The sequence below is a fragment of the Schistocerca nitens genome, chromosome 8, assembly GCF_023898315.1.
Source record: "Schistocerca nitens isolate TAMUIC-IGC-003100 chromosome 8, iqSchNite1.1, whole genome shotgun sequence".
NCBI classification, from domain to species: Eukaryota; Metazoa; Arthropoda; class Insecta; order Orthoptera; family Acrididae; genus Schistocerca; species Schistocerca nitens.
Genome location: NC_064621.1, coordinates 607,917,598 through 608,205,955, shown reverse-complemented (window position 1 = coordinate 608,205,955; position 288,358 = coordinate 607,917,598).

Below are 288,358 nucleotides of genomic sequence, written 5' to 3'. Positions count from 1 at the left end.
AATATCTACTATTCCAGTACATTGGTAACAAATTGTTACATTATCCGAATAGGTGGAAGTGCATACATTCCATAGGATTACCAGTTCGAACACTATGTTCTGCAATATCAGATTTCTTCGGCTGTTGTAAGCGTGTGTCACGTTTATGCTCACACCACTGGTCCTTCACTGTCCTGATAGTGTGACCAATATATGACGTCCCATACCAGCAGGGAATACAATACACTCCCGCCTTACGCATACCAAGATCATCCTTCACGAAACGTAAAATGACGCCAATCTTAGGTGGTTCAAAATGGTTCAAATGGCTCTGAGCACTAAGGGACTTAACTTCTGAGGTCATCAGTCCCCTAGAACTTAGAACTGCTTAAACCTAACTAACCTAAGGACATCACACAAATCCATGCCCGACGCAGGATTCGAACCTGCGACCGTAGCGGTCGCGCGGTTGCAGACTGTAGCGCCTAGAACCGCTTGGTCACACCGGCCGGCTCTTAGGTGGTGGTCGAAAAACACGCTTCACATCATATTTCGCAAAATATGACCTATTCTGCTAGAGCTGGTCGGTGCCTATGGTAAAAAGGCCGTAGACTTCCGTGCCACTTCGGTATTATCACCACTTACACGGTACACGTTTGGTCTATAAGGAATGGACGTCTGATCCGTCTTTCGTTATAATCATTCTCACGAAAGATGGGCTAACTCAGCTGCCAAACTCTGAGGGTCAGAGATATGGGCTCTGTGAACCGAGGTACGATGTACTCCACACTGACCCAGAGGGCGACAGCTATCGGCCGATAGATACAACTCCCTGTGAGTAGGCGTCCTGTAAATGGTGTGGGCCAACGTACCATCAACCCTCCCAGTGATCAAGACATCAAGGTTGGGAAGGTAGCCATCCTTTTCCACGACCATCGTTAAACAAATATTCGAGTGGATTGAATTCAGGTGTTCTGAAAAAGTCGTTCAAATTCTCACTGCCATGACTCCAGACAATGAAAGTATCACCTACAACTTTAAAAACACTCAGGTTTCAAAGCCGCGAAGCCCAAGCCACGTTCCTCAAAGTCTTCAATAAATAAATTGGCAGTCGGAGGTGACAACGGCCTTTCCATCGCAACTCCATCTGCCTGCTCGTTGTACTGCTGTATTCCTTGCAATTGTGGCGTATCGCATATTGGTTAAACGGAAAGGATTGTGGAGGACCAGTGCACTGACAAGAAGCGTCACACACGCTCACAATGGCCTTACAGTTGAAATCAAACTAGCAAGTAACCTTATTAATAACATTACAATGAAATGAACACCCTTAGCTGCTTACAGGCGTTGACATACGTCAACGGGACAGATGAAAATGTGTGCCCCGACCGGGACTCGAACCCGGGATCTCCTGCTTACATGGCAGACGCTCTGTCCATCTGAGCCACCGAGGACACAGAGGATAGCGCGACTGCAGGGATTTATCTCTGGCACGCCTCCCGCGAAAACCCACATTCTCAACGTATTGTCCCGCACTACATTCGTAGTGGCCCCGCCCATTATACTCATTACTTGCGGCGCGTAAGAGTTCGGGCACTGTTTGTGCATTCGCACAGAAGATGGTCAAATGGCCGGTGAGCCTTAACTATATATATATATGTATATATATATATATATATATATATATATATATATATATATATATATATATATATACATACTAAGATGGTATCTGTTCTTTCGGGCATGTCCGAAAGAACAGATACCATCTTAGTATACTTATTAATAACGTCGAGATTTTTGTTCAAATTCTGCCTGGAATCCTGCTCTCTCTTCTTCTCTCCCTTGCCTGCTCTCTCTCTCTCTCTCCCCCTTGTCGAAACAAAAAGAAAAAAAAGGAGAGGGTCAGAACTGATGCCATCTCACTGGTTGGTTATTAATTTTCACTGTCAATAACTTCTGTCGTCGGTCATCTTTGTCTGTACGACAGCGCTAGTGTTTACAACTTGTGTGTGTGTTATCCCTCCAGAGTTCCTCTGAAAACCGAGTTTATAAATTCCCTTGTAGAGTGCTTATTAGCTGCAAAAAAATGTTCAAATGTGTTTGAATTCCTAAAGGACCAAACTGCTGAGGTCATCGGTCCCTAAGACTTATTATTATTAATTCCTTTAAATTTTTATGTGGAACATAGGGCTGCAACAGGATCGCCATCTTGTTCTGTCTTCTGCTAGTATCTTCATTTCTTCCCACCCTATTCCTTTCTGATGGCCTTCTGCTTCAACTGACCGTCTCCATGTCATTTTGGGCCTGCCTCGTCTTCGTCGTCCTTGTGGGATCCAGTCAAGTGCTTCTCTCGCAATATGTCCATTTGGTCTTCTTCTAAGAGTATGCCCTAACCATTTTATATTACTTTCAAATATCCGCAATTTGGTCCTCAGTCATATTTCCTACGATCTCCAGATAGAGCGTAGAGTTGTAAAAGTTCCTCTTGCTTTGTTGATGCGGCTGTTAATGTCCCCTGTTGCACCGCCACCTGGTGTAATCATGCTTCCAAGGTAGCCAAACTTATCCACCTTTTCAATTATCTGGTTCCACAGCTTAAGCTCTGCAGTGCTGTTATCATTTGTCCACATGTCTTTAGTGTTTTGGGAGTTAATTTTCAGGCCAACTTGCTTCGCTGCAGATTTCAGACCTTCTAGCTCCTCTTTCATGTCGTTGAGGCTGTGGGATAGAAGGCAAAGGTCATCTGCAAAATCTAGGTCTTCTAGATGTGTCCCATTGCTCCATTTTATTCCTCTCACTTTATCTATTGCTTGCGCCATTACAAGATTAAGTACTATGTTAAAAAGTATCGGTGAGAGCATGCAGCCTTGCTTAACTCCTGTTCTCACTGCTATTGGATCTGAAAGCAGACCTTGATGTTGAATCTCGCATGTGTAGTTTACATACATGCACTTGACGAGAGCTATTATTTTCTTGGGGATTCCAAAAGTTCGCAGTGAACTCCAAATTTTTGTTCTAGTTATACTGTCAAATGCCTTTTCAAAGTCTACAAGACTTACACACTAGTTAAACTAACTTAACCTAACTTATGGCAACGCGGGGTAGCCGCGCGGTCTGTGGCGTCCTGTCACGCTTCGCGCCGCTCCTCCAGTCGGAGGTTCGAGTCCTCCCTTGGGCTTGGGTGTTGTGTTGTCCTTAGCGTAAGTTTAAGTTAGATTAAGTAGTGAGTAAGTTTAGGGACCGGTGACCTCAGCAGTGGTCCCATAAGATGTTACTGCAAATTTCCAAACTTTCCTAACTTATGCTAAGAACAACAAACACGCCCATGCCCGAGGGAGGACTCGAATCTCCGGCGGGAGGGGCTGCGTAATCCGTGACACGGCGCCTCAAACCGCGCGGCCACACCGCGCAGCTTTACTAGCTGCAATTTAGTCTTGTAAATGAGAGGGCGTGCACGTGGAAATATCTGCGGTTGTCGACGTCGCTGACCGGCTGCAATGCCGTAAGTCAGCAACTCGTGTCTCATTCACACTGGGGCTTCACGGTTTAACATTTCTCACTTCCGCCGTCGTGTGTTTGGAAACGCACACAATTGTACACTTCCTATCTCGTCGGTTTATTTTCTCAAACGCTCAGAAGTGAGGCTGACACTGCATTATGTTGAAGTGAGTAATTGTACGCGTGCTGTTTTGATTACTGCTTTCGAGAGTGTTAAAGCGAGGATGTCAAATTAGGCTGTGCGGTGTGTGCTGATAAGAGGGCACGTAAATTTGTCACTCCGGCGGGTGGAACGCTAAATATACTCGGGCGAGGGCAGGCTGCCTGCCGTCCCGCCGCCAGACAAAAGGGGAAATTATATTCGCGACGAGTTCATAAACAAGCGCGTTGTTTATAAATCAGAGTGTTTATCTGGCGCCGTAACGGCATGCCCGCAGAAAATAAACTGCTCTGTGAGTCGGCCCGCTTATACGAGCCGTCATAAACGCATAAAACGGAACAGATATACTGCGGCGGCAGCGGGCGCGCTGCCATTCACGTGCGGGCACGACCGCCCGGCGTGTCGTCGCCGCCGCGTTTCCGCCAAAATTTGTTCCGCTCTGCGCTGCGGCCCGCCACGTGATGGTACGGTGGCGAGGCGACTGGGGTGGGGGGGGGGGGGGGGGGGAGCGGCGCGCTGTCTGCAGCGGCACCCAGCCAAAGGAGCCGGCGAGTGTCGCACTACCCGTGCGCGGTAAAGATAGCCGTTACCAAATACAACGACCGAATCCAGTTCCTCACCTTCTGTAGTCTACAATAGCATCGTGATTTCGTGAACGTCGCAGGGCGCCAACATTAGGAAGAGGTATTGTCTTCTGTTTTTCCATCTTGGATGGAAAATAGTTAATAAATTCAGAACCTACCCCTGATCTACAATATTTCCGAGTCGGGGCAAAAACTTCATAGTGCCCCCCCCCCCTTCCCCCTGACCACTCTCGAGCGTTTGAGGTGGGACGTCAAAAATAAAAGAAAAAATCGATTTTTCAAAAATATGCTCATTTTGTATCGAACATCTTTCTGAAGAGTTTGATATGTAAAACATATCTGTTCGAGGAAATGTTGTTGTTGTTGTTGCTGTTGTTGTTGTCTTCAGTCCTGAGACTGGTTTGATGCAGCTCTCCACGCTACTCTATCCTGTGCAAGCTTCTTCATCTCCCAGTACCTACTGCAGCCCACATCCTTCTGAATCTGCTTAGTGTATTCACCTCTTGGTCTCCCTATGCGATTTTTACCCTCCACGCTGCCCTCCAATACTAAATTGGTGATCCCTTGATGCCTCAGGACATGTCCTACCAACCGATCCCTTCTAGTCAAGTTCTGCCACAAACTTCTCTTCTCCCCAGTCCTATTCAATACCTCATCATTAGTTATGTGATCTACCCATCTAAACTTCAGCATTCTTCTGTAGCACCACATTTCGAAAGCTTCTATTCTCTTCTTGTCTAAACTATTTATCGTCCATGTTTCACTTCCATACATGGCTACACTCAATACAAATACTTTCAGAAACGACTTCCTGACACTTAAATCTATACTCGATGTTAACAAATTTCTCTTCTTCAGAAATGCTTTCCTTGCCATTGCCAGTCTACATTTTATATCCTCTCTACTTCGACCATTATCACTTATTTTGCTCCCCATATAGGAATACTCATTGACTACTTTAAGCGTCTCACTTCCTAATCTAATTCCCGCAACATCACCAGATTTAATTGGACTACATTCCATTATTCTCGTTTTGCTTTTGTTGATGTTCATTTTATATCCTCCTTTCAAGACCATATCCATTCCGTGCAGCTGCTCTTCCAGGTCCTTTGCTGTCTCTGACAGAATTACAATGTCATCGGCGAACCACAAAGTTTTTATTTCTTCTCCATGGATTTTAATTCCTAAGCCAAATCTTTTGTTTCCTTTACTGCTTGCTCAATATACAGATTGAATAACATCGGGGAGAGGCTACAACCCTGTCTCACTCCCTTTCCAACCACTGCTTCCCTTTCATGTCCCTCGACTCTTACAACTGCCATCTGGTTCCTGTACAAATTGTAAATAGCCTTTCGCTCCCTGTGTTTTACCCCTGCCACCTTTAAAATTTGAAAGAGAGTATTCCAGTCAACATTGTCAAAAGCTTTCTCTAAGTCTACAAATGCTAGAAACGTAGGTTTGCCTTTTCTTAATCTAGCTTCTAAGATAAATCGTAGGGTCGGTATTGCCTCACGTGTTCCAATGTTTCTATGGAATCCAAACTGATCTTCCCCGAGGTCGGCTTCTACTAGTTTTCCATTCGTCTGTAAAGAATTCGTGTTAGTATTTTGCAGTTGCTTATTAAACTGATAGTTCGGTAATTTTCACATCTGTGAACACCTGCTTTCTTTGGGATTGGAATTATTATATTCTTCTTGACGTCTGAGGGTATTTCGCCTGTCTCATACATCTTGCTCACCAGATGGTAGAGTTTTGTCAGGACTGGCTCTCCCAAGGCCGTCAGTAGTTCTAATGGAGTGTTGTCTACTCCCGGGGCCTTGTTTCGACTTAGGTCTTTCAGTGCTCTGTCAGACTCTTCACGCAGTATCGTATCTCCCATTTCATCTTTATCTACATTCTCTTCCATTTCTATAATATTGTCCTTAAGAACATCGCCCTTGTATAGACCCTCTATACACTCCTTCCCTCTATATACTGCTAAGCGTTGAGGCAGGACGTGAAAAATAAAAGAAAAAAATCGATTTTTAACAAATATGATCAATTTGTAGCGCACATCTTTCTGAAGAGTTTGATATGTAAAACATATCTGTTCGAGGAAATGTGAGACATGTTATTCGGCCTTAATGGGAATTGGAATGCCGTATCCCGACAATGTTAAATTTAGTGATTTGGCTTCCCTGTATTTCAGGAACCACTGTAGCCGTTGACATCAAACTTTTACAGGACATTAAACTGTATGGTCTGAGTCTACTGAACTACAATAATTGCATTTCAGCCACTGATTTCGGAAATACGATTTTTTAATTACACAGTTAAGATCTTGTGTACTTTTTGGTACGTTATCCTAAATAATTTTAATTATACATAACATTATGATCTTCTTTTAGTTCAGTAGACTCAGGATATGTTTGTTATTACTCCCTGAAAATTTGAATACTCTATTCGAAGTGGTTACTGAATTTTTGGGAAAAATGCAACAGAAAACGTAAATTTTCAGGAATGGCTTCTAAAGTTTCAAAAGACTGTAACTCACTTAATATATGTTTATTTTTTTATTTTTAGTCACTAAGAAGCACCCTGCACCACATTGTATATTTTCCTCTTGACTTTTTCCAAGTTTTTTCTTCTTTTCTTATTTCTGGACTCCTTAGTGGCTAACTGGGCTGCATATTCTGCTTTAACAATGCGAACCTTGTCCATCCGTTCAAGTTCTCTGATGCAGTTTGCTCCAGGATTAATTCCCATATGCTGTAGCACTTTTACCCTACCAATGTTGCATCACTGACCCTCCCACCGCCCCCCCCCCCCCCCCACAAACACTTTGTATGTAGGCTGTTTAGGTTTTTATGTTGGTAACGCCACGTAGCGCTCTGTATGAAAATCACTGGCTGTGTGCTGTGTGCAGTCTGTAGCTGGTGGGCATTGTTGAAATAGTCGCTATTGTAGTGATGGGCAGTTGGCTGTTAACAGCGCGTAGCGTTGCGCAGTTGGAGGTGAGCCGCCAGCAGTGGTGGATATGGGGAGTGAGATGGCGGAGTTTTGGACAGAGACAGTAAATTAGTAATACTGTGTATCATGAACCGATGTATAATGACTTTGGAACATTATTAAGGTAAATACATTGTTTCATTGTTTGTTCTCTATCAAAATCTTTCATTTGCTAACTATGCCTATCAGTAGTTAGTGCCTTCAGTAGTTAGAATCTTTTATTTAGCTGGCAGTATTGGAGCTCGCTGTATTGCAGTAGTTCGAGCAACGAAGATTTTTGCGAGGTAAGTGATTCATGAAAGGTATAGGTTATTGTTAGTCAGGGCCATTCTTTTGTAGGGATTATTGAAAGTCAGATTGCGTTGTGCTAAAAAATATTGTGTGTCAGTTTAGTGTTGATCAGAATAAGTAAAGAGAGTAATGTTTGAGTACGTTCAGTTTTGATCAGCTGTTTGAAAGGCAAATAATGTAAGAGGTTTTTCAGCACAGTCATTCATAAATTTTTCTAAGGGGACGTTTCATATGTCGACCCCCTGCCGAGGATACCTCACTGGAATCTTCTGATTTTTTCTTGTAGTTTGTGTAATTAGTGTAGCTATTGTTTATTGCTAGCGCGTAATTGTAGAGAGAATCTCCTTTGTTGTTGCAGTCTGTCATTGTTGTAAGTAAAACAGTTGCGGCATGCATGTAGATTTGCACCAAGTATTTCGCAGCTGCGCTTGCAATTAACTAGATATTATTTTCAGTGCTATGTTAATGTGTTCTCTTATTTTTGCTCTTCAAATTGTGCTTTTCTTGTTATCCTGTGAAATACGTGACAATTATGGTGTGTGAAAAACGTAACACTAGGCTCCAAAGTAAGCTGAGAAATGACAGTGAAGACGAAAGCAGTGTGTTAGCGCCACCGTGTAATGAATGAACTAATGTTCAGAATAGTAATTTGGTAACTGTGCATAGGGAAATGGAGCGGGCTGCAAATAATGGTGTAGGCAGTGAAACAATTAGTGAACAGGGAAGCATTATCGATCGATCGGTCGGCAACAGCTCGCCTCAGTAATCCGAAATGACAGGACACAATCTTGCAAATACTGTAGATTCAGGTTTTGCGTCCTCACCGTTTTCTCAAATAAGTCAAGACACATTTCCTGCTTTTCAAAATGCGAATATTACCGGTTCAAATGCACTGCCGAATAGTACTGAGGAACATGTTTCAGACACCAGAGCATTGTCATTACAGTTAATGCAAGAAATGGGACAAAGGCTACAAAAGTTAGACACAACGCTTGAACAAAATCAGAAACAAATAGGACAAAATCTTCAAAAGTTAGACACAATGGAACAAAATCTTCAAAAGTTAGACACAATGGAACAACACCAGAAACAAACACAACAACAGTTAGACGCAATGGAACAAAATCTTCGAAAGTTAGACACCACACTTGAACAAACACGTGAATATTTAACTACTGAGTTACATCAAATCGAATCGAAATGTCAAAATGAGCATTTCCAACCTATTTTTTCGCGTCATGAAAATGCATTACAGAATCACGATGCAGCCATAAAAGAACTGCAAACTATTGTTCATGAAAATCACGACACCTTGCAAGCTAAAATTGACTCAGTTGCATCTACCAATTCGGTTACGCAACTTGCAAAAACTCAGGAAAACTTAAAGGACACAGTAGATACGATTTCAACACAAATGGACACTCTGAAACTTGGTTCAGAAAAACACACTAAGGAAATAAGTTCACTATCGGAGAAAGTAGCCGAACTTTCGGATCAGTTCACTAACTTATCTACAAAGGTAGATGATGATCTGAATGACACAAGACCTGTAGCCTTCACTGACACAGAAGAGTATGAACAAATTAAGAAATTCAAACAAAATCAGAAGCAAATTAATACGCAACAACAAAGAGAAATTCAGGAAGTACAAGACCAGTTGGCACAAGTATTACAAGAATTACATACTTCAGAGGACACTCGAGCTCCAATACGGGGAGAGGGACATAGAAATACGGAACAGCCACAAAATAATAACACAGGGCACTTCGGAAATCATGAAAGAAATTGGCAAGGTACACCGAATTTTGAGATGGAATCGCCGACACGACGTAACAATGACCGATATGCGACTCGCCGACATGATGATTTTGACTATAAGCTGTTTATTACTACACGTAAATTCAAAACATTTAAGAATTCCGGCAACGACATTCATCCACAAGCGTGGCTTCATCAATTCTCTCGTTGTTTTCCTCCCAACTGGTCATTAGAGCACAGATTAGAATTTATGTGTGGCTACATAGAGAATGAACCAGCTGTAAGAATGCGATCGGTCATTCACGATTGTCACAGTGAAGGAGAATTTTATCATGCCTTCCTCTCAGCATATTGGTCTCAAGCTACACAAGACCGAGTAAAACATAGCATCATAATGATGAAACATTTCGAACAATCTGAATTTTCCAGTCTTGTGAAATATTTTGAAGACATGTTGCACAAGAATCAGTACCTGTCAAACCCATACAGCCCCTCAGAACTCATCCGCATTTGCTTAATCAAATTGCCCGAACATTTACGAGATATTATTTTGGCTGGACGTTGCAAAGACGACATTGAAGCTTTTCAGGGACTCTTACAAGAATTGGAAATTGACACTGACAATCGCGGGACGCGAAAACAGGAACACAACAATTACAGGTCACATCCGTCACAATTCTGCGATGACAGGAATAATAACTGGACACGACAAGGTTATTCTTACAACGCAAATCATGAACAAAACAGACACCACCCATATGACAACCACTGGCAGAGTAATAGTTACAGAGAAAGATCGCATTTCCGTAGTAATGAATATGACAGAGACAATCATAGAAACAGACAATATGGCAACCAGAACTATTATGGAGACAGAATAACTTCAGACGCAATAGTTCAGCGCGCAGTTACGATTCAGGGAGAAATTCTCCACCACGTGACCGACAAGAATGAAATTATGGAATCTACCGACACGACAGAACTGAATTGCATCAGAACTGGCGGGATTCAAACAGGGCAGGGCCGTCTCAGCAAGGTGAATTTGTAGAAGTTAGGTCTCCTAATCCCAATAACGACGCACGCCAATAAAGAGATAGCAGACAATGACTCGCACCGCAGGCAGCCACGTGCGCCACCTGGCTCAGAGCAAAATGACATGGACGCTACCCTTGGGAAAAATTTTAGCATTTCTTACTCACATATACAACATGATAATTACTTTGAAGTTGAAACTCTGCGTACTAGAAAGGGTAAAGGATTGCACCACATTTCACATGTAAAATCGTTTATTAGAAGATAATCTGCTTTTTAACTTAGTCTTTGCTATAAAATGTTTCACTTCACGTCACTAGTAATCTTTGTCACACTTAGAAACTGTTAACATGCAACTATGTTTTAATATTAACTATCCAGTCTAGAACCTAGGGAACTTAGTTAGATAAGTAATTATGAATGCATTGTTATAGTGAACAGATGACACAGTGTTATTGTGTGTGTACATTCTTGCTTGGTAGTTGCACGATTACATAACGACTATAAGGCTTACATACGTAGAACATAATACTGCTAATGAGATTTTAATGCAACATTTTGGTTTACTTGAAAAGACATTCTTTATTTGAAGTACTTTCTGTGGGATTAAAGATGGCTTAGCATTTGGTTTCTTTGACAGCTACACGATTATATCACGACGCTACTAATGTGTGACACAATTTACATTGTTGCTTTTGTGCTGTATCTGCTTTATATCTGCACAGTTTTTCTGAATTCTTCTGGAAAGTAAAACATGTTTTAGTAGTAACTTTTGTGGTACAGCTACAATGAGACAGCCTTTTTCGTAACACAACAATACGTTACAGTGTAGTACTTTCTTGATCACGGTACTATACGTAATAACTACGATATCTATACGCATAGCATTTCGCTTTTGTTTATTACACGGTAAGTACATTGACTTCCACAGAACTTTGCTTACAGACGACGATAATTACGACACTTGGCACATTTTTTACTCTTAAGTAATGACAGAGATTGTCTTACAACAAGACGCACAGTTTAGCGCTACAGTACACGTATTTGAGTGATTGATTCTGTACTTAAAACATTTATGTTTAAAGATTTTTGAATTACAATGATACAAAGATTTTCCGTGATACATTTCATTCCATTGCTGTAATCTGTAACACCTGAGGGTATAATTACATTAATCCTCAGGGGGGTACACGCTTACTTTGTGTACCATGTGTTTGGCAAGCACAAGGAGCCCTATCTAATATGGTATTTGCTTATACAACTTTACACTTCTGTACCATATTTCTCTAACACATAAATTACACAGCTATCTGATTATTTAACAGAGAAACAAACATTTTTTTACTACATCAGTGACACATGTTTACGCAATTACACAGTTGCATTACTTAACACTTATGAAATTGTATTTTGTCTGTACTTTGTGAACAGTTCATATTTTTTTGGAACAATTATGATACTATGAGAGCTTTGAATGATATATTTGGTATGGGATCATGATTTTTAAAGTACATTTGAGGTAGATGACACTATTGAAATGAGCAGAGTATTTTTTTTAGGTTTTGAAATTATTGGAGGAAGTTACGACGATTTTGAGATTTGGCTGAGTTTTTATGATATTATTACGTTGACAATGTGTATTATGCTGTTGAGGTATGTTTTTGATCAATAAGCTGATGCTATATGAGGAATTTGATTATGCTATGTATTTATTATGATGAAATATTGAAGTGTCGACGAATATGTATATGTGTAATAAAGTAAGGAATAATGAGTAGTGGTTAGGGACTCTGGTTTGTGAAAAAGGATGCTGGAAACCGAGAATCGTACTTTAAGAGTTATGAAATGTGTGTAAATGCGTGAATGTATCACAATGCCGGCGAAAATGTTTTGGACACTGTTATATTTATAGGATTTTGTTTCTACAGATTTGTAACGCAAATATTTTGACTTGTGAAATTTTATTTGTATCAAACTGTCACTGTAGCGGAAACTGATGTAAATACACTCCTGGAAATGGAAAAAAGAACACATTGACACCGGTGTGTCAGACCCACCATACTTGCTCCGGACACTGCGAGAGGGCTGTACAAGCAATGATCACACGCACGGCACAGCGGACACACCAGGAACCGCGGTGTTGGCCGTCGAATGGCGCTAGCTGTGCAGCATTTGTGCACCGCCGCCGTCAGTGTCAGCCAGTTTGCCGTGGCATACGGAGCTCCATCGCAGTCTTTAACACTGGTAGCATGCCGCGACAGCGTGGACGTGAACCGTATGTGCAGTTGACGGACTTTGAGCGAGGGCGTATAGTGGGCTTGCGGGAGGCCGGGTGGACGTACCGCCGAATTGCTCAACACGTGGGGCGTGAGGTCTCCACAGTACATCGATGTTGTCGCCAGTGGTCGGCGGAAGGTGCACGTGCCCGTCGACCTGGGACCGGACCGCAGCGACGCACGGATGCACGCCAAGACCGTAGGATCCTACGCAGTGCCGTAGGGGACCGCACCGCCACTTCCCAGCAAATTAGGGACACTGTTGCTCCTGGGGTATCGGCGAGGACCATTCGCAACCGTCTCCATGAAACTGGGCTACGGTCCCGCACACCGTTAGGCCGTCTTCCGCTCACGCCCCAACATCGTGCAGCCCGCCTCCAGTGGTGTCGCGACAGGCGTGAATGGAGGGACGAATAGAGACGTGTCGTCTTCAGCGATGAGAGTCGCTTCTGCCTTGGTGCCAATGATGGTCGTATGCGTGTTTGGTGCCGTGCAGGTGAGCGCCACAATCAGGACTGCATACGACCGAGGCACACAGGGCCAACACCTGGCATCATGGTGTGGGGAGCGATCTCCTACACTGGCCGTACACCACTGGTGATCGTCGAGGGGACACTGAATAGTGCACGGTACATCCAAACCATCATCGAACCCATCGTTCTACCATTCCTAGACCGGCAAGGGAACTTGATGTTCCAACAGGACAATGCACGTGCGTATGTATCCCGTGCCACCCAACGTGCTCTAGGAGGTGTAAGTCAACTACCCTGGCCAGCAAGATCTCCGGATCTGTCCCCCATTGAGCATGTTTGGGACTGGATGAAGCGTCGTCTCACGCAGTCTGCACGTCCAGCACGAACGCTGGTCCAACTGAGGCGCCAGGTGGAAATGGCATGGCAAGCCGTTCCACAGGACTACATCCAGCATCTCTATGATCGTCTCCATGGGAGAATAGCAGCCTGCATTGCTGCGAAAGGTGGATATACACTGTACTAGTGCCGACATTGTGCATGCTCTGTTGCCTGTGTCTATGTGCCTGTGGTTCTGTCAGTGTGATCATGTGATGTATCTGACCCCAGGAATGTGTCAATAAAGTTTCCCCTTCCTGGGACAATGAATTCACGGTGTTCTTATTTCAATTTCCAGGAGTGTATTTCGGTAAGGAATGTAGGTCACCTTGACGTAATGCACTGTAAGCACCCAGCAGCGCAACAGTCGCCTGGAATAAAGCCTTTAGTGTGTGCCTTTCAGAGGCGCAGGTGTAGAAAAAAAAAGAGGCCATTATCCTCACTATTGACATTGCATCGCAAATATGGCACGCCCATACTTGAAAACATATGATTACACTGTGGAGCTCTTAATTTATGATATTTATTAAATTGCCGAATGAAATGATGAGAAACATTTTTAAATCTATTGTCTTTCTAGTCGAGAGATTTTTTACTGCCTTTGGAGACACCATTTGCCTAGTGAATAACGTTTCACACATTGCTTTGTATATATTTGCTCATTTCGTTTAATATCTAGTTTCTAGCTGCACTGCAGCTTTGGTTAAAATAAAATTTAATAGATGTACTAATATAGTTATTTTATGCCTACAGATCCAGTAAATAATAATTTTATGATCTACTTCTAAAAAAAATGAGGTTGCACAAAAAGACATTTCCCTTCACAGGAATTGCATACATAATTTTCTTTTCAACTACTTGGTAATTTTTTTGGTAGAATTACTTGTTGTGGTGCACCACTTTAATTACATAGACATTTAGATGTGAATATACATATCTGTATTATTGTCTTTAGTGTACTATTTTTTCTGCCTGTGGGTTTGTCATGTTTAGATATAAGTTATTGCATTTGCTGCTGCTGTTTGCCAGGCATAGTGTTACTGAATTTGACTTTGTATTACTCTGTTAAGCCAGTTTTACTACTGATTTATTTTTCTTGTTGCTGCAGATTGGCTGGTATTAGTTGTAACGTTGCATTTGCTCTGTTAATTTAGATATACTGCTGCTTGCTTTGCCAATTTGCATTTTTTTCATCATTGCTGTTTGTGTTAATTGTTTTGTAATGCTGCATTGCCTCGTCCCTTAATATATATATCTGAGCTCAGTAGATTTAAGTTAGCTTAAGAGGGGGTAGACTATATAAGAAACTGACTATGAAGAATAGGGAAAGAATGCATTGAGAAGTTATATGAAAAAGATTTTGGCAAAAATAAGTATTGTACAATGAGTAATATTTATTTTAAAAGAGGATGAATAAGCAGGTTTAGATAGGACTTTTTGGGAATAATGATGAATGAAGGGAGATCTCCAAGAAGCAAAGAAAGTTTTGTTTGCAAAATACTGCAGTAAAACAAACCCTGTCCTTTCCTTTTGCATTATTCCGCTTATATGTTGGGGTACCCCTGTGTATTTGTGTTTTTCCTGTCTTTATGTGTTTATCTGATTTATGTTGTAGAATTTTTCTAATACTCAGCTACATTCACTATGATGAGGAATACTGTTAGCCTCAAACATAATTTGCATTTATAATATGTTATTTACTTTGTAAAGATGTTTAGACATTATTTATTCTGTTTTGTTTTAATGCTCACGTGTGAAGTTGATGTTTCAAAAGTTATTCAGACCTTTTATGTATTTACTTATGACATAATTCCTGTAACACTGATGTATATGTTATTTCTATTATTTTGTAAAGCCTGTGTTACTACAAATGTTATCTGTATTGTTATGTTCTTTAATGATGTATTTTGTACCTTTGTTATTGCATTCTCATGTTATAAAATTGTAATTGACACCAGTTCATCAAATTAAGTAACTTGTAAGCATTCATTTCAGTGCATACATTTCCGTTGGTCGTAGTATATGCACAATATGTGAAAAAAGAGGACTGTTAGTGTTTGCACGTGTGTTAATAATTCAGCAAGGGACTGGATAACAGCATTGCTGGTACTAAGGACATTTCAAAAAAAAAATTGTGATTGCACAAGTGGTGGTTCATGGACTTGCTATATTGTCCACAAGACTCTTCAGTGGTGATTGTGCACCTGCACAGTCGCAACAGATGGTTGCTGGCCATCTCTACAAGGACTGCAGTGGGTCTGCACCTATGGTGGCCCACCACTACTGTAATCTCTACCAGGACTACAGTGGGTCTGCTCTGTGACGACCCACCTACCAATATTCTTCAACACTTCGACTGACTCTGCGGTGGGTTTGCTCTGTTGTGGCCCATTACCTGTCATCACATCTACATCTACATCTATACTCCGCGAGCCACCTTACGGTGTGTGGCGGAGGGTACTTATTGTACCACTATCTGATCCCCCCTTCCCTGTTCCATTCACGAATTGTGCGTGGGAAGAACGACTGCTTGTAAGTCTCCGTATTTGCTCTAATTTCTCGGATCTTTTCGTTGTGATCATTACGCGAGATATATGTGGGCGGTAGAAATATGTTGCCCATCTCTTCCCGGAATGTGCTCTCTCGTAATTTCGATAATAAACCTCTCCATATTGCGTAACGCCTTTCTTGAAGTGTCCGCCACTGGAGCTTGTTCAGCATCTCCGTAACGCTCTCGCGCTGACTAAATGTCCCCATGACGAATCGCGCTGCTTTTCGCTGGATCATGTCTATCTCTTCTATTAATCCAACCTGGTAAGGGTCCCATACTGATGAGCAATACTCAAGAATCGGACGAACAAGCGTTTTGTAAGCTACTTCTTTCGTCGATGAGTCACATTTTCTTAGAATTCTTCCTATGAATCTCAACCTGGCGCCTGCTTTTCCCACTATTTGTTTTATGTGATCATTCCACTTCAGATCGCTCCGGATAGTAACTCCTAAGTATTTTACGGTCGTTACCGCTTCCAATGATTTACCACCTATGGCATAATCGTACTGGAATGGATTTCTGCCCCTATGTATGCGCATTATATTACATTTATCTACGTTTAGGGAAAGCTGCCAGCTGTCGCACCATTCATTAATCCTCTGCAGGTCTTCCTGGAGTACGTACGAGTCTTCTGATGTTGCTACTTTCTTGTAGACAACCGTGTCATCTGCAAATAGCCTCACGGAGCTACCGATGTTGTCAACTAAGTCATTTATGTATATTGTAAACAATAAAGGTCCTATCACGCTTCCTTGCGGTACTCCCGAAATTACCTCTACATCTGCAGATTTTGAACCGTTAAGAATGACATGTTGTGTTCTTTCTTCTAGGAAATCCTGAATCCAATCACAAACCTGGTCCGATATTCCGTAAGCTCGTATTTTTTTCACTAAACGTAAGTGCGGAACCGTATCAAATGCCTTCCTGAAGTCCAGGAATACGGCATCAATCTGCTCGCCAGTGTCTACGGCACTGTGAATTTCTTGGACAAATAGGGCGAGCTGAGTTTCACATGATCTCTGTTTGCGGAATCCATGTTGGTTATGATGAAGGAGATTTGTATTATCTAAGAACGTCATAATACGAGAACATAAAACATGTTCCATTATTCTACAACAGATTGACGTAAGCGAAATAGGCCTATAATTATTCGCATCTGATTTATGACCCTTCTTGAAAATGGGAACGACCTGCGCTTTCTTCCAGTCGCTAGGTACTTTACGTTCTTCCAGAGATCTACGATAAATTGCTGATAGAAAGGGGGCAAGTTCTTTAGCATAATCACTGTAGAATCTTACGGGTATCTCGTCTGGTCCGGATGCTTTTCCGCTACTAAGTGATAGCAGTTGTTTTTGAATTCCGATATCGTTTATTTCAATATTTTCCATTTTGGCGTCCGTGCGACGGCTGAAGTCAGGGACCGTGTTACGATTTTCCGCAGTGAAACAGTTTCGGAACACTGAATTCAGTATTTCTGCCTTTCTTCGGTCGTCCTCTGTTTCGGTGCCATCGTGGTCAACGAGTGACTGAATAGGGGATTTAGATCCGCTTACCGATTTTACATATGACCAAAACTTTTTAGGGTTCTTGTTTAGATTGTTTGCCAATGTTTTATGTTCGAATTCGTTGAATGCTTCTCTCATTGCTCTCTTTACGCTCTTTTTCGCTTCGTTCAGCTTTTCCTTATCAGCTATGATTCGACTACTCTTAAACCTATGATGAAGCTTTCTTTGTTTCCGTAGTACCTTTCGTACATGATTGTTATACCACGGTGGATCTTTCCCCTCGCTTTGGACCTTAGTCGGTACGAACTTATCTAAGGCGTACTGGACGATGTTTCTGAATTTTTTCCATTTTAGTTCCACATCCTCTTCCTCAGAAATGAACGTTTGATGGTGGTCACTCAGATATTCTGCGATTTGTGCCCTATCACTCTTGTTAAGCAAATATATTTTCCTTCCTTTCTTGGCATTTCTTATTACACTTGTAGTCATTGATGCAACCACTGACTTATGATCACTGATACCCTCTTCTACATTCACGGAGTCGAAAAGTTCCGGTCTATTTGTTGCTATGAGGTCTAAAACGTTAGCTTCACGAGTTGGTTCTCTAACTATCTGCTCGAAGTAATTCTCGGACAAGGCAGTCAGGATAATGTCACAAGAGTCTCTGTCCCTGGCTCCAGTTCTGATTGTGTGACTATCCCATTCTATACCTGGTAGATTGAAGTCTCCCCCTATTACAATAGTATGATCACGAAACTTCTTCACGACGTTCTGCAGGTTCTCTCTGAGGCGCTCAACTACTACGGTTGCTGATGCAGGTGGTCTATAGAAGCATCCGACTATCATATCTGACCCACCTTTGATACTTAACTTAACCCAGATTATTTCACATTCGCATTCGCTAATAACTTCACTGGATATTATTGAATTCTTTACTGCTATAAATACTCCTCCACCATTGGCGTTTATCCTATCCTTGCGGTATATATTCCATTCTGTGTCTAGGATTTCGTTACTGTTCACTTCCGGTTTTAACCAACTTTCCGTTCCTAATACTATATGCGCACTATTTCCTTCAATAAGCGATACTAATTCAGGAACCTTGCCCTGGATACTCCTGCAGTTTACCAATATTACGTTAACTTTTCCTGTTTTTGGTCTCTGAGGACGGACGTTCTTTATCAACGATGCTGATGTTCTCTCTGGTAAGCCGTCAGGTATTTCATCGTTTCGCCCAAGGGGGGGTCCCTCTAACCTAAAAAACCCCCGTGTGCACGCCACACGTACTCTGCTACCCTAGTAGCTGCTTCCGGTGTGTAGTGCACGCCTGACCTGTCTAGGGGGGCCCTACAGTTCTCCACCCAATAACGGAGGTCGATGAATTTGCAACCATTATAGTCGCAGAGTCGTCTGAGCCTCTGGTTTAGACCCTCCACACGGCTCCAAACCAGAGGACCGCGATCGACTCTGGGCACTATGCTGCAGATATTAAGCTCAGCTTGCACTCCGCGTGCGATGCTGGTTGTCTTCACCAAATCAGCCAGCCGCCGGAAGGAACCAAGGATGGCCTCAGAACCCAAGCGGCAGGCGTCATTCGTTCCGACATGTGCTACTATCTGCAGCCGGTCACACCCAGTGCGTTCAATAGCTGCCGGAAGGGCCTCCTCCACATTACGGACGAGACCCCCCGGCAAGCACACCGAGTGCACACTGGCATTCTTCCCCGACCTGCCCGCTATTTTCCTGAGGGGCTCCATAACCCGCCTAACGTTGGAGCTCCCTATAACTAATAGGCCCGCCCTCTGTGACTGTCGGGACCTTGCCGGAGAATCGGCCACTGGCCCAACAGGCGAGGCATCCTGTGGTGGCTCGGAAACGATGTCATCACCACTAGGAAGCACCCCGTACCTGTTGGAAAGGGGTAAGGCAGCTGCCACGCGGCCAGATCCCACCTTCGCCTTTCGGCCAGGCACACGCGAGCCCACCACTGTCCGCCATTCACCCTGGAGTGATGGCTGACCGGTAAGATGCTCACTGCCGGAAGACGCAGCGACATCAGGGGTTCCATGTGATTCCAAGGCCACCGAAGTAGGCATAGGTCTCACCACAGTTGCCCCAACGCCACTACGAGCCGACGCCTGCGCCTCGAGCTCGATGAGCCTAACAGACAAAGCCTCCATCTGCCCCCGAAGAGTGGCCAATTCTCCTTGCGTCCGCTCACAACAACCACAGTCCCTACACATGACTATGTTTACCCTACTCTATACGGTGACAAATTCCCAAGATAATCTTCTGATGAGCTACTCTGATAATCAAGAAACACTCACTGAAATACGAGACGCGAAAACTACGCTAGGTTCTCCCAGAAAAACTATTTAAAAGCTAAGCGCAGCAAATAAGTACAAAATAAATTTCTCTCCTAACGATCAAGAACTGTTAGTTTCTATGCAGAGCAGATAAACACAAATAGAATCCCTTCCTTAGTGGAAGGTCGTAAACAAAATGCAAAATAAACGCTTTATACAAACAGTACTCGCTGCTGCTGGTGCTCTCGCTCTGGCTGTCACAAGACAACTGCTGATTCAAGTGACTAGTGGCTAACGGCCGCGAAACAAACAAAAGACGGTTTTAGGGCGCTTTCTGTTCTAAACGATCAAGAAAACACTAAGAAATCTAACACGAAAACTACGTAAAGTTTTATCAAGAACTGTTAGTTACTATGCAGAGCAGATAAACACTAATAGAATCCCTTCCTTAGTGGAAGGTCGTAGCCGGCCGGTGTGGCCGTGCGGTTAAAGGCGCTTCAGTCTGGAACCGCGTGACCGCTACGGTCGCAGGTTCGAATCCTGCCTCGGGCATGGATGTGTGTGATGTTCTTAGGTTTAATTAGTTCTAAGTTCTAGGCGACTGATGACCTCGGAAGTTAAGTCGCATAGTGCTCAGAGCCATTTTGGAAGGTCGTAAACAAAATGCAAAATAAACGCTTTATACAAACAGTACTCGCTGCTGCTGGTGCTCTCGCTCTGGCTGTCACAAGACAACTGCTGATTCAAGTGACTAGTGGCTAACGGCCGCGAAGCAAACAAAAGACGGTTTTTGGGCGCTTTCTGTTCTAAACGATCAAGAAAACACTAAGAAATCTAACACGAAAACTACGTAAAGTTTTATCAAGAACTGTTAGTTACTATGCAGAGCAGATAAACACTAATAGAATCCCTTCCTTAGTGGAAGGTCGTAAACAAAATGAAAAATAAACGCTTTATACAAACAGTACTCGCTGCTGCTGGTGCTCTCGCTCTGGCTGTCTTTCCGTTGGAAGGACAACAATACTTCTTCAAGACTACATGGAAATCCACTACTTCTGTGTGCATTTTCTTTTATTGCTCAGACTTTTAGAAAAAAAACCCGCAATTTTACTGTGATGGATGATCAGGACTGTCTTTATGGACTGTGAGAAAATTTTAGCTTTTGACCAACATTGTATCAATAAGTGTGTGCATTTGATATATTTGTTATTGTAATTATGAAAATTTTTTTTTCAGATCTGTATTAGCCACTGCCCAAAACAGTTTGTAAAATTTTTTGTGGGGAGCATGGGGGCTATGTAAGTAGGCTGTTTAGGTTTTTATATGGGTAACGCCACGTAGTGCTCTGTATGAAAATCACTGGCTGTGCTGTGTGCAGTCTGTGGCTGGTGGGCATTGTTGAAATAGTCGCTATTGTAGTGTTGGGCAGTTGGCTGTTAACAGTGCGTAGCGTTGTGCAGTTGGAGGTGAGCCGCCAGCAGTGGTGGATGTGGGGAGTGAGATGGCGGAGTTTTGGACACAGACAGTAAATTTGTAAGACTGGATGCCATGAACTGATATTATATATATATATATATATATATATATATATATATATATATATATATATATATATATATATATATAATGACTTTTGAACACTATTAAGCTAAATACATTGTTTGTTACTTTTGAATGCATTACGGGAACAGCAGTGATCAGTGTCTTATAAATAATTACTATTAAAAACAGTCTTGATCACGATTTATTTAACAAGGTGACCGGTTTCGACCTCTACTGTGGTCATCTTCATACCTACAAGTTGTATACAAAGCTCTAATTAGAGGGCTACATACATTAAAGAAGATACATAAAGTTATAAAGTTATAAAACGTTGAATTACCATTGAGTAGGAACCTCTTTCTGTTGGAGAATCACTACTTTAGAAACCAGTGCACGTCTTACTATATATAATGGAGGCTCCACCCACTTCTGACTGCATGATGTCATTACTAACCAATGAGTTATAAGTCGAATTATAATTTAAAATTTCTTAGTTAAAAGAACATTGTCAAGAATTAGAAATAAATACACACTAAACTTAGCTTATTAAACAGCTATTGTCAATTAAGAAGCGTTCAAAATATTTAAATATGTAGGAAAATGAACTTCAGTTTGGCAGTACATGGGTTGCCCTCTCAAGGCCTGTCAGTGAACCATTTGGAACCACTGGTTGCTATAGTGATGTTGGACGCCGTTGCAAAGATGAAGCAGCAGGCTTTTTTCACCGAAGTTGTTGTAAAGTCGATAGTCGATCTAGTGGTTGCCATGGTGAGGACAAATGCCAGTGCAAAGATGTGGTAGCAGGCTTCTTTCCAACGAAGTTGTTGCGAAGTGGAATGGCAAAGACTGTCGTGTCAGACTATGTATTATTGAGCAGCAACATGTCTTTAATTGAAACGATTTTTAAAGAGTAAGCTACAATAATCTGTAGCTGACATGTATACTACATGCTGCACAATTACGATATGAAGTAGTTGTCTGTATATATGAAATATTATCTATGAAGTTGATATGTAGATTACACGTGCCAATTTTTTTAAGGCATTGCTATTCCTCAAGTTATATGCCTGTCATATAAGGAAATGAAATGAAAGAGTTTAAAGTTATAAAATTATGAGCCAGTGTCAAAAATAAAATGATGTGAATTAGCAATATGCAGTCTAAAAGCATATAAGCAAAAATTCTAAAACAGATAGTCAATCATAAAATAATGTTTGGTAAAATACAATTACAATGTAAAGATCAAATATTTGCTAAAAGTCTTAATAATTAAAAAAAAAAATTTTAAAAAACTTTTTAAAACAAAGGACAGAAGAGTAAACATTCTAAAGCAGATCACCGAAAAGCTCAAAGAAATGTTTGTCTTTGAACTGAAGTTGTTCGTTTAAAACAGATAATGAATTACTTTTGTGAAATGAAAAAATTTCAATTTCTTCTAAGGTATTTAGCAGTGGTCCTTTTGGCAGAGTATGTAATATTTTCAAATTGACTATCTGTTTTAGAATTTTTGCTTATATGCTTTTAGACTGCTTATTGCTAATTCACATCGTTTTATTTTTGACACTGGCTCATAATTTTATAATTTTAAACTCTTTCATTTCATTTCCTTATATGACTGGCATATAACTTGAGGAATAGCAATGCCTTAAAAAAAATTGGCACGTGTAATCTACATATCAACTTCATACATAATATTTCATATATACAGACAACTACTTCGTATCGTAATTGTGCAGCATGTTGTATACATGTCAGCTACAGATTATTGTAGCTTACTCTTTAAAAATCGTTTCAATTAAAGACATGTTGCTGCTCAATAATACATAGTCTGACACGACAGTCTTTGCCATTACACTTCGCAACAACTTCGTTGGAAAGAAGCCTGCTACCACATCTTTGCACTGGCGTTTGTCCTCACCATGGCAACCACTAGATCGACTATCGACTTTACAACAACTTCGGTGAAAAAAGCCTGCTGCTTCATCTTTGCAACGGCGTCCAACATCACTATAGCAACCAGTGGTTCCAAATGGTTCACTGACAGGCCTTGAGAGGGCAACCCATGTACTGCCAAACTGAAGTTCATTTTCCTACATATTTAAATATTTTGAACGCTTCTTAATTGACAATAGCTGTTTAATAAGCTAAGTTTAGTGTGTATTTATTTCTAATTCTTGACAATGTTCTTTTAACTAAGAAATTTTAAATTATAATTCGACTTATAACTCATTGGTTAGTAATGACATCATGCAGTCAGAAGTGGGTGGAGCCTCCATTATATATAGTAAGACGTTCACTGGTTTCTCCAGTAGTGATTCTCCAACAGAAAGAGGTTCCTACTCAATGGTAATTCAACGTTTTATAACTTTATAACTTTATGTATCTTCTTTAATGTATGTAGCCCTCTAATTAGAGCTTTGTATACAACTTGTAGGTCTGAAGATGACCACAGTAGTGGTCGAAACCGGTCATCTTGTTAAATAAATCGTGATCAAGACTGTTTTTAATAGTAATTATTTACATTGTTTGCTCTCTGTCAAAATCTTTCATTTGCTAACTATGCCTGTCAGTAGTTAGTGCCTTCAATAGTTATAATCTTTTATTTAGCTGGCAGTATTGGTGTTCGCTGTATTGCAGTAGTTCGAGCAACGAAGATTTTTGTGAGTTAAGTGATTCATGGAAGGTATAGGTTATTGTTAGTCAGGGCCATTCTTTTGTAGGGATTATTGAAAGTCAGATTGCGTTGTGCTAAAAAATATTGTGTGTCAGTTTAGTGTTGATCAGAATAAGTAAAGAGAGTAATGTCTGAGTACGTTCAGTTTTGATCAGCTGTTGAAAAGCAAATAATGTAAGAGGTTTATCAACACAGTAATTCATACATTTTTCTAAGGGGACGTTTCAACTTTAGTGTCTTGATTCCAACAAAAACATTTTTTGGTATGGTATGCGAGTCCGTATAAGATTACTGAATGACTTATTGGGATTTTGAGTCTGACCATGCAGACACTTCTTCAGTAATTCAGGATTTGCCAGGTCTCTGTAAATAGGTTTTATGATATCCATGATTGCTGCTGGGACGGAATTTTTATGGCTGTATGAACTGTTTGAGTACTGGGCATTGCGGTAATTGCACCATAAATCAGGTCCAAGAGGGCATAGGTAGTGTACTGGTTTCTCATCAGTTGGACAGTCTGTGGAAGAAGGTAGCCCATAGTGCCTGCTTCATTTTCAACAAATCCTCAGTATTATTTCTAATGGCCATCCCATAATACTGCTATAGTCCAATCATTTTGTCTGTCAGCCCGCCTCTTATGGTTTTACCATCAGAAAATTTCTTGTCTCTCAAACTTTGTTTCAACTTCCTCAACCTAGTGCCCATCCTCTTCTCGACATGACCTTCATAACACAACAATCCACAGCCTTATATATAAAAAATTACCGATTTTATTAGATCTTGAAGTAATGCACGTAAAAATTTTAACATTTTCAACCCCCCTGGTCCCCCCCCCCCTCCCCGTATCCCCCAGATCCGGACCAGTTCCGAACATGCAACATCGAGCACCGGACGGCACTTTCAAAGTACGAACAATCTACAACACACATTCAGAAACAACATACACCAGCGGACAGATAAAAATGCGCTCTTAGGCGTAAAAGAAAGAAATATGCTGTCTGTTTTAATGCATGTAGATAGGTCAAACTGGTAAAGACTTTCAAAATGCCTAACACACAAATAGTTGTTCTAAATCAGCAATAGCCATCCACATCCACATTAACGACGCTGGATGCAATTTACATGATGTCAAAAATGAGCTTGACATGTTACATACAATGGACAAGGGGAAACAAACGGTCTTATACGAAGAACTCGAAGTTTTTATCAACGGCGCAATACGCGCCGACATGTTCCTCAGTGACAGAGTCGACAGAAATAGTGGGAATTTGTTTAAAAATTTCTCAAATGTTGAATGCTTGTTCCATTAGTAGCAAACAGAGCTAGGGAATGTTCATCCAGTAATACCGAAGGTAAATATCGTCCGCTAGTCTCATTATAATGTCTGATCAGTCACACTGCGTAACGTGTGCCACGATGCAAGTATGCTTCTAAAAACGACTGCATGTTCACTGCCTAGCTCCATGACTGAGTGCTGCACACATCTCAGTGCCACTTAGAGACCTCAGGTTCGGTTACCGGACGAAACGCTGAGTGGCAGTGTATACAGAAAACCTACGCACACGGAGCTCTGTCTCATCACATCGCACCATTGCCATCTATTAGACAGAAATTCCTTGCTTAGGACTTTCATCCATTCAGTTCAAACACTTTCGTAGAAGGTGAACCTCGCTGAGGAAATACAACACGTACAAATAGTCTTCCAAAGGAATGGGCACTCAAGTCGTCCAACTGAGCAGATGTCCCTGTCAAAGTGAACAACGCCCGAGAAAGAAATCGAGACTGAGACACGCGAACTGAAACCAGAATACCAAGGGCGTGCTGAAAACTAATGTCTCCGAATTTCTTATGCGAATATTCTTAAAGCTTTTAAATAAAACAAACTTTTGTAATATTATACATCTTTATTCTTCATGTCTAGGTATTTATTTGACAATATAGTCACCCTGGCGATGAACCCATTTCTCCCAACGAGAGACCAGTTGGTTGACGGAACTAGAAACTCACCTCTCCTTGCACCGGTTCATGACTACCAAAGTGAAGTTCACAAAGGTGTTATTTAAGTTTTGGAAAAAGATGAAAATCGGATAGGTGCCAAGTCGGGATTGCCTGAAGGATGATCTGTGACGGTACTGGCTGTAGTGTTCTCGACCTGCGCTATAGGTTGGGGATTTGTAGGACTTTGCTTGATTGGCCAGGAGTGCACTGCTCAAAGGAAGCAGCTACTCGGGTAGCAGAGTACTTGTGGAGTGCACATGAGGGATTTTTAGGCTGGCCGATAGTATGAGGTACTCTGATGAACACTCGCCAGTCGATACACAGCAAGGGAAGTCAGACCACGTTCAGAGTAAAGACACTTCGACCGTCAAAATTTTACCAGTAAACTGTCAACGTATTCGTAATAACGTTCGCCAATTTACTGCCCTCCAGCAAAGTTTTCATGCTTACATCATTCTGAGACCGAGAGCTGGCCGAAACCCGAAGTGGAAAGCTCTGAGATACACTCCTGGAAATTGAAATAAGAACACCGTGAATTCATTGTCCCAGGAAGGGGAAACTTTATTGACACATTCCTCGGGTCAGATACATCACATGATCACACTGACAGAACCACAGGCACATAGACACAGGCAACAGAGCATGCACAATGTCGGCACTAGTACAGTGTATATCCACCTTTCGCAGCAATGCAGGCTGCTATTCTTCCATGGAGACGATCGTAGAGATGCTGGATGTAGTCCTGTGGAACGGCTTGCCATGCCATTTCCACCTGGCGCCTCAGTTGGACCAGCGTTCGTGCTGGACGTGCAGACCGCGTGAGATGACGCTTCATCCAGTCCCAAACATGCTCAATGGGGGACAGATCCGGAGATCTTGCTGGCCAGGGTAGTTGACTTACAACTTCTAGAGCACGTTGGGTGGCACGGGATACATGCGGACGTGCATTGTCCTGTTGGAACAGCAAGTTCCCTTGCCGGTCTAGGAATGGTAGAACGATGGGTTCGATGACGGTTTGGATGTACCGTGCACTATTCAGTGTCCCCTCGACGATCACCAGTGGTGTACGGCCAGTGTAGGAGATCGCTCCCCACACCATGATGCCGGGTGTTGGCCCTGTGTGCCTCGGTCGTATGCAGTCCTGATTGTGGCGCTCACCTGCACGGCGCCAAACACGCATACGACCATCATTGGCACCAAGGCAGAAGCGACTCTCATCGCTGAAGACGACACGTCTCTATTCGTCCCTCCATTCACGCCTGTCGCGACACCACTGGAGGCGGGCTGCACGATGTTGGGGCGTGAGCGGAAGACGGCCTAACGGTGTGCGGGACCGTAGCCCAGCTTCATGGAGACGGTTGCGAATGGTCCTCGCCGATACCCCAGGAGCAACAGTGTCCCTAATTTGCTGGGAAGTGGCGGTGCGGTCCCCTACGGCACTGCGTAGGATCCTACGGTCTTGGCGTGCATCCGTGCGTCGCTGCGGTCCGGTCCCAGGTCGACGGGCACGTGCACCTTCCGCCGACCACTGGCGACAACATCGATGTACTGTGGAGACCTCACGCCCCACGTGTTGAGCAATTCGGCGGTACGTCCACCCGGCCTCCCGCATGCCCACTATACGACCTCGCTCAAAGTCCGTCAACTGCACATACGGTTCACGTCCACGCTGTCGCGGCATGCTACCAGTGTTAAAGACTGCGATGGAGCTCCGTATGCCACGGCAAACTGGCTGACACTGACGGCGGCGGTGCACAAATGCTGCGCAGCTAGCGCCATTCGACGGCCAACACCGCGGTTCCTGGTGTGTCCGCTGTGCCGTGCGTGTGATCATTGCTTGTACAGCCCTCTCGCAGTGTCCGGAGCAAGTATGGTGGGTCTGACACACCGGTGTCAATGTGTTCTTTTTTCCATTTCCAGGAGTGTATTTAGAGACTCGTGGAACGTATATTGGTAAGACAGATTAGAGGTTATAGGAGGGGGAGTATTCATTGCAGTCGACAAAAATATTGTCTGTATTGAGGTCGACGTTGAGTGTGACAGTGAAATCATCTGGTCACTTGTTGGATATTTTTACCGGCTACCTAGTTCCGCTGTGACAGTTCTAGAGTCAATTCGAAGAAAGTCTATGGTCACAAGTGCGTAAGTGCCCAGATCACGCAATACTAGTTGGAGGCGACTTTAACCAGCCGAGTATAGACTGGAATGTCTATGGATTCATTGCAGGGGGTACAGACAGACAGACATGCGAAATATTTTTGAACAAGTTTTCTGAAAAGTGTTCGGCCGCCCACATGCAACGGAAATGTGTGACCTTGAGGCTAAAAATAGGCCGCACATTATCGACAACGCCAGTGTAGAAACGGGGATTAGCGATCATGATGTCATTAAGGATACTATGGTCACGAAAGTTAACAAATCCGTTAAGAAGGCTAGGAGAGTGTTGCTAGCATCTTCCTTAGATAGTGAACTGACATCACTTAGTTTCCCTAAGATGGACGCAAAGGAATTATGGACAATGTTTAAGCAGATGGTTTCATAACGAGATTCGGAAACTGCTGAGAAAGCAGAGGCTGTTGCACACTCTGTTCTCAAACTAGAACACGCAAATGACGTCAGGCTAAGGCTAGTAGAGATTCGTATGTCTGTGAAAAGATCTATGCGCGAAGCATACAACAGCTATCTACCACTGTAATACCTTAGCCAAGGATCTGGCAGGGAGCCTGAGAAAATTCCGGTCCTATGCAAAATCGCTAAGCGGGTTTAAGGCTCCCATTCAGTTACTTGTTGACCAATCTGGTGCGGAGGTTGAAGATAGCAAAAGGAAAGCCGAAAAACTAAACTTCACGTTCAAATGGTTCAAATGGCTCTGAGCACTATGGGACTCAACTGCTGAGGTTATTAGTCCCCTAGAACTTAGAACTAGTTAAGCCTAACTAACCTAAGGACATCACAAACATCCATGCCCGAGGCAGGATTCGAACCTGCGACCGTAGCGGTCTTGCGGTTCCAAACTGCAGCGCCTTTAACCGCACGGCCACTTCGGCCGGCAACGTCATCCAAGATGGCGGTTTGTGGTGGGAAGAAGGTCAATTGTGCTACCTCCACTAACCTAACCCCCCCCCCCCCCCCCCCCCAGGAAATGGGAAGTTCAAGTTCCAACATGATAATGCATTACACCTACGAAAATGTCTGGAAAAAAGTACATGTCTTTATTATTTAACCAGTTTGAAGGAGATGTATTCGCTACTGGGTCTGGACTCCAACTGACTTAGTTCATATGGTCGCCACCAGAGAGCACCAGCATGACGTCAGCTGGTGACGCAAGTGCCGCAGTTCAAGATGGCTGCACCCGATGTATCCACCACGAGCTCCAGAGTTCAAGTGGCTTAGTACATATCGTCAATACCAGAGGACGCCACCGCGACGTTGCCTAATGACGCAAGATCGTCTGCTCTCTCTTGCGCAGGCGCGCGCGCATTATAACCGGACGCGCTCTGCAGGCGTCCGACTGCTTACGTCACACACCGTCGGCTGCCACCTCCATACACACGCCAGACATAGTCTTCTATAAATATGCTAACACCCACAATGTGCATCTAACCTATCAATTACATAAGTACTTAATTTAATTTCAATTTTAACCATATTAAATAATACAATTTACAATTTCATATAAGTATAAAAAGGTGTTCACTATACTTTCAACTACCTAGTTTCAACTATTTTTCAAGGACCAGACCGCCACCTCTTCCTAGGAACCGTCGCCGAGTTTTAATTCTGGCAGTAAAGAAAGGTCACTTGCGCTTTTTCTACAAACCTAAGAAAATTGGGGGGAAAGAAAGGACACTTGTACTAACCTCATCCATCCAACCACCACTTCCTCCTAGGATTCGGCGCCAAGTGTGAATTCTGCCAGTAAACAAAGCTTACTTGCGTTTTTGCTACCAACGTAAGAAAATATGCCTGCAAACGAGGCTCACCACCACCACTAACCTAAGTCGGCAGACCGCCACCTCATCCTAGGGGAAGGTGGTAAAAGGACTCAGCCTGCACTAGGTTGATGGAGAGAGGAAGGAGTGTACTTTATTTATTTGGGAGCGCAATTTATTTACAGATGGAGTATATGTATCACAGAACACACGCTCTGACATGCCCCACATCATACAGACCTGCAAACTACTCTTACATAACTCATGTATAAAGCTCTACACACACTCTTGCCAATTGTAAACCATCTAAAATAACACATTGCACAACCTATAGACATGCGAACCACTCATAAACAATACAGAGCATTTACGTCCAGATAGCCAGACAACTAATAAATTGTCAAAATAATAATCCATGTAAAAGACTCTGCTTACTAATCGTCAACTGTCGAAGTCATACATCAGCCTTCATTTAAACAATTAGAGGCAGCACCACCACCAACTATATTCGCCACTGAGTCCATAGCCCAACCGACTTAATTCATATCAATGCCACTAGAGGACGCTGTAGTGACGTCAGGTGATGGCGCAAGTACCATAATCTAAGATGGCGCCACCTAGTGGGTCCACCACGAGCTCCAGACCCCAACTGGCTTAGTACATTTCCTCACCGTCAGAGGACGCCACAGTAACACCAACAGATGACGCAAGTACAGCTATCCGTGATAGCGGCAAACAGTGTGTTCTCCACGAGGTCTAATAGTACCACCAGCGGAGGATGCCATCGTCCTTTTCGTGACGTAAACCAAGATCGTTAGAGAAAATGGTGGCAAAACGACTCAGCCTACTCTGGGCTGCTGGGGAGAGTAAGGACTGACAGCACTCTATTTATTTTGAAACAACTTATTTAACCATGGTGTATATTTATCACACTATCACAAAACGCCCACCCAGATGTGCCTGGGGCCATGTCGCACAGCCCACAGACACGCAACCAACTCGTAATTTCAGTAAACAATAGCAAACTGCTTCTAAATAAAGCAGTACACATATCTGCAAACACACTCAGTACTGGTAAACTGTCCAAACAACGCATAGCACAGACTACGGGACCGCACACAAAATAATGCAATAAATGCGAGCAAGCACCCTCCGCCACGCCCTGTCCACAGGATCGCGAAGTCACACGCCCGTCAACTGTCAAACCGCGCACAGCTCCCTGCTCAGCTTCCGCAAACATGAGGTGCCGACAGCCGCATTCATACTCCACACCCATGAGATTCCTATCCAAATACGTGTTCACCTAGACGCCGACGATGACGCGAGCGAAGCTGGTCTGAGCGCGCCACAACCCCTGTGAAGTGAGGCGGCCGCAGCTCGTGTCCCACCCGTTCACTCGCACCCTCCAGCCGCCGCCACCGAACACCAGTGAAATGTGCATGCCTCTATACAGTCACCGTTGTACTGTCATAGCATTCCAAAGCGCGTTCACGCCAGTCTCATGATCGAGGCATCTCCAGGCGCCACTTGTCTTTACCACTGAAGGCAGAATAGCACAGTGTGTGTTAACACATGTCTTCGACCGCACCTACTCACCCCCCAGCGTGACGACTCTCCATCTAAAACGTTCTCAACGTTGTTCTTACGTCACATGGCTCTGTAAGAAAATCAGAGCCAAGTCAACCTCTCGGGAATTGAAAAGTGTTCCAGAAATAGTTAACGCTTGCTTTCTCGATGCCTCAGCTTGTATGCATGCAAATTCTTGCCCTAACAGAACCTGTTTACCAAAATATCGCCGAATCCAGTCTTCCTCCTGGACATAACGTGATAGCCTTCCTGCTCTAAACATATGCAAATGCTCTCACCGCTCCTATAAACCACCACAATCAATTGAGCATTCTCGTTGGCTCTTATCGAATTTACCAGTCGAATTACTAACGCCGTCGGTATCGAAGCACCATCCACCTTTTCTTTCTGGGGCTTTCTGTCGTTATTTTGCAAAGACTGCTAAACTGCACAGACAGTTCCCTCAATCTATACACCCCCAACCTGTTCTTTCTTTCTACAGACGCTACACTCAGTGGTAATAAACTATTTTACACTGATCACTATTTCGCACCGAAAACTAAACATCGCAAAGTTGTGTACAGGTCATCAAATACATACCATACTTGCAAGAATATTGGAGTGTCAAACCGATCTCCAACCAGGGAATATATCACTGAGTACTGTCTCGATCTAGTAAACATGCAATTCATATCCATCACCATACCAAATCATCCCCTTCACATCAGCGAACCGAAGTCACTCTCTCAGAACTGATGTGCAAAGATAGGCTTTTTTCACCCCGGCATAAGCACGTTACTGCTCACATTTCTACAGACATCTCCATACTCCTGTATTAAAAGAACAACCATATTTTCGCCATAATATTATACCATTTTAGCTGTACTTCTCAATATCAAGCAGTAGGCAGCATCCTACCGACCACTCACGCAACATAATGCAGTAGATATAGACTGGGAATTATTTCTTTACAACCCAGAAACTTTAGCTAGGTGGAGCCTGCTCTAGACAGCTCAATAACTAGAAACAAACAGACGAAAAATGATATTTGCACTCTCGAATACCATTGTTGGTGATGTAACATATTCCAAATCATCCCTGTAATTTACAAGCCAACTAAGGTCTTTCCCAGGTCTAGAGAACAGGCAAACGTGAGTCCAGCACACACCACAATCGATATTCCCTCAACTAAATAAAGGCACCAAATGTGCAGAAGCAGTCGACCGAACAATTTACATGGGAGGGAATAACGCTCCACCGCAAATGCACCATCTCCTCAAAGTTACACCTGATCACGAAAGCCGCCCAGCACATACTAAGTATGATTCGGTTGTCTAGAAGATGGTTAAGTAAACTATGATGCATTCCTACACCCCGACAGGCCTCTGCATTCGGAAGACTGCCACCATTAACATGGGAACGCGAATCAGTACCACCACAGACTTTGCATACAGGGACATATTCCAGAAAACTAGACATCACACAATGTAAATAATATCTTACGGCGGAGAGCATAAGACTGAATGATTTTTAAATAAAACACACTTACAACATAAGGAAACTAGAAGAGTTTGGCAGCGTTGTGGAGAGTTTCCAAACCACAGTCCGAACGTGATTCATGACCTCTACATTTTAGTTCATATGTCACCGTGACGGAATAGATGATGGCTCAGCGTTCCATTTCGAGTTATTCGTAATTTTGCACTCAGGTACGCGATCGCTGTTTAGCTACTAGCAAGCCCCAGAAGTCGTCTCCAACCCACAAAACTTCTACCCCAACTCACATAGGTGAGAAAAGGGGTTCGCTACGCTTTGAACTACTTAGTTTCAACTACTTTTCAAGGTCACCCAACCGCTCACTTCCGCATCTGAAATACATGCACATAGATCGATGTAAGTAGGAAATGGCTTAGGAGTTTTGGTAGGTTAGCGAATAAGACAGGTAAACATCCTCTTACAAAATATTTATTAAGTTTTGCATATACATTACACACAGAAAACAACGATTTCCTTATTTTTGTTAGGTGTGGCTTTAATAATGTCCAGTTTAATTTTTAACTTATAACTTAAATCCACATCTGAATCATGTATTTCTTTCTCCAACCAGTAATTTGACAAATACAGAGAAGGTATATTCTAGAATTCTAATACATACCTAATTTTCTTCCTGTAAAATACATGATATATGGCTTTAGCTATTAGCTCTGTTCCTTCCTCCAGTTCTTTCCTCGTATCTCCTCCATGACGCTACAGTTAAAGCGTTCCGCGTCCTCCTGAGTGTATGTCGGCAACTCTTCTGCTCCACATTCTTGCGGGAATTCTGTATAGAACTTTAAGTTTACAATTTCTGCAAACGAGTGGCCGTTAAATGTAGTTATTCCATCAGTTTTAAACTTGGCAAATGGTTGTTCTGTTGTTAGGTGGACAACATCCAGCTCACCACACTTAGGCTAGATAGAATATAATCATCCTTTTTAAGCCGATCCAAATGGGAACAGAGCTTAATAAACACACTTTTCGTGTATCCCTTGATATAATAAACGTTCTCGACTCCACTGATTTCGGCCAATACTCCAGCACGTGACCAGTTTCCGTGGCTGTTTACTGTAAATGCCAATATTTTGTATTCCCCCTTCGTAGTCAGATTTTTCCATACAGAATGTTTAAATCCGTACGTAAACCTGGCCTGCACATCGGCGATAGCTTCTTCCTTTTCCAATTGCAGCTTATATTCTTGCTTTATAGCAGGTGTCTTCTCCATATACTCCAGTCTCATTTTCTTTACTTCGAGTTTCATAATTTCCAGTTTTCGCTTCCGTACACTTAATACATTAACTGCACTTACAGGAGTAATTTCTTTAATGGGGAATGGTTTAAGTCTGTCTGATACATTGGTCCTTTTTCTTAAGACTTGTGGTATAACATTATTTGTAGGAACCAGTCCCAATTCGGCGATACCTATATCGGACGGTATTGTGGACAACAGGATTATAGACTGAGAAAAATAAGTTTCTCCTGCTTTAACATAACACTTCTGCGTAATACTTATATTGTCTTTGTTTGAGTCAGTGTTATGAATCTCCACATAGTTTACAGGTAGATAATTAAAACTGTATGCAGACAGAGCATAATTTATAAGCTTTTCTCGGTCTTGAGAGTCCTGCAGACTTACTTGTACACCAGTCAATTTTTGGGTGTTCTTAATATCCCAGTAGACAAACTGTAGTACGTTGTTAAACACCATACAGCAACTGTTTTGTAAATTATTAGTTAGCTGGCACCACATGGATGCAATTGGCAAAGAGTAAAGTGGAGCACATTGTAAATACTGCTTGTTGGTGTCTAATACACTTAGACAGCTTTGAACTGCGTCGAACACACGATCCATTCTGTAGTTGTATATTGTGGCCTCCAGCCTGGTAATTCCATGCTCCCTAGCCAAAGAAGGCGTAAATGTTTCCCGTAGTCGCGTGTCTGGACACTTTATAAAATCTATAAGATGTTTACCTATTACTTTGTTTACTCCTGGACTTGTGATTTGGCATATAAATTTGTTATATACGTTTACCCGACAGCCGAGCGCTTAGGCGCTACAGTCTGGAACCGCGCGACCGCTGCGGTCGCAGGTTCGAATCCTGCCTCGGGCATGGATGTGTGTGACGTCCGTAGGTTAGTTAGGTTTAAGTAGTTCTAAGTTCTAGGGGACTGATGACCTTAGCAGTTAAGTCCCACAGTGCTCAGAGCCATTTGAACCATGTTTACCCTACAATTGGAGTTCATCCACGTTAAACAGTCTATTCCAGTTGTTGCATCGTTGTCCACAATCACATTGCTGCTTCCCTGGTGGTCTCCTTCCATGCAGAAGTCGTGGGTTGTTATTAGGTTGTCGCACATATCCATTTTATTAACAATTTCGGCAAAGTCTTGAGTTATGTCTAAATCCAAAAGGTAATAATCGTCTACAAATAGCTGCTGCAATATTCCGGGCAACTCTTCCATTAGAACATCCAATTTAACGTCCGCTAATTCCACTTAATATGGTATAGCCACAGGATTTTTATATTTCTTCGAAATCGTCTCCAGTGCTTCCTTGCCGATTTTATCCAATATTCCTCTTGCTGTCACACTGCCGCTTCCATGTAGGAGAAATGGTAGCTTCACCTTGACACCATGTCTCGCGGTGACGAACTTGGAGAATTTACTACGTAGATAACAGTTAAACGAGCCACACATCTCCTTTTTTGACATTACAGATCGTCCCTTCTCTAACTGATCCTGACAGTCCTCTTGATCACAGATTTTAACTACCATAATGTTATCGCAAAAGGGTTCTGTAATAGGAGTCCGCACATTTAAATTCTTCTTGCTAAGGAGCGTACCATTTTCGGTGTAATCTGTGTTACCAATGTCAGAAAGAAGATTGTCCAGGTTCTCCAGTAGTAACCAGGCTGGATGCCACAATATAGAACTACAGAATGGATCGTGTGTTCGACCCAGGGCAAAGCTGTTTAAGTGTATTAGACACCAACAAGCAGTATTTACATTGTGCTCCACTTTACTCTTAGCCAATTGCATCCATGTGCTGTCAGCTAACTAATAATTTACAGAAGAGTTGCTGTGTGGTGTTTAACAACGTTCTACAATTTGTCTACTGGGGTAATAAGAACACCCGAAAATTGACTGGTGTGCAAATAAGTCTGCAGGACTCTCAACACCGAGAAAAGCTTATAAATTATGCTCTGTCTGCATACAGTTTTAATTATCTACCTGTAAACTATGTGGAGATTCATAACACTGACTCAAACAAAGACAATATAAGTATTACGCAGAAGTGTTATGTTAAAGCAGGAGAAACTTATTTTTCTCAGTCTATACCCCTGTTTGCAACGGTACTTTCGCGTTCTCGTCAATACGGTACCAGAACGTTTAAGTTCTACCACTGTAAAGACGGAAGATCCGCGATTCGGGATGTCAGAACTGTGCAGTAAGTAGCGGCAGGAACACCACCACAAAATCACGCAGCACTACAACTCCAAACCATCGACTCTCGAAGAGAGATTTTAAGCGTGTTCAACCTAATGGAAAGTATCGAACTATTTTTCTCCGAATCATACAGTTTGGGGGAAAAGCAGTGAGAATAATTACTTCTGGAAACCTTTTATCAGCCAAAGCCTGTTATAACAATAGACTGTTTCGCTTAATAAAACGGCCGCCAGCCCAAATCGGGCACAGTGTCTACACAAAAAGATGAAGTCAATTTTCGTCACTGAATAAATAACTACTTTCACTTACTACGGTCACTTGGCAGTAAGTACTATTAATCCCACTTTCTGTTACTTACGGAATTTATCACTATACTTCAGAAATTATTATTTCAGCAAGGATACAAAAAAATGTTAAACTCATAGCTATCATTCATATAACCAAAACTATTATTTAACACGACTAAATTTCATTTTTTTAGGACTGTTATTTATTAATGTTTTACTAACACCAATATTTGTCGGGCTTTCTTTGACATGGAAGAGCAACACGAACAATTACTGTTAAGATTGTTGCAGTTAAAACAATTATATTACTTTACTTTCAGAAATGCTATTGAAAACTTATCTTCATGGTCACGCAAAGCGGTGGCCCTTAAACTGATACGTGCAAACTTAAGTATTTAATAATGATTTTCAGAATTTAGTACCCAAACAGTTCTATTGCCAGTAATTTATTATTATTCAAGCTTCAATAAACATCAGGATACTCGGAATAAATTCGTTTAGGTAAGGACCCTACTGAGGTAAATGACATAGGAAAATCACGATTAAACACAAACGTTGAAAGGTGGCTACACTGAGTCACAGCGCCAGAGATTGCGCCAAAGAGTTTTATTCCGCCGCCTCCACTGGCAGTGCTTGTTCAGAAGTTGCTGTGGGATGTCGATAGCTGTACTAGTTGAGGCCATGTCGTGTGCAGTTGTTTTGATGGGCTAGACAGCATATGTTTTTGAATGGGGATGTTGTAATGATCAGAGTGTATTTTTCGTCAATATAAATGAAGGTAAAAATTTTTTTTTTCAAATGTCTTAAATAATAATGCCTCTTGGCCACAGGTTCAGTCAACAAAGCATCTGGCTCGTATTCTTGTATTAGACTGTAATTCTGGTTTCTATGTGCAATTATAGTATTTATTATTTTTTAATTACTTCAGTGTAAATGGTGTTTAAAATATCTTGTATTATTGAGGAAGAACCGTGCCAGATGTGTACGTTGAATCACACTTCCACACACAGAACAGTTACACTTGTGCTTTGTTGTTTCGTAGCTTTTATAGTTGCTGGGGACTTAATTAATTAATTGTGTTAACGGAAGTTTCCTCTCATTCTTTGATGTTATTCTATGCAGTCAGATTGCGTACTAGTACTACTCAGGGCCAACCGGTTTCGAGACTTCGTAATCGGACAAACAGCGACTAAAATTAAAATTATTTGCATTAAAGATAATGAAGCCCCCATGCACGTGGCGACAGCTGCTTCGGATCGTCCCTTGGAATTCTTTTGATAGTAAAAATAGTAGACAGTAGCATTGTTGTAGTAATTTGTAGTTTAGTAATTGTAGTCTATATTGCATGTGTAGATTTGGTAACTGAACATTTGTAGTTGTCTTGTCATTCTTTTAATGGTATTTTGGCAGAATTTAATTTTTGATGTCTTGTATACGGGTTTGACAATTTTGTGCAACTATGAGGATTTTAATTGTTCGTTAGCCGTGTTTGTCGGGAAGCATTTCGTGTGAGTGGTATTGTTGGTGATAAAGTGTTATATTCTGTGTAATTTTCGTATTGTGACGAGTTTTGTATGTTTTGTAAATGATTACGCGCTCGATGAAAAAGGCAAAAATGATGGATAGTGAGAATGACGGAATTGTTAACATGGCGAACTCGCCAACACATCAGAATAGTATGATGAATAATGAAGTCGAAAACAATTTAATAAGTCGGGAAAATAGTCCGGAACCAGTTCAAAATTTCTCACAATCAAAAAATTTTCAGAATTCGAGATTAACGACAGAAGATTCTGGAATAGTATCGAACACAGATGGCTTTACAGCTATGACGAAGGAAGTTGATTTTGCGGGAAATGTTAGGGGCGTAAAGAATTTCGAACCAGTTAATATGGAGCAGTTGATGAGTGCAATACTAAATTTGGGATCTGAATTAAAAACAATGGAAACACGATTAGACTCACTGGGATCACAGTTAGGATCTGAATTACAAACAGTGGGATCACAAATAGGAACAATTAAAACTGATATGGGAACAATGGAAACACGGTTAGACTCAGGAATAGGGACATGTTTCAAAAACATGAAAGATGAATTAAAGAAAGAAATTAGAGAAGAAGTACAACCAATTCTGAATGCTCACAATAATAGATTAATTTCAATAGAAATTAGACAAAAGGAACAGGATAGAGAACAGGAAGAAAGAGATCGCGTGATAGTACAAAAATTTTCAGAGTTAAATTTACAACGTGCACACGATAAGGAATAAATATTTGAAAGAATCGAGGAATCCGCACCAAATGACAGAATAAATAATCTAACACAACAATATGAACAGGTAACTACTAATGTGTTAATACTGAAACCCAAGTCGCGACACTTACGGAAGATGTAAATAAACAGAAATAACAAATAGGTGACTTATCGGAAAGAGTTGAGGAGGAGGAGGAGGAGGAGATTAGTGTTTAACGTCCCGTCGACAACGAGGTCATTAGAGACGGAGCGCAAGCTCAGGTGAGGGAAGGATGGGGAAGGAAATCGGCCGTGCCCTTTCAAAGGAACCATCCCGGCATTTGCCTGAAGCGATTTAGGGAAATCACGGAAAACCTAAATCAGGATGGCCGGAGACGGGATTGAACCGTCGTCCTCCCGAATGCGAGTCCAGTGTGCTAACCACTGCGCCACCTCGCTCGGTAAAGAGTTGAGGAGATTTCAGATAAATTGACAAGTCTTAGTTTAAATGGGGACAGAGATTCAGATGATACAGCTCCATTGAAATTTGCAGAAACAGAAGAGTACCAGAACATAAATAAACATGTTGAAAATCAGGGAAAGTTTAATGAACGCGTTAAAAGGGAATTTGAGGCGTTACGAAAGCAAGTCAAACAAATTGAAAGCGAAATCGTAGGAAAGGACAGTAGAAGAAATATAGAATCACAGATAGCAGAGGGCTTTGAAGAAAATAATTTATTTCATTTACGAGAAGCAACAAGAGAGCGCCAGGCGCGCGAACTTGACAATAATCGACATTGGGAATGGGACAGACGCGGTAGGTCTTGGTCGCCACGAGGCGAAAACTTCGACTATAAACACTTTTTAACTGTTCGGAAATTTAAGATCTTTCGCAATTCTAAGAATGACATACATCCATGTTCATGGTTAGATCAATTTATGAACGCACTTCCACCAAATTGGCCACTAAGTCACAAACTGGAATTTATGTGCGGCTATTTAAGTCCTCAGGGGATTCACTACACTAACTGAATATGTGCCGTAGCGTGCACAGGGCCCCGAGCTGTAGTGGTGCTATTTCCCTTTTAGTTTTCTGCACTGCTGCCTACTCTTTCACTATTCTTTGTATCTATCAAAACAACTCTTCAACTATCAATCTATCTAGAGAGTCGGTAAAGAATAACCGGATATGACTATTTTATACAAAAGTGATTTCGGAAATTACCGTTTGGATTACTATATCTTCTGCAGTATTCATTCGTAGTTTAAACAACATTTTACCTGTTTATCTTCGTGACAATATTACTTCATATGTTGACGATATTCTTATTGCTAAACGTTCTTGGCATGAGCATAACAAAATTTTGGATTCATTATTACGTATTTTTGCAAGAGTTGGCATTACAGTGAACTTGGAAAAATCTGAATTTGGTCGTTCTCAGGTGAAATTTCTTGGTCATATTATTTCTACAGAAGGTATTCTTCCTGATCCAGAGAAACTAGACGCTATTCGTAATTATGCTGTTCCAACTACAAAACGTGATGTTCGTAGTTTCCTTGGTGTCTGTAATTTTCTTAGACGCTTTGTTAGATTGGACAATTTGGCCACACCTCGTTTATGTGAACTATCTGGAAAGAATTCTAATTGGTGTTGGGATGAGGAAGCTCAATCAGAATTTGAACAACTTCGTGATGCTTTAGTTGCTGCTCCACTTCTTTCACATCCGGATTTATCTAAAGATTTTTGTTTGGCGACGGACTCATCATACAAAGGCTTAGGTGCACACTTATTTCAAGAGAGAGAAGATAACGGCGTTGTAGTGCAGAAAACTATTGCCGATCTGTTCTTGCCAAATGCAAATTATGTCAAAAGGCTAAGCCGCAACTATTTCTCACAGAGCACCGTTGTTTCCTATCGTTCCAGCGAAATTAAAGGAGATGGCTACAGCCAATCTGTTCGGTCCAGTGGTTCGTTCTACTAATGGTTTTGCGTACATTTTAGTAGCAGTGGAATTGACATCAAAATATGTGTGTTTTACACCTTTACGCAAAGCAACAGTTCGTTCAGTATCTAACGCTTTCATCAAACATAATCTTAAAGAAGTTGGTCATGTTGATAAGGTTATATCAGATAATGGATCACAGTTTCGCTCTAAAATTTGGCTTCGTACTCTACGGCGTCGTAAGATTAAACCAATTTTCATTTCACTTTTTCACCCTCAATCTAACGCTTCAGAGAGATGGACGAAGGAAATCAATAAACTGTGTCGACTTTATTGTCATCAGAATCATAGAACGTGGGATCAGTATCTTCATATTTTTCAAAACATTCTGAATGAACTCCCTAATGATTCAACTTCTTTACCGCCTATACTGATATTAAAAAATAAAGCACCGACAAATCGCATTTCTGAAATCGTTCCTTTTCCGCCTACACGGAAACTGCGTCATTCTGATGTTGTGAACCTGGCTCTGCAAAATATTGCATCAGCGGCTGCTAGAAGAGAGAAATCAGCTAAACGTCCTGGTCGTTTAAAAACCCTGTCAGTTGGTCAAAAGGTGTTTATTAAGTCTCATCGTTTGTCTCACAAAGGAAAAGGCTTGTGTCGCAAATTTTTTCTGCTTTATAACGGTCCATATAGAGTTCGCAAAATTATTCATGATAACACTGTCGAAGTAGAAACTCTTAAATCTCGGCGCTCTAAGGGAATACATCATATATCGAACGTTAAAATTTTTGTGGAATGACATACTTTGAGAAACTAATAGTTATACGTAAACATGCAGAGAATACAAGGATACCGCGCCGTGTTGCGGCGGCGGTACATACTCAAAGCAACAGTCAAGTCTGCGCGCCGCACAAGGCAGTCGTTGACCGCAAACAATTACTTCCTACGTCACGCGTACCTACAGCTGATCGAGCGCTCAGTGCGAATGCACTGACAGCTGTAAACAAATACACAGTCTAATTTCTCTGATTCAGTTCAGTATAAAGCTATAGTGACTTGATAAATTATGTTATTAACGTTCAGTATTTTTCAGGATACGGTTGCATAAAATATTTAAGAACTTCAGGTAAATTCTGTGTGTGTCCGACGTTAAGAGGACTTGCTATCGAGAAAATTTCAGGTAGAATGTAATTTCGAAGAAGAAACTAATAAACTAAAAAGGTAACTATTAATTGAGTTTATTTTTCAGGTAACATATTTCCACTTAGGTACGTATTTTAGACGTAATTTGCTGCTCGCGATTACGTGATTTATACTTTGTGCTAAATTTTATGTTCTATGAATTTACTTGTGAAGCGACGTGCTTGCGTACATTTGCTGATTTTTGACAATGTTTTATTAATGAACGGGGTTGTTACTTGTGTATATTATGCATTGCTTGGCTGCTATGCTTTTTCACTGATGTCACATTTTTTTAATTATGTGCCTGCTTTGCTTATTTATTTCAATTATAATTGTGACCTGATTAGTTGTGCTGATATGGTTATGTATGTAAGTTTGTGATTTACCTGCTTGCGCCATCATGTTTACTTATTAAGATTACATATGAACATTTATTTGCTTATGCTGATATGATGCTAATGACCTGTTTATTATGTAAGATATATATTTGCTGCTTTGCGTATGGATTGCATATTTACACATTTCTGTTTGTTGTCATAACTACTCTTTAATTTGGTATATAGAAATGCTGATATACGGTGTACGAACATGGAGTTTAGGTCACACTCTCTTCTTCTTCTTCGGTTATCAACCCACAGGTTGGTTGGCAGCAGCACGCCATTCCGTTCTTTTGTCAACTTTCTTCTTCATATCTGCATAGGTCTGGCACCCGATGTCATTTATTACTTGTTGAATGTAGCTTAATCTAGGTCGTCCTCGGCGAGTTCTTCCTTCAATGATTCCTTCTAATATTCTCTTAATGAAATTGTTATGCCGTAAAATGTGACCTATGAAGGTTATTCTTCTTTTCTGTATATTTCGCCAAAGAGATCTGTTTTCTTTCACTCTTCTGAGGACATCTTCGTTTGTAGCCTTGTCTCGCCAGCTGATTTTTTCCATTCTCCGGTAGCACCACATTTCGAATGCCTCTAATCTTCTCTTTTCTTCTTTTCCACTAGTCCAAGTTTCACATCCGTAAAGGGCTGTACTCCACACATAGGTTTTCATGACTCTCTTTCTTACGTCTAAACTAACATTTCTACTCGTCAGTAAGTTTCTTTTTCCATTGAATGCTATTTTGGCAAGTTGTATTCTGTTTTTAATGTCACTTTTGCTCCTTCCATCTGCTGTTATTTTGCTACCTAAGTAGTTAAATTCTGTAACCTGCCCTAGTTTCTCTCCCTTTATTGTTATTCGTATGGGTTCATTGTAGTTCAGGGCGCCACTCACCATCACTTTAGTCTTTTTCTTATTTATTTTCATTCCATACTGTTCTTTTAAGGTGTTTTCCATTTCATTGAGTACGGCTTCTAAATCTTCTTTCCTTTCTGTAATTATGGCGATATCATCTGCATATCGCAACATATCTATTTTCATTCCGTTAAGTTTTATTCCTACTTCAATATTCTCTCTTATTTTATCTATTGCTTCTTGGATATATGCGTTGAAAATTACTGGAGATAGTGGGCATCCCTGTCTCACTCCTTTCCTTATTCTTGCTGTTTCTTCTTTGTTTTCCTTCTTAACTAAGGCTGTTTCATTTTGGTATATTTTAAAGATTATCCTTCTATCATTATATTTCAGACCAGCCTTCTTCAGAATTCTAAACATTTCTGGCCATACAACATTGTCAAATGCCTTTTCGAGGTCTACGAAGGCTATAAATACTTGTTTGTTTTTGGAAATTTGTTTCTCAATTATTAGTCTTAAAGATAAGATTGCTTCCCTCGTCCCTACACCGCTTCTAAAACCGAATTGGTCTTCACTTAGAGTGCTATTCAATTGGTTTTCAACTCTTTTCAAAATTATTCTTATTAGAATTTTTGATGCGTGTGAAAGAAGACTGAGTGTTCGATGGTTTTCACAGTCCATGGTAGATGCTTTCTTAGGTATGGGGAATATGATGCATTTCTGATAGTCTTCAGGAACTTCACCTGTTTTGTATATTTTCTGTATGAGTTGCAGTAATGTAGCTTTCATTTTGTCTCCTGATTTCTTAATTAGTTCAGAAGGTATATCATCAACACCTGCCGCTTTCTTATCTGGTAGTTCTTTTAGTGCTTTTTCAAATTCATCTTTCAGAATTGTGTCCCCTAGTTCTTCTTTCTCTACTTCTTCGCTTAATTCTATCATATTATCTGTTAGAGGGTCTCCTTGATATAGCTCTTCAATGTATTCTTGCCATCTCTTCAGCGTGTCATATCCAAATAGTACCTTGCCCTCTTTGTTCTTTATAGTTCCTGAAGATTTTACTTTCCGTTTAGCAAAGTTTTGTTTTATTGTTCTGTAGGCCAAGTCAGTTTTTCCTTTAACCATGTTTTCCTCCACCTCTTTACAAATGCTGTTGAGGTAATTTTCTTTTGCTTTCCTAGATTCTCTGTTTATTTGGTTTCTAAGCTTTCTATATTTGTTTTCGCTTTGCTCGTCAGAGGCATTTTTGTATAGTCTTCTTTCTTCCATTAGACAAATTATTTCAGGTGTTATCCACTCTTTCCTGTTTACAGGTTTGGCTTTCCCAATAAATTCTTCTGCTGCTTTATGTATGCCTTCTTTGCTTTGTTTCCACTCCTCGTTAGTACTCCCGGGAATAATGTTTGATGCCATCTCATCAGTTTTCCGTGCATAAGGGATCACTAGTTCTTCAGACTTTAGGTTATCTCTGTTCCATACTTTGTTCGTTTTTCTCTCTAATCGCTTGAGTTTGAGTAAGCATTTCATCATTACAAGGTTGTGATCACTATTAATATCCGCAGACGGGTAGCTTCTGCAATCCTTGATTTGGTTTTTAAAACGCGATTTTACTAATATATAGTCGATTTGGTGTCTTCTAGTATCTCCTGGGGCTTTCCACGTGTACCTTCTTCTTTTATGGTGGTTGAAAAGGGAGTTCGCTATGACCAACTTGTTTTTGGCACAAAATTCAATTAGCCGGCTTCCTCTTTCGTTCCTATCTCCTAGACCATATTTCCCTACAATTCCGTCAACTTTCTCTTCTCCAACACTAGCATTCCAATCTCCCATTATAATTAAGTTCTCTTCACCTTTAACATAATTTATAACTTTGTTGATGTCTTCATACACTGTTTCTATTACATCGTCTTCTTCTGCCGATGTCGGCATATAGACTTGTACTATTACCGTGTTCTTTGGTTTGGTTCCAATTTTGACTAGTATTATCCTAGAGTTAAATTGCACATATCCTGTGACTAGATTCCCGAGTTTTCCTTTTAGAATTATTCCAACTCCACCGATTCCAGTTGTTCCTTGGTTAGTACCTGTATGAATGATACGATAATTTCCTGATCTGAAGTCTCCTGGTTCAGGCCATCGCATCTCAGATATTCCTATTATGTCTGTTCCCATTCTGTCCATCTCTAGTTTGAGGTTCTCTAATTTCCCGCATTGGAGGAGTGTTCTTACACACTATGGTATTAATTATAGATTGTTCGCTTGGCAGAGGCTCGTTTTAGGGATTGTGCTACATCCACTTATTAACATTCTGTTCTCTACTGGTATATTTACTCGCTATTGCATGTTTTGCTTACGCTCAGTGCCTTATACCTTTTAAGATAAGAAAATGAACTGCTATAATTCTATGAACGACGTTGGTACAAGAAACTTCATTGAAGTCACATGAGCTGGAGGTTTTATGGAAGCTGTATAAATTTATGCTAATAGGAAGGAAGCTAACGACATGACATACCAACACTAGGTTTAGACCATTGACAGTTTTTACACTGCATTCTTCGTGAGCAATTGAAATAGCAAGTGACACTTGACACAAGAAATACTCCACATGTTTGCTTCTGTTTTGCCATGATTCTTGAAGAGGTGTACACACCATGAAATATTATGCTCATTCACACTCCGTACTCGTACTTACTTACTGAGAGTTATTCAAACTAAAGGCTGTTAGAGGCCATGCATGCATTTCTTTTATTTAATGATGGACAAGGTAACCAAAATGTATTTTATAATTCATAATGAGTAGAAGATTTGGGTCAGGTGGACTACACAGAGGTTGTATGTGGACATTGTGTCATCGGATTGCATGGGATGATGAATTGAAGTTTGCACTAGGATTTTGTCTGTACTTGTTCGAGGAGACTGACTAGAGGAAAGAGTTGTTATGGAAGTGAAATGATATTGGCGATAAGGTTTATATGTGTCGACGTATTGAAGAGGTATTATTGAGGTATTGAGATTGTGTGAAGTTGATGATTATTGGAGTTTTGGTGGACAAGAGGTAAGGTAAATGATATTGATGATAAGGTTTATATGTGTCGACGTAAGAGGTATTATTGAAGTATTAAGATTATGTGATGCTGATGATTATTGGAGTTTTGGTGTATAAGAGGTAAAGTAAGTGAGGAGCATATTTTTTTTTTTTGGTTGGTTTATATGGAACAAGGAGGATGAAGATGGCAGACTAGAGCACTCAAGTAAAAGGAAGATTGTCTACACACACACTTTGTTAAATCAGTAAGCAGTATATACTTTTTTTGGAGAGAGGAAATATCTGCATATCTTGGCACAGTGACAATTGTTCAGCAACCGTACATTTTGATCTGGCTTGGCAAACATTGGTCTTGACGTGATGACTATGACGTTGACTATTATTGACTGTTATACATTGCTGCCACTACTACTTGATACACATGTTGAACATCAAATCTTTGCCAGAATTGCATTTACACAGTCAACACTATTCAATTACACAGTAGTACTTAATGTGGATGAAAGATGAGTGAGTGTGTTTTGTGTGTTTTCCTTTCCTAATCCCAAATAATTGGTACCGACCTAACTCCTAAATATTATTTTACTTGTTTGTTATGGCTTGCACTGACACCCATAAATATTATAGGTTTACTGATATTTGTGTATTTGTAATAGTTAATATGATAATTACCTGATATCATTTGTGTGTTTATTATACACTCCTGAAAACTGAAATAAAAACACCGTGAATTCATTGTCCCAGGAAGGGGAAACTTTATTGACACATTCCTGGGGTCAGATACATCACATGATCACACTGACAGAACCACAGGCACATAGACACAGGCAACAGAGCATGCACAATGTCGGCACTAGTACAGTGTATATCCACCTTTCGCAGCAATGCAGGCTGCTATTCTCCCATGGAGACGATCGTAGAGATGCTGGATGTAGTCCTGTGGAACGGCTTGCCATGCCATTTCCACCTGGCGCCTCAGTTGGACCAGCGTTCGTGCTGGACGTGCAGACCGCGTGAGACGACGCTTCATCCAGTCCCAAACATGCTCAATGGGGGACAGATCCGGAGATCTTGCTGGCCAGGGTAGTAGACTTACACCTTCTAGAGCACGTTGGGTGGCACGGGATACATGCGGACGTGCATTGTCCTGTTGGAACAGCAAGTTCCCTTGCCGGTCTAGGAATGGTAGAACGATGGGTTCGATGACGGTTTGGATGTACCGTGCACTATTCAGTGTCCCCTCGACGATCACCAGTGGTGTACGGCCAGTGTAGGAGATCGCTCCCCACACCATGATGCCGGGTGTTGGCCCTGTGTGCCTCGGTCGTATGCAGTCCTGATTGTGGCGCTCACCTGCACGGCGCCAAACACGCATACGACCATCTTTGGCACCAAGGCAGAAGCGACTCTCATCGCTGAAGACGACACGTCTCCATTCGTCCCTCCATTCACGCCTGTCGCGACACCACTGGAGGCGGGCTGCACGATGTTGGGGCGTGAGCGGAAGACGGCCTAACGGTGTGCGGGACCGTAGCCCAGCTTCATGGAGACGGTTGCGAATGGTCCTCGCCGATACCCCAGGAGCAACAGTGTCCCTAATTTGCTGGGAAGTGGCGGTGCGGTCCCCTACGGCACTGCGTAGGATCCTACGGTCTTGGCGTGCATCCGTGCGTCGCTGCGGTCCGGTCCCAGGTCGACGGGCACGTGCACCTTCCGCCGACCACTGGCGACAACATCGATGTACTGTGGAGACCTCACGCCCCACGTGTTGAGCAATTCGGCGGTACGTCCACCCGGCCTCCCGCATGCCCACTATACGCCCTCGCTCAAAGTCCGTCAACTGCACATACGGTTCACGTCCACGCTGTCGCGGCATGCTACCAGTGTTAAAGACTGCGATGGAGCTCCGTATGCCACGGCAAACTGGCTGACACTGACGGCGGCGGTGCACAAATGCTGCGCAGCTAGCGCCATTCGACGGCCAACACCGCGGTTCCTGGTGTGTCCGCTGTGCCGTGCGTGTGATCATTGCTTGTACAGCCCTCTCGCAGTGTCCGGAGCAAGTATGGTGGGTCTGACACACCGGTGTCAATGTGTTCTTTTTTCCATTTCCAGGAGTGTAATTTGTATGTTTAGTGTAAGAGCATTGATAATTTTGTAAAAGCAATTGTGTGTGCGTTCAAACTGTTGTTCGTGCTTACATGTATTAACATTGGTGGGTGCCACTTGGAAATGTTTAATTTCTGCTGATAAACTCTGATGAACTGTCTGATTAGTGATAGTGACTATTATGGACTGTTATCTGCACCTGTTCAACATTACTGGGTGCCGTTGATGGAACTGCTTCTACTGAAATAATGTCACTTGTTGGTGTTTAACCACATGATACTTGTGTAAACTATTATTTATGTACCATCACATGTATGCAAGCATTTGTATTCCTTACTGTATTTTATATATTATGTTATTGAAGGGTCAGTGCAAAGCCAAAATTTATCTAGTTATGTGATATTTACTTATTAATATTATCTTTTATTTTTGTCTGTATTTTTTTTTGACGAATTTGGTGGTATTTTCACCACCAATGCTGGTAAAAATACCATCAAATTCTAGCCCGTGGAGGAGGGGCATATGAAAGTTGGCTACACTGAGTCACAGCGCCAGAGATTGCGCCAAAGAGTTTTATTCCGCCGCCTCCACTGGCAGTGCTTGTTCAGAAGTTGCTGTGGGATGTCGATAGCTGTACTAGTTGAGGCCATGTCGTGTGCAGTTGTTTTGATGGGCTAGACAGCATATGTTTTTGAATGGGGATGTTGTAATGATCAGAGTGTATTTTTCGTCAATATAAATGAAGGTAAATTTTTTTTTTCAAATGTCTTAAATAATAATGCCTCTTGGCCACAGGTTCAGTCAACAAAGCATCTGGCTCGTGTTCTTGTATTAGACTGTAATTCTGGTTTCTATGTGCAATTATAGTATTTATTATTTTTTAATTACTTCAGTGTAAATGGTGTTTAAAATATCTTGTATTATTGAGGAAGAACCGTGCCAGATGTGTACGTTGGTTCAAATGGTGCAAATGGCTCTGAGCACTATGGGACTTAACATCTATGGTCATCAGTCCCCTAGAACTTAGAACTACTTAAACCTAACTAACCTAAGGACAGCACACAACACCCAGCCATCACGAGGCAGAGAAAATCCCTGACCCCGCCGGGAATCGAACCCGGGAACCCGGGCGTGGGAAGCGAGAACGCTACCGCACGACCACGAGATGCGGGCTGTGTACGTTGAATCACACTTCCACACACAGAACAGTTACACTTGTGCTTTGTTGTTTCGTAGCTTTTATAGTTGCTGGGGACTTAATTAATTGTGTTAACGGAAGTTTCCTTTCATTCTTTGTTATTCTATGCAGTCGGATTGCGTACTAGTACTACTCAGGTCCAACCGGTTTCGAGACTTCGTAATCGGACAAACAGCGACTAAAATTAAAATTATTTGCATTAAAGATAATTAAGCCCCCATGCAACGTACATTTAACACTTATATTCCACTGATTGAAGATGGATGGTTCATACTGTGATACACTTCTAAATAAAGTACTTTGCCTGTTCTGGTGTCGAAGGTGGCGTGAGGCGGTGCTGCGTAGCAACATTGCGCAGTTACGGCTCTTGATGTACATAACTCTGTCTTCCTCTTGGTGGCGACGATAAAATTACAAATTTCTGAGCTATTAATTTATTGCCGTACTGCGCCAATCATGTAGAACACGTCCGAGGCCAAAAACCCAGGCTTGCAGGTAAATTCGGGGCCTCTAGTACTTGACCAACGTAATGCGTGTTCACTACTTGCAGGGCAGCTACCGACTGTATGCTATTCGCGCGCCAATTCTCACTTGCGCGCCCCATCACCTTTTCCATTCCACCACAGAACGGAGTTCCGTTCCACCTATGATCCCTACACCTTTTCAATTTACACTTCTGCTTACAAAAAACCTAATTATGAACCATCTACAATTGCATGACAGCATATACATGCAAAATTGACATAATTAATTACAGTTGTACTTGAAATATTACATAATTATTTACAAAATATGTTTTATTCCACCTACGTCAAAGAGGTTATTTTAAATAGATAAACTACACTTAGCAAAAGCTTACTCTCGTTATCGTATTTTCTTAATTTTTCAAAATTATTACGGGACAAAAAAAATCTTAAACATACAGATTAATGGCAGTATTATATTTACAATAGCATTACATGTTGTCCACAATACCGTCCGATATAGGTATCGCCGAATTGGGACTGGTTCCTACAAATAATGTTATACCACATGTCTTAAGAAAAAGGACCAATGTATCAGACAGACTTAAACCATTCCCCATTAAAGAAATTACTCCTGTAAGTGCAGTTAATGTATTAAGTGTACGGAAGCGAAAACTGGAAATTATGAAACTCGAAGTAAAGAAAATGAGACTGGAGTATATGGAGAAGACACCTGCTATAAAGCAAGAATATAAGCTGCAATTGGAAAAGGAAGAAGCTATCGCCGATGTGCAGGCCAGGTTTACGTACGGATTTAAACATTCTGTATGGAAAAATCTGACTACGAAGGGGGAATACGAAATATTTTATATTTACAGTAAACAGCCACGGAAACTGGTCACGTGTTGGAGTACTGGCCGAAACCAGTCTAGTCGAGAACGTTTACTATGTCAAGGGATGCACGAAAAATGTGTTTATTAAGCTCTGTTCCCATTTGGATCGGCTTAAAAAGGATGGTTATATTCTATCTAGCCTAAGTGTGGTGAGCTGGATGTTGTCCACCTAACAGAACAGCCATTTGCCGAGTTTAAAACTGATGGAATAACTACATTTAACGGCCACTCGTTTGCAGAAATTGTAAACCTAAAGTTCTATACAGAAATCCCGCAAGAATGTGGAGCAGAAGAGTTGCCGACATACACACAGGAGGACGCGGAACGCTTCAACTGTAGCGTCATGGAGGAGATACGAGGAAAAATTAAAAAAGTCCGAATGCTCTCGCCAAGAAGAACTGCAGGAAGGAACAGAGATATAAATCAAGTATTTGGTAGGAAGAAAATTAGGTATGTATTAGAATTCGAGAATATACCTTATCTGTATTTCTCAAATTACTGGTTGGACAAAGAAATACATGATTCAGACGTGGATTTAAGTTATAAGTTAAAAATTAAACTGGACATTATTAAAGCTACACCTAACAAAAATAAGGAAAGAGTTGTTTTCTGTGTGTAAATGTACATGCAAAACTTAATGAATATTTTGTAAGAGGATATTTATGTGTCTTAATGGCTAACCTACCAAAAATCCTAAGACATTTCATACATACATCGATATATGTGCATGTATTTCGGATGCGGAAGTGAGCGGTTGGGTGACCTTGAAAAGTAGTTGAAACTAAGTAGTTGAAGGGTAGCGAACCCCTTTTCTTACCTATATGAACTAAGCCAGTTGGAGTCCAGACTCAGTGGCGAACACACCTGCTTGAAATTGGTTAAATAATAAAGGCAAGTCGTTTCTTTCCCGCCATTTTCCTTGCTTAGTAGAGATAACAGGGGTGTGACGCATTATCCTGCTGGAATGTGGACTTGGCGCCATTTTTTTGGGGGAGGTAGCCCAATTGACGTTCTTCCCACCAAAATCCACCACTTGATTGACTTCATGCGCTGTTGCCAAGTCTACAAGCCGCCATCTTGGTTGAAGTCATCGCCGACATCTTGGATACATCTGCCAACAATGGAATGTGGGGTAGTATCCTTGTAGCCCCCCCCCCCTACGGGATCAAGTATGCGGCAACAAGAGCAATTCGGGAAAACGTTGACATGGAAAGGAAGGGAATCAGTGGGGCAGTCAAATTTTTTCCGTTGAGGTAGTATTACACTGTATGTCTATTGAGGTACCCGTGATACACGCGAGTTGACTACTGTATTTATTGCTTTTCAGGAGGACAGATTCCGTAGAAATACTGGAACACGTGAGGCAATACTGACCTTACGACTTATCTTAGAAGAAAGATTAAGGAAAGGCAAACCTACGTTTCAAGCATTTGTAGACTTAGAGAAAGCTTTTGACAATGTTGACTGGAATACTCTCTTTCAAATTCTAAAGGTGGCAGGGGTAAAATACAGGGAGCGGAAGGCTATTTACAATTTGTACAGAAACCAGATGGCAGTTATAAGAGTCGAGGGACGTGAAAGGGAAGCAGTGGTTGGGAAGGGAGTAAGACAGGGTTGTAGCCTCTCCCCGATGTTATTCAATCTGTGTATTGAGCAAGCAGTAAAGGAAACAAAAGAAAAATTCGGAGTAGGTATTAAAATTCATGGAGAGGAAGTAAAAACTTTGAGGTTCGCCGATGACATTGTAATTCTGTCAGAGACAGCAAAGGACTTGGAAGAGCAGTTGAACGGAATGGATGGTGTCTTGAAGGGAGGCTATAAGATGAACATCAACAAAAGCAAAACGAGGATAATGGAATGTAGTCGAATTAAGTCGGGTGATGTTGAGGGTATTAGATTAGGAAATGAGACACTTAAAGTAGTAAAGGAGTTTTGCTATTTGGGGAGCAAAATAACTGATGATGGTCGAAGTAGAGAGGCTATAAAATGTAGACTGGCAATGGCAAGGAAAGCGTTTCTGAAGAAGAGAAATTTGTTAACATCGAGTATTGATTTAAGTGTCAGGAAGTCTTTTTTGAAAGTATTTGTATGGAGTGTAGCCATGTATGGATGTGAAACATGGACGGTAAATAGTTTGGACAAGAAGAGAATAGAAGCTTTCGAAATGTGGTGCTACAGAAGAATGCTGAAGATTAGATGGGTAGATCACATAACTAATGAGGAGGTACTGAATAGGATTGGGGAGAAGAGGAGTTTGTGGCACAACTTGACCAGAAGAAGGGATCGGTTGGTAGGACATGTTCTGAGGCATCAAGGGATCACCAATTTAGTATTGGAGGGCAGCGTGAAGGGTAAAAATCGTAGGGGGAGACCAAGAGATGAGTACACTAAGCAGATTCAGAAGGATGTAGGTTGCAGTAGGTACTGGGAGATGAAGAAGCTTGCACAGGATAGAGTACCATGGAGAGCTGCATCAAACCAGTCTCAGGACTGAAGACCACAACAACAACAACAACAACAACAACAGGAGGAGGACAGAGAACTATTCACCTCTAGACTTACTTGTATCTGTTCTAAAGGATATCCGAGAGTGGATGGGTTGATAGATTGAGATAGAGGTGTAAAGAGGTACGATTTTATGCTTGACTGATGGATTCTAGACAAGGAGATGTTGATGGAGGTCAATTTTTTTCCAGTGTTCTGTCCGGATGCATCAGTCACGTGACAAAGCCTGTGTTCTACGGTATTTAGCCACGTGTTCCACATGTGGTTTAAAGCATTGTCTACTTGCTATCGTTAACTTTAAACCTGTCGGTCATCAGAGGACTTCCATCTCATGTGTGATGAAACTTGACACAGTCCTCTAAATGAACTTTGATTTATGCGATCCCCCCTGTCGCATCTTGTGTGTAAAATCGAGACTTGAGCGTGATAACTAAGTTAGCGATAGGAGCTTGTGAGGCACTGCAATCCTCGTGTACACAATTACTTGATAGATGTGGTGCATACAGAGTTAGTTCAAAATGATTCAAATGGCTCTGAGCACTATTCGACTTAACTTCTGAGGTCATCAGTCCCCTAGAACTTAGAACTACTTAAACCTAACTAACCTAAGGACATCACACACACCCATGCCCGAGGCAGGATTCGAACCTACGACTGTAGCAGTCGTGCGGTTCCAGACTGTAGTGCCTAGAACCGCTCAGCCACCCCAGCTGGCAGAGAGTTAGTGACAGAATGAATTGTTACTGAGCCACGCGTGGCAGTTGTTGCTACCATCATGTATTTTACACCCAGTTTTTAATGTACTTCCACCTCACTACGTTAATTTCAATTACTACTGTCACTGAGTTGCTGCTCGGCTGCTATTACTTCCCATTCGTTGTCTGTCGTGCGGAGTTCGTCACGGGTTCGGGCGACCAGTCAGTTGGAACGCGTCTAGAATGCAGTCCGGACCTGCCCATCGGGTAGTTGCAATGCGGCACTAGTGCTGTTGGGTTGGAGCAGTGAGGTCTTTGTCGACATGGCTCACCCGACCTTTGCCACCAAGCATCACTTGAGCCGGGCCACGGTCTTGCTGGATCGTCAGTCAGTCGTCCTACAAGATGACACGTTTTGGTCATTGGAGACGGAGCGCAAGCTCGGGTTAGGGAAGGATTGGGAAGGAAATCGGCCGTGCCCTTTCAAAGGAACCATCCCGGCATTTGCCTGAAACGATTTAGGGAAATCACGGAAAACCCAAATCAGGATGGCTGGAGACGGGATTGAACGGTCGTCCTCCCGAATGCGAGTCCAGTGTGCTAACCACTGCGCCACCTCGCTCGGTACACGTTTTGGCTCGCCGATCGTTCATGAGTTGGCTGTGTGTGTGTGTGTGTGTGTGTGTGTGTGTGTGTGTGTGTGTGTGTGTATCGACTCCCGATTTGTAGGAAGAAAATTAGGTATGTATTAGAATTCGAGAATATACCTTATCTGTATTTCTCAAATTACTGGTTGGAGAAAGAAATACATGATTCAGATGTGGATTTAAGTTATAAGTTAAAAATTAAATTGGACATTATTAAAGCTACACCTAACAAAAATAAATTGTGTGTGCTTAGTTACTATTGGGTATCGTTCAGGTCTTCGTGTAAGTGTTTGCCAGGTTGTGTGTGTAGTTCGCATTATTTCCTTTGACAAGTTATTTTAAATGTTGCCAGTGTACAGCCTCTGAGAGGTCGGTCGTCTCATTGGGCGACATGGAAATGGCTCTCTGAGCGCTTCTGGGCCCTTTCAATTACCATCTTGTGGAACTTGCGTCGGTTCTTTCCCGCTGCAGGGATGTCGTTTAGCCAGTGGGCGTGTTTCCTCTCCATGGTTGGGTCCGAGCCAGTATTTCCGCCGCCGTGTGTCTGGAAGTGAGTGGGAGACGCACCAGTAGTGCAGTCGCGACGGAGCAGCAGTCGCGGACGGAGCAGCAGGAGGTCGGTCTGTTGTTGCGGACGAGGGAAGTTATCTCCGCGCGGTGCAGTCGACTGGGGCCGCTGGCGGTCCCTGCGCAGTGTCCGAGCGTTTGTGGAGCTGTACAATCGCTACGAGCTTCGTGGTTCGCCGACCCAGGACGGCAAAGTTGAGTAGTGGTTTCAACTACCAAAGCCACGTCCATTCATGTTGTGGTGGTTCGTTTTGGTGGTTTCCTGTTGGGGAGGTTTCCCTGTGAGCAACACAGAGTGTTTCTACTGCTGAAATTTGGCCGCCATGCAGTGCAATTAACTATTTTGATTGACTAAAATTCCAGTGCACCAGCGGAATTTTCTGCATTGTGGCTGTTAGTGTTCCGGTTACCTGCCCTGGCCACTAACGTAATTTCAGGCAGTGTCCTTTCCTCACCTGTTGTCGCTGTCCAACATGGAGTGTAATTCTGACAGCTAATACATACTCCATTGTGGATCATCACGTTTGTAACCTTTTCTGTTTAAGTTCTCATGTACTGATTGATGGCAAGGATGTCGTTGTCTCGGTCAGTCCGTGGCTGTCCCCTGGTTGGGTTCCGACAGATCAAGTGCACTTGGTCTCACCACCTGTCTCGCCTAAGTGAACGAGAGCAGACCGACCTCCCTGGAGGCTTCTGAGTGCCACCGGTGTTTAATTACATGTTTTCAGCTACTTTAAATTTTAGGCTTATGGTTATTTTTTTCTTTTTTCTTACAAATTTTGCAAAATTAATTCTTAAATTTATCTTTCAAGCTTAAACATTGCGTTCTTCTGCCTTTAAAACATTATGGTAATATATTCTAAAATTTTGAAACTTAATTGTGGCCTTCAGCCATTAGTATTCCACCTTCCATATGTTTTTTCTGTCTACTTTGCTGTGATACGTTTATTAATTATTTTATTGCTATCTTAATTGGATTTTTTATCTTGTTGATTTGTTAAGATTTCTTGTTTGGAGGCCTTCAGCCATGAAAGAGTTGCATTCGGTAAAGGTCCGGCTATGTGTCGCTTTGGTTGTAAAAGTGTTGTTAAATTACAATAAATTACAATTAGAAGGTAAAACTGACCCCAACCTTATTTGGCCCTTTCCACAATCCTGATTACCTGTCCTGCCCAGCGGGTTTAGCAGGCGTATGAGTTATTTTCACATGTATGTCCGGCCCGGTAGCTGAGTGGTCAGCGTGACGGAATGTCAGTCCTAAGGTCCCGGGTTCGATTCCCGGCTGGGTCGGAGATTTTCTCCGCTCAGGGACTGGGTGTTGTGTTGTCCTAATCATCATCATCATTTCATCCCCATCGACGCGCAGGTCGCCGAAGTGGCGTCAAATCGAAAGACCAGCACCAGGCGAACGGTATACCCGACGGGAGGCCTTAGCCACACGACATTTCATTTCATTTTCACATGTATGACGTTGCTGCTACGCGTGTATCTGTTTCCATGTAGGATGTATCCCCTGCTGCTAATGATTATTTTATATAGACCTTATGGAAGGATCATATAATTTCTCAACCCGCATCGCATGTGAACAGTGGGCGCTACACGTCTCCTCAAAGCTATATCGAGTTCGTATCACTCAGAGCTAGCGTTTTACGGAAGTAGTTTGTTTTTCGTATTACGGTTCGGTAAGATGGTTCATTGTAGAGAAACCGGGAAGAAGTATGTATGTCATGCGCTTGAAATCTACACTCCTGGAAATGGGAAAAAGAACACATTGACACCGGTATGTCAGACCCACCATACTTGCTCCGGACACTGCGAGAGGGCTGTACAAGCAATGATCACACGCACGGCACAGCGGACACACCAGGAACCGCGGTGTTGGCCGTCGAATGGCGCTAGCTGCGCAGCATTTGTGCACCGCCGCCGTCAGTGTCAGCCAGTTTGCCGTGGCATACGGAGCTCCATCGCAGTCTTTAACACTGGCAGCATGCCGCGACAGCGTGGACGTGAACCGTATGTGCAGTTGACGGACTTTGAGCGAGGGCGTATAGTGGGCATGCGGGAGGCCGGGTGGACGTACCGCCGAATTGCTCAACACGTGGGGGGTGAGGTCTCCACAGTACATCGATGTTGTCGCCAGTGGTCGGCGGAAGGTGCACGTGCCCGTCGACCTGGGACCGGACCGCAGCGACGCACGGATGCACGCCAAGACCGTAGGATCCTACGCAGTGCCGTAGGGGACCGCACCGCCACTTCCCAGCAAATTAGGGACACTGTTGCTCCTGGGGTATCGGCGAGGACCATTCGCAACCGTCTCCATGAAGCTGGGCTACGGTCCCGCACACCGTTAGGCCGTCTTCCGCTCACGCCCCAACATCGTGCAGCCCGCCTCCAGTGGTGTCGCGACAGGCGTGAATGGAGGGACGAATGGAGACGTGTCGTCTTCAGCGATGAGAGTCGCTTCTGCCTTGGTGCCAATGATGGTCGTATGCGTGTTTGGCGCCGTGCAGGTGAGCGCCACAATCAGGACTGCATACGACCGAGGCACACAGGGCCAACACCCGGCATCATGGTGTGGGGAGCGATCTCCTACACTGGCCGTACACCACTGGTGATCGTCGAGGGGACACTGAATAGTGCACGGTACATCCAAACCGTCATCGAACCCATCGTTCTACCATTCCTAGACCGGCAAGGGAACTTGCTGTTCCAACAGGACAATGCACGTCCGCATGTATCCCGTGCCACCCAACGTGCTCTAGAAGGTGTAAGTCAACTACCCTGGCCAGCAAGATCTCCGGATCTGTCCCCCATTGAGCATGTTTGGGACTGGATGAAGCGTCGTCTCACGCGGTCTGCACGTCCAGCACGAACGCTGGTCCAACTGAGGCGCCAGGTGAAAATGGCATGGCAAGCCGTTCCACAGGACTACATCCAGCATCTCTACGATCGTCTCCATGGGAGAATAGCAGCCTGCATTGCTGCGAAAGGTGGATATACACTGTACTAGTGCCGACATTGTGCATGCTCTGTTGCCTGTGTCTATGTGCCTGTGGTTCTGTCAGTGTGATCATGTGATGTATCTGACCCCAGGAATGTGTCAATAAAGTTTCCCCTTCCTGGGACAATGAATTCACGGTGTTCTTATTTCAATTTCCAGGAGTGTATTTCTCACAATGCAAAATTAACAACGTTACATTCCATACGACTGATAGGTCGGAAACGTAGGTGATCTAACATCATAGGCCCGTTTTAAGTGCAGAACGTTGTAGTCTGAGGAACAAATACCTTCCAGGTACAGATCCTAGACTCTAGAAGAATAGTTTGTAGTTGATAGCTTGGATGATTTACGTAAAAATGTGTCCAACTCCATCAGCCTGGAACTACATGGCGTATAAAAATGAATCCTTTCTTGTTCTTCTTCTTAACTGTCTGCTATTACAAAACTGCACTTTGAAATCTGCTACTATACATAGATAAGCAGTGCTAAGCTCCTTGGCATGGTCCCATCTCGAGAAAACTGGTGCACTTGGACGGGTTAGGACTCGGAAAGCTCTATTCATTCACGAGACGTGGAGTGTAGCGCTCTTTTTCTTCTGATCGGTTGCAGATTAATTCGGTAAAGGTGATGCATGGCAGGTCGGTCAATGACAGTGTGAGGATGGTCTTTCACTCTCTAATTTTACCCTAAGACAGCGAGAATTCTATGTGTCTCCCATACACAGAAAGATGGATCGTAAATTAAGTACTATTCTGGAGGTGATAGAAATATGCAGAGCGCTGTCCGGTATACTTTGATGATTTATGTGTTCGAGAATTAAGACTGAATGGGCGTACTGAGCAGTGATCTATGCGTGTTCACAATTATACTCGCAAAGTAGAGAAGCATTAGTTTAGCTATCACATGCTGTCACATCATTGGTCGGTGTTGAACTTAGCGTAAAATTCTTCGCGCTATCAAGTGTGATGTTTATTATTAGAGTACATGGATGGTGTCTTTTCCATCCCATCCGTGCATTGGTGCGCTGTTGGTTACCACATAATGATTGACTGACAAATCTTTTTTGAGCTGGGGAATGAGTTTTGTGAATTGGTGAAAGCTTCTGCGTGTTGCTAGAAGCGTAACAGTGATCGCGTACATGGGTGCAAAATGAGGAATCACTCGAAATGGAGCGCAGAGCCACCATCTATTCCGTAATTGTGGCAGATGGGTTTAAATGTAGTTGTCGTCAGTAGCTTTCGGACATCAGTTTGGAAACTCTCCACAATGCAGCCAGAGTCTTCTACTTATGCTGTGAATGTCTTTTATTTAAAATTATCCACCCTGTGTCGCGTATTATCGTAGTACAGTAACAAAATTATTTACACTGTGCAATGTCTAATTTTCTGTGAGAGGCCGTCGATCATGGCGTCTTAATGTCAGTTTAGAACGTGACACAGACACCGAAGTCGCGGCAGAAAAAAAGGAAAAATTTTGATGTTGTACAAAAGCGTGTTAGAAAAAAGTGTTTGAAACGGCTAAACAGGACCAGAGGGAGCGTCTCATATGATCATTCGTCTAGAGTATAGGTGAACAAAATTTAAAGTGGTCTCTGGGGTGCCTCTATATTTAGTAGGATCGTGTCATACAAACAGCTGTAGCGGTAGCAGTTTGATGTGAGGGTCTGGGTACACCGTTAGAAATGTTTGGATGGCTGCACGCTACGCTATTCTGGGGAAGAATTGTGAAATTTCTTTCTCCACGCTGGAGGCACACCGCAGCTATACGTAATTGCACCCACATTGGTGCCTAGGTGACTTGTAAATAGGATGAGCTTTTATAGTTGGTAATTTTTCTATGTTGGAGGGGTAGGGAATAATGATGATATCATATCTGGCTGATTGATTTGAATGGACGTGGATGTGTACCGAGTTTGGGGACGTAGCACATGCACGCATCTCCGTCGAATGGTCAAAACACGCTCCTGTTGCAGTAACTCTGGTCGTTCTGTTTCTACATGGAGTGCCGAATGTGTGGGGTATGTGTTTCTCCGACTTAAATTGGAACTACCACTTGTGGAAAGCTGTAGAAATGGGTGCGACTGTAAGATGTGTAGGGTGTGATTAAAAGGAGGTTGTAATTTTACTGTAGCAGAAGGGTTCGAGGAAGGTGACTCGTTTAGAGATATGAGAGAGTGTGAAATATGATTATGGGTGTGAGGATATGCAAGTATGTGCTTGAATGGAAGGACCTGATTCCAAATGAGGGACATAATTTCTAACATATAGCGTAACACTACAGATCTGAGAAGCCAGTGTACGTTTTTCTTCTTACGACCTCAATCGGGATATCATCTACTACTACTTTCTGTCATCGCCTATTACTCAGTAGATATATCGCAGATCCTTTGATATGGTCTCGAGACAGAATGCGCTAGAAATACTATAGAATTACCTAGTTGGTTTCGGTGTGATGGAGTCGCAAATACCACGTTCCTTAGCCGATTGACTTTCAAATGCGGTAATTTTATCACTAGGTTGCATCATGGGCTTACACATTCCTATGATCAAGTCACACTATTTGTCTGGACAACATCACTTCATTCAAAGGTAATGTCGTACCTCCATTTGTAAAATGGGTATAGCTTTTAACATGGATACTTGTGTGCACCTGTAGAACGAAGACTGCTTGTGACAGTAACATGCAGTAGCTGTTGGGATAGAGAATGAATTACCTAAGTACTTAATTCCAATCCAATTTTAATGATACTCAATAACTGAATGTATCACTTGGAGATTCAATGATCAAATGAGAAGTTCGAGGTTTTCCCACTAGGAGCGCAGTCATGGTACATTCATAATGTAGCACGCCCCCCGCCCCCACCTCTAGAATGATGCACTCCTATTGGCTACTGCATCAGTGATGTGATCTGACGTCATAGAAGCTATATAAGCCAAGCCACAACTGAACTCACTGTCATTCTGCTTCTGTACTTCTACAAGTTTCTCAGAGGTCAATCATTTTTACTTTCATCATCATCATGAAGTGTACTAACAGCAGCAGCAGCGACAGCAGCAGCAGCGGCAAGCGCCGTGGAGGAGATGAACACCAATTTCCTGGTAAGCTCTTTTTCGGTGTTCAAATTTTAAGATGGCAAGAACTATGCCCCTTACATGAAGTCATTAAAGATCACCTAACTCACGTTGAGCGAACAGTAGGGCTGAACAAAAATGACTGACAAGGCACAATGCATCTTGTAGAGGGTATAGTATGGATGTATTGAAATAATTAATGTTGGGTGATGGTTTTAAAGTAATTCACACGACATGAAAACGTTGTGGAAACACGTTGATTTACTGGAGGCTAGTTTATCCCAGGGAAGTACTCAGAATTGACCGTGGCCGCCGGGGCAGCGGCTAAGGGAAGCGACAATAGGCAGTTTAGGGCGGCTCAAGCTCTGAGAAAGCGGCAACGGGGCGTGGTCTCCAGCTGCCTTAAGATGAGTGACAGTGAGTGGGTGGTTGACCCCGACTCCATGCTGGTGTACCGGGAAACAGACGAAGAACTTGTACACCTGTTGATAAATGTCTGTCATCCCGTTTTCTGTGAAACACGCGAGAAAGCCGCGCAAAGCTACGGTGGAGCGGTCAACAGAGGTCAAAATATGCATGTTCATGACTATAGCAACTTCACGCTGAATTCACGGTCCGCAGAGCCTGAAGTAAATCAGGTGAAGAGTGGCAGAATGAAATACGCCGGCCTCCGATGGGAACGTAGGACCAAGGAATTTGAAGTACTCTCCTGGGAGTCAGAATTCCGGAAAAATTGGTGTTTGTGCAGACGCTAACCTTGATGGGTGGCCTGGGAGGAGCTAAATAGCAGAAATTGAGAGGAAGGGAAATTTTGTGGGAATTTGTTCACTTCCCAGAGCAGGGATTGGTCAGCGCTGGGAAGCGACGCATAATTAATGTGACTTGCGCTACAATTGGCGTAAGTGATTTTGCTGGAGGGGAAACCGAGGCAAAGAGTGGACTGTGAGAAGTCTCAGTAGAGGTCTTCCGTTCCCAGCTTGCCTAGAATGCGGACATGGCATTCTTTACTCAGCTTGCGTGAGAAACAGTGAGCATCTCTGCACTTTAGGACTTAGCAAATGGAATGATTGAACTTGGAGATAGAAAGTTTTGGTTCAGCTATGTACTGAGCAAGATAGCTAGGAGTGAATAGACGAGCCCAGCCTTGCAGCACCATGAGGTCGGCCGACGTCCACACAACGACGCCGCTCCGCCATGCTGTATTCGGTGATATTGCGCACGCTCTGGCCACTGATTAATTTGTTGGATCACGTCGGCAAAGTTTCCATGAGGGTTTCATGGGCCGTTTATTGTAGAATTCTTCTCGCACTTCGCATTACGCCTGGGTCAGTCGATATGAATTACTTTTGATTTATCGCGCTTTACTCCACGCAAACGCAATTTATTACCACTGCCTGTTAGGAGAGTCATGTAATGTGATGACTGAAGGTCGTGAGTTAAAATAAATCTGTGCTAATCGACTGCATCTGTTTTCAATCAAGTAGTTGAAATCCCAAGTCACTTTCTTAATTAATTTTATGTTCAACATTTGCATCTTGTGTTCAGTAGCTGAATATAACATCAATGTGCACCCCTTTTAGTTAAAAGGGATCAATTCTGAATCAATTAATGTCAACACTGCCACCACAGTTCAATCAGGAGTCACAGGGTCTTATTACTTTCTTTGCGTTATCCAACATTGCAGCAGTTTTGCACTCTCTGTTGATCTGTTAGTCAATTAACTGGGGTGACAGATTCTATGTATGTGTTATGTGTTTTCTGTGTTCGTCAAATATCTGTTTCGACCGCAGTCCACAGACTGCTGCGCCCTTTAACAGATTGTGTGTATGTGTTATGTATTTTCTGTGTTTGTCAAATATCTGGTTTGGACTGCAGTCAACACAGACTCCTGCGTCCTTTAACGGATTGTGTGTGTGTTCAGTGTCTTGTGTTCTATGTTCTATCTGTTTTGGACCGCAGTCAACACAGACTGCTGCATCCTTTAATGTATTTCTGTGTGTTCTATATTCTGTGTTATATGTGTTTTGGACTGCGGTCAACACAGACTGCTGCGTTCTTTGACGGATTGTGTGCGAGTTCAATGTTTGTTTGTCAAATAACCGTTTGAGCCACAGTCAACACAGACTGCTGCGCCCTTTAATGGATTCTGTGGTGTCACCGCTAGACACCACACTTACTAGGTGGTAACTTAAATCGGCCGCGGTCCTGTAGTACATGTCGGACCCGCGTGTCGCCACTGTGTGATCGCAAACCTAGCGCCACCACATGGCAGGTCTCGAGAGACTGAGGAGACCTCGCCCCAGTTGTACGGACAACATAGCTAGCGACTGGACGTGCTAAGCCTTGCTCTCAATTGCCGAGAGATAGAGAGTAGAATAGCCCTCTGCTAAGTTAACTGGCGACCACCTAGCAAGGCGCCATTTGTATCAGTGCCTATAGCTTACTAATATTCAAGAGAGATGTATTCCAAGGACTAATTAAAAGTTAAGTAACAAGCATCTACGTACTTTTCTTCTTATTCATTTATAAGTTCTCATGTTCCAGACTTCACGCCCGTCTGCGTTAGCCTTGCGTGCCCTATCGGCTACAGCATTGTGTCTAGGCTGTATGGTCTAGACACAACAGATTCTGTGTCTGTGTTTGTCAAATACCTGTTTCAGCCGCAGTCCACAAATTGCTGCGCTCTTTAACGGAATCTGTGTCTGTGTTGTGTGCTTTCTGTGTTTGTCAAATATCTGTTTGGGCCACAATCCACAGACTGCTGCGCCCTTTAACAGATATTGTGTGTGTGTGTGTGTGTGTGTGTGTGTGTGTGTGTGTGTGTGTGTAGAGGTCGAGAGGGCTGGAGCACAGCTTGAATGTAAGTACATTTGTAAAACATAGTTCGTAAATAAAATAATTTCGTGTAATATATATTGGTTTTCTAAGTGCTTAGATTCAGCTGTCTGAGACATATTCTTTTCTTTTATTTCTAGATGAGTCTGTGCATAGGGAGGGAGTCACCAAGGGTGTCATGCAAGCAGAACAAGGTGGTGGTGAAATCCCTGATTGGGTTCATGAGATGATGGCTGCTGTGGATGAAGAAGAAGAATCCAAAAGGTGAAAGTTTATGACCCTTTTAGATAAGGCAGAGGATATACCTGAGTGGGTGGGAGACCTCACTGAATGTGCTGATAAGTTGCTCAATCCATGGAGCCAGGGTGGAGAAGGGGAATATTTTTGAACTTTATCATTACAGCAAATAATTACCATTATTTAGTCTTGTTATTTATTCTTTTAGATCTAGATCATTAAACTTATTTTTTCTTATTTATGTTACAGGCATATCACACGAAGTACATTGTGTATCTAGAGGGGTGGTTGCAGGAACGGGAATTTGCCACACACCACAGAGACACACAGCGCCGTGTATAGAGTCGATCACAGCTGTGTGAGAGGTGGGAGCAGCACCCGCCCCCGCACCGCCTCAAACCCTCTGGTGCCCATGGGCAACTCAGCCGCCAGAAGAAGAAGAAGAAGGGCATCTGTCTCCCACCTCACCAGTCGGTAATGGGGACATCAGACGCCAGGAACCATTGCCACAGCCCGGTTGTTCCCACCGACCATCACCACCTCTGCCTCCACCCCCGCTGTCAGCAAAAGGTGTGTGCCAAGGTGGATACCCCTCCCTACAGCAGACGTACCTTCACCAGCCCTGTCATCAATGGGTTGGACTCCTAGCTGTAGTACTAGTAATATTGATTATTCTATGGCTAGCAGTGGTGCTCAAGCCCATCCTATTGATAGTGAAGGCCATCAGAATAATGGTATAATGACCCCTCTAGAATACGCAGCAGTTGCTAGGGCTTTTGAGGGGCGTATCTCATTCACAAGGATTGAGAATCTGGGGGAGATGCATCGCAACCCTGTCGGGTTTTTAGAAGCGTGCCTCCCTGTCTTGGAAACTGAGCTCCTCAAAGTCCTAGACGATCCAAGATTTAACGCCATTAAATGCAGTGCAGTTCTATGCTGGGAGCTGAATCACCCACCTAAACATCCAGGTGATGGAGAGGCTACAGCTCTGTACTATATATGTGGTGATAATGGCGTTATTTCTCGGAGCACATCCATTGCTGAGTGGTATCATGAATCCACCTTGAGCGCTATTATGGCACTATTTTCCAAGATGGAAATACACGGGTCCACTAAAGCGCTCAGCAATATACCACACCTTGACATCCATATACATGTATATGATCCGGTAAATGGAGGGTCTAGCTATATCAAGCTCCCTAAAGATATAGCTAACAAGAAGGCATGCATTAATGTCGAAAATGGAAATGATCAAGCTTGTTTTGCATGGTCAATCCTGGCTTGCAAGAGAGTGTACTATTACAGAGATCATCGTGAGCACCCCAGTACGTACCACGTAGGTGATAATATTTATTCATGTTATAACTTTGATGGTATAGAGTTTCCCGTCAAGATACAGGATATACCTAAATTTGAGGCCCAGAAAACTGGCATATCGGTTCACGTTTACGGCCTGGAGAAGAAAAGTAAGTCAGATAAGCAAGACAAGCACACCGATGTGGGCCCCCTCCATTTCCAAAATTTGCAGGTGAGCGAGAGATGCATGCAAACACGCTGCTCTTCTCTGAAGGTGAAAATTAGCACAATGTTTGGATCAAAGACATGTCCCGCCTCCTTTCCTCCCAACTATCAACTGATTATCATGTAAAACATATTTGATTAAGGTGTCTGAATTGTTTTTCATCAAACATGTTATTACCGATATATCTATTAGATTGTGCTTCCAAGGATCTGGTATGTGTTATTACGCCCACCAAGGAAAATAACTTCATTAAATTTAAAAATGCTCACCACCAGCAGTATTGCCTGTTTGTAGTGTATGCCGACTTTGAATGCATGCTGGCTCCTATTACTCGCTGTGAAGGGAACCCAGTAGCCTCACATACAACCTTCACACAAAAAGATGTACCGTACACAGCAACATTTCAAGTTGTATGTGGATATGATTCTAAACTTAACCGCTACGAGTCTTATGTCGGGATGATCCTGCGGTTTGGCTTCTCACCGAGCTTGAAAAACTTTCATGGGAAGTTGATAAGCTCTATAGCACCAACATTCCCATGACCAAATCAAAAGAAGATGACAAATTGTATGAAAAGGCGGTTAATTGTCATATTTGTGGGCTACTGTTAGATAGAAAAGTAGAAACTCCCCATAGAGATCATTGCCATCTTACAGGAAAGTTTCGTGGTGAAGTTCACAACACATGCAATATGAAATATAAGTTACCACGGCACATACCTGTCTTTTTTCATAATTTGAGTGGGTATGATGCTCATTTTCTAGTTGAGCACTTGGATAATTTCGGTATGAAAAATAATCAGGTCAGTGTTCTGCCTGAAAGTGTTGAGAAGTACATCTCTTTCTAAAAAGGAATGACGCCAAAAATTACGCTCCGCTTCCTTGACTCTTCACGCTTTATGCAGACTTCACTCCAGAAACTCGTTGAAACTCTACCTCAGAATGATATGCATACCATTCGATCTGGATTTCCTGATGAGGAAAAGTTCCAACTTGCGACTAGGAAAGGAGTTTTCCCTTACGAGTATGTTGATTGTTTGGCAAAACTCAATGAAACCAGGCTTCCCGACATATCCGCATTTGCCAATAGTCTCACAGGCGATGCCGTAACCGCAGCAGATTATGAGCATGCAGTGAATGTCTGGTGGGAATTCAACATCCACAATTTGGGAGAATATGCAAGACTATACATGGACACATGTTTTCGAAAAGTTCTGGAGTGTATGTATGGCCACGTACCCTCTGGACCCCACCTTTTATTACATCGCACCAGGGTTGTCCTGGGACGCTATGCTCAAAAAGAATGGGGCACAACATCGAAATTTCGACTGTTGCTACAATGCTTCTATTTTTTAAGCACGGGATCCGTGGGGGACTTTGTCAATGCGACCACAGGCATGCCAAGGCAAATAACCGGCGGATGGGTGTCGGGCTAATGCATCCCTTGATTCAAGTTACATTATGTACTTAGATTTGAATAACTTATACAGGCATGCCATGATGCAGCCACTGCCGGTTGGTGGGTTTCGATGGGTGCCCGAAGACGAATTGAAGGGATTAGGTGGAAAAATAATGGGTCTTGCTGCCGATTCTGATGTAGGGTATGTGCTTGAGGCAGACATCACATATCCTAATAATTTGCATGAAGAGACAAGCGACTTGCCGTTATGTCCACAGCAACAAATTCTGCTAATAAGCACTATCTCTAAACTGCTGGCTACTGTTCGAGATAAGCAGATGTATATTATTCATTATTGTAACCTCCAGCAGTGCCTCAGCTTAGGGATGAAGCTTGTTAGAATCACCCGGGCTACCTCACTCAAGCAATCCCCCTGGTTGAAGGAGTATATTGAAATAAATACCGAAAAGGGCGCGGTTGTGATTAATGATTTTGAAAAAGATTTTTATAAATTAATGAACAATTCCATTTTCGGGAAAACTATGCAGAATGTAAGAAATGAACGTGATATTTTGATTAGAACCGCATGGGAAGGGCGTTATGACATGAGAAAGTGTATCACCAGGCCAAATTTTAAGTGAGCCACAATCTTCAATGAAAACTTTGTTTCTGTGGAGATGTCGAAGACTTCAGTAGAGTTTATGAAGCCTATTTATTTGGGGATGTGCATACTGGATATCTCCAAATTCTACATGTACCACTTCCACAAGTATGGGAGACCTCATTTCGTAGAACCAAAGTTGCTTTATATGGATACAGACAGCTTTATCTACTGGATCAAGGACTGTGATCCATATGAAGTCATTAGGCGCCACAGTAAAGAATTCGACATGTCTTCTTATGAGGTCAATAATCCTTATGGTATTGCTCCTAAGAACAAGATGGCTATAGGTCTCATGAAAGACGATGCGAATGGTTTTATCGACTGTAGAGTTTGTGGGATTGAGGTCCAAAATGTATGCACATCGTACAATAGACGGTGACATCCAGAGGCGGGCAAAGGGTGTTAGACGTGTGGCATCTTGAGCTCTCACAGTTGAAGACTGTTTGCAGTGCCTGTATGGTCACAGCATTCAAGGCACTCCTCCACACATCGTTCGGCAAACTAGTATTCCATCACGAGGTCACGAAGTGTACACTGTACTGCAATCTAAAGTCGGATTGTCTCCTCATGACGATAAAAGAGTCACCTGTGAGGATGGGGTTGAAATCCCCCCATACTCACACTATTTACTTGAATCAAAAGTAGGGGTGGGGGACTCTGAGATATAGAGAGAGAATGAGTGTGTGAAATGGGGTGGGGGGGTTTATGTATCAAATAGTATGGCTCTTTTATCATTGTGCAATTATTGGTTATGTGTGTGATGCGTGGTGTGAGTGTGTGTGCATATGTGGGAGTGTAAAAATATGTATGAAGGTGTGTGTGTGTGTATGTGTAGGACTGTAAAATATCTATGAATGTGTAAGTAATCTAGTTTTGTACACCATGTGCTGGAAAATGAAAAACAATATTGGCACTTTATTTATATATAAGCAGAATGTGCTAAAAATATATTATTGTCTCTTTCGTTATTCATATGTGCGTGTGTTTGTGTGTGTAAATAGAGTAGGGTTTAAGCTTCACCTACCACTAGCCATCCAGTGAAAGTAGTTTTATTTCCATCCAAATAATTCGTTTCCTTAGTACAGCTGTTTGGGTTGGATGCTTTAGAGCCACCCAATTAATTGTTATTATTAAAGTACTTCAGCTGTCTGTGGTGGAAAATGTCTAGAGCCACCTAGTTCAAAAAATATTTAGAGCTGCTCAGTTAAGTTGGGGCCATCCAATTAAATGTTGTCATTAAAGTATTTCAATCATATATATATATATATATATATATATATATATATATATATATATATATATATATATATATACACTCCTGGAAATTGAAATAAGAACACCGTGAATTCATTGTCCCAGGAAGGGGAAACTTTATTGACACATTCCTGGGGTCAGACACATCACATGAACACACTGACAGAACCACAGGCACATAGACACAGGCAACAGAGCATGCACAATGTCGGCACTAGTACAGTGTATATCCACCTTTCGCAGCAATGCAGGCTGCTATTCTCCCATGGAGACGATCGTAGAGATGCTGGATGTAGTCCTGTGGAACGGCTTGCCATGCCATTTCCACCTGGCGCCTCAGTTGGACCAGCGTTCGTGCTGGACGTGCAGACCGCGTGAGACGACGCTTCATCCAGTCCCAAACATGCTCAATGGGGGACAGATCCGGAGATCTTGCTGGCCAGGGTAGTTGACTTACACCTTCTAGAGCACGTTGGGTGGCACGGGATACATGCGGACGTGCATTGTCCTGTTGGAACAGCAAGTTCCCTTGCCGGTCTAGGAATGGTAGAACGATGGGTTCGATGACGGTTTGGATGTACCGTGCACTATTCAGTGTCCCCTCGACGATCACCAGTGGTGTACGGCCAGTGTAGGAGATCGCTCCCCACACCATGATGCCGGGTGTTGGCCCTGTGTGCCTCGGTCGTATGCAGTCCTGATTGTGGCGCTCACCTGCACGGCGCCAAACACGCATACGACCATCATTGGCACCAAGGCAGAAGCGACTCTCATCGCTGAAGACGACACGTCTCCATTCGTCCCTCCATTCACGCCTGTCGCGACACCACTGGAGGCGGGCTGCACGATGTTGGGGCGTGAGCGGAAGACGGCCTAACGGTGTGCGGGACCGTAGCCCAGCTTCATGGAGACGGTTGCGAATGGTCCTCGCCGATACCCCAGGAGCAACAGTGTCCCTAATTTGCTGGGAAGTGGCGGTGCGGTCCCCTACGGCACTGCGTAGGATCCTACGGTCTTGGCGTGCATCCGTGCGTCGCTGCGGTCCGGTCCCAGGTCGACGGGCACGTGCACCTTCCGCCGACCACTGGCGACAACATCGATGTACTGTGGAGACCTCACGCCCCACGTGTTGAGCAATTCGGCGGTACGTCCACCCGGCCTCCCGCATGCCCACTATACGCCCTCGCTCAAAGTCCGTCAACTGCACATACGGTTCACGTCCACGCTGTCGCGGCATGCTACCAGTGTTAAAGACTGCGATGGAGCTCCGTATGCCACGGCAAACTGGCTGACACTGACGGCGGCGGTGCACAAATGCTGCGCAGCTAGCGCCATTCGACGGCCAACACCGCGGTTCCTGGTGTGTCCGCTGTGCCGTGCGTGTGATCATTGCTTGTACAGCCCTCTCGCAGTGTCCGGAGCAAGTATGGTGGGCCTGACACACCGGTGTCAATGTGTTCTTTTTTCCATTTCCAGGAGTATATATATATATATATATATATATATATATATATATACACTTGCTAAAAATATATATAGCCATACTTGCAGATGATGAAGAAACCGCCACCAAACAAATAGAGATCCTTCAGGAATGCGCGGATAAAGTAGGTTTACAAATTTCGTTTCAAAAGACAGAATTTTTCTGTACAAAATTCCATATACACAGTTTGAACACAAAATATGGAAAAATAAATAGAGTAAAACATTTTAAATACCTAGGTGAAATTTTGGAGCCAACCGGAAGAGAGAAAGTTGCACAGAAGATCAGACAACAGAAAATGAAGAGAGCATATGGTATGACACATGAAATATACAATAAAAAATGCATCTCCTCGAACACAAAAATCAGACACTACTGCGCAGTAATTAAGCCAGCAGCACTATATGCTAGTGAAACGCTCACACTCCACACAAAATGTGATTTAGAAAAAATACTAAAAGAAGAACGAAAAATTATGAGAAAGATTTTAGGTCCAAAATTAACAGAAGAAGGATACCGGATACAATCAAGAAGAACCACAGAAACTATATCAAACCTGGCAGCAGACATAAGAAGGCGAAGATTAAAATTTTATGGACATGTCACTAGACTTCCCCCCACACGACTCACCAACAGAATTCTCACTTACATAGAAAAAGTCAAATCAACAACACCATGGATTAGCCAAGTAAAATTAGATTTACAAAAAGCAAATATTGAACTTAAAGATGTCAAAGATAGAAAAACTTTTAGAAATAAGGCGGAAAAGTGGAATGTATTGTCGGAGAAGGAAGCACTAAAGAGACCAGGAACAAAATGGACAGAAGAAAGAAAAAGAAAACATGGAGAACGAATGAAAGAAGTATGGAAGAAACGACGTCAGAAAGCTTTGCGTGATCCTTCTGGGTCCATTCGCGATAAGTAAGTATATATATATGTCTCGTTAAGTTGAAGCCATTCAATTAATTATTTCACGGAATGTCTACTTCAGAAAAAATTTAGAGCCATCTAGTTAAGTAAGAGAACGTTCATGTACAGAGCAGCTCGGTTCATAATAGTCTGTTTGGATGGAATTTCATTAGTAGTAGTATATAGCGTGTAAGTCAGTAATACCTCTGCTTTAGTTTTGAGTATGGCTTTATACCCCTGCTTTAGTTTTAAGTATGGCTCTATAACCGACATTCCCTTCGAGGAATCTCCAACATGTGTTGGATTCTAGTAATAATAATAAATTATGAGTATCACTGCATTGAACTGAAATGTACATCAAGATCTATATATATATACTCCACAACACTAACTAAATTGTAAACAAGAACTGAATTGAATTGAATAAAGGAAAAACAAATTCGTTACCCTACGTCACTGTTGTTATCATTATGTGTTTGCTAAAATATATGTTTGAACATTCTGCAGTTACATATGCATTGCAGACGCAAGTCTACGAGACGTAGCGCCTTTAACACACAACAACACACTAGCCTGTACAGAGTCTTGATCTGAATCCTATAGAACACCTCTGGGATATTTTGGAACGCCGACCTCGTGCCAGGCCTCACCGACCGACATCGGTACCTGTCCTCAGTGTAGCACTCCGTGAAGAATGGGCTGCATTTCCCAAGAAACCTTCCAGCGCTTGATTAAACGTATGCCTGCGAGAATGGAGGCTGTCATCAAGGCTAAGAGCAGGCCAATACCAAACTGAATTCCAGCATTACCGATAGAGGGCACCACGAAATTGTACGTCATTTTCAGCCAGGTGTCCGGATACTTTTGATCATATAGTGTATATTAGACTCACGAGAATTTCCAAAATTGCAGTACCTGGAGGAATTATAGCCAAAAAATTTCGGCAAAATCTGAAGAAACACTAGGTCCTGTATGTCTGAGACAAAAAATGACAACAGTTTCAGAAAAATTGGGTAATTTACTCAAGAGAAAGAACTCGACAAATTGAACAAGTCAATAACACGTTGGTCCAGCTCTGCCCCATTCGCAAGATTGACAGAGTTGCTGAATGCCGTCCTGAGGAATATCGTGCCAGATTCTGTCCAACTAGCAAATTAGATCGTCAAAATCCCAAGCAGGTTGGAGGGCGCTGACCGTAATGCATCAAAAGCTCTCAACTGAGGAGAGATCCGGCGACCTTGCTGGATATCGGTAGGGTTTGGCAGGCCCACGGACAAGCAGTAGAAACTTTATCCGTGTGCGGGCGAGCATTATCTTGCTGAAATGTAATCCCCCGTCGGCTTACCGTGAAGGGCAGGGAAACGGCGCGTATAGCAACGTCGACGTGCTGTAAGGGTGCCGCCGATGACAACCAAAGGGATTCTTCTGTGGCACTCCAGACCATCGCTCCAGGTTGTCGGCCATACGCGGACGACAGTCGTGTTGGAGTCCCACCCCTGCCCGGGGCGTCTGCAGACACGTATTCGGCCTGGAATCCGACTGTCTTGAGTAGAACTGTCTTCAGTGATGAATCCTGCTTCGATCTCAACCCCAATGACCAGGAATGACGTGTCTGGAGACGCCTCAGACAGCGGTGGGACACCAGCCTGACGGTAGCCCGCCATACGGCCGGAGAAACAGAAGTGGTGGTCTGAGCTGCCGTTTCTTTTCACGGCACGATCCCTTTGTTGTCATCCGCGGCATATTTACATCACAGCGTTTCGTCAACGATATTCTTCGAACAGTTTTGATACCCTTCATGGTAATCCGTTGTGACCTTCTCTCTTTGATCCGTTTCTCTCGCTGATCTTTCCTCTTCTTTCTGCCTTCTTCTTACCGCGGCTACATCTCAGGGTTTCCAATGCAGAAGTTTAGTGAGAAGGTGTAACGCCGGAAATGCATATCCTCCTATTTCCATCTATTGCACTGCAAATTTTTTTCCTTATTTTGTCACCTGAAGATATGACATTTCTGTCTCTTTATGTATTGTATTTGTCTTACTATATATATATATATATATATATATATATATATATATATATATGTCGATGTATAATTGAGGGGGAGGTTACAAAGGGAGCACATGTGTGTGGTGGTTCACGACATCGTAGTGCTGTGAGGGAGCATCACTCGTGCCACTGGTTTGAGAAGACTGACGACTGAAGTACGGACATTTCTCAAAAGAAAAACAGGTATGTGCTCTCTTTTCTTTTAAAACTGTAAATAGTAGCGTGGCTGGCACTATCTATCGTTCTACTAAACTGAATGAGGGCGGCACCATTGATGACGTTTCAACCTCGAAAGAAGTTTATTAATACCAATTAGCTGTAATAAAAAAAAAATAACCTATCCAGAAGTCACTCACAGTTAGAGTAATTCGTTTCTGATGTGTGTATAGTGGTCATCAATACTTAAAAGATCGTTTCAGTAACTCAATCACTGTCCGTTTATGAGTTGCTAAGCAACGTATCAATAAGCTGATTATGCAATGATTAATATTTGTTGTATCCCGACGGTAAATCGCTTCTCGCTTGCTTTAAGCATCAAGACGATTACTGTTGTTGTTGTGGTCTTCAGTCCTGAGACTGGTTTGATGCAGCTCTCCTTGCTACTCTATCCTGTGCAAGCTTCTTCATCTCCCAGTACTTACTGCAACCTACATCTTGATTCTGCTTAGTGTATTCGTCTTTTGGTCTCCCTCTACGATTTTTACCCTCCACGCTGCCCTCTATTGCTAAATTTGTGATCCCTTGATGCCTCAGAACATGTCCTACCAACCGGTCCCTTCTTCTTGTCAAGTTGCGCCACAAACTTCTCTTCTCCCCAATTCTATTCAACACTTCCTCATTAGTTATGTGATCTTCCCATCTAATCTTCAACATTCTTCTGTACCACCATATATCGAAACCTTCTATTCTCTTCTTGTCCAAACTATTTATCATCCATGTTTCACTTCCATACATTGCTACACTCCATACAAATACATTCAGAAACGACTTCCTGACACTTAAATCTATACTCGATGTTAACAAATTCCTCTTCTTCAGAAACGCTTTCCTTGCCATTGCTAGTCTACATTTTATATCCTCTCTACTTCGACCATCATCAGTTATTTTACTCCCTAAATAGCAAAACTCCTTTACTACTTTAAGTGTCTCATTTCCTAATCTAATTCCCTCGGCATCACCCGACTTAATTCGACTACATTCCATTATCCTTGTTTAGCTTTTGTTGATGTTCATCTTTTATCCTCGTTTAAAGACACTGTCCATTCCGTTCAACTGCTCTTCCAAGTCCTTTGCTGTCTCTGACAGAATTACAATGTCATCGGCGAACCTCAGAGTTTTTATTTCTTCTCCATGGATTTTAATACCTACTCCGAATTTTTCTTTTGTTTCCTTTACTGCTTGATCAATATACATATTGAATAACGTCGGGGATAGGCTACACCCCTGTCTCACTCCCTTCCCAACCGCTGCTTCCCTTTCATGCCACTCGACTCTTATAACTGCCATCTGGTTTCTGCACAAATTGTAAATAGCCTTTCGCTGCCTGTATTTTACCCCTACCACCTTTAGAATTTGAAAGAGAGTATTCCAGTCAACATTGTCAAAAGCTTTCTCTAAGTCTACAAATGCTAGAAATGTAGGTTTGCCTTTCCTTAATCTAGCTTCTAAGATAAGTCATAGGGTCAGTATTGCCTAACATGTTCCGATATTTCTACGGAAACCAAACTGATCTACCCAGAGGACGGCTTCTACTAGTTTTTCCATTCGTCTGTAAAGAACTCGCGTTAGTATTTTGCAGCTGTGACTTATTAAACTGGTAGTTCGGTAATTTTCACATATGTCAACACCTGCTTTCTCTGGGATTGGAATTATTATATTCTTCTTGAAGTCTGAGGGTATTTTACCTGTCTCATACACCTTGCTCACCAGATGGTAGAGTTTTGTCAGGACTGGCTCTCCCAAGGAGGTCAGTAGTTCTAATGGACTGTTGTCTTTCAGTGCTGTGTCGAACTCTTCACGCAGTATCATATCTCCCATTTCATCATCATCTACATCCTCTTCCATTTCCAAAATATTGTCCTCAAGTACATCGGCCTTGTATAGACCCTCTATATACTCCTTCCACCTTTCTGCTTTCCCTTCTTTGCTTAGAACTGGGTTTGCCGGCCGCGGTGGTCTCGCGGTTCTAGGCGCGCAGTCCGGAACCGTGAGACTGCTACGGTCGCAGGTTCGAATCCTGCCTCGGGCATGGATGTGTGTGATGTCCTTAGGTTAGTTAGGTTTAAGTAGTTCTAAGTTCTAGGGGACTGATGACCACAGCAGTTGAGTCCCATAGTGCTCAGAGCCATTTTTTAGAACTGGGTTTCCATCTGAGTTCTTGATATTCATACAAGTGGTTCTCTTTTCTCCAAAGGTCTCTTTAATTTTCCTGTAGGCAGTACCTCTCTGACCCCTAGTGACATAAGCCTCTACATCCTTACATTTGTCCTCTAGCCATCCCAGTTTAGCCATTTTGCACTTCCTGTCGATCTCATTTTTTAGACGTTTGTATTCCTTTTTGCCTGCTTCATTTACTGCATTTTTATATTTTCTCTTTTCATCAATTAAATTCAGTATTTCTTCTGTTACCCATGGATTTCAACTATCCTCGTCTTTTTTCCTACTTGATCCTCGTCTGCCTTCACTACTTCATCCCTCAAAGCTACCCATTCTTCTTCTACTATATTTCTTTCCCCCATTCTTGTCAATTGTTCCCTTATGCTCTCCCTGAAACTCTGTACAACCTCTGGTTTAGTCAGTTTGTCCAGGTCTCATCTCTTTAAATTCCCACCTTTTTGCAGTTTCTTCAGTTTTAATCTACAGTTCATAACCAATAGATTGTGGTCAGAGTCCACATCTGCCCGTGGAAATGTCTTACAATCTAAAAGCTGGTTCCTAAATCTCTGTCTTACCATTATATAATCTATCTGAAACCTGTCTGTATCTCCAGGCTTTTTCCATGTTTACAGTCTTCTTTTATGATTCATGAAACAAGTGTTAGCTATGATTAAGCTGTGCTCTGTGCAAAATTCAACCAGGCGGCTTCCTCTTTCGTTTCTTACCCCCAATCCATATTCACCTACTACGTTTCCTTCTCTCCCTTTTCCTACTGACGAATTCCAGTCACCCATGACTATTAAATTTTCGTCTCCCTTCACTATCTGAATAATTTGTTTTACTTCATCATACATTTCTTGAATTTCTTCGTCATCTACAGAGCTAGTTGGCATATAAACTTGTACTACTGTGGTAGGCGTGGGCTTCGTATATATCTTGGACACAATAATGCGCTCACTATGCTGTTTGTAGTAGCTTACCCGCACTCCTATTTTTTTATTCATTATTAAACCTACTCCTGCATTACCCCTATTTGATTTTGTATTTATAACCCTGTATTCACCTGACCAAAAGTCTTGTTCCTCCTGCCACCGAACTTCACTAATTCCCACTATATCTAACTTTAACCTATCCATTTCCCTTCTTAGATTTTCTAACCTACCTGCCCGATTAAGGGATCTGACATTCCACGCTCCTATCCGTAGAACGCCAGTTTTCTTTCTCCTGATAACGACATCCTCTTGAGTAGTTCCCGCCTGGAGATCCGAATGGGGGACTATTTTACCTCCGGAATATTTTACCCAAAAGGACGCCATCATCATTTAACCGTACACTAAAGCTGCATGCCCTCGGGAAAAATTACGGCTGTAGTTTCCTCTTGCTTTCAGCCGTTCGCAGTACCAGCACAGCAAGGCCGTTTTGGTTAATGTTACAAGGCCAGATCATTCAATCATCGAGACTGTTGCCCCTGCAACTATTGAAAAGCCTGCTGCCCCTCTTCAGGAACCACACGTTTGTCTGGCCTCTCAACAGATACCCCTCCGTTGTGGCTGCACATACGGTACGGCTATCTCTATCTCTGAGGTACGCGAGCCGCCCCACCAACGGCGAGGTCCATGGTTCATGGGGGAGGTGGGCGGGCGGGGGGGGGGGGGGGGACGATTACTATACCGCTCATGTAAGTCTTTGATAGTTATTATCAAGCTAGTTTTCGTAAATTGCGGTTAATGTTACTGAATCATACAGGCAGCGATAACGTCCGATTCCAGCCGCGGGGTCTAGTGAAGCAGGGGATACAACTGTAGTGACCTATTTCTGACAATCGATACCTACAAGTGTACAGTGCTTCATAAACATTCCGTGAAGTGTTAATTTACGTGCAGTGATAGTTATTCTTTGACTTAGCTTTTGTTAGTTATTCCGTGCTGTTCATGTCTACACAATTCATTCATGTGTGTAGTGTTAAGTTATTGCTAAATATATGTGGGAATAAAGGAATTGTTTTCTCCAACACAACCCGTCGGCTTTGACCAATGACGTCATACATTAGTCAGAGAGTAATGTCTTCACTTCGAGGCAAAGATAATAAAACAGTTCTGTGTTCCGGATAAGCGCTATCATTTTGCATTAAAATTATTCGGAATGATATTGAGGTAATTTGGAGTATTAGTTTGTTATTGTAGAACAATTTTAGTGTCTTATTTTCGTTTACAGGAATGGATTTATCTGTTTGTGGGTATGTAATTCTCGTTACTGTCTATCTAGGTGAGCTTTGGTTATTCCTCGACATTTCCGTGTGGTAAGTTCACTTTTCCATTTGCTTCTTTCACTGTATTTCACTATTTTGACATATTTCACTGTTTTATTCCACCACCAATATGTGTATTTTCGTGTTGTGAAGTACGTAATAGACTTGTCAGCTGTCTATCTTCTTTCGTTTCCCAGCACTGGTATCAGTACGACATTTTCGAATGTGTATTTGCTATATCACAGGCGAAACCCCTGACACAAGTAAAATTTGTATCCCGTCCTTCACTTCGCCTTTACATTGACGATACAACTAAAATTTGTATCCCGTCCTTCACTTCGCCTTTACACTGACACTATATATGTCAATTGGCGAGCAAGATACAAATGTTGCGTATAGCTATATAGCTCAAGTAACGAATGGGATACTATTAGCGTCCAAGGCAACAAGAAAACTGTAACCCATAGTGAAGTACGGGATACAAATTCTACATGTGTCGTCTTCTTGTCTCCGTGCAGTTCAACTGAGGTACAGGTTGTAAATGTAACTTACGCCTATTTCCACCTTTTCGTTACCAGTGTACATACATAGAGGTCAACGGAAGTCTGGTATACATATATTACATACGTAGGTCCTTCTGTCATCAGTAGTACTGATATGTACGTAAGAAAAGACTGTTAGTAATAGCGGAGACGAAATAAACAACACATCTACAATTTGTATCCCGAGTTCCACTTACGGTTTACTGAAGCGGAGGATACATCGTTCAAGTGAAGAACAGGACAGTAATGCTAGTGAAAACGAAGAAGTCGACTTACGATAAACTCGTATTCCGTACTGCACTTAAGCAAGAAAGTTCGAAAGAGTTTCGAGATACAAGTGACATACATGTAACGTGATGTATTCTTTGCTAGTAATATATTTCATTCATTTCTTTCCATTGTATTTTGCGGAGAAATACTAAGATACAAACACGCGATTTCGTTAAAGTGAAAATACTACTGGCCCTTATATATGTGAAGTACAGTTTTTCTCTCTTGCATTCCTTTGTTTCTGAACATTCTTCTCAGCTCTTTCATCTTTGGAATACATGCTCTCTGGCCAATTCTGGCGTCATTGGTCAAAGCCGACGGGTTGTATCCCCTGCTAAACTAGACCCCAGCCGCGTATCTCGAACTCCGCACCGATATTTGAGAATTTGCGCGTGATTTGTTTGCACGAAAGTCGGGAAGTGGTTCCCTAGAATAATTTTTAACTCAACTGCGGGTTGTAAATTAACAATTCTATGCGCACTCGACGACTACTTGATCGCGCACTCGAGCCCCACGGAAGTTTTTTTTTTTTCCTTACAAAGAGAAAACATATCATGCATAATGCAACAAGTTTATTTGTTGTGTCAAAACATATTTATATTTATCTCATTAAAACTCATTACCTATTAAATGTTCTACACAATTAAATTCTTTACTCTGTAAATAATCAATAAAATTTAGAAATGAATGACATGTATAAAAAAATTCTGAAGTTGATATGACGTCATGGGTCACTACTGATTTCGACTAACCTACACTCACGTGACGTAAAATAGGTCAGACTATATAGGACATACACATGTAATATTACACCATCCTGAACTTACATTTCAGGAAGGTAACGCCCGCCCGCACACTGCGAGAGTTTCTCCTGCTTGTCTTTGCTCTTGTCAAACACTACCTTCGCCAGCCAGGTAGCCGGACCTATCCGCACCTGAGAAGGTTTGGAGCGTTATGGGTAGGCCGCTATAACCAGCTCGGGTTTTTGAAGGACAGAATTTAACAGGATACCCAGCAATTCTATCAATCAACGCCAAGCCGAATAACTGCTCGCATGAGGGGCACAGGTGGACCAACGCTTAATTTGTGAACCTCTTTCTCCTGAATAAATCATCCACTTGTTCTGAAATGTAATGATTTGTTGTCTGCACATGTACATCATCTCTACCCATTTCCGTCCCATTCGGGTAATTACTTCGCGGTGTGTTGTTTTCTTTTCTTTTCTCTTGTCTTCGCGTATGTACATTGGCTCACAGGAAAAGTGAAGCTTCTACAAGAGGAGGAAAGGAAATGAGGTTTCATAGATGCGATGGTATGTGACGTCGTTTCGTTGATTACAGTAGCGCATCAAATTTGCAAAGAACTTGGGTGTGTGAGCCCACTTATCAGTTTGCCATCGCAGCATACCTGGCCTGAATGTCCGCACTCACTCAGCTGACAAGGGTGTCAGAAACAGTTGTATCATCTGAGGCACGCTCGCCCACAACTCTTGTAGCTGGTGCTCGATATCATACACCGTAGAGATGCGGATCGCTTCCTGAAGAACTCAAATACTCGATAAAAATGTGTCTCAACTGATTTTAACTAACCCTGTTAGTAAGAAAGGGTGGTCGTAGCACTGAGTCTTGGGTACTGAGATTTCCACAATTCCATTAAAAGACAGAGAAATGAAATTAAACACGCAACACTGCGTGTCCGCCTTGCCACGGGTGAGTCTGCGTATGTTTACTACACTACTGGCCATTAAAATTGCTACACCACGAAGATGACGTGCTACAGACGCGAAATTTAACCGACAGGAAGAAGATGCTGTGATATTGCAAATGATTAGCTTTTCAGAGCATTCACACAAGGTTGGCGCCGGTGGCGACACCTACAACGTGCTGACATGACGAAAGTTTCCAACCGATTTCTAATACACAAACAGCAGTTGACCGGCGTTGCCTGGTGGAACGTTGTTGTGATGCCTCGCGTAAGGAGGAGAAATGCGTACCATCACGTTTCCAACTTTGATAAAGGTCGGATTGCGGTTTATCGTATCGCGACATTGTTGCTCGCGTTGGTTGAGATCCAATGACGTTAACAGAATATGGAATCGGTGGGTTCAGGAGGGTAATACGAAACGCCGTGCTAGATCCCAACAGCCTCGTATCACTAGCAGTCGAGATGACAGGCAACATATCCGCATGGCTGTAACGGATCGTGCAGCCACGTCTCGATCCCTGAGTCAACAGATGGGGACGTTTGCAAGACAACAACCATCTGCACGAACAGTTCGACATCGTTTGCAGTAGCATGGACTATCAGGTCGGCGACCATGGCTGCGGTTACCCTTGACGCTGCATCACAGACAGGAGCGCCTGCGATGGTGTACTCAACGACGAACCTGGGTGCTCGAATGGCAAAAGGTCATTTTTTCGGATGAATCCAGGTTCTAGCATCATGATGGTCGCATCCGTGTTTGGCGACATCGCGATGAACACACATTGGAAGTGTGTATTCGTAATCGCCATACTGGCGTATCTCCCGCCGTGATTGTATGGGGTGCCATTGGTTACACGTCTCGGTCAGCTCTTGTTCGCACTGACGGCACTTTGAACAGTGAACGTTACATTTCAGATGTGTTACGACCCGTGGTTCTACCCTTCATTCGATCCCTGAGAAACCCTACATTTCAGCAGGATAATGCACGACCGCATGTTGCAGGTCCTTTTCCGGCCTTTCCGGATACAGAAAATGTTCGACTGCTGCCCTGGCCAGCACATTCTCAAGATCTCTCACCAACTGAAAACGTGTGGTCAATGGTGGCCGAGCAACTGGCTCGTCACAATACGCCAGTCACTACTCTTGATGAACTTTGGTATCGTGTTGAAGCTGCATGGGCAGCTGTACCTGTACACGCCATCCAAACTGTGTTTGACTCAATGTCAAGGCGTATGAAGGCCGTCATTACGGCCAGAGGTGGTTGTTCTGTCCACTGATTTCTCAGGATCTAAGCACCCAAATTGCGTGAAAATGTAATCACATGTCAGTTCTAGCATAATGTATTTGTGCAATGGATACCCGTTTATCATCTGCATTTCTTCTTGGTGTAGCAATTTTAATGGCAACTAGTGTAAATTATTAGAAAACCGCTGACTTGATTCCGTCCTAACCTCCGGATGCCGCCACATATTCTCGTCGTAACTGTTGAGTGTTGGCGAACAGACTGCGGACGATTCACGTGGATGCGACAGCAACTCGCCTGGCAGTTCAGTCTGCCTCAGAAGCAGCCAGAAACCCAAGTGCAAGTGTCATCAAGACCGTCTGTGCCCTCCACCTACCTGCTGCCACAAAGTCTCTGTGTCGCAAAGTACATCTGCTGGCGAGTGTGTGTGTGTGTGTGTGTGTGTGTGTGTGTGTGTGTGTGTCGCGATCGCGCTGGAGTGAGTTCGTGGCTAAAAAATCGCATACCGATGTGAAAAAAGTTGGTCCACTTTTAGACAATGGCATAATTAGTGTCGCTCTTTTCCCTCCCATCAAAAACTGTGTAAAAGTTGTTCTCCAGTCGGTCGGCTTTCCGCCATCGCTTTCCAAAAATTCTAGACTCTTGAGACTGCGTCATCGTCTCATTTCTTTGTTCGACCGACCCATGGAGGTTTCAAGTATAAAATTTCAGAAAACGATTCCTGTCCTTTCACTGTAACTGCTTCTTGAGCAGATCCAGCACGTATCTTTCCCACGTGTTGGGGGGGGGGGAGGGGGGAAAGTTTCCCATTCCACTGGGTCTTGGCTTCCGTTTGTTCCAATGCTTTCTAAGAGCAGTGAAAATGAAAGTACAGAGTGTGAACTGTTTAGCTGCTTTTGATAGTAGCTGGTATACAGCGATCTGTCCGAATGCGTCCGGTTTCCACTTGCCTTCTGAGTGTTGACAAGGGAGGATACGCAGCCCTCTGCAGGAAGCACTTGCTGTAAAAACACCGACCGCTATTCGACTACGGGGACGAGCCTCGGCGGGTGGCCGTCCTTGGCCCCGCACTGGACTCTGGCGCCGTCTCCTGTTTCCTGGAATGGCGGCCGTGGGCTCCAGAAGGAGGACTCGTGAGCTGGAACAGTGGAACAGTGGTACTGGCCGGTCGCTCTCTCTGCCGAGTCTGGCTGTGTGAACGCCAGCTGCCTCCCAGTGGACAGTGCTTCCCAAGTCAGCCCTGCGGGACATCTAGGCTCACGTTCCCCGCTCTGTCTAACTGCTGGCTTCCCACGACCTCTGCCGACACAGGCGAAAAATCTACAATTACGTGCGCAGGAACTCTACTAGAATCTAGAGAGGAGGACTCAAAGATAGCTTGACACTTACAAGCACTTTTATTAAACTCGTTAATCGATTTGAAAATAAGTTGACTGATCTAAACATGACTAATCGATGATTAATTGAACCTGATTATTAAAAGAATGAGAAGTCTCAGCTCAGGAATGGCTCGACGCTTCCCAACATTCTCCTTTTGCTGTACCGCAGTTCAGAACTTACACTACTGGCCATTAAAATTGCTACACCAAGAAGAGATGCAAATGATAAACGGGTATTCATTGGACAAATATATTATATTAGAACTGACATGTGATTACATTTTCACACAATTTGGGTGCATAGATCCTGAGAAATCAGTACCCAGACTAACCACCTCTGGCCGTAATAACAGCCTTGATATACCTGGGCATTGAGTCAAACAGAGCTTGGATGGCGTGAACAGGTACAGCTGCTCATGCAGCTTCAACACGATACCACAGTTCATCAAGAGTAGTGACTGGCGTATTGTGACGAGCCAGTTGCTCGGCCACCATTGACCAGACGTTTTCAGTTGGTGAGAGATCTGGAGAATGTGCTGGCCAGGACAGCAGTCTAACATTTTCTGTATCCAGGAAGGCCCGTACAGGACGTACAAAATGCGGTCGTGCATTATCCTGCTGAAGTGTAGGGTTTCGCAGGGATCGAATGAAGGGTAGAGCACGGGTCGTAACACATCTGGAATGTAACGTCCACAGTGCAAAGTGCCGTCAATGCGAACAAGAAGTGGCCGAGACGTGTAACCAATGGCACCCCATACCATCACACCGGGTGATACGCCAGTATGGCGATGACGAATACACGCTTCCAATGTACGTTCACCGCGGTGTCGCCAAACACGGATGCGACCATCATGATGCTGTAAACAGAAACTGGATTCATCCGAAAAAATGACGTTTTGCCATTCGTGCACCCAGGTTCGTCGTCGAGTACACCATCGCAGGCGCTCCTGTCTGTCATGCAGCGTCTAGGGTAACCGCAGCCACGGTCTCCGAGCTCATAGTCCGTGCTGCTGCAAACGTCGTCGAACTGTTCGTGCAGATGGTTGTTGTCTTGCAAACGTCCCCATCTGTTGACTCAGGGATCGAGACGTGGCTGCACGATCCGTTACAGCCATGCGGATAAGATGCCTGTCATCGCGACTGCTAGTGATACGAGGTCGTTGGAATCCAGCACGGCGTTCCGTATTACCCTCCTGAACCCACCGATTCCGTATTCCGCTAACAGTCATTGGTTCTCGACCAACGCGAGCAGCAATGTCGCGATACGATAAACCGCAATGGCGATAGGCTACAATCCGACCTTTATCAAAGTCGGAAACGTGATGGTACGCATTTCTCCTCCTTACACCAGTACACCAGGCATCACAACAACGTTTCACCAGGCAACGCCGGTCAACTGCTGTTTGTGTATGAGAAATCGGTTGGAAATGTTCCTCATGTCAGCACGTTGTAGGTGTCGCCATCGGCGCCAACCTTGTGTGAATGCTCTGAAAAGCTAATCATTTGCATATCACAACATCGTCTGTAGCAAGTCATCTTCGTGGTGTAGCAATTTTAATGGCCAAAAGTTTATATTCTATTCTTGGCTCTCTGGGTATCACCCACATTTCGCTTCGATACAAGGCTATACTCAAGACAAATACTTTCAGAAAAGATTTCCCAACAATTGCCTTTATATTCCTAATTCTGTGTCATGGCCAGTAGCACGTGGTGTACGAATAACGTTTCGTCTCCTGATGCTAGAGACATTAGCAGAGTCCATAAAGGCTCAGATGGTAGTTTCAAATTTAAGCAATCTCAACAAACCGAAATCTTCATACGTAACCATCGGGTCGTGGCGTCTTCAGACCGCTACCAAAGGCCGCACCGGCGGGCGTAATGGAACTTGCAGCTGGCGCTGTTTGCTTTATTCGGCACTGAGTCCCACAACTTGTCTCGTTTCAGTCCTTTCTTTCTGTTGAAGTCGTTCTTGTTGTCTCGAATTTCTGAGTCCTTTGCAGCCAGATAAAGTCCTTTGCTGCTTCTTCCTGGATATTAAATCCCTTTCCTAATTTCTCCTTGCTTTCGTCCAGAGCTCGCCCAATGTAAAGAATGAACCCTGTCTCATTCCGTTCGCAACAACTACAGCTTCACTTCCGTGCCCTTCGTCTCTTGTAGCTGGATTCACCGGGGCTAATGTAGTTTCACGTTTAGGATGTGCCGGCCGGCGGCTCGTAAACAGACCAAAAGGAGTGAGCACTCCAGGCAGGTTTTACGGCCGCCGCATACCTGCGTCTGGCCCCGCCGTAAAGCCATCAGCGCTGCGTTTAAAACAATCACCATCTGGACAGCAGAGACGGCTGCCGCTTCGTGTCGGCTCGGCTGTCCTCGGCACGGATCGGCTCGTCTCGGCCGCGCCCGCCTGCTCCGCCATCTTTCCGTGGCGCCATCTTGGCCGGTATGTTTCCGCGGCTGTACATGTTTAACTCAGCTCAGCTCGCGCACCAGCAGTCGGTGTATGCCCGTGTCGGACCTACGGAAGACATCTGCTCCGTTATCAGGCCTGCATCTACATAAAATGCACTCCGCAAGACATTCCCGCCATAAATACCGATTCTCCTTCCTATTCAATTCACGTATTCAACGAGACAAAAAGACTATCTATACACCTCTGTATTCGCCCTTGCTTACTCTGATGATTGCTGCGCGAGATATTCATACAATGGTGGCAGCTTCTCTAAATTTACCCAATAAGTTATCCCGAGATCTACGTCTCCTTTCTTCCAAGATTCCTATTTAAATTCCCTGAGAATTTCTGTTGCACTTTTAAATCGGCTATACCGTCCAGTTACGAAGTCAGCAGCGCTCCTGCGAATTAATTTAGTTAGATGTCTGTTGCTGTGGGTGTTCAAAAGGCTGCCAAACCTGGAATACTACTTCGGAAGTAGCGTCTTCTATATGACTCCCTATAGAGACCAGTACATGTTCCCAGAAGTGCTCTAACAAATCAAAATCTTACGACATCTTTCCCAAAAACTGAATTTACATGACTGACCGGTTTGGTATATCTTCTTAGTATTCGTCCTTAATATTAGTAGGATTTGACAGGCATGAAAGGGAAGTAGTGGTTGACGAGGGAGTGAGACATGGTTGTAGCCTATCCGCAATCTGTACACTGAGCAAGCAGTAAAAGAGAACAAAGAAAAATTTGCAGTAGGAGTTGAAGATCAGGGAGAAGATATAAAAACATTGAGGTTTGCTGATCATATTGTAATTCTGTCAGAGACAGCAAAGAACTTGGGGGAGAAGGGGAACGGAATGGTACGTCTTGAAGAAACGATACAAGATGAATATCAATGAAAGCAGAACAAGGATAATGGAACGTAATCAAATTAAATCATGTGGTACTGAGGGCATTAAAAAAAAGGAAACGAGGCACTTAGAGTAATACACTCCTGGAAATGGAAAAAAGAACACATTGACACCGGTGTGTCAGACCCACCATACTTGCTCCGGACACTGCGAGAGGGCTGTACAAGCAATGATCACACGCACGGCACAGCGGACACACCAGGAACCGCGGTGTTGGCCGTCGAATGGCGCTAGCTGCGCAGCATTTGTGCACCGCCGCCGTCAGTGTCAGCCAGTTTGCCGTGGCATACGGAGCTCCATCGCAGTCTTTAACACTGGTAGCATGCCGCGACAGCGTGGACGTGAACCGTATGTGCAGTTGACGGACTTTGAGCGAGGGCGTATAGTGGGCATGCGGGAGGCCGGGTGGACGTACCGCCGAATTGCTCAACACGTGGGGCGTGAGGTCTCCACAGTACATCGATGTTGTCGCCAGTGGTCGGCGGAAGGTGCACGTGCCCGTCGACCTGGGACCGGACCGCAGCGACGCACGGATGCACACCAAGACCGTAGGATCCTACGCAGTGCCGTAGGGGACCGCACCGCCACTTCCCAGCAAATTAGGGACACTGTTGCTCCTGGGGTATCGGCGAGGACCATTCGCAACCGTCTCCATGAAGCTGGGCTACGGTCCCGCACACCGTTAGGCCGTCTTCCGCTCACGCCCCAACATCGTGCAGCCCGCCTCCAGTGGTGTCGCGACAGGCGTGAATGGAGGGACGAATGGAGACGTGTCGTCTTCAGCGATGAGAGTCGCTTCTGCCTTGGTGCCAATGATGGTCGTATGCGTGTTTGGCGCCGTGCAGGTGAGCGCCACAATCAGGACTGCATACGACCGAGGCACACAGGGCCAACACCCGGCATCATGGTGTGGGGAGCGATCTCTTACACTGGCCGTACACCACTGGTGATCGTCGAGGGGACACTGAATAGTGCACGGTACATCCAAACCGTCATCGAACCCATCGTTCTACCATTCCTAGACCGGCAAGGGAACTTGCTGTTCCAACAGGACAATGCACGTCCGCATGTATCCCGTGCCACCCAACGTGCTCTAGAAGGTGTAAGTCAACTACCCTGGCCAGCAAGATCTCCGGATCTGTCCCCCATTGAGCATGTTTGGGACTGGATGAAGCGTCGTCTCACGCGGTCTGCACGTCCAGCACGAACGCTGGTCCAACTGAGGCGCCAGGTGGAAATGGCATGGCAAGCCGTTCCACAGGACTACATCCAGCATCTCTACGATCGTCTCCATGGGAGAATAGCAGCCTGCAGTGCTGCGAAAGGTGGATATACACTGTACTAGTGCCGACATTGTGCATGCTCTGTTGCCTGTGTCTATGTGCCTGTGGTTCTGTCAGTGTGATCATGTGATGTATCTGACCCCAGGAATGTGTCAATAAAGTTTCCCCTTCCTGGGACAATGAATTCACGGTGTTCTTATTTCAATTTCCAGGAGTGTAGATGAGTTTTGCTCTTTGGGCAGCAAAATAACTGATGACTGACTAAGTAGAGAGCATTGGAATAAAAGCGTTTGTAAAGAAGAGAAACTTGGTGGCATCGAATAAAGATTTAAGTTTAAGATAGTTTTTCGGAAAGTATTTGCGTGGAGTGTAGCCATGTGTGAAAGTGAAAAATGGACGATAAACAGTTTAGACAAGAAGGGAATATAAGCTTTTCGAATGTGGTGTTACGGAAGAATGCTGAAGACTAGAGAGGTAGATCGCGAATCTAATAACCAGGTATTGAGTAGAACTGGAGAGACAAATTTGTGGTACAACTTGACTAAAAGAAGGGATCGGTTGATATGACACATTCTGAGACATCAAGGGATCACCAATTTAGTATTAGAGGGACGTTTGGGGGTTTAAAATCGTAGAGGCAGACGAAGATATGAATACAGTAGGCCTAAGCAGATTCAGAAGGATGTAGGTTGCACTAGTTTTTCGGACATGAGGAGGCCCGCACAGGATGGTGGAGTAGCAGGTGCAGCCGCAACAGACCAGTCTTTGGACTGAAGACCGCAACAGCAACAATGACGTACTCAAAATGTTCAACAATAATAACCTCTATCATTCACATTTTCTTAAACATTTAAAGACAGCTGCCATTCATTACACCAAGCGAAAACTTTGATAAAGTATTTCTCCATTTCGTTTAAGTAATCCAGCGACGGCCGGCCGCGGTGGCCAAGCGGTTCTAGGCGCCTCAGTCCGGAACCGCGCGATTGCTACGGTCGCAGGTTCGAATCCTGCCTCGGGCATGGATGTGTGTGATGTCCTTAGGTTCGTTATGTTTAAGTAGTTCTAAGTTCTAGGGGACTGATGACCTCCGCTGTTAAGTCCCATAGTGCTCAGAGCCATTTGAACCACTCCAGTGACGATACCTTCCTGTAGAAAACTGGATCTTCAGCTAACTGTCGTGTGTATTGACATTACTGATCGTGTTACGCTTTCCTGGGGCACATCTGATATTGTATTTGTGTTGAACACTCGCCGTACAAGATAACGTACAGGGTTCTATTGGTCCAAAATTCTTCATCGAGCTTTTCAAAAATCCACATCTAAGTAATAAGCCGAAATGAGCGGGTTTACGCGTCACACTACCAAAGAAACTATCGATAGAATTCTCTCAGGCTTCCAGCCACAACAAGTGCTTTACTATCAGTGGTGAGCTTTTTGGCCGAGTGCTCCTGGGCCTCTGCTGCTGCTGCCGCTGCCGCCCTTGTGCAGGCGTGCCGCCTTCGGTGACGCCACTGGCGCCCGCGTATACTGTCCGACACCCGCATCCCAATCTGCCCCTAGCTGCGGGTCACCGTCTTTATTGAGGCCGTTGCCACAAATTTTTTATCTCGATTGCTTCTTTTACGCTGTTCCAGAAACTATTAGTCCGTGTAGTAACAGATGACTCTGTTTACTAGAGAAAGTTGTGCTACCGTTGATTTCTCAGCATGCTGCACGCGGAAACATCTGTCGTGTTGTAATGGATCTGGGAGATGTGTTATTTTCTACGGATTTGTCGATACCAAATCTAATGAGGGAGGTTGTAAATGTTTTCTTATATTTTTTTCAAAAAATTTTTTTGTGATTTGTAATTTGCCTTATTTTATGCTAATTTGCCTATATGTTCGAGAGTGACAGCATATTGATTAATATTGGTACAGGGTGTTTCAAAAATGACCGGTATATCTGAAACGGCAATAAAAACTAAACTAGCAGCGATAGAAATACACCGTTTGTTGCAATATGCTTGGGACAACAGTACATTTTCAGGCAGACAAACTTTCGAAATTACAGTAGTCACAATTTTCAACAACAGATGGCGCTGCAAGTGATGTGAAAGATATAGAAGACAACGCAGTCTGTGGGTGCGCCATTCTGTACGTCGTCTTTCTGCTGTAAGCGTGTGCTGTTCACAACGTGCAAGTGTGCTGTAGACAACATGGTTTATTCCTTAGAACAGAGGATTTTTCTGGTGTTGGAATTCCACCGCCTAGAACACAGTGTTGTTGCAACAAGACGAAGTTTTCAACGGACGTGTAATGTAACCAAAGGACCGAAAAGCGATACAATAAAGGATCTGTTTGAAAAATTTCAACGGACTGGGAACGTGACGGATGAACGTGCTGGAAAGGTAGGGCGACCGCGTATGGCAACCACAGAGGGCAACGCGCAGCTAGTGCAGCAGGTGATCCAACAGCGGCCTCGGGTTTCCGTTCGCCGTGTTGCAGCTGCGGTCCAAATGACGCCAACGTCCACGTATCGTCTCATGCGCCAGAGTTTACACCTCTATCCATACAAAATTCAAACGCGGCAACCCCTCAGCGCCGCTACCATTGCTGCACGAGAGACATTCGCTAACGACATAGTGCACAGGATTGATGACGGCGATATGCATGTGGGCAGCATTTGGTTTACTGACGAAGCTTATTTTTACCTGGACGGCTTCGTCAATAAACAGAACTGGCGCATATGGGGAACCGAAAAGCCCCATGTTGCAGTCCCATCGTCCCTGCATCCTCAAAAAGTACTGGTCTGGGCCGCCATTTCTTCCAAAGGAATCATTGGCCCATTTTTCAGATCCGAAACGATTACTGCATCACGCTATCTGGACATTCTTCGTGAATTTGTGGCGGTACAAACTGCCTTAGACGACACTGCGAACACCTCGTGGTTTATGCAAGATGGTGCCCGGCCACATCGCACGGCCGACGTCTTTAATTTCCTGAATGAATATTTCGATGATCGTGTGATTGCTTTGGGCTATCCGAAACATACAGGAGGCGGCGTGGATTGGCCTCCCTATTCGCCAGACATGAACCCCTGTGACTTCTTTCTGTGGGGACACTTGAAAGACCAGGTGTACCGCCAGAATCCAGAAACAATTGAACAGCTGAAGCAGTACATCTCATCTACATGTGAAGCCATTCCGCCAGACACGTTGTCAAAGGTTTCGGGTAATTTCATTCAGAGACTACGCCATATTATTGCTACGCATGGTGGATATGTGGAAAATATCGTACTATAGAGTTTCCCAGACCGCAGCGCCATCTGTTGTTGAAAATTGTAACTACTGTAATTTCGAAAGTTTGTCTGCCTGAAAATGTACTGTTGTCCCAAGCATATTGCAACAAACGGTGTATTTCTATCGCTGCTCGTTTAGTTTTTATTGCCGTTTCAAATATACCGGTCATTTTTGAAACACCCTGTAGATGCAATTTTGTCATATGATGACATGTTGGAGACCGTGGCTGTTTTTGAAGACAAATGTTGATGTTTTTAGGGCAGCAACCAGCCACAAATTTACTTTGAGTTCCTTTATTCAAAGGAAACCGTTACCGGTTTCGAATCGTTGCGATTCATCATCAGACGGATTTACACGCTTTCTTTCTACATTTGGTGTGTTTTTATAGATAAATTGTCCTAAAATATAAATAAAACATAATTACAAACACGCCACACACAGATGGTTACGTTGCAGATTTTCGTTGCATGTGACTTACGTGAAACGTCGGCTTCGAGTGATTGTTTCTATAACGTTCATCCAATCGATGTAAATGCATTTCACCTGCATCTTCGTTGTTGCACACGTAATAGTTCTCACTGTACACTTTAGATTTGTCGCTGAGATCATTTCAACCACGCACCACATGTTTTGGTACATACAAAGAGCTTACAAACATATGGGTGTCACAGATGCTATGATATATCGTAACATTTGACGATGATGTCCTATGTTTGGAAAGGATCATATATTCTTTTACAAAACTGTAATGTCTTTTACATTAGTGCACAGAGATTGATTTTTTTAGTCTGTTATTGGTAATTTAATTATAAAGTTTTATATATATATTTATTTATTTAGAGCTGTATAGGTAAAATACTACATTATTTTATTACATTTGGCAGCATGAGAATTATAGTAACATATAAATTTTCTACTTGATCTGCAGATAGGTGTATTAATATTATTTGCTTTGGAGGCTGGAAAGTAATTTTTGGAAATTTTTCAGGAAAGGGGTGTTAGCCAACTCTGTTTGTTCGTTAAGGATATAGTCTGGGGTGCTGTTTTTGTGTGTGTGTATTTCTAATTCTTCTAATATATTCATAGTGGCCCCTTTTTCTGTTAAATGTAAAATCTTTAAGTTGTCCTCAATGTTACCTACTGAATGGTTTTCTTCAGCAATATGGGCTGCAAATGCTGATTTGTTCAAGTTACCAAGTCTCAGAGCGTCAATATGTTCTTTATATCTAATTTCAAAGCTTCTGCCTGTCTGTCCAATGTAGAATTTTGGGCATGTATCACATTTGAGTTTGTATATTCCTGATTTACGGTAGGGGCTCTTGGAGGTGTTTACATCATGGATCAATTTTTGTTGTAATTTATTATTTGTGGAAAAGCTGATTCTGATATTTTTCTTCTTTTTAAATAAGTTTGCTATTTGGTATGAAAGTGGGCCTATGTATGGGAGAGTAGCATATTTAGGTTTGGCTTCAGTGGCACACTGATTTGGCTTGAATTTACTGCTGTGAAGTGGATCTGTGGGTTTTGTCTGCATTTTTTTGTGGAGTTTTTCTATTATTGTGGGTTTATATTCATTATTATGAGCAACTGTTTTAATTATATTGATTTCATTTTGTTGGTCTGTGTCACTCATTGGTACTTTTTTAATTCGGTGTAGCATCGTTCTGAAATATGCCATTTTTTGTTGGCGGGGGTGGCAAGATGAGTTGCTAATACTGACATCTGTGGTGGTAGGTTTTCTGTAAATACTGAATTGATGTTTATTGTTACTATTGCAAACTTTCAGGTCAAGAAAGTTAATGCTTTTATTAGTTTCAGGTTCAACTGTGAATTTAATATTTTTGTGCATTTTGCTAAGATCTGCTGCTAATGTATCTATTTCATTGCTTGTACCATCAAAAAGCAGTATTGTATCATCAACATATCTTCTGTAGTATATTATTTTGTTTGAGATGTGCTGGTTGGCAGAAAAGAATTTTTGTTCTATATGGTTGATGCAAATCAAGTAGAAAATTTATATGTTACTATAATTCTCATGCTGCCAAATGTAATAAAATAATGTAGTATTTTACCTATACAGCTCTAAATAAATAAATATATATATAAAACTTTATAATTAAATTACCAATAACAGACTAAAAAAATCAATCTCTGTGTACTAATGTAAAAGACATTACAGTTTTGTAAAAGAATATATGATCCTTTCCAAACATAGGACATCATCGTCAAATGTTACGATATATCATAGCATCTGTGACACCCATATGTTTGTAAGCTCTTTGTATGTACCAAAACATGTGGTGCGTGGTTGAAATGATCTCAGCGACAAATCTAAAGTGTACAGTGAGAACTATTACGTGTGCAACAACGAAGATGCAGGTGAAATGCATTTACATCGATTGGATGAACGTTATAGAAACAATCACTCGAAGCCGACGTTTCACGTAAGTCACATGCAACGAAAATCTGCAACGTAACCATCTGTGTGTGGCGTGTTTGTAATTATGTTTTATTTATATTTTAGGACAATTTATCTATAAAAACACACCAAATGTAGAAAGAAAGCGTGTAAATCCGTCTGATGATGAATCGCAACGATTCGAAACCGGTAACGGTTTCCTTTGAATAAAGGAACTCAAAGTAAATTTGTGGCTGGTTGCTGCCCCAAAAACATCAACCCTGTAGATGTGTTGAATAATATAAAATAGACTGGTTACAAGTGGAAGCTTGTGTGTTGTGTCAAATGTCTTTGACGCTGGACTCATCTTTGACCGTAGTCAGTTGGCAGTGAACACTCGGTGTGTGACGGTGGAACAATGTACAGGTCCCCGTTATAATAATTTGCAAGTCATCAGCAAAAATGAGTTATTCCACAACTTTTTTTATATAAACATCAAGAAGGAAACACATTCGAAAAAATGGTATTTGAAGCACCAAAAATGAGGCAGACGCATTGAACCAGGACATTTCCGCAGCCGACGAAACAGCACTATGGAATCATACTTTCACTAGACGGCTGAAGCCAACACAAAAAAGTCAAATATCATCTTATAAACATCCACGGAAAATTGAGTACTGTCACGAAATATGGTAAATTCAAGTGAGCATATTTCAGTGTTCTACACAGGACTGTGCACGCTCAACACGGTATTTTGTATACTCCTGTCGTTCTGAGGCCTGCATCATCTTTGACATGCTTCATTTGTTGTCGAATTTTTCATGGAGCGCTGAAGACCGAGCCGATTTGATGCCTCTTTAGGAGCCGGCTACTCTTTCCTGTTACAGAGCCGTGGGACGGCAAAAAGCTAGCTTCTTCCTTTCCTCAGCAGCCTTTCTCTTTCGTGTCTTTGGAAGGATGGCTTGCGAAATCTGGTGGCCTCAGAATGTCAGGAGTGTTTGAAACACCATGTGGGTGTGGACAAAAAAAAAAAAAAATGTGTGTGAAATCTTATGGGACTTAACTGCTAAGGTCATCAGTCCCTAAGCTTACACACTACTTACCCTAAATTATCCCAAGGGCAAACACACACACCCATGCCCGAGGGAGGACTGGAACCCCCGCCGGGACCAGCCGCACAGTCCATGACTGCAGCGCCCTTGACCGCTCGGCTAATTCCGCGCGGCGGTTGTGGACAGTTTTGTGTCGGACAGACTGTGCACGCTACTGAACAGGGCCGTGTAGGGCACGAGAGACGTTCTCGCTTACGGCATCCTGAGAAAGCAGCCATAGCAGAACGCGCCCTAAAAAACAGACACCGTCTTGCGTTCGACCAATGAAACTCAGTTTAAGAGAAGCCTAGAGGATTTAATGGTGGCCAACTCCTACTCCATTGATGAATTTCTCAGCAGAACCAACTGACTCTATATATATATATATATATATATATATATATATATATATATATATATACTGGGTGATCAAAAAGTCAAATTTGAAAACTGAATGAATCACGGAATAATGTAGATAGAGAGGTACAAATTCACACACATGCTTGGAATGACATGGGGTTTTATTAGAACCAAAAAAATACAAAAGTTAAAAAAATGTCCGACAGATGGCGTTTCATCTGTTCAGAATAGCAATAATTAGCATAACAGTGTAAGACAAAGCGAAGATGATGTTATTTACAGGAAATGCTCAATATGTCCACCATCATTCCTCATCAATAGCTGTAGTCGAAGAATAGTGTTGTGAACAGCACTGTAAAGCATGTCCGGAGTTATGGTGAGGCATTGGTGTCGGATGTTGTCTTTCAGCATCCCTAGAGATGTCGGTCGATCACGATACACTTGCGGCTTCAGGTAACCCCAAAGCCAATAATCGCACGGACTGAGGTCTGGGGACCTGGGAGGCCAAGTGTGACGAAAGTGGCGGCTGAGCACACGATCATCACCAATCGGCGCGCGCAAAAGGTCTTTCACGCGTCTAGCTATATGGGGTGGTTCTAATAAAACCCCATGTCATTCCAAACATGTATGTCAGTTTTTACCTCTCTATCTACATTATCCCGTGGTTTATTAAGTATTCAAATTTATACTGACTTTTTGATCACCCGGCATATACACTCCTGGAAATGGAAAAAAGAACACATTGACACCGGTGTGTCAGACCCACCATACTTGCTCCGGACACTGCGAGAGGGCTGTACAAGCAATGATCACACGCACGGCACAGCGGACACACCAGGAACCGCGGTGTTGGCCGTCGAATGGCGCTAGCTGCGCAGCATTTGTGCACCGCCGCCGTCAGTGTCAGCCAGTTTGCCGTGGCATACGGAGCTCCATCGCAGTCTTTAACACTGGTAGCATGCCGCGACAGCGTGGACGTGAACCGTATGTGCAGTTGACGGACTTTGAGCGAGGGCGTATAGTGGGCATGCGGGAGGCCGGGTGGACGTACCGCCGAATTGCTCAACACGTGGGGCGTGAGGTCTCCACAGTACATCGATGTTGTCGCCAGTGGTCGGCGGAAGGTGCACGTGCCCGTCGACCTGGGACCGGACCGCAGCGACGCACGGATGCACGCCAAGACCGTAGGATCCTACGCAGTGCCGTAGGGGACCGCACCGCCACTTCCCAGCAAATTAGGGACACTGTTGCTCCTGGGGTATCGGCGAGGACCATTCGCAACCGTCTCCATGAAGCTGGGCTACGGTCCCGCACACCGTTAGGCCGTCTTCCGCTCACGCCCCAACATCGTGCAGCCCGCCTCCAGTGGTGTCGCGACAGGCGTGAATGGAGGGACGAATGGAGACGTGTCGTCTTCAGCGATGAGAGTCGCTTCTGCCTTGGTGCCAATGATGGTCGTATGCGTGTTTGGCGCCGTGCAGGTGAGCGCCACAATCAGGACTGCATACGACCGAGGCACACAGGGCCAACACCCGGCATCATGGTGTGGGGAGCGATCTCCTACACTGGCCGTACACCACTGGTGATCGTCGAGGGGACACTGAATAGTGCACGGTACATCCAAACCGTCATCGAACCCATCGTTCTACCATTCCTAGACCGGCAAGGGAACTTGCTGTTCCAACAGGACAATGCACGTCCGCATGTATCCCGTGCCACCCAACGTGCTCTAGAAGGTGTAAGTCAACTACCCTGGCCAGCAAGATCTCCGGATCTGTCCCCCATTGAGCATGTTTGGGACTGGATGAAGCGTCGTCTCACGCGGTCTGCACGTCCAGCACGAACGCTGGTCCAACTGAGACGCCAGGTGGAAATGGCATGGCAAGCCGTTCCACAGGACTACATCCAGCATCTCTACGATCGTCTCCATGGGAGAATAGCAGCCTGCATTGCTGCGAAAGATGGATATACACTGTACTAGTGCCGACATTGTGCATGCTCTGTTGCCTGTGTCTATGTGCCTGTGGTTCTGTCAGTGTGATCATGTGATGTATCTGACCCCAGGAATGTGTCAATAAAGTTTCCCCTTCCTGGGACAATGAATTCACGGTGTTCTTATTTCAATTTCCAGGAGTGTATATACAGGGTGTTTCAAAAATGACCGGTATATTTGAAACGGCAATAAAACCTAAACGAGCAGCGATAGAAATACACCGTTTGTTGCAATATGCTTGGGACAACAGTACATTTTCAGGCGGACAAACTTTCGAAATTACAGTTAGTTACAATTTTCAACAACAGATGGCGCTGCAAGTGATGTGAAAGATATAGAAGACAACGCAGTCTGTGGGTGCGCCATTCTGTACGTCGTCTTTCTGCTGTAAGCGTGTGCTGTTCACAACGTGCAAGTGTGCTGTAGACAACATGGTTTATTCCTTAGAACAGAGGATTTTTCTGGTGTTGGAATTCCACCGCCTAGAACACAGTGTTGTTGCAACAAGACGAAGTTTTCAACGGACGTGTAATGTAACCAAAGGACCGAAAAGCGATACAATAAAGGATCTGTTTGAAAAATTTCAACGGACTGGGAACGTGACGGATGAACGTGCTGGAAAGGTAGGGCGACCGCGTATGGCAACCACAGAGGGCAACGCGCAGCTAGTGCAGCAGGTGATCCAACAGCGGCCTCGGGTTTCCGTTCGCCGTGTTGCAGCTGCGGTCCAAATGACGCCAACGTCCACGTATCGTCTCATGCGCCAGAGTTTACACCTCTATCCATACAAAATTCAAACGCGGCAACCCCTCAGCGCCGCTACCATTGCTGCACGAGAGACATTCGCTAACGACATAGTGCACAGGATTGATGACGGCGATATGCATGTGGGCAGCATTTGGTTTACTGACGAAGCTTATTTTTACCTGGACGGCTTCGTCAACAAACAGAACTGGCGCATATGGGGAACCGAAAAGCCCCATGTTGCAGTCCCATCGTCCCTGCATCCTCAAAAAGTACTGGTCTGGGCCGCCATTTCTTCCAAAGGAATCATTGGCCCATTTTTCAGATCCGAAACGATTACTGCATCACGCTATCTGGACATTCTTCGTGAATTTGTGGCGGTACAAACTGCCTTAGACGACACTGCGAACACCTCGTGGTTTATGCAAGATGGTGCCCGGCCACATCGCACGGCCGACGTCTTTAATTTCCTGAATGAATATTTCGATGATCGTGTGATTGCTTTGGGCTATCCGAAACATACAGGAGGCGGCGTGGATTGGCCTCCCTATTCGCCAGAGATGAACCCCTGTGACTTCTTTCTGTGGGGACACTTGAAAGACCAGGTGTACCGCCAGAATCCAGAAACAATTGAACAGCTGAAGCAGTACATCTCATCTGCATGTGAAGCCATTCCGCCAGACACGTTGTCAAAGGTTTCGGGTAATTTCATTCAGAGACTACGTCATATTGTTGCTACGCATAGTGGATATGTGGAAAATATCGTACTATAGAGTTTCCCAGACCGCAGCGCCATCTGTTGTTGAAAATTGTAACTACTGTAATTTCGAAAGTTTGTCTGCCTGAAAATGTACTGTTGTCCCAAGCATATTGCAACAAACGGTGTATTTCTATCGCTGCTCGTTTAGTTTTTATTGCCGTTTCAAATATACCGGTCATTTTTGAAACACCCTGTACAATCTAACTTTTGCACCATTTCAGTGCAGTAATGTGTTCATTGCAAATAAATATTGTAGTTGTTCTGTTATATGTATTACCTTATAAAAAAAACAATTTGTTTAAATTTTAAATTAAGTGCATTAATGCGATCTTAGTAAATGAGTGTTTGTAAAATGATTCTTTGATATAGTGTTCATTAAAAAAAGTGACGATCATTCCACTTATTACCTGTGAAAGGTACATTAGCTTATTTTTTTCAGTTGTAAATATTTGTCACGCATTATTGTTTTTCTGACATTTTCTACATCCTGGAGGACCTCCTCACTACGGATCAATTGTAATGTAAGTAAATCTAATCTAATCAAGGCATTCGTTACAACAAGGACTAATAGTTTCTGGGGTAGCGTCATAAAATAAACGGTCGAGGTAGAAATTTGTGACAACGCCCTCTATAAAGACGGCGGCCTGCAGTTGGGACCCACCCATCGGAAGACTGGAGCGGGCGCGGCGGACGAGCGAACAAATCGTTACCTTGTACGGCGCTGGAGCGAGCACCAGTGACGTCACTGGAGGCAGCGGGGCTACATAATGGCGGCAGCAGCACTCAGCCACTTGACAATGGGCGAGAAGCACTCGGCCGAAAGCTGGTGGATTTTAATTGGCGCTGACAAAGGGCAGATTGTCACGATGGGGCATCTGTAAACGTTTATCTTGGAAGAGGTGAAACTGGTCAGCTGTTCGGATGCTCCTCTCGTCAGCATCTGCAGAAAGTGGTTGAAGGATGGTGAAACCAAGAGTAGGCCACATCTCATCACAGGTCTTAATCCTTGCCTCGTTTATGTTACTGGTTCGTGTTCTGTGATACGAATTAAGTTAAAAATGCGTATTTATGACGTGCCACAGGGTTCTGTGTACTGGAACAGACTCAAAATAAAATCGCCACAAACAACTGGCTGCACCCAGCTCGCAAAAATGTAACGTAATCTCATTGTTCCACCTGAAGACGAGAGTATAAACTCTCGAAACGCGTCGTGGGTTGAAATGAAAAGAGTGACTGACGCAGATAATTGTTTTATTTGAACATTTATTGTCACGAACAGTCGCCATTCCTTACAGCAGTCCAAATGGATGCCATAAGCTTAATACTATTTACTAGAATGAAATTTTCACTCTACAGTGGAGTGTGCCCTGATATGAAACCTCCTGGCAGATTAAAACTGTGTGCCGGACCGAGACTCGAACTCGGGACCTTTGCCTTTCGCGGGAAAGTGCTCTACCAACTGAGCTACCCAATCTCGACTCACGCCCCAGGAGTGCTAGTTCTGCAAGGTTCGCAGGAGAACTTCTGTGAAGTTTGGAAGGTAGGAGGCGAGGTACTGGCGGAATTAAAGCTGTGAGGACGGGGCGTGAGTCGTGCTTGGGTAGCTCAGTTGGTAGAGCACTTGCCCACGGAGGGAAAAGGTCCCGAGTTCGAGTCTCGGTCCGGCACTCAGTTTTAATCTGCCAGGAAGTTTCTTAATTCTGAAACGTCCCCTTAGGAAAAAATTATACATGACTGTGCTTAAACTGACACACAATATTTTTTTTTTAGCGCAACGCAATCTGACTTTCAGTAATCCCTACGAAAGAATGGCCCTAACCAACATTAACCTATACCTTTCATGAATCACTTACCTCACAAAAATCTTCATTACTCGAACTACTGCAATACAGCGAGCGCCACTACTGCCAGCTAAATAAAAGATTCTAACTACAGAAGGCACTAACTACTGATAGGCATAGTTAGCAAATGAGAGATTTTGATAGAGAACAAACAATGTATTTACCTTAATAGTGTTCAAAAGTCATAATATCTATATCAGTCCATGATATCCAATATTACAAATTTACTGTCTCTGTCCAGATCATACGCTCTCAAAACTCCGCCATCTCACTCCCCACATCCACCACTGCTGCCGGCTCACCTCCAACTGCGCAACGCTGTTAACAGCCAACAGCCCAACACTACAATAGCCAACAACAATGCAAACCAGCCACAGACTGCACACAGCACCGCCAGTGATTTTCATACAGAGCGCTACGTGGCGTTACCAATATAAAAACTTAAACAGCCTACTTACAATACTAGTTCCTGTCACTGCTGCATATCTCCAACGTTTTCTGTGGAAAGTACGCAACAGCCCAGAAAACTACATCCAAAAATGACATCCAAATACTTAAAATTATATCCAGCTTGCTCTTTTTCAGAAAAGCCTCTCTTGTTTCTTCCAGTCTAGATGTTAGGTCTATCAGCGGAAAAATGTTCCTATCGGAGCACGGGAAAGGCTAATATGCTCTTGTTTTAAAGACTGACTGAAATTGGGGTGCTAGCTGCCTCATTCTATTTTCCTCAGCACCTTTACAAATTTTCCCAAGAATTTTGGCCTGCAAACATATTAGCTCTCTTTTTAACTTGTGACTAACATCTGACTCCCACAAGCTCCCATAACTGCAATCCGCCCACAATATCCAGTCCACCGCTGTAAGTCGCCCATACGTACTCCCACTTGCCTATTCTCACTCACTCATTCAGCCCAACTGATCATCATTATCTCTTTGTGTCTCTCCGCCTTTGCCTCCTATGTCACATCCGCATTCCTCTTCATTCTGTCTTACTACTATTGTCTCCTGTCAATATCACTTTCCCTCCCTCGCTCTGTCTTACTGCTAGTACCTTCCTGCTACTAACGTTACTTCTCAGCGTCACTATCTTTGCCTCTCCTTATCACTGGCTCTCACTCACTTCTACTTTCTCTTTCTCTTTATTCCTCCCTTCCTACCCCCCACCCCCTGGCAATGTCTCCTTCACTCTTTTTCCTCGCACTGTTCTTCCACTGTCAGCTACGTTCCACTGCCACTGTGTCCCTCTCTTTCTCTCTCACTGCCATTGTACCCTTCTCTCTTTTTATACCACAACCACTTTGCTATCTTCCAATATTTATTAATTTTCCGTCTCTTTTCCACTTGCACTACCTCCTTCTCACTCAGCATAGAAATCGCGAATATGTTCGCATGCCAAAATTCTTGGGAAAATTTTTAAAGGTGCTGAGGAAAATAGAATGTGGCAGCTGGTACCTCAATTTTCAATCAGTCTTTTAACAAGAGCATATTCACCTTTTTTTGTGCTCCAATAGGAGCACTTTTCCGCTGGTTCCCTTCTTTTCCTTGCCACAGCAAAGAACTTGATGGATCAGTAAAATGTGGATAGTTTAATTATGTGAAACTGGAATAGCGCAAGACTAATTTTGCACCACAGGTCGGATTGTACACACGCAAAAGTTTTGCATGCGCTTCAACAGAACAATATGGGGTTCTCAGAACCTTTCTGATAGCAGAGACACTTTACAGCATATTTCTGCGTGCTACGTCACTTTATAAACTACGTTTTCGCCACACACCGAATTTTACGGAATATTACGTGCATAACTGGGAAACGGATAAAGTCACCATGAACATTTTCAAGGTTGTTCGAGATCGGGATCTTAGGAATACATCGCAAAAATTACAGCCATTTGCCGTGCCTAGCCGTTTTGGAATCCGCGGCTCAGTTTTGGACCCCAAAATCCATGTTTCTCGTGTTTTTTCAGGAACCGCCCACGAATTAAATGGTTCCTGCATAAGCCTCTTAAAGTGCACCGTTGACCACATACAATGCAAAAAGAACCAACCGATTTGCACCATTTGCCTAAGTCCGCAGCTCGTGGTCGTGCGGTAGCGTTCTCGCTTCCCGCGCCCGGGTTCCCGGGTTCGATTCCCGGCGGGGTCAGGGATTTTCTCTGCCTCGTGATGACTGGGTGTTGAGTGATGTCCTTAGGTTTAAGTAGTTCTAAGTTCTAGGGGACTGATGACCATAGATGTTAAGTCCCATAGTGCTCAGAGTCAAACCATTTGCCTAAGCTGGAGAAAGTGTGTAGTATTCAAACTCTGACCCTGAGCTGTAGGATGGTCACAGCAAGACGCTCCTTCTGTTGGGCATACAAATGGTCCCTAGCCAAAGGGCTGCCCAGAACACTTGATCCCCCCTCCCTATGATCAATAGAACACGAGATATAATCCCCGGGAGAATCTCGTTTTAGCACGCGCCCTTTTGGAGCATGGTGGTAGCGGATGCTGTCGCGCGCCTACCGATGCCCTCTTGACTTCTGCCATCAGTCTACTGCCCGGATAACAAAACACGTGTGCTACTTCTAGTTTCTAATACCGTCAGTATCTCCTAATTTAATTCGGCTACACTCCGTTGCCCTTGTTTTCGTTGTTGATACTGAAATTATAAGCTCTACTCAAGACATTGTTTGTTGACTGAAGGCGTTTTAATTCAAACTTTCTGTGTACTGTATATTCCTTTCAACTGCACTTCCAAGTTCTTTGCCGCCTCTGAAAGAATTACAATGTCATCGGCAAACTTCAACATCTTTATTGCTTCTGTCTGTACTTTAATTCCATTTCCAAGTTTTACCTTTGATTTCCTTGAGTGCTTGTTGCATGTGCAGACTGAGTAACGTGGGGGATAGGCTACAACCCTGCCTCAGTCTCTTCGTGCCTTCCTTTGATGTAAATCGACTCTCATAACTGCACTCCGATTTCTAAGCAAGTTGTAAATAACCTTCGTCTCCCAGTATTTTATTCCCGAGAATTTCGTAAGTCAAAAATGTGTACTCGAATTGATATTGTGGAAAGCTTTTACTATCTCCACAAATGTTATAAATTTAGGTTTGTCTTCCTTTATCTATTGCCTTGCCCGTCCACACATTCCTCCGGACCCGAAATGATATTCCCCAGGTCTGCTTCTACACCGAGAGATAAAATAAAGTTACATCGCAATAACGATAAACATTATGGCTTTACCTTGAGGGGCATAGCAACAACAGTATTTGTGTATACAGGGCGATTCTGTGACGATGTAACAAACCTCCAGGGATGACGGAAAAGTGTAAGTTTATCAATTTCAGGTAGGGGACCCTGGTCCGGTAACGACAGAGTTCAAAACCATAAGCGAAAATCGTTCTGATATTTCTGACAGTGCGATACATGTACCGGTAGGGCTGATGTTGTTGCTAAGATTGAAGAGTAAGCAAGTTTCAGAAGTGGTAGTGTGGACCAAAACAAGATAGAATGTCCGGTAAATAGGGTTCTAAAATGTATATTTTAGGACTTATGAGCATATTTAATTCTGGTTTTGAGACTTTGCATGTAGGCTTTCGCGTGATCGATGTATTTGGTCTGTGGACGTTTGTCAATTCAGGTTTTTTCAAGATTTCGGCGACGCTCTCCCGTGACTCAGACAAGCTTGTCACCGTTTGTGCTCGTCTCTGTATACGTTTCACATTCTCTGTTAGCGCTGTATGGTACGGGTGAGCGATGTTCTGGGACGTGTTGCCCGAGCGTTTTGTAAGAAATTCTCTTTGTAGACTGATTGCTTTATCCCAGAAATCGCACCCACGAGCCGAATTCTGCTACCTACTTTAACCACGACTGAGCATGGTTCCGTTTCGTATCCCTACAAAGTGTTACACCCTAGTGCCTGTATGAGTTCATTGGTTCCAACTGTGACTTCATTAATATTGTAGTGATGGAGCACTACGGGTTTGCACCGTGCAGTGTTGGTTAGGAATTAACAAAGCCTGTCAAGTACTGTAATATTGCGCGTTTCTTGCCTCTGAATTGAGGTTTCAGTGCTGTGTGACATGTCTAATATCTCTGTGTAATGATGTGTGGATGGATGACTAACTAACCGGCAAACGCTCGTGGGTCGTACGCCGGAGTCAACTGCAGTTTAGAGGCCCTAACTCTCGAGGGATCGCTGTACCTCGCTTTCACGAAAACACGCTCCGCCGCTCGCCCTTTTCCCTTCCCTTCCCTTCCCTTCCCTTACTAAAGACGTCGGCCGCAGAGAAACAAAACTTTGTAATTAACGACCCGGCCGGCCGCATTATAACGTTCAGTGTGTTTCGGGTTTCAAATGAGGGACACAAAGTTTGGAATCGTAAAGAGGCGGCCCGTCGTAAACGCGCCCCTTCCCCACAGCCACCCCTCACTCCCCCAACCCCTCCCACAGTGTTTTGGGTCTGCCTCTCCCCTCCACCCCCCCCCCTCCCACCCCCGGCCCGCTGCAGTAAAGCCGAACCGACAAACAGCCGGGGATTTGTGAGCAGGGGAAGGCCTGCCGTACTGCGTCTGCACTGCACTGTGTGTGTGTGTGTGTGTGTGTGTGTGTGTGTGTGTGTGTGTGTGTGTGCGCGCGCACCACATTCTGCTTCTTCCCGCAGCGCGCTACCCTAAGCTCTCGGCCGGCCGGAGTGGCCGAGCGGTTCTAGTCGATACAGTCTGGAACCGCGCGACCGCCACGGTCGCAGGTTCGAATCCTGCCTCGGGCATAGATGTGCGTGATGTCCTTAGGTTAGTTAGGTTTAAGTAGTTCTATGTTCTAGGAGACTGATGACCAAAGTAGTTAAGTCCCATAGTGCTCAGAGCCATTTGAACCACTTTTGAACCTGAGCCCTCGTCGTCTAGACGGACTGGCTGCGCCACCCACGCACGCGTAACTTGCCTGCGTGTGAGACAGCCACAGCAACCACGTCGCGAGTGGTCGACCGGCGGCGACCACAGCCACCAGCTGAGTGCGCCAAGCGCCTGCTGGTCCTGCTCTTCAGTCCAGACACCGGTCTGGCGCAGCTCTCCACGCTACTCTTATCCTTTGTAAGTCCCACCGTCCCTCCTAACTACCGCAACATACATCCATTTGAATCTGTTTACTATACTCAGACTTTGATATCCCTCTATAATTTTAAGCCCCCTCCCCCCCCCCCCCCGCCCCCCCTCAAAACTTGTCTCCTTTACGAAACTGACATCTCCCTCCTTAATGCCTCAAGGTTTGTCTTACCAACCGATTCCTTTTTTACTCGACCTCCGGCATAAATTTCCTTCCGCTCTAATTCTGTCCCATTTATAGTCATTAATTACTTTGTCTACCCACCAGCATTGTTCTGTAACACTAAATCTCAGAAACTTCTATTCTCGTCCTAACTGTTATGTCTGCACTATAACACAACAAACATTCCAGGATAACCAAATTTATTTGACCTTCTATCACTCAAAACAAAAGTTCGACTACACAACACTTCGCTGGCTGTAGCGCCAAGGAGAAATCAGAATCACTAGCAGAGAATACAAGCCACTGCCAAGCAGTCGATACCGACGCGTCGCAAGTTTCCAACCAGGGAGGCCACAGTACGGTTCGGTCGTCGTGAATCCAGTAACACACTCATCGGCGAAGATTGAACTGGTTAAACGGGCTCAGGGAGCTCGCTTAAATCCGCAGGTCCGGCCAATCAGAGTGTCGGTAGATGGCGCCCATATACGGTTGCTCACTCTGGTGGCAAGGGCAGCGCCCCCAGGGTAATCCGTATCGATAGTGGTGTGTACGCTGCCGCCAACCCCGCGACGACGCGTTCACTGGCGCCAGTTGTTGACATCGTGTGCGGCACCAGCGGTACTCGCTGTGTGCCGCGCGTGTTGTAGCACGCCGCGCCGAGCTAACGGCTGCTGTGCGGCGGCCGACACGACACTAACGTATACTTCTCACTTCCACACAAGACTGTACTCCAGACCTTCAGAAAAGAGAACTCACAACACTTAAATTTGTGTAGAAGTTTAACATATTTGCCTTTTGAAAAACGCTCTTCGTGCTACAGCCAGTCTGCATTTTATATCATCTCTACTTCCGTCGTCGTCACTTGTTTTGCTGCCCAAATACCTAAACTCATCTACTACTTTTCGTGCCTCATTTCGTAATCTTATTCCCTCTCAAACTGCCTGATTTTAATCGACTAGATTCAGTTACCCTTGTATTATTTCTTTTCATATTCATCTTATAAGTTTGTTTTCTACACACTATCCATTCTGTTCAGCTGCTCTTCCAAGTCCTTTCCCATCTTTGACAGAATCACGATGTTTTCATGAACTTTAAAATTTTCTTTATTCTGCCTGAACTTTCGTTCCCTTATCCAATTTCTTTCTGCATTTTGGACAAGTTGTGGATAAGTAAGCTTTTGAGTGCGGAGTTCTAACTATGCTTGGTACGCTAAACGCTGGGCGTACGCGGAAACTGGTGACAGCCGGGTCGCCTGCTGACGTCAGAAGTAACATCGTGAGCCAATCAACTCCCGCAGTGCTCACTCGTATCAGAGTGATGGAAATTGTGCTCTTCTGCCTTTGCAATCTTAATTTTTTGTTTGCTTTGTTTTCATGTCACAGTGCAAGTGTTACACGAGGAACAAATATTTTGCTTGTGAATGTCTACCTAAAAGAGAACAGATATCTGAAAGCAAAAAACTTTGCCTAGATATGTATGTAAATAGTTAAAAAAGGACGTAATTTGATGATAATTCTTTCAACCCTGACGAAATCAGCTATACTGAAGTAGAAAAATACTGTTGCATATTATTCGGCACTTACAAACAGAACAAGACATATGGGAAAAGTAGAAAGCTACTATTTACTGCTTTGTAAATATTCGTTGGTGTGTTTGCTTGTATGTATTTATCGAGCAGTTGATGTTTTGAAATGTTTGTACGACATTTTGCCTATTATTTCAGTTGTCCGCAGTCTGAAGAATTCATGATATTGTAACGGTTTGGAGACATACTTCTCTTTATTTCCTCATTAAATTAATATTCATGAATACAGTTAATGAATCTTAAACGGTTGCTGAGTGGTGGGAAAAAGGCGGCAAGTGGAAAAATGTACCTTTCATTAAAAGTTCTCTTAAACTCTGGGGCGTGTCCACTGAAAGGAACGCCCGAGCCACCACGCAGTGGCGTACTATTTGCGTCCGCTTAGGACTGTTGCAATCTTTACTGATTAATGCGGATAAAAGTAATTAGATCTTCGAGGCGCAGTGCCAGTATATTAACCTCCCCGGCACAAGGTGGAACATCGGAACACATGTCACAAGGTCGTGTCGCGTACGACACAGCTAAAAAACTGTTTTTCCTCTTATAAATCAGGTTCATTTGGTTTACACACATAACACAAACTAGCACACACAAACGCTATTTGCCTCGCAAACAGAAACATACCAGGCGTGTCGGACCCGACACGTGCTGTGATGGGAAGATTAATTGAACTAGATAAGGTTTCTAAATCAGCAATCAATGGCTTATTTTACAGAGTGAACTCATATGCAAAATCGCTCATTTTATTTTTAGTATACTTTGTGTTCACTTGTTTAGCTAGTCACACCGGAGTGGTGGAGTATTTTTTGTTGCACTTGGATGCTAATATAGGGCCCCAGCTATGAATTCATACTGGTGAAAGTAAATTTCGCGGGGGGCTCCTTGATAATATTGGTAAGACAGTGCTGCATCGGGCAACCCCACCACCAGCAATACAAATGTGACTGGCGGGTTGCCGATGCTCTGGCGCCGCAGGCGAATCCTCCTTGGCAAGCGCTACTGCCGGCCACAACACAGAGGAACGTCACGGAAACAGGCGTCGCCGCCGGAGGCGCTACTCGCACGGCACACGGTACTGCTTGCTTCCGCCGACCACGTACAACAAGTAGACACATATCATTCCGTGCATCCACAAAGCCCGCAGTTCCAAGCGCACGCATGCTGATCACAGCAGCCAGCCATGAGCAGCCGTGGCCCTCAACTTCTCCGATCTCGGCCTCATTCGGGCTCAGACTCTGCACTCTAGGAGTGGTATTCACCAGTTGACTTGAATACTGTGATCTTACCGATAAACTGTCATCAGTGATAGGTACACCACTTAACTGTCAACAGTGATTAATTTTGACTGATGTCCGACCGGACTAAAAAGTGTACCAATTAACAGTGTAAGATGGCAAGAACTATGCCCCTTACATCAAGTCATTAAAGATCACCTAACTCACGTTGAGCGAACAGTAGGGCTGAACAAAAATGACTGACAAGGCACAATGCATATTGTAGAGAGTATAGTATGGATGTATTGAAATAATTAATGTTGGGTGATGGTTTTAAAGTAATTCACACGACATGAAAACTTTGTGGAAACGCGTTGATTTACTGGAGGCTAGTTTATCCCAGGGAAGTACTCAGAATTGACCGTGGCCGCCGGGGCAGCAGCTAAGGGAAGCGACAATAGGCAGTTTAGGGCGGCTCAAGCTCTGAGAAAGCGGCAACGGGGCGTGGTCTCCAGCTGCCTTAAGGTGAGTGACAGTGAGTGGGTGGCTGACCCCGACTCCATGCTGGTGTACCGGGAAACAGACGGAGAACTTGTACGCCTGTTTGATAAATGTCCGACGTCCCGTTTTCAGAGAAACATGTGAGAAAGCCGCGCAAAGCTATGGTGGAGCGGTCAACAGAGGTCAAAATATGCGTGTTCGTGACTATAGCAACTTCATGCTGAATTCACAGTCCGCAGAGTCTGAAGTAAATCAGGTGAAGAGTGACAGAATGAAATGCGCCAGCCTCCGATGGGAACGTAGGACCAAGGAATTTGAAGTACTCTCCTGGGAGTCAGAATTCTGGAAAAATTGATGTTTGTGCAGACGCTAACCTTGATGGGTGGCCTGGGAGGAGCTAAGTAGCAGAAGTTGAGAGGAAGGGAAATTTTGTGGGAATTTGTTCACTTCCCAGAGCAGGCATTGGTCAGGGCTGGGAAGTGACGCATAATTAACGCGACTTGTGCTGCAATTGGCGTAAGTGATTTTGCTGGAGGGTAAACCGAGGCGAAGAGTGGACTGGGAGAAGTCTCCGTGTAGGTCTTCCATTCCCAGCTTGCCTAGAGTGCGGACATGGCCTTCTTTACTCAGCTTGCCTGAGAGAGAGTGAACATCTCTGCAGTTTAGGACTTAGCAAACGGAACGATTGAGCTTGGAGATAGAAATTTTTCATTCAGCAATGTACTGAGCAAGATAGCTAGAAGTGAATAGACGAGTGCAGCCTTGCAGCACCACAAGGTCGGCCGACGTCCGCACAACGACGCCGCGCCGCCACACTGAATTCGGTGATATTGCGCACGCTCTGGCCACTGATTAATTTGTTGGATCACCTCGGCAAAGTTTCCACGAGGGTTTCATGGGCCGTTTATTGTAGAATTCTTCTCGCACTTCGCATTATGCCTGGGTCAGTCGATAGGAATTACTTTTGATTTATCGCGCTTTACTTCATGCAAACGCAATTTATTACCACTGCCTGTTAGGAGAGTCATGTAATGTGATGATTGAAGGTCGTGAGTTAAAATAAATCTGTGATAATCGACTGCATCTGTTTTCAATCAAGTAGTTGAAATCTCAAGGCACTTTCTTAATTAATTTTATGTTCAACATTTGCATCTGGTGTTCAATAGCTGAATATAACATCAATGTGCACCCCTTTTAATTAAAAGGGATCAATTATGAATCAATTAATGTCAACACTGCCACCGCAGTTCAATCAGGAGTCACAGGGTCTTATTACTTTCTTTGCGTTATCTGACATTGCGGCAGTTTTGCACTCTCTGTTGATCTGTTAGTCAATTACCTGGGGTGAACACACACCAAACTCAGACAAGTGACGGGTGGGGTGTTACAACAGTCAGTAGTGACGGAAGTCCAACCAGGTTTATTTAAACTCCAAGTGTCGTTGTTCTCTGTCAGTGAGCTAACCACATCTCAGACCATTATTCTTAATCTGAATTCAAATCAAGCAGTCCATTATTTTGTGAGTAGGCAGATTTAGTTACTTTGCATAACTGAGGACATGTTTCTGAGTCCTTTCATTTAATGTGTTGTTGGAATAAAAGTTCCTCTGATGCTTCTGAATCCATGTAGTCTCTCTTCAGCCTAGTTTCCTAACTATGATCTTAATCTTTTCCCAACAATCTTTTCCAATATCTTAAGACAGTGTGACAACATGGCGGTTCCCCTACAATTTGAACAGTTTCTCCTACTTCTTTTATTGAAAAGTGGCGTTACAGTCCACCTCCCCCAGTCATCTGGCACTGTATTTTCCTTCCAAATGACATCCAGCGTTCGATATAGTCATTATCTTCCTTGGATGTCCGCTACCTTTATCATGTCTACTGTCAATTCATCCGGCCCGACTGACTTGCCTCCTTTCATCTGCTTCAAAGCTTACTCAGTGTCTGCCCAGGTAACAGGTAATTAATCCACATCACATTCTGGTAAATCCTTTATTTCCTGTTCCTCCTGTATTATCTCCTTGCCATTCAGTTATCTGTTGAAATATTTTTTCATCTCCTCTGATCCCTTCTGCATCGCGGACTTTACTCTCATTTTCTCTTTCTCTTGTTTTTCCACATTCGTTATCTGATCTTTTGCTTTTTACCAATCCGTATAACATTTTATTGTTTCCATAGCTGTCTTCCTCACTTTGCTGTATATTTTCCAAACTCCTCTCCTTTTCTTTCTTCAGAACCTTTTAAGTTTCTTGTCCCTATATTCCTGTTCAAAAGCGGATAGTTTTTGAGTATCTACTGGTTTGATCCAGTGGATTTGTTTTTGTTTCTGCCTACCTTTGTTTATCTTTGCTATGTTCCGTTCCTCAATAGATTCCTTTACCCTGTGGTTTCACCAGTTGGCTTCCTTACGTTTTGTCTTGTCCTTGTTTTACCACAGACTTGTACAGCGCATTTTATTAACGTTGTCTTAAATGTTTCTCACTCTTCATGTTCACTATCTGCTCTATTTGTTGGTAACTTTGCAATTATCAGAGTTTGATACGTGTTATCCTTTTTTGTTTACTTTAGTCTCCATTCTTCGATCTTAGGCATCTTTTTGAACATGCTGCTATAGTAATTTTCCCCTTCATATCAGCAATAACGAGTCTATGATCACTGTTGAATGATTCTGTCGATATAACTTTTACATCTCTTATTCTTCCTCCAATGTGTTTTTCGGTTAGCACACAATTAATAACTGAATTGATACTTCCATCCACGCCATATATGGTGATTTTATGGTTGTCTCTTTTCTTGAAGAAACTGTTCCTTACAGAGAGATTGTTTCTTGCACATAAGTCTAATATGTGTTCTCCTTCAGTATTTCTTCCCCAATACCAAAAACAGCTAGCACCTCTTCATATCTAGATCTGTCAATTCCAGTCTGAGCATTCAAATCACCTATTACCATGATGTTATTTTCCTGGATTTGTTCTTCCAGTTCCTGGAGGAAGAGCTATTTGTCCTCATTACTACATCCTTGTTCTGCTTCATACGCTTGTACGATTGTGAAATCGGTCCTCCAAGTATTTCTTCTGGCTTTATTGATTTTCTCATTGATGTAAATGGCGTCCGCAGAAGCGGCAGTGTCCCTATGAAGCATCGGTCCCACTCCACCACGCCAGTATTACTTGTAGCGTCGGCTCAGTTTTCTTTTAACTCCCTCCTTTGCATTTTGTTTCACTTAATCCAAGTACAAAAGATTTCACACCTGCACAAAGACAGTTAATTGAAAAATTATTGGGAAAGGGGTACAGATCTCATAAACCCTGTTCCTCGATTCGGAAAAAGCAAATGACATTGCGTCAAGATGTAAGATCTGGGAGTGTTCAGAAAATTTTGTGGTTCCAATATCCCTAACAACGAAGGTGCAATTTCTGTATGAAGGCTATAAAAGTTGTGTACAAGTGGATAATGGCAGATCGGTATGATTCAGGACAATGAGAGGGAGAGAGAGAGGAGGGGGGGGGGGGGGTCGGAGAGAAGAGAGAGAGAGGACTGCAACAGAATAGTGCACTTCCCCCACTACTTTTTACTGCACTTACCGATGCTTAACAAACGTGAACTCGGTCCGTAGTAGGCTGTAATGCGATGTTTATTTAATCATGCGATTGGCTAATTTCGACTAAGCGTCATTATCAAGCACATTTCTTACATCTGTACCCTGCTCTATTCAAAGTTCAAAATGCTATGTTAAAAAATGTCAGCGTGTATCCTTTCATAAAATGACGGAATATGGCTACTTTTTACTTGTAATTACGAGTGATCTGAAAATGACAGGAAATACAGGTGTTACGAATGTGCTTGACAATGATGCTCAGTCGAAATTAGCTAATCGCACGATTAAATGAACATCGCATTACAGCCTACTACGGATCATGTTTACGTTTACAAAGCATATGGAGGCCGTGGATCCCCACAAATACAAGGTTTTTTTTACCGACGTGATTATAAAGGAAATGTAGGAGATAGGAAATGGTGACCTCAGTACTTTAATCTGTGTTGATGATGTAGCTATTTGGGGAGAAACAGAGCCACAGGTACAAGGAAGTTTAGATGAATGGAACTCTTAAGAGTATCAGCTAACTATAAGCAAGAGCTATTCTGTAGCAATGATTATGGGTACGACACCTGCCCAGGGCAACCTGTTGGTAGACGAAGAGAAAATTGAATGTGTGGAAGCTTTCAGTTACCTTGGAAGTACAATATCAAAGAACAAAACCGTTCAACTGGAAGGACAAAACGGAGTATCACAGGATTCTACATTTTTGATCAAGTACAGAACCTTGTGTGGGACAAAGGAGTTCCTGTGACACCCAGACGGACCATTTTTAAAACGTACTTCCTGCCTATTTTGACTTACAGCTTGGAGTGCTGTGTAATTAACACGGAATATTTGAGCAAGCTACACGTTTCTGCGATCAGCCTTGCAGAAGAGTAGTAGAGACAAAACTAGGAACGAAGACGTCAGGAGAGAGATGCGAGTGGCTCTGTCAGTGGTTGAGAGACAGCACTGCGCGGTCCAAGTGGTTTGGACCTGTGTCGAGGATGAGGGGTAACCAATTGCCAAAACAATAGTTGGACAGAAATGTGCAGGGGAAAAGACAAACAGGACGACCCAGAAAAAGATGTGTGGATCTGATTAAGGGAGACCTGACAACTAGAGAAGAAAACAGGGAAACAATACAAAGGCAGGACGTACATCAAGATAGAACAAAATCGAGGCAAATTGTCCACGAACACCCAACCCGTCCCACTGGAAGGATACGAAGATGACGACGGAATAAAAGTGTCTTATTTTATCATTACCGGGAATATTGTTTTGCGATTGCGGACATGCTCCAAGACGGCATATACACTTCCACTATGTCACGATCTCTTTTCTTCAAAAGGACATCACGAGGTTACCTGCAACTGGACAAATTAAAACTAAGGGTTAAAGTTATAGTAACTTACACATATAAATCATATGCAACTCACATTCCCAACAGTCTAATTATTCCCAACAGTGTAGTCAATCTGTGTAACGTTAAAAGCAAATTCTGTAACATGACCATCGTTCTTAAGTCATGTTCCAGAATTTGCCTGTAACTAAACTTCTTAAGTAATGATACAGACAAAACTCTGTGGAAATTTCTTATGAAGACTGTTGGTAATGTGAGTTGTACCTCATTTATGTGTGAGTTACTACAGCTTTCATCCTAATCTTTTTGTACAACTGCAGCTAGCATGACGACGTTCTTTTAAACGATACCAGTCGTGACAAAATGAACATTTGTCAATACAATTGTGGTGGTTTCTCGTTCGTACTATCAAGAATCAGCTTTGGAACTCAATATTATCAAGATTATTAGTTACATTTTTGCTGAATTAGAGCTCAGGACTGGAGGCTATTAATAGCTTTTAAACAAATTCCTCCTCCTTGTTTAAGAAAGGGATCTACTTTAGTCAAGACCATCAGCCATGGATTTGCTTTGGCCATCAATCAACTCGATTATCACTGCCAATTCCTTAATTCTGTTACAATATTTCATTTTTTTTGTTAGATAAACCGTCCATCATACGCTCACTTTCATCGTTCATGCTCCAGACAGCTCTCAGAACACAAGCAATTCTGCAGCCGCGGCTTGAACAAAAAACGACCATTTGTGACAGGCGGAACTCAGTACAGGACTAAGACACCAGGGGCGCTACAGTAGTCTCGCTTGCCACGAGTGGTCGACTGCGACCGGAGAGTGGCTCGTGTAGAAGGGCTCGTGGAGGCTGGGACGCTGGCGTGGTGTTTACTCAGAGAACGCCGATGAGAGCTGGATCGAGATCCAAAAACGTGCGTGGCCCAGTTACGCGCCAGTCAGTCATGAAACATTCCCCGCGACTCGTACCGAGCGGCAAGTTCCAGAACTGCTGTACCAGCTACCAAGTGGACGATGACATAGGCGCGGCAGCCGACGGAAAGCGACGGCGCAGTCAGCTGCCGTGTTGTGTGCTGGCCTTTGTCATCTGACTTGTAGCTTCCCAGCTTCAGTCTTCTTTCATTCCTTTCCCTTCGATATCCTCTGTAGTTCTGCCACCGTCATTCTACTGGCGTTGGAACTTTTAACCAAAATGTGTGTGTCTTTGTCATTCGTTTACTTTTATAGAGCCGCTAGTACAAAATAAAACATTCGCTTATTTTTATAGAGCCACTAGTACAAAATAAAACTTTGCACACAGTTTCTTTCGTTATTAATTGGTAGCGAAACATTAAGTCACAGTCAAAAGCAGTCGTTAATCTGAATACCTGTACCAAACAGCGTCCTCGGAAATATACGTACGTCCACAAAAGTTGTACATTTCGAAATCCGCAAATGTATGTTTATGGAGGCTCGTTTAATTGCCTGGAATAGATATTATATTCCGTATGCCTTGTCGTTTGTCCCACTACACCAACTTTCATGCTACACGCTGTCGTGAAATGTTACCCGAGATTGTTCTGTAAACGATAAATGTCGTTTCTCTAACGACAGGAACCAAGAAGAATGCAAAGACGTCTAGGCTAAAATAGCATAAAGTAACCATCCATTTTCCGTGGATGCTGAGACGCAGGCTAAGGATAAACGAAAGAACTGTCGCTGTGTTAGCTTCACACCGTGGTTGTTCTTTCTGGTTGAGTAAAGGACACGGGTGGCCTGCTGCAGTACTGAACGAACGGAACCTTCTTACTATACAATATCTGTCCCTGGAGGTGGTAGCTAATTGCCGGTCGGAGTGGCCAAGCGGTTCTAGGCGCTACAGTCTGGAAGCGCGAGACCGCTACGGTCGCAGGTTCGAATCCTGCCTCGGGCATGGATGTGTGTGATGTCCTTAGGTTAGTTAGGTTTAAGTAGTTCTGAGTTCTAGGGGACTGATGACCTCAGAAGTTGAGTTCCATAGTGCTTAGAGCCATTTGAACCATTTTTTTGGTAGCTAATTACGTTTCAGCATTAAAGCGTAACAATATTCCGTAATCGTAGACACGGCTCAAGACACAAGAGAAATTAATCGTGACAACGAATGAAGTGGGTTGTATACCGAATCGTAAAGACCACATCTGTTACTTCGTTACTGTTTCTTTAGTGACTATAGTGGTCGTACAGGAACAAAAACTCCTGTGGCGATGAGTACATTATTTTATACTGTTGCAGGAGTATACATTTATTTACTATTTATGGTGATCGTGTAAAAGTTCAATAAAAGTGCGCTGCGAAGTATAAGATATTTATGGAAAGCAGATTTCCATAATATTACTGAGTCTGATCGCCTGGCTGCCCAAAAACTCGGAAGATAAAATTCAGTATAAGTGAAAGAAGAATCTCAGATTGAAGTTGTGATATTTGAGTGATGAGACAAAAATCCGAGAAGAGTTTCTTTCCGGCAAGCTTTAAATCTCATGTAGCTTCTGGAAGTGAAACTAAAATAGTTATTTCCCATAGATTGGTGTCTAACAGAATTTTTACAATGGCTAACTTATGGCCTCAGTTCATCGAACAAAGCAACTGCTCTTTTGTATCACGAAAACTGGTTGATTGATTCTTGTTTTAACCATAGTTTCAGCACACAGAGTACTGGTAACTACTTCCTACGACCATGCCTACTAAGTGATGTTAGTATTCCAAATTGGTCGGTGATACGTGCGTTCATGCCTAAAAATACATCAATATATAAGAAAATAGTTACAATATCTGAAATATTTGCGAGAATAATATTTATCTACTTACAATGAAATAGAAAAGAAGGTATACACTATAATCTCTCTTTCCTCGTGACCAGCTGATCATGTCTAATTCCTACCTGTGTAATGCGATTCGAAAGAAAAGTTCACTCTTATGATTAGTGTAAATTACTTTTATTAGTATTGTTTATATTTGAAGCAGAAGAGATCAAGGTGTCATTCATAGATATTTACGATAGTAAAATAATTGTACTGCTAATGGAGTTACGTAAAAGAATCGCTTTGTCACGACCATATTAGTAGATTGTTTTCAGTAGCTAACAAGCCAGTTGCGTGTGTTCTTGTAAAATCTAGTACTATGTACTGAAATGAGTTAGTTGCTGTTTTCGAGACTAAACTGTTGGCATTCACATTATTGTACGTAATATTTCGTGTATGTAAGCTGTTACTATCGTTTAATATACAAATTAAAATGAGCTGAAGAGAAAATCATGGGAAAGTTTACTCCCCCCCGCCCAAAATAAATAAATAAATAAATTCACGTTGAAATCAAGTAACTTATGGAAATAGCAAAGTCGAAAATGTAAATGAAATTTCGCCGAATATTTCAAACATGAAAAATTTTACCTGTAACGTAGATCCTGTGCAGATAATGGTGAAAGGTCTTAAAGATCGATATTTTATATGTTCTCCTACAAAAGAAATACAACTTTTTGAAAAGGGAAAATAGTGAATTAATTATTACAACCAGAGATTATGTCAAAACTAACTCAGATAACATAATTACGTCAAGTAAGTAAATTTGTCATGATCATGGACATCCATTCTGAGGTAATACTACCTTTGTTTGAAATTAATGCGAACCAGCGAAAACAAAGAGATTTTTTCAGCACCTAGTGAGAATTTCGATTGTAGTATCGTCCCAGAGCAAAGATCTTACATTAACAGTAAGTAGTGCTACAGCTAAAAGGTGGCGTAATCCGGTGCACCTGTTATCAAACAACGTGGCAAAATTAAACTACGGACGGTTGTGACTTGCAAAGGAACGGACACGACTAAACAACACAATGTATACGCTACACAACGTAGCAATATCTATGGAGTGACCATGGTGAAATGCGCCTGTCGCAAACATCAAACTGCAACTGTGACTCGAGTTTCGCACAGCACTATTTAATTACATTATGTGAATGATTGTTGCTGCTACGGATGCCAATCGAACTACATCAAAAGAGAAGAAGTTACTATTCGTAGGTAAGTAGAGAGGATATAAAATGAAGACTGGCAATGGCAAGGATAGCATTTCTGAAGAAGAGAAATCTGCTAATATCTAATATAGATTTAAGCGTTAGGAAGTCTTTTCTAAAGGTATTTGTCTGGAGTGTAGCCATGTATGCAATGGAAACATGTACAACGAAGAGTCTAGATAAAAAGAGAATAGAATCTATCGAAATGTGGTGCTACGGAATAATGATGAAGATTAGATGGGTCGATCATGTGACTAATAAGGAAGTACTGAATAGATTTGGGGAAAAAAGATATTTGCGGCACAACTTGACCAAAAGAAGGTATCGGTTGATAAGACACATTCTGATACGTCAAGGGATCACCAATTTAGTATATGAGGGAAGTGACTGTGCGTATGGGGAGGGATGGGAAGAGGGGAGGGGTTCAAAATCGTAGAGGCTGACCAAGACATGTCTACAGTAAGCAGATTCAGAAACATGTAGGTTGCAGAAGTTATTCGGAAATGAAGACACTCGCTCAGGCTAGAGTAGCAAGGAGAACTGCATAAAACCAGTCTTCGCAATGATGAACACAACAACAACAACAACATATAATAAGAGGCGCTTTATGCTTCGAAAAACATGCAGGCATAGCGTAATAAAGAGGTAATATCGTATGTTGAGTGGTACTCAAGTAAATAAATTAGTGAAATCAAAGTGAACTAGAAATTAGAATATAAATGAAAAACTTGGTTTAGTTAAGAGAGTTACATACTCGCAAACAGCGGGCCGAACAGCAGAACAGAAAAAACAATGACCGTGGAGTCAGCGAGTTCCACATAAGCGGGCGCTGTCGATTCAGCCGCCAGGGCATCGCCCGACCGGCTCACGTGTTTCTCAGCCGTTACGTGTGATCACAGGCCCTCGCCTACATTCCAAGAGCCAATGACCGACGTTAAGAAGATTATTCGAGAAGGTTTTCAACGTGACAGACGAGGCAATGACCGTGAAGTCGTTCACCTCGAGTAAACTGAAGTGAATAAATACGCAAGACGCAGTGGGCCAGAGAGATGCAGATGAAGCCGGAGACATACGAAGACAGAGACGGGGGCGGAGACGAAGACGAAGAAGACGAAGAAGTTTTCAGTCAGTTTCGGTGCTGAAGACTGTCATGTAAGAAGAGTCTGCATCATGCACAGACGAACCAAGTCCGCCGCTGTAATGGAATAGCGAGCAGAAGCCGCAGCGCCAGAAGACAGAAGTTAAAAGGTATTTGAAGTCTGACTTTTACGTACCCGGGTGACTCGTGAGGACGGGAAGGAGACGGCCTCACATCAGCAGTCACCTGTGAGCTGGGATGAAGACCTGACAGCCGAAGACTGGCAAGCGGGAGTCCGTGGTTCGAGTCCGGGACACTGGCCTTGCCCCGCCGCGCCGCTCCGCTGGTCGACGCACAACACACGCGGCCGCTTAGAGAAGAAAAACGCTGGGACGCCACATCCAAGGTATCACCAGCCGATGCACGACTTCGCTCGCAATAATTAAACCGGCCACCTCGCGCCGAGCGTCTCCCGTCAGCTGGGCGAGACGGGGACACGAGATACACACCGCTACGTGTAATCAGACGCCGCCGCCGCCGCCGCCGCCGCCGCCGCTGCCGCAGCAGAAGACTTCACAAACGACACAGCTGCCGCTCTCCGAACCAGAACATCCCGTAAGATACAGTTGTACAAATCTTCAATAAAAGTTATCTTATGTAAAAATGATGTTTCATTCGACCTCATACCCGAGCCAAGGAAGAACCCACCCTGCCCACATGTTGTTAAGAGAGAAAAGTTAATTTATTTAATATTTTCACCCTGACAGAATGCTTTAGAATGCTCATCCTGACAATTGACTTGCATCAAAAGAGAAAACCCAGTTACATTTAGTGACAGAAGTGCCACATTTAGTATCACAACTGTTACATTTGGTATCAGAAGCCATTATAGTTGTTACATTTGGTGTCAGAGAAAAAACCCTTGGCTCAATATGAGGTGTGAATGACAGTCACTAAAGGTCCACAGTTAGTATTGTTTAATGTGTGAAAGGATAGAGTTTTGCATAGCAGTCGTAATATTTTCTTTATTTAGAAATGTATTCTCTCTCATAATTTTAAGAGTTTGTCGAAAATATTTATACATCTTTTGAATTCAGTGTGGTAATATTGTGTAACTGATAGTTTGTAAAACGATGACACGAAATCGTACAAAGTCAGAGTCAGCACCACAAGCGGTTTCTACTGAGGAAGCTATTAAGATCTTAGTTAATCAAATAGCACAGCTTAAAAATGATAATAATATATTGTTTAAACAGTTGAGTGAGGTTAGGCAAACCAGTTCAATCCCTCCCACCCTAGATTCCTCAGCAGCAGCCTTGGTAACTCCTTTTTCAGGTAAACCTGGCGAAGACTTAACAGCCTTTTTTGATGATTTAGTAGCAGCTGCAAAGTTAGGATCGTGGTCAGATGAACAGCTCTTACAAATGACAAAGTTACGATTGACAGGAGAGGCTAAAGCACACGTCTTATACCATGAAGAATTACGGAATGCTCCAACATTTGAGGAATTGAAGAAAGGATTGCTTAAACGTTTTCAAAAACAGAACAGCTGTAGATTTTATAGGGAACAGTTAAACACTATCACTCAGAGGCAAAACGAGTCGTTAGAAAGCTTTGTAGATAGGATTAGAAAAGTTAATATTAACACCTATCAGTTGACAACTAGTGATGAAGCAAATAAAGTTATTTTACAAGAGGCAGAAAATAGAGCTCTGGATACATTTTTACGTGGGTTACCTCCTGAAACGTCCCGTCGTGTCAGGGCAGAGTTTCCTAAAAATTTAGCGGAAGCTGTATCTGTGGCGACAGCTTTCGAAGAAATAGACATTGCCACCAGATACAAGGAGAAGCGAAATGTATTTTCAGCAGGAGTACGATGTTTTAGGTGCGATCGACAGGGCCATATAGCAAAAAACTGCAGACAACCTCAATGCACTAATTGTCAAAGAATAGGTCACACATTCAAGGAATGCAGGTCTAAGAAAGTTTTTGGAAATAGAAATCAGTTAAACTCAAACGGGAATGTCGGAGCCGCCGCCAGGCGTTCCCAATAAAATTTCATGCCATTAAGGCGAATGTGAAGGCGGAATGCTGGTTATCTGCTACCATACAGGATAAAGAGGCAAAGATACTAGTGGATACAGGCGCAAACGTATCAATAGTAAGTAATAAATGTATTGGAGAAAAGAAATATGACCCTCCGAGGTATAGATTGAGTGGAGTAGGAGGAGGTACAGTGAAGTCATTAGGATGTACATCACTGATTTTCTATATTCACGGTGTACAATTTAAGGAAGATGTAGAAGTGGTAACAAAGGTAACTGACGGGTACGACGCGATCCTAGGACTGGATTTCCTGAATAAACATCACGCTAAAATTGACCTCAGACAGCAAACTGTAGAACTTAGCGAAATAGTGTTTCAGCTAGGTGACACCGCTGCAAAGGGCCCGCTGCCGCAAGATTTCCCTAACCGGAAGGCGAAATCCACTATACTGCGTGCAACGTCCTTGAAGGTTGATTCGCGGGATCAGATACCATCTGGCTCAGGAAAACTTTTCTGGATGACCATTGACTCCGAAGTACCTACAGATACAGTATGTCTAATAGAGCCATTAGAGGAAAATGAGGAATTAGATGTATCACATTGTTTTGTACGTAGAAGTGTTGTACGGGTTCAAGACGTTGAGGGAGAAAGAAAAGTACCGGTACATATTGACAATTTCGGAGTGGAGGACAAAGAGTTGCATAAGGGAATATTAGTAGCTACAGTCAGTACTTTTGAAGAAGAAGATTTCATTTGGACAGATATTAATGATGGTCAGAAACCAGACGCCTATAAAACCGCATTACGCCAGAAGATTGAGCATTTGAAAGGAAATGATAGAGACACGATAGAAGCAGTTTTAGTTGAGTTTCAAGATTTATTTAATGCAGAAGGTCCACTGCCAGCAACAGATATCACACAGCATAGGATCCCAACAGGAAATAGCCCCCCAGTTTATAGGAAGCCTTATAGAGTTGCGCATCACTTACAGCCAGTACTGGATGAATTTATAGAACAGCATCTAAAAGATGGAATTATAGAATATTCTGATTCACCTTATAATTCAAATATCGTAATTATTCCAAAGAAGTCTCCCGACGGAACGAAACGATATAGATTTTGTTGTGACTACAGACACCTTAACAAACAAACTATCTCAGATGTTTATCCTCTTCCAAACATTACAGATATCATTGACAGTTTGGGTAACAGTAAATACTTTTCAACAATCGATCTACGCAGCGGATATTATCAATTGGAAGTTGCTCCTGAAGATAGGCATAAAACAGCATTTTCTACCCCTGGAGGCCACTGGCAATTTAAAAGAATGCCTTTCGGTTTGAAAAACGCACCAGCAACTTTTCAAAGACTACTCGATGGAGTATTGCGAGGACTCAAAACTCAGCAATGTTGTGTATATCTAGACGATATTATTGTATTCTCCAAAGACATTAATGAACATGCTGTGCGTCTGCGTAATGTTTTTCAGAGACTTAGAAAAGCTAAATTAACATTAAATATGGAAAAATGTACTTTTGCATTGACAGAGGTGACATACCTAGGCCATGTCATTAGTGAAAAAGGAATTAAAACAGATCCTCGATTAATTTCGGCAGTTAAGGACTTCCCAACACCACAACGCGTTAAGGAAGTACAAAGTTTCATTGGTCTCGCATCGTACTACCGGAAATATGTTCAAAATTTCGCTGAAATTGCCCGACCCTTAACCCAATTATTGAAAAAGGGTGCAAAATTTCATTGGTCTGAAGATTGTGAATCAGCATTTCAAACCCTTAAAGATAAGTTAACACACAGTCCAGTATTAGCCTACCCAGATTATAATAAAGAATTTATTTTATCCTGTGACGCAAGTGGTCATTCAGTAGGAGTTGTTTTGAGTCAGAATATTAATGGCGCGGAACACCCCATAGCCTACGCTTCGAGACAACTAACAACGGCAGAAAGAAATTATTCCACAACGGAGAAAGAATTGTTAAGTGTTATTTATGGTATCAAATACTTTAAATGCTACTTGTATGGTAGGAAATTCAAGGTCATTACAGACCACGCAGCTTTAAAATGGTTGCTTGGGTTAAAGGATCCATCTAGTCGTCTCACCCGTTGGGCTCTATGTCTTTCCGAAATGGATTTCGAAGTTATTCATAAACCGGGCAAAAAACACACGAATGCAGATTGCCTAAGTCGGAAAATAGCACTTTTGGAAGCAACAGGCCGAGATACTGAGGACTGGAGAAAGGCACAAGATGAGGATACAGAATGCAAAAAATTCGCAACTCAAAAACAATTTTGCTTTGAAGATGGTGTGTTATGCCGTAAAACAAAACTTGGACCGCGAATTGTTGTTCCCCAACACCTTAGACAAGAAATAATGGCAGAGGCCCACGATCATATCCTTGCAGGACACGGTGGACAGCGGACAACCGAAAGACGTGTAGCAGAGCGATTTTGGTGGCAAACCAGAAAGCAGGATGTTGCGCAGTACGTTCGTAATTGCATTGCGTGCGCACAACGAGCTGAACTTTCTCGTTCAAAAATGCCCTTACAGAGGCTCCCTGAGGCTTCATGTCCATATCAAATCTGTGGAATCGATCTCTACGGGCCATTTCATAAAACACCTGCTGGTAATAAGTATGTCCTTACAATTATAGATCATTTTTCACGCTATCTAGCTATGGTGAGTCTCCCAGATCAGCAAGCAAATACAGTTGCCCAAGCTTTAGTTAACAACTGGATACTTAAATTTGGCGTACCTGAAGTTATTATCACAGATCAGGGATCTAATTTTATGTCTGAACTAATGAAACAGCTATGCCACTTACTAAAAATACGTAAATTACGCACAACTCCGTTACACCCTCAGTGCAACGGGCGCACAGAAAGAGTTCATCGGACAATTGGCAAGATGCTTAGTTATTATATTAACGAACAACATTCCAATTGGGATACGTATTTACCAATAATCGTGTCGGTATACAACGCCAAAACGCATGAAGCAACTGGCATGTCACCTTATGAAGTGGTCTATGGGAGAAAAATGCCGTCCCCTTTTGATGTAATCAGGCAGAAAAACGGAAAAGTCGGAGAAACAGTAAGAGATTTCAGCCGAATGATGAAGGATGTATGGAAAAAGGTTCAAAAATCTAATACAAAGGCTTTGGAACGACAGGAAAGATTAGGTAATACCCACGCTAAATATCCAAATTACAAAATCGGTCAGTGGGTTATGCTTTCAACTCCTTACGTTGCTAAAGGAAAAACGAAGAAATTTGTAACAAACTACAGAGGTCCTTATCAAATTATTGAGATCACGTCACCAGTCAACGTTAAATTGCAACTGCCCACCCGAACTACCATTGTCCATGCAAGTCGTTTAAAACCTTTTAAGGGCGCTCCAGATGTAATTCCTTCAACAATAGTGTCTGCTTTTCCGAAGGGTGGAGGAAGTTCCCGTAAAGAAAAAAGAGTGGCCACGCAAGCACAACATACAGACATGGCACCATACAATCTTCGACCAAGAGTGCGAATGTCCTAGTTGAATCTTAGTAGACTGTGGACAGTATAAAAATGTACATAATTAATAATGATAATGGTTTATTTTTTAAGAAAAAAAAGAGGTTGAACGTAGATTGATGTAGATCTTGTAGTTAACAATATATTCATTCTTTCCTTTGTTTTTGTTTTTACTAACCATGTTGTTTGCTTTTTTCAGAAGACGCCATGCAAGCATTTCCTACACAAAACCTGTCCTACCTCAATGACTCCCTTGACAGTTCCCTTCTGAAGTCATTAGATACGTTCATAAACTCACAGCAGGGCAAAATTGATGCCAATGTTATGATGCAACATGTTTTAAAGTTAAAAGGTGAACGCAAAACTAAAATTATAATGCTAGGAACGGGTATATCTGGAACCTTTGTGTTGGTGTTTCTGCTTTGTACAGTTTTCATTTATTTAAGACGAAAAAATAAGCCAAATAATAATATACCACTTCATCAAATCCCTGTTAATTGGATACCACACTCTTAACTAGTGTACTGCAGTAGTTACTTTTGAGCATTAGTGTATTAATTTTGTTTATTGTACTTCATTCTTTACTACACAGTCGTATGTTAAAGTAAACAATTCTGTAGAATAAATATTCATGCATTCATATAGGTTTGATTAAACAGGTGTTGCTATGTAACTTTCTGAGTGAATAATCTTTTTTTTTTTGTTTATTCATTGTCACCAAGGTTGGTTACACTTATTATGACCATTTATTTGTGAACTATGTGATTCATGACCGTACAGTGCTTTTGTAAAGTGATAAAGTGTTTTCCACATACTTAATGTGAAGCGTGTGTAATATTCTAAGTCGAGAGTTTTCATTGTTTGTGCTTTTGTCGTGTGAAGAGTGGAGGAATGTTGAGTGGTAAATTCGAGGGCGAATTTCTCCGAAGGGTGGAGGAATGTTGAGTGGTACTCAAGTAAATAAATTAGTGAAATCAAAGTGAACTAGAAATTAGAATATAAATGAAAAACTTGGTTTAGTTAAGAGAGTTACATACTCGCAAACAGCGGGCCGAACAGCAGAACAGAAAAAACAATGACCGTGGAGTCAGCGAGTTCCACATAAGCGGGCGCTGTCGATTCAGCCGCCAGGGCATCGCCCGACCGGCTCACGTGTTTCTCAGCCGTTACGTGTGATCACAGGCCCTCGCCTACATTCCAAGAGCCAATGACCGACGTTAAGAAGATTATTCGAGAAGGTTTTCAACGTGACAGACGAGGCAATGACCGTGAAGTCGTTCACCTCGAGTAAACTGAAGTGAATAAATACGCAAGACGCAGTGGGCCAGAGAGATGCAGATGAAGCCGGAGACATACGAAGACAGAGACGGGGGCGGAGACGAAGACGAAGAAGACGAAGAAGTTTTCAGTCAGTTTCGGTGCTGAAGACTGTCATGTAAGAAGAGTCTGCATCATGCACAGACGAACCAAGTCCGCCGCTGTAATGGAATAGCGAGCAGAAGCCGCAGCGCCAGAAGACAGAAGTTAAAAGGTATTTGAAGTCTGACTTTTACGTACCCGGGTGACTCGTGAGGACGGGAAGGAGACGGCCTCACATCAGCAGTCACCTGTGAGCTGGGATGAAGACCTGACAGCCGAAGACTGGCAAGCGGGAGTCCGTGGTTCGAGTCCGGGACACTGGCCTTGCCCCGCCGCGCCGCTCCGCTGGTCGACGCACAACACACGCGGCCGCTTAGAGAAGAAAAACGCTGGGACGCCACATCCAAGGTATCACCAGCCGATGCACGACTTCGCTCGCAATAATTAAACCGGCCACCTCGCGCCGAGCGTCTCCCGTCAGCTGGGCGAGACGGGGACACGAGATACACACCGCTACGTGTAATCAGACGCCGCCGCCGCCGCCGCCGCCGCCGCCGCTGCCGCAGCAGAAGACTTCACAAACGACACAGCTGCCGCTCTCCGAACCAGAACATCCCGTAAGATACAGTTGTACAAATCTTCAATAAAAGTTATCTTATGTAAAAATGATGTTTCATTCGACCTCATACCCGAGCCAAGGAAGAACCCACCCTGCCCACATGTTGTTAAGAGAGAAAAGTTAATTTATTTAATATTTTCACCCTGACAGAATGCTTTAGAATGCTCATCCTGACAATTGACTTGCATCAAAAGAGAAAACCCAGTTACATTTAGTGACAGAAGTGCCACATTTAGTATCACAACTGTTACATTTGGTATCAGAAGCCATTATAGTCGTTACACGTACGACAAATTCTAGTGACTGCGAGGCCAAATATTTATGACGTAAGTGCTGGATTGAAAAAATTCGGTCGTGTGCGACTATGCTGCCGTCAATAATTTGAATGTATAGGCCTGCACATTTCGAACAATCTTCACATGCATATAAGATTTATATATAAAAGTCTGAGTAACTTCCTGTGTATAATATAGGTGTCCAAACGATTACACTTAGTTTAAAGTAGTTGAATACAGTTATCCAAACAATTATACTTACTTTAAAGCAGTTGCACCGGGACTCTATATTACTAGTACCTATGACACGAAGAAGGACTATGTACGGTTAATATTTTTATCACTCTAAGGATGAACGAAGAGTAAAAAGTTTGTGCCAGAAAGTAAACACGGAAATATTTCGTCTTTGAAAAGTATTTCAAAGGGCAATAATAGTTAACTATCTGCATGTCAGTGCTCAAAATTCGAGGTTTTTTTGGGACATTTGAGCTTTGGCGTACTAGGAATCCACTTCATAAATCCACCGCAGGGTAATTTACTAAAACAGAGACTCATCAACATGACGAAGTGCAATAGAAAACCTGAAAAATTTGCGCTGGATATTTATCTTTTCCTATGGCAAAAATATCTGTGAAAGTTATCACAAACAAGAAAACTGCCCTTGCATTTATTTATTCAAAGTCTCAAGTCAAGTTCATTCCAGATATAGAATGCTCATTACTACAATGTCTCAGAAATGCGTGTACGAAACTCAAGTAATTTTTAAACAGGGTCTGCCTGTACTAGCGATGTAATAACTTTCAACGTATACCAGAATGAAGGGCACGGCAGGAGGTAGTTTCCTCTGTACCAACTATTAGGGCTTCTCGTACGACTCACTTATGGAGTGCAGGAAGAATGATTGTTTAAGCGTCTCTGCGCACGCTGTAATTAGTCTAGCCTTATCTAGCCTATCCCTACAACAGCCATACGTAAAGAGTTGTAGTATAACCCTTAATTTGCAGCTACCTGCTAGCGCCAGCGAGTTGTAGTATAACCCTTAATTTGCAGCTACCTGCTAGCGCCAGCCAAATCAGTTTCTTCAGCGTCTTTGTGACTCCTTCCCACTGGCTCAACAAACCTGTGGCCATTCGTGCTGCACTTCTCTGTATATGTTCAATGTCCCCTGTTAATCCTATATGGTATGGTTCTCACACACTTGATCTATTATAACACTACCGTCCGCTACTGCTATACCATAACCTTAAAGTAGGAGGCAGGTCGTGAAATATAACTATATATTTAAAACAATTATGGTATAAAGCAACAGAGCAGTGTTACCCTCTGAGAGGAATTTTGTTATGTTGACCGAGTTGTACCTAACGGGGGTGGCTTATCGGAAATGAAAGTCAGAATGACGTAAATATTTGAACAGTAACAAACAAAATTTTTGCCTATCTGCACTGTTAAACGGATAAAGAAAACGGTCGCCAGCCTAATTAGGCAAGAGAATGATTAACACTCTTGTTCAAGAAAATAGTTATTAGTAGCTTTAACGGATAAACACAACCTATACGCGAGTGCAATGAACTCTTGACACATACATAAGTTTACGGTAAGATTGAAGCTAACAGCTAGAGCAGCACAAACTATTTGCAAAATATAACAGTTACCGAAACACACTATTACTTTCAGGGCTTGTTCAAACTGAATGGTCTTCATAACGTTACTATTAATATTCACTGCAGGATCATAAATTGTACATAGGTTAAGTCTCTCTCAGTTAAATACTTTACTATTTAAAATGAAAGTTAACTGGAATCCACTAACAGGTTGCTTCTCACTCTCTTTTGAATAAGGAAATTATGGTTTTCATGAATAGTGGTCTTCCCGTTACTTGTTACCTAGCATTAGCACAATAGACAAACTGTGGATCCTGTTATACTATTAATATGCACTTCCAATACACAAGAGACAAACACTTAGCAATCATGAACATATAATTTTCTACTATTGCAGTTTTCCACTTTTACTACAGTGAAACACAATGTTGACAAATTTGCAAGAAACTGACTCACCTTTATAATTTACTATAGGCAGCACTAAGATCATTAACCAAGCAAAACTTTATAAGCCTCAATTTTAAGAACTTTAATTTATAAAAGAAACAGCAAATTGTCTTTATTACCACAGTCTTCTACTTTCAAGTAAATGATTAAATAGGTGACTTTGAAACTTCACAAAACTACGTTTACTGCCTCCCACAATTTCACTAAATCCACAGTAAATATGAATATTCCCTTCCCATCAAAGATCAAACAACATTATGTAATTAACTGTCTAACTTTGAGGCTTTCATTTTTTCCACAAAATAGGACACTCGGTAATCATAATTCAAATGGAGAGGAACCTGAGAGGTGTTGTGATAGGGAAAAAGGTAGCTACATAAATTCAGTTATTAGTTACCTTATATTTGTGCACACTAAATCACCCAATAAGCTGATCCTTCACTGTACATTATTATAGTACTCCTTTACATTGATTGCGCAATGTGGTGGCAACTGCATGTTGGTAGGCGGATTTGCAGACAGAATTGCTGGACTCTGGCGCTTCTTGGAGGCGATGATGAATACCAATTCCAGAATCGTTCCAGTTATTTATCCATCCATCCGAGGCATTGGAAAGTGGCAGAAAAAGCCTCTCTCGGAACCAGCACAATATGCAACATTTACATGGCAGTGCACAGTTTGGTAGCTCGTCCCGGACTGACTCTTGTTCCACCTTTTCTACTTAGGCCAACCACAATTTGCGCGCGCTACACAGTTCCATTCCCGAGGGGAACGACTACACCTTTTTCATACAAACTAACTAAGAATCCTAAGTGAAGGTCAGCAGTTTACAAAAAAGCAAACAATTATTTTAAACAAAACATAACATTTGCACATATTGACATTTCTACAAAAAATTATTCACACAGAAATTACAATTATATATAGTAAGTTTTGTTCCCTCCAAATGGGACAAAGAATTTAAATGACAGATATACTACATTGCATAGAATCAGATCATGAAATCAAGGTTTTAACAAAGAAAGGAGTATACAATTTTGTGTTATCTATTCAATCAAACACATTTACAGAAGCTCAACGATGTAACATTAAATATAACAAAAGCAAAATAAATCAGTAGAGTATTAGAGATATGGTGTTACACTATATTCTGGGGTGCGTCGCACCAGTGATTTGTAAGCAGTCTCGTTTGTAGACCGATTACATTTCACTAGTATCCTAAAACTGAACCGAAGTCTGCTATCTGTTTTACCTATGACTGAGCCTATACGTTCGTTTTGTTTCGTATGTCTACAGCAGAGCAACAGAGGCAATGTACTACATCTCAGGTTAACGAAACTATGTGACAGTGGCCTTCTTTTACTTTCGTCAGCCGCCCGGGGTAGCCGTACGGTCTCAGGCGCCTTGCTGCGGTTCACTCGGCTCCCCCCGTCGGAGGTTCGAGTCCTCCCTTGGGCATGGGTGTGTGTGTGTCATCCTTAGTGTAAGTTAGTTTAAGTTAAATTAAGTAGTGTGTGAGCCTAGGGACCGATGACCTCAGCAGTTTTGTCCCATAGAACTTACCCCAAATTTCAATTTTTTACTTTCGTGATTGAAAGATTCATTTCCGGTTGAAAGCTGAAATAATTTGCAAAAATTAATGCGTAATTTTTGAGAGTATTTATAGCATGATCTTCCTCTGTTAGAAATTTGCATTCTACGTGTCGTGACATTTCTTTGACCCCCACTGAGGAGGATATTCCGATGGTAATTGCCCTTTCGCTTATTGCAGGGAATCTTGTTTCCCTTCCAGACACGTACAACGTTTTCATTTTCTCGAAAGTCTCGTTTCCTTAATCGTATTTTCCAGTGAACCCACTGACTGATAACGTAAACACTCCTCTATAGATTCTGGAATTACGGATTAGGCTACTGGATTTAAGTTTCCACAATCAATGTCGACGAGTGAAGGAAAAACAGTAATGTTGGACTGAGCAGGAAGTAATTTGTTTTCTTTTTATAATTAGAGAGAAACACATCTCTATTATATGAAAAGAGATTCAAATGATTATAAATTTCATCAATTAGTAAAATCTATCTGACAACAACCTCAGCAGGTGGTTAATTTATGAACTGCTATCCTTAATCTCTCTTTTACTGCGAAAGGCTCTTATAAACAATCAGTCGGTGTTGACGGAATACTCATTAAGTCTGTAAATAGGAGTAGGCATGAGTCTTTAGTTACTCGAAAGTTTTCTATCCATTCCGAGTCTTCAAAGTAATATAGATCAATAACGTTTCACCAGCCATCACTTTGCGATATTTTCCATAACGAATGTGAACTACGTGTGTTCCATAATGCAGTTTTTCACGCAATAATTGCAATGGATAGCATTTTCAAACGTCTCTTCTTCAACAATCGTCCCCTCCCCCTCCTCACTCGTAACGAAATGGAAGTCCCTCTTTATTACAGATGTTAGGAAGTTACTGGTGAGCTCACTCGTAGTGCTGAGCAAGTCGGAACAGCTGATTAACGGACATCATTCCGTTTTCCGACCGTCAGTTGTTTTACTCGAATGGTGTTTGTAAAACAGTTGTACTATTTTCTCTGTACCACATAGCGCGTTATTCCTCCTTCCACCATACTTTTAATAAAGACAGAGTGCAATATCCTCACGGATGTCAGTGAACTCTCTAGGAGTCGCAAGATGTACCCGAAGAGACGTTTAAGAACTTACCCAAATCGTCTAATGCGTTAAGAATCGTGTTATTAACCGTCCCAAATTATGCGCGGTGTGGAAAATACACAAAATGCTAACATTTAGGAGATTAATCTGTTCCAGAGTTTTGGAATCTTGTAAAGGTTCGAAAATATCAGAATGCGTTAAGACACATTCCTATTCCGCAGACAGAATATGCGAACTACTATTTATTTATTTGTCCATATAAATCTTTTTGCCAATACATATACTGTATACAAGATATTGGTCAGAAAAATTTTTTTTCTGCTGATTTTACAACTTGCAAACATACGTCACTTGCATTTTTATAACAAATTTGATCCATATACCGAATAATTACAAATTTGACCATGTACTGTACATTTGAAACTTATTTCTACAATTAAAAGTATGAATTGCATATTTTCATGCATAAAACACTGCGACATTGCAGTAGGTAGGCTATCACATACTTTTTGAAGTTTTGTAGGTCATGAACAGATTTTATATGTCTAGATAATCTGTTGTAAAATTTTGCTCCTGCTTTTTGGCACAATGTGACGTTCGGATGACCAACCTGTATATCACTGCCTGACCTGGTTCTGTAATTATCGACACTTTTGTTTTGAGGAAAAAAGATTTCTTTTGACGGTATTCTTTTCCTGCCGTGCTTATGATTTCCAATACATAAATGCAGGAAAGGGGTGAGATTTTTCGGTCTTTAAAGAAAGGTTTGCACGGTTTCCTGTTGCTTGCTTGTTTCGTTATTCTTATGATTGCCCTTTTTTCTGAAAACCGTTTTGGCCTGGTGTAGATTTCCCTAGAAAATGATATTGTGCCCCAGTAATGAACGTACCAGAGCAAAATATGCGGCGCTAACTGTTTCAGAATATGTGTTATTGTAAATAACCCTTACCCCTGGTGTGAAACTGTCTGTTTAGTTGATCGATAAATGACACATAATACAGTTTCTGAGTTCGCCCACGTCACGAGTAAATTACAGTTCAGAATAACCGTGCTTTTACTCTTCTTAGCGGACTTCTTTTCCTCTGCAGTGTCTTCACTGCTAGAGGCTGAAAGAGACATATAATCGTTGTTAAGTGTACGTACTGCCGAGAATATTTCTTCATTTAGTACCAGTATACTAAAGCCTCTTATACATCGACAACTAACTCACATCAAATATGTGTAATAAAATAATATTGCAATTGATGGTTTGGTTGCAGATGTCTTGTCTCATTAGACAGTACAACGTGAATATATTTTGAGAGATGAAACGTCAGAGAAAGTATGTCAGAGTGACAGCTGAAGAACTTCTTTTGGTTTTGCTTCTGTTGTGAGCGCCGTTCTTTCATGATCGCAACACACCTCCCAGCTGCGACGTCTGAAAACAAGTGACCCACAGAAGGTGGAGGCGCTAAACTCATCGTCCTACCTTGCAGATGTGCTGCGCCCACGTACCTCGTATTACCTGCACATTATAATAGACAATTTCTCCCGCAATATGCTCTCCGAAACGTAACTGTCAATAAAAATAAGTATTAACATTACAACATATTCCGCGTGTAACAGAGTGTATAACTCAGCATTTTTCGTTAAATGATATGTTACACTTCACTACGTAGCTCATTTTTGCCAGTTTTGAATTTCGGGACGTGATGTGAGTGCTCCAGTTAAGATTTTCTTGAATATGACTTCCAAGAAATCTATTTCAATAATAACACTAATGTTATCCTTATCCATACATATTATTGCTTGAGCTGCATTTTTATTATAATCTGTGCGGAAATTCAGGAGTACTGTTTTCTGGGGACTTACTATGCCCGATTTTTGTAAATCATTCGGACTCTTCTCTCGTAATGTCTTTTCATTTCCACCAATGAATAGACTGGTGTCATCTTGAAACACTACTGGTTTTGAATCCGTAACGTGTACTAGGAAATCGTTAGTATATGTACCAAAAAAAGAAATGGACCTAAAATTTAGACCTGTGGAACACCATGATTTAGTACACATGGTTCTGAAAGGTGTACCTGTAGTTCATTTAATTCTACGTCTTTTATTTCAGTTACCTGAGAGCGATATTCCAAATAGATTTAATCCATTGATTTGGTAGGCCTATTACACCGTATCGTTCAAGCATTCTGAGGAGCACAGAATGATCAGTCACGTCATGCGCTTTTGTTAAGTCCACGGATAACACAGCTTTTTCTGTGATTCTTCACTGCGTTTCAGATACGATTTGTCAGGTTTTAAAGTGGTTGTTTAAGTTGAGTGCTGTGGCCTGAAACTATGTCGACATCTATAAATAATATTATTCATATATTTTATAAATATTAACTACATCGAGCCAATGGCGGTTACTGTTAGTGCCACATTGCTGCTTCTCCAGGGTTTCCAGGGCACTCCTTGAGTCCTGGTCGACGTATCTAGCAGAAGCAGCAACTGCGGATCTAACGAACAGTGCAGCTCCACCATTTCCGTCGTATCTCTCGTCCCGAAAAATGTGGAAACCGCTTCGTGACTGTGGATCTGTGCGGCTGAGCCTGCAGAGCTGGCAAGGCTGCTAAGACTGCACTGCTTCGGCATACGGCCTCTGTGAGGTAGCCGTCTCGGCTTCCACGGCGGTTCTAGGCGCTTCAGTCCGGAACCGCGCTGCTGTTACGGTCACAGGTTCTAAACCTGCCTCGGGCATGGATGTGTGTGATGTCCTTAGGTTAGTTAGGTTTAACTAGTTCTAAGTTATAGGGGACTGATGACCTTAGAAGTTAAGTCCCATAGTGCTCAGAGCCATTTGAACAATTTTTGAGCTTCCGCGGAAATGACGCCTCGCCTGGTCGCTACTTCCTCTGTGTACCTCTGGCGCGCGTCCCCTGGGCACACCCTGTCCGCCGCCTCGTGCGCTTTGCTGCAGTGTACATAAAGCGGCTGGGTGGACGGGCAGTCGGCTGGCGCGTCATTTCCACCTCAGCTGGCGCGTCTTGTGGCAGAGCGGCACTGTCCGCTTATACGATTTGAGAGGTGGCATGAGCCCCCTCTCATATTTCTATCGTACTATGAGTAATTAGATTTTCCTCTCTAATTGCATGCGGTGAAAAGTCGCTATTCCTTCACACGCGGACTTCCTACGCAGCGTTGGTCCGGTGACAGGCGGGCTCTGCTGAACTTGAAAGGGTTAAGCCGACGGGTGTGAGGGAGTCGAGTGGATGCTTTCCAGATGCCGACATTGTCATAAGAGCGGGAGCGACATGCCCACAGGGGTCTGACGGAGCGGCTGGGTTATAGATTCCGTTACTTCGCAGAAACTTAGTGAAAACACTTTCTGGCGGGCTACCAGCGAGGCATGGGAATGACTTGTGTTCCCAGGCAGTCTTGGCGGGCAAATTCCCGCGTTTTCTGCAAAATCATAGCCGGCCAGAGTGACCGAGCGGTTCTAGGCGCTACAGTCTGGAACCGCGCGACCGCTACAGTCGCAAGTTTGAATCCTGCCTCGGGCATGGATGTGTGTGATGTCCTTAGGTTAGTTAGGTTCAAGTAGTTCTAAGTTCTAGGGGACTGATGACCTTAGAAGTTGAGTCCCATAGTGCTCAGAGCCATTTTTTTGCAAAATCATAACTGTAATTGGCTTGCTCAGGGGATAGCTCCGTGACGTAGCAAAATCGGCGCAGAAATTGGCGCCAAGTATCTCCAGTGGTGGAATAGTAGTGCGTCGCAATAGAGTGGAATTTTCCGCCGGTTTTCGAGTTGCTGATTGGAACGTTTAACTGCGGCCACTGTCGTAGGGGCGGGAATGTACTGTGTTCGGCTTGTATGGGTGCTCTTGAGGGGATCGGCTCTCGGTTTTCAGTCGGAGTAGGTTAGAAGACTGAGCTCTCGCTGCTCTGGACAGCCTGCCTTCCATTGGCTGTCTAATATACTTTCATTTAATTGTAACTGTTTGACGAAGTTGCTGAAGTTTCGACTTCAACGAAACTTTCCGAGTACAGTTGGCAATTGAGCGTTCTGCGTACAAGCGGCCTATGTTGTCCGTCTTGAGCAGTTTTGGCTAAAGTTGACTGTACTGGAGTTACTGTGTGACTTCTCTTGTTAAAATCACTCACTATACCGTCAGTGATTGTGTAGCGAGTCTTCTTCCTCTCCCTGAGAGGCGTATTTGTGCTGCTAGCATGTCCTTAGTCTGGAACAACCAGACCAGGAGAATTTGTTTCGGGCTATACTCGCGACATTATCATCAGCACGACGTGACGTCGAAGCAACCAGTCATCGCCTCCGGTATGCCAGATCGTGTCCTTGCAGTTAAGAAGACAGCTTGGTAATGCACGTCCGTAGCACCGGCAGATTAGGGAATTTTTCCAGGTGATAATCAGAGCTCAGCGGAGCGCGCCTGTTCGTCTTTTCTAACTTTGTTCTGTCTTGGGTGTTCGTTGTCTGAGTTCTCACTTCTGTAGCAGCAATTAATGTTGGGTTGGCTGGGTGTTTCTCTTAAGATTTGAGTTGCAAGGAATTGGCTCCACATACCACTTCGTCATAAATGCCACAATCTAGTTTATTGACAACTTCACCTTCACAGCATTTATTTGAGTATCTAAATTGATCCAATTTGATGTATTGTAAATGTTTCATGTGTTGTTTATTATTTTGAGTTTAGTCATAATAAATCAAATTGTTATTCTGGACAGAACTTTCATTCTGTTAATCGGAAGAGCAACTCTTTCATTTCTCACTACGTTAATGAAACTTTCCTTTCTTTAATAAATTTCTATCAAATTAAATTATTGAAGGTGCCAAACTGTTTTGTACTCCACTTGCAGGGTCGATTACAGTCAGTTCGCGTTTCTTCTTAATCCAGGTGCAACAGCAAAAGTCGGAGTTAGAAAAGGGGGGCTTAGAGCATCATTTACATATGAAGATTCGAGAAGAATTTAGTGTTAAATACACTGCTAGCCCCGGCACCTCACAGATTAACAGTTCAAACGTTGCCCCACAGACGGGACATATCTACCGGGCGACGCATCCCGTGAATTGAAACAAAGTCTGTCAATACTTGCGAGTCTAGCTGAACCACACACGTGCCTAGTGGTGCGGCACTGGTAATTCCGTCCTTCATCACCTTTTTCGACGTGCGCCTAGCATGCAGGACGGTAAGGGTGAAACTGACATGCATGACTTCTTCCTCATTAAAGCAGTTGTCAACGTCTCTGATTACACCCTGGCGCGTAACGACGTCACTTGGTATATAGGCCACCTGCCGGTGAACTGAAAATGCCAAAGATTCTACGAGTAAGTTAGCTACTGTGGGAGAGCTAAGTTAAGTTTTGATTCTGTTCCGTCCTATTAATAAGATATTTGTAATGTCTTGCCTGCACTGTGAATTCGTCGTGTGCACAAGCTTTCCAGTTGCCATCGGATGCGGCATACTGACGTTTCCTGTACACCCTTCCACATATAGACAGAAAGGATCAATGCTGCCGTCTCGATAAGGGATACTTCTATTCATTGCACAAGCTGACCTATCGGAGGAAACAGCATTGTTTGTATCACGAGTTGGTGCAAAACTAGAAGAGCTTGGCAGGCGCAGATTCAGCGATGGGTCTACGTCTGCGGGGCTCTGTAATGACGAAGCCTTGTCTACTCGCTGCTGCGATAAGATGGCTTGTTTGGTTGTCGTACTGCTCCACGGCTAGTGTTCCTCGTTTGATGCTCACGCTCTGGACGGCACCCGAAGCAGCGGCGCCGGGCGAGGTTGCTGTGTCGCAGCTGGGATGACCACTGAGGACTCCCACGGCCTCCGGCACCGTTAAGTGTAGCGGCTGCTCACCTGCACGGTTGCCGGCAGAGGGTGGGGCAGCCGCCTCACCCGTGCAGGGGAAGGGTCGCGAGTCGTGCTCGGCAGAGATGGGTAGTTCGCGAACGAACGGGTGCGAAGGAACGGTTCACCAAGATGAACGAAAGGACCGAGGAACTAATTCCAAGGAACGATCGGTTCATAGTTCACTTCGGTCGCGACGGTCTACTTATAGTTCCTGGGAACGAGGAAAGATCGGTTCATAGTTCACTTCGGTCGCGGCGGTCTACTTATAGTTCCCGGGAACGAGGAACGATCGGTTCATAGTTCTCTAGTTCACTTCGGTCGCGGCGGTCACTTCGGCAGTTATCGTTCCAGCCTCGGTCGCGTGCTCGTCACAGTCTCGGTCTCCCTCCGCCGCACTCGTTCTTCGCATGACCACCTGTCTCAGTTCCACTGCCGACTGCTCCTAGTTAGTTCAGTATCCACTTGTTCGTTTCGTTCACTGCGCTCGCCTACTTTACATGTGTTCTAAACTGTTCTTGCACTTGGTTCTGGCTATTCAGCCTCCACGACCGGTAATCAAAAAGTATTTTATAGTTACGTAAATGACATACAAATTTCGTTGTATGTAATAGGTACGTCTTTTCAGGTAACAAAAGGGCATATCAGCTCACTTCATTATATCGATGAACAGCAGAAGACGTACTTATAACAAGGCAAATTTTTTTGTTATTCATATATTTTTTGGTTTCATCGACTTGATTTAGCAGCTAACTTTCAATAATTTGCTTGACTTTTAGTGTAAGAAAATTCATATAAAACGATTTTCGTGTATCTTTCATATACAAAACATTACATTTAGGAAGGCTCTAATTATTTTTAAGTTTGGTTGTTTCCAATTTGCATTACCTGCTAACTTGGTTTCTTGGAGGAAAAAAAAGTGGGTTGTGGGTCATTTTTGCTCAGTAGGAAAAGCGGTGCCTCTCCATTTGAAAAGACATAGATTGCCATTAAATCATATTTATTTATTAGAAACATTTGCTCAGAAGGAGCTTCCAAACCAAAAACTTTATTACTGCGAACTTAATTATTATTAGTATTGCTGCATTAACGTTAATAATGCAACATAAAAACCTAATTCTTACTGAGCATGTGACGCAAGTATGAGAAAACCACAATTTATTTATCTCTACGTCGCCTACGAACTCAGAGACGACGTGAAGTATATATAGGGTGTAAACGATTATTGTTTACAACGTAGCATAGCTATGTAGTGGAAGTCGAAACGAAGAATTTTACACAAGACAATTGTAGTCTATTAAGTTGGGAAACAGCCACCAACAGGTTTACAAGACTACATGTGCACGTCGCGTGTGATTTTCATGTTCTCTTCTCCAGCTCTCTACACATCGTCATCGATTGTTTCGCCACTGTTGCTTGCATTAGCTTGTTATCTCTTCACTGCAAAATTATTACACGTTTGTCTGTTTGTTGCATCTGCTCGTAACGGGCAACACATCGTCCGTAATTGGCGAGCAGTCTGTCCTCGGGGCCGGTTTTCCGTGCGCCACCCTATATTATTTCCCTGTGATCAGCCACACAAGGCTACGGTTTGCTAAACGACAGGTTCTGCAGAATCACAGAAATTACTTCTAAAAGTGTGTAAGAATTCCGTAATGAATAAAAACTCTATACTCCACGGGGGAGGCAAGTGCCCCCTCTTGGTGCCCTCCATCCTTCAGTCACCTACACTACTAGTTTTCAGTTTTTCATGAGAACCATATACCAAGCACAAATGAAAACGATCAGCAGTGAACTAGTTCTCAAGGATGAACGAACGAGAGTTTGCCCATCTCTAGTGCTCGGGTAGCTCAGTTGACTGGGCGCCTGCCCGCGAAAGGCAAATGTCTCGAGTCTCGGACCGGCGCGCGGCTTTGATCCGGCCATCCTGATTCAGATTTCTCGTTCAAAAATGGTTCAAATGGCTCTGAGCACTATGGGACATAACTTCTGAGGTCATCAGTCGCCTAGAACTTAGAACTAATTACACCTAACTAACCTAAGGACATCACACACATCCATGCCCGAGGCAGGATTCGAACCTGCGACCGTAGTAGTCGCTCGGCTCCAGACTGAAGCGCCTAGAACCGCACGGCCACTCCGGCCGGCAGATTTCTCGTGATTTCCCTACATCGCTTTAGGCAAACTCCGGGATGGTTCTTTTGAAACGGCACGGTGGACTTCCTCCCCCATCCTTCCCTAATCCGATGTGACCGATGACCTCGCTGTTTGGTCCCCTCCCCCGAATCAACCAACCAAAGTATTTCGTCAAAAATTTCCACTGAAAGTAAAAAAAAAGTCACCTACTAAATCAATTCGTCCTACTTTCTTTTAATAACAAGTTTACTCTTAGAGTGCGAACATTTTTCTGTTACTGACATGTTACATTCTGCACATTCCACACGTAATCTTTGCTGTGTTTACGTCCTTGGTCAACATTTAATGAATGCTATACTTGCACCTTTAAATAATGATAACTTTCACATTGTAAACAAAGACATCAAGTGTATAGCACATGTGTTACGCAACACTGACACTAGCAAGATTATGAAGTGTGCCACAATCATTTTTTACAACATGTGTGCTGTGTGTAGCTGAACAACGACATAGAAAACCACGTGGACCACAACAAAACAAATCGCCATCTACTGGAACGTAGGAAAGTAAACACGTATAGCCCGCATCTCGTGGTCGTGCGGTAGCGTTCTCGCTTCCCACGCCCGGGTTCCCGGGTTCGATTCCCGGCGGGGTCAGGGATTTTCTCTGCCTCGTGATGGCTGGGTGTTGTGTGCTGTCCTTAGGTTAGTTAGGTTTAAGTAGTTCTAAGTTCTAGGGAACTGATGACCACAGCAGTTGAGTCCCATAGTGCTCAGAGCCATTTTTTTAAACACATATATAAATAAATGCAAACACTTTAGCGTATTCTTATTAATATAACAACTTATAAAGTAACACTAAATACTCAAATGTTCTTGTGCACTGTGTGAGTACTGGCCTACAACCAGTTACAGCACTAAAATAAGACATTTAAAAAATATTTGTGTCTGGTTGTGTTATTCACCAACTAATAGTCTCTTTTATAAATAATGCACTGTGGTAGTAATTAAACATTATAAGTCTTTTATTTATGTACGTCTTTAGATTATGATCCTGAAGAGTGGGTAAAAAAATGTAACAAATTACATCAAAATTGTAAGGAGCTGTCGGAGGTGGTTCAAAATGGCTCTGAGTACTATGGGACTTACTTAAACCTAACTAACCTAAGGACATCACACACATCCATGCCCGAGGCAGGATTCAAACCTGCGACCGTGGCGGTCGCGCGGTTCCAGACTGTAGCGCCTAGAAACGCTCGACCACTCCGGCCGGCTCGGAGGTGGGCATTCATTGGAATGCTTATACAAAATTTCATGAAATCTTTAAATTTCAATGCACCCCTTCGAATTTCCCACAATTTTCTGCCACAAACTGTAATATCAAATAGTGTCATGTAATTCTCAACTGTAAGTTCAGATAATATTTACCGCCATTTTTAAATACGGTAACTCTGCTGCTGGTACTTCATAATGATCCTTTCACTGTGGTTTACAGACCTCGAATGATGAGGCTCAAGTAATTGGCCTAGGGAGGGAAGAAGGTAGAGGAAATTTTATTTTCTAATTTTTAAGTGTTCCAATTCTCTTAGATCAGTGAGAGCAGGTTTACCTTGATTTTGGTGTCAGAACCAGCACGGTGAATGCTTGTCCTTCATTTTCCCCCATTTTTATGTCGTACAAGTACCCTTAAGGTGCGGGTACTGGAAAGGGGGGGGGGGGTAGGCAGCAGATTACAGAGTGACCTTAAGATTACATCGGTATCTTGGCCGCGGAACCGTCACCCCATACTCTCACTTGCTCCGTCTTGCCTGGAATCTGGAGTACAGAGTTTTTATTCATATACTCAGTGAATCACCATCAATTCTCTGCGATGTAATAAGTTTTTTGTGTCACCTATGACATTTAGTTCTTATGCTATGCCATGTCTCTAAACTGAAGAACTCGTTTATATAAAAAATTGTAATTTTAGAGCCTTGGCCCCACCTGAAAAAATTTCTGCCGACGCCCGTGGTGCGTTATGCAGAGATGAAGGGACTTGCGCAGGAAAAGTAACGTAGAGGAGCTGCAGCAAACCAGTTTTTGGGCAGGAAACCACAACAACGACAACGAGGCAGCAATGGAGGGCATATGCGGTCGACTTCTGCAGACGGTGACGGCTGTTGGTGCAAAGTACCCTTCGCCACGCATTGTACAGTGTGTTGCAGAGTATATGTGCGTCTATTAGCAAACAACCACATAACCTCCATGGAAAACAGTTCAAAGTATAAGCGGACAAAAGTAGCAGCTAAGTTTAAATGAATATCATTTTCAGTCATCACTCAAGCAACATTAATGGAATTTTTGTCTTTAATTATTTTTATTGCTGTTTCATCACCCTTGTCCCATACGGGTGCCAAGAACATTTAAATTTTTTTTAAATGAAAGGAATGTATTTAAAAAGGCGGGAAATATAGATATATTTTTAAAATGATTGTAGAGGTGATTGTAATTGATGGTACAAAAAATAAATTTGCATTCTACATCTACATCTACATTTATACTCGGCAAGCCACCCAACTGTGTGTGGCGGAGGGCACTTTGTGCCACTGTCATTACCTCAATTTCCTGTTCCAGTCGCGTATGGTTCGCGGAAAGAACGGCTGCCGGAAAGCCTCCGTGCAAGCTCGAATCTCTCTAATTTTACACTCGTGATCTCCTCGGAAGGTATAAGTAGGGGGAAGCAATATATTCGATACCTCATCCAGAAACGCACCCTCTGGAAACCTGGACAGCAAGCTACACCGCGATGCAGAGCGTCTCTCTTGCAGAGTCTGCCACTTGAGTTTGCTAAACATCTCCGTAACGCTACCACGCTTACCAAATAACCTTGTGACGAAATGCGCCGCTCTTCTTTGGATCTTCTCTATCTCCTCTGTCAACCCGACCTGGTACGGATCCCACACTGATGAGCAATACTCAAGTTTAGGTCGAACGAGTGTTTTGTGAGCAACCTACCTTGTTAATGGACTACATTTTCTAAGGACTCTCCCAATGAATCTCAACCTGGCACCCGCCTTACCAACGATTACTTTTATATGATCATTGCACTTCAAATCGTTCCGCACGCATACTTCCAGATATTTTACAGAAGTAACTACTACCAGTGTTTGTTCCGCTATCATATAATCATACAATAAAGGATCCTTCTTTCTATGTATTCGCAATACATTACATTTGTCTATGTTAAGGGTCAGTTGCCACTCCCTGCAACAAGTGCCTATCCGCTGCAGATCTTCCTGCATTTCGTTGCAATTTTGTAATACTGCAACTTCTCTGTATACTACAGCATCATGCGCGAAAAGCCGCATGGAACTTCCGACACTATATATTAGGTCATTTTGTAATTTAAAACAATTTTCACACTCCTGGAAATGGAAAAAAGAACACATTGACACCGGTGTGTCAGACCCACCATACTTGCTCCGGACACTGCGAGAGGGCTGTACAAGCAATGATCACACGCACGGCACAGCGGACACACCAGGAACCGCGGTGTTGGCCGTCGAATGGCGCTAGCTGCGCAGCATTTGTGCACCGCCGCCGTCAGTGTCAGCCAGTTTGCCGTGGCATACGGAGCTCCATCGCAGTCTTTAATACTGGTAGCATGCCGCGACAGCGTGGACGTGAACCGTATGTGCAGTTGACGGACTTTGAGCGAGGGCGTATAGTGGGCATGCGGGAGGCCGGGTGGACGTACCGCCGAATTGCTCAACACGTGGGGCGTGAGGTCTCCACAGTACATCGATGTTGTCGCCAGTGGTCGCGCGGAAGGTGCACGTGCCCGTCGACCTGGGACCGGACCGCATCGACGCACGGATGCACGTCAAGACCGTAGGATCCTACGCAGTGCCGTAGGGGACCGCACCGCCACTTCCTAGCAAATTAGGGACACTGTTGCTCCTGGGGTATCGACGAGGACCATTCGCAACCGTCTCCATGAAGCTGGGCTACGGTCCCGCACACCGTTAGGCCGTCTTCCGCTCACGCCCCAACATCGTGCAGCCCGCCTCCAGTGGTGTCGCGACAGGCGTGAATGGAGGGACGAATGGAGACGTGTCGTCTTCAGCGATGAGAGTCGCTTCTGCCTTGGTGCCAATGATGGTCGTATGCGTGTTTGGCGCCGTGCAGGTGAGCGCCACAATCAGGACTGCATACGACCGAGGCACACAGGGCCAACACCCGGCATCATGGTGTGGGGAGCGATCTCCTACACTGGCCGTACACCACTGGTGATCGTCAAGGGGACACTGAATAGTGCACGGTACATCCAAACCGTCATCGAACCCATCGTTCTATCATTCCTAGACCGGCAAGGGAACTTGCTGTTCCAACAGGACAATGCACGTCCGCATGTATCCCGTGCCACCCAACGTGCTCTAGAAGGTGTAAGTCAACTACCCTGGCCAGCAAGATCTCCGGATCTGTCCCCCATTGAGCATGTTTGGGACTGGATGAAGCGTCATCTCACGTGGTCTGCACGTCCAGCACGAACGCTGGTCCAACTGAGGCGCCAGGTGGAAATGGCATGGCAAGCCGTTCCACAGGACTACATCCAGCATCTCTACGATCGTCTCCATGGGAGAATAGCAGCCTGCATTGCTGCGAAAGGTGGATATACACTGTACTAGTGCCGACATTGTGCATGCTCTGTTGCCTGTGTCTATGTGCCTGTGGTTCTGTCAGTGTGATCATGTGATGTATCTGACCCCAGGAATGTGTCAATAAAGTTTCCCCTTCCTGGGACAATGAATTCACGGTGTTCTTATTTCAATTTCCAGGAGTGTATTTCGAATAAAGTAAAAAGATGGCACAGAAGGTGAAGATCTTAAAGGAGAAGAACAGCACATTCACTGACAGTTGAAAGACGGTGCTGACAAGGGAACCTCCCCATCGCACCCCCCTCTGATTTAGTTATAAGCTGGCACAGTGGATAGGCCTTGAAAAACTGAACACAGATCAATCGAGAAAACAGGAAGAAGTTGTGTGGAACTATGAAAAAATAAGCAAAATATACAAACTGAGTAGTCCATGCGCAGGATAGGCAACATCAAGGATAATCTGAGCGTATGTGCGCCGTGGCCTCGTGGTTACCGTGAGCAGCTGCGGAACGAGAGGTCCTTGGTTCAAGTCTTCCTCGAGTTATAAGTTTACTTTCTTTATTTTCGTAAAGTTATGATCTGTCCGTTCGTTCATTGACGTCTCTGTTCACCGTAATAAGTTTAGTGCCTGTGTTTTGCGACCGCACCGCAAAACCGTGCGATTAGTCGACGAAAGGACGTGCCTCTTCAATGGGAACCGAAAACATTTGATCGCAAGGTCATAGGTCAACCGATTCCTCCACAGGAAAACACGTCTGATATATTCTATACGACACTGGTGACGGCATGTGCGTAACATGACAGGAATATGTTGTCGACCCACCTAACTTGTACACTTGGCGGATGGGTAAAAAGATTCTTCTACCTTTCCCGATCTAGGTTTTCTTCTGGATGTGATAATCACTCCCAAAAAAGGGATGAAAACATAAGACTTTGTGACACAAACTGAAAACAAAAAATTAAAATTTCCATTCAAGAGAAGACTTGAACCAAGGACCTGTCGTTCCGCAGCTACTCACGCTAACCACATGACCACGGCGCTCTTGAAGTCATGTTGTCCTGAATGTTGCTTATGTTGCGCATGGACTACTCAGTTCGTATATTTTGCTTAATTTTTCATAGTTCCACACAACTTCTTCCTGTTTTCTCGACTGATCTGTGTTCAGTTTTTCAAGGCCTATCGACTGTGCCAACTTAGAATTAAATCTGAGGGGGGTGCGATGGGGAGGTTCCCTTGTGAGAAAGGACAGATGAGAATGCCAAGTTTAGGTCTTCTGTACGGTGTTAGGGTGATTGTTTGAACAAAGAGTCACATGGTTTCTGGTGCGTGTCGAGGGGAGGGGCGAGGCTGAAGAGGTAAGAGAACAGAACGGACTGGGGAACTGGGAAGTCAGACCTGATAAGAAGAGTGGGCGTTGCTGTGAGGGAGGGAAAGTCAGGTGAAGTCCCTCAGAGGCAGGTTGTGAAGTGAGTGGAGGTGTAAGGCTGGTGGTGTGTGTCGATTCAGGCGCAACAGAGCGACTGGAAATTAGGGAGGAAAGGACAGGTGTCGGGTAGGCGAACAGTGCAGGATGTACGAAAGCGTCCAGTGTGAGCGAGGGGGGTTGCGAGTGGTGGTGCTTAAAGCATCCATGTGAGGTAAGGCTAGATGGGGTACACAGCGTGCGAATCGAAATCTGAAGCGGAAATTGTACCGCAGTGTTCGTGACAAGTGGAGTGGGAAAGTTGTGTACACCTGTCGCGGTGTGTTTGGTGTCCAGGCAGGGGCCGGCATGGGAAATGTCCGCCACGTGACAGGCTCGACTGGCGTGGGAACGGGTACCGCTGCTAGCCCCGCCCAGCCAGACCTAGGCAGGCCTAGCCTAGCGCGGCTGGCGTGCCCTGGACTCCGCCCACCCCGGGCTGGCCACGAATATGTACGGAGCGCTGAGTGGCGCTGCACGCCAGACGGCGAGGCGCGAGCGCTTCGCTGCCCGTACAACGCGGAAGCAGAGTCGAGGTCCGTCCGGCCTCCTCACACGCTGGCCTCGGAGGCCGGGCCTTGCCTTTCGCGTGAGCCCACAGGTGAGCACCTCGTTAGTAGTTCGACTTTTATCGACTCCATACTTTTGAAAGTCGCGAGCTCTATCTTCTTATCTCGTGTTTTCTACTGAAAATCTCGTGCTTGTACTCTTGTTAACTTTACTATTACAGAGATCGCCTAAACTTTTTTTTTAATTGGTCCTGTACGCAACAAATAACTTACTTGGTCTTTCCGCTGCCACTGCTTGATCTACTGCATTCCATTATTTAACAATAACATAAAAAACCTATTATTCATGCTGAGTGCAATGCATGTTCTGTATGGCGGCTCCTGCTGTTGCTGCGGCTGCTGCTGCTTACTACAACTACATATAATTCAACAGGAAGGGTTTGGTCAAATCTAATTCCCTTTTTTTTTTTTTAAAAAAAAAAAAGGAAAGCATATTCTGAAAGCGATTCTTTCTCATTCAGTTAACAAAACACTAGAAGCTCTTTGAACAATCGCTTCGTATGTAAATCTGCCTCCAGTGGCATTAAAGCAATATTAGAAATTAATCAAACTCTTGAGACAGACTGAAATACTTCACAGTTAAATGCACAGTGAAACAATTCCCTGACAATTAACAAAGAAATCAGTGACAAAAATCAATACTTAGTCTAACAATGGTTTCTCTTAAGAATTCAACTCCTATCATTATCAAACTTACCGTCTGCTGCTACGCACATACACAAACATTTTTCTTTAAATTAATAAGCGCGCTGCAAATTATAAAAAATATCAACTCACTACCAAATCCTGTGTCGCTGCTGGCGGACACGGCAGTACGGCAGCTCGGCGACGACTACTCGCCCAACACACGTGCGCACCACAGCAGGCGGGCTCCTACACTGGCCTCCTAACTGCCACTAATTAATCCGTGCGCTGCGAAGCGCGACAACAATATCTTAAGATTCCAGAGCTTGTGTATGCGCGCTGTAGCCAACCTTTACATCCTAAGAGAGTATTGCCAACTCTCACTTTCACAAACAACTGGTCTGCATTATACTTGACAAATAGAACCCGACAAGTTGTGACGAACATTTCGAACAGTGCTGCAAGGAGAGAAAATTACGATGTTCCACAGGGTCCAATCTATGGGACATTCCTATCCCCTACATGTGTGAATGACCTTCTCCTCAATACGCCTCAAGCAGACATATAGACACAAGGACTATAATTAATCCAGTTAGAGAGAAAATGACACAGGGAATTTTGTAACAATGTTTTTCAACGAATTATTAGCGGACGAAATAAAACAATTTGGACATGCTGAACAGACGGGTGGCCTTTGCGTTCCATTACGTTATACGCTGAAGCTTCAAAGGAACTGGTATAGGCACGCGTACTCAAATACAGAGATATGTAAACAGGCAGAATACGGAGGTGCGGTCGGCAACGCCTACATGAGACAACAAGTGTCTGGCGCAGTTGTTAGATCGGTTACTGCTGCTACAATGGCAGGTTATCAAGATTTCAGTGAGTTTGAACGTGGCATTATGGTCGGCGCACGAGCGATGGGACACAGCAACTCCGAGGTAGCGATGAAGTGGGGATTTTCCCGTACGACCATTTCACGAGTGTACAGTGAATATCAAGAATTCGGTAAAACTTCAAATCTCCAACGTCGCTGCGGCAAGAAAAAGTTCCTGCAAGAACGGGACCAACGACGACTGAAGAGAATCGTTCAGCGTGACAGAAGTGCAACCCTTCCGCAAATTGCTGCAGATTTTAATGCTGGGCCATCAACAAATGTCAGCGTGCGAACCATTCAATGAAAAATCATCGATATGGGCTTTAGGAGGCGTAGGCTGCACGACACAAAGCTTTACGCCTCTCCTCGGCCGGTCAACACCGGCATTGGACTGTTGATGATTGCAAACATGTTGCCTGGTCGGACGAATCTCGCGTAAAATTGTATCCAGCGGATGGACATGTAAGGGTATGGAGACAACCTCATGAATCCATGGACTCTGCATGTTAGCAGGGGACTGTTCAAGCTGGTAATGGTGTGGGGCGTGTGCAGTTGGAGTGATATGAGACCCGCGATACGTCTAGATTCGACCCTGACAGGTGACACGTAAGTAAGCATCCTGTCTGATCACCTGCATCCATTCATGTCCATTGTGCATTCCGACGGACTTGGGCAATTCCAGCAAGACAATGCGACCCCTCACAAGTCCAGAATTGCTGCAGAGTGGCTGCAGGAACACTCTTTTAAATTTAAACACTTCTGATTGCCACCAAACTCCCCAGACATGAACATTATTGAGCATATCTGGGATGCCATGCAACGTGCTCATCAGAAGAGATCTCCACCACCTCGTATTCTTATGGATTTCTGGACAGCCCTTCAGCATTCTTGGTGCCAGTTCCCTCCAGCACTACTTCAGACATTAGTCCAGTCAATGCCACGTCGTATTGCGGCACTTCTGCGTGCTCGCGGGGGCCCTACACTATATTAGGCATGTGTACCAGTTTCTTTGGCTCCTCGTGTAAAAGTCAGTGTCTTCGTCATATGTAACTCTATAAAAACTGATAACAAGTTTTCGCTTGGCAGCCACTGACTATGAGTGGCTAGGTGTCTGTGGTGAGATATTTAGATGTGGCGATGGCTGTAAAGCCAATATCAGTTATCACGACATTGGGTACGAAGATATGACTTTTATGACATAATTATTAAGTGACTGTCTAAAAATGAAAGCTGCATTAATTTTGAAAAAGTAAATAAATAGTTTTATCAGTTCCGTACAACAAATAAAACACTAACAATTACCCCAGTTCATGAACAGGAGTCAGTGAAACGGGTACAATGCGCCCATTTAGGATCAGACAGGTGTAACTGCATTTTTGCCACTTTTGAGTTGTTAGTATCATAAGGTACACGGAATCAAGACCTAAGTTACGATCAAACAAGTGTAACTGTATCTGATGTGGTTTCCGTTTTAGAAGTCAATATATCTACATTTTACGAAAAATAGTAAGGATCAGAGAGGCGGAAGACCTGATCCGTTTTTAGAACACAGGACGCAGTGTTAACTTGTGAAACGGAACAGCTCTTACGTTTCTCTGATCCTAACAGAACTGTTAGAAATTGCTTTTCCCGCTACATCTCTTTAGACGCATTGTCGCCGTCGCTCTGTGACAACAATGAAATGCGACTTCCTGGCAGGGATGATAAATATTGTTTCAGTTGTGAATGGGTTTACAAGCAAGTAGAAACGCTATGGAGTCCGGAGGAAGAAGGATGATGAAAATGTGCCTGGAGAAGGAACAGAATTTAATGGAATCTTGTAAGTATTAGAACCTGTTTCTTAGTCTATATATTTCGGTAGTAAGTACTATAATAATAATAATAATTATTATTGCTATTAGTGCTGTTGTCATTATTATTATTATTATTATTATTATTATTATTACTATTGCTATTACTGCTGTTATCATTATTATTATTATTATTGTTTATATGCTGAGGAAGAATGTGATGTGGAGATGGTCAGGACATTCATTGGTTCAGATACAGATGATGATCCTTCCTATGAACTGGACAACACTACAGTTTATGGTGAGTAGCCAAACAACTACTAGACATTATAGCACTTCCAGTTAATTTTCTTTTCTCTTCTTCTGAGCACATGTAATGTTGTTCTTACAGACAGCAGTGCTGAACATAGGACGTCCCTTGTAAAGAATATCAAAAAACTGCTGAGGATGTAACTAGTGCACAAGTAAATCATCACAATCAGGACGAGGAAATTGCAGATGGCAATGCTGGTATTGAGAATACTACCAAAACAAGAAAACGAAAAAGGGTAGCGGTTAAAGAAGAATGGAAAAGAAATGAAAGCAAAATCGATGGACGGCATGGTAGGGCATATATTTTGTAACACCCCACCCGTCACTTATCTGGTTTTGGCGTGTGTTCACCCCAGCTAATTGACTAACAGATCAACAGAGAGTGCAAAACTGCCGCAATGTCGGATAACGCAAAGAAAGTAATAAGACCCTGTGACTCCTGATTGAACTGTGGTGGCAGTGTTGACGTTAATTGATTCAGAATCGACCACTTTTAATTAAAAAGGGGTGCACATTGATGTTATATGCAGCTATGGAACACCAGATGCAAATGTTGAACATAAAATTAATTAAGAAAGTGACTTGGGATTTCAACTACTTCATTGAAAACAGATGCAGTCGATTATAACAAATTTATTGTAACTCACGACCTTCAATCATCACATTACATGACTCTCCTACCAGGCAGTGGTAATAAATTGCGTTTGCGTGGAGTAAAGCTCGATGACTCAAAAGTAATTCCTATCGACTGACCCAGGCGTAATGCAAAGTGTGAGAAGAATTCTACCGTACACGGCCCATGAAACCCTCGTGGAAACTTTGCCGACATGATCCAACAAATTAATCAGTGGCCGGAGCGGGCGCAATATCACCGAATACAGCGTGGCGGAGCGGTGTCATTGTGTGGACGTCGGCCGACCTTGTGGTGCTGCAAGGCTGCACTCATCTATTCACTCCTAGCTATCTTGCTCAGTACATAGCTGAACTAAAACTTCCTATCTCCAAGCTCAATCGTTCCGTTTGCTAAGTCCTAAACTGCAGAGATGCTCACTGTTTCTCAGGCAAGCTGAGTAAAGAACGCCACGTCCGCACTCTAGGCAAGCTGGGAACGGAAGACCTCTACCGAGACTTCTCACAGTTCGTTCTTCGCCTCGGTTTCCCCTCCAGCAAAATCACTTATGCCAATTGCAGCGCAAGTCGCGTTAATTATGCATCACTTCCCAGTGCCGACCAATGCATGCTCTGGGAAGTGAACAAATTCCCACAAAATTTCCCCTTCTCTCAACTTCTTCTATTTTGGCTCCTCCCAGGCCACCCATCAAGGTTAGTGTCTGCACAAACATCAATTTTTCCAGAATTCTAACTCCCAGGAGAGTACTTCAAATTCATTGGTCCTACGTTCCCTTCGGATGCCAGCGTATTTCATGCTGTCACACTTCACCTGATTTACTTCAGGCTCTGCTTACCGTGAATTCAGCGTGAAGTTGCTATAGTCACGAACACGCATCTTTTGACCTCTGTTGACTGCTCCACCGTAGCTTTGCGTGGCTTTGTCGCATGTTTCACAGAAAACGAGATGACGGACTTTTATCAACAGGTGTACAAGTTCTCCATCTGTTTCCCGGTACACCAGCATGGAGTCGGGGTCAACCACCCATTCACTGTCACTCACCTTAAGGCAGCTGGAGGCCGTGCACTGTTACTGCTTTCTCAGAGCTTGAGCCGCCATAAGCTGCCTATTGTCGCTTCCCTTAGACGCTCCCCCGGCCGGCCACGGTCAAATACTTCCCTGGGGTAAACTAGCGTCCAGTAAAGTGACGCGTTTCCACAAAGTTTTCATGTCGTGTGAATTACTTTAAAACCATCACCCAACATTAATTATTTCAATACATCCATACGATACCCTCTACAAGATGCATTGTGCCTTGTCAGTCATTTTTGTTCAGCCCTACTGTTCGCTCAACGTGAGTTAGGTGATCTTTAAAGACTTGATGTAAGGGGCATAGTTCTTGCCATCTTACAATTTCAACTAAGAATTCCGAAGTTCCTGCAAGATATTTGACGCAAAAAGATAGCTCTAAATGTCCACGACAGTGCAGCAGTAAGTTTACTGAGCAAGACACACAAAATATCCATAGAGCCTACTGGGATCTTGGATTAGTTGAGCTACAAAGGCAGTACCTAAATAAGTAAGTGCTAGAAGAAGATAAACAATGTGTGAGGACAAAGTCGTTCTCAAGACATTGATATTCCTGAAACCTTTGTAAGAAATACTATTCAAAAAAGACATGAACATCATGTAATTGAGAAAGAGCGAAGAGGATGTCATGAGCCACGTATAAAGAGACCAGAAGAATAAAGGGGCTATAAGGAAATATATTAAGAGTTTTCCTACCCTCCCTTCTCATTAAAATAGGAAAGAATGTACAGCAGATTATTTACCTGCCGATATGAGTATTAAGATAATGTATGAGTTATATCAGGAAAAATGCTATGAGGAAGGAAAGATATGTGTGATAAATGTTTAAAGTTTTCACACGTTTCGGCTGAGGAAAAAGAGGACAAAGATCTTAAAAGGGAACAGGAATTTGAAAAGGAAACAAATGGCAACGGAATTTACAAACATTTAGAAAGAAAGTGCGAGAAAAGGCGAAACTTTGGTAACTGAATTTGGCTTACAAGCTGTGCTTTACTGCCCTAAGATGAATGCAATGGCAGTATACTATAAAAGAAAACTCTCCATGTACAATCTCACAGTTCTTAATGTAGGAGAAAACATTTGGGACGAGACAACAGCAAAAAGGGGGACCATAGAGGTGGCTTATTGTCTGTGGGATTTTATGAAAAATCATGCACAAGGAAAACTGATGACCTTGTTTTCTGGTAACATGTGGGGGCAGTAGCACGTATACACCGAGATGCCGCGCTACTACAAGAGGAGGAGGCGCACACGCCAGACAGTTTATAAAGCAATAGACAACATTAATATGGATGTCAAACACACTAATGGGCAAGTGTTTTTGCACGGCTCTTATGTTTTTTGTGGAGGAGTGTTGAATGTCAGTCTAACAAATAATGATACTAACCAAGCTGGCAATGGATGGGTGACTGTAGCAATTGTACGTAACCCAGGAGACAAAGTGGCTAAAGTAGAAGGAATTGAGGCCTTTTATGATAGAGACATTATTGCCTATCGTACATACATTTTGCTGAAGTGTATAATAGAAACATGGGAGCTTCATATTTTATGACTACAATGCCTCTTACTCTAAGGACTAAGAATCACCATAAAGTCGGTTGTAAGTAGGCTGTTTATGTTTTCTTATTGGCAACGTTACGTAGCGCTCTGTATGAAAATCACTGGCTGTGCAGTGTGCAGTCTGTGGCTAGTCTGCATTGTTGTCTGCCATTGTAGTGTTGGGCAGCTGGATGTTAACAGCGCCTAGCGTTGTGCAGTTGGAGGTGAGCCGCCAGCAGTGGTGGATGTGGGGAGAGAAATGGCGGAGTTTTGAAATTTGTAAGACTGGATGTCATGAACTGTTATGTATATTACGATTTTTCAACACTATTAAGGTAAATACATTGTTTGTTCTCTATTAAAATCTTTCGTTTACTAACTATGCCTATCAGTAGTTAGTGCCTTCCGTAGTTTGAATCTTGTATTTAGCTGGCAGTAGTGGCACTCGCTGTATTGCAGTATTTCGAGTAACGAAGATTTTTGTGAGGTAAGTGATTTGTGAAAGGTATAGGTTAATGTTAGTCAGGGCCATTCTTTTGTAGGGATTATTGAAAGTCAGATTGCGTTGCGCTAAAAAATATTGTGTGTCAGTTTACGCACAGTCATGTATATAATTTTTCTAAGGGGACGTTTCATATGTCGACCCTTAGCCGAGGATACCTCACTGGAATCTTCTGATTTTTTCTAGTAGTTTGTGTAATTAGTGTAGCTTTTGTTTATTGCTAGCGCGTAATTATAGAGCGAATTTCCTTTGTAGTTGTAGTTTTTCATTGTTGTACAGTAAAACAGTTGTGGCATGCATGTAGATTTGCAGCAAGTATTTCGCAGCTGCGCTTGCAATTAACGAGATATTATTTTCAGTGCTACGTTAATGTGTTCTCTTATTTTTGCTCTTCAAATTGTGCTTTTCTGTGTATCGTGTGAAATATTCTGACAATAATGGCGTGTGAAAAACGTAATACTAGGCTCCAAAGTAAACTGAGAAATGACAGTGAAAACGAAAGCAGTGTGTTAGCGCCACCGAGTAATGAACTAACTAATGTTCAAAGTAGTAATTTGGTAATTGTGCACAGGGAAATGGAGCGGGCGGCAAATAATGGCGTAGACAGTGAAACAATTAGTGAACAGGGAAGCATTATCGATCGATCGGTCGGCAACAGCTCGCCTCAGGATTCCGAAATGACAGGACACAATCTCGCAAATACTATAGATACAGGTTTTGCGTCCTCACCGTTTTCTGAAATAAGTCAAGACACATTTTCTGCTTGTCAAAATGTGAATGTTGCCGGTGCAACTTCACTGCCGAAAAGCACCGAGGAACATGTTTCAGACACCAGTGCATTGTTATTACAGTTAATGCAACAAATGGGACAAAGGCTACAAAAATTGGACACAACGCTTGAACAAAATCACAAACAAATGGGACATAATCTTCAAAAGTTAGACACAATGAAACAAAATCTTCAAAAGTTAGACACAATGGAACAAAATCTTCAAAAGTTAGACACAATGGAACAAAACCAGAGACAAACACTGCAACAGTTAGACATAATGGAACAAAATCTTCGGAAGTTAGACACCACACTTGAACAAAGACGTGAAGATTTAACTACTGAGTTACATAACGTTGAATCGAAATGTCAAAAAGTCTGTAACGACGTAAAAACACAAATTTGTGAGCATTTCCAACCTATTTTTTCGCGTCATGAAAATGCATTACAGAATCATGAAGCAGCCATAAAAGAACTGCAAACTATTGTTCATGAAAATCGCGACACCTTGCAAGCTAAAATTGACTCAGTTGCATCTACCGATTCGGTTACGCAACTTGCAAAAAGTCAGGAAAACTTAAAGGACACAGTAGATACGATTTCAACACAAATGGACACTCTGAAACTTGGTTCAGAAAAACACACAGAGGAAATAATTTCACTATCGGATAAAGTAACCGAACTTTCGGATCAGTTCACTAACTTATCTACAAAGGTAGATGATGATCTGAATGACACAAGACCTGTAGCCTTCACCGACACTGAAGAGTATGAACAAATTAGAAAATTCAAACAAAATCAAAATCAAATCAATACACAGTACAAAAGAGAAATCCGGGAAGTACAAGATCAGTTGGCACAAGTAATACAAGAATTACATATTTCAGAGAACACTCGCGCTCCAGTACGGGAAGAGGGACATGCAAATACGGAACAACCACAAAATAATAAAACAGGACACTTCGGAAATTATGAAAGAAATTGGCAAGGCGCATTGGATTTTGAGATGGAACCGCCGAAACGAAGTAACAATGAGCGATGTGCGACTCGCCGACACGATGATTTTGACTATAAGCTGTTCATTACTACACGTAAATTCAAAACATTTAAGAATTCTGACAACGACATTCATCCACAGGCATGGCCCAATCAATTCTCTCATTGTTTTCCTCCCAACTGGTCATTGGAGCACAGGTTAGAATTTATGTGTGGCTACTTGGAGAATGAACCAGCTGTAAGAATGCGATCAGGGGGGTACACGCTTACTTTGTGTACCATGTGTTTGGCAAGCACAAGGAGCCCTAGCTAATAAGATATTTGCTTATACAACTTTACACATTGGTACCATATTTCTCTAACACATAAATTACACAGCTATCTGATCATTTAACTGAGAGAGACAAACTTTTTTACTACGGCAGTGACAGATGTTTACGTAATTACACCATTGGATAACTTCACACTTACGAAATTGTACTTTGTCTGTACTTTGCGAACTGTTCATATTTTTTCAGACCCATTGTGATATTATGAGAGCTTTGAATGATATATTTGGTATGGGATCACGATTTTTAAAGTACGTTTTAGGCAGATGACACTTTTGACATGAGCAGAGAATTTTTTTTAGGTTTTGAAATTATTAGAGGAAGCTACGACGATTTTGAGAGTTGACTGAGGTGTTATGATGTTATTATTACGATGACTATGTGTATTATGCTGTTGCGGTATGTTTATGATCAATACGCTGATGCTATATGAGTTATTTGATTATGCTACGTATCTGTTATGATGAAATCTTGAAGAAGTGTCGACGAATAAGGTAAGGAATAATGAGTAGTGGTTAGGGACTCTGGTTTGTGAAAAAGGTTGTTGGAAACCAAGAATCGTACTTTAAGAGTTATGAAATGTATGTAAATGCGTGAATGTATTACAATGCCGACAAAAATCTTTTGGACACTGTTATATCAATAGGATTTTGTTTCTACAGATTTTTAACGCAAATTCTTGACCTGTGAAATATTTTTATATGAGACTGTCACTGTAGCGGAAACTGCTGTCGTAAATATTTCGGTAAGAAAGTTAAGTGACCACCTTCACGTAATGCGTCATGGGCACCCAGCTGCGTGACAGACGCCTGGAAAGAAGCCATTAGTGTGTGCCTTTCAGAGGCACAGGTGGAGAAGAAAAAAAAAAGAGGCCATTATCCTCGCTATTGACATTCTTTTGTAGAAAGCATCATAAATACGACACCCTCAAACTTGAAAACATGATTACACTCTAGAGTTCTTAATTTATGATATTTACTGAAATGAAATGATGAGAAACATTTAATGTCTATTGTCTTGCTAGTTGAAAGATTGTTTACTGCATTATGAAATGCCATATGGCTAGTGAATGACGTTTCACGCCTTGCTTTCCCTATTTTGTTTAATATCTAGTTCCTAGCTGCACTGCAGTATTGGTTAAAATAAAATTTTATAGATGTACTAATATAAATATTTTATGCCTACAGATCCAGTAAAAAAATAACTTTATGATGGATGTACTCCAAAAAAATGAGGTAGCACAAAAAGACATTTCCACTTCACAGGAATTGCATACATAATTTTTGTCAGTGACTTGGTAACTTGTCTGCTAGACCAAGTTACAGTGATGCATTACTCTAGTATTAAGATGTGACATAGGTATTAGACATGGCCATCTTTAGTGTAATATTTTTTCTGCTTGAGCTTTGTCATGTTTAGATATAAGTTATTACATTTGCTGCTGCTGTTTGCCAGGCATAGTGCTACTAAATTTCACTTTGTATTACTCTGTTAAGCTAGTTTTACTACTGATTTATTTTTCTTGTTGCTGCACATTGGCTCATATTAGTTGTAATGTTGCATTGCTTGGTAATTCAGATTTACTGTAGCTTGCTTTGCCATTTGAATTTTTTGTCATTGCTGTTTGTGTTAATTGTTTTGTGCTGCTGCATAGCCTCGTCCCTTAGTTTAGCATCTGAGCTCAGTAGATTTAAGTTAGCTTAAGAGGGGGTAGACTATATAAGAGAATGAGTTGCGATGAATTGGAAGAAATGCATTGAGAAGTTATACGAAAAAAGTACAGAATGCAGGTATAGATAGGACTTTTTGGGAATAATGATGAATGAAGGGAGATCTCCAAGAAGTAAAGAAAGTTTTGTTTGCAAAATATTGCAGTAAAACAAACCCTGTCCTTTCCTTTTTTATTATTCCGCTATATGTTTGTGTACCCTCGTGTATTTGTGTTTTTCCTGCCTTTATGTGTTTAGCTAATAAGATTTATGTTGTAGAATTTTTCTAGTACTAAGCTACATTCACTATGATGAGGAATACTGTTATCCTCAAATATAATTTGCATTAATTATATGTTATTTTCTTTGTAAAGATGTTTATAGACATTATTAATTCTGTTTTGTTTTAATGCTCATGTGTGAAATTGATGTTTCGAAAGTTTTTCCGATCTTTTATGTATGTACTCATGTCATAATTAATGTAACACTGGTGCATATGTTATTTCGATTCTTTTGTAAAGCCTGTACTACAAATGTTATCTGTATTGTAATGTTCTTTAATGATGTATTTTGTACCTTTGTAATTGTATTCTTGTAATTGACACCAGTTCATCAAATTAAGTAACTTGTAAGTTACATTTCACTGCACACGTTTCTGTTGGTCATAGTATATGGACAATATGTGAGAAGTAGGGACTGTTAGTGTTTGCACGTGTGTTGATAATTCAGTAAGGGTCTGGATAACAGCATTGCTGGTTCTAGGGACATTCCAAAAAGTTTTGTGAGTACACAAGTGGTGGTTTATAACTTGCTATATTGTCCGCAAGACTCTTCGATGGTGATTGTGCACCTGCACAGTCGCAACAGATGGCTGCTGGCCGTCTCTACAAGGACTACAGTGGGTCTGCATCTTTGATGGCCCACCAATACCATTATTTCTCCAAGGACCGCAGTGGATCTGCACCTCTGGTGGCCCACCAATACCGTAATCTCTACCAGGACTACAGTGGGTCTACTCTGTGATGACCTGCCTACTAATATTCTTCAAAACTTCGACTGACTCTGCTGTGGGTTTGCTCTGTTGTGGACCAATACCTGTCTGCATGTCGAGAGTCAGCACTGTCTTTCCGTTGGAAGGACAACACTACTTCTTCAAGACTGCATGGAAATCCACTACTTCCGTGTGCATTTTCTTTTACTGCTCAGACTTTGAGAAAAACACTGCAATTTTACTGTGATGTATGATCAGGACTGTCTTTATGGACTGTGAGAAAATTTTAGCTTTTGACCAACATTGTATCAATAAGTGTGTGCATTTGATATCTTTGTTATTGTAATTATGAAAAATTTTATCAGATCATTATTGGCCACTGCCCAAAACAATTTGTAAAATTTTTTTTGGGGAGCATTGGGGCTATGTAAGTACGCTGTTTATGTTTTCTTATTGGCAACGTTACGTAGCGCTCTGTATGAAAATCACTGGCTGTACTGTGTGCAGTCTGTGGCTAGTCTGCATTCTTGTCTGCCATTGTAGTGTTGGGCAGCTGGATGTTAACAGCGCCTAGCGTTGTGCAGTTGGAGGTGAGCCGCCAGCAGTGGTGGATGTGGGAAGAGAAATGGCGGAGTTTTGAAATTTGTAAGATTGGATGTCATGAACTGCTATGTATATTATCATTTTTCAACACTATTAAGGTAAATACATTGTTTGTTCTCTATTAAAATCTTTCGTTTGCTAACTATGCCTATCAGTAGTTAGTGCCTTCCGTAGTTTGAATCTTGTATTTAGCTGGCAGTAGTGGCACTCGCTGTATTGCAGTAGTTCGAGTAACGAAGATTTTTGTGAGGTAAGTGATTTGTGAAAGGTATAGGTTAATGTTAGTCAGGGCCATTCTTTTGTAGCGATTATTGAAAGTCAGATTGCGTTGCGCTAAAAAATATTGTGTGTCAGTTTAAGCACAGTCATGTGTAATTTTTCTAAGTTGACGTTTCACGGTGAATATGAATCTGTAAGTGTCGGGGCTAAAGGCTCAGGCAATTATGCTAATGTTAAAATTGTTGGTGATTTGACTCACTATTACAGAAATTAATAAAGTGTCCTGTCCTTTCCTTATCTCCTTTCTAAAAAAAAGTTTTCCCTCACGTAGGCATGATTTTTTGAGCCTGGACATTCACAAACTGAAGTGGACTCAGTGCATACTAGCGTCGAAAGAAAAAGGAAACATGTGGATGTTTTTGATCCCATTGGCTGGTATAGAATTGTAATAATGACCTCCAACGAGTACAGAGTGACAGAAATGGTTAACACTCAAATTTTCGATTTCAACCAACTTCAGAGGAAAATAATTGGGAATAGGAAAACTGCTGAGAATGTAGAAACTATGAAATGGCTTAAGATCGTTTGGATGCAATATAGGAAAAATGTTTTTCAAGTATTCCTACGATGATCGTGACTTTCAAGGTTTGCACATCAAGAAAAGACCTGGCCTATGAAATTCTTCGAATTCAGGACCTGAAGACAATACTCTGTGCCCAGTATATGACACTCCTCTCTACATAAGTGAAGAAAAGAAAAAAGATATTATAGATTTATGTAATAAGGGTATTATACCTCCTAGGTATCACACATGATATCAAGGACTCAATGCTGCTGACGATTTAGGAAATTAGGAAAACATGGTAGAATCACAGGAATAGACTTCAAGTTTATTTTCTGTTTTTTGTCTCCTTAATTATTGTTGCTAGTTCATCACCTTAGCTATTTCATGTAAACCACTAATTTTGGCTCGTTTATATGTCTGTGTTGTATTATTTTTGAAACAGTAATCCACAAACAGAAAAACAGATGTGAGGGAGTCCTGTGTTTCGTTAAAATGATTTTTCCTACGTCTGTTATGTAAAGATTAAAAAAGAAGAATATTATTTCTGTTACCTGTAAATTATTTATTGTAAGTTGAGTGTTGCTGCAGACAAATAATGCAAAGTGAAAATAATAATGGCTTTTATGTATTCTCCATCCTAGACTGATAATAAACTTCCTGAGAAACAGTTCTCTTGCTTACAGTACTCATTGAATAGCACTGAGACATTCGAAACCTGTGTCACACCATGTAAGAAACTATAACGCGAGCTGCCACTGCTCTTCCATCAGATACAAAAAAATAAAAAAATATATTTTTATAAGAACAAGAATGAGCCACGCTAAGAATGCGTCTGGAAACATATCATTGAGTATTTTAATAAATATGTAAACTGTATTGTCCTTGGTTCCTTTTATAAAAAATCTGGTTATCTGACACCATTACAACTGCAGCTGAAATAGTGTTTGTAATGAGCAGTTGTGCAAATTTTCCCAATTTCTGTTTTCACTCTGAGTATTTAATGTGAGACATTTGCCAATTGTTCCTGTAATTACCTACTCTGCGACCTAAATTTCAGGCTTTTAGCCCACTGTCTCGGATTAGTGAGAAAAACGTCTGCTGTTTGTGCTTACGTTTGTATCATAATCTCCGACAATATATTTGACTGTAATATTAGACAACGAACTAATAATCTCAAACCTATGTGGCAAGAGTGAGTAATTACAGGAATAATTTGCAAAGGGATGAGTTTTTCCCACAAATTCTAGTGTACTGTGCCAGAAGAAACAAGATGTCAGAGTCAACAATTGGGGAAATGAAGGAGTTTCTCAGAACGCGTCACTGACAACGTTTCTCTGAATAAAGATTTGTAATGCGTCTAAGGAAGATAAATCGTTTATTCTTTTGCAGTTGCGACTGATCTTGTAACCGAGAATATCATCAATAATGAAGAGATAAAAAAAGGATGCTTATCAAGAGGTTTTCTGACGGTACTCCAATGGTCTGCGAAATCTAGAAGTAGCAGTTAACAGCAAATGTCATGACCTACCATATGTTTGCCGGCCGGGGTGGCCGAGCGGTTCTAGGCGCTAAAGCCTGGAACCGCGCGACCGCTACGGTCGCAGGTTCGAATCCTGCCTCGGGCATGGATATGTGTGATGTCCTTAGGTTAGTTAGGTTTAAGTAGTTCTAAGTTCTAGGGGACTGATGCTCTCAGAAGTTATGTCCCATGGTGCTCAGAGCCATTTGAGCCATACCATATGTTTCTTGTTTCTATCCTTGTATTCACCGTCGTTGGAGGCCCTAGTCACACGACATTTACATCTTTTTATGCCTCACATCCGACGCCTTTTGTCTACCTCTTTTGTTAAAATTTCTGTGTATTTTCTCTGCACGCACAGGACACGATGTGACACTTGTAGGGAGAACCGTGAAGGGAAGAGGCGACACCGGTTGCTGCTTCCGGGGTCTACGATTTGCGGGCCAGATACAGCCGGCAACTGCCGCCGGAGCTCGATGAGATCACGTATATCGCGCTGAGGGAAGCACGTACCGTGTGCACAAGCCGCATCGTGCTGAGTGTTCAGCCAGCAGCACCCTGAACTCGACACGCTCACGTTGACGTCCGACAGCACCGTCCGTGTGTCGACGGCGTAAGGGCCCTGCCACGGCATCTCTGCTGGCAGAGACGCCCGATACAATACACTGGGCTCGATGGGGCCTCCCGCACCTGGCATTCTCCTGACGCTGGCAGTGCTGCCAGCAGACCCGCCGCTCCAAGCCTCTGCTGGCGGCGCTGTCAGTGGAACGCGAGGCGCCTTGTGGGAGCTCCCAGACCCGGACGCCAGCAGACCTGCCACGCGCTACCTGCCGCCCACCTGTGCTCAGTTTTGCATGTGTGCCACCGTGGATAGTTTCGATACGGAAGCTTTTATATGTGAAATTCAGGCGAGACCAGCAATTTGGGACACATCATCCGTTGATTATTCGAACCCCGAACTAAAAAAAACGTGTTGGGAACTAGTTGTTGATATTTTCGGAGTAAAAGAATCGTCTTTGGAAGTGAAGAAAGAACTCGGTAAGTGCTTCAAAAACATTTTATTTTTCATTACTATAGTTTACTGAACGTAAGTAGTTTGCCACTTGAGGGGATCACCATTAACAAAATACTCTGAAAATTTGTCTCTCACTGCAAGAGCAGATCGACCGCTTCTGCCTGAATGGCCTGCACATTCGTTGTTCTCAAAACCAATTACTTCAAGTGAGTCTTCATAGACGAATCCATCTCTTGCACGTACAAAATTATGCAAAGCACAACAAGCTTTAACTATGTCTTGCGCAAAATCAATGCCCACATTTAGTGGACGATGAAAGATTCTCCACTTGTTGGAGAGGATACCAAAGGCACATTCCACATAACGCCTAGCCCTGGATGATATGTAATTGAAGATCTTCTTCTCGTAACTAAGGTTATTTCCAACGTATGGGCGCATCGAATTTTCACTCGTGTCAAAAGCCTCATCTCCTACCAACACATAAGGAAAAACAGCTGAATGTTTTTCTGTCAGTGGTGAAGCTTTAGGTATCTTCAGGGAATTGTTCATTAGTTTCTTGTAAAACAAACTGTCTTGGAAATTGCCGAATCATTACTTTTTCCATAAGCTCCGACGTCTACGAAAGTAAAGTTATAGTTAGCATCGCACACAGCGAGCAAAACAATGGAAAAGTAATTTTTGTAGTTGTAGTACAAGGAACCTGAGTGAGCGGGCTTAATCACTCGTACATGTATGCCATCAATTGCTCCAATGCAGTGAGGAAAGTTGGCATTCTTTCCCAAGATATTTGCTATTTTTAACCATTCTTCTGTTGTCGGCATAGCTTTACTTGCATACAGTTTCTGCCATAACAGGATACACACTTCTCGAACAATTTCTGTGATTGTTGTGTGCCCGAGACGGTATCCATAATGCAGTTCCATGAAAGAACAGCCAGTCGCCAGATACCTGTAATAAATTAGGCAACAATGAGTACGACAAGCGATTCGTATGACTAGTTTTCTTTCTATATAAGGTAAAATGCCACATGAAAGTAAACGACTTCTCTGTGAAATATTAAAAGCGGTGCTATAATGGACGCAAAAACCAACAATACAAAGCGTCTTGCAAAAGTTAATTTTTCCGTATTCATCACTTTTCGATGTTTACTCGCGTCTACATTATCAAGTTTACATGTGTACATCAAAATTGAATAGGTATTCATCTTAGTGTCGCTTATCGTAGAAAAGTACCTACTGTACATCAAACCTATCGACTAACTCAAGACCAGTTTCTCCCCCTTTTTTTAATGAATTGTTAGTAATGTTTATCTTTAAGCGATAGCGCCAATTGCCAACTGTCTAATCAAACAATAATCAAAAGCATGGGACAGGGATTGCACGAATCTCAGACCGGTAGTACCAGCGCGAGATGTCCGTTACAATTCGGATAACCACGAATACGTATCACTGAGGTCCGTATAATGCAGTCTCCACCGTATATTTGAATTTTTAAAAAAATGATGGTACTATTTATGACAAATAACACGGATCGTGACAAAACGTGCATATATTTTGTTGCAGGCTTGGCGTTGCAGAAGAGGTGTAAGAATCTCAGAGGCTCTTTTGCGCGTGAGCTACAACGCAGGAAATCCTTAAAGTCAGGATCGGGTGCCACAAGGAAGAGCCAATACATTTACTTTAACCAACTGTCGTTCCTTCAGACCGTTGTCAGCATAAGGGAATCTGAACAAGCTGAGGATCCGCACGAAAATGAAGTAGAAGAAGCTGCATCTCGTGCAGGTGCCGTTCCGTTAAGAAGAAATAGAAAAAGGAGGAAAGAAGATGAGGAAGACCAACTGATTAAGCTACTTAATGCGAGTATTCAGCAAAGAGAATTACGGGAGCGGCAAGCAGAAGAGGATGGAGAGAGAATGTTTTTGTTGTCTCTGTTAAACCCCCTTCGTGGTATTCCCAATGAAAGGAAAATGGAGACGAAAATTAAAATAATGAGTGTGATAAACGACGCTCAGTACGGACCACGATATTTACAGAGTAATGTTCATTCAGGACACTGGCCAATAGGAAATTATCGTCCTACAGTTTCCTGTCACCCTGTACCTGATGTTCCACTGCAGTCGCAAACTACTAACACAGTAAATTACTATCCACAACATGCACCTCGAGAACAAAATCACACAGTTACGTCTCCAGCTGCAGCAAGTGATGTTAATGGGTCAGAGTCACCAGACGTTGTTGATTTGTTTTAAGTTTTTTTTTGTAATATTGCTTTGTCTCATTTGTAGTATTGCTTTAAGTTTAATTGTAATATTGTTTCAAGTTTTATTTGTAATACTGAATTTTATTTTGTAATAAAGTACTTTTCGGATTAAAACTGATAAAATGCTTCTATGTATATGCTACAGCTACAATTCATATTGCAAGTATCACTGCATAAAACAAATAATTAGCTGCTGAGTAGACAGGTAGTTAGTTACCTTAATGTCACGAAAATCTTTTCTTCTGGTGAGATGGCTTTCCTTAAAACAGTGTCCTTTTTCTTCAGTTCATCTCGGCAGATCTAAAATAATTCGTCGAATGAACGTACTGACATTCTCACGTAATTAAAAAATTTGTCACTGTAATTTCTTAAATCATTGTATAGTGTATGAAATAATGCGTTTGCATCACGATCAACAATGAAGGGGTGTACCCAGAAATTCTTCTTTCTCTGCATCCTCTTTCTCTGTCGACGACGCACACAAAGCACAGCTACTAGCTCCCTTGCGTCCATTCCGACACAGAGCTCAGACTGAAGGAGTCCCCCCTGTGGCGTCCCTGCTGGCAGCCGCACCGGCAGACCGCGTGCTGCCAGCACAGATGCCGTGGCATCCCAGTGCGGCAGGGCCCTAAGAGTGGGACGGCTGATTAGTTTGCCGCAAGGGCTTGGATACTCGTACAGCGCATGCGCACAGGGCACACTGCCCTTACTATGGCCCCCGCCCCTCTGACAGAGGGCACCTGGTGGCGCGACTGCAGCACAGCGCTGTTAACCTCTCGCAATTGTTAGTTCGGCCTGCACGTCACTGACAACGAAACCTCCCCATAGCACCCCCTCAGATTTAGTTATAAGTTGGCACAGTGGATAGGCCTTGAAAAACTGAACACAGATCAATCGAGAACACAGGAAGAAGTTGTGTGGAACTGTGAAAAAATAACTAAAATATACAATCTGAGTAGTCCATGCGCAAGATAGGCAACATAAAGGATAGTCTGAGCTCAGGAGCGCTGTGGTCCCGTGGTTACCGTGAGCAGCTGCGGAACGAGAGGTCCTTGGTTCAAGTCTTCCCTCGAGTGAAAAGTTTATTTTCGTTATTTTCGCAAAGTTATGATCTGTCCGTTCGTTCATTGACGTCCCTGTTCACTGTAATAAGTTTAGTGCCTGTGTTTTGCGACAGCACCGCAAAACGTGCGATTAGTAGACGAAAGGACGTGCCTCTCCAATGGGAACCGAAAACATTTGATCGCAAAGTCGTAGGTCAACCGATTCCTCCACAGGAAAACACGTTTGATATATTCTATACGACACTGATGAAGGCATGTGCGTCACATGACAGGAATATGTTGTCGACCCACCTAACTTATACACTTAGCGAATGGGTAAAAAGATACTTCTACCTTGCCCGATTTAGGTTTCCTTGTGGATGTGATAATCACTCCCGAAAAAGTGATGAAAACATGGGTTTGTCAAATAAACTGCAACAAATGAATGCAGCAGTATCACATACGCACAGTTTTCCTGTGCTCTGTCAAAAAATATGTTTTTAACGTTTTCAAATTTTTCCGTGTGTAGACCGTCAAATCCTACATATGTCCAAGCAAATCTGAACATGTCCTGGAATTTTGGAGAGCGAAGTTGATTATATAAAAAATTAAACTTTTCACTCGAGGGCGGACTTGAAACAAGGACTTCTCGTTCTGCAGCTGCTCATGCTATCCACGGGACCACGGCGCTCCTGAGCTCAGACTATCCTTTATGTTGCCTATCTTACGCATGGACTACTCAGTTTGTATATTTCGCTTATTTTTTCATAGTTCCACACAACTTCTTCCTGTTTTCTCGATTGATCTGTGTTCAGTTTTTCAAGGCCTATCCACTGTGCCGACTTATAACTAACTCTGAGGGGGGTGCGATGGGGAGGTTCCCTTCTGAGAAGAAGAGCAGCATTCACTACGTTGCCTGTCAAAACTAGCTTTGCCGTGGTCCAAATCGCCGTCACACTGTTCTGTGGTTTACCCAGACTACCGAAAACGAATGCCAGGCTGGTTCCTTTAATAAGCTATTCTCAATTTCCTTCCCTCTGCCTCTCCAAATTAGCAGCTGTATTTAATGAAAGCTATAGTAGGAAGTGTCTCAGCAATACTACCACACACTTTTGGTAGTAGCTGTATGGTGATGAAAACGAAAAGAATTAATTTAAAGTTCCACTGTTACGTTACGACGTTTGATGCCACACGAAACAAGAATTTCGCCAATAATCTCAATGACGAATTATTTGAAGTAATCGTGGGAAGGAATACATCAGCCACATTAATCAAGAGGAAAATGTTTAACTAATACTTTAGAAAGAGAAAATGTAATGACGGCCATAGTAAACTGCAGGAGCGTGAAAATTAGAGTTACCTTGTTGTTGTGGTCTTCAGTCCAGAGACTGGTTTGACGCAGTTCTCCACGCTACTCTATCCTGTGCAAGGTTCTTCATCTTCCAGTACTTACTGCAACCTACATCCTTCTGAATCTGCTTAGTGTATTCATCTCTTGGTCTCCCTCTACGATTTTTACTCTCCACGCTGCCCTCGAATACTAAATTGGTGATCCCTTGATGCCTCAGAATATGCCCTACCAAACGATCCCTTCTTCTAGTCAAGTTGTGCCACAAACTCCTCTTCTCCCCAATTCTGTTCAATACCTCCTCATTAGTTATGTGATCTACCCATCTAATCTTCAGCATTCTTCTGTAGCACCACAGTTCGAAAGCTTCTATTCTCTTATTGTCTAAACTATTTATCGTCCATGATTCACTTCCATACATGGCTACACTCCATACAAATACTTTTAGAAACGACTTCCTGACACTTAAATCTGTACTCGATGTTAACAAATTTGTCTTCATCGGAAACGATTTCCTTGCCATTGCCAGTCTACATTTTATATCCTCTCTACTTCGACCATCATCAAGTATTTTGCTCCCCAAATAGCAAAACTCATTTACTACTTTAAGTGTCTCATTTCCTAATCTAATTCCCGCAGCATCACCCGATTTAATTCGACTACATTCCATTATCCTCGTTTTGCTTTTGTTGATGTTCATCTTATATCCTCCTTTCAAGACACTATCCATTCCGTTCAGCTGCTCTTTCAGGTCCTTTGCTGTCTCTGACAGAATTACAATGTAATCGGCGAACCTCAAAGTTTTTATTTCTTCTCCATGGATTTTAATACCTACTCCGAATTTTTCTTTTGCTTCCTTTACTGCTTGCTCAATATACAAATTGAATAACATCGGGGAGAGGCTACAACCCTGTCTCACTCCCTTCCCAACCACTGCCTCCCTTTCATGCCCCTCGACTCTTATAACTGCCATCTGGTTTCTGTACAAATTGTAAATAGCCTTTCGGTCCCTGTATTTTACCCCTGCCACATTCAGAATTTGAAAAATAATATTCCAGTCAACATTGTCAAAAGCTTTCTCTAAGTCTACAAATGCTGGAAACGTAGGTTTGCCTTTCCTTAATCTATTTTCCAAGGTAAGTCGTAGGGTCAGTATAGACTGACGTGTTCCAACATTCCTACGGAATCCTATCAACGGAAATTAGTATTAGTAGCACGAAGCTCGGAAGTGAATGGAAACGAAACCTTAACTTCCAAATGCATTATATTGCACTGCAATAACAGACGTGACTCCGATGACGACGAAGTATTTACGTAACACGGCAAGATATACCGTAGTGGTGTTGCTGCACAATCAATGTGACTGAGGGGCAGGGTCATAGATGGTGATCGGATGGCTGTACAGACCGCCTGCCTCAGGAGCTGTAGTGACGGAGCACTTCCGTCAAAACTTACGAAATGTCATGGGTAAATTTCCTGATTATTCAGCGGTTATGTTGCCAAAGCGAGTTCTCTCAAAGTTTCAATAACAGCCCCAGAATTTCCGCTCTCATTAGAGTATAACAGCCATCAGCATTCGCAAAAGTTCCTTATCTAACTAGATGGCGACGGTACACGCCAAAGTGGCAAGATGAGAAAGAACACGCATTTCCTGCTTCGTGACCGAAGTAAGCATTTTTGTATGTAATAAGTCCCAGGATACCAACCATTGCATAGCATGATAAAAGTTGTAAGTAGGCTGTTTAGGTTTCTATATTGGTAACGCCACGTAGCGCTCTGTATGAAAATCACTGACTGTGCTGTGTGCAGTCTGTGGCTGGTTAGCATTGTTGTAATATTCGTTATTGTACTGTTGGGCAGCTGGATGTGAACAGCACGTAGCGTTGCGCAGTTGGAGCTGGGCCGCCAGCAGTGATGGATGTGGGAAGAGAGATGGCGGAGTTTTGAGAGCGGATGATCTGGACGTGTGTCCATCACAGACAGTAAATTTGTAATACCGGATATCATGAACTGATATATATATATTATGACTTTTGAACACTTTTAAGGTAAATACATTGTTTGTTCTCCATCAAAATCTTTCATTTGATAACTATGCCTATCAGTAGATAGTGCGTCAGTAGTTAGTGCCTTCAGTAGTTTGAATCATTTATTTAGCTGGCAGTATTGGCGCTCGCTGTATTGCAGTATTTTGAGTAACGAAGATTTTGTGAGGTAAGTGATTCATGAAAGTTATAGGTTATTGTTAGTCAGGGCCATTCAGGGATTATTAAAAGTCAGATTGCGTTGCGCTAAAAATATTGTGTAAGTTTAAGCACAGTCATTCATAATTTTCTTAAGGGGACGTTTCAAAGTGCACAGGCCTGAGAAGACAATTGAACTTTGTCAAGAAATAACCAAGCCTACGTTACAAAGAAAGTGGACCCCAAAAAAAAGAGTTAAACAGCGCACACGGTAAATAGCAGCATAGACAGAAAGGCAGCACTTTGTCGAAGTCAGTGATCTGTTTTATTATCCAATGAACAAAATAGTGTAGATCATGTTTTATCAATTGTTAAATACAGTAATAGAGAAAATCTGACGAAAATGCAAGTAATTTTGAATGTGTAAACGAAAGATTCTCATCAATAAAGTAACCACCACGTCATGTGATAACGAAATAGGTAACAACACTTACGAAGAAAAAATAATGGCGAATAAAAAAGGAACACTGCAATAGATATGGCACACACTTTTAAGTACGTAATGTATTTATTTTTTTCATTTGGACAGACCAGGTTATGGTTCGTCTTACACATCGAAGCAAGGTTGTAACAGTTCAATTAGTAATGACGAGAGGTGTAATGTCACGGATAATAATAATAGTAATAATAATAATAATGAAAAACAAGAAAGGGCCGACAGAAATGTTTCTATTTGTGTGTGGAAGCGGTAAGAGATCGGCATTGTTGTTGTCGTGTCAGCAAATGAGAAGGCAACTGAAATTTGTATCTGGTCCTTAGGTAAGAAACATAGTAATAGTAATGATAAGAACAAAAAGAGGATATCGTCCTGATTTTCGTATGGCTGTCGTCGAGACAGGAACACAATTCCCTCTGGTAGTGCCGATCAACGTTTATTTTGATGTAAACACGAAAGTAAAAAAGGCGGTGTTTGGGTGAAGAGACAACAAGAGTGAGTTTCGTGTCAGTCGGATCCATTGTTGTAATATCTGAAAGTGGAGATACGGCATAACAGGTGCCATACTGAAGCTTAGTTCGACACAGGGGGTAGGCCTGTGCGCCTACAAACACAGATGTCGCGGCAACCGGGGAACGGACCGCCGCTCATTAGGCTAAGGAGCCGTCCTAATGGAGATGGCGCCACGTAATGGGGCAGCTGAGCTGCGAGTGCAGCCAGGACTTACTGTACTTAGCTAAGTACACTCCCTCAGGACTATCTGCCTAAGCGCCGCCATTTCGCACTCGACGCCGCCTCTGCTGCAGTGGGCGAGGCCTCCGTCTGAGCTCGGTAGCGAACTGCGGCCAAACACCGCGTCCTCCGTAACCGCAGTGTCGCCAGAATGCGGAAGAAAATATTTCCCGGGTCTGCGCTCGCACGGCCACGTCACACGCAATGTTGCAAATTCTGGAGAAAAACGAAATGAACTGTTGAAAATTAGAGCAAAAAACTGTCGCTGTTCCGCTATATCATTTCAAAACTCGAAAAAGAAGGAAGGAAGTTTGAGTATAACGTCCCGTCGACATCGAGATCATCAGAGACGTAGCACGAGCTCGGACTGTATCAAGGATGGGGAAGGAAACTGGCCGTGCCCTTTCGAAGGAACCATCCCGGCATTTGCCTGGAGCGATTTAGGGAAACCGTGAAAACCTAAATCTAGATGGCCGGACCTGGGTTTGAACGGCCGTCCTCCCGAATGCGATTCCAGTGTGCTAACCACTACACCACCTAGCTCGGTTTCGAAACTCTAATCCGATGTGGACATTGATAGATTGGCCAGAGAACTGATAGAACTTTGTCTGCTCATATTTTACCCTTACATTTTAATGTCGTGCAACGAATTCCATGAAATGTAGCATAAATAAATGCTTTGAGTACTACATTATGCAAACCATTAAGTATTTGTAATTTGTAAAATCAGGCGTCGTAAACTATGAACACAACTGGCATTGACGTTAGAATTTGTTGGATTGTGGTAGTGCGCCATTCCTTGCAGAATCTTTGCATCTCTCTTGTAGGCCCTGTTGCTGTGAGGCCTTCATCTGGGCGCTGGCTGCACTGCATCCTGTGGCCCACTGTCAGACTTCCGCCAACTTAAGGAGTGTGTTTACTATCTTTGGCCCGAAAAAGCATGTTCTTTGAGAATTTTTTTCTCGGTATGTGTTATAGATACCAATGTCAAATTTAGTCAAAATGTTTGTTGATATTTCTTCTACAAACTGGAATTTTTTCGACTGGAAATGTGGAAGAGCAAAGGCGGAAGTGCCGTCAGAACGAAACAAAATTTCGATGTAGACCTCCACGCGCGGTATGTCTCAGGTCAGCCGGCTCGTCTGAAATCAAAATTGAGTTGACGTTAGCGAAGTATATAAGATTCTTCAGGAGTTGTACCTCGCTTAAGTTATTTGGACCATAGAAAACAAAATGGCGGCCATTTGAAAAAAATAGGGTTTTTCTCATATTTGTAGTTCATGGATCAGAATAAAAGTGGTACAACTCCTATACAATTTAGTTAGCTTCGTCGTAAACAAAGAATCATTCCAATCGGTTCAGTAGACTTGAAGTCACCATACCGTACGGTAAAAAAAAAAGTTATTTCGAAAAAAACGCGTTTGAAATTTTGACTACACATAAATGCAACATTATGCAACGTACGTTCAATCTGCTATCCCGGGTCCATAAACTAGTCCTTCCTCATCCTCACAGAGGGCGTTCTGCTCGATCTGGGCCATCCTGCGCTGCTCAAGAGCCTCTCGTACGGCCGGTGACAAGCGGTTTTCGGCCGCTTGAATACGGTGATCGTCCGAATGCTTGGCGAACTGCGTCGAATAGGGTCCCAGGGTGACGTCCATCGTTTTCATGGTCTTCAGAATTGCTGAATACCCTTCGTTGAAGCTGCTCACTGCCAGGAAAGTCGCAATCTCCACAGTCTCCGCACCAGAAAGCAAATGCTTGGGAGCTAACCTCCAAACACACGCGTTCAAACTTTCATTTGAATTTTGTGCGGTTTCTCCCAAGCATCGGCCCAATAACTCGTCCTCAGAAAGAAAAAAACTGGTGCGTGAAAAAGGTCCATTTCAGGCAGGTGCATTTTTTTTGTTCAACCCCGAATAACAAACATTTCCGTTCCGTATTCAGAAAAATCCGTTTCAGGGGTGGATTCTAAACAATTTCATGGATCCAAAATTGCAATTTTTTAAAAAATCTATTTTTTGAACCAAAAAATAGTAAACCTCCCCTTAAGGAGTGTGTTTACTGTGTTTATCGCCGCCACTGTTCGTGACTGGCTGGCGACGACGTTTCCATGGTTGGAGGTGGCGTTGAAAGGCGCTCTACTGGCTGCACGGCGACGACTCTTCTGTGTTTGTGTCTGTGTGTGCACACTGTGTCTGCCTGTAGAGTCATCGCAGCACTGGCGGCTGGAAACCAGACCGCCGGCAGCTAAAAAGCCTAAAACTGCTTAGGCGTGTAGCAAGCTTAACTGCCTCCGGTACGGAGCTTGTCCTAAGACCGAAACATTAAAGTATATACCTCGAGTTTCCCTCCGTTTGATCGCAGATTTGCTTGATTGCTTTAGGCACACATATCGTTCGCGCTGTTTTACCCGTTTTTTAACTGCGCACCATCTGTCTCCCCTATGTATTCTTTTGCAGTCTCTAGCGGATCTACAGGGTGGTCCATTGATAGTGACCGGGCCAAATATCTCACGAAATATGCCTCAAACGAAAAAACTACAAAGAACGAAACTCGTCTAGCTTGAAGGGGGAAACCAGATGGCACTATAGTTGGTCCGCTAGATGGCGCTGCCATATGTCAAACGGATATCAACTGCGGTTTTTTTTAAATAGGAACTCCAATTTTTTGTTACATATTCGTGAAGTACGTAAAGAAATATGAATGTTTTAGTTGGACCACTTATTTCGCTTTGTCATAGATGGCGCTGTAATAGTCAGAAACGTATAAGTACGTGGTATCACGTAACATTCCGCCATTGCGGAAGTTATTTGCTTCGTGAGGCATTACCCGTGTTAAAATGGACCGTTTACGAATTGTGGAAAAGGTCGATATCGTGTTGATGTGTGGCTATTGTGATTAAAATGCTCAACGGGCGTGTGGTAAGTATGCTGCTCGGTATCCTTGGCGATATCATCCAAGTGTCCGGACCGTTCGCCGGATAGTTACGTTATTTAAGGAAACAGGAAGCGTTCAGCCACATGTGAAGCGTCAACCACGACCTGCAACAAATTATGATGCCCAAGTAGGTGTTTTAGCTTCTGTCGCGGCTAATCCGCACATCAGTAGCGGACAAATTGCGCGAGAATCGGGAATCTCAAAAACGTCGGTGTTGCGAATGCTACGTCAACATCGATTGCACCCATACCATATTTCTATGCACCAGGAATTGCATGGCGACGACTTTGAACCTCGTGTACAGTTCTGCCACTGGGCACAAGAGAAATTATGGGACGATGACAGATTTTTTGCACGCGTTCTATTTAGCGACGAAGCTTCATTCACGAACAGCGGTAACGTAAACCGGCATAATATGGACTATTGGGCAACGCAAAATCCACGATGGCATAGGTGTGTGTGTCTGTCCCTAGGATAATTAAGGGTAAGTAGTGTGTAAGCTTAGGGACTGATCACCTTAGCAGTTAAGTCCCATAAGATTTCACACACATTTGTTTTCGACGCCTCCGTCATGGAGGTCAGAACCGCGGGATGATGTTGTTGTTGTTGTGGTCTTCAGTCCTGAGACTAGTTTGATGCAACTCTCCATGCTACTCTATACTGTGCAAGCTTCTTCATCTCCCAGTAACTACTGCAACCTACATCCTTCTGAATCTGCTTAGTGTATTCATCTCTTGGTCTCCCTCTACGATTTTTACCCTCCACGCTGCCCTCCAATGCTAAATTTGTGATCCCTTGATGCCTCAAAACATGTCCTACCAAACGATCCCTTCTTCTAGTCAAGTTGTGCCACAAACTTCTCTTCTCCCTAATCCTTTTCAATACCTCCTCATTAGTTATGTGATCTACCCATCTAATCTTCAGCATTCTTCTGTAGCACCACATTTCAAAACCTTCTATTCTCTTCTTGTCCAAACTATTTATCGTCCACGTTTCACTTCCATACATGGCTACACTCCATACAAATTCTTTCAGAAACGACTTCGAAATCTAACTCTGAAATTATGCGATTTTCTTATGGGTGGCCGAAGGACGCCTTTCAGTCACAGCGTTGCTGAGAATCAACTTGAAAATGCATGAGGTGCCGTAAAGGGCCTAGTTGATGCTACCCCTTCCTTCCTTGGGCACGTTGATTCCCACACATTGTGCAGTCGAAGACTGCAACAGGGCGATTTTTGTTCTTCACAAATCTGGTCTCTGCTGCCACAACCCGCGTGTTTCAACCCTGCTTTAGGAGATCGCAGGGCTGCAACTCCACGGAACGCTATCTCACCCCTTTGGAGTGTTGCGTGACAGTAATTTTTGCTGTGCCATACGGGGTGGAACCACTAGGGAGCGTTCAAAACTATTCGAAAATATTAGAAAGTGATCCGAACCAGTAAAGTGTTTTTATGCTTTTTCATCCCTCCTTTTTCGCGCCCTCCTGTGGCGTGATCATGGAAGGGTTTCGTACTGACAGGTGCCTGAATAAAATGACGAAGTGCCGTCTAAGACCACCCAGTTAGGCAAAACCCTCGATGCCAACCTTGCAGCTTTGTTGAACACTTGAAAAATGCACCTGTCAGAAATTTTGAAACTGATTCAGTCTCGCGGCTGCTCAAGCACCTGAAGGTAGGGCAAACTCGAGCTAAGGATGTAGAAGGAATTGTCTAAGCCTCAGGCGATAGAGCAAGTTAATTAAATAAATAAACAACTACTGATAGCAATGCAACAAATTCTTGTTGAACAACGTTAATTCTATCCACTGTCAAATAAATAATTTCAAGCTAAATAAGGGTCACCAGCCTCGCTCTGACAAGCGAGACGGTGTTAACATTGTCGCTTCTCCTAAACCACTAATCAGTGCCCTGTAGCTACATGACACCTTTCCAAAGCCTCCGAAGTCCAAGCACTGGACTGGGCAACAAACACCACGGTAAATCACTACACCGTTACCCACCCTTTCCACCATCTCCTCTTAAACAACACAGGAGCATAGTGTAAGATCAAAGAAGATAAAGACCGACACGAGAACTCTCACTTAAAATTTCTACTGGAGCAAACCGCAATTTATTCTCCTTCTAATAACCCTTGTCAGTCCATCTCGTTCGTTACGGAACTCGTCCAGCTAGCCAGCCGCTCAATGCTGTGCTACACAATCTCTTCCTAAACGGACCGTGTACGCTCCCTAAACAGCGACATCCGCCTTTGGGCATCCGACTACGACTGTTCCCACACTCTCGTACACGGACGCAGCGTCGAAAACCCTCTACACTCGCCACACAGAGACAACAACTTTACTGATCGCTGACCACAAACTTCTGAAATACGCGCCGTCACGTCAGCCTTAGCCCGAGGGTTCAAAACTGCCCATTGTACCCCACCAGCGCCGCTGACCGACTCCACTTCGTAAGCTGCTGTCAGCTACACGACACTCCTTTCACGTGAAGACGTTTTGGCCAATTAGTCTAAAGAGCTCCGATTCTTGATGGCTTGACAAAGGCAATTAATGTGCCTATCTTTAAGACGGGTAACAAGGCGCTCTGTGAGAATTATTGAGAAACAGCACTACTGCGGCACTGCATGAAGATTTACGAAAAGATAATTTTACAGGAAATCAGGAAAGAGAAAGAACAACAGTTATCGTTGTCCATGATCACATTACTGTTTCCCTGGGTCCCAGTGCTTCCATTTCGATTTTTTTCCTCATACTTCTCTTGCTGTCACACATTCGTTCCCATGTAGAACAATTTTTCAGCAGTAAGCAGACATGTAAGTACTCCCTCATTCCCCCTCAATTTTCCTACATTTTGTCATACCTCCCCTAATTTATATGTGTTTTCTGTCAATTTTCGAATTTTTTTAACGATGTTTAGATCATATTTTGACATTTTTTTCGATATGCGTATGTTGTTATTGCTACATAACGATGTGTGGTTTGATTTTATACGTGTAATATACGTCAACCTATTAAATCAGTTCCTGCGAATTTCCTTCTTTCTGGTGATCTATATTCATTCTTTTCAGACAGGATGAGAATGAATCGAACTGATAATAACCCTCAATTCGTTGCAGTATGAGACTCAACAAGTGGAGTGTGGGAAGGATATAGTGGAAACTCGAAGTCTGGAAACAATTCAATGTCTCTCACCAATGCATCAGAGAACATGTCTGCAGACTTGTGTAGTGGTGCAGTTGATGGAAACTCAAAGTCTGGAAACAGTTCTGCACGTTGACTTGATTCACAGTCCAACTTGTAGGGAGTGCAACAGGGAGATGAGCTGTGTACAAAGCTAATTTGTCCTGCTGCTGCCTCAATTTTCCATAAGTACATCCTCCTATTACCTACCATCGATAAAACACATGTGCATGTATGAATTTATGGGGTCAAAGGGCGACATTATTCTGTTGTAAACATGCACAATTTAATAACGCTATTTCATGTGCAGAAATCCCAGTCTGGACCCTTACACCCGCTTCCCCTCACTTCAACGACACCAAATACGCTGCCTACCCAACGTAGGAGGATCTAACTTACAGACTGGATCCACACTACACATTATCCCGGAATCATTATGCAGATGGATCCACCCCAACTGATACTTGAACCTTCGTGTTAGAGGATCCATCGTGAAAAATATTACTGTTGTTGGGTATAGTGTAAGCAGTATTCCTGGGAGTACAGCATGCTGGATCCATCCCAAACAACATTCTTGGAGTTACTGCAGGCAGATACATCTTTTTGACACTCCTAGGGTCATATGAGTGATGGATCCATTCTGAACATAATCTGGTTCAAATGGCTCTGAGCACTATGGGACTTAACATCTGTGGTCATCAGTCACCTAGAACTTAGAACTACTTAAATCTAACTAACCTAAGGACATCACACACATCCATGCCCGAAGCAGGATTCGAACCTGCGACTGTAGTGTTCACGCGGTTCCAGACTGAAGTGCCTAGAACCGCACGGCCACACCGGCCGGCGAACATAATCTGGGAATTATTAGATTGATGACTCCACCCCATCCACTATGCTAGTGTATCCACCCCATAGTGATGTGAGCTGGATCCATATCTAATAATATTCCTGGCTGTATCCCAATGTGGTTCCAGCGTTATAGATTTCCTGTTCATAGTGCAGACAGATCCACCCACATAAGCACTTTAGACGCCACCGTGGGTCACTTCCATCACAGGCAGCGCATTCACCAAGTCTTGCATTGAGCCAACCCCAGCACAGGAGTGGTCACAATGGGTCAGCGACTGGGATTCACGGCTTAAGGCAGCTTCCCAGTTGGCCAGTTCTTCAGGTACACAATACGCTTGGCAGGTAGTGCTTGACCAGACTGGAGGTGACTGGTTAATTTTTTGTCTCGTCTTGAGATGCTCTGTTCAAGTAAGATAAAGAGCACTGCATTCATAAAAATTATCGTACGATGTATTTCCCATGTTTCTGTTGGCTAAGATGTAACTTGTGACTTGTAAACAGGTAAAACAATGATGTTCCTACAGGAGTCCTGTATATAGGGGCTGGGATTTATAGCTGCTCTGGGACAGTGAGTCGCTGTTCTGGTATTATTACCCAGCCTTATGTTCTTCCCAGCAGCCATACACTTGTAGCTTGGCAGGAGGCTACTGCCCTACACTTCAGTGAAAGCTTGCTGTCCTGTTATTGTTATCCAACCTTCCCATATGGGGCTATTGGCTAGACTGGCTGGAGCACTCTCCCGTGCTAGACTAACAGCGAAAATATAAAAAATGGTTCAAATGTCTCTGAGCACTATGGGACTTAACATCTGAGGTCATCAGTCCCCTAGAACTTAGAACTACTTAAACCTAACTAACCTAAGGACATCACAGAGATCCTTGCCCGAGGCAGGATTAGAACCTGCAACCATAGCGAAGGCGTAGTTCCAGACTGGAGCGTCTAAAACCGCTCGGCCACTCCGGCCAGCTGCAAAAATATCCTCTCTACATCCAGCAGCTATTGTCGGAACTGAATGCAGCTATTGTCTAGTGCTCGATCAATGGCAACTACTCTACCCAACTCAAAATGTTTAAATAAACAATATTCACACTGCCTTCCCTTCTGCAAATTGTTTAAATAAATAAATAAACAATATACCATAAATTCTCTGAACAGTATTCTGTACACTGAAGTCCATTTGTTCAGATATTTCACACCAATAGGAGGAGGGGAGTTCGGCTGCACCAGTGTTCTGCATCGGCCATATTGGATTGTGATGTCATAATTAGACTGCGACAGTATTCAAAATGTGATATGCAAATTGAATTTCTATAAATAAAGCATATTATTATTATTATGTCCTCTGCAATACAATGTAATTAGCATTTGAATATACCACCAGTATTCGAATTTACCACCTTTTTTCCGTGTGTGAAGAGAGGTTCCCCTGAGGGGTGGTGGGGGAAGAGGGCATGTGCCAGCTGGGGTAAAGCCATGTCATCATCAGGAGGTGGGGGTAGTTGATTGATCAATTTAATAAATTCGCATAATTAATTTGATATCAAAAGTGTCCTCATACTGTCATTACCCCACTACTTAACTGTATAAATATGAATTTGTTACCATGTACTTGCATAAGTTCTTCATGGTTTGTCTGTTTTTTCCACCTATTTTTTGGGGTAGAGAAGCCTTGGGAAGTACCTACAGCAACTTTGCCCTTCCTTCTTTATTCTCTTTATTGTGCAACGGGAAACACTAGTGGCTGCTGCCATCTCTGGAACATGTTTTACAGGATTTTTTTACTCGCTCATCTGCCTTTTCGAACATAAATTTTGTGGCATTCCACACGATTTCCCATGCCTGACTATGAAGCATTTTCCCTGTAGCACAAACAATGTGTGGAGACTGTGACGACATGTTGTGTAGGAGAGAGACGGCAATGCGAATGCTCGACGTACACGACAAGTGATGGCTGGAACGTGAGGTGGTCACCCTTGAGAAACAAGAGGAAGCGCGCAGCTCAGCAGGCGACACGCCCCTCCAGAACAAAGGAATGCGCTCGCTCAGCGGCCACGGTGAGAACGCGTGTCTGCGACGGGCGGGCGTTATTCTGCGCGAGCCCTACACTGTACACCGCCAGCTGTCTGTCTCCCTACCACACGTCGCTCTGGAGCTGGCGTGTCAGGTGGTTACATCTGAGCGGTTCTGTTGGTTTCTGGTAGGCGTGCTTCCACCGTCGCGTTTCAGGAAGTCTGCAACTCTGCGTTGGATGGCCAGAAAGAGCAGCCTCCCTGTATAAAGTTTTGTTTTAACCTTGCGGGAAACGCTGCAGAAACGCACCAAAGTGAGAAGCAAGCTTTTAGAGCCAACATTTCAAGGTCAGACACAGATCTCAGAATCGGACGAACATCGATTGATGATGACGACCGTTCCTGTCGGTCATCAACTCGCATCACAGCAGAAAATAGTTCGAAAGAGATGCGATCTGAGACTGCAAGATCGTACACAGACCAACCGAGAGCTCGGCAGCACCTTCGGAATAGGTCGCGGTACGTGTGAACGTACTCAGAAGGATAGACAGAGTACGATAAAGATTGCTACGAAGTTTGTGCCATGATTGCTTCAAGACGATCACAAGCAACGTCATGTGCAAGTTTCCAAAGAGTTTAGACAACTGCTTCAAGGCGGTACAAGCTTTCTTTCACACATTGTCCAGAGAGGTGACGAAAGTTGGGTATATATATATATATATATATATATATATATATATATATATATATATATATATATATATGTCCCTCTCACTTTCTCCACTTTCTCACTATATATATATATATATATATATATATATATATATATATATATATATATACTTCTGGCGACTAAAATTGCTACACCACGAAGATGACGTGTTACAGACGCGAAATTTAACCGACAGCAAGAAGATGCTGTTATATGCGAATGATTAGCTTTTCAGAGCATTCACACAAGGTTGGCGCCGGTGGCGACACCTACAACGAGCTGACATGAGGAAAGTTTCCAACCGATTGCTCATACACAAACAGCAGTTGACCGGCGTTGCCTGGTGAAACATTGTTGTGATGGCTCGTGTAACGAGGAGAAATGTGTACCATCACGTTTCCGACTTTGATAAAGGTCGGATTGCGGTTTATCGTATCGCGACATTGTTGCTCGCGTTGGTTGAGATCCAATGACTGTTAACAGAATATTGAATCGGTGGGTTCAGGAGAGTAATACGGAACGCCGTGCTGGATCCCAACGGCCTCGTATCACTAGCAGTCGACATGACAGGCAACCTATCCACATGGCTGTAATGGATCGTGCAGCCACGTCTCGATCCCTGAGCCAACAGATGGGGACCTTTGCAAGACAACACCCATCTGCACGAACAGTTCGACAACGTTTACAGCAGCATGGGCTATCAGCTCAGAGACCATGGCAGCGGTTCCCTCGATGCTGCATCACAGACAGGAGCTCCTGCGATGGTGTACTCAACGACGAACCTGGGTGCACGAATGGATAAACGTCATTTTTTCGGATGAATCCAGGTTCTGTTTACAGCATCATGATGGTCACATCCGTGTTGGCGACATCGCGATGAACGCACATTGCAAGCCCGTATTCGTCATCGCCATACTGGCGTATCACCAGGCGTGATGGTACGGGGTGCCATTGGTTACACGTCTCGGTCACCTCTTGTTCGCATTGACGGCACTTTGAACAGTGGACGTTACATTTCAGATGTGTTACGACCCGTGGCTCTACCCTTCATTCGATCCCTGAGAAACCCTACATTTCAGCAGGATAATGCACGACCGCATGTTGCAGGTCATGTACGGGCTTTTCTGGATACAGATAATGTTCGACTGCTGCCCTGGCCAGCACATTCTCCAGATCTCACACCAATTGAAAACGTATGGTTAATGGTGGCCGAGCAACTGGCTCGTCACAATACACTAGTCACTACTCTTGATGAACTGTGGTATCGTGTTGAAGCTGCATGAGCAGCTGTTCCTGTACACGCCATCCAAGCTCTGTTTGACTCAATGCTCAGGCGTATCAAGGCCGTTATTACGGCGAGAGGTGGTTGTTCTGGGTACTGATTTCTCAGGATATATGCACCGAAATTGCGTGAAAATGTAATCAATGTCAGTTGTAGTATAATATATTTGTCCAATGGATACCCGTTTATCATGTGCATTTCTTCTTGGTGTAGCAATTTTAATGGCCTATAGCGAGAGAGAGAGAGAGAAAGAGAAAGGATTAGTCACTAAGGCTCTGTCACCACTGGCCACTTGCTACGTAAAGAGCTACACTGTGGTTCTAAAATGTTTGATTGACGATTTGAGGGGAAAACATTGACAAAAGTGGCTGTACGAACAATTGGGTAATCGGTTATAACAATGCACAACAGCATGCAGCGTACATTATTCGCAAAATTTTGATTAAAAATAAGATGACAGCCGTTCTTTCATGTTCCTCACCATGAAAGATCAATTTAAAGCGGCGAAGATTTGATGCAGTGGAGGAAAAAAATGGCTCTGAGCACTATGGGACTTAACATCTTAGGTCATCAGTCCCCTAGAAGTTAGAACTACTTAAACCTAACTGACCTAAGGACACCACACACATCAATGCCCGAGGCAGGATTCGAACCTGCGACCGTAGCGGTCGCGCGGTTCCAGACTGTAGCGCCTAGAACCGCTCGGCCACCTCGGCCGGCTACAGTGGAGGAAATTCAGCCGTATGCGAAGAGGGTACTAAACACCGCATCAAACAAAGACTTCCAGGTTGCATTTTAAAAGTTGCGAAAAGTTAAGGTCGGCTTTGAGCCTGACGGTACAGAATAAGTTGTAGGTGATCTGTAGTAATTTCGGGAACTTCTGGCTACGACCTCGTATCATAAGGGCACTTTGACGTGTTTAACAGTGAAGAAACTGCGACAGTAGGCTGGGAGAGAGAAGACGGACAGAGGAGGAACAGCAGAACACACCACAGCACGGGTGACCTCTGGCGGAGCCCGGCGCGGCTCTTGCCGCTTCGCGCTGCCCACATTGGCTGCCGCGGGCTTCACCTGTCTGCGACCACGCCCTCCACCTGCCTGATTAAATCAGAGGGTTTTCCCGCAGATCGTGCCCGCCATAAATAAGCAGTCGTGTTCCGCGTTAATCCTGGTCAGCCAGACTGGCTTATAGAAGCGAGGCAGCGATAAGGCGTGGATGAGAGGTCGGCGTCGGTTAGAATTAATGGCGCCGATGGTGAACTTCGTTCTTTGAACATTACGACATCCGGCAATAGGCTCTCAAACGTCCGAAACACGTTTCGAGTGGCAGAAGCCAGTACCGTATACTGGACGGCGAATGTCCGTCACAGACAAAACCAACGCCGCGAGTGGTGGGGAAGTGTCGTAGGATCTCTCGTGCCCTTCACGGGATGCGTCGGATATGGCGGGCACTGGGCAGCAATGGCATACTATCTGCTGCCTATTGAAGGATTTAGATGGAGAGTGCGGCTACCCACAAATACTTTTAAAAAACCTCAGACAAGTGTCGGCGTGGAAACTTTTTGAAGTACGACACCTCGTAAACGACTCGCAACAAACACCAGTGACGTTCTAATTTCCCCCTCTTTTAGTTTGTTTATGTCAATAGGCATTGTTGCATTTAAAAAAGTGTATGTCCGCACAAAAAATACTCTTTGTAAGTATTATTACCATCTGTTGATTGGCTAACAATACGAGTCCCCGACTACCAATCCATTCTGTGAAAGCCGCACAAAAATAGCACTCTCCATTTCCACAATATTTGAGGCGCAAGTTTTAGGTGATTCACCTTATACACAGTGGTCCATTGATCGTGAGCCGGCCAAATATCTCACGAAATAAGCGTCAAACGAAAAAACTACAACGCGATACCACGTACTTATACGTTTGTGACTATTACAGCTCCATCTATCACAAAGCGAAAAAAGGGGTCCAACTAAAACATTCATATTTCTTTACGTACTACACGAATATGTTGAAAGGTGGCTACACTGAGTCACAGCGCCAGAGATTGCGCCAAAGAGTTTTATTCCGCCGCCTCCACTGGCAGTGCTTGTTCAGAAGTTGCCGTGGGCAGTAGTAGTTCTGAGGTTGTCGTGGTCAGAGCTTGTTGAGAGGATGTCGATAGCAGTACTAATTGAGGGCATGTCGTGTGCAGTTGTTCTGATGGGCTAGACATCCGAGGCTGTACGATTGGGGATGTTGTAATGATCAGAGTGTATTTTTCGTCAATGTATATGAGGTAATAAAAAAATTTTTGTATTTTAAATTTTCTAAATAACAATGCCTCTTGGTCACAGGTTCAGTCAACAAAGCATCTGCCTTGTGTTCATGTATTAGAGAGTAATTCTGGTTTCTATGTGCAATCATAGTATTTCTGTTTTTTTTTTAATTACTTCATTGTAAATGGTGTTTATAATATCTTGTCGTATTGAGGAAGAACCGTGCCAGATGTGTACGTTGAATCACACTTCCACACACAGAACAGTTACACTTGTGCTTTGTTGTTTCGTAGCTTTTATACTTGCTGGGGACTTAATTAATTGTGTTAACGGAAATTTCCTTTCATTCTTTGTTGTTATTCTATGCAGTCAGATTGCGTACTAATACTATTCAGGGCCAACCGTTTACGAGACTTCGTAGCCGGACATACAGCTACTAAAACTAAAAATATTTGCATTATATTTAATTAAGCCCCCATGCAATGTAAAAAAAATGGGGGTTCCTATTTAAAAAAACGCAGTTGATATCCGTTTGACCTATGGCAGCGCCATCTAGCGGGCCAACCATAGCGCCATCTGGTTTCCCCCTTCAAGCTAGACAAGTTTCGTTCTTAGTAGATATTTGGCCCGGTCACTATCAATGGACCACCCTGTATAATAAAGGTAAAAGAAAGAACCGTAAAACTGCAGACCAATATCCTTAACATCGGTTCCATGTAGAATTCTTGAGCGTATTCTCAGTTGGAATATAATAAATTTCCTTGAGATGGGGTAACTTGTGTCCACAAATCGGCACGGATTTATAAAGCAACGATCGTGAGAAGCTCAGCTTGCCCTTTCCTCCCTCGGTATCCTGTGAACCTCGCATGAACACACACTGGTAATCGCAGGCCACCACCACTGCTGAGGCCTACGTGAACATTACTGCAGGCCACCTGCTTCCCTCGACGATGTCCTTTCCGAGGAAGGAGGTGCTCTCCAGCAGGATAACTGTACGTGTCGCGAGGGCGCAATTGAGGTGCAGTGGTTTGAGGAATACGGCAGTGAACTCGCGTTGATGTCTCGGCCACCATATTTGCGTGACCTCAACGCAGTGGAAGACACCTGGGGGCATGTGAACGCGAACTGCGCGCTCACACACCACCAGCCGGGGTGACCCGTGCGCGCACATGCGGTGCCAAACGAATGCCGGACATTTGCCACACTTGCCCCTTCGCCAGGTAGCTTGAGTAGCGATCCCTCAGGTAAGGGACGCCCTTCCCCGCACTACCTCTGTCCGCTTTCAAACCGCCGTCTCCACATCTTACTCGATACAACCAGTACGTAAGGGACCTTCTTCTTCGACATCTTGGCCAAATACAGAGATTCTTTTCCGAAATTGAAACATTTATAACTTTTGGGAAACGAAAGCAATACCGACGATTATGTCAGTATGCAATTAGTTCTGCCAAGTATAAATATAGACCCCTCTGTCGGTAGCGTAGCTTCCTTTCGTGCTTACTGATTGCGATATAAATAGTCCGTCGGCATGGGAGTAACAAGAAAGGAACGATGTAAAGAGAATGCGAATGTACGCTAATCATTTCTTTTTGATCACTGCATTTGTGCCTACTTTAATTACTACAGCGGCACGCCCAAAAGACAATAAGGAAAGAAGAAATGGGAATGGGAAGGTTTGAAAAGAAGAACGACATACTCCATATTAATTTACTCTCTAAAATCCGATATCCCTTGCGGCGAAGCATTAGTTAAGAAAGTGTAGCGGGACAATGTTCAAAACATGACTGAAAATACGTTCACGAAATAGAGATAAGAACATCTATGATTGACATGTCATCTGAAGCCGACGTACAATTTTAAAATGGTAGAAATAAGGAAATGAAGTAATACAGAATGCTATGCTTGTAACGTATGTTGTTGTTCTACATTGTTTAGCACTGGTATTTACAGGTTGACAGAGAAAGCATCCTAGGTTTTGGAGGGAAAAGCCGTAATTGTAATGGTCTGCACTACAACAGAAACAAGAAGCACAACTTAAGGAAAATTAATGTAATGTGTGTTTCAGCTCTCAAGCGACATTGGAGCAGATAGTTCCTGTGACTTAGTATGGGCAGAGGTTATATTCGACAACCGGAATAAATTAATAACTGGCTCATTTTACCGACCCCCGGTCTCAGATGAAACAGTTGCTGAACAGTTCAAAGAAAACTTGAGTCTCATCACAAATTAGGTACGCTACTCATACAATTATAGTTGGCAGTGACTTCAATCTACCTTCCGTATGTTGACAAAAATACATTCTCAGACCCTATTGTAGGTAGAAAACAACTTCTGTAATTGTTCTAAATGCTTTTTTTAAAAAAATTATTTTGAACAATTAGTTCAGAGGCCATTCAAATTGTAAATGGTAACGAAAACACTTGACCTCTTAGCCACAAATAATCCTGAGCATCACGACGGATAAAGGTATTAGTGAACACACAGTCGAGCGAGGCTCAATTCCGTAACAAAGAAATTCACCAAAACTAAACGCGAAATATATCTATTTATAAAAGCAGCTAAAAATTCGGTTGACGTCTTTCTAAGAGACAGTCTCCAATCCTTCCAAACTATGTAAGTGATGACCATATGTGGCTTAAGTTCAAAGAAACAGTATCAACAGTACTCGAGAGATTCATACCAAATAAATTAATAAGAGACGGAACTGATCCCCCATTGTACACAAAACACGACAGAAAGCTGCTACAGGAGCACCGAAAAAGGTACGTATAATTTAGACGAACGCAAAATCTCCAAGATTTTCGAATTTTTACTGAGGCTCGAAATTTGGTGCGGATTTTAGTGTGAGATGCATTTACTCGTAATATTTCCACAATGAAAGTCTCTCTAGAAATGTGGCGGAAAATCCAAAGAGATTCTGGCCCTATGTTAAGTAAACCAGCGGAAAGGCTCAGTAAGGAGGAGGAGGAGGGGGAGACAAGGGACCCAACCCTTCGGAGCAGGTAAATCGTGGCAAATGTCCGACGTGGCGAATGTCCGCACATGCGGTGCCACACACCTCCCGAGAAACTACCAGGGACTTATCGTATCCACGCTACGCAGAACGCTGCCGTGCTGTGTTATTTGGACGAACACGCCTTCAACCAGGCGGTCATTACGTTTTGTTTCACCAACGTACGCCTCCTGTACGAACGCAGGTGTCCTTTATTTCTTCCTTACCGTCGTAAGAATAAGTGTTGTGTAGGTACTTCTGCGATAAGCGATATTAAGAACAATAGCGATTCAGTTTTGAATTTCACCCGAAAACTTGATACTGGAGATGGGAATAAACATCGAAAAGTAATGAAGACAACGTAATATTCAGTAACCGATACATATGATTCTGCTTGGGAGAACAGAAACCAGTTAATGACAAACATACAAATACATCAGAAGTGTGATGCTCACTTGTGACAGTAATGATCGAGGTTTTCAGATCACGTAGGATGACGAAATTGTTGAAAACCTGTTGCAAGCAAACAGACAGCAGCTAATGCAAGAAAATGAAACGGATGAAAATATAGATGCAGAAAATGATGCAGGAGTATCTCATTTCGAGACCTGTAAAATAGCTTTCAAATGGTTCGGGAAACAAAGTTTAATTTAAAATGAATTTGCGATGTAGCAGCAACGAAGAAAAAAAGTTGTTTACGTCAAATGACAGTTACCAAATATTTTTAAAACAATAAACTACAGTGACTGGCCTGTGTAGCTTTTGTTAGGTATTTCATAATTGAGGTTGCAGTATTTTTGTACTTTTAAAAAAATGTACATTCATAGGACAAAGTATCTCCAAGCTCTTTTATGGTTAATTTTAAAAAGTTTAATTTGTTTTTCTTGTTTTGAATAAATACCCAACATTATGTATTAACCCTAGAAAGATAACCATCTGAAAACATAGTTAAAATATAACAACATGCGGGCAATGAAAGTTACCTTTCTAGAGTTAATAATACAAAAATCATTTTCTTCATACATTCAATTATCCGGATTTTCGAATATCCAAATGACTTACGACAACAGTTAGTCCGGTTAACCGCGTCTCCATTGTATTAGAATACTCTGAACACAAAATTCATTGCCGAATTGGAAACATATTCGCAACCCGCTCATATAGTAGGTAGCCATATTTTCGAAATTAGTAATTATGAGTGTGAGAGACTTACTGTAATAATTAAAGTACATTTCAAATTTGCAATTCTTGTGGATGAATCGACTGATGCTAGAACGTTCGCACTGTTATTGCATATGTGAGGTATTGCTATGTCAGTATTAAGAATGAAGTTGTTTTACTTTGTCGATCGTTAGCGGGCAAGTGAGGACAGCTTTCAAAAACTGAACAAATTTTTCGGTTAAATGGAATGGAATGAACGTGCTGGAGTATGTATCGGCGATGCAGAGGCAATTACAGGAACCCTAACTTGCCTGGATATCGCGTTAAAGTTACATCTGCCGCTAATGGACCTACTACTTTTATTTTATTCATCAAATAGCTTTAGTGGTTAACAAAATTCCGGAAAACTGAATGGCGTAATTAGTTACTTAGTTAATTATTTTAATGAGCTGTGGACCATTTGCACGATGAATTGCAATGATGTGGAACGAATTATTTTACATTCACATCGCCAAGTAGTCTGTAAATATGACTGCCTGCTGAACATTTATGTTTTTTTATCATTTTATTTTTTAATTTTTTTATATGTTTTTAGATATTCAGATGTGAGTTAGTAATTCCTACCCATCACCTTTTAACCATCACAATAGCAGAAATTCTTCTACGAAATAGGAGTCGTCAAAAAGGAACTTTTATAGTTTGTTTTCAAATTTTACTGTGCTATCTGTCAGGGATATTATATCCCTGGGTAAGTTAACAAAATTTTTGTTGCAGCACTGTGCAGCCCTTTTTGTGCTAACGACAGCCTTAATGTGAAGAGATGAATGTCATTTTTCCTCTGGTATTATAATTGTGTACATCATTGTTGCTTTTGAACTGTATTGAATTATTTACAACGAACTTCACGAGGGAACAGATATACTGTGAAGAAGTAGTCAGAATGCCCGAGTCCTTAAACAGATGAATCAAAATATGCTAATACGTCAACTTACTGATTTGTTTCGCCACAAGATTTGCTGTGCCTCTAAGTGCAAATGTGGCTGAACAAAGTTGGTTTAGGAGTTCCAAAAATTTACTTTTTGCGGTTTAAATTCTCATCGATATGGACACCTAAGAATTTTGAAGTTTGCACAGGATAGAGTAGCATGGAGAGCTGCATCAAACCAGTCTCAGGACTGAAGGCAACAACAACAACAAACCCTATTTGTTATTTCCTGACCATATGTCACACTTGTCATTGGTGTAGAACCCCTAGATGTCAACTCAATATGTTGTGTCTTTCTGAAAATGAGCGTGAGACCATTCACAGAAAACCAGTCAATGATACTTGCAAGAAATTTGTTTACCATCTCTTCTGCTTCTGTATGTATGCTTGGATTGATTACAAAGCTAGGGTCATCTGCAAAAAGAATTAATTCTGCTTGTTGTATGTCAGACAAAAGGTGGTTAACATATATGAGGAACTGTAGTGGATCTAAGACTGAGCTTTTGGGATACCCAAAGGTGATTTCTCCTCTGTCAGAATGACATCCCCAGACTATATTGGTAGAGTTACTAAGCACGACTTTCTGCGTCCTTTTGATTAGATACGACATTATCCTTTGCTTAGCTACATAATCAGTCCCATAAAACTTCAATTTATCTCGGAGTATACAGTGATTCTCACAGTCAAATGCTTTAGATAAGTCGCAGAAAATACTGACCGGCGCTGTTTTATTATTTATTGCTTGTAAAATCTGGTGAGCGAACATGTACATGACATTCTCAGTATGGTAATCCTTCTGAAAACCAAACTGTGATTTGCTGAGAATATTACTCTCGCCAAGGTGAGATGATCTAGAATACACCACCTTCTCAAAGATTTTGGAGAACGATGCTAGTAGTGAAACAGGTCTGTAGTTATTCTCTCTTATCAGTTTTCTTAAGGAGGGGTTTAACAACGGTATATTTCAGTCAGTCTGAAAAAATGTCTTGAGTTAATGATGCTTACATATTTGAGATAAGACAATGGTTATTATGTCGGAAGAAATATTTAGTACTCTGTTGAAAAAGCCTTGAAAACTAGATAGGCTTTTATTTTTGAGGGAATGTATACTTTTCTTAATTTTAGAAAGAGAAGCTGGTGATGCATTCATATGATTGAATTTTATGAGACTTACTTCTTCAGCATAGTGCTGCGATTTTTCTCTTGTAATGTTTGTCCCAACACTGTGTACTATATTTGTAAAATGATTATTAAATATATTTGCTACCTGTGACTCATCATTTATAGCCATTGCATTCAGTTCAATAGTGACGTTATCTTGAGCTGTGGCTGGTTCTCCTCTCTCTCGCTTCACTGCATGCCTTACGTGTGTTGTCGGAATTACTGATTTCTGAGATTATGTGCATGTTCCTAGATCTTTTAATAATCTTTCTTAGTCATTTTGAGTAGTTTCTGTAGTGAGCAACTACTGTAGGATAGCTACTTGTCTTGCCAAAAGATACATTTCTCTTTTCATTTCACAAGATACTTTAAACCCACTAGTAACCCATGGATTTTTACAAGGCTGTGTCCTTTCTGATTATGTTATTTGGAAAGCTATTTTCGAATAATGATATAACTTATCTTGGAATAGATGACATTTTATGCCAGAATTTACTTCAGAAACAGATCGTCTCTTGTAAACTATTCTTAAACATTCTAACTGATTTCCACTGAGAAGTAACCATACTGCAAGGCATAATGTTATTTATCCCAAATAACTGTGCATCATGATCAAAGAGAACAGCTATTTTCTTGCTTTGGGCTTCGCGAAAGAAAACATTATCAGTGAAAGCTGTACTGTATTTATCCACACGTTTTGGAAAGTTAATTACTGAGATCAAATTGTAGAGTCCAAACAAGGTTTACACGTCGTTTTTCTATCACAATCTTTTAGAAAATCTGAATTGAAGTCACCGTAGTCTACTAATTGCTTGCTGCTGTCTGACAGATAGCACAGTAAGTAATCCAGATTCCTCATAAACAGTTAAAAATTTCGCAGATGGGATCCATGTACGACTACAATTGAAAGTAAACTGTTTTTCGGTATTAGTTCACAAGCAAACACTTCTGTGTGCTGATCATTACAAAATAGAATTGTGTCAATATTTTTGAATTTGTGTTTTGTCTTAATATATGTAACTATTCCTCCTTTCCCCATATTAGTTCTGCATGAGTAAGCTGCTGGAGTGTAATTTTTTATACTATGAAACTTATCTAACTTTGTGGTTGTGTGGTGTTTAGACAGGCAGAGGACGTCTTCTAAATGTAGTTACAATTATCAGTCTAATTAACTAGTGTACTATTAATGATTGCTTCTTTGAAAACTTAGACAGTGAAGTGGAATCGAGTTTCAGGACATTTTTCCTGCATATGGAAGTGCGATGGCTGTTAGCGGGAAGAGCTCTAGAACGACCGTTAGAGATAAACAGCTGTAAATACGTCAAAATCCACAGTGTAAATTAGCTTTTTCAGTTATCCAATGCTTCAGACATATTTGAGAAAATTAAAGAGTTAAACACGTGTCTTAAGGGGAAAACAAGAATACCTTTATAAAAGTCAGAATTGCGTGAAGAAATTAAACACTTGAAACACGATGTAGAAAAAAATAATTGGAACTGGTTTCAAACACAGACTACTTTATTTCTGCCATAGGAATGGGACATGTGAAACATGTCTCGATAAGATATCAGGAACAATTTGTGCAACTTGCATGTAAGTCAAATCAGAAACTCGAATTATCGAGAAAGAACTGCAGCAATTTCTTGGTTGCTATTACTGCACGATTTCTAGTACTGTTGGATTTAGCAACGACTGTTCTTCAGGCAGTAGTTACAACTTATTTGTGAGAATCGTCATTTTGAGCAATGGCTGCCTTTGAATCTTAATATCGCTCACGTCTTCAGAACATTTGCGAGTGCCACGGTATCAGCACTGACGGACTAACTTACATTCACTCATCGTTAACTATGTATTTTGAGACTACTATCTCAGTAGTTGTGAGAATAACAAAAGGCTGTACCTTCGGCGTCTTCTTCACGCGTACCACGACGCGTTTCAGGAATTTATTCCCATTTTCACGTTAAGTGAGAGTTTACATTGACGTTGCGTTGCATGTTGCGTGTGTGTCTGTGTTGTTCTGCTGCTGTCGCCCTGCTGGTGTATTTTTATGTTCTTAAGACAGTGCTGCTATTTTAAAAACAGTCGTAGGTTGCACAATAATCTTTATTAACTCAAGAACAAAGCGTTTCGTCCGGATAGGGCATCATCACGTTATCTGAAAATATAAGAGGACGACGACACTACAATAAATCCGGCGCGGTACTATCATGGAATACTGTAAAAGCAAAATAAGCTACAAAAACCGACCGAATAAAATTATATAGAGAAGCATAATGTAACTCACGTTAAAAATCAGAAACTTGCTGCAAAAAAGCATGAGTCAAGAAGGAAAGACACTAAATAATATGTACTAAAAGGGAACCTATGCGGAAAAAATATTAAACATTAATGAAATAAAACCACCGAGATCAGGCAGGAGTAGAGAACGAAGCACAAACCCATAAATCCGTGTTACCTTATGGAGGCGACAACAGGCATAGCAGCGCAGAACGGGTCCTCGTGTGCAAACTGTAAACACAGCCGTACACTACAACGGCCCTAGAGTAACTGTTAGTAGCATAAAAAAAGTGTTTCCATAAATATTGTCATTTCTGTCTGAGCAGCTTAGTTCAAATGGCTCTGAGCACGAAGGGACTTAACTTCTAAGGTCATCAGTCCCCTAGAACTTAGAACTACTTAAACCTAACTAACCTAAGGACATCACACACATCCATGCCCAAGGCAGGATTCGAACCTGCGACCGTAGCGGTCACGCAGTTCCAGACTGTAGCGTCTAGAACCGCTCGGCCACCCAGGCCGGCTGCGCAGCTTAGTATTTACGGGTAGTATTATTAGTGTAATCAACTATTTCAAAAGTTAAACCATACTGAAAAGCAGAATGTGTGTTAACAAGGAACAAAGTATGTAAAACATTTGTTCTCCTTGTACGAGAGCTGCAGCAGTTAGGCAGAGAATTTCTTTATCGTAACAACTTTGAGAATAGCAGTCAGTGGCAGTCGGTTCTCTATGCAACTGTGAGCATACTGCGAAGATCGTTGAAATACGTATGGAGGAATATTTATAACGTGGCGTTATGTGGGGATACTACAAGAATAGATGTGCCACTATCTAACAATTAACGTCACGTGACTGCAAAAGGAACGAGGAAAGGTGTGGGAATTATTGGTCTGTCACTGAATAGCGACGTCACAGCAACAATCCGGTTAAGTAATAATTTCTGGCAAAGTGCAGTTCTCCTCACTAACAGTCTGCGTTGACACTGTGAGACTATTGAATTAAAACCAGTGTAGACCGCTGATTTCTTTTATCAGCTATTTTCACAATCTTTCATTACAAATTATTTTGGCGTTCAGGTATAAACTTTGTAAGTAGGCTGTTTAGGTTTTTATGTTGGTACCGCCACGTAGCGCTCTGTATGAAAATCACTAACTGTGCTGTGTGCAGTCTGTGGCTGGTTTGCATTGTTGGAATATTTGCTATTGTAGTGTTGGGCAGTTGGATGTGAACAGCGCGTAGCGTTGCGCAGTTGGAGGTGAGCCGCCAGCAGTGGTGGATGTGGGGAGAGAGATGCCAGAGCTTTGAGAGCGGACGATCTGGTTGTGTGTCCGTCAGAAAAAGGAAATTTGTAAGACTGGATGTCATGACTTTTGAACACTATTAAGGTAAATACATTGTTTGTTCTCTGTCAAAATCTTTCATTTGCTAAGTATGCCTATCAGTAGTTAGTGCCTTCAGTAGTTGGCATCTATTACTTAGCTGGCAGTATTGGCGCTCGCTGTATTGCAGTAGTTCGAGTAACGAAGATTTTTGTGAGGTAAGTAATTCGTGAAAGGTATAGGTTATTGTTAGTCAGGGACTATTGAAAGTAAGTTTGCGTTGCGCTAAAAATATTGTGTCAGTTTAGTGATGATAAGAATAAGTAAAGAGAGAAATGTCTGAGTACGTTCAGTTTTGCTCAGCTGTTTGAAGATCAAACAACGTAAGAAGTTTACCAGCACAGTAATTCATAAATTTTTCTAAGGGGATGTTTCAAGTTTTATTCCGAGCATGCCGTTTGCATCATCGCAACGAATTATTCACTTTAGTAACTGCACTATTTTATCTGCATGAGTAGTTATTTTGATTAATCCGTGAACAGTATTTTAATGTGCGTGCATTATAGTGGGGATAGGTATTGTGGTTATTGCGTTACTAGATTATTATGTGATCCAGTGAAGCAGTGTTACACGTCGTTCGCAGCTCCGCGCCAGCATTCCATTTGTCACACCGATTTTGTTTCATTCAAATAACTAATTGTCAGTACGTGATCGTAAAAGTGGAATAACTTTACCGCGCGTACTGAAATTGAATTATAACGCGGCGTCGGGTAATCTGATGTCTTCCCGTTCATATTTTCGATAAATGAACGTCTTTCATAGCAAATCCAGACGGCCGCGTTATAAATCCCTTTCACCCCTCATTCCCGGCCGAGGATCTGTACACGGACGGCGCTTTGTCTCGAGATGGCTGTCTCAGTATCCACATCTCACACGTTTGGACACATGTGAATCCCCCTCCCTCGTGCTCGGTCTTGTTGTGTGGCCCGGCATGCTCAGTGATAGGTTAACTGGCCTATACATTCTTCCGTTCCGTCTCAACGGACGGAGATATCGCATCTTCGTGGAACATGTATTGTCAGAACTGCTGGAGGATGTTCCTCTGACAGTCAAAGGGTTTACTTCCAGCACGATGGGGCGCCAGCACACTTCAGCACTGCATTGAGCAGTCACCTGAGGCCACCTTCGGCCGAGGCGGCCCCGTGGCCACGTCCCCTGACCTCACATATCTCGATTCCTTCGTCTGGGTGCGTATGGAGCAGCTGGTTTATGAAACCGTTGTCGAAGCAGGAGACGACCTCTTCGCTAGAATTGCCGTCGCTGCTGGTACCACTGCGGATATCACAGGAATCTTCGAACGGACGCCAGAATCAATGGTCCGAGCAAGTACTGCGAGCATTTAGGCCAATCTTTGTTGATCAATTATGGGCTGTGGGACAACGGCTGGCATGTATTTCTTGATGCAATAATTTACCAACAGCCGTATGTATTGTAGAAATTTATTTTATGAACTTCTTATGTGCTACCAGTTTCAAAAGTACATTGATGCCATCTTCAGGCCCCACACCTCATAGTCATAAAATCGTTATACACGAAAGGAGCCATATAACTGGATCCGTGAATCAAATCACTATGCAACAGCCACCAAGAGCTGTTGCATAGCGATTTGATTCACGGATCCGTTTATATAGCTCCTTTCGTGTATAGCCATTTTTGACTATGACGTGTGGGTCCTGAAGATGGCATCAATGTACTTTTGAAACTGGTAGCACGTAAGAAGTTTATAAAATAAATTTCTACAATACATACGGCTGTTGGTAGATTATTGCCTCAAGATATAGGCCAATGATCACGCATTCGATCGATTACTGTGAATACCGCTGCTGTAATTAGCAAGCTAAACTACCACTACCGTCTGTGCAAATTGTTCCTAGCATAAGAAATTGCTGTCAGAGACCATATGTACCATAACTAAATACAGGGTGATTTTTTTCCACCGTGTACAAACTGTAGGCATTGATCGATGAGGGGACGTGGAACAAGAAAGGTCTAATGAACTTATGTCCGGAAACGCATCGTTTCCATGCTACAGACCATTTATTCAGTCATACACCGTTACAGAGACTGCCGTCTAATACGCGCTATACCTCACAGGCACAGTTACACTTGTAAGTAGGTTGTTTAGGTTTTTATGTTGGTAACGCCAAGTAGCGCTCTGTATGAAAATCACTGACTGTGCTGTGTGCAGTCTGTGGCTGGTTGGACTCATTGTTGGAATACTCGCTTGTGTAGCGTTGGGCAGTTGGATGTGAACAAAAAATGACTCTGAGCACTATGGCACTTAACTTCTCAGGTCATCAGTCCCCTAGAACTTAAAACTAATTAAACCTAACCAATCTAAGGACATCACACACATTCATGCCCGAGGCAGGATTCGAACCTGCGACCGTAGCGGTTGCGCAGTGTCAGACTGTAGCGCCTAGAACCGCTCGGCCACTCCGGCCGGCGGATGTGAACAGCGCGTAGCGTTGTGCAGTTGGAGGTGAGCCGCCAGCAGTGGTGGATGTGGGGAGAGAGAGAGATGCCAGAGTTTTGAGAGCGGACGATCTGGACGTGTGTCGGTCAGAAAAAGAAAATTTGTAAGACTGGATGTCACAAAATTATATACACATTATGACTTTTGAACGCTATTAAGGTAAATACATTGATTGTTCTCTATCAAAATCTTTCATTTGCTAACTATGCCTATCAGTAGTTGTTGTTGTTGTTGTTGTCTTCAGTCCTGAGACTGGTTTGATGCAGCTCTCAATGCTACTCTATCCTGTGCAAGCTGCTTCATCTCCCAGTACCTACTGCAACCTACATCCTTCTGAAACTGCTTAGTGTATTGATCTCTTGGTCTCCCTCTACGATTTTTACCCTCCACGCTGCCCTCCAATGCTAAATTTGTGATCCCTTGATGCCTCAAAACATGTCCTACCAACCGATCCCTTCTTCTAGTCAAGTTGTGCCACAAACTTCTCTTCTCCCCAATCCTATTCAATACCTCCTCATTAGGTACGTGATCTACCCATCTAATCTTCAGCATTCTTCTGTAGTACCACATTTCGAAAGCTTCTATTCTCTTCTTGTCCAAACTATTTATCGTCCATGTTTCACTTCCATACATGGCTACACTCCATACAAATACTTTCAGAAACGACTTCCTGACACTTAAATCTATACTCGATGTTAACAAATTTCTCTTCTTCAGAAACGATTTCCTTGCCATTGCCAGTCTACATTTTATATCCTCTCTACTTCGACCGTCATCATTTATTTTACTCCCTAAATAGCAAAACTCCTTTACTACTATAAGTGTCTCATTTCCTAATCTAATTCCCTCAGCATCACCCGATTTAATTCGACTACATTCAATTATCCTCGTTTTACTTTTGTTGATGTTCATCTTATATCCTCCTTTCAAGACACTCTCCATTCCGTTCAACTGCTCTTCCAAGTCCTTTGCTGTCTCTGACAGAATTACAATGTCATCGGCGAACCTCAAAGTTTTTACTTCTTCTCCATGAATTTTAATACCTACTCCGAATTTTTCTTTTGTTTCCTTTACTGCTTGCTCAATATACAGATTGAATAACATCGGGGAGAGGCTACAACCCTGTCTCACTCCTTTCCCAACCACTGCTTCCCTTTCATGCCCCTCGACTCTTATAACTGCCATCTGGTTTCTGTACAAATTGTAAATAGCGTTTCGCTCCCTGTATTTTACCCCTGCCACCTTTAGAATTTGAAAGAGAGTATTCCAGTTAACGTTGTCAAAAGCTTTCTCTAAGTCTACAAATGCTAGAAACGTAGGTTTGCCTTTTCTTAATCTTTCTTCTAAGATCAGTAGTTAGAATCTTTTTTTATGTGAGATAAGTGATTCATGAAAGGTATACGTTATTGTTAGTCAGGGATTATTGAAAGTCAGATTGCGTTGCGCTAAAAATATTTTGTGTCAGTTTAGTGATGATCAGAATAAGTAAAGAGAAAACTAAGTACGTTGAGTTTTGCTCAGCTGTTTGAAAATCAAATAAAGTAGAAGTTTACCAGCACAGTCATTCATAATTATTCAAACGGGAAGTTTCACAGAGTGTGCTAAAAATTGTTTCCATGTGCTTCAACGCATGCACGTTCTGTCTCATCCGTTCACATCGGCCAGACTGCATCAAAGGTAGCATGAATACGCTGCTCCACTGTGTCCACGTCGGGTCTGGGCTCTGCATACACGATACTTTTGAGATGGCCCCATAATCAGAAATCTCTCCAGTTTGGATCCGGTGACCGAGCAAGCCATGCAGCTGGACTCCCTCTTCCGATACATCGACCAGGGAAGACACAATTGAGATATGTCCTGACGTTAACGGCGAAGTGGGCTGGAGCACCATCATGTAGCAGCCGCATAACCCTTCGAATCATCAGTGGGGCTTTTTCCAGCAGAGGAGGCAAAATCACCCTCAAGGAGCGCCGATAGTTCCGGCCTGTTAGGCGACGCGAAAGGAAAACTGGTCCCAGAATACGGTCGACAATTATCCCGGCCCACACATTGAATCAAGTCGGATATCGAAGTAGCGAGAAATGATGGTGGGGGTTTCAAGTTACCTGAAGCCGCAGGTCTGTGATAATCGTAAACACAATTTAAAAAAAAAATTTCATTTTAAAATTCAGTCTTGATCGCACCACGTACTCTACAAGAACATAGGTGACCAGTTTCGGTCATATCACATGACCATCATCAGACCCATCGTATCCTTCGAAGACGGTAGGTGGAGCACTCTTCTCAGGTGCTGTGATGTCAACGTGGTGTGATGTCAACGCGGTGCGATCAAGACTGAACTTTAAAAAGGAAATATTTTTAAAATTTTTTTGATCGTTATTCCAAAAATGTTTATTAAAATTGTAAACACAATTGATTGTTCGGCTGAGGACGGGTGTAGGTCCCTCAAACGACCATTGCAGAATTTGGACAGATAAGTGCAGGAATACATAAGGTAAATGCAGAGAAATCTTCGCTAACAGACGCAATAAGCTCCTCACGCAACAGGATGTTGGTGACCCACTTAAAAGAGCACGTTGGTCGCTTTGGAGGGCTCTATAACTGGTACCTGACGTAAGTCGTGGGCAGCGAAGTGGTGTGTGTGTGTGTGTGTGTGTGTGTGTGTGTGTGTGTGTGTGCGCGCACGTGTCTGTGTTGGTGAGCTGTACGGAATCAGTGCAGATAGATAGGTCGACGGGGAAACCGGACATAATCAAAGGTAGGAGCTATCGTCTTTGCGTGCTCGTGACGACACGGTGAATACAGTTGCACGATTTGTTGGGGTAACATCACGAACCGACTAACGTGTCTACAGGGAATGGTGTACCACTGGGAGCGACGTAATGCGTCGTAAGAACAGCGATCGGGGAAAATCCTCCGCTGCAGGGACCGCAGGCGAGGGTCACGCCCTGTTGGTGACAACTGGTTTCAAACTCGACAAAAATTGCTGCTGTCAGATCAGTTTCAACCAGTTTCCGTGCGAATAGTGCAAAGGGAACTGCGTGGAATGGACATTTGGAGTCTGGTACTTCGCAAAAGGCCATTATTCACAACGCCACATAAGGATGCATGTGTGCAGTCGACCAAAGACCGTAGAAACTGGACACCATAAATGTGTACTTTGGCTCAACGAGTCGCAGTGTTGACTGTTTCCAAATGATGGAATATGTCGGACACACTGACGGCTCATTGAAACAACGTGCGCTTATGATCGCACAGTCGACTACCGCAACGCGAAGGACACCAAGCAGCATTGCAGAATGTTTGTGATCAGCGGTTTTGGATTTGTTCTGTAGTGTTGGCAGAAGAGCCAACACCGTGTTGCTAGAGGAGGCTGAAATGCACGCGTTTAATTACACGCAGACTGACGTGAGGTCTGGAACAAGGTAAAGTAATTATCCTATAAAGAAAAGAACGTAGTTCTTGGAATACTTAACTTTAATCCACAATTGGAGTACATCGCTCTTGATGATACAAAAGTATAATAAGCTCAATATAACTGGTAATGGCGCCTTGCTAGGTCGTAGCAAATGACGTAGCTGAAGGCTATGCTAACTATCGTCTCGGCAAATGAGAGCGTATTTGTCAGTGAACCCTTGCTATGAACGTCGGCTGTACAACTGGGCGAGTGCCAGGACGTCTCTCTAGACCTGCCGTGTGGTGGCGCTCGGTCTGCAATTACTGACAGTGGCGACACGCGGGTCCGACGTATACTAATGGACCGCGGCCGATTTAAAGGCTACCACCTAGCAAGTGTGGTGTCTGGCGGTGACACCACATGTTCTGTAACATTTCATACCACAGCTAGACCATTTGTGCCATGACTTTAGCACAGATCGCTGAGAACTTAGTATAAGGCTGTTATCACAGTGAGTAGCCTGTTTTATTCGTTAAGCTGCTGCAGCTTTTACCCAGTTTCCTGTTTTGTCTAATTGCAGGCAACTTCGCGATGTTCTAGGAGCAGAACCGGAACGTATCGCAGTACATGTGAGACAGCACAACAGCTGAGGTAGCCTTCATCAGTCAATTAACGTCAGCCTTGGTGCTCAACATGATGAAGACGGATAAACCGCGTTTACAATTTATGTTCCGTAGTGGCCTGGCGGTGAGTATAGTGGAAATTTAATTATATGTCGCAAGACAATACATATACAAAACTACTTCATGTGAAAATTTAAGCCGGCCGGAGTGGCCGTGCGGTTCTAGGCGCTGCAGTCTGGAGCCGAGCGACCGCTACGGTCGCAGGTTCGAATCCTGCCTCGGGCATGGATGTGTGTGATGTCCTTAGGTTAGTTAGGTTTAATTAGTTCTAAGTTCTAGGCGACTGATGACCGCAGAAGTTAAGTCGCATAGTGCTCAGAGCCATTTGAACCATTTTTTGAAAATTTAAACACACCTCTCCAACATAAAATAACACAAATGACAACAACTACGAGGTGCGGCTAGAAAAAAACCGGACTGATGCTGGAAAAAACATTTATTTACAATTATTTACAATTTCATGTTATCTCCTTTAATGTACTCTCCTCCTCGGTCTCTACACCGCTCCATACGAATTTTCCACTGTTCATAGCAATGCTGCAGATCATTTTCGGTAAATCCATACATTACTTCCGTCGCTTTTTCTTTTACTGCTTCAACAGTCTCAAATCTAGTTCCTTTCAAAGCTGACTTGACTTTAGGGAAAAGAAAAAAGTCACAGGGGGCCAAATCAGGTGAGTAGGGTGGATGATCTAAGATGGGAATGTTGTGTTTTGCCAAAAACGTCTTCACTGACAACGCACTGTGAGCTGGGGCATTGTCTTGGTGAAGGATCCATGACTTTTTTCTCCACAAATCGTTCCGTTTTCTCCGTACTCGCTCACGTAGGGTAGCCAGGACGCTAATGTAGTAATGCTGATTCACTGTTTGTCCCTAGGGTAGCCAATCAATGTGCACAATCCCTTTGATGTCAAAAAAAAAAACAATCATCATTGCCTTGAATTTCGATTTTGACATTCGTGCTTTTTTTGTCGTGGAGAACCAGGAGTTTTCCAATGCATCGATTGGCGTTTAGTTTCGGGATCGTAAGTAAAAAACCACGATTCATCGCAAGTAATAACATTTTCAATGTTTTCCAGGATGTCAGAACAAATCATTCTTCGGCGTTCCTTCTGTTCAATTGTGAGACACTTTGGAACCATTTTTGAACACACTTTGTTCATGTTGAAACTTTCATGAAGAATCTGCCTAACACTTTCCTTGTCAACTCCTGTTAACTCAGACACTGCTCTGATTGTTAAACGGCGATCTTGTCGAACAAGTTTACCGATTTTTTCAATGTTTGCATCAGTTTTTGCTGACAATGGTCTGCCAGTGCGAGTGTCATCACTGGTGTCTTCGCGGCCATCTTTAAATCGTTTAAACCACTCAAACACTTGTGTTCGCGATAAACAATCATCGCCGTACACTTGTTGTAACATTACAAACGTTTCACTTGCAGATTTTCCTAGTTTGAAACAAAATTTGATGTTAACACGCTGTTCTTTCTGTACACTCAACATTTTCCGACGCACAGACAAAATGTCAACTACTTAAAACAGACGCCACGGGCAGACTGAGTGCAGGAGGCAGATGAAACTCGAGCAGTAGGCGGAGCGAGAGTCACGTGACAGGCCACGCGACTTTCAGCCTTATTGCATTCGTTTTATTGTTTCACCAGTACTAGTCCGGTTTTTTTCTAGCCACACCTCGTATATAAGGATATAGAGATGTGTTATGTATTTTATGACATTACTCGTCGCCGTCAGTGCTGATATGTACGTCAAAAGGTTGCATCTCATTAATAGATTACAAATCTGGATCCAGATATTGCTAAGAAAAATATTTCGTAAGTTATCAATCAGTTTAAATTGATTAGCAATGATGAAAACATCACCTTGCAGATGAAACAGGTAACTTGCGTCAACATATTTTGACTTCGCATTTCCACTGGGATACCTCAGTTGCTTCGAAGTGGTCTCGAAAAAAAAGGTTGAGAATTGTACTAGTGTCAGACGGAGTGGGATGAGTTAACGGAAGCTAGGTCATTAGAGACGGAGCACAGGCTCGCACTGTATCAAGGATGGGGAAGGAAATCGGCGGTGCCCTTTCAGAAGAACCATCCCAGTAATTGCCTGGAGCGATTGAGGGAAATCGCGGGAAACCTAAGCCAAGATGGCCTGACGCGGGTTTGAACCTCCGTCCTCCCGAATGCGAGTCCAGTGTGCTAACCACTGCGTCACCTCCCTCGGTCGGAAGCTACTGTGTCCCCCACACAGTCTATTGTGTAACTGCGAATAACAAGTGGTTCTGGCTTCCAGTAATGTTAGTAAGATTGGGGATGATCTGTTAACAGGAAATCAAGTGCGAAAACATTAATTACATTAGAACAAATAAGCCCTCGGTCAGGTGTCAGAGAAAAAAACCTTGGCTCAATATGAGGTGTGAATGACAGTCACTAAAGGTCCACAGTCAGTATTGTTTAACGTTTGAAAGGATAGAGGTTTGCATAGCAGTCGTAATATTTTCTTTATTTAGAAGTGTATTTTCTCTCATAATTTTAAGAGTTTGTCGAAAATATTTAAACATCTTTTTAATTCAGTGTAGTAAGATTGTGTAACTAATAGTTTGTAATATGATGACACGAAATTGTACAAAGTCAGAGTCAGCACCACAAGCGGTTTCTACTGAGGAAGCTATTCAGAGCTAAGTTAATCAAATAGCACAGCTTAAAAATGTTAATAATGCAATATTTAAACAGTTGTGTGAGGTTAGGAAAACCGGTTCAATCCCTCCCACCCTAGATCCCTCAGCAGCAGCCTTGGTAACTCCTTTTTCAGGTAAGCCTGGCGAGGACATAGCAGCCTTTTTGGATGATTTAGTAGCAGCTGCAAAGTTAGGATCATGGTCAGATGAACAGCTCTTACAAATGACAAAGTTAACATTTATAGGAGAGGCTAAAGCGCACGTATTATACCATGAAGAATTACGGAATGCTCCAACATTTGAGGAATTGAAGAAAGGATTACTTAAACGTTTTCAAAAACAGAACAGCTGTAGATTTTATAGGGAAAAATTAAACACTATCACTCAGAGGCAAAACGAGTCGTTAGAAAGCTTTGTAGATAGGGTTAGAAAAGTTAATATTAACACGTATCAGTTGACAACTAGTGATGAAGCAAATAAAGTTATTAAGGCAGAAGATAGAGCTCTGGATACATTTTTACGTGGGTTACCCAGTTACACGCTGAAAGCTGAGAAACTGAAAGAAAAAAGAACTTGTGTGAAAAAAGGCGGATAATTTCAAGAAATTTTACTTTTTAGCCGAAAGTGACTGTTGTGTTAACGCATAATAAGCTTTTATTACGCGATAGTTTGGGTTGTAATGAACAAAGGGCCTACGGTCTGGAACAACCGATTTGATGTAGACCGGGTGCTGGTAACTAAACTCTGATTTAGAAGAAGAGTGGAGAAATCGACAGAATTGAGTAACACGCGTGAGGGTGAGTTTGGTATGCAGCCGGCGGCGGCCGAGTGAAAACCAGAGACTGGCGTCGCCAGCTAGTTCAGTACAAGAGGAGGCGCGTTATGTGGACTACGTGTACACACACTGGAGAGGGAGGGAGGGAGGGGCAGGACGTGTCGCGTGGCCGGGGTGGGGAGCGGTAATTGCGGCGGGGGCGGCGATGCGTCCCCGGGGCGCAGTGACGGTAAGTGGCCGGGGGTGGTTGGCGCAGTCGGCGCTAATCAAACGGCAGCCGCCAGCCCAGAGCCGCCGCCGCGTCACAAAAACACGCGGCCGAGCGTCGCGGCGCTGAATATTCAGGGCGCGGCGCATCGTGGCGCTTCGCCGCCTCCACTCACTCACTCGCCCTCTGCTGCGGCTCTGTGGACAACGGTGGGCCGCCTCCACACGTCTGCTGGCTCAGGAACGAGCACAGGTTGTAAGACGTCGTGGTCTCCTGACCTTCATTGCTTACATATTCCGCCCTCACAATCATATTCCGCACATCAAGACGCTTCATTCGAACCCGAACTCGATAAGATAAATCAATGTTGTATGAATTCATGTAAACGATATGCACTAGGGTTGAAATACTCGAGGCTGGCGTACACATTCCAGACACGATGATCAGAGCAGCTTTTAGTTCGAGAGAGGCAACCTGGACACCGGGAGGCCGGTCCCTTCAGAGGACGAGTCAACCTCGGCCGCCCTTGGAGCGGACAGCGTGTGCCTGAGTGAAAGGGGGAACGACCCCGTGTTCGGCTTAAAAGTAAATTCCGCTACATTGTGTGGGAGCATCCAGCCTACGCATTCTTTACACATAGCACGCAGTTTCAGAGATTTTCACAGGGAGACAGCAAACGCCAAACGCCGATACTACAGATTTCCGGATTGGTCGCCTTAAACGAAACGTCATTCTCCCGTTTTAGAAGAGCAATGCTGATTGGCAGACGATATTTCTGACGCCTTGAGATGAAGGAGTAATGGAAGAGACCGAAAGATTTACCCCTTCACATCTGGCGTGGAGAGGGGCCGTTCCGTTGTCGCTGTTGGAGCGAGGAACAAGTCTCTCCTCAGTACTTCACTGGGAGAGCACCTCTGTCGAGAGCGAATCGGAGTGCGACTCTATATTGAGTCCTTGTGATTAAGCGTTGTTCACTGTGTTGGCTGACACTCTTATTGTGTGGTGTAAACGGACAGAGTTATAGTTAACCGACTGCGAGCGAATTTTTGAGTGGCATCGCGGTGGACTGGTTATCTGACCGGTGTACCACGCCAATAGACTAGGGGCGAATAGGAGTCCTTGACTTCATCAAGGCATAGGGAGAGTTTGATTGGCTAAGGTCAATCCAGATAGAATGAGAATTATCTTATTTGTCAGCAGCGAGCGGTGCAGACAAAAGTCATCGCAGCTTACGGTATTGTGCGCTACAGCTGTTGCGAGCCCCATATTTCCTCCACAACAGTACCCTTCACTGCATTTCACATGCAACAGCCTCGACCCTACCTAGCAACATCCTAACGGATAATTATTCAAGTTGAGTACGCGAGGCTCTCAGCCATTCTGCCAAGTCAATAACAAACTTAAACTTGGTATTGAAATTTCATTAGCGAATCCTATCCTTGAGAGGTAACTTCACATTCCGAAAAGAACCAGGATATTACTTGTTCAATTCATAACTAAAAGTGCCATTGTGATTTCTCAGAATTTTTGCAAAATAAATAATAATTTTCGTTAGTTTCATGTTTTTATTACACTAACTAGCACTCCATTACCCAAGTATCCAACTAGTTAAGTAAGAAATTTTGTGAATTTTTGTGTCATTTCCTTAAAGCGGACGACTCCAGAAGATATTTATTGCTGAAAGTTTTTCAGGCATTTCTCTTTAGAACGTTAGGAGCGTCTGTCTGACTTCTGTAGTAGTGTGGGGGTGGAAATTTCATCTTGCAGGAGCCACAGGGTAAAGGGCACATCTCAGATTAACAGAATAACAGAATAGCAATCCCAGGCTCACAATGTTTTTTGCTCGTGTATCATGTCATTTCTGGAAACCCAGAATCTACTCTGTAGGAATAAACATGGATTCCGGAAACATCGATCGTGTAACACCCAACTCGCTTTATTTGTTCGTGAGACCCAGAAAATATTAGATACAGGCTCCCAGGTAGGCGCCATTTTCCTTGACTTCCGGAAGCCGTTCGATACAGTTCCGCACTGTCGCTTGATACACAAAGTAAGAGCCTACGGAATATCAGACCAGCTGTGTGGCTGCACTGAAGAGCTTTTAGCAAACAGAACACAGCATGTTGTTATCAATGGAGAGACGTCTACAGACGTTAAAGTAACCTCTGACGTGCCACAAAGGAATGTTATGGGACCATTGCTTTCCACAATATATATAAATGACCTAGTAGATAGTGTCGGAAGTTCCATGCGGCTCTTCGCGGATGATGCTATAGTATACAGAGAAGTTGCAGTATTAGAAAATTGCAGCGAAATGCAGGAAGATCTGCAGCGGATAGGCACTTGGTGCAGGGAGTGGCAACTGACCGTTAACATAGACAAATGTAATGTATTGCGAATACATAGAAAGAAGGATCCTTTATTGTATGATTATATGATAGCGGAACAAACACTGGTAGCAGTTACTTCTGTAAAATATCTGGGAGTATGTGTACGGAACGATTTGAAGTGGAATGATCATATAAAATTAATTGTTGGTAAGGCGGGTGCCAGGTTGAGATTCATTGGGAGAGTCCTTAGAAAATTTAGTCCATCAGCAAAGGAGGTGGCTTACAAAACACTCGTTAGATCTATACTTGAGTATTGCTCATTAGTGTGGGATCCGTACCAGGTCGGGTTGACGGAGGACATAGAGAAGATCCAAAGAAGAGCGGCGCGTTTCGTCACAGGGTTATTTGGTAAGCGTGATAGCGTTACGGAGATGTTTAGGAAACTCAAGTGGCAGACTCTGCAAGAGAGGCGCTCTGCATCGCGGTGTAGCTTGTTGTCCAGGTTTCGAGAGGGCGCGTTTCTGGATGAGGTATCGAATATATTGCTTCTCCCTACTTATACCTCCAGAGGAGATCACGTATGTAAAATTAGAGAGATTCGAGCTTGCACGGAGGCTTTCCGGCAGTCGTTCTTCCCGCGAACCATACGCGACTGGAACAGGAAAGCGAGGTAATGACAGTGGCACGTAAAGTGCCCTCCGCCACACACCGTTGGGTGGCTTGCGGAGTATAAATGTAGATGTAGATGTAGACACGCACGCTTCATTCCACCAAAACATCGTGTAGTTGCACTAGGAGACAATTTGTGGAATTACTTTTAGGGAAAGCCGAAAGGTAGTAGGAATATGTGCAAGGACCGTACGAGGGAAATGGCAATATTACAGAAACGAGAGAGCAAGTTAATGGAGATGAGACGGGTGGTTCGATACTGCAAGCAGAACTTGACAGAGCGCTGAAACACCTAAGTCGCAAAAAGTCAGCTGGAGCAGAAGACGTTCCCTCAGAACGACTATGATCGTTGGGAGAATCAGCCGTGACCGAACTACCCTATCTGGTGTGTAACACCTGTGAGGCACTGGATACACCTTCTTACTTGCAAACCTGCGAAGGCAGGTGCTGCTACGTGGCACTACCACCGAACTATTAGCTTAAAGAGTCACGATTGCAAAACAGTGACGCGAATATCTACAGACGAGTGGGAGAACGTAGATGCTGGCTCCAGGGAAGATCAGTTTGGGTTCTAGAGAAATGTGGGAATACGAGAAACAATACTAACCCTACAACTTACCTTAGAGGAGACACTGGGGAAAGGCAAACCTGCGATTGAATCAAGATACTCTTAGAGAATTAGAATAGAATGTGAGACATTAAAATTAGTACATGAGTTACGCTATAATGGGCAGCACGATGGCCCGTGTAGAGACGGTATGAAATGCAGATTGGCATTAGCAAAACAGAATTTCAGAAAAAAGATAAATTTGTTTATATCGTATATAGATTGAAATGTTAGGAAGTCTTTCCTGAAGAAATTTTTCTGGAGTGTAGATTTGTACGGAAGTGAAGCGTGAGCGATAAATAGTTCAGACAAGAGAAACGTAGGAGCTCTTGAAACGCAGTGCTACAGAAGAATCCTGAGGACTAGATGTGTGGATCGAATAACAAACCAGGAGGTGTTAAACCAATATGCGGAAAAATGAATCTACGGCACAGCGTGAATAAAATAAGGCACTGAGTGATAATCCACATCCGGAGGATTCAAGGAATGGTCAGTTTAATAACTGAGAGAAGTGCGTGGGATAAACATCATAGAGGCACACCTAGACGTGAATACAGTAAGCAGTTTCAGGTGGATGCATGCCGCAGTATTTGTGCGGAGATGAAGGGCCTTGCACGGGACACACTTGCATGGGGGACGATGTCTTCTTACTGAAATGCACAACAATAATAACAACACGATCAAGTTTAGTAACTGTAACTAAGAAGGAAGTACAAAAGCAATTGCTTCTTTGGGCAGAATCCGTGGCAGATTATGGCCCAAAATTTGACGCAAAGAAATCACAACACGGAAAAGCAACAGAGCTATACTAGACATTGTGGCGAAATAAATAAAAAAATTAAATTTATTGATTTTTTGAAAAGAGAAAAAATTATGATATGGAACTGTAACTTTAGAATTTTTGAAACGCTCTTTTACGGACTGTATTGACCGGCTTGAATGCGGACAAATTCAGTGCAGCGTGAAATTTGCCTGTAACATAATTTACAATTCCGATTAATTACATTTTTGAATTCTACGTCATTGTTGATTTAATCATATTTCTCACCCTAGACGTAGAATTAGTCCCTCTACCACAATATTAATTCATTAGTCGCCATCGATGTTCTTCTCTTTGTTGACCGTGTGTATCTTCCTAAGTCGGCAGCGGTTTACTTCACGAAGACGGAGGAAGCCAAGGAATACAATGCTACGTCGCTTTAAATAATTCTCGTAAAACTTAGATATTTCTCACATTTTGTTATTCACAAGACAATAAGATTTGCTCTGCTCGTTGCGCAAACCATAACCACTAACAAGATGGCTGCCTTTCCGCACACACCAAAAATTACGTCCATCCCCTACAAAGTAACAATCGAAAGTGTATCTTAACTCCTTCTTGGAGTATGAAACAAAAGAGAATCCAATATGAACATTACAGAGATTATATTCTACATTCATCTGAATTTCATCTTTGGCGCAGCCTTCAACGTACCGTATGCCTCTGTGTCGGAATGTTCCAATGTGTGTGAAATCTTATGGGACTTAACAGCTAAGGTCATCAGTCCCTAAGCTTACACACTACTTAACCTAAGTTATTCTAAGGACAAACACACACACCCATGCCCTAGGGAGGACTCGAACCTCCGCCGGGACCAGCTGCAGCGCCTAAGACCGCTCGGCTAATCCCGCGCGACTCGTCGGAATGTGTAATTACATGTCACCAGGTGGATAGCAGCTGAAAACGGCAGAGGGTAATAAATGAACGTGATAGGGTAAGCTGACAGCTCTGTGGCGTGGAACAAGGAGATACCCAAAAAATGAAGGAGGTGATATACCAAGTGTGTTATATGCCCTTTCTGTTAGTGAAGATCAGATAAAAAAGTAAAGTGCGAGTAAGTGTAATGAAGTTTTTAGAATGCAGACACGTATAAGGAAAATGGAAAGATAAGAAACGGAAGTGTTAGAAAGATATGAATAGCGCATACAGTAAAACAATGAGGAAGAGAGATTGAATATGCAAAGAGATTGGACGAGGAGAACATGCTTAGGACGGTGCGCGAGGTGAAAATGGAGAGGAAGAGGCTGAGGAGGAAAGACAAGTGACTAAAAGCAGTGAAAGGGAGTATCGAGAAGAGAAAAAGACGGCTGCACCAGAGTAACGAAAGAGGGCTACTGGGAGGACAGGAGAAGATGGACAGACTCGTGATCCAAGCAGACCCTGCAAGTGCACAAGATGATGGTGACGATCTCCAGCTAAGACCGGATAACAAATGCGGAGAATGAAAATCTTAAAATATGACTGGATAAAAAATTGCACAACGATTTAGAAACGATACCTGTATTGGAAATAGGGCAAAGAAATACAGTGGAAGAAGAATGGGTAGCTTTGAGAGATGAAATAGTGAAGGTAGCTGAGCATGAAGTAGGTAAAAAGACGAGGGCTAGTAGAAATCCTTGGGTAACAGAAGAGATATTGCATTTAATTGATGAAAGGAGAAAATATAACAATGCAGTAAATGAAGCAGGCAAAAAGGAATACAAACGTCTCAAAAATGAGGTCGACAGAAAGTGCAAAATGGCTAAATAGGGATGGCTAGAGGACAAATGTAAGGATGCAGAGGCATATCTGACTTGGGGTAAGATAGATACTGCCTACAGGAAAATTAAAAAGACTTTCGGAGAAAAGAGAACCACTTGTATGAATATCAAGAGCTCAGATGGCAACCCAGTTCTAAGCAAAGAAGGGAAAGCAGAAAGGTGGAAGAAGTATATAGAGGGTTTATACAAGGGCGATGTACTTGAGGACAATATTATGGAAATGGAATAGGATGTAGATGAAGATGAAATGGGAGATACGATAGTGCATGAAGAGTTTGACAGAGCACTGAATGACTTAAGCCGAAACAAGGCTCCGGGTGTAGACAATATTCCATTAGAACTACTGATAGCATTGAGAGAAAATGGTTCAAATGGCTCTGAGCACTATGGAACATCTTAGGTCATCAGTCCCCTAGAACTTAGAACTACTTAAACCTAACTAACCTAAGGACATTACACACATCCATGCCCGAGGCAGGATTCGAACCTGCGACCGTAGCAGCCCCGCGGTTCCGGACTGCAGCGCTAGAACCGCACGGCCACCGCGGCCGGCGATAGCATTGAGAGAGCCAGCCCTGATAAACACTACCATCTGGTGAGCAAGATGTATGAGACAGGCGAAATACCCTCAGACTTCAAGAAGAATATAATAGTTCCAATCCCAAAGAAAGCAGGTGTTGACAGATGTGAAAATTATCGAACTATCAATTTAATAAGCCGTAGATGCAAAATACTAACACGAATTCTTTACAGACGAATGGAAAAACTGGTAGAAGCCGACCTCGGGGAAGATCAGTTTGGATTCCGTAGAAATGTTGGAACACGTGAGGCAATACTGACCCTACGACTTATCTTAGAAAATAGATTAAGGAAAGGCAAACCTATGTTTCTAGCTTTTGTAGACTTAGAGAAAGCTTTTGACAGTGTTGACTGGAATACTGTCTTTCAAATTCTAAAGGTGGCAGGGGTAAAATACAGGGAGCGAAAGGCTATTTACAATGAGTACAGAAACCAGATGGCAGTTATAAGAGTTGAGGGGCATGAAAGGGAAGCAGTGGTAGGGAAGGGAGTGAGACAGGGTTGTAGCCTATCCCCGATGCTATTCAATCTGTATATTGAGCAGCAGTAAAGAAAACAAAAGAAAAATTTGGAGTAGGTATTAAAATCCATGGAGAAGAAATAAAAACTTTGTGGTTCGCCGATAACATTGTAATTCTGTCAGAGACAGCAAAGGACCTGGAAGAGCAGCTGAACGGAATGGAGAGTGTCTTGAAAGGAGGATATAAGATGAACATCAACAAAAGCAAAACGAGGATAATGGAATGCAGTCGAATTAAATCGGGTGATGCACAGGGTATTTGATTAGGAAATGAGACACTTAAAGTAGTAAATGAGTTCTGCTCAAAAATGGTTCAAATGGCTCTGAGTACTATGGGAGTTAACTGCTCAGGTCATCAGTCCCCTAGAACTTAGAACTACTTAAACCTAACTTAACCTAAGAACATCACACTCATCCATGCCCGAATCAGGATTCGAACCTGCGACCGTATCGGTCGCGCGGTTCGAGACTGTAGCGCCTAGAACCGCTCGGCCACCCGGCCGGCTGAGTTCTGCCATTTGGGGAGCAATATAACTGATGATTTTCGAAGTAGAGAGGATGTAAAATGTAGACTAGCAATGTCAAGAAAAGCGTATGTGAAGAAGAGAAATTTGTTAACATCGAGTATAGATTTAAGTGTCAGGAAGTCTTTTCTAAAAGTATTTGTATGGAGTAGCCATGTGTGGAAGTGAAACACGGGCGATAAATAGTTTAGACAAGACGAGAATAGAAGATTTCGAAACGTGGTGCTACAGAAGAATGCTGAAGATTAGATGGGTAGATCACGTAACTAATGAGGAGGTATTGAATAGAATTAGGAAAAAGAGAAATTTGTGGTACACCTTGACTAGAAGAAGAGATTGGTTGGTAGGACATATTGTGAGGCATCAAGGGATCACCAGTTTAGTATTGGAGAGCAGCATGGAGGGTAAAAATCGTAGAGGGAGACCAAGAGATGAATACACTAAGCAGATTCAGAAGGATGTAGGTTGCAGTAGGTACTGGGAGATGAATAAGCTTGCAGAGGATAGAGTAGCATGGAGAGCTGCATCAAACCAGTCTCAGGACTGAAGACCACAACAACACAACAACCTGTCTTGTGCTGAAATTGGAAACTGACCCGCAATAATGAAAAGTGTGCTAACAAGGGAACCTCCCCATCGCACCCCCCACAGAGTTAGTTATTAGTTGGCACAGTGGATAGGCGTTGAAAAACTGAACACAGATCAATCGAGAAAACAGGAAGAAGTTGTGTGGAAGTATGAAAAAAATAAGCAAAATACACAAACTGAGTAGTCCATGCGCAAGATAGGCAACATCAAGGAGACTGAGAGCTCAGGAGCGCCGTGGTCCCGTGGTTAGCGCAAGCAGCTGTGAAACGGGAGGTCCTTGGTTCTAGTCTTCCCTCGAGTGAAAAGTTTACTTTGTTCATTTTCTGAAAGTTGTGATCTGGCTGTTCGTTCATTGACGTCTCTGTTCACTGTAATAAGTTTAGTGTCTGTGTTTTGCGACCGCACCGCAAAACCGTGCGATTAGTAGACGAAAGGACGTGCCTCTCCAATGGCAACCGAAAACATTTAATCGCAAGGTCATGGGTCAACCGATTCCTCCACAGGAAAACACGTCTGATATATTCTATACGACACTGGTGACGGCCTGTGCGTCACATGACAGGAATATGTTGTCGACCCACCTAACATGTACACTTGGCGAATGGATAAAATGATTCTTCTATCTTGCCCGGTTTAGGTTTTCTTGTGGATGTGATAATCACTCCCAAAAAAGTGATGAAAACATAAGAGTTTGTCACTTAAACTGCAACAAATGAATGCAGCAGTTTCACAGTCGTACAGCTTTCCCTGTGCTCAGTCAAAACATATGTTTTTAACGTTTTCAAACTTTTCCGTGTGTAGACCGTCAAATCCTGCATATGTCTCGTTGCACGGCTGCTCACGCTAACCACAGGACCACGGCGCTCATGAGCTTATTCCATCATTGATGTTGCCTATCTTGCGCATGGACTACTCAGTTTGAATATTTTGCTTATTTTTTCATAGTTCCACGCAACTTCTTCCTGTTTTCTCGATTGATCTGTGTTCACTTTTTCAAGGGCTATCCACTGTGCCAACTTGTAACTAAATCTGAGGGGGGTGCGATGGTGAGGTTCCCTTGTAAGAAAACTCCGTTAAACTTTGGTCACACGATAAATCAGTCAAAGGCTGTGGCTTCAGCTAAATACCTACGCATTACAATTACAAACCAATTAATTTGGAAAGAAGAGATAGAAAATGTTGTGGTGAAGGCGAACCAAAGACTGCGTTTCACTGGCAGAACACTTAGAGGATACAACAGATATACTGATGAGGCAGCCCACACTACACTTGCCCGTCCTCTTTCGCTGCGCAGTGTGGGCTCCTTAGCAGATAGGGTTAATGGAGTAGATCGAGAAAGTTGAAAGATGAGCAGTACGTTTTGTATTATTGAGGAATAGGGAAAAGAGTGTCACGGACGTGATATAGTATTTGGGATGGACAACATTAAAACAAAGGCTTTTCTCGTTGCTGCAGCATCTTCTCACGGAATTTGGATCACCAACTTTCTCCTCCGAATTAGAAAATACTCTGTTGACGCCGACCGACATAGGGAGGAACGATCGTGATAATAAAATAAGGAAAATCGGACATAGCACGGGAAGATGCAGGTGTTCGTTTTCTCCGCGCGCTGTTGGAGACTGGAATGATAGAGAGCTGTTGTGGTTCGATGAACCCTCTGCCAGGCACGTAAGTGTGGTTTGCAGAGTATCTCGTTGATGTAGATGTAGATGGACGGTTTTCTACCTGCCGCTACGTTTCTCAGCAGAACGAGAACGCCGCGGGGGAGCGGAGCTCGGACGTTGCGTGTTACGTCAGTCCGTGTCGTGCAGCGTGCGGAATGACGTTGCTGGTGCCGCCGTGCTGCGCCGTTTGCGGTGCTCGCTGCGGCCGCGGCTCTGCCCGCTGCGTGGCAGTGTGTGTGTGTGTTTGTCCTCAGGATAATTTAGGTTAAGTAGTGTGTAATCTTAGGGACTGATGACCTTAGCAGTTAAGTCCCATAAGATTTCACACACACTTTTTGGTTCATCTGCGAGCGTCGAACTGTCTCCCTCTCCAAGCTGAGCCCATCGTGAAGACCCGAGGCGGTGTTGACGTGACGTCTCCCGGAGACGGCCCGCTCTTTGTCCGGTGTGACTGTGCGGTGTTCCAGCAAAACCGACTCAAAGGAAGGCCTCGGCGCTTGTTGGCGACGTCACGTCAGCTAGGCACGGCGAACGCCAGGTCTGTTGCAGGCAGAAACGCCTGGGCGTTTGGTTTGGTATTGTTTTGTATTCTGCAGTTTTATTTAGATGAAAGATTTTCTTACTATCGTTAAGTTACAAATGAAGATCATAGTTCTGTATTACTGAATCCTGTCGAAACAAACGTAGATCAATATGAGAAGATGCTTTGCCCCATCGCAAGGTTCGGAAATTTTACATTCAAGTAATTATATTTACTTGATCCATTTTGTTATCGAAACTTACTCCAACCCCCTTACAATTAACTCGTTTCTTTTATTTATTTATTTTCGTTTGACATCGTCACTTCTCAGGTATTGTTGAAAGGAAAGTGCGAGTATTAGTTGAGGACCAATTGGATGAAAATCAGTGTGGGTTTAGGCCTCTTAGAGGTTGTCAGGACCAGATCTTTAGCTTACGGCAAATAATGGAGAAGTGTTATGAGTGGAACAGGGAATTGTATCTATGCTTTATAGATCTAGAAAAGGCATATGACCGGGTTCCTAGGAGGAAGTTATTGTCTGTTCTACGAGATTATGGAATAGGAGGCAAACTTTTGCAAGCAATTAAAGGTCTTTACATGGATAGTCAGGCAGCAGTTAGAGTTGACGGTAAATTGAGTTCATGGTTCAGAGTAGTTTCAGGGGTAAGACAACGCTGCAACCTGTCTCCACTGTTGTTCATATTATTTATGGATCATATGTTGAAAACAATAGACTGGCTGGGTGAGATTAAGATATGTGAACACAAAATAAGCAGTCTTGCATATGCGGATGACTTAGTTGTGATGGCAGATTCGATTGAAAGTTTGCAGAGTAATATTTCAGAGCTATATCATAAATATAAGGACTATGGTATGAAGATTAGCATCTCCAAAACGAAAGTAATGTCAGTGGGAAAGAAATATAAACGGATTGAGTGCCAAATAGGAGGAACAAAGTTAGAACAGGTGGACGGTTTCAAGTACTTAGGATGCATATTCTCACAGGATGGCAACATAGTGAAAGAACTGGAAGCGAGGTGTAGCAAAGCTAATGCAGTGAGCGCTCAGCTACGATCTACTCTCTTCTGCAAGAAGGAAGTCAGTACCAAGACTAAGTTATCTGTGCACCGTTCAATCTTTCGACCAACCTTGCTGTATGGGAGCGAAAGCTGGGTTGATTCAGGTTACCTTATCAACAAGGTTGAGGTTACTGATATGAAAGTAGCTAGGATGATTGCAGGTACTAGTAGATGGGAACAATGGCAGGAGGGTGTCCACAATGAGGAAATCAAAGAAAAACTGGGAATGAACTCTATAGATGTAGCAGTCAGGGCGAACAGGCTTAGATGGTGGGGTCATGTTACACGCATGGGAGAAGCAAGGTTACCCAAGAGACTCATGGGTTCAGCAGTAGAGGGTAGGAGGAGTCGAGGTAGACCAAGGAGAAGGTACCTGGATTCGGTTAAGAATGATTTTGAAGTAATAGGTTTAACATCAGAAGAGGCACCAATGTTAGCACTGAATAGGGGATCATGGAGGAATTTTATAAAGGGGCTATGCTCCAGACTGAACGCTGAAAGGCATAATCAGTCGTAAATGATGATGATGATGATGATGATCGTCACTGGAAATGTGAACTAATTTACATGTGTAAATGTCCAACTGTTGCCAGTCATTAGATTACATTCGTTTTCAACGAAAGGAATTCTAAACAGGAAACAAAATAGCTTCATATATCGGAAATACTGCTGAGCTTAAACTTTTTTAAACACGCACATTAGAAAAGATAAATATTCCCCTCTTGCAACTGAAAGGAGAAACTTTATAAGGCAAAAAATTTTATTTGATAAAACAAGTACCTCTCTTTTGCCTCTTCTTCTGTCCCCCATCCCCTCCCCAAGCGTATACAATCGCAAGATATTTCATTAACATTCAGTGCTCCTCACCCCATAGTCAACCAAGACACCTAAAGAAGAGCACCAATATGTTCACAGTTTCTTGTAAAAGCGACCCAGTACAAACGTAACTTCCTCAGATTTACAAATAATGTAAAGAAGCACGAATTCTGTTGCTGCTGGACCATGAAGTTGTTTTTATATGTCAATCGTTAAAACAGGTGGAAATTTAAGTTCAGGAGTACACTGTTTGTTAAGAAGTGTAATGAATTGCACATTTAATTGATTGCAGAAATCTCCCAGAACAGTGTGTGTTGGTCAACTACCGCCACTAGTTTCACATTTTCCTGTGTCAGGGAGGGAGAGACCACCATTATGAGTATGCCTGCAACACACTTGGCGTTCGCCGTGCCTAGCTGACGTGACGTCACCAACAAGCGCCGAGGCCTTCCTTTGAGTCGGTGTTGGTTACGGGTGGCGCAGCGCCCTGCTTTTGCAATACTGGCACTCTTCGAGGGCTCTGGATTACGACTGTGAGACACGGTCTGAGGCGGACGTGGTTCTTTTACTGTGCCGCTCACAGCCTTTAATATCTTATATCTCCTTAACGTAGATTTAACTAGATGGGGTTAGGACCCTATAGAAGACTAATTGTATAACTTTCAGTAAATCTGTGTAACTATTAGTAATTACCTGTAACTGTTGGCAATAACCAGTTTCAAAACTCATATATCGTCATGTTCACATGTTTTTAGTTTATCAGTCATAAGTGAGTGTGACATGCGTTGGCTAATACCAGTAAGAAGTAAATTATTAAAATCTTACTTTAAATGTTAAAACAATATTATATAAGACAAGGGCGTATGTAGACCAATCATAATACTCTAGTGCTTGTGCTGTGCTTAGCCTCCTTTTTGAAGCAGATGAAGTTGTCTGTTTCTGTTAGTAATTGTCTGTCTGTTCTTAATTCAGCTTCTAAGCAACAAGGGCAAGCAACTGTAAGAAAACCAGAAGAGCCTTGAACAATTAGCATGTTTGAAGCTTCTATAACAAGTAGTAATAAGAGTGTTCTGAAACGATTGTTAGCACACTTTTAAATCAGTTTTATTCGAATGAACATATCCGAGATCATATTAATGCAAAGATCCATAAAATGTAGATTACTGTATATTGCTAATGTTGTAGCTTGCCTTTTGTACACTACAGAATTCATTGTAGTTCTCTTACATGTAGTTCGGTTCTAATTTAAAATCATTATGTAAAATTGTGCTGCACACTTGTAGGATCACGCCTATGTAGCATGTGTTGCTTTGTTTAAAACCTTAATCCCATTATTTGGGCTCACAATTTCACAAAAGATATGCATCAAATAGGACGATACGTGTGTAAATCCATGATAGTGCGTGCAAATACGGAAGTACCATCACTTAAAACTCACAAACGGCACAGATGTTGCCTGTTCTTACGTACTTTCTGGGTATTTTATAATTACTTGTGTATTGTGTTGTGTACTGAGATAAGTATTTCCTTGTAATATGTAATTAATATGTGTTCTGTATCCTTGAAAGTAACATAAAATTAATATGTCAGCACTGTTTTTAGAAGGTATACAATGTATACAGGTACAATACTTCAGATACACGAAATAAGTCCAAGGAGTAGGACCTGTGATAAATTATCTTGTAATAGAAAGTAGAACTTTGCTGTGGTATACAATACAGAGCCTAGTAGTAAGAACAGATGTAATTATTGGAAAAGTGTAATATATGCGTCCATCAACAGATATCACCAATGTAAATCCTTTAGTAAATGTGTACGTCAGTAATATGCTAAAAACGTAATATAAAATAGAGCGCAGCACATTTGCAGGGCACACACATAGTACTATGTAAACTTTTCTGCACATGGCATGAACACATGAGTACGATACGCTCACACCTTTCCAGCTATCGTACCATTTTTGGGGAAAGGGAGCCCGTTACTTTCTATATTCCTCTACATAACTCTAGATCACTAACTCTCTCTTTTCCATAACCACTACAAATAGATTTTTACCTCGTTATTTCAATCCTCACTTTATGTCTAAAGTAATTTTTTCTTCTCTCTTCTTTGCAGAACTCCTATGCATCTATCGTTATATACACTCCTGGAAATGGAAAAAAGAACACATTGACACCGGTGTGTCAGACCCACCATACTTGCTCCGGACACTGCGAGAGGGCTGTACAAGCAATGATCACACGCACGGCACAGCGGACACACCAGGAACTGCGGTGTTGGCCGTCGAATGGCGCTAGCTGCGCAGCATTTGTGCACCGCCGCCGTCAGTGTCAGCCAGTTTGCCGTGGCATACGGAGCTCCATCGCAGTCTTTAACACTGGTAGCATGCCGCGACAGCGTGGACGTGAACCTTATGTGCAGTTGACGGACTTTGAGCGAGGGCGTATAGTGGGCATGCGGGAGGCCGGGTGGACGTACCGCCGAATTGCTCAACACGTGGGGCGTGTGGTCTCCACAGTACATCGATGTTGTCGCCAGTGGTCGGCGGAAGGTGCACGTGCCCGTCGACCTGGGACCGGACCGCAGCGACGCACGGATGCACGCCAAGACCGTAGGATCCTACGCAGTGCCGTAGGGGACCGCACCGCCACTTCCCAGCAAATTAGGGACACTGTTGCTCCTGGGGTATCGGCGAGGACCATTCGCAACCGTCTCCATGAAGCTGGGCTACGGTCCCGCACACCGTTAGGCCGTCTTCCGCTCACGCCCCAACATCGTGCAGCCCGCCTCCAGTGGTGTCGCGACAGGCGTGAATGGAGGGACGAATGCTGACGTGTCGTCTTCAGCGATGAGAGTCGCTTCTGCCTTGGTGCCAATGATGGTCGTATGCGTGTTTGGCGCCGTGCAGGTGAGCGCCACAATCAGGACTGCATACGACCGAGGCACACAGGGCCAACACTCGGCATCATGGTGTGGGGAGCGATCTCCTACACTGGCCGTACACAACTGGTGATCGTCGAGGGGACACTGAATAGTGCACGGTACATCCAAACCGTCATCGAACCCATCGTTCTACCATTCCTAGACCGGCAAGGGAACTTGCTGTTCCAACAGGACAATGCACGTCCGCATGTATCCCGTGCCACCCAACGTGCTCTAGAAGGTGTAAGTCAACTACCCTGGCCAGCAAGATCTCCGGATCTGTCCCCCATTGAGCATGTTTGGGACTGGATGAAGCGTCGTCTCACGCGGTCTGCACGTCCAGCACGAACGCTGGTCCAACTGAGGCGCCAGGTGGAAATGGCATGGCAAGCCGTTCCACAGGACTACATCCAGCATCTCTACGATCGTCTCCATGGGAGAATAGCAGCCAGCATTGCTGCGAAAGGTGGATATACACTGTACTAGTGCCGACATTGTGCATGCTCTGTTGCCTGTGTCTATGTGCCTGTGGTTCTGTCAGTGTGATCATGTGATGTATCTGACCCCAGGAATGTGTCAATAAAGTTTCCCCTTCCTGGGACAACGAATTCACGGTGTTCTTATTTCAATTTCCAGGAGTGTATCTTCCTTCTCCTTCAAAATTTAAATTTTTTATTTTTTTATAGTGATATCGATTTTAATTCACTATGTTCTTTTTTTCTTATTTTCATACATTTATTAAAAGTTTATTAGCACTGTAATACTTTTGTAATGTAACACTAAACTACATATGCAGCATGTGACAGCGAATATCTGGTCCGCCTGCTCGTGGCTAGGGACGGGAAACGATGCAGTCACTCGCAAACAAAACATTTGGGAGTGGCTGCAACGGCTAAGAGACCATGACTTGCAGCATATATACTGAATTCAGTAAGCTAACAACCCACAGTAGTTGTCAAGGCGGTGGGTTTCGCATGTGGTTAAATGAAATGAATGTCCATGTAGAGCAACAGCTTCGAAAATTTGTTAGGGCACCCGGGGAACAGGGTTGCTGTGCGACAGTACCATGTCTGAGGTGATTTTTAAATGGTAGAACAATGGACAAAAGTTACGTAGTGTTTGATTATTTTCAATTGACACGAAATAAAACTGTTACTGCAAGATGCTGTGATCGAGATTATTAAAACGTGTGATAAATAATGCAGACCGCTGTTTCTCGTTCACCTGACGATATCAGTTCTGAGAAAAAAAATAAAACGACATCGCTCCACTTCAGAACAGCCGTATGGTGTCGCCAGGGTTCATCTGCACTGTGCGGCTGGTCCCGGCGGAGGTTCGAGTCCTCCCTCGGGCATGGGTGTGTTTGTTTGTCCTTAGGATAATTTAGGTTAAGTAGTGTGTAAGCTTAGGGACTGATGACATAAGCATTTAAGTCCCATAAGATTTCACACACATTTTTTGGTTCATCTGCGAGCGTCGAACTGTCTCCCTCTCCGAGCTGAGCCCATCTTGAAGACCAGAGGCGGTGTTGACGTGACGTCTCCCGGAGACGGCCCGCTCTTTGTCCGGTGTGACTGTGCGGTGTTCCAGCAACACCGGCTCAAAGGAAGGTCTCAGCGCTTGGTGACGTCACGTCACCTAGGCACGGCGAACGCCAGGTCTGTTGCAGGCAGAAACGCCTGGGCGTTTGGTTTGGTATTGTTTTGGATTCTGCAGTTTTATTTAGATGAAAGATTTTCTTACTATCGTTAAGTTACAAATGAAGATCATAGTTCTGTATTACTGAATCCTATCGAAACAAACATAGATCAATATGAGAAGATGCTTTGTCCCATTGCAAGCTTCGGAAATTTTACATTCAAGTAACTATATTTACTTGATCCATTTTGCTGTCGAAACTTACCCCAACCCCTTTACAATTAACCCTTTTTTTTATTTATTTATTTTCGTTTGACATCGTCACTGGAAATGTGAACTAATTTACATGTGTAAATGTCCAACTGTTGCCAGTCATTAGATTACAGTCGATTTCAACGAAAGGAATTCTAAACGGGAAACAAAATAGCGTCATACATCGAAAATACTGCTGAGCTTAAACTTTTTTAAACATGCACATTAGAAAAGATAAATATTCCCCTCTTGCAACTGAAAGGAGAAACTTTATAAGATAAAAAAAATTTATTTGATAAAACAAGTATCTCTCTTTTGCTACTTCTTCTGTCTCCTACCCCCTCCCCCAAATTGTACAATCGCAAGGTATTTCATTAACATTCAGTACTCCTTACCCCATAGTCAACCAAGACACCTAAAGAAGAGCACCAATATGTTCACAGTTTCTTGTAAAAGCGATCCAGTACAAACGTAACTTCCTCAGATTTACAAATAATGTAAAGAAGCACGAATTCTGTTGCTGCTGGACCACGAAGTTATTTTTGTATGTCAATCCTTAAAACAGGTGGAAATTTAAGTTCAGGAGTGCACTGTTTGTTAAGAAGTGTAATTAATTAATTAATTGATTGCAGAAATCTCTCAGAACAATGTGTGTTGGTCAACTACCGCCGACAGTTTCACATTTTACTGCGTCAGAGAGGGAGACACCACCATTATGAGTATGCCTGCAACAGACCTGGCGTTCGCCGTGCCTAGCTGACGTGACGTCACGAACAAGCGCCGAGGCCTTCCTTTGAGTCGGCGTTGGCCCCAGGCGGCCACAGCGGCGGCCCCTACCCCGCTCGCCTGCTACTGCCTGTCTACCTCGCTACTGCGAGTAGTAAACGACGGAAAGTCTGCTAGTCGACCTGGGAAGACTTCCCTGCACAGTCAGGCCCTGTATTCCGTCGCTAATGATATCGTCGTCGACGGTAGGCTAAAACCCGATCTTTCCTTCCTTTCTTCCAGCTCATCTAGTAGCGTTCCGTTTTGCGCGAAAGCTCTGCCAGTCGTTAGGTTAGGGCCCGTGTTACAGCGCTGCTGGCGGTAGATGTCGTCCGGCAGTTGCGGCGGGCGGTCTGGGTGCCTATTCTGTATCTTTCCGCCACTGTGCCGATCGTTTCGGTACTCAAGAGCACCGAACGGTCTAGTACTCGAATTAGACTCCCTGCATTATTCAGTATGCATTTCGGTAGCGATACCGTTCGGGTCTAGAGAACCGAAGCGCTGTTGTCAGTTTGTGCCGCGCAAGCCAATCAAAAGCAAGAGGCCGCAGATCCGCGCATGCGCACTGCAGCGCCACAAACACAAAGCGACTAGCAGACGACACAGGCGCGCTATTCGTCCAAGTACTGAAAATTGCGTTTACGTTGCCATAACGCATGACGCCGCATTCCATCGAGCTGACATGCCAGCCTTCCTCACCCTTGCCTCCTCCTTAACAGTATCAGGCACAGTATATCCGTTTCCATGATTCTCAGCTGAAATGCATGAAAATGTTTACATGTTCCATGCATGCATAATAACGACAGCTTATTTGACTGCATTCTACAGATTGTCGTAAATGCCGCATTATGTCATTTATTCACACTGACATCGTGTTTTCGATTTTACGTTTCGTAAAATGAGTTAGAAATAGTGTGTAGTAACATATTGCACTAATACATCTGTGAAAACACCAGAAAAATTGATTCTGAGAGTTCCAAAGAATAAGAAGATAAACAGAATGTGATTATAACTCGCTCCTAGATATCCAAATGATTAAGTAGCCCACTTCCCTATATGATACGTCAACGATTTGGGTCTTAAAAACAAAACTGAAAAAAAACGCATTTTCGAGAACTCCTGCAGTTTGTCGATGTTTATAACATGCATCTCGTGAATGAAAATGTTTCGCATATGGTGCTACAGTCTAAAAATATTACGGCAGAGATCTGTCATCTCTGTCTACTGTGGTCGAGGATTCGATCGCAGATAAATACTCGTGACAAGCAAGATTATGAAGATGACTGCTGCTAGTTACATTCCCAGTAATTTAAGTTGTGCTCTTATTCCTGCCTAACCGCGTACTCGGAAATCGCTACATATTCGGAAAAAATGGTGAATTATTTGTGACAAGAAAAAAATATAAAGGTCACTGTCGGTTGTTTCACTCACAGCATTTTCATCTCCAACAATTTCATATTTCGTATTTTAAACACACAGAAATCACGAAATCATTACTGAGGAAGTGCGCTCTTACATGTAAGTAAGAACGAATATTGCAGAAAAATCTTAACTTACACGAATAACAATGTCTCAGAACGTGTTGCATATACGAAGAGAAAAAGGAAAAATTAGCGTCCACCCACGCGCGAACCCACGTCCTTCCGTATCTCACGCCCGCGCGCAAACCACTATGAACGTTACAGAACAGGGCCCCTGGCCGGTGCTGCCACCAGCGACGCACTGCCTAGCGGCTGCCACTTCTCAAGCAGGAATCTTTGCCGGACGTCGTACTTTGTCTATTTTAAGGGGGAAACATTAGCCAGGGGCGAGTAGGACCCGCACTGTGAGGGCCCCGTGCAGACTTCACTACGTATACGTGTACTTCATCGATGCCGTGAGTCGAAAATATCGACGATGTTTGTCTGTTATCGACACTCATACTAGCAGGGTTGTTAACAGTCGGACAGACATACGGAGAACAAAGTGGACCCCAGAAGGGTTCCATTTCTATCGACTGAGGTACAGAACCCTAAAAATAACTCCGCCTCCGACTGAGTATAAACTCTGATTTTAGACGTGCTTACCGATCTATACAGTACTTCAGTTTTATACATTTACGAGACATTTGCATTGATGAAAGGAGAAAATATAAAAACGCAGTAAATGAAGCAGGCAAAAAGGAATACAAACGTCTCAAAAATGAGGTCGACAGGAAGTGCAAAATGGCTAACAAGGGAACCTCCCCATCGCACCCCCCTCAGATTTTGTTATAAGTTGCCACAGTGGACAGGCCTTGAAAAACTGGACACACATCAATCGAGAAAACAGGAAGAAGTTGTATGGAACTATGAAAAAAATAAGCAAAATATACGAACTGACTAGTCCATGCGCAAGATAGGCAACCCCAAGGACATTGTGAGCTCCGGAGCACCGTGGTCCCGTGGTTAGCGTGAGCAGCTGCGGAATGATTGGTCCCTGGTTCAAGTCTTCCCTCGAGTGAAATGTTTACTTTCTTTATTTTCGCAAAGTTATGACCCGTCCGTTCGTTCATTGACGTCTCTGTTCACTGTAACAAGTTTAGTGTCTGTGTTTTGCGACAGCACCGCAAAACCGTGCGATTAGTAGACGAAAGGACGTGCTTCTCCAATGGGCACCGAAAAAATTTGCTCGCAAGGTCATAGGTCAACCGATTCCTCCACAGGACAACACGTCTGATATATTCTATACGACACTGGTGACGGCATGTGCGTCACCTGACAGGAATATGTTGTCGACCCATCTAACTTGTACACTTGGCGAATGGGTAAAAAGATTCTTCTACCTTGTCCGATTTAGGTTTTCTTGTTGATGTGATAATCACTCCCAAAAAAGTGATATAAACATAAGGGTTTGTCACATACACTTCAACAAATGAATGCAACAGTTTCACAATCGCACAGTTTTCCCTGTGCTCTGTCAAAACAGATGTTTTTAACGTTTTCAAATTTTTCCGTGTGTAGACCGTCAAATCCTGCATGTGTCCAAGCAAATCTGAACATGTCCTAGAATTTTGGAGAGTGAAACTGATTATGTTTGAGTGCCTGAACTTTGATAATTGTCTGAAAATAAAAAACTTTTCACTCGAGGGAAGCTTGAACCAAAGACCTTGCGTTCAGCAGCTGCTCACGCTAACCACGGGACCACGGCGCTCCTGAGTCTACAGAATCCTTGATGTTGCCTATCTTGCACATGGACTACTCAGTTTGTATATTTTGCTTATTTTTTTCATAGTTCCACACAACTTCTTCCTGTTTTGTCGATTGATCTGTGTTCAGTTTTTCAAGGCCTATCCACTCTGCCAACTTGTAACTAAATCTGAGGGGTGTGTGATGGGGAGGTTCCCTTGTAAGCAGGGATGGCTAGAGGACAAATGTAAGAATGTAGAGGCGCATATCACTAGGCGTAACATAGATAGTGTCTACAGGAAAATTAAAGAGACCTTTGGAGAAAAGAGAACCACTTGCATGAATATCAAGAGCTCAGATGGAAACCCAGTTCTAAGCAAATAAGGGAAAGCAGAAAGGTAGAAGGAGTATATAGAGAGTCTATACAGGAGCGATGTTCTTGAGGACAATATTATGGAAATGGAAGAAGATGTAGATGAAGAAGAAATGGGAGATATGATACTGCGTGAAGACTTTGACAGAGCACTGAAAGACCTAAGCGGAAACAAGACCCCGGGAGTAGACAACATTCCATCAGAACTACTGATAGCCTGGGGAGAGCCAGCCCTGACAATACCATCTGGCGAGCAAGATGTATGACGCAGGCGAAATACCCTTAGACTTCAAGAAGAATATAATAATTCCAATCCCAAAGAAAGCAGGTGCTGACAGATGTGAAAATTACCGAACAATCAGTTTAATAAGCCACGGCTGCAAAATACTAACACGAATTCTTTACAGACGAATGGAAAAAACTGGTAGAAGCCGACCACGGGGAAGATCAGTTTGGATTCCGTAGAAATGTTGGAACACGTGAGGCAATACTGACCCTACGACTTACCTTAGAGAAATGATTCAGGAAAGGCAAACCTACGTTTCTACCATTTGTAGACTTACAGAAAGCTTTTGACAATGTTGACTGGAATACTCTCTTACAAATTCTGAAGGTGGCAGAGGTAAAATACAGGCAGCGAAAGGCTATTTACAATGTGTACAGAAACCAGATGGCAGTTATAAGAGTCGAGAGGCATGAAAGGGAAGCAGTGGTTGGGAAGGGAGTGGGACAGGGTTGCAGCCTCTCCCCGATGTTATTCAATCTGTATACTGAGAAAGCAGTAAAGGAAAGAAAAGAAAAATTCGGAGAAGGAATTAAAATCCATGGAGAAGAAATAAAAACTTTGAGGTTCGCCGATGACGTTGTAATTCTGTCAGAGACGGGAAAGGACCTGGAAGAGCAGCTGAACGGAATGGAGAGTGTCTTGAAAGGAGGATATAAGATGAACATCAACAAAAGCAAAACGAGGATAATGGAATGTAGTCGAATTAAATCGGGTGATGCTGCGGGAATTAGATTAGGAAATGAGACACTTAAAGTAGTAAAGGAGTTTTGCTATTTGGGGAGCAAAATAACTGATGATGGTCGAAGTAGAGGGGATATAAAATGTAGACTGGCAATGGAAAGGAAAGCGTTTCTGAAGAAAAGAAATTTGTTAACATCGAGTATAGATTTAAGTGTCAGGAAGTCTTTTGTGAAAGTATTTGTATGGAGTGTAGCCTTGTATGGAAATGAAACGTCGACGATAAATAGTTTAGACAAGAAGAGAATAGAAGATTTCGAAATGTGCTGCTACAGAAGAATGCTGAAAATTAGATGGGTAGATCACATAACTAATGAGGAGGTATTGAACAGAACTGGAGAGAAGAGAAATTTGTGGCACAACTTGACTAGAAGAAGGAATTGGTTGGCAAGGCATATTCTGAGGCATCAAGGGATCACCAATTTAGTATTGGAGGGCAGTGTAGAGGGTAAAAATCGTAGGAGGAGACCAAGAGATGAGTACACTAAACAGATTCAGAAGGATGTAGGCTGCAGTAGGTACTGGGAGATGAAGAAGCTTGCACAGGATAGAGTAGCATGGAGAGCTGCATCAAACCAGTCTCAGGACTGAAGACCGCACACACCCACACACACACACAGACGAGACCGTCCTACGGGACAGACATTGTACCTCGGCTTAGTGTGGACCCTGGTGCTGGCTCCCTGCAGGGAGGATCTGTGGCTACAACGTCGCGACGTTGGACTCCCGACAAACTAAAACTACAGTACAGATTTCTATCCTTCTCCGGAGTGCAGTTACAATAGAACTGCCAGTCAGACATACGCCCATACGAGTGGCGGATAGCATCCTTCGCCGGCCTCTGTGGCCGAGCGGTTCTAGGCGCTTCAGTCCGGAACCGCACGACCGCTACAGTCGCAGGTTCGAATCCTGCCTCGGGCATGGATGTGTGTGATGTCCTTAGGTTAGTTAGGTTTAAGTAATTCTAAGTTCTAGGGGACTGACGACCTCCGATGTTAAGTCCCACAGTGCTCAGAGCCATTTCAACCACTTGAGAGCATCCTTCCCTCGTCAGACGGCGCGGTCTGTTCGCGGGCCGCACGCTCGTGAGCAAATCTCAAAATACATCGAGACTGCACAACCTCTGTGTAAACACGCTGCTTAAACTAAAATGTTAACAAATGGAAAAGGAAATGAAAACAAATAAATGAAAAACGAATTGTGTTATGAAACCGGAAACATGTATACAGCTCACTGGAAGTCAATGACACATGTAATGCATTCTGCGTCATTGTCTACATTGTCGAAGTACAGCGTTTCAAAACAATCTGAATACATTTTGAAACGTCCCCTTAGAAAAATTTATAAATGACTGTGCTGGAAAACCTCTTACGTTATTTGATTTTCAAACAGCTGAGCAAAACTGAACGTACTCAGACATTTCTCTCTTTATTTATTCTGATCAACACTAAACTGACAAACAATATTTTTAGCGCAACGCAATCTTACTTTCGAAATTCCCTACAAAAGAATTGCCCTGACTAACAATAACCTATGCCTTTCATGAATCACTTACCTCACAAAAATCTTCGTTACTCGAACTACTGCAATACAGCGAGCGCCAATACCGCCAGCTAAAGAAAAGATTCTAACTACTGAAGGCACTAACTACTGATAGGCATAGTTAGCAAATGCAAGATCTTGATAGAGAACAAACAATTTACTTACCTTAATAATGTTCCAAAGTCATCATATACATATATATCACTTCATGATATCCAATATTACAAATTTACTCTTTCTGATGGACACACGTCCAGATCGTCCGCTCTCAAAATTCTGCCATCTCTCTCCCCACATCCACCACTGCTGGCGGCTCACCTCCAACTGCCCAACGCTACGCACTGTTCACATCCAACTGCCCAACACTATAATTGCGAATATTCCAACAATGCCAACCAGCCATAGACTGCACACAGCACAGCCAATGATTTTCATACAGAGCTCTACGTGACGTTACCAACATAGGTGGTGGTGGTGGTGGTGGTTAGTGTTTAACGTCCCGTCGACAGCGAGGTCATTAGAGACGGAGCGCAAGCTCGGGTTAGGGAAGGATTGGGAAGGAAATCGGCCGTGCCCTTTCAAAGGAACCATCCCGGCATTTGCCTGAAACGATTTAGGGAAATTACGGAAAACCTAAATGAGGATGGCTGAAGACGGGATTGAACTGTCGTCCCTCCGAATGCGAGTCCAGTGTGCTAACCACTGCGCCACCTCGCTCGGTCGTTACCAACATAAAAACCTAAACAGCCTACTTACAATTTTAGTTCCTATTTCCTTTTTTACTTTTTCTTTGCAAGTATTAGTGGATGCAAGGAGATGAACTGCCGCTGGTGCTAAATGTAGCAGTTGGTTTTCCATAGCAAAATTCAACACAGTGGCGTTATAAACGCTGACTCAAATCGCTTGGTAAATCGCTCGAGTATAGCGAGGTCGAAGCGGGAGAACAGTTGGCGGGCGATATATCGTCTGCGATGTCGCCAACGGTCCGTCGCTCGCTTGTGTATAGCGGGTGGCGACGGGTTGGACCGCGGGGGGGGGGGGGGGGGGGGGCAGTTAACGTCCGCACACAGGAATTTTCCAGGTCACCGCCGCTCAGCGCTCCTCGGAAGCACATGTATTCCCAGTCCTTACCCCTCCCCCATCCCCCATGTTTGCGTGTGACCTTGAGGGGGCCGCGGTTGACTGCCCCGGCGCGTAGCGATGCTCTTTTGTCAAAACACATACACACACACGCGCGACAGTGCTACCCACTAATTACTAGCCTAGCAACCCGTACATTAGTACAGTGGGGGTCGCGAGAGCGAAGTGTCCGTTAACTAACTCATTCGCGTCTCGGAGTTTTACTGTCGGAAGTTCGGAAGTTTCGCGCCATTTGCAATCCGAACGCGGTTCTGCCCAGCGCCCCGTTGTTTTGTCTGCGGTGAAGTTGAGAGCGTCTGGAGCAAACTACAGTTCTGTGTCATTGCGTAACAACCAGTGTGTGGAGGTGGGAGTGTTGCTCTTCCGCCGTTGCGACACCCGCCCAGCTCTCTCGAGGTAAGGACAGCCGCTGCAGCTGGTGTTTGTAACTTCTGCCCAGTCTGCTGTCAAAGTGTCAGCAGTTACTCGGAGTTACTTGGATGTCGCAACGTAGCTGCCTTTGGATGGCACCGCCATCGGTGATTCTACAACGAACCTAACTCTCACGTATGACAGAGCTTCAAAAGTCTGATTACAAATGAGTTAACGTCTTAAATATTTGACGTTGAGTACGTAAATCGTTTATGGCTGAAGCTGCAAAACCTTTTTATGTTCGGTTTGTTACTTTCGGATTATTCACCCATAGGCTATTGAAAAATGTGAATTACGGTGACACTTATTTTTAAATTCAACAGTGGTAAGTCATTTGTAGAAGAGTCATATGAGAACTACCTTCCATCATAGTTTTTGTTTTGATTCTGTAAACACTATACAACCGACACTAAGAACTATTTACATTTTTCGTCAAAGATAATTTTTCTCCTAAACTATGTGTCGCACAATGGCATAATTCTGTAGTCATCTACAATGGTATACGTGGATAATGTATGCAAAATGTCTTCCGAATAGAGTTGGTAGTAACAAAGTAATACATTAAAAAGCCACGCCTGGTGATAAAGTTTTACTGCACGAACAGCCTTAATTACATTTGGGAGATATCAGCGAGAAAAGGGATTGAAATTATGTGTACGGATTATTGGAAGAGTCGCTACGTGCACTTTAAATTTTTAAAATCGGTGAATAATGATATGAGGTACTGAAAATCAAATTTTCCTTGTCCCTGGAGCCGTTAGTTGGCAAACGCTGTCTGGAATTCGATGACCGTTTTAACAGTTCAGCGCGTAGAACGGAAGCCATGCATCAGCAGCACTAGGACAGGCGTGACGGGGTACATTGTGGTTACCGTCGACTGTGTTTATGTTACGGGTAAGAATGTGTTAGCCATTTCACGGGTGCGAATAAACTTTTGGGTATTTCATTATCGCAGTTCTTTGCTCCCTTATTTCAATAAGCTACCTTTGCCTGATATTTTTAAACCAAATGTGCTTCGTTTATATTCAGAAAAGCATCTGCGTTTGATGTGCCTAAACGTTACAAACACTATCAGTGTGTGAATGTAGACGCTCCCGTGTACTGCTGACGAAACTATCTTGGGCTCCCACCAAGTCAGACGATGACGAGGGTGTGACGCACATCGAAACGTCGCCGGATTTGAACTGAGCCACCCGTGCGGAGGCCCGAGAAGATTTCATATGCACCATGTTCGAAAGAAATTTTCATATATTTCATAAAGTTAATGTCCTTACATTTGAAAAAAACTGATGTATTTATAGTAGGACATATTTTAAATTGAAAACACCTGATCACATGTGCGTTACAAATTACCTACCGTCTGGTCGGCTCTGGTGGTCTAGAGGTAAAGTGCGTGCCTTGAAACCGAAAAGACGCGGGAGCGAGTCCCGGTCGGACCAAGTATATTTTCGATCAGTCACGACTCGGTGTTCGTATCCCACGTTAAACTGTACGTCTCCTTTCCCCAGCTGGATAACTCGCGTACATTAAGGACACCGAAGTCGCCGAAGTGGCGTCCGATAGAAAGACTTACAACAGGCAGCTCAGTTATAAGCAGTTAAAGGAGAATGCCCAAAATCTGACCTCTATCTTTTTTATTTAAAAAAAATTGAAAATAGTTTATTTTTTTAATAGCAGTAATATTTACTCTATAATTTTATGTACTATTTACATTTCACTCTCAGAAAATATCATTAAAAGTAACTATGAAAAAAATTATTTTCAAAAAACACGCAATTATCGAGTTTAGAAAATAGTTGTGAAAATCTGACTCCTAAAAATAAGCAAAATAGCAGAAAACAAATTTTTAAAACGGTATTAGCTCGGAGAAAACATAATCCAGTTTCAGTGTAGGTGTAATATAGTGTCTTCCAGAAGGTTATAGAATTTTCCTGTGTTACCTTTGCTGAATCCAAGAGCACTGCTATAAGATGTTACTGTAGGCCTCCTTTCTGAGAGACTGGTTTTGTGACGTTTAAGAAAAAGATTAAGCACTGTTCCACAGTAATTTCGTCTCTGAAATAGTGTTCAATGTTATTTCTCTCGGCTATCCTTCATAACTCATTACAAATAAACCTAAAGAGAGAAGCTTCCGTAGCAAAACAACACTAAACCAGCTCTTCTTCCAGATCCTTACCCAGACCTGTAAGTCTGTCTATTCCGCTTTTGCTTCTTCCTCTGGTGCACCATAATTCATGTTGGACAACTTCTTAAGTGTTGCTTTTGGAACATTAAACTGTTTACTAGTCCTCTTCCACCCAACTCCTTCTTCTGAACTGCGGCAGTACCTGTAGTGATTTTGGAAGGACTCCACTTTCTTTGCTCATCCTTCCCCGTTATCATCTTCGAGTCCGCAATATAATTCCGAAAGAAGAAGAGTGCCGACTTATGTAGATAGACTAGTACTGGATACTTACTACGTACGGAGCGTCTCTGTTCCGGACGAATGCATAGTTCAGATAAACTTTGAGAATACGGTCACCCCCAAGAGAGGTCCTGTCGATGAAGCGCTCATTGGGAACGGATCAAACTTCTTATGCTAGCTCAGTTTCTCACATAGTCTGTGGATCCGTTGTAAGTTTGCCCCTAAAGCCGCTTTAGCACATACCACATTTAACTGCAATGTGTAGCCGCAATAGTGTTGCCGTCAATTTCGCTGGAATGTGGTTGCAAAGCACGGCAATATTGCACTATGGCCGGGCTATGTCAACGGTTCCCTCCCTTCCTCCCTCTATCTCTCTCTCTCTCTTTCAACCTTGCTTCATTTTTTTCTAGCGGAGACGGAGAGAGAGAGAGAGAGGGAGAGGGAGGGAGGGAGTTAGTGCTAAGTCATTTAATCTGAGCTGCGAAACAACATCATTTGCTTCAGTTCTAAAGATGGTTCGCGTACGTAGATTACTGTACTTGCTTGTTGCCTACAGGAATATAGACGTGGAAAAGGAGACAGCTATGAAGTCCATAAATGTCACACCTAAATCTGCAACCAGAGCTCTTAAATACAGAAAGTAATACTGTACATACAAAGACCGGAATATGATAAAGGAAGTTCTTGCTGCTACCGTCTCAGGAGAGCTGCAGCAGTCTTCCATAGTTTTATTGCACGTAGGTTCGCAATACTTCTAAAATTTTTGAACCTTCATCGCGTGTGTTTTCGTGTTGTTAGTAGCAACTTACCAACTGTCTTTTTTATGAATGAGAAAACGCACTACAGTGGTGTAAAATTCTACAATATTTATTATCTTATAAACCGGTTGTCGGCGGTTAGGGCACCGTCAGGCACAAAGATAAGTATGCGTGGTTCTGATATTTTTTGTGTCATCAAAGATTTTAAAATAGTGCAACTGTAGAGTATCTCAGTTGATTTCCAAAGATGAGTGTAGGTTATTTTTTACTAAAACGAGAGGGGATATTCCAGTAATACTATGCTGTAAAAACATTTAAGTTAAATAAAATAAAGTGACACAATAAATACGGAAATACAAAACAAATTACAAGGGGGTGGTTGGACAAGGTAATCTTGTCGTAAAAATACAATTCTACAAACTGGTATAAAATAAAGGGTGTCCAGGTTAAACATATAACAGTATAAAATACAATAACTTCAGAGGCAGTTGCATCATTTATTGGCGCTACTGTGTTTCTACGAGTATGGTAAACCTTTCTCATGAAGACTTCCTTAAAGGTGTCGAAACCTAGGTAAATGTATTAAACGTTATTTGCAACCGGTTGGCTGCGTCATTTCTCCATTGAAAGGTAAATCAAAATTTCTTTTACTCACCGACGACACTTCGATATGCGCAACCATTAGTTGCACGACCAGACATCCAATCAGTAGTCCACTTCTCTCCAAGTATTTTGCAGCTCTGCAGATGTAACGTTTTGCAGTAGTTGCAAAACAGGGAAGGTGCTGATCTGGTAGACCACGGTCAGGAGTCTGGTAAATCTGATTCTTGATAAACCTCAACAGAAAATAAAATATCAACTGGTATAATTTTCGGGCTTCTAGGGGGACAAACGATTTGATAGCTACCTCTGTCACTCCAGCTATCTGGAAACTCGTGATCTAAGAAATCCCTCAGAATGATCGCAAAATGGCATAGTGCGCCATATTGTTGAAGCATAACGACAGGAGGGAGCTGTGGCACAGCATACAGCTCCAACATGTCTACGTACATTGTCGCATTAACCGTTGCCTCCGCGAAGAAGAATGGGCTACGACCCATTCCATCAACAATCCGTACCATACATTCACTTCCGATGAGTAACGTTCGCACAACGTCAGTCCTTGGAGAGGTTCAGTTCCCCATAAGCGGCAATTCCGTGTGTTTACCTTGCCGGAAGTGTGGAATGCAGCCTCGTCCGAGGAACAGACATCGAGGAATGACTCGTTTTCATTCATTTCTGCCAGAATGGTCTCTGGGAATGCCTTGCGCCCTGGCTTGTCCACGGACTTGATTTTGGGACAATGGAGGACATAGTGAACTATCGAACGAGTGTCCCATTTCTTGATTGTTACATATGTAGGAACATCGTGAGTTGGTCGCCGTCCATAATCACGCCGAAAGCGACGTTGCACCCGTGTAACAGACTACGAGGTGTGGCTAGAAAAAAACCGGACTAGTACTGGTGAAACAATAAAACGAATGCAATAAGGCTGAAAGTCGCGTGGCCTGTCACGTGACTCTCGCTCCGCCTACTGCTCGAGTTTCATCTGCCTCCTGCACTCAGTCTGCCCGTGGCGTCTGTTTTAAGTAGTTGACGTTTTGTCTGTGCGTCGGAAAATGTTGAGTGTACAGAAAGAACAGCGTGTTAACATCAAATTTTGTTTCAAACTAGGAAAATCTGCAAGTGAAACGTTTGTAATGTTACAACAAGTGTACGGCGATGATTGTCTATCGCGAACACAAGTGTTTGAGTGGTTTAAACGATTTAAAGATGGCCGCGAAGACACCAGTGATGACACTCGCACTGGCAGACCATTGACAGCAAAAACTGATGCAAACATTGAAAAAATCGGTAAACTTGTTCGACAAGATCGCCGTTTGACAATCAGAGCAGTGTCTGAGTTAACAGGAGTTGACAAGGAAAGTGTCGAACAAGTTTACCGATTTTTTCAATGTTTGCATCAATTTTTGCTGACAATGGTCTGCCAGTGCGAGTGTCATCACTGGTGTCTTCGCGGCCATCTTTAAATCGTTTAAACCACTCAAACACTTGTGTTCGCGATAGACAATCATCGCCGTACACTTGTTGTAACATTACAAACGTTTCACTTGCAGATTTTCCTAGTTTGAAACAAAATTTGATGTTAACACGGTGTTCTTTCTGTACACTCAACATTTTCCGACGCACAGACAAAACGTCAACTACTTAAAATAGACGCCACGGGCAGACTGAGTGCAGGAGGCAGATGAAACTCGAGCAGTAGGCGGAGCGAGAGTCACGTGACAGGCCACGCGACTTTCAGCCTTATTGCATTCGTTTTATTGTTTCACCAGTACTAGTCCGGTTTTTTTCTAGCCACACCTCGTATAGTTCCGCGAGAGAACGCACACAGAACTCCCTGTGCTGTGAAGACCACATGGCCACTGATAGGCGATGTCGTCAATAAAGCAGCTGCGCGCCCCGCACGCGGTACCAACTGCCGCAAGCAAACACAGAAAACATTTTGAGTTACGTGTAGGAGCAAACTACCAATAAATATTTCAGTTACATCTCAAGCTATTACGTTCTACATACTTTTAACCCTGAAAAGTGAGACTATACGGGTAAATGAAACAACTGTAATTGTAAAAAAGTAAAATTTTTTAAACAGGGCAAGTGAAACTACAGTAAGTGAAATAAAGGAAGGAATGGAGTGTGTGAGTGGGATATGTAACTTACAAAGAGGTCTGGACTTTACCATTGCCCCTACCTGTACTAAGTCTGGGCACTCAGTACTAAGCTGGAACAAGTGAATTTATGTTTACTAATTCCAATTATTTCAAGGTAGTTCTTCTTCCTTGTTGATATTATGAAAGACTTCATGTTGTCCCTTTTAACTGTGGCGTTTTTTAGGCAGGTCACCGCAAAAATGCAGTCTCCTTTTGTAAGTTTGTAACTTCTACAGCGCTCCTTTAAGCGGGCAGATGTTGTCCTACCACTCTGGCCTATATAGAATTTGCCACAATTACAAGTGACTTTTTTTTTATTGCACTCTTATCCAAAGCAGAAAGGGTCCAATAGTGTTGTGCATGTAAAACGATGTTTTAAAGATTCTGGATTTAATCTTTCTGAGCATATTCGTATATACTTTTCGTAAATATGGAATCGTGCACCATTTGTTAAGATCTTGAGCTAGTGGGTCGAGCATAGCGTAAAGAAGAAAAGACATCGGTATTTTTTTCCGTTATGAAGTTCTGTTTAGCAGTGTTCGATGGTATTTGTTTAATTGTGTTTAGATCAGATTTGAAGTTGTCGTCTCTCATGGGGAAGAATATTAAACGATGTACCACTGAACGAGTGCCAGCATGTTTGTGGCTCACTGGGTGTTGAGAATTGGCAAATATTACATCATCAGTGACGGTAAGGGTCCCGTAAATCTTACCAAGGAGAAAATGGATGGTAAGTACACTTTAAAGAGGTACATCGAACTTCTGTATGAACCAGCACTAGCCAAAAACTGAAGGATCACTTCGATTCTGGTTGCAACTAGTATACAGTCTTTGATACTGGTTTTGTACAAACTGATTTTAAGTGATATTGCGTTTCAGCATTCTGAAAAAGGTATGTGACATGCATCAGGTCACAGGTTAAACTTTCGGTAGCAGTTCGCTTACTTAAAAAATAACGCACCCAATGAATCCGATTTGTCTTTACCTTGTTAACTGTTTACCTCGTGAAATACGGATACAGGACAGCCGCACTCACTTCCTCTAGCTCGCTTTCGTCTACTGCGTCGCTTGCTCTGGCCTGTGTAAGCACTTGTGGTCGAGAAATCTGCAGAAGCAGACATTGCCGGCTAGCTGTGACCAGTAACGTTCCCGAACATCTGGCGGCATTCGGGTGACCGAGATGGCGCCAGGTGATATTTTTAACGGGCTCTATTGTCGGGAATTTGCACACTTTAAAGCTCGTGTAAACAGACCTTAACGGTACGAAGTTAGAGGCTATTTAACCTCGTGCTAATTCTGCTTGAAATATGGATGCGTGCAGACCACTGATATATTATTTTGTATTACAAAAAATTATATAGTTTAATAACAGACAAAAGAGTCTTTTTTTTCAACAGATAATCCCCGATGAACAGCTCTCAGGTCTCCAACTGGTTGCAGTACTGAAATACCGTGACCTTTCGTCTTCGCCAGAAGACGTTAAGTTTGCGTGGCTGTCCTCCGCAGCAAGCACAGAAATAATTGTTTTGCAAATAAAAGACACCTTCTTTTACTGCACTATATTTTATTGCTCCCAGACGCGTCTCACCTTTTTTCACTTTAAGGCATCATAAGTGGGATCTAGAATGATACAGTTTTGTTTTGATATGTGTTATTTGAAGATTATAAAGCAGTTCACTTCTCACTTTGTGTAGGATTTGTTGGCTGATTTCACTGTGATGGTGCTGATTCTTTCGTTTGGTGACGAAAAGTCGATTATGCTGTCCGTGATGGACCTGTGTACTGCAAATCCTGTGCCAAAAGGCCGTAGGTTTTTCAGTTGCCTCGATGGTTTTCCTTTGTATATTCTAAAGTTCTCCGTGTTGAAATGGTCTTCGTTTGTGAATCGTGTTTCTTGCAGTGTACATATTTTGATTTGAAAATTTTCGAGAGTGTCTGTGAGTTGTTTCATCTTTCCTGTATTCATCAGTGTGTTCACGTTGAGTTTGCCGATGTAGTGTTTGCGTTCGGTCTTGAGGGAGTTTGAGAAGCTCCGATTCTTCTCATGATGTCCGTGAGCCCCGGAATCCGATGCTCAAGAAAATCCCAGTCTATTGACTGGGGCCCAGGGTAATGAGATTTTTCTCGTTGTACCATCATTAAGTTTAGTAGTTGGATGTATGGTATGCTGCCGAGTACAACCTGACTTTTCTGATCAGGAGGTTGGTTGAGGCCGCCACTGACATGTGGAGCAGGCGGCTTCTGTAACCGCCCACTGTGGAAACAAACGCTACTAGTAGTTTTGGTCCGCCCCGAGTATTTCATTTCCTCGGTACCTCCTATATTTAGGAGGCATTACCCTATCTGCCACCTGGGGCCCTATTCTGTAGCGTTCATACCGATCGGTGTAGTAGGTTAGTCTCGATAGTGACGTCATTTTCCGTTCTTTATCGAAATATCCTATTCAGTAAGCTTCTGAGACTTGTTATCGAATGGTCCTCCCACAGATTTTACGACAATTGTACCGAGAGGTTTTGGATTTCAGTCTGGTCCTGTCGATCGGTGAGCTGAGGTTTATGTACACCTATAATTTGTTACTTTAAACATATTTAGCGGTTTTACCTTTGGATTTAGTGATTGTGTTACTAAAGAATCACCAGAGGACGCATCAGGTTGGAAAGTGAGATCATAATTCACTGTTTTCCTTTGTTAGAAATATGGTTAGATTAAGTTGTTACTGTGAATGATTACATCCAAAAAAACGTTTTCGGTCAATATTCTATCAAAATACGTGTTATTTTTATGCAAACAAGAGTTTAAGATCATTAAATATCAAGACATCGGCTCTGCTAACGTATATTACATGAGTGTGAACTGACGTTACTAGTGCCTTTGTGTACTTTTCCCCACAAATGGGTTAGTTAGTAATTATCGAAGCGTGTTTATAACTTTCAAGTAACAATGCAAAGGAATTATGTCAAGCCTGATATCGGAAACTTCCAAACTATCACGCATTTATGACTTACGCAGCACCGTTTGACAACAAAGTCAGCTTACGTTCCTCTACACAATACTACAAGAATTGAGCAGTGTGAGTTCGTTGTTTGGTGCATGGATGGATGCAAATTTTTTTTCCTTTTCATATATGCAACACGTTCTGAGACATTCTTATTCGTGAACGTTAAGATTTTTCTGCAATATTCGTTATTACTTACATGTAAGAGCGCACTTCTTCAAAATGATTTCGTGATTTCTGTGTGTTTAAAATACGAAATATTGTTGGAGATGAAATTGCTTTTAGTGAAACAACCGACAGTGACCTTTACATTTTTTCTTGTCAGAAATAATTCACCATTTTTTCCGAATATGTAGCTATTTCCGAGTACGCGGTTAGACAGGAATCTAAGAGCACAACTTAAATTACTGGGAATGTAACTAGCAGCAGTCATTTCCATAATCTTGCTTGTCACAAGTATTTATCTGAGATCGAGTCCTCGACCACAGTAGACAGAGATGAAAGATCTCTGCCGTAATAATTTTAGACTGTAGCACCATATACGAAACACTTTCATTCATGACATGCATGTTATAAACTTCGACGAACTGCAGGAGCTCTCGAAAATGCGTTTTTTTTTCAATTTTGTTTTTAAGACCCAAATCGTTGACGTATCATATAGGGAAGTGGGCTATTTAATCATTTGGATCTCTAGGAGCGAGTTATAACCACATTCTGTTTATCTTCTTATTCTTTGAAATTCTCAGAATCAATTTTTCGGGTGTTTTTATAGATGTATTAGTACAATGTGGTACTGCACACTATTCCAAACTCATTTTCCGAAACGTAAAATACAAAACACGATGTCAATGTGAATGAGAATAAGATGACATATTGCGGCATTTACGACAATCTGCAGAATACAGTCAAAATACGCTATCGTTACTATGCATGCATGGAAGCATGCGGTCAGAGAAACTGTAAAATTTTTTATGCATTTCAGCTGAGAATCATGGAAATGGATATACTGCACCTGATACTGCTAAGGAGGAGGCAAGGGCGATGCAGGCGGGCACGGCAGTTCGATGGAATGCGGCGTCATGCGTTATGGCAACGTAAACGCAATTTTCAGTACTTGGACGAATAGCGCGCCTGTGTCGTCTGCTAGCCGCTTTGTGTTCGTGGCGCTGTGCGCGCTGCAGTGCGCATGCGCGGATCTGCGGCCGCTTGCTTTTGATTGGCTTGCGCGACACAAACTGACAACAGCGCTTCGGTTCTCTAGACCCGAACGGTATCGCTACCGAAATGCATACTGAATAGTGCAGGGACTCTAATTCGAGTACTAGACCATTCGGTCCTTTTGAGTACCGAAACGATCGGCACAATGGCGGAAAGATACAGAATAGGCACCCTTGGGAGGCCCTCGGTTGTCGGTCTACTAACCGCCCTGGTGCTCCAGTTCAGTTCCTTCAGTATCTCTGACACTCTGCCGGCCGAAGTGGCCGTGCGGTTAAAGGCGCTGCAGCCTGGAACCGCGAGACCGCTACGGTCGCAGGTTCGAATCCTGCCTCGGGCATGGATGTTTGTGATGTCATTAGGTTAGTTAGGTTTAACTAGTTCTAAGTTCTAGGGGACTAATGACCTCAGCAGTTGAGTCCCATAGTGCTCAGACCCATTTGAACCATTTTTTTTCTGACACTCTCCTACAGATTTAACGAGCCTGTGACCATTTGTGCTGCCCTTCTTTGTATACGCGTAATATCCCCTGTTAGTCCTATTTGGTAAGGGTTACATACACTTGAGCAATATTCTGGAACTGGTCACACGAGTAATTTGTGAACAATGTCCTTTGTGGACTGATTGCACCTCCCCAGTATTCTGCCACTAAGCCAAAGTCTACCATTTACTTTACCCACGTCTGAGCCTACGTGATCATTCCATTTCATATCCCTACAAAGTGTTAACACCTTGATATTTGTATCAGTTGGCCAATTCCTACAGAGACTCACTGATTTTATAGGATACTACGTCTTTTCATTTTGTGAGGTGCACAGTTTTACATTTCTGTACATTGGAAGCGAGTTGCCAATATTTGCATCACTTTGAAATCTTATCAAGATCTGACAGTTAACTGCATCACCTGCAGGAAGTCCGAGGTTACTATTAATATTGCCTGCAAGGTCATCAATGTACAATATGAACAGTAAGGATCCCAACCATCTTCCATGGGGCACACCTTAAGTTACATCTGACGGTGACTCGTCCAAGAAAATGCGCTGCGTCCTCTCTATCAAAAAATCCTCAATCCAGTCACAAATTTCACTTGATACCCCGTATGATCGTACTATTGACAGTAGGTACAGGTGTGGTACTGAGTTAAATGCTTTTCGGAAATCGAGAAATACTGCATCTACCTAATTGCCTAGATCCAAATCTTTCAGTATGTTATGTGAGAAAAGTGCGAGTTGGGATTCATATGGTCTATGTTTTCGGAATTCATGCTGTTGGTGTTGAGGAGGTCATTCTGTTCAAGATACGTCATTATGTTTGAGCTCAGAACATGTTCTAGAATTCGACAACAAACCGAAGTCAAGGATATTGGATGATAGTTTTGGGATCATTTTTACCACTCTTCTTGTAGACAGGTGTGACGTGCGTTTTTTTTCCAATAACTGGGCACGGTTATTTGTTCTACTATAAATTATAGTTAGAAGAGTGTGTGCCGTCTACAGTTAAAGTTTTGGAAAAAACTCGAACGCAAATACTTAAAACAATTAATATGGACGAGAGCTTTTATCTCGATGCTAAATATTATACTGAGTGCGATACTGGCCGCTCAGGCGGCAGATAATTTGTACCATTCGTATTATTTTTATATAAAATATTGACATAAACTTTCGAGTGCAGAGAGTAATAATTATGCACCACACCAACAATGAAAATTAATGTAAGGAAAACTGTGTTCAATTGTCTTCTTTTTATCAGTTCAGTCTCTCTCTTGTCTGTCGTGTTAGAAGTCGGACATATTGTTTCACTGCTGTTGAATGTAAGCGCATTTGTAATATTAATTTGGCAATATAATAGTTTAACGTTATAGTTCACTTTTATTTGCAGAAGGTGAGCCCTGTGTCATGTCCATTTCCTTTAAATATCAATATTCTGAGTAATTTTCAGCGCAACAACTGCAGCCGCCGCTGCAGCTACAGACGCCATTACGTGGCAGTCTTAATCCATGAAAATTGCGTAAGCGAAGAAGTCGCCCGCTTATAATATAATAAATATATTTTCCACAGCCGTCCGACGCAGTGGACGAAGACGTAGTTTTTAAGATTTTCATTTCAGCCACGACTCGGACTACAATTGAATGTTAAAAGTGGTAAGAACAATTCTCTCGCGTGTGTGGGTAATTACAAATGATAGCCAAAGATCTCACGCTTGAAACTTCCTGGCAGATTAAAACTGTGTGCCCGACCGAGACTCGAACTCGGGACCTGAGTTCGAGTCTCGGTCGGGCACACAGTTTTAATCTGCCAGGAAGTTTAATATCAGCGCACACTCCGCTGCAGAGTGAAAATCTCATTCTGGTTTCATCTCACGCTTGTTAACAATATTAACCAAGGCGAAATACAAAAATATTATTTCTATTCTCAACTTAAATGCAATGTGTTTCAAGATTGGCTTGTATTGCTGTAACTAACATGAAGAAAAAGTTTGCTCATGATTAATCATTATTGACCAACTGGTTGTGAAAAGCATAAAAATCAAATTCAGAAAATAATTTAAATCCAAACCATAACCAAATCTCAACCGTTTTAAAGAGCTCGTCACACACAATTTAATTATTATTTTATTAATGGACGTAATGTATACATAATTACCCGAGAAGTGTCTAACCCAGCCTCAATTTCAGTATGGAATCTGACAGGGATTCCATCGATTTGTTCAATTTTAACGATTATAGCTGTTTATTTACACCAGTGACACTAATACTTATTTGATTCACGTTTTCAGTGGTATAAGGATTAAACTGGGGCAGTTCTGGGTTTTTCTTCGTATAGGATCATTGGAAACGGAGTTAAGCATTTCAGCTTTTACTTTGCTACACTCAATTTCAGTTCCAATATCCTTTGCTAAGGAGTGGGCACTAATTTTGGTATCACTAACAGCCTTTCAATATGACCAGAATTTTTTTCGGTTTTGTGAATTCTGCTACAATAGTCAATGAAGGCATATAAACATTGCTCTCTTGACAGCCAAGTGGGTGTCATTCAGCGTCTCTCTACACCTTGTTTTACTCCTATTGTGCAGTAACCTCTGTTCCTTTAGAAGTTTCTTTACAGTGACTGTACACCATGAGAGGTTACCTGCCACTACAAACTGTTCTACTATGTACATATCTATCCATTGTCTGTGCTGTGCGGCTTATAACATTCCAGATGCAATAGGAATAGAGATACAGGCATTTTGGCATACAGTTTGCACTGCATGACGTCCATTTATTGTGAATTATCAGCCTGCCAAATCAACATTCTTTGCAGGGGAGCCAACATGTGAGGAACAACAAACAGTTTTCTTGGTCCTAGCATGTAGGCTGCCCTGCATGACAGGCATGTTAAGTATGGACCTGCTTCGCACAGGGACATGTAAATATTTTTCGAGATCCAGACCTGTAGCCTACTCTGCATGAGAGGCACATTGTGGTAGTAGTATATGCCTGCTTTATTGAACTGTACTGTAGCTGCTACATGTCGATGGGCATGGCTGGGCACAGGTTAAGATGGGTAGAGGATGGCATGAACAGAGTGAGGGGAGGAGGGAATGGACAGAGAGAAGGGAGCAGGGGGAGTTGCATGAGGGACGTGGAGGGTGCAGAGGAGTGGTGTGCGGGTGGAGAAGGAAGAGGGGCGTGGGCGTGGAAAGAGTGAGGGGGAGGAGGAGATGAAGAGACAGAGAGGGAGTGGGGAGGAGCAGATAGACAGACACAGGTGGAAGGGTGAGGGGGACACACAGAGGGAGGAAAGCTGGGCCCAGAGAGGGGAATGAGGAGGAGTGTTCAGTAGATGTGTGGAAACCACACGAGGAAAGCCACTGGGAAAGGGTTAGAATAGAATATTTACAAAGTAATTTAACAGAATACAGGAAGAAATATACACAAAATACATTACTTACACACACAAAATATGTTTCATAGCTTGATGCAGTGATATATGTTTGTGGAACAAGCTTTACATGCACTTGCACTTTTTTCCAACAGTCTGGACAGTCGTATGATGTATTTCATTGTTTCTATACCAGTGATCTGCAGTACATATCAGCGTCCTGTTGAAAGATTGCAATTCAACTTCAAGCTGGTGTATTTTACTTTAAATTGACTGAACATTTGAGCAAATTTATGGGGAATTTGTGCACTCTGGTGTGTACATGCTACATTTCGTATACATGTTGAAGAAGGTCCTAAGCTGGTTGGAGAGCCTGTTGTCATTGTTTGTCCTGTAGAAAGGTCTATCGACCTACCCATGGCAGCAGGTATTTGACCATGTGCGGCATCACGCCCGCCTGCTACACCCTCAGTAATTAACTCCAGCGACCTGCCTTTCGCAGTCCTGTTGATGTGCGCTCCATACCTACTGTAGCTCCATCTCCAGATAGTCCCCGTGTGTATCAGTGCAGTGTGCCGAGCGTGGGAAAAATCAGCCGTGGTTCGACAGCAGTGTTACGTAGCTACACTGAAAGCAAAGAGCATGTGACTGCAGATGCAAACCTAGGTGAAGGCTCACAAACAGAAACTAAACCAATGTCAATTCAAACTCCTTCAAAAACTGTTTCACAGAGGAAGATCGGACGGCGGTTCCTGTTTTAAATCGTCACACGAACGTCAAAAGGCAGATTTCGGGGTAAGCGACCGCAGGACAGAATATCAACTGAATCGCCTCAACAGGCTTGGACCTGGTGGGAGATCTGTACGACTCTACACAGAGTATGTGGTGAATTTGCTCTTCCTCTAGAAGCAGTGGACCGTTCTTAGTACTGGGAAACTGCGCACGTCTTTGTTGTTTTGAGCTATATGGCAGGCCAAGTATCGAGGTGTTTGTAGTGGTTACCCGGTAACCCGCGTGATTACCTGCGGGCATGTTGTGGCACCGAAATCGATAGCAAATAAGGCAAGCCCTTCAAACTGAGCTGAGGGATTTCGAAAAACAGCCGCCGTCTGAAGGTGGGTATACGAAGTGAGATACACCTCAAGTTTGTTTTAAATGATTTCAATAGCTGCTAATAACGTAGATTGTTTAATTCACCACTCTCGTCGATGTACTTATCTTGTAGTCGTTTTCTGTCCATGATTGCATGTCCAAAGATTTATATGTTGATTAAAAATAATGGTCAAAAACTTCGAGCAGTGTTTGCTTAATTAGCTTCTCGTATCAAGAGAACAACACTGCAAAGATTCACTCGAATATCTCGCTTCATCAATATTGGAAACTTCACGCCAGGCAGAAACAGTACAGCACCATCTCGGAAAAAAGGACGTAAATCTTCTGCTCCTTACACCCGCCAATAGCGTGACAAGACTGTTCCTCAACTACTGCTACTGCCCGTTGGCTGACGCTACTAGTTTTATTCTGGTGGCTAGTGACGCCATTTCGATGCGTCGGAATTATGACGAGTCTTATGAATCAAATTAAATACCATGTAGATTTAAGTTACGTTGATTGCTAACTATACAGATAATTTGTCTAGGCAAAGGATTATGAAACTTATGGATGTACCATTATCAGTGTTTTAATTTGTTAATGTACTCTAAACATCGTCGGCCGGTGTGGCCGAGCGGTTCTAGGCGCTACAGTCTGGAACCGCACGACCGCTACGGTCGCGGGTTCGAATCCGGCCATGGGCGTGGATGTGTGTGATGTCCTTAGGTTAGTTAGGTTTAAGTAGTTCTAAGTTCTAGGGGACTGATGACCTCAGCTGTTAAGCCCCATAGTGCTCCGAGCCATTTGAACCATTGTTTAAAATCTAAACATCGTGTTTTAAGTAAGATTACTTATCAGAACCGAGCTATTTTGACCTTGTTCTTCGACTGAAATAGATTAATTGCTTCGAAAGGCATTTGTAGGTAACTGTGGAAATTAAGATGGGCAGGTCAGCAATTATGCGTTTCCCTTATACCCCAGTGCTACCCTGTCCGGCGCTATTCCCTTGTCACTCGTCTCACTATAAGATATCGATTGACTAATGTTCGACTTCATAACTGACTCAGATTATAGCGTTCACTTTGTTCCACTGACTGTTATCTACAGTTATTAATTATTTTGGTCATTCAGCCCTATTTCTTTTTGTCGGAATGGTTAAACAGGAAAATCACTTGTGAGAGGTTCTGTTTGATAATGTCGAAACAGACGTAACCTAAAATTAGTGATTATTGTTTATTCTTCCAGACAGACTACGCTAAACACGCAAAACTATTTTGTGCTATGATTTTAGTCCTAACTTTAACACTGAAACTTTAATTAGCTTTTCAGAGCATTCGCACAAGGTTGGCGCCTGTGGCGACACCTACAACGTGCTGACAAGAGGAAAGTTTCCAACCGATTTCTCACACACAAACAGCAGTTGACCGGCGTTGCCTGGTGAAACGTTGTTGTGATACCTCGTGTAAGGAGGAGAAATGCGTACCATCACGTTTTCGACTTTGTTAAAGGTCGGATTGTAGCCTATCGCGATTGCGGTTTATCGTATCGTGACATTGTTGCTCGCTTTGGTCGAGATCCAATGACTGTTAGCAGAATATGGAATCGGTGGGTTCAGGAGGGTAATACAGAACGCCGTGCTGGATCCCAACGGCCTCGTATCACTAGCAGTCGAGATGACAGATATCTTTTCCGCATGGCTGTAACGGATCGTGTAGCCACGTCTCGATCCCTGAGTCAACAGATGGGGACGTTTGAAAGACAACCATCTGCACGAACAGTTCGACGACGATTGCAGCAGCATGGACTATCAGCTCGGAGATCCTGGCTGCGGTTAGCCTTGACGCTGCATCACAGACAGGAGCGCCTGCGATGGTGTACTCAACGACGAACCTGGGTGCACGAATGGCAAAACGTCATTTTTTCGGATGAATCCATGTTCTGTTTACAGCATCATGATGGTCGCATCCGTGTTTGCGTGTATTCGTCATCGCCATACTGGCGTATCACCCGGCTTGATGGTATGGGGTACCATTGGTTACACGTCTCGATCATCTCTTGTTCGCATTGACGGCACTTTGAACAGTGGACGTTCCATTCAGACGTGTTACGACCCGTGGCTCTACCGTTCATTCGATCCCTGCGAAACCCTACATGTCAGCAGGATAATGCACGACCGCATGTTGCAGGTCCTGTACGGGCCTTTCTGGATACAGAAAACGTTCGACTGCTGCTCTGGGCAGCACATTCTCCAGCTCTCTCTCCAACTGGAAACGTCTGGTCAATGGTGGCCGAGCAACTGGCTCGTCACAATACGCCAGTCACTATTCTTAATGCCGGCCGAAGTGGCCGTGCGGTTAACGGCGCTGCAGTCTGGAACTGCAAGACCGCTACGGTCGCAGGTTCGAATCCTGCCTCGGGCATGGCTGTTTGTGATGTCCTTAGGTTAGTTAGGTTTAACTAGTTCTAAGTTCTAGGGGACTAATAACCTCAGCAGTTGAGTCCCATAGTGCTCAGAGCCATTTTTGAACCACTATTCTTAATGAACTGTGGTATCGTGTTGAAGCTGCATGGGCAGCTGTACCTGTACACGCCATCCAAGCTCTGTTTGACTCAATGCCCAGGTATATCAAGGCCGTTATTAGGGCCAGAGGTGGATGCTCTGGTTACTGATTTCTCAGGATATATGCACCCAAATTGCGTGAAAATGTAATCACATGTCAGTTCTAGTATAATATATTTGTCCAATGAATACCCGTTTATCATCTGCATTTCTTCTTGGTGTAGCAATTTTAATGGCCAGTAGTGTACAGGTCAACGGACAGGATGGAAAGCGACGGATAATTTCGAGTAATTTTATATACTGGCCGAAAGTATTCCATCAGAATCAGCTTTTATTCCGCAGAAAATTGTTTGTCATCTGAAGTAATCGATTTGGAATACATCTTGGATCTATTAAAGTGGACACGATATCGTTGGAATTATATCACAGAAGATCCGACATACGGACTACTGGAGTACCACACGTGGAGAGAAATGTCTGAAGCAAGTGTAACGGAGAACCCGCACCGCTCGTCCGCTGGGTTCCGGGTACCGGAGGCAGTAAACACGCGCCCTCAGGCGCCAGCAGGCGTCACGCCACGTCTCGTGGAGACCTCAGGAGCCGACACGACGCCTCCTCCCCCCCCCCCCCCCTAATCGCCGGCGGTTGGCGTGCCTTGGCGTGTCTTCCGTCACACGAGATCTGTCCGGTAAGCGGTCAGCGCGCCCCCGCCGTCTTCACACTCGCCTTCCTCCACCGGAGACCTCCTTCCGCTGCCAAGCTGCCACCGCCACTGCCCCCGATATCTCGCGGGCATCACCGGTCACAAAATTACTTTGCTGGCATGTAACTGCAGCGCCAGCAACGATAGCAAATAACGGAACTTAACGTACCCTGCTCTACGGTATAGCAGGCATACTGTAAGAAGACTCTACGATAGAATTTGTAGGTATTTATTTACTTACCGTATGGTAATACAAACTGCACTGCAACTGGCGTATGTGAATGGCATTTGTTCAAATGGCTCTGAGCACTATGGGACTTAACATCTGAGGTCATCAGTCCCCTAGAACTTAGAACTACTTAAACCTAACTAACCTAAGGACATCACACACATCCATGCCCGAGGCAGGATTCGAACCTGCGACCGTAGAAGTCGCGCGGTTCCAGGCTCAAGCGCCCAGAACCGCTCGGGCACACCGGCTGGCTGAATGGCATAATTTTGCTAAATACACTACTGGCCATTAAAATTGCAGATGCTGAGAAATCAGTACCCAGAACAACCACCTCTGGCGTAATAACGGCCTTGATACGCCTGGGCATTGAGCCAAACAGAGCTTGGATGGAGTGTACAGGTACAGCTACCCATGCAGCTTCATTGAACACGATACTACAGTTCATCAAGAGTGGTGACTGGCTTATTGTGACGAGCCAGTCTCTCGGTCACCATTGACCAGACGTTTCCAATCGGTGAGAGATCTGGAGAATGTGCTGCCCAGAGCAGCAGTCGAACATTTTCTGTATCCAGAAAGGCCTGTACAGGACCTGCAACATGCATTATCCTGCTGAAATGTAGGGTTTCGCAGGGATCGAATGAAGGGTAGAGCCACGGGTCGTAACACATCTGAAATGTAACATCCACTGTTCAAAGTGACATCAATGTGAACAAGAAGTGACCGAGATGATCGAGACGTGTAACCAATGGTACCCCATACCATCAAGCCGGGTGATACGCCAGTATGGCGATGACGAATACACGCTTCCAATGTGCGTTCACCGCGATGTCGCCAAACACGGATGCGACCATCATGACGCTGTAAACAGAACCTGGATTCATCCGAAAAAATGAAGTTTTGCCATTCGTGCACCCAGGTTCGTCGTTGAGTACACCATCGCAGGAGCTCCTGTCCGTGATGCAGCGTCAACGGTTAAGCGCAGCCATGGTCTCCGAGCTGATAGTCCATGCTGCTGCAAACGTCGTCGAACTGTTCGTGCAGATGGTTGTCGTCTTGCAAACGTCCCCATCTGTTGACTCAGGGATCGAGACGTGGGTGCACGATCCGTTTCAGCCATGTGGATAAGATGACTGTCATCTCGACTGCTAGTGATACGAGGCCGTTGGGATGCAGCACGGCATTCCGTATTACCCTCCTGAACCCACCGATTCCATATTCTGCTAATACTCATCGGATCTCGACCAACGCGAGCAGCAATGTCACGATACGATAAACCGCAATCGCGATAGGCTACAATCCGACCTTTATCAAAGTCGTAAGCGTGGTGGTACGCATTTCTCCACCTTACACGAGGCATCACAACAACGTTTCACCAGGCAACGCCTGTTAACTGCTATTTATGTATGAGAAATCGGTTGGAAACTTTCCTCATGTCAGCACGTTGTAGGTGTCGCCACCGGCGGCAACCTTGTGTGAATGCTCTGAAAAGCTAATCATTTGCATATCACAGCATCTTCTTCCTGTCGGTTAAATTTTGCGTCTGTAGCAAGTCATCTTCGTGATGTAGCAATTTTAATGGCCAGTAGTGTAAATAGAACTAAAGAACTAAATCTGCAAATTAATATCCCAATTCTGAATCCGTTCAAGAGATGCCTCTGTCATGTCAAACTGTCTTCTGGATTCCTAGGGTAATCTCGCCTGCCTCAGGTTGTTACAACGTGGTGTTGATGGTCTGATGTTTATTGTCACAGCCACACTCACAATATGAGCCCTTCCTCGTCGGCGGAGGCTTTCTGCACAATTTGTAGGCGATTTGGAGTATACGGCGTTTGAAAGACGCAGCTGACATCGCTGCAAGCGCCAAAGGCTCTGACTTAGTTTGTTGGGTCACTTCAACTACGTAATAATAATATTTCGTTCCTTTATGCTTCTGTATTTAAGAATTTTCAGTCAACTGGTTCAAAAATAATATGTGACATCCACATTAATCTCATATTTACCTGCCCACGTGAACTTCAAACTTACGTCTCCACGGAAACATGTCGACCATTTATGCTAACCTCACAAGATTCCCTCTTAAATTATTCTTCCCACCAAGCGAGAAAGACTAGCGATCAAATGTGTAGGTGAAGAGTGTAATTATTTACATCTCTCGCAAAGACAGTATTTAAACTGTCTGATAAATAGTCTTTACATGAATTGAGCAAAAATTAGAGGAAAAAAGATTTACAAAAAATGGTTCAAATGGCTCTGAGCACTATGGGACTCAACATCTTAGGTCATAAGTCCCCTAGAACTGAGAACTACTTAAACCTAACTAACCTAAGGACATCACACACACCCATGCCAGAGGCAGGATTCGAACCTGCGACCGTAGCAGTCCCGCGGTTCCGGACTGCAGCGCCAGAACCGCTAGACCACCGCGGCCGGCAAAGATTTACATATTTTCGTATTAAACACTTCAGAACTATCCTAAGCACATAAAATCTAACTAGCGACGTATGAAAGGAGGCATTCTCATACAAATAGTTTAAATAAGGTTACTGTCTTACAGATACTCATCGGCATCAGAGAGATCATAATGTACATTAGGTTTTATTACATCATACACTGCAAATACTTAGATTTGAGGTATAAATATTAAAAAAACCTAGAGTATTGAAAAAGTATTGTAAAGAGTTATATTACATTACCATTGAGCTATGTAATCTTCGCTGAAAAATAAAGGTAGTAGTCTTATCTGGTAAAGAGTGACTGAGAAGTGTATTTCTGGTACCTGAAAAGTATGATCTCTAGGCCTAGGCCTAACGCGTTGAACAGATTCGTTATCATTAACGAACACAACAGAAAAATTTTTGATGGTAGTAGTACAAGCACTTACATGATCAGTTTCTGACACAGGGAAACAGCATCTGTGTTACACTGCGTTTATCAAATTTTCCGCAGTGACGTCGAGTACAAAGTAACAAAATTTCTGCTAAATTCCAAGTGTATGCAGATCACGTTCCGTTACAGAAGTTTCGCCATCAGCGTCCTGATTAATATAAACTGCTCTCATGAGAGCAGCTCTCATTCAGCGACATTCATCACGGTGTTTCTCATAGACTTTTATACATACTGAACCAATGTATACGATTCTTATCACCAAACTAAAGAAAATTCTCAATACTTACGTACAAATAAGTACTTTCAAACAGAAGACGTTTCGCACGTGGCCGGCAGCGAAATCAGTCGTTAACTTTGGCTCACAGTTGACTGACTTGATTTCAAAAAATGCGTTCGTCAAATCTGTGTATTTTTAAAACAACGAAATATTACTTCCTTTCATATATAGCAAACGGTTCAAAACGTGTCACGTCTTTCGGAATCAAAACTTTACTGAAAATACTGCAACAACGAAAAAAATAATGTTTATTTATAAACGGCCTGCAAACACGTGCCATCCTTCAGCTGATCGAGCCATCGATTTCAATATAATGACGTCACTTATGGCCTGAATCACCTATGGTCTAAGAGGTACGGGTGTCTGTTTTGAGAATATTTCCCCTTCACTCTATTGCGTTGTTGACGGAGTACATGAAGCGCTTATTTCAATAGTGGTACAAGTCCATTACCTGCACTTTTCTGTCTATAATGCTTCTGAAATTAATGATCCAAAACGAACAGAAAGAAAGGTTCATCTCTAGCAAGAAGCCATATGCTTGAATATTTCTGGTATCTCAGTTTCAGATTTTTCAGCGCTCATTTAACTTTAGGACTCTGTATCTCAATATGAACAAAATGGACTTGTACCACTATTCAAATAAGCCCTTCATATATAACCTGCTTTTGGGAACAGTCTTTCACAATCTGGCCACTTGGCTATATAATTAAAATGTTCAAGTGCAATCTCTTGTAGCCTTTGCAGCTTCGTATTGGTAGTATCGACCTTGTGATTGCATATTTCTAACCGATCTCGTTTAAGATCTGGGAGGCGATCTTTCAGATAAGAACTGAGCGGTAATGGTAGTTCGGGGGCTACTCCAGTTTGCAAATTATTCGTTACTTGTGCTATTTTATAATGTTAACTCGACAAATCAAATTTGGATTCTCTGTTTTCCTGTGTTGCCCACACTCCTAGACACCAGGAAAGGATGAACTGAATGAACAATGAAAGGCATTACGTCCGCAGCTCGTGGTCGTGCGGTAGCGTTCTCGCTTCCTGCGCCCGGGTTCCCGGGTTCGATTCCCGGCGGGGTCAGGGATTTTCTCTGCCTCGTGATGACTGGGTGTTGTGTGATGTCCTTAGGTTAGTTAGGTTTAAGTAGTTCTAAGTTCTAGGGGACTGATGACCATAGATGTTAAGTCCCATAGTGCTCAGAGCCATTTGAACCAAAGGCATTACTGCACCAGTAGCCAATGTTCCTGCCTAACTTTACTCAAAAGTGTTGGTCCCTCCCTGTCCAACTGTGAGAGTACTGTCAAGCCACCTTATGCTCTGTCTGAAGCTCAGTATGAGGCATCGCGGCCAGCACGGGCCAGGTCGGGAATGCTGTGAACAGCCCGACAGAGCCGTATCGTAAAGCAAATCGCGTTGCGAGGAAAGTCGTGATATTTCTGCTAATGCTTTATTGCAATGTGGTTTGAGTGATGCGAAGAACCGGACGAAAATATTTTTGTATAAATGGACTATGTTCAGTAACAAATCAAAATTGTTGTTGCTCACAGTGTGTATCGGCATGCGAACATGAATTGTTGTCAAGAAGTTTGTGGCTGTATCACTGAGGCAGTTCACCAACATTATTAACATGAACTGCACATCTTGTGTATAAACATATTTGCCGACAGTGCGAATCCAGTACTTAAGAACTTTACTTCAGTGTTAGGCCGCAAAAATATCCTGAACTTATTCGTGCAAAGATGAATAATCAATAATTAGTTGTGGTCACACATGTGGTTAACGTTTATTAAATGTAAAGAGTATGGGTTTCTGTATTTGTTGTATTCTCGTCGCCATTGTAGAGTCTTGCACCATGACAATCAAAAAATGTTCAAATGTGTGTGAAATCTTATGGGACTTAACTGCTAAGGTCATCAGTCCCTAAGCTTACACACTACTTAACCTAAATTATCCTATGGACAAACACACATACCCATCCCCGAGGGAGGACTCGAACGTCCGCCAGGATCAGCCGCACAGTCCATGACTGCAGCGCCCTAGAACGGAGAATCAAGGGAGAGGATGTTGTTTGGCGGCCGGTATTCTCTTTCTTCAACACAAACGCACACGTGTATCAACAGGGTTCTTTATTTACATAAACAGGAAGCTACTTATCTTGTGGCACTAGCGGTCGAGAGGGCGTTGGCAGCACGTTGCTTGCGAGTCTGTCTTTGGCCTCTCTCCTGGTAGGCGAGCTTTGTCCTGAGCCTACTGTCGATCTTCTTGCTACATCTCTGCCGACTGGTGTGCTGGCGACAGCTTACGCGAACACAATATTTTCGTTGATTAATTTACAGAATTAGGCGATTGTGTTTTCGAGTTTGTGGTACATTATCCGGAACTCGCCTTGCTGTGTATGTAGCTTACACTTTTAGGTAGGACCTGTTGCAGTATGAGCAGAGGACGGTTTCAGCTAGTGTACCATCGCCAGGTTAGCACTGCAATCAACTGTGTCATACTCTGATTGGGCCTTAATCAATGTACAGACACATCACCCACACTTTATTTCGTAATTGACAGTTCGAAAATGTATTGCCCTGGTGTCATTATGTGGTATGTTCAGAAAAATATTATTTCAAATGAGACAAAATTTGACAGTGTATAACATAGGCTTATATCTTAAGAAACATTACAAATATAACTGCGTAGGCTTCCTCGGCCAGAGTCAATCGACATAAAAGTTTTCTGGGTGTGGTACCGCGTCTAATGACCCAGAAGAAGGCCGCAGCAACCGTGGCCGAAACGCTGGTTTTACTCCAGCAGCAGTAGTTTTTACATTATGACGCGGTACCGTATCCAGAAAACTTTTATGTAAACATTACAAAATTCGCATTTACCTCAGGTGTTGTCAGAGATTGCGTAACGATACTGGGAAATCAATGGCGCGGAGTATGAGTCCTTGCCAATGGCCGGCCGATGTGGCCGAGCTGTTCTAGGCGCTTCAGTCCGGAACCGCGCAACCGCTACGGTCGCAGGTTCGAATCTTGCCTCGGGCATGGATGTGTGTGATGTCCTTAGGTTAACAAACTGCCTATTGGCTTCTGTATCGGGTTCTTCGGCCGACGTTCATCTAATGATTTTACTGACGTTTCGCGAGCACGAGTGGCTGACATTGTCAAAGATTCACCCTCCATTTCCGGTGGTGAACTGGCAGTTTGTCAACAAGTGGCCACGAAAGCCTTAACAATTTTGTGTCCTTAGGTCAGTTAGGTTTAAGTAGTTCTAAGTTCTAGGGGACTGATGACCTCAGATATTAAGTCCCATAGTACTCAGAGCCATTTGAACCATTTTTTAAATCTTGCCAATGTTGAAATAGCTCTCTGGTCACTAAAAAATAAAATAAAAATAATTACAGCCCTTGTAAAAGCCCAGATATTCTTTGTTTCTTGACACAAAGGAACTTCTATGCTCTGCAGTAATAAAAATGATGAGGTCTTAAAGTGAGAAATCGTGCGGCGTGTTCTCATTGTATTCCTCCAGTTCAGACAATACGAATAATTACTTAAAGTGACGTTCATTTATATGGGTTGAGAATAAATTAAAAAATAATATCATATAATCGAATTACACCTTATCTGGAACGGCAGTTACATGAGATGAGAATTCAGTGCTCACATTAAGTACGGCAAACGAAGAAGATGCACTGTCTCAGCCGTTAGTTCAGAGTTATCTATTTTTGTAATAATATTCAAAAGAATTAAATTCCTGATTAGTCGTGTGCCACCAAATCAGGCAGGTAAGAGTAATATCAGTTCTTTTGCCAGAATGAAAGTCGATTGTATTAGCGACCGTGCCGGGGCATTCGTTAATGGAATTTAATAAATGTTAATGCAGTGATATAACCAATTTGTAGCTGTTTCTTGTGTCTCATGTTCTTCCGAGCGGACAGACTACGCAAAACATAACCACTACAAAAAACTGTGGTACACCGATAAAAGGAGAAATGATCGTCTGTGGAGCAGCGAAAAAGCCAGTTAAAAATTACACGTATTTTTCATTAATGATCTTGTGTCAGGTTTTGAAGGCTTAGAATAACTCAAAGTGCAATTATCAGTGTTCAGATAAAGTAAGTTTCGTGTGACAATTAGGAGCTGTATGTAATCTGTGAGTGAAACCAGCCGCTAACACAACAGTAGGAAGAAGTGCGGTTGGTTTTTTCAAATCCAGGTTACGGTACAGACTGCCGGACAATTAATCATGGAACATGAACATGGTGGTGGTCTCGGGTCCGAATCAGAGGAAGGAGAAACGAGTAAACAGGAATTGCGACTGGTAGATACGACGACTGAGTTATTGAAAAACATTGAGTCAAAGTTTTTGGCTCTGATAAAAATAACGAAGGACCAGAAAGGCTATGGCTACAGAAATGCCGAAGAATGCAGATGTCACGTGGAAGCCTGATGACAGTGCGACCGATCTTACTGCACTGTCTGAAAGACAGACTAAAATGGAGGAAGAGTGAACTGCCAAGAAACCAGGGCTAAAGAGAACCCACGAAGCTATTCCAGAGACTACGCAGAGGTTAATGGGAAAAAATAGTCGCATTCTGCTCTCTGCCAAATGTCCGACTGCTTTCGAGTAGGATGGATAAATTTGCAAAAGAATAACGATAAGTTTTGCATGAGTAGTCTGAAACGCACGGCAAACATTTTGCACCCAAGTCCTAGCCTAGGCATCCGAAAAGGACAAAAAAATGGTTCAAATGGCTCTGAGCACTATGGGACTTAACATCTGAGGTCATCAGTCCCCTAGAACTTAGAGCTACTTAAACCTAACTAACCTAAGGACATCACACACATCCATGCCCGAGGCAGGATTCGAACCTGCGACCGTAGCGGTCGCGCGTTTCCAGACTGAAGCGCCTAGAACCGCTCGGCCACACCGGCCGGCTCCGAAAAGGACACTCAGATTATATAACTGTTAAACGAGGGGGTGCAAAGGGCTGCAGAAAAAAATTTAAAGCGAAATTAAGGAAGAATATAATCGTTCCAACGATCCCGAAGGAACTGGACTACGGATTGTAACAAAAAATTTGGTCCGGATCAATCTGGATGGAAAGATGCTGTAAAAGAACAATTGTAGAACGTAAAGAAGAAAATTTAAGATGTAAAAATCAGCTTACGGAATTATCAGTCTGAAGCACGCGGTTCGGGAAGTAATTCTATTTCTGAACCAATGTAGACCACAACAAATGCCAACCGCGCGGGCGGATACATCGTTACGAGATACTATGTGTAATGTACACTAGACTCTTGCTAAACCGGCCATTCCTCGCACATATGGGTGCCGAATTGGCGGAAGTGCCGGATTGTTGAGAGTGTCTAAAATTTAGTATGAACACATAGAGACTGTACCTTATCAAATCATAAGATACATTCATTTTTACAGAAAACTTAGTGCTTGCGTGTGTACATGCGTATTAGTATCACTCGACATTAACTGTGAAACATGTCCCAAAGCTTTAGTTGTCACCATGATGATACGCTACTGTAGTATGCTTTATCACACAACGGCTTTAGAAGCATTTTATAGGTCCTTCCATGTTTCTGATTGTTGCGTAATGTACTCCAGGAAGACGTCTCCAGCTTCAGCACCAGCAGTCTGAGACATCCCCATGTTCTCTCGTCCTATGTCTTCTACTTCATCAGTTTCATCGTAACTTTCCTGTGAGCTTATGATTTCCTCTTTTCTGCTGAAATTTGGTCATAAATAGTTGCTAGTCCAACACCGTTGCCAGCAACAATTTTTTTCTGCAAATAACCTCAGTTCAGTTTATATCCAATTTCGAATTTCTGCTTATGGCCTAGCATAACGTGTTGCACTTTAGAAGCCACGATAGTGATTCGTAAGGAAAGCCACAGTTTCAAAGTGTACAGGAAGGTTGAACATTGTAATTAACCAACAACATTGTTGCAACGTAATTTGGTTATTGTAGGCGTCATTTCAGGTTGAACGACTAGAAGCTGGAAGTGTGCCGGATTACTGAGAGGTCGGACTACTGAGGGCCGTATTATCGCGAGTTTAGTGTATATGCTGTGAAGAAGAAGTAATCCGCCATAGACAATTTCAAACCTTTTTGCCAGAAAGGAAATCTGTTCTTCCCGCAGTGCTCGTTTGAGCATTTCACTAAGCCTTGCCGAAATCTTGGTCAGAAAGTCAGAATAGGTTTTGTGAGTGGGCCACAGAAGCTGCAGAATACTGCAGAACATACGAAGAATTTGAAAAGGCGTTTCTGGCGAAGTACTGGTCAGCTGGGGTGCAAGAACCTTCGTAAAGAAGTATTCAGTCCTGAACCATTTCAAATGTGCCCAGGAATCTTTTACAAATATTTTTAAAAATATATAAAAAACGAGATTCTGGGATAATCCCATTATATCTCTCAGATCAGAACTTAGAATACTAAAGGCAAGACTACCAGTATGTACAAGGGAAAAATTAATCACAGTCCCTGAAACAAATGTAAAGGGGTTTTTATCGGTACTGGATTCGATAGATCTTATACAAGAAGACACGAAAGCTGCGTCCAACAATTGTGTTTCAGCGGAATCGACAATGGGACAGCTATTTCAAGTCTCGACGAGCACGCAGGTCGCAACAACGTACGAGTCGGTGTTCCGTCCGACTGGCGCAATGGAAGTGTGAGTTATGTGCAACACCAAACTAATGGCTTCAACAGAACGAAGCGAAGGCATCAGTAGGAAGTGAAGGAGGCGTGATAACCAGTGCAATCCAAATTATGCAGATAACAATAACCACAACAAGTGGCAGCAACAGCCACAAAGTGGACAAAGTAACCCGAAGTATAAGAGAATCTGTGAATGAATGTACGCATCTTTTCTGTTAATAATTGCAATACTCTGGGAGTACCGGGCACCAGATCTTGAATCATCAAGTGGCAGGTCTTGGTACCGCTTATGTTAAGGAATATAGCAACATTACGCGCATTCTTAGTAGTGGATGTTTTGGTAGTGAACTGTATATTGAGTATGGAGTTTCTCTGTGAAAGGGACACCATGGTTGGACTTTCAGCTGGAGACGAACCCCATGGTAAATATTGCCAGGAGGTAAAGATGCAAATAATAAGTAGTGCGATGATTTACATGGATAGGCAGCTGCATGAACCAGTTTCTGTGACCGATATTAAGGAAAATATAATCTGAAAAGCAACTGAGTCTACATACTTAAACGATCCACACTGCAATGATTTGAACAGTGTTGTGCCGACATATTCTATATATTTCACAAAAGACACGGTTTAATTTGAGATTTTATGTATCGCCTGAATGTGAGATTGAATAATGCCTTTTGCCACTTCTCCTACTCCATGCCATGGTCAGGAGGCCTGACATGGCTAGGGAAATCAGAAAAAAATGGTTAGAATGGACACAGTCCTCAGCCCAGAGTTACCCGGTAATGCAATCTTGTTTGTGGATGATCTGTGATGCTACAGTCTCTGGTTCCGCTGTCTGCTGTATAAAACATGGCAACTTGTACTCTCAAATACCATCAAATTTTGATGATAATTTTGTAGATGGCTGGTATGTGAGTGATAATTGCTGTAATGTCAGCCTCGATAACTGAGTAGTCAGCGCGACGGAATGCCATGTTAAGGGGCTCGGGGTTGGGTTGGGTTGTTTGGGGGAAGAGACTAAACAGCGAGGTCATTGGTCTCAGCGGATTATGGAAGGACGGGGAAGGAAGTCGGCCGTGCCCTTTCAAAGGAACCATCCAGGCATTTGCGTGGTGCGATTTAGGGAAATCACGGAATCAGGATAGCTGGACGCGGGACTGAACCGTCGTTCTCTCGAATGCGAGTCGAGTGTGCTAACCACTGCGCCAGCTCGCTCGGTAAGGGGCCTGGGCTCGATTCCCGACTGGGTCGGAGATTTTCTCCACTCACTGACTGGGTGTTGTGTTGTCTTCATCATCATCTCATCCCCATTGACACGCAAGTCGCCGAAGTGGCGTCAGCTCAAAAGACTTGCACCATTGCACCAGGCGACCGGTCTACAAGACGAGAGGCCCTAGCCACACGACATTTCATTTCATTGCTGTGATTTGGCAGATTCTAAAAATCAAATCTATGTCGTACAATGTATGGCAGCATGTTCATTTCGCCTCGGTTCTAAATTCAGGCGGACACCGGTTTCATTTTTATAGATTGGTAATTCAATTTTCATTTGAACAAATGGGCCATCGTTTACTGATTACGAACTCACTAAATTGTATGTGCAGTTCAACCTCCGGCACAAGTTGTTCCATACACGACACTGTTTGTATAAACAGCTTTTTAAGGAATGTTCTTTCTTGTTCAGAGAAAGAGTGGCACACGAGATACCTACGCTCTTCAGCAGTTCTTTTGAACGTTGCCGTTCTAACACCAACAACTTACCCTGAGTTAAAGCTACGCTCCACTCCGATTTTTAACGTCTTCCAATTGTAACTTTTCCTATACTTCCCTCAAACTGCCACGAACCAGTTTCACAAACGCAGTTACTGTTGTCTCTCATAACACGCTCCTTCGTATCTCTGAGTTCAGTTCAGACCACATTACACAACGACATTTTATTGTTATTGCTTCTCTCGCGCGTCGAAACGTTAATCAATACAATGGACGCCAGCCAATGCACTTTTCCTCCACACACTTTCATCGTTGAGCCATCTCCATTTTTTTCTTTCTCCGACTTTACGTTGATATTAGTTTTTCTGGGCACACTACTTAAATTACAAAGTAGATACATGTACAATAATTATGTACGTATAGAAAATTAGACTATTTTCCATAGCAATAGTTAAAAATTCGTAAAACACGCAAGGAAAATTTCGTTTCAGTTTCTCCTTGGATGAAGCATAACACGATCTTTTTACAAACAACCGTCATGCAAATGTGATTTCTGAATGAAAAACCCACTGCGTAACCTTTCCTCATGACTCCGACCAGGTTTGACTGGTTACGCTGAAATGCTAATCATTCGTGTATCAAAGTGCACTCCAAGTACTTTGCATTCCAGTTGGACGTCGCTACATGCTACCTTCATTGTGTCGCAATTTTTAATCGCCAGCAGTGTAGGACACCATGAAAATAATGTTGTTGCTGTTGTGGTCTTCAGTCCTGAGACTGGTTTGATGCAGCTCTTCATGCTATTCTGTCTTGTGCAAGCTGCTTCATCTCCCAGTGCGTACTGCAGCCTACATCCTTCTGAATCTGCTTAGTGTATTCATCTCTTGGTCTCCCTCTACGACTTTTACCCTCCACGCTGCCCTCCAATACTAAATTGGTGATCCCTTGATGCCTCAGTACATGTCCTACCAACCGATCCCTTCTTCTAGTCAAGTTGTGCCACAAACTCCTCTTCTCCCCGATTCTCTTCAATACCTCCTCATTAGATATGTGATCTACCCATCTAATCTTCAGCATTCTTCTGTAGCACTACATTTCGAAAGGTTCTATTCTCTTCTTGTCCAAACTATTTATCGTCCATGTTTCACTTCCATACATGGTTACAGTCCATACAAATACTTTCAGAAACGACTTCCTGACGCTTAAATTTATACTCGATGTTAACAAATTTCTCTTCTTCAGAAACGCTTTCCTTGCCATTGCCAGTCTACATTTTATATCCTTTCTACTTCGACCATCATCAGTTATTTTGCTCCCCAAATAGCAAAACTCCTTTACTACTTTAAGTGTCTCATTTCCTAATCTAATTCCCTCAGCATCAGCCGAGTTAACTCGGCTACACTCCATTATTCTCGTTTTGCTTTTGTTGATGATCATCTTATATCCTCCCTTCAAGACACCATCCATTGCGCTCAACTGCTCTTCCAAGTCCATGCTGTCTCTGACAGAATTACAATGTCATCGGCGAACCTCAAAGTTTTTATTTCTTCTCCATGGATTTTAATACCTACTCCAAATTTTTCTTTTGTTTCCTTTACTGCTTGCTCAATATACAGATTAAATAACATCGGGGAGAGGCTACAACCCTGTCTCACTGCCTTCCCAACCACTGCTTCCCTTTCATGCCCCTCGACTCTTATAACTGCCATCTGGTCTCTGTACAAATTGTAAATAGCCTTTCGCTCCCTGTATTTTACCCCTACCACCTTCAGAATTTGAAAGAGAGTATTTCAGTCAACATTGACAAAAGCTTTCTGTACGTCTACAATGGTAGAAACGTAGGTTTGCCTTTGCTTAATCTAGCTTCTAAGATAAGTCGTAGGCTCAGTATTGCCTCACGTGTTCCAGCATTTCTACGGAATCCAAACTGATCTTCCCCGAGGTCGGCTTCTACCAGTTTTTCCATTCGTCTGTAAAGAAGTCGCATTAGTATTTTGCAGCCGTGACTTATTAAACTGATAGTTCGGTAATTTTCACATCTGTCAACACCTGCTTTCTTTGAGATTGTAATTATTATATTCTAGAAGTCTGAGGGTATTTCGCCTGTCTCATACATTTTGCTCACCAGATGGTAGAATTTTGTCAGGACTGGGTCTCCCAAGGCTGTAAGTAGTTCTAATGGAATGTTGTCTACTCCCGGGGCTTTGTTTCGACTTAGGTCTATCGAAAATAATGTATTAATTTTAATAGTAAATACAGTTTTTTCAACTAAGTATAACGTTACTGAGGAAGGTTCTAAAAATTGCTAAAACGCTGAGAGAGAGATGTAGGGCCTTCAGACGAGAAGCCAATAAAAAGAAAGAAAGAGTTGTGCAGGCAGTTGTTTTAGATTTGGCGGGCCTGTCCGATTCCCGGAGCGTTCACTGTGATGCATGCGAGCCAGTTCCGGGGTCTGTAGCGCCGGACGCAAAAGGAAGGGAAAAAAAGGGGGAAAAAAGTGGGAAGGTTGAGGGGGCGTGGGGGGAGGAGGAGGCGGCGCGGAAAACAGGGACGGAAAGCGGGCGCACGGAAACTCGTGAGCGAGCAACAGTGGAGCCAACATGCAAATGCAGTCGGGCGGGCGGAACCAGGCCAGCGCGCCTCTTAATTGCGGCCATAAAGTTGGCAGCGGCGGCGGTACACGGCACGCAGTCGCCATAAAAGGCGGATTAACATGTGGCCGGCGCGGCGCGGCGCTGTCCGGGCACGCCACGGCGCGGAAACTGGCCGGGCAGCACGCGAGCCGGCCGCGGTCTGTGTGCGACTGCCTGGTGCCTGCTGCTGCTGGCTGGAGAGAGGGAAGGAGCGCCGCAGCCGCGTGTGGACGGCCGAAGAACAGTCGCAATCGCTCAAGCTGAACAAACCTCCAAGGTTCGATGCAGTCCATATCATAGTCTATGCCTGATCTGCTGCTGAGTTAGCCACCCCTTTAACGACAATACAACCAATATCCTCGGAACAAAAACCGTTGCCCAGTGGTTGGAGCAAAGCGCCGGTCACTCCCATCTACAAATCGGCTGCAGCAGCGATCCACAACACTACCGTCCTATATCCGTGGCATCCATTTGTTATAGAATCTTAGAACTTATTCTCAGCTCAGAGGTATATCCAACACAATGGCACCCTAAATGCCAAAAAGCACGTATTCCGAAAATCTCGATAACGTGAAACACATTTTGCGCTTTCCTCTCATGACGTCCTTTTTGACTCAGTACCGCATCTACGCTTATTATCGAAAGTACAGGATGTTAAGTTTCAGGCGAAATTACTGGCTGGGTTGTGTATTTTATGGTATGGAGGGCGCAGCGTGTTAATCTTGGATGGAGAGCCATCGACAGATGCAGAAGTAACTTCGGAGCTGCCCCGGGGAACCCGAGTTGGAACGCTTGCTGTTCGCGTCTTATATCAATGACCTAGCAGACGATATTAATAGTAACGTCAGACTATGTGCAGACGGTGTAGTTATCTATGGCGAAACACTGCACAACTATTCAGGCAGATCTTGATAAGATTTCAAAGCGGTACGGGAACTGGCAACTTACTGTAAATGTCCGTGAATATAAAATTGTGCACTTCGCAAAAAGAAAAAAAAAACGTAGTGCCTTGCGACGGGGCGGTAAAAATAAAGAAGAAGTGCGGTTGCAAATGTTCACACGAAATGTGCATATACAAATGTTGGTTAAAAAATGTTATTTAAATTTTGGCTCTGAAGTAAGTCCCAGGGGATGATTTCCACACTTGGTGCATTAGTACACTTCCACACCCGCGCATTTGTTATAGTTTTTGAATTAATTCTTCAGTACAGTACAGTTTATGCTAGGGAACAAAATTAGGCGATTATTATAGCAAAATCAGTTTATCACGACACAGTTCAATTACTATTTATTGACGTTGTTCTTTTCTTTCACACAATGACATTAGCACTGGTAAGACGGTTTACAGTTTTACTTTAATAATAATTTGACTCCGAGCCCCGAATAGCAGTAATGCAGGTTGCTATAAACGAAAATTACTCACTCAATACGAACACAACCAAAAGTCCAACTGTCCTCTTTGTTCTAGCAGTTTTGGCGCGAAATCACAGTTCACCACATGTTCACTTATGACGATGTGTACCTCGTAAATCGAACTCACACAAATAATCGTAGCACTTCCAGTTCACCAAATATATGCTTGCACACTTGCACTATTATACAATACTCTTTGTCGAAATAAATCGGCGCGAAAAAGAATTCTCAAACGACCACATGCGCCACCCTCAAGTGGGGCTCGCTCACCACCCACTCTCCAACGACTGACCAACGACTGACCCCTGGCCGAGATGGGCGCTCGCTTATGTAGGCTCGCATGTCCAACCCCCTGGTTATTTAAGTACGAGTCTCACCAGTTAAGATTACAAATTTTGATACATACATCCCTCGACAGAAATAAGTACACCACCGGAACCGCCCTAAAAAGTACATCTTATTTACCATCTTACATTTATTTTTAGGATTATTCTATCGCCCGTAAATCAAGTTTTAGTTTTTTGCAAAATTTCGCCACTTAGCGCAAATTTGTTTGTTGACATCTGTACTGCAAAGTTTTAACATCGAACTGCATATAGCACCGTTTTTAGACGTAATCTATAGCGATCTACACATTGCGCTGCTCAAAATCTTCATATCTATAATACTCAATTAATTATGGGCGATAAATGTTAATAATAATTTGCAAACAATGAAAACTATTGCAAGTTAAGTGTATAGTATAACTTAACTAGTTTAAAGTACGTGTGATGCCACCCAAAATATTATATAGCGCCGTTCTTTACGTCCTGAAATTTCTATTGAATTTTATAAACAATTTTCCCTCAAACTTTGTTTATTGGACTTTACGGGCTTAATTATTTATGAATCTTAACATATGACTACTGCACTCGATCCGCTATGACGAGACGTTTTTAATGAGTGCTCGCTCATCCCTGTTAGTTGTTATTTACTATTTTTATTGATCTTTCAGTATTCGTGATATTAACCGATTTTGAGGTTACTATAACTTTTGCGTCTCGTGACTTGAAATAACGATCGATCTTTCAGAAGGTGCATATTGCCGACCACAATCCACTGCTGCATCGCTCTTCACCGTAAGTTACACAGTTTTCGCGTAATGCGCGAAAAACCAAACAATGCCCCAAGCTGCGGGCCACGTGGCCGCCCGGAGGCGAAGACATCACACCGACGGTTGCAAATCTCGTGTGGGCGCGCTACGCGCTTCCGCCAATCACACACCATGTCGCGCGCTCGCTCTCTACAAAGCAATCCTTGCATACTAGACCTATTCATCTAGTAACGGGGGTTTGTACAGTCACAGTCTTATGACTGCATCGTCTGTGTGACACAGTTGGAACAGTTAATACAAATATCTGGGTGTAACGTTTTGTAAGGAAATGAAATAAAACGATCACGTAGCCTCAGTCGTGGATAAGGCGGGTAGCAGACTTTGGTTTATTGACAGCATTCTGGGGAAATGCAGCCAGTCTACAGAAGAGATTTCTTAAAAACCACTCGTGCAACCCAAGCTAGAATACTCCTCTGGCCAGTACAAGGGGACTAACAAGCGACATTGAATGTGTACAAAGAAGGAAAGCACTAACTACCAGAGGTTTCTCTGACCTGTGGAAGAATATCACAGATAGGTCTGAATAACTGAACCGGCGGACACTTGGAAGACAGACGCAAACCACCCCGTCAAAGCGTACTTAGGAAGTTGCTACTTCATGTCATGACTCTAGGAATATACTGCAAAACCCGTCCATATGGCTTCCCTAGGGATCGTGGAGACTAGAGTAGAATAATTACATAGTATACAGAGGCGTTTGAGTAATCATTATTCCCGCGCTCCGTGCATGAATCGAACGGGAAAAATCCTTAATAACTGTACAAGGGGCCAACCCTCTGCCATACACTTCGAAGTTATTTGAAAAGTATAGATTTGGATGTAAATGTACCGCAAAGCTCTCTTTAACGCCGTACTTGGCTTCGCTGCTAGTGTGTGAATGAGTTCACGGAATGCGATCCGATGACTGCAGACTCATTTATCCTTCTCCGTTGAGGAGTGAGTTTGTGCGAGGGAACGTAGACCAAAGAATGGCACTTATGTCACTCTCCGATTTAATGCTTTTTAAAGATTGTATATCAATGTGTGCACAAAGAAGCATGTGCTCTCATTCATTACACACACATGAACACACACACACACACAAACACATCCACACAGACATGCATATATACTTAAGTCATACTGTTGAATGAAGTACAGATAATTTAACAGTAATAATGCTGTAAATAAATGACTTTTGGGATTTGTCTACAAGAGAACTTGCGCTACGACAGTACGAAGTCTCTTTTGTCTCAAGTCTCTTGTATTTCACACGTTCTAACAAATTCCGCTACTGAATGACAGTAGTGGTCCAACGAAATGAAATGTGAGTTTGGGTGAGGCCTCCCGCCAGATGGACCAGTCGCCTGTCGCAAATCTTTTTAGTTGACGCGACTTCGGTATCTTGCGTATCGGTGAGGATGAAATGATGATGAAGACGACACAAAACCGAATGCCTGGGTGGAGAAGATCTCCGACCTGGCCAGGAATCGAACCCGGGCCCCTAGCATGGCATTCTGCCCCTTTGACCACTCACCTATGATGGCGGACACTGATAAGAATGCCTTTATCGTTTTACTAAGAACAAAGGAGCAAATATTAAGCTTAACATAATTTATTGGACCTAACCTAGGACAAATGTTTGAAATTACTAACAGTTTACTGAAGCATTTAACTTTATTTACTCAGTTGTGTTTTTCATTAGCCAGGACTTTTTTCAGAGAAGGTTAAATGGCTTGCACAGAATTTGGGCTCAACAACCAGTACCTAAAATAGGTTCATCTGAATCACTTTTAACTTTTCTGGACATATTTTCACTTCTATTTCTCGTCACACCACCAAAATTACCGTCACTGTTATCAGCAGTATAACAAACCAACTTTTCTTCAAATTTCTACGTTTTCACAGGATGCAAAAGTTACTGAGCGAAATTTTGAGCAATTTCACCTGGCACTTCATTGAAATTTCAAAGCTTAACTTGAATTCACTCCTCCAGACTGAAGTATCTTGCAACAGTCGGGATATGTTTTGCTTCACTTCTGCTTGCGTATCGATCGTTACTGTTACGTAATTAACATTGTCCAAAGAATGCAACGCATTATGAAATAAAAATAGCAATAACTACCTCGGTTCTGGCTGTTGCAGATGAAAATTTTGGGTTATATAATTTTTAATCAGTTAAAACGTACAGCGCAATGCTTTAAAACGAGTTGGTGTCTAACAGTGTGGTATGAAAATGTAGCCTCTTTAGCGGCATACTCTGCATCACAATTCTCATCTTCGACTAAAAAAAAAAAAATAAATAAATAAAAATTCTTGTGTTTGGAGATGCAGTAGCATTGATACCATTTATAGCATGATTAGCTGTTTTGACGCGAACTTTTAATATCACCCATTCCTTTATGTGCATCAGAGTATTCTCCAGCAATAGACACATTCACTGCTACTATTAACATTTTCAAAGCTTTGTACTTTGTTGCAAGTTAACATCAAACAGACACTTTCTTTTGCCGATTGCTAAACGACGAGACAGAAAACGAGTCGAGATAGAACGGTCAAAAACGTGTAGACTAGTTACTACACACACGAAAACAACATAAACACATGGTCCCTTTTGTATTGCCAAATGACTACCAGTAAGTGAAAAGGTTTGACGGTACTGGCAGCCACGCCACCACATCGAAGCCAGTGATTGCTCCGAGATCGGCTGAGAGGGGCTCAATCTTAAGAGGATGTTTACTTACGCTATGTAGGACACATAGATCTAATATTTAAAAAAATCCTGGGCAATCATAAAATATTCAAACCCCAAACATTTTTCCAACTCTGGACAGCAGTAAAAACCCAAGACTGTCCGGGCTAATCCGCATGGTATGTCTAGCAAATGTGTCTCTTAGTGGTGCTAAGGCTGTAGATTTGTGCGCAGCCATGGCGATAAACAAACTGTGTGCTCTGTGGTTTGTGTCCCAGGTACAGCTGAGAAATGCCATTGGAGAGTACTGCGGTCTCGAATCGCGACGTTGCGCTTGACGGAGAGTACCAGCTCGTTTCCGACCGTGCACCAGTCACGATGGAAACCATGTCTGGCGCGGCTCACGGGGAGAAACACGTCCCGTGTGAGAACAGCTGAAGGGCCGATGCTGTACCGCTATCTGGCCCGTCGACGTTAAAGTACGATGCCCCAGAACATGCGGCGTCTGGATTGCTAGAGGCCGCCATGTAACAGTAGTGCTCCGGTCAGTCCACTTAGCCCAAACCAACGTCTCCCTCACGCTGAATATTTGTTGCACAATAATACAGTATCAATATATTGTGCCGAAAGTGCGTGGCCAAGAGCAGGGCAACATTACTAAGCAGTATTTACGTCCGGGACGCGTCAGTTAGGATTCTGCTTTCTTAGCGAACATGTCAGCGCTAGACGATGTGAAATTCGCATGTATTGCGATCGAGTTGCTCGCCTTGCAAAACACGAGCAGAAATTATGCATAATGGACGAAATCGTCTGAAAAGCTTCCAGCAAACCAGGGGCTCCTTCATTGTAGCCTAGTTAGAAATTAAACAAGTGAATTGTGTAATTTATCGTGTATGGGTGCTGTTGGCTGTGTATTTCTCTACTGTAGCGACTGTTGTCAACGAAATGAAATAATTGCTTACTGATTACTGTCTGAAAGATTACTTAATCTTACTTGTTTCTGTAGTGTGACAACTGTTGCAAGAAGAAAAAAAAGAAGAAGACAGCTATAAGTAAAATAGACATGTCTGTTTCACTGTCATGACACCACGATTTTCAATTTCCTCTGACATTGCGGACAACGAGATACCTGGCCATTCCTAAACAGTTAGGAGTATAAAAATATGGCATTTCAGTCTTTGATAGTTATTTTTTATTTTCAGTGACCGGTTTCAGGCTAGCTGCCCATCTTCAGATCATGTATTGCAGTTACAGAGTAACCTGCCAGTACAGAACTATTTGAATAGTTCTGGCTAGCCAGTGTGGCCGAGCAGTTCTAGGCGCTACAGTTTGGAACCGCGCGACCGCTACGGTCGCAGGTTCGAATGCTGCCTTGGGCATGGATGTGTCTGATGTCCTTAGGCTAGTTAGGTTTAAGTAGTTCTAAGTTCTAGGGGACTGATGAGCTCACAAGTTAAGTCCCATAGTGCTCAGAGCCATTTGAACAATCTGAATAGTTCTGTACTAACAGGTTACGCTGTAACTGCAATACATGATCTGGAGATGGGCAGCTAGCGTGAAACCGGTCATTGAAAATAAAAAATTGCGATCAAACACTGAACTGCCATATTTTTATTTAAAGAACGATCGCGGCATTCCCAATAAGACAATCATGTCTAGTTTTGATACAGTTAGGAGTATCATTTCTTGAACCACCTCTTTGTGCTTTAATATACATCCTGCAGCAAACTCTCTGACCTTTCGTCATTTACTTTTTCCAGTTGTTTGCGGAAATTCATTCGAGCGAACTGAATTTTTCTCGCTCTCGGCAGGAACTGCCTTTTATTGCGCAAATGACCAGTTGGAAAATGAACCGCGCCACTGCCAGGATTGGCGAGATTCGTCCGTAGCCATTCCCCGATGTTTGGGAAAAAGGTGTTCACCCCACAGCCTCTACCAGCCTGGTCACACTCCCGTTGCCAGACATCCAACCGTCAAGTGTTTAGTTGACGTCTGTGTTCGATGTGTTCCCCTTGTATGCTGCGCAGGGTAGCCGCGCGGCCTATACGCCTTGTCACGGTTCGTCCGTCGAAGTTCGAGTCTTCCCTCGGGCATGGGTGTGTGTGTTGTCTTTAGCGAAAGTTAGTTTAAGTAGTGTGTAAGTCTAGGGAGCGATGACCTCAGCAATTTGGTCCCATAGAACCTTACCACAAATTTCCAAAATTTCCCCTTTTATTTTCCTGATCCTATCGTGGCTTCTCCTATTAAGCCAGTAGCATGCGGCCCAACATCGCATCGTAATATCGTTCGGGAAGAAACCCGACACCCCACAAACACACACACACACACACACACACACACAGTGCCCTGTTGAGTCAGTGCGGAGTGGCACCGAGAGCCTCTGGAATGACACTCCTTTGTCCACGACGCCCCACTGCCGTTCTGTCCTGCTGGTCACTACAGCAAGCCAATGTGGCCATACGCGTGCTGCGGACCTCACCGCCGATTCATAGTGATCGCAGCGGTGTGCCTTGATGTGTGTGATTGGTGATCTGCACTGTGCAAGTTAGCAGAGTATTTTCTCTGCTTCACTAGCAGCTATGCGTATGCGTTGGGTAAAACCGTGTTTTTTGTTAGTTTATACTCCTAGGTATTGTGGCTGTTCCTCTTTTAATGTTTACCTTGTGCATTTTTATCGATGAGTGTCGCTAACAAGGAAACCTCCCTATCGCACCCCCCTCAGATTTAGTTATAAGTTGGCACAGTGGATAGGCCTTGAAAAACTGAACACAGATCAATCGAGAAAACAGGAAGAAGTTGTGTGGAACTATGAAAAAAATAAGCGAAATATACAAACTGAGTAGTCCATGCGCAAGATAGGTAACATCAAGGATAGTGTAAACTCGGGAGCGCCGTGGTCCCGTGGTTAGCGTGAGCAGCTGCGGAACGAGACGTTCTTGGTTCAAGTCTTCCCTCGAGTGAAAAGTTTAATTCTTATTTTCAGACAATTATCAAAGTTCAGGCACTCACACATAATCAACTCCGCTCTCCAAGCTTCCAGAACATGTTCAGATTTGCTTGGATATATGCAGGATTTGACGGTCTACACATGGAAAAATTTGAAAACGTTAAAAACATGTGTTTTGACAGAGCACAGGGAAAACTGTGCGACTGTGAAACTGTTGCATTCATTTGTTGCCGTTTATGTGACAAACTCTATGTTTTCATCACTTTTTTGGGAGTGATTATCACATCCAAAAGAAAACCAAAATCGGGCAAGGTAGAAGAATCTTTTTACCCATTCGCCAAGTGTACAAGTTAGGTGGGTCCACAACATATTCCTGTCATGTAACGCACATGCTGTCACCAGTGTCGTATAGATTATATGAGACGTGTTTTCCTGTGGAGAGATCGGTTCACCTATGACCTAGCGAACAAATGTTTCCGGTTCCCATTGGAAAGGCACGTCCTTTCGTCTACTAATCGCACGGTTTTGGGGTGCGGTCGCAAAACACAGACACTAAACTTATTACAGTGAACAAAGACGTCAATGAACGAAAGGACAGATCACAACTTTGCGAAAATAAAGAATTACACTTTTCACTCGAGGGAAGACTTGAACGAAGAACCTCTCGTTCCGCAGCTGCTCACGCTAACCACGGCCCACGTCGCTCCTGAGTCTACAGAATCCTTAATCTTGCCTATCTTGCACATGGACTACTCAGTTTGTATATTTTGCTTAATTTTTTCATAGTTCCACACAACTTCTTCCTGTTTTCTTGATTGATTTGTGTTCGGTTTTTCAAGGCCTATCCACTGTGCCAACTTATAACTAAATCTGAGGGGGGTGCGATTGGGAGGTTCCCTTGTAAGATGTGGCTTTGACTAGTACGTATATTATCTTGTGTGCTGCGAGTGTTTGTTTGTGTTGCACCAGTATTGTATAATGTTTTTGATACCACTGGCTTTGCTCTCTAGTGACGAGCGGTTCTCTGCGGAAGCCACTACCTACAGGCCATCGGCGTATGCCACGAACCCGTATCCCAAGGCACGTGTGTTCTTGTCTATGAGATGTAAGAGGTACTCCGCTTGCGATATCCCAAAAGTTGGGTCTGCAAATCGAGCCTCGAATGAATCCCTTTATAATCTTTTTGTCTACTTTTCGGTTTGCCGCTACTACACACGAATGCGACTGAAATAGCGACGGCATACTTAAGTGAATCCTGTGATGTGAAAGATCGTATTTACTGCATCGTCTATTGATTTTCCTTCTCCGAACACATACAGGTGGGGTCTAAGGCCGTAGAGTTCTCTATGTTCCTATAGGCGGCTACGTACGAGCCGTTTCTGCCGCTTAGCTGGGTAGCTCATGCCATATATAAGTCTGTAAGACTTAGTTCTGATGAATATTTGTTTGCTGATTTTTTGATGACGACAGTGTTGGCTGTTTTCGGTGACTCAGGCACGCTACCGAGCCTTAGAGCGTCATTTAACAGGTCTGTTAGGTAAGGTAAGGTGTCATTAATGTTTCTACGTAGTAATTGCCTGGGCTGAGAGCCTTCATTTTCTTCAGACCAGCAACCACCAATACGACCTCCTCCTGTCCAGATTTTAGGGTGATCATGTTGTAACGCCGGAAATGCATATCCTCCTATTTCCATCTATTGTACTATAATTTTTTTTTTATTTTGTTACCTGAAGATATGACATTTCTGTGTCTTTATATATTGTAATTGTTTTACTATATATATATATATATATATATATATATATATATATATATATATATATATATATATATATATATATATATATATATATATATATATATATACTCCTGGAAATGGAAAAAAGAACACATTGACACCGGTGTGTCAGACCCACCATACTTGCTCCGGACACTGCGAGAGGGCTGTACAAGCAATGATCACACGCACAGCACAGCGGACACACCAGGAACCGCGGTGTTGGCCGTCGAATGGTGCTAGCTGCGCAGCATTTGTGCACCGCCGCCGTCAGTGTCAGCCAGTTTACCGTGGCATACGGAGCTCCATCGCAATCTTTAACACTGGTAGCATGCCGCGACAGCGTGGACGTGAACCGTATGTGCAGTTGACGGACTTTGAGCGAGGGCGTATAGTGGGCATGCGGGAGGCCGGGTGGACGTACCGCCGAATTGCTCAACACGTGGGGCGTGAGGTCTCCACAGTACATCGATGTTGTCGCCAGTGGTCGGCGGAAGGTGCACGTGCCCGTCGACCTGGGACCGGACCGCAGCGAAGCACGGATGCACGCCAAGACCGTAGGATCCTACGCAGTGCCGTAGGGGACCGCACCGCCACTTCCCAGCAAATTAGGGACACTGTTGCTCCTGGGGTATCGGCGAGGACCATTCGCAACCGTCTCCATGAAGCTGGGCTACGGTCCCGCACACCGTTAGGCCGTCTTCCGCTCACGCCCCAACATCGTGCAGCCTGCCTCCAGTGGTGTCGCGACAGGCGTGAATGGAGGGACGAATGGAGACGTGTCGTCTTCAGCGATGAGAGTCGCTTCTGCCTTGGTGCCAATGATGGTCGTATGCGTGTTTGGCGCCGTGCAGGTGAGCGCCACAATCAGGACTGCATACGACCGAGGCACACAGGGCCAACACCCGGCATCATGGTGTGGGGAGCGATCTCCTACACTGGCCGTACACCACTGGTGATCGTCGAGGGGACACTGAATAGTGCACGGTACATCCAAACCGTCATCGAACCCATCGTTCTACCATTCCTAGACCGGCAAGGGAACTTGCTGTTCCAACAGGACAATGCACGTCCGCATGTATCCCGTGCCACCCAACGTGCTCTAGAAGGTGTAAGTCAACTACCCTGGCCAGCAAGATCTCCGGATCTGTCCCCCATTGAGCATGTTTGGGACTGGATGAAGCGTCGTCTCACGCGGTCTGCACGTCCAGCACGAACGCTGGTCCAACTGAGGCGCCAGGTGGAAATGGCATGGCAAGCCGTTCCACAGGACTACATCCAGCATCTCTACGATCGTCTCCATGGGAGAATAGCAGCCTGCATTGCTGCGAAAGGTGGATATACACTGTACTAGTGCCGACATTGTGCATGCTCTGTTGCCTGTGTCTATGTGCCTGTGGTTCTGTCAGTGTGATCATGTGATGTATCTGACCCCAGGAATGTGTCAATAAAGTTTCCCCTTCCTGGGACAATGAATTCACGGTGTTCTTATTTCAATTTCCAGGAGTATATATATATATATATATATAATTGTGTGTGTGTGTGTGTGTGTATGTGTGTGTGCATTTATGTCGATGTGTAATTGGTTTAGGTCGTGTGGGGAACCAAAGTGTTTAGGATCTTTGGTATTGTTAACTCTGCCGCATGGACCGCGGGCAGAGGGGGTCTGGCTGGAGTAGGGCGGTGGAGCAGGTGTGTTGTGTGACGCTCCCGCGAGTTGCCGCCCATTCGGGGTTTGGCAGCATGTAATTGCGCTCGACGTGCTATGATAGTTTCTGACACGGTGTCGCGGACGGGAAGCATTAGCTGGCGCACATCAAGAGCCCGTTTCGCCTGGTGACCGTGTCGAGAAGAAGGCGCGCCAACATCCAGCTTCTGCAACAGCGACGGCCGACAATGAGTGACTGTCGCCACCCCCTCGATCGACGACTTCAAACCTTCACTCAACTAACAAGGAAGACTGTAAGCACGTAAAGTTTTAGAACTGTATGGCAGACCTCAGCTTTTCAAACTGTTAGATTTGCATCATAAAATTATAGTAACTTAGCATGAACCTTTGTTGCTCATTGTCCCAATTGCATTACCAAGCAGGGTCCCTTCCTTTTCCGGAATGAACCCGAGTGTCGTTGAAATTCAAACGCCAGCATTAAAGTAATATCATTCCATTTCACTGCTTTAATTTCAAAGTTCAGTTAAAGTATTCATAGCTGACTACAATATTTAGATTACACAAACAGAAATTAAGAGTGCGAGTTTTGTTACCATATTTTAGCTTACCTGTGACTGCAGCTCAGCTTGGTACGTACTAAATTTTACTATTTTTAATTGTTCAGAATCATTTACTTCAAGTTCAAAGTTAAATCTCTTATTTCTAAATTGCGTAGCTTCAAGTAGCTTTTGAAATGATTTTTGAGGTAGCCCAAGACTAACCTCATTTTACTGAATTTCGTAGTGCTTCAGAAACAAAGTTCACTAATAATTTCAGTCACTAAATTCACTTTCAATTTTCCGGTTGCTAAATTAAGTCGCAGTGTAGCGAAATTTATTACTTCTGACAAACATTCAGTTTTCACACAACACGTGTCAACCTTCAGTTGCCACGCTTTTAGTGCTATATATATGTGCATTAATCTTTCATTTTCAGTTATTATAGTAGTTGTCCATAGGACTGGCGATCGTAATTTTCCCCAAATCTCAAATATCTAATTAACGCCAATTAATTGTTAACGTAACGACCGCACATTTACTTTCTTTACTAATTTTACCCTTTTCTCAAAATTAATTTCCACCAATTTCATTTGCATTTTCCTTTCATTTAGATGTAACCCTTTCCTCCCTCTTTACCGACAGATTAACTTCGGTGACGATTGCTGTTGCCAAATTTCCATTAGGTACACGCGGTTTAATTTTTCACTGTCATTAAGGTCGATAAGTGAGGAGGAGGTTACAATGTCATATTGATATTTGTACGTTATCGATGTGTACGTCAGAGAGAGAGTAAGTTACGTTATTGTTAATCACTCTTCAATCTTCGGTCTTGTCGTGGTACAGTCTTTGTCTTTGTGCAGTCTGATACATTCTCAGTTGAAGTGTGGTAAGTGATGGACGTATTTAGTAGTGCTGTGTGGACTTGCGATTGTACCTGTTAGATGAAGAAAGGACAGCAAGGCTAAGTATCGTGGGTACATTGAAAGGTGAAAGGAATGTAAATTTTTAATAATGTTGTTATTTTGGAAGAGAAGAATTTTGAGGTGAGACTGCAGCACTGAGCAGCTACGAATGATTACTGTCAGCTAGTTGACTTGCTCAGAGGTGAAACACCACCCCACTTCCCTAGGTTATGGATTTGCTTATCAGTTGATTAACCTGTGAAATTTCTTATAGAAATTCTCTGTTAACTTTGTACCCTTTTTAAACCATTGTTCACTTTGTTAAGCATAGTATTCCTCTGACCAATATTATGTGTAAAAATCACGCGAAGTATTACTTAGCTTTTTGAACATATACAGTGTGATTATAATTAAAGTTAAAATTTCAAACCGCTTAGAAATAACACCACTGGTCAGAATGATGTAAAATCGCAACGGAATATTATCGGGGAAGGGGGAAAACGTATGGCAGAAGAAAAATAAATTGTTATAAAATGTAGCAATAGATGGCGCTGTAAGCATCATAATTTAATAGTGTTCGACTACAAATGACAAATGACTCATACAACAATTCCTAAACTGTACGTTTGACGTTAAACAAACTGTACTACTCAGTGTGTATTTGTGTACAGGCGTGATACTGTTAGTTACGTAAGCCAATCCACCATGACAAGGTCATATCACATCGGATGGGAAAAATCGGTTTTTAATTGTCCTGAGGCCAAAAACCGCATAAAAAGCATGAATCACGTCGGTTTTGAACTGTCCTGAGGCCAAAAACCGCATAACAAGCATTAATCAAAATCAAATCGGATTATTAATTTCCGTGTGGCTGGCGCAGAACATGTTCAGTTTGCTGTCCACCGTCAAAACCGAGAAACAGCATGTTCCACGACTGATCGAAGTGTTTCCGGGGTCACGTTCAGAATGTGTTGTGCAATGTGTGCCTTCAATGCAGGTAAGTTTGCAATCGGAACACTGAACACAACATCTGTCAGACAGTCCCACAGCCAGAGTCACACGGATTAAGATCAGGTGCTCGGTACGGCCAGGCTGTAGGGAAATGGCGGCTGATCATTCTTGCATTTCAGAAACGGCGCTTCAGCCTATGCTTAACTGGTCTTGCAATATGCGGAGGTGCGCCATCTTGCATAAAAATGATCCCATCCACACATCCACGCCGGTTGTCAGCTGGAATGACGTGGTTGAGCAAAAGACACTCATAGCGCTTACAAGTGACGGTACAACTAACAGGTCCGGAAGCACTTGTCTCTTCGAAAAGATATGGCCCTATGATAAATGAAGCCGTAAACCCGCAGCACACAGTGACCTTTTCAGGATGACGTAGTACTGGTTGATTTGCGTGTGGATTTTCCGTAGCTGATATTCGACAGTTCTATGTATTGACATATCCTGTGAGATGGAAGTGTGCTTCGTCTGTCGACAAAATCTTCCAGGGACAATCATTGTCCACTTCCACGCGAGCAAGGTCTCTCCTGCTGGCAGGTCAACAGGAAGCAACTCGTACACATGGGTAATTTTGAATGGATAGCGAAGAAGGATGTTTCGTAGGATTTTATGCACCGCGCTCACGATTATGTCCAATGTTCGGGCAATTCTCCATGCACTACACGTTTGCACACCACCACTCGTCTCTTCCTGCATTGCTGTGGCCATTGCTTCCACTGACGTCGAATAGATTCGTTTCCTTCCTCTACCAGGCTGCACACCAAAAGAACCAGTCTTTTCCAATTTACGAATCATTTTTTCCAGACCCACCTTTTTTCAAATCCTTCAGTGTCTGGAACTTTTGCAGAGTGATGTGTGCACAGCCATCACTCTTGTAGTACAACTTTACAAGCAGAGTGCGATCCTGCACTCAGAGAGTCATGGCGAAAGTCGCAGACGCGAAAAGAGGAAAAGCCGTGTACCCGGCGTGTTTGTACCAACTTCAGTTGGTCGTGTGCATGACAGTTGTTTTCATTTACGTATTCTGACACTTTTTTTCTTCTGGCATACGTTTCCCCCCTTCTCCGATAATATTCTGTTGCAATTTGACTTCATTCTGACCACTGGTGTTATGTCTACAGCGTTTTGAAAGTTTAATTATAATCACCCTGTATTTCATTCTAAAATCTTTCATTGTCCTGGCATATCATTTCATAGGACTCTGCTTGTACTGGACATAAGTCTTTATTTTGCAGGCAGTGTCTCCACTATGAGATCTAGAGTCCAACTGACCTAGTACACAGTACTGCCACGAGAGGGTGCTGCCACCCCTTCTGTGATGACTGCCTGCGCTGGGTTGCTGGAGAGAGTAAGGAAAGAGTGTACTTTATTTATTATTGTCGGTGCAATATCGCGATCTGTGTAAAATAGTTCTTTTGCCATTGAAAAGCTTGTCTGCAGAAAGAAAAGAAAAGGCAGACAGTGCTTCCACACTGGTGGAATCAGTAATTCGGCAGGTAAATTCGATAAGAGCCAATCATAATGCTCGATTCATTCACAAAACATTCTTTGTGCTGAGATATAGGAGCGTTTACAAACTGATTCGAACAAGATGGAGGCTACATATCTATGGAAATTTCTGAGAAAGCATGTGGTCAAAGGCAAGTAGAAACCGACCATCGATCTCCGGCAGGGATGTCGTCACCAATCCGCCAGTGTGGCATTAGGACATCTCCAGACCAGTAGCTGTATGATATCGAAAATTCTCGCCATTTTTCTCTTCCATAGGATAGTACTTCGAATTCTGTTTGCATAATTGTTCTGATTTCGCCCTGTCTGTGTTTAGACAGTGCTCTCTTTCCAAACAACAAGAATGCTTTTATGATTAAAGGTGTTTTCGTGTGCTTGCAGAGACATGATGAAGGCTTTTGGCGATGAGAACGTTTGTGTGTATGTTGAAAGCAGGAAGGGAACACGTGATGTCCCGATAGGATTACTTGGAGAAACCAGTCGATGTTAGACCTGTAACATCGGTATATACAGATTTCCGCACGCATGGGATAGACACAGCTCGAATGTCTCATTAGGGTCGTGAGGAAGACAAAGCAGCCTGTGCTATTATGGAAAGCATTGCAACATCTCTTTCGCCGCTGGACCACAGTTAGAGAAAGGTGAACATGCAGTGCTTATTTACATAGAGGTGTGATGTCGGTATCCATAGGTATCACGTGAGCAACAGTAAACAATCACGCACGTGGACCAGAAGATGACTTGGCGTTTATTCTGATAGACATGTGACGTCAGTATAGTACTTGAAGAAGTCTAACTGTGGAAGTGAATTTCAGATGCCGCCAGCAGTGGCGTGAGAGTGATGACTCGTGCTGGCTTGCATCCGGTGGTGGCTTGCATCCAGCTAGTTCTGCAAAGTGCTTGGAGCCTCTGATACGTTGCATGGGGGCTTAATTAAATGTTGAATGCAAATAATTTTAATTTCTGCTTTAGTAGCTGTCTGTCCGATTACGAAGTCTCGTAAACGGTTGGCCCTGACTAGTATTATTACGCTATCTGACTGCATAGAACAATAACAAAGAATGAAATGGAAATTTTCATTAACACAATTAATTAATTAAGTCCCCAGCAACTATAAAACCTACGAAACCAAAGCCCAAGTGTAACTGTTCTGCGTGTGGAAGTATGACTCAACGTACGCATCTGGCACGGTTCTTTTTCAATAACACAAGAAATTTTAAATATCATTTATACTGAATTAATTAAAGAAAATAAAAATACCATAATTACTCAAGAAAACCAGAATTACACTCGAATACAAGAACACAAGCCAGATGCTTTGTTGACTGAACCTGTAATGACGCATTATTTAAAACATGGAAATAATGAAAAAAAATGAAGTTTCGTTACCTTCATATATTGACCAAAATCACTCTAATCATTACAATATATCTCCACACCGATTCGCTATTACAACATCTCAACAAGAATTTTTCAGTATCACATCACAGCAAGCACATCTCAACACGAACTGACTACTACGAGCTCTCCCCAAGCACTGCCCACTACGACATCTCAATAATCACTCTGCCAGTGGAGGCGGGCGAACAATGCTCTCTAGCGATCTCTGGCGCTGTGGCTCAGTGTAGCCACCTTTCATATGCCCTTCCTCCACGGCTAGAATTTGATGGTATTTTTGCCAGCATTGGTGGTGAAAATACCACCAAATTCGTCAAAAAAAATATAGACAAAAATAAAAGATAATATTAATACGTAAATATCATATAACTAGATAAAATTTTGGCTTTGCACTGACCTTTCAATAACCTATTATATAGAATACAGTAAGCAATACAAATTCTTTCATACATGTGACTTTACATAATAGTTTACACAAGTATTATGTGGTTAAACAGTTCAATCAATAGCGTCAGCAATGACGAATATGTGCAGGTAAGAGTCTCATAACTTTCCACAAACAGTAATACACAAAAAAATCAGTTTATACAAATATTCACATAAACGCTTTCCATAGCCCATGAATAAGCAGTTGACAGTTCCAGCAATAGCACCCAGCAATGGTCAACAGGTGCAAAAACCAATAAGTAACATTTTTTCAATAGAAGCAGTCCATCAGTGGCACCCACAATGTTGATCAGGTGCACACAGCAACAGGTGACTTCATTTCAGTAGAAGCAATCCATCAGCGGCACCCAGCAATGTTGAGTAGGTGCAGACACCAACAAGTAACACCATTTCAGTAGAAGCAGTCCATTAGTGGCACCAGCAATGTTGATCAGGTGCACACAGCAACAGGTGACTTCATTTCAGTAGAAGCAATCCATCAGTGGCACCCAGCAATGTTGAGCAGGTGCAGACATCAACAGGTGACATCTTTTCATTAGAAGCAGTCCATCAGTGGCACCCAGCAATGTTGAGTAGGTGCAGACACCAACAAGTAACACCATTTCAGTAGAAGCAGTCCATTAGTGGCACCAGCAATGTTGATCAGGTGCACACAGCAACAAGTCACATTTCTCAGCAGAAGCAGTTCCATAAAATACACTGTCACTGATCACACTGTTCATCAGAGTTTATAAGCAGAAATTAAACATGTCCTAGTGGCACCAATATTGTAGAAAAGGTACAAGTAACGGTCCATAATTTTTACAATCACTGATCACATAGTTCATCAGCAGAAATTAAACATGTCCTTGTGGCACCAATCATGTAGAAAAAGTGCAAGTAACAGTCCATACTATTCACCATAACTACTGAGACAGTTCAGTCATGAACAATAGTTTGAATGCACATACAATTTCTTTAACAAATTGAAACGCGTACGTTTTATAGGCAGCGATGGTGAGGCACAGAATCTCTGACCAGAGGCAGTAGTAGCGAGCTGTCTGTCGAGGTACAGCAGTCTGTCGGCAGTTGTAGCCGAGTAGAGTTGCGGTCTAGTTGCCAGAGAGTTCAGTAGTGGTAGCCCAGAGCAGTCGGCGGGCGTCGGCACCGCAATGGTCGAGATTCAGGATGAGGTATATTTTTATTAAATAAGTATTCATGCAGCTTTGCGCTCATCAGATAATCTAGTGTATATTCATTGTAATTGACTTTAAAGAATCGCCCCAATAATAATTTTGATTTCAAAACAATTATTTAACAAAAAAAAAAATCATTTGATTCCCTTGCATTTCCTTAAAGAAAATTTTCAGATAACTTTAAAAAAAAAAATAGTTATTGCGATGCATTTCGTCCAAGCTGTGGCGCAGAATAAGAGCAGATATTTTTGACATGCAGTCATACTGAGGTAAGAAATTAATTCTGATTTTTGCACAGGGCCAAAGACCGACATTTCGGTTAAATTGAGTTTTGATTATCACTGTAGTTTCATTGTCATGGGATTATTTTACATTTTGTGTGGAGAACTTATACTTCGGTCAGATAGCTAATTTTTGTTTAATTGTCATTGTCATTAATATTTTTGCGGGAAGGTTACATTTGGCTCCCATTTCTAATAAATATTGTCTTTTTCGAATATTTTTGTGGGGAGGTTACACTTGGCGACACCCAGTCCAGGATCGTATTTCGTAGAGAATCTTTTGAAAAACAGTCAGATATCTGCTCTTATTTGCTTAAATATAATTATAATTTGGCGCAACGCTTTTACTAATTTGTGACTTTCTTTCTACAGGTCAACGGCAATTCGTTGCTCTGTTGTATTTTTGTGTTGTTTTTGCATTGTGCTTATTTCTTTTGTGAATAATTGTGACTATTGTGAAAAATGCCGCGAAAGACTGTGAATAGTGTATCGCGAGGTATTATGAACGAAACAACCGAATTAAATAACTTCATCAATAGTACTAGTGACACGCAGTGTAATGATGACAATCCTGCGTTCACTGACAATCAATGCGTTCCAACCACTAATGATGACTTCTGTCTTAATTATGAACAAACGAACTCGGTTATGTCCTCTGTTGATTTGACGACAATCAATGACGCGGGACGCTCTATTGTAATGAGCGCTGCCCAGCCTAACACAACCGGTTTACTAAATTCACGTGACGAACACACAAATTTGTCTAATGAAAATGAACAGGATACACAAAGTACGACGGATTTATTTAATTCCGAAATAATGTCTGACAGTACACATCCGACTGACAAACCTTTTTGTGAATCTCAGAATAACCAAATGGTTACACAAAATGAGACAATTCCAGATCCAGCATTGATTAACACAGAGAGCAGAAATGCTAATTTTTTATCGGATCCAATTATGGCATTTTTGCAACAAAATTTCAGACAACTTAGTGAACAGAACAAACAGTTTAATGAAAAACAAGACAAACTTAGTGAACAGGTCAGACAACAGAGTGAAAAACAAGACAAACTTAGTGAACAGGTCAGACAACAGAGTGAAAAATTAGACAACAATTCCAGGCAGCTTAGTGAACAAATTAGAGCCGTTGCCGCGCAATGTCATGACACTAAGGAACAGTTACGCGAGGAAATTGAGGCTTGTTCAAGAAAAAGTAGCGAAGAAATTAGGTCTGTAGCTCTGGAATTAAGGGAATCGCAAACAGCTGCAACAGAAACACTCAGAGACGAAATTAGCGGAGTCGCTAAACAATGCTCTGAAAAAGCTACACAATTACGCGACGAGTTTAAAGCAATGACAACAGAACTTTCGCGCACAATGGATGAAAAGATTGACGCGAAATTCGAACAACAGAATACTCAAATTAACGAACGTCTTAGTCTTCACATACAGAACAGTGATACGCGTTTCCGCAAATTTATTGATGATCAAAATAAAGTCAAACGTCAAGTCATGGAAACAATCACTGCACAGAGACAAGAAGACAAACGTAAGATGTTTGCGAAAGCAAAAACATACGTAGACAACAATATTGCTACAATGTCCGATAAAATTAATACCATCGAACAGTTGAACGCGGAATTACGCGATGAAATTTCTGATCTTAAATCAAAAACAGATACACATACAGCAGATATTCAGACAGTGACAGACAGATTTGAAGAATTAGAAATAACACGGGATTCCGATGTCGTCAAAGCTGACATTAAACAACTGAACGAAATTACACGTAAGTTGCAAAAACAGATTAATGCGTCCGATTCTAAAAACGATGATCAGGCAAAAATACTGACTGAAAAATATGATGAATTGGCCAGTCGTATTGATGCTATTGAAAGTACTAATGACAGCAAATCAGACGACACTTCACCGGTTTCATTTAATCAAACACCGGAATTTCAAAATCTACAGCAGACTATTAATGAGATAGATTCATCTAATAACACATTGCGTCGAAAACTGTCAAGTTTACAGCAGGAAGTAACAGAGTTGAAAAATATTTCGGTTAATAACGCATCACAGCAGACGCCACTTTGCGAACATTTGTCAGATTCGCGCAACGCGTGCAATTTGGGTAATCTACAAAGAGCACCCGACTTTGATTCCGAACAATCACAGTTCAACAGATTCTCTTACAACCATGAACCTGTTCCATCACACAGAGACGATAATTTCGATTACAAACATTTTCTGTCAGTGAGAAAGTTTAAAATATTTAAAAACGACAGAACACAGATTCACCCGCTAGATTGGATACAACAGTTTAGCTTTGCTTTTCCACCGACTTGGCCCGTTACGCACAAACTGGAATTTATTTGCAGCTTTTTGGAAGGCGAACCGGCAACTCGTATGAGGCCGATCGCGAGACAATGTTATTCAGTAGAGGAATTTCAGAATGCTTTTCTGTCAGCGTACTGGTCGAAGACGACACAGCGCGGAATTAAAGATCAGCTAATTAGTTTGCCAAATTATGAGAACACAAATTTTCCCAGTGTCACGCAATTTTTTGAGCACATGGTGCAACAAAACCAGTATTTAAGTGAACCCTATAGTGAATCCGCACTCATTCAATTATGTATCTCTAAATTACCACGGTCATTAAGAGTTTCACTTCTAACCGGTCAGCAAAAGGAAAATATTTCAGCATTCAGAGATCTGTTACAGCTCTTGGAAGTACAACAATCTGATTATTCGTTTGTCAACAAAAATTTTTCGTATAACAACCAAGGCCAGCAAACGTACAGCAATTATAATCAGACACGTAATCTCAATGGTAGAAGTGATAGACGCTTTAGGACTGACAACCACCAGAACTTTGGTAACAGACAAAATTCTAATTATCGGTATCGTCAAAATTATGAGCAACAGGAACCACATTTTGGTAACAATAGACGTTTTCCGCCACAACAACATGAAAGTCAGCCGGTTAGCATACCTAACCAACAATGGAATGCACAAGGTCAACCAGGCTTTAATGTTTCACCGCGTGCACGTGTAGTCCCTGATACAACAAATAGTAACGCACGGCAGCAAGGAAATAACTACGTACAGAGAAGACAGTATTTCAATTCCTATCGCAATGCACCGTATAGGAATGACTATCACGACAGACGTAAAAATAATGACGACAATTTTCAGCGTACATCTAACAACAGTCGGTCATACCAACAGCAGAATTATCCACAAGAACCTATTCTCATGAATGAACCCGACAGTAGGTATCATCCAGAGCGTAATACGTCTGGAAGAAGTAATAGAACTGTTCAAATAGTAGAAATGCCACAACGTCCTCCTGATAATAATAACACGTCAGATAGAATCTGACTAGATACTGTACAGGACGCATCTTCCAATAACACAAGCACTACCTTTGACACGCAAAATGTTGTTCACGAAAATGTAATTACTTTTGATGATATCAGAGACACTCTTTTGCAGGAAAGACCAGTTATTCAGAAAACCATTTCACATCCTGTCATCGAAATTAAAATTGGTTCATCGAAATTTTCGGCAGTAATCGATTCCGGATCACCTATGTCAGTAATAAATGAAGAAACTTTTAACGAGTGTAACAAAGAGAACACTTATCCTACATTACCTTTAGGCAAAACGAAAGTGAAAGGAGCAGTATCGAGTAAAGGAGTAGACGTTAAATTACAGACGCATTTATCATTTTGTATTGGAGGTCATACTTTTCACTCAAATTTTTGGATTGTTCCTTTATTGACAACAGACGTAATTTTAGGTACTAATTTTCTCGTACAACACGACGCAGTGGTTGATTTTCAGAATTCCTATTTAATGTTAAAAGATGAAAATGTGCAATTGGCTTTAGAATTTCAGCACTCATTATCGGCAGAAGAGGAAACAATTAATTGTACAGAGGTCATTTCAGTATCGCGTAACATAGACTGTAATCCCACATTGTTCACGGATACGTACGTACACAACTATAATACTCCAGACGAAACTGACTACGACGTAATGCAGATGATTTCTGATAAAGTTAAGCAAAGCAGTGCAAATACAGACGACGAACGAACGCAGTTACACAAAATTCTTTTACAGCAAGCTCCAGTTTTCGACAACATTCCTGGTACTATGTCCGGCTTTATGTATGAATTTCAAGTCAAACAACACGACACATTTAAAGCAAAGTATTATCCCATTCCATATATCCACAGAGAACAAGTTAAAAAAGAGTTGCAGGATATGCTTGACCAAGGAATTATAGAACCGGCAGTTAGTCCGTACATAAACCCGGTACATATTGTTAAGAAAAAAGATGGGTCACTTCGCCTTGTACTTGATTCACGTCACATTAATGACATTATTATTAATGAAACAGATCGACCACAGACTTTAGAGGAACTTCTACAAAAATTTCATGGTACTGCTATTTATTCCACATTAGATCTGAAATCGGGATTTTGGCAAATTCAGCTTCATCCGAATTGCAGAAAGTACACAGCTTTTCTCTGTTTCGGCGATTGTTATCAATTTTGCAAATTACCATTCGGTTTAACTATTTCTTCTGCAGCTTTTATTCGCGGTTTGAACACAATACTTCCGACAGAACTTAAAGACAGAATTACGACGTACGTAGATGACATTCTTATCGCAGAAGCTAACTGGTCCGAACACAATATGATTTTAGAACGACTGTTGCAAACTTTTCATGCACAAGGACTAACAGTTAACCTCAGTAAATCGCATTTTGGTAAAACTTCTATAAAATTTCTTGGACACGTAATTTCAGCAGAAGGCATTGCGCCTGATCCAGAAAAACTTCAAGCTCTACGTGACATTACTGTTCCTACAACGAAGAAACAATTACGCAGTTTTTTGGGTTTAATTAACTTTTTTCGTAAATTCATTCATCACTCTGCATTAGACACACCTAGATTATGCCAATTAACAGGTAAAAACACTATTTGGTCATGGGATAAGCAAGCACATTCTGAATTCGTGAACCTGAAACATGCTTTGTTGAATGCTCCACTTTTATCGCACCCAGATCTTACTCGAAATTTTTCTATTGCCACCGACAGTTCCAACACAGCTTTAGGTGTACATATTTTTCAGGAAATTGAAGAAGATGGTTCTACAGTAATTAAAAACATCGCATTTGCAAGTCGCATTCTCTCACCTGCTGAACGAAATTATTCCGTCACACAATTGGAAACATTATGTGTTGTTTGGGCTTTTACGAGATTTCGGCACTTTCTTTATGGCAGACATACCACCGTTTACACAGATCACAGAGCTATTCAATTTTTACTTTCAGCTAAATTTACTCACGACAGATTAAGTAGATGGAAACTTTATTTACAGGAATTTAATTTTACGATAGTTCACATTCCCGGCACACAAAATGTTATAGCAGACGCACTTTCGCGTTCTCTCAGCAACAATCAGCAAGACGTAGCAACCAACTTCTGCAAAGCAAATTTCAGCGTCATGTACATTCAACAAGTTGCATTTGAAAATTTTATTTCATCGTCATTACAGGACATAGCACGAGAGCAAAGCAAAGACAATGTGTGGAAAGAAATTAAACACCTGTGGCAAGATAAGAATAATGTTACGATTAGGAATCACTACACTGTACGCAATGACATTCTGTTTCGCCGCTCTCATCCAGACAGCAACAATTGGTTATTATGCATTCCTGACGAACTGATTAACAAATTAATATGGTACACGCATTTAAGTTACGCACATTACGGAACAAGAAAATGTTTTCTTATAATGAGACAGAACTGTTATTTTTCGAACATGGAAAAACGTATACGACGAGTTTTAGCGTCATGTAAAATTTGCCAGAAAGCTAAGTCTGACACCACTTCACACATTCCTCCATTATATCCCATTGTACCTGTTAAATTAAGACATATGGCCGCAGTAGACATTTTTGGTCCAATTCCGAGAACTAACAGAGGTTTTTGCTACATCTTTGTCGCTGTTGAACTCACTTCAAAATTTGTTACCTTCACTCCGTTACGCAAAGCTACTGCTAAAACTGTTTCGAAAGCATTTGTAAAACATTTTCTATTTCATGTAGGGCATGTGATGAGAGTAATTTCAGATAATGGATCACAATTTCGTTCTGCTATATGGACACGCATGTTACGAGCTAGAAACATTTCTCCGATCTATATATCCAAGTACCACGCTTCTTCGAACCCTTGTGAACGATTAATGAAAGAAATTGGCAAACTGTGTAGAATATACTGCCACAAAAGACATGTTAATTGGGACACACACATACACTCATTCCAAGATGTAATTAATTCCATTCCAAATGAATCCACTATGCTATCTCCGTCTGTAATACTGAAAAACGTTGAACCACCAAACAAAATCAAAGAATTAGTAACATTTCCTACATCTCGTCGATTACGACACCACGAAATAATTGACATTGCGCTGAACAACATCAAACGTGCCGCAGAGCGCCGGAGAAGACAGCAAAAACAGGTTTGTAGACGCCGAGACTTTCACATTGGACAGAAGATATTAGTACGTACACACTATTTATCCAGCAAATTAAAAGGTAAGTGCAGTAAATTTGAACTTCTATACGCAGGTCCATATCGGATTCGCAGCATTCCTCACCCCAATGTTGTACACGTCGAAACTTTGAGAACCAGAAAATCGAAAGGCAATCACCATATCTCCAATGTTAAACCGTTTATTGAATGAACATACTTTATGATTTATCACACTGTAATACATTTTCCAGATATTTATGTGAACAATTATTGATGATTATCGTATTTTTTCTTGGCAAGTGCCCGGCAAGGTAAGGTTAGCAGGTCGCTCTTCTTGTCGTTACACATCAGACCGTGCATATTTTCCAGATGAACTTACACATTTTATGACCACT